General features: G+C 43.2%; 1 protein-coding gene across 2 annotated transcripts; it reads left to right on the top strand.

Annotated features, from left to right (window-relative positions):
• Positions 1-57,438: 57,438 nt before the first annotated feature.
• On the top strand, positions 57,439-279,024 carry TMCC2 (transmembrane and coiled-coil domain family 2). 2 transcript variants are annotated; one of them, XM_073615815.1, is made up of 6 exons: positions 57,439-58,173; positions 102,809-103,396; positions 213,768-214,031; positions 241,573-242,264; positions 249,277-249,412; positions 277,220-279,024. In XM_073615815.1, exons 1-6 carry the CDS (start codon positions 57,985-57,987, stop codon positions 277,529-277,531), a joined length of 2,181 nt encoding a protein of 726 aa, XP_073471916.1. In that variant the 5' UTR covers positions 57,439-57,984; the 3' UTR covers positions 277,532-279,024. The 2 variants fall into 2 exon arrangements, with proteins under 2 accessions (XP_073471916.1, XP_073471917.1); XM_073615816.1 differs by lacking the exon at positions 102,809-103,396.
• Positions 279,025-288,358: the final 9,334 nt, after the last annotated feature.

Below are 288,358 nucleotides of genomic sequence, written 5' to 3'. Positions count from 1 at the left end.
GATGGGACAAATTTAATTTATTTTTGTTCAGCATACCCACCCGTGGGGTTTGGCTAGTTATTTCCTACACGTAGACTGCCATGGAGTCTGTCAGGAAAACTGAAAATTTATTATCAAATACTTACTGTAATTTTCCTTTCCTGATTGACTCCATCTCATGAACAGGTGTGACCAGATTGTGTGGACTGCAAAGAGGAAACCAAAACGCGTGTAAAGTGAATAAGAATAATGTTTATTTAAGATAAGTGATATAAATAAGTAAACACCCCAAATACAAATAGTGCTCAACCAACAGAAACCCACAGACAACAGATAATATATACAGCCAAAGGGAACTACCATAATCAAACACGTTAGCCAGGCCAGGGTCATACACAGAGGATCAGCAACTGAACAAGGGCAGGATAGGAGAGGGAGATAATGGATGGGATCAGGCTTACAAGGGAACTCAAACACAGGAGGGACAGGATCAGGATGGGATCGGGTGCAGGCTCAGGTTCAGATACAGGGTCCAGGATACAGGATACAGGATACAGGTCGCAGGTACAGGTCAGGGCGCAAGGAAGAATGATACCAAGGCAAGCATGTGAGGGCTTGCCGGGTATTTATGGGACTGCCAGTGATTGTTCTCATGTAACACCTGAGCGCAGGGAGTGTTGTCTGCTCCATACTGCCAGGATCCATCCGCTGGTGGATGTCAGTACTGCGGCCTAATGATGACATAACACCAGCAGGGAAAGACTCTCCTGACAGTTCCAAACTGCCAGGAGACACCTGCTGGTGGACCTCAGTACTGCATACCAAATGATAGATCTTACCAGCTGATGGACCCTTTCCTGACAGTACCCCCCCCCCCCCCTTAAAGGAGCGGCCTCCGGACGCTCCAAGTAGTTTTAATTGTCCATAGTCTATGGCATCGAGCAGAACAATGGAAGAGAGTACTTCAGGCTGGTCATCAGGCACATTCGGGCAGACAGCGGGCACATTCGGGCAGACAGCGGGCACATCAGGACAGACAACGGGCTCTGGGTCATTGAGTTGGGTAGCGGGCTCCCTACTGGCAAGCTGTGTAACAGGCACTGACTCGGCAAGCAGAGTAACGGGCATCGGTTTGACAGACTGGGGCACCAATATCAAGACATCAGGCTGGAAGGCGGGCAACGAGACATCAGGTTGGAAGGCAGGCACCAAGACATCAGGCTGGAAGGCAGGGACCGAGACATCAGACTGGAAAGCGGGCACATCAGACTGGAAAGCAGGCACCAAGACATCAGGCTGGAAGGCAGGCTCCGAGACATCAGGCTGGAAGGCAGGCACCGAGACATCAGGCTGGAAGGCAGGCACCGAGACATCAGGCTGGAAGGCAGGCACCGAGACATCAGGCTGGAAGGCAGGCACCGAGACATCAGGCTGGAAGGCAGGCACCGAGACATCAGGCTGGAAGGCAGGCACCGAGACATCAGGCTGGAAGGCAGGCACCTAGACAACAGGCTGGAAGGCAGGCACCTAGACAACAGGCTGGAAGGCAGGCACCGAGACATCAGGCTGGAAGGCAGGCACCTAGACAACAGGCTGGAAGGCAGGCACCTAGACAACAGGCTGGAAGGCAGGCACCGAGACATCAGACTGGAAAGCGGGCACATCGGGCTGGAAGGCAGGCACATTGGACTGGACAGCGGGCACCGAGACATCAGACCGGGCAGCTGGTACTGGAACTACAGACTGGGCAGAAGGCACAGGCGCTGGCAGAACAGCAGGTACTGGCACAACAGGCTGAACAACAGGTACATTGGACTGGACGGTAGTCACTGGAGCGTCAGACTGGAACATGGACACTGAAATGTCAGGCTGAGCAGCAGGCACTGAGACCTCAAACTGGACAGCAGGCATTGGCACAAAAGGCTGAGTAGCAGACACTGGCAAATCAGGCTGGACAGTGAACACTGGCACAACAGGTTGAATGGTAGGCACATCAGACTGGTCAGCAGGCATTGAAACATCAGAGTGGAACATGGACACAGGAACATCCGATTGGGGCACAGGAACTTCAGGCGGAGACTCTGGCTGGATAGCAGGCAGAGCTTTGGCAGAATCAGATGGGTTATCAGGTTCAGCTGGCATGCAAGCGGACTGGAGCAGGTTGGTTGGTGTGGAAGCAAGTTGGGTTACTGGCAGGATCGTGTGAGTGGGAAAGAACTTCTGTTTCTTCTTTGGCTTAACTGCTGGAGATCTGTAGGTGGCTGTAGGACTGTAGATAGGAGGTGAGGCATACTGAAACGAAGGGCTGGGATATGGCAAGGAAGGGGGAACAGCGGCCAGAGGAAGTTTTGTGGGGAAGTTGCAGGTAGTAGAGAAGAGGCAGGTGGGTTAACCCTTTCATGACTAAGCCTATTTTTGAAATTTGGTGTTTACAAGTTAAAATCCGTATTTTTTGCTAGAAAATTACTTAGAACCCCCAAACATTATATATATTTTTTTAGAAGAGAGTCTAGAGAATAAAATGGCGATTGTTGCAATATTTTTTATCACACGGTATTTGTGCAGCGGTGTTTTAAACGCAAATTTTTGGAAAAGTGACACTTTCATGAATTTTAAAAAATCCAAACAGTAAAGTTACCCCAATTTTTTTGTATAATGTGAAAGATGATGTTACGCCGAGTAAATAGATACCAAACATGTCACCCTTTATAATTGCACGCACTCGTGAAATGGCAACGAACTACGGTACCTATGAATTTCCATAGGCGACGCTTTAAAAATTTTTTACGGTTACCAGGTTTGAGCTACAGAGGAGGTCTAGGGCTAGAATTATTGCTCTCGCTCTGACGATCGCGGTGATACCTCACATGTGTGGTTTGAACACCGTTTACATATGCGGGCGCGACTTCTGTATGCGTTTTCTTCGCTGCGCGAGCTCGCGGGGACGGGGGCGCTTCAAAAAATTTTTTTTTTTTTTTATTTTTGTACTTTTATAAATTGTGTTTAAAAATTTTTTTTTTTTTTAATTACTTTTATTGCTGTCACAAGCAATGTAAACATCCCTTATGACAGAAATAGGTGGTGACAGGTACTCTTTATGGAGGGATGGGGGGTCTAAAAGACCCCCCATCCCTCCTTTACACTTCAAAGTATTCAGATCGCCGAAAACGGCGATTCTGAATACTGTATACTTTTTTAAATTCGGCGCCATTGGCAGCCGAGTAAACGGGAAGTGACGTCATGACGTTGCTTCCACGTTTACAATTAGAAGGCTGGAACGAAGCCGCTCACAGCTTCGTTCCAGCCCGCCCCCAGCTGCCGGAGATTCCTGAATGGACACCGGGCCTCCCGATCGCACGGGAGGCCCGGTAACAGCGGCGGGAGGGGGGGGGGGGGATGTCCCCTCCCGCTCCTCCGGTATAACAGCCGAGCGACTTTTAGCCGCATCGGTTGTTATACTCGGGTAGCCGATCGCCCGCTGAAAACAACGGTACTGGGATGATGCCTGCAGCTGCGGGCATCATCCCGGTATAACCCCGGAAAGCCGAGTACGCATATGTGCGTTCGGTCGCCGGGAAGAAAAGGCAGGATAGGTGCAGGAAGTAGAAACAGGGTATTGATACTTGGTGGGGAGCAGGGTATATTGAACTCTAGCTGAGGTTGCCAGGGGTGATGGGAGAAAGGACATCTGAGCAGGCAGGTGTTTAGTAGCAGGTCTGGGTTGTGGAGAGCTGACAGAAGCTGGGCATAACAGGTCTGACCATGCCTGAAGTACAGGTAGCACAAAAGTGGGCTCACATACCCTTTGCCTGACCAGGGACTGCACTTCATCTATACAATCTTTCAACAACTGTTTGGGACAAACTGAATAGTGCTCCAAAAAGGATGCAGTGTCATCCTCCAACAGCCATACTAAGGACGCAACCTGGTTAATGCTGAAGAGAGAGAAAAGTCATCATGGCCCTTTTGGAATACAGGGCAGAGCCAGCTCTGTACACATTCCAATCAAAGGCTGAACATCCTCAAATAGTATACTGCCCTGATCGACCACAGAGTGAGCTAAACGGATAATCTCCAGCAGCTGATCACTGGACCACCCTTTCAATGTCTGGCGGAGATATTCAGAACTCTCTGTTGCCAGCAGAGCATAATAAACAATTATATCGGAATTCATCCCAGCAACGTGAAAAAGAACCGAGATGGTTCCCCTGTGCAGCCACTTCTGGTCAGAGACTGGCCTCGGTATAGTGTCACGAACAGGTGTGACCAGATTGTGTGGACTGCAAAGAGGAAACCAAAACGCATGTAAAGTGAATAAGAATAATGTTTATTTAAGATAAGTGATATAAATAAGTAAACACACCAAATACAAATAGTGCTCAACCAACCAACAGAAACCCACAGACAACAGATAATATATACAGCCAAAGGGAAGTACCGAAATCAAACACATTAGCCAGGCCAGGGTCATACACAGGGGATCAGCAACTTAACAAGGGCAGGATAGGAGAGGGAAATAATGGATGGGATCAGGCTTACAAGGGAACTGGAACACAGGAGGGACAGGATCAGGATGGGATCGGGTACAGGCTCAGGTGTAGGCTCAGGCTCAGGTTCAGATACAAGTTACAGGTCGCAGGTACAGGTCAGTGGCGCAAGGAAGAAAGATACCAAGGCAAGCATGTGAGGGCTTGCCGGGTATTTATGGGACTGCCAGTGATTGTCCTCATGTAACACCTGAGCGCAGGGAGTGTTGCCTGCTCCATACTGCCAGGATCCATCCGCTGGTGGATGTCAGTACTGCGGCCCAATGATGACATAACACCAGCAGGGAAAGACTCTCCTTACAGTTCCAAACTGCCAGGAGACACCTGCTGGTGGACCTCAGTACTGCACACCAAATGATAGATCTTACCAGCGGACGGACCCTTTCCTGACACTCCATAGCAGACGGAGTTCCCACACGTTGGTCAAGAGTTGGCTAGTTACGGAACGCAGTCTCTGGCTGTGAGCTCAAATTTATGGGAGTGGGGTCCTATAGTTTTGGAGAGGAGGTGGGGTTAACCCACATGTAGACTGCCATGGAGTCCATCAGGAAAGGAAAATTACAGTATGTATTTGATAATACATTTTCAGTTTTTTTATGAAATGTTCAGTTCATAGCACCCAACACCAGCCTTTTTTTTTTCTTTTTCTGCGGGTTGTGTAGGAAACATTACCACCTCTAAAAGGTTTGAAGTACTAGAAAATATTTAATTTAAGTTCTTTCTGGAGAATGTACCCTAAATGGCGTAGTAGATATGGCACAATGTGTCTGTCTCTCTGCTTTTGTGTGCTCAGTCCCACCATAGGGTGAGCAATCATTGTGTTGGGCAGTGGCAGCTTTGGACCCCTTACCTCCCTTGGAATCTGCCCTTGACATTTTCTAGACTGGACTAGTGGTGGCATGTCTAGCATACAGTTAACAATTTTATTTATTTAACTAAAGTGATGTGCCTATAAATTCAATCCCAAGAATAAAAAATATATATATAAGCGGCTGTTGTCGTCATACAACTTACAACATCATATAGCGTGAATATACACACATTTCATAAAATATAAATATTGATACAAAAGTGATCCATAAAGTACTCAGGTCCATATAAGTCCGTCATACTCTGAACATCCAGGGTCAGTTTTCAGCGTCCTTAATACAAAGATAATAAATGTGACTTGATAGGTGACTGTGAATATAGCGATCTTCAGCAGTGATTACACTCAGGTGCTCCCCAACCCAAGGTAATGGTCGCTCACCTCAGAGCGTGTGACCTTGCAATTAAGTTTGGTCAGTACACGCTTTTGAATTATCAAAACGGATTCCAGGTCAGGTTGCAAGGTCCAAATGCTGCTCAAAGATGTGGTATCCTCATATATAAATATCAAAAAGAGACTTCCATAGTGTAATAACGTTTTAGAAGATTTTATTTAATGCAAACAAAGCCCTATCATAGGGTACTCACATGGGTCTGGTGCGTTAGTGCACCACTCTATAGCATGCCTTAATATCGCCAAGCCGTGGATGAGATTGTGTGCTCCTACTCCATATGACAGACCAGCTGCCTCTGGCGCCGTCCAGTCCCCTTCCCAGAGGGGACTGGAGGGGAGGGGACTGGACAGCACATTAGGCATTGCAAGGCTGGCAGTTACAATTACTCCCAGAGGCATGATGGGACTTGTAGTTCTGCAACAGCTAGAGGGCCCCAGATTGCCTACCCCTGGTTTAAATCAAACCATATTCATGCGTTAAAATGGCCCAGTCAAAGTCCAGTCCTAAATACAATTGAGAACCTGTGGCGAGACTTGAAAATTGCTGTTCAGACACTCTCCATCCAATCTGACAGAGCTTGAGCTATTTTGCAAAGAAGAATGGGCAAAAAATTCACTCTTTAGATGTGCAAAGCTGTAATTGCAGCGAAAGGTGGTTCTACAAAGTATTCGGGGGGGGGGGGGGGAGGCTGCATACAAGTGCATGCCACACTTTTCACATATTCATTTGTAAAGAATATTGAAAACTATTTATCATTTTCATTCCACTTCACAATTATGTGCCACTTTGTGTTGGTTTATCATATAAAATCCCAATAAAATACATTTATGTTTTTGGTTGTAACATGACAAAATGTGGAAAATTTCAAGGGGTATGAATAATTTTTTAAGGAACTGTATTGGATTATCAACTGAGCTTGGTGGGTCCTGGAGAAGGAAACTTTGAGAGGTCTGTAAACAGATATGTTGTGGAGACTGTGAGCGTCAGGGCTGCTGCTCAGTGTCTTTGATTTCCATGTGCTGCCTAAGCTGTAACTTGAAATTGCATAACTATGTTAACCGGGTTATTCAAGTAAAAACCAATTCAGCGCTATGGAATGAAAAATAAGTAGCAGCTGCCTGCACCGAGAATTCTACCAGTGAGTAGAATAACTAATATATGATTGATGTTGGTGTAGCGCTCACAAAAAATGATGTAATACTTCACTCAGGTGAACTATAATACACCTCCCTCTCTTGGGTATGCCATGTGAACAACCCCGGTATGTGATTGAAAGTGAATAAAGTATGTATAAAAATAAGTGATAGAACTATAACCCCCCCCCCAGGAATCCCCTCAGGGTGGGTAAAAGAAAATGAAAAAACAAAAACCAGAAAACCTAATACATGTCCTCTCCTATGGGGTACCAACAATACTCACAAATATGTGCATACACTAAATACCAAAACGTGGTGCTAATAATAAAGTGCTATAGTGCCAATATTACTTATATTGATTATTCTTCCCAAATAATAAATATAACTTCTATCATGTATAAATAAATAAAAATAGAGCTGCATTCATAAAAGATAACGTGAAAAATCCATAGAACAACTTAAAGTCTTTGAAAGCAAGTGCATTTAAAAATGCTATGTCCCCCTCCAGGACTGCACTCACCATAATAATGACCCCTCAGGGGGGTAGAAAGCACTGTGTGTATACACCTAGGGTCCTTGGCAATAGCATGGATTCCTCTCTCCTTTCTTCGGTCTTTTATACACTCATCAATGATAGGCTTGTGCAGAGTAAATGGACAGAGGCAAACCTCATAGTGTAAATCCGTATAATTTATTTAAAAATTATTAACATTGTACTTACAATCATGTAAGAAGGGCATGATTGTCCAGGGTGGAGACTCTTGCATCATTAGGTCACTTCCAGTTCTGGTCCATGGAACGCAGAGCATCTCGAACACAGTGATTTTATATGCTATACATTTCTTGCATGATTGTAAGTGCAATTTTAATACGTTAAGGAACAAACCTATTTCTGACACTTGTTGTTTACAAGTTAAAATCAATATTTTTTGCTAGAAAATTACTTAGAACCCCCAAACATATAATATATATATATATATATATATATATATATATATATATATATATATATATATAATATATTTTTAGCAGAGACCCTAGAGAATAAAATGGAGATCGTTGCAATACTTTATATCACAGTGTATTTGCGCAGCGGTCTTACAAATGCAATTGTTTTGGAAAAAATACACTTTTTAGAATTAAAAAATAAGAAAACAGTAAAGTTGGTCCAAATTTTTCTATGATGAGAAAGATAATGTTATACCGAGTAAATTGGAACCTAACATGTCATGCTTCAAAATTGCGCCCATGCGTGAAATGGTGACAAACTTTGGTACTTAACAATCTCCATAGGTGATGTTTAAAAATTTCTACAGGTTACCAGTTTTGAGTTACAGAGAAGGTCTTGAGCTAGAATTATTGCTCTCGCTCTAACAATCTTGGCGATACCTCGCGTGTGCTTTGAACACAGTTTACATATGTGGGCACGACTTACGTATGCAATCACTTCTGCGCGCAAGCTCGGAGGGACTGGACGCTTACAATTTTTTTTTTTTTTCTTATTTATTTTACTTTTTATTTTTACACTGTCCCTTTTAAAAAAAATAATTTTTGATCACCTTTATTCCTATTACAAGGAATGTAAACATCCCTTGTAATAGAAATAATGTCAAAAAGACCTCAGATCTCACATTTACACTTAAAAGCAAAGCTTTTTTTTTTCATTAAAAAAAATGGGCCCTTTAAGGCCAGAGGTGATGTTTAATGTCGCTTCCTGCCCACCCATCCCGGGGATCGGATCGTTTCCACCACTACTGACGGCTCTGTTAAGCAGCGGAAACAACCAGGAAGCGCAAGTCCAGAAATCCAGATAGAGAGAGAGACCACCGCTCCAGGTAGGTCAGCCGAAACAAACTTTTCCTCTAGAATTGAAGAGCCCCAGGTGCTGGCTAATGCATATAGCAAATGAGGGTGAATGGGAAAACTCTGGGCAGCCGCACTCCAAAGAAAATTTCTTGTGCCTTTTTATTGAAAAATTGGGATCACGGCGGCGCGATGCGGAATGGACGTGGGTGATCACAGCTCCGTCGGTCCCGGTTATCACAGGCCTAAAACACCAGGGCTACATCGCTCATACCCAGGCGAAAGTGACACCATCTGCTAGAGTACACTGCGGTCCATGCCTGGAAGAGAATCGGGACATTTTAATCGCTCCAAACACCACTTAACTAACTTTCTGCTGGACGCTGCAGACAGAAAGCACAGGAGAATGTCCCAAGATGGTGCCGGCGCCAGCTCACAGGCGGCCTCAAGGAAATCTGCATCCATCCCATCCAGTCTCTCATCTAATGCTGGGATCAGTGAGTACACATTTCCCCTCTCCAAAGCATTTGTATATCTCCCCTGCTACACTAGATGGAAGACGCAGGATGAAAGATGTCACTAGCATCTTACAAGCAGCAAGAATAAAATATAGATGGGGCTTTCCATTCAAGCTCACTATCCCATACAACGGATCCACATACACAGTCTACAATATTATTGAAGGCAAGGAACTGCTTGTAAAGTTGGGCCTTCTAGACCCAGAACCACCCAACAGATTCCCATTATCTCCTAGACCTTCCCCGATCTGGTCCACTCCTTCCTCCAGACGAATCGCAAACAACCAAAGAAGATGGCGTCAACCATTTCAAGAGGACCCCTCATGACCACATACAACACATTTACAACTTTCTGTTGTATAGGAAAAAACTTTTTTTTTTTTTTTCCCTCTCGTAGTGTTGACAGTGTTTTTTTTTTTTTTTTTTTTTTTTTTTTTTTTTTTTCACGCTCACACGACATGATCCAATTGACTGCCACCAAGTTTGTCCTTGTCCAATTGGCATCTTGAATTACTCTTCCTCTTGAATCGGAATCCCAAGACCCTTCCTCTTCCCACAGGAAAATTTTTTATTTCTTTTCCTCCCGGACGATGTCGAAGTCCCCAGCAACACATATCCCCCTCAGAATTTGGGATAAAGGAAAGAAGAGGAAAAGGGAAGAAGAGAGAGGGATTTTCTTTATTTTTTCATTTTGTTTGTCTAAACAGACTTTCACTTTAAACCTCCTCCCTCGTTTAGAGTTATAAGTTATTTGATATCTCTCATACACATCATTGAGACGGGAGGTGACAACATTGCCTCCCATCTGGTACCTTACCCCTTCCCCCCCTCCCCCCCCCCCCCCCATTCTTTGCAATTTTCATTTCCCCCCCTGGTTACTTTTATATGGTTTTGAATTTAAAACTTTAAATGATCTCAGTATTAAGGCCTGTGACATCCGCCGCCGCTGGATTGTCCCCCATCCTGCTTGTGTTATCAGTTGCGACACCACTGATTTTTGTTGTTGCGCCTGGTGGCACTCGCAGGACTAGGACTGTATTGTCCTCTCGAAGTTAATTCATTTATTAGTGACAGGATGTTTCTTGTCCCTTTGTTACTATTTTATATTTTGTTCTTTCACAATTTTATTGCCCTTAAGGCAAAAAACATATTTTTGTTAAAAAATGGAAGTTTTCATGTCATCTTACGACCACAAAGATCTGAATGTTGGTATAAATGCTCTTATTATGGCACATCACTCTCATGGTATGTTTTACTATACATAATATTCCTTGTATTCTCACATTACTTCTCTCCCCTCTATTCCAGAAACATTAATATTTCACTTACCAAACACACACCAAAAATATTTTGGTATATAGCACATCTCACTCTCAAGTTGGATTCTATTCATAAGCTTATTACCCCACTCACATATAATGGTACTTAGAGTAATATCACATAACGTCCAGGGCTTTAACTCACCCCACAAACGTAAAAAAGCCTTCCAACACTATAAAAGATTGGGAGTAGATATTATCCTCATGCAGGAAACCCACGTTTCATCCAATAACCACCCCAATTATTTTGACAAGACATACAATCAGTTTTATTACACCACCTTCCACAATAAAACTCGAGGTGTAGCCATATTTATACGCAACACCATTATCCTAGACATACAAAACATATATAAAGATGTTGATAGTAGATATATCATCATCAAAGGTCTTGTTGATAATAAAGCAATAACATTAGCTTCAGTCTATGCTCCAAACGAATCTCAATCTACCTTTTTCACAAATTTCTTTGATAAGCTTGACCAATACAGCTCACCTCCATATAATCCTAGGGGGCGATTTTAACCTAACTGCACACCCAACCCTAGACAGAAGTAAAACTTCTCCCTCTTCTAAAGCATTCTCCAAGTCTATAAACCGTTATTTAAATAATTTTCAACTTATAGACTCATGGAGATCCCACAATGTAGGGCTTAGAGCCTATACACACTATTCTTATCCCCACGACGTCTATGCTAGACTGGATTATATCTTTTGTACACCCATATTATTGGCTAATTCTTCCAATGCCCTAATCCATCCCTGCCCCTGGTCTGACCATGATATTACCTACTTTGAAACATCTCACATAGGTCTCTCTCCTTCCCCCTACAATTGGCGACTAAACAATTCTATTCTAACTGACCCTTTAATAACACAAACTATCTCTTCACACATTGAAAACTATTTCAAAACGCTATTGATGATATCTCCCCCACAACTCTCTGGACAGCACACAAAGCAGTTCTACGTGGCCATCTAATCAGCATAGCTGCCAAAAGAAACAGAGAAAAACTCACAAACATTAAAAATCTTACCAGAGATCTAAACCTTCTCTACAATAAGTTACAACAAAACTCCACCCAAGAAATCACAAAACAAATTCAAGATAAACGCAAAGCTCTAGATCAAATATTATCAGCAAACACAGAAAAATCCTTAAGATTCTCAAAAGCTAAATTCTTACTACACAGTAACTCCCCTTCTGCCATGTTCGCCAAAAAACTCAACCATGATCATAAACCCCCTCATACATATAAGCTTAGAGATCATTCTGGAAATATGATCACTCATCCGCAAGGGGTGCTGGAAATCTTTTCCTCCTTCTATAAAGACTTACTTTGTAGCCCACAACCATCTCTTGACCAACATTCTAAATCATGGCTAGACAACATTCAACTACCTACTCTTAATGCTCCTCAAATAGAATCCCTTAACGCACCATGCACAGAAGCAGAAATAAGCAAAATTATTAAATCTCTTAAAACATCTACTGCCCCTGGCCCAGATGGCTTCTCATCTTCATACTATAAAAAATATTCCTCCCTCCTAACCCCATATCTATCCAAACTCTTTAACCATATTCTCAATGGTAATCATTTCCCAGATAAAATGCTTCTAGCAAACCTTTCCCTTATTCCCAAACCACTTAAAGACCATTCTCTACCCCAAAACTACCGACCTATATCAGTCCTTAACAATGACCTTAAAATTTTTGGTAGATTACTCTCAGACAGACTAGCAGCAGTCATTACTAATCTAGTACATATAGACCAAACCGGTTTTATCCCCGCCCGACAGATATTCGATAATACTAGACTAGTTACCAATATTATCCAAGATGCCAACCTAACCTCCCACAAATTATGCCTTCTCAGTCTAGATATTCATAAGGCGTTTGACAGCGTTAGCTGGTCATATCTAAATTATCTATTACCCAAATACGGAATTTCAGAAAAATTCTTACAAAGTTTTAATGCACTCTACCACAACCCTCAAACTAGAATTAGACTCCCAGGACATAACTCTGATTTTTTTTTTTTCCCCTCAGTAGAGGCACCAGACAGGGATGCCCCCTTTCACCTCTATTGTTCGCTTTGGCAATTGAACCTTTAGCCCACAAGATTAGGAATAGCATTGATATAAAAGGCTACACTAAGGGTGATGGAGAATTCAAACTCAGCCTATACGCAGATGATGCTCTTCTATTCCTCACAGACCCCCTCACTTCTATTCCATCCCTCCTAAAAGAACTTAAATCTTCTCAGGCCTCAAAATCAATTCCAATAAATGTTCTGCCTTACCAATTAATTATTCCCAAAATCTCCAATCCCTATTAAAAAATTTTCCATTTGATTGGTGTTCCAGCTCATTCAAATACCTAGGTGTCACAATTTCCTCATCTCACAACCTTTTGTATAAGTCTAATTATATCCCATTGTTTTCACACATCACATCCCTCCTAAAATCACGGTCTTCCTTTCATATCTCCTTCCTTGGTAGAATATGTGCTATCAAGATGACGATTCTTCCTAAACTTCTGTACTATTTTCGTGCCCTACCTATCAATGTTCCCAAATCTAAACTGACTTCCCTTCAAAGAGAAATCAACAAATTCATATGGGCAGATAAAAAACCAAGATGCAGTTATGCATTAATGCATAGACCACATACTATGGGTGGCTTAGGCCTTCCAAATTTGTGGCTTTATTATCTAGCCTCAAGACTTACACAACTTACCCAATGGTTCACTCCCTCAATAAACACCCCATGGAAGTTGTTTGAATCCATCTCAATCCTCCCATTCCATTTACAGGGAATTCTATGGTCCAACTCTATCTCATATAGTAGACTTATGAAACAAAACATTATAATAGCTCAATTTTATCAGTTATGGACTAAATATAAAGACATTTACAAACTCTCCTCAGACACACCACCTTTAGCCTCCTTTTTAGGTGATCCTAGATTCATATGTGCCTATAATAACAGACAATCTTTCTCTACCTGGATTGACAAAAAATTAATTACACTGAGATCTCTTCAGCAAAAATGGGAATTTATCTCATTCCCCGAACTTCAAGCCACACACAATTTACCTGCTGATGAATTCCCAAGATACCAGCAAATCAAATCCTTCTATGCTAAATATTTTGCACTAAAAACACACCCTTCATACACAACCTTTGAACATATATGTATTTTATCCTCTAGAGACAGAGGCCTTATCTCCAGGTTGTATAATTGTATTAATTGTGTTGGAGTACCAGATAAATCTACTCAAATGCTCAAATGGGAAGAGGATATGGATGTCTCGATTAATGTTGAGGATTGGCACTCCATGTCAGAAAATTTACGCAAATGTAATAGAGCTATCACCTTTAGAGAAACTCCAATAAAATTTTTTTCTAGATGGTACCTTACCCCCTCAAAACTTCACACTTTCTACCCATCCATCTCCCCCAATTGTTTTAGGGGATGCTCGGATTCCGGTACCCTCTTACACATTTTTTGGAGCTGCAGCCATATAAACAGTATATGGCACAAAGCATCTGATTTAATAGAACAATCCTCAAGAAAAAAAATCACCCTTTCCCCTCAGATATTCTTGCTGTATGCTAATATACCAGACATACCTACCCCCTTTCTGAGACTGTTCCACTCCCTGTGCAGTTCCATACACTGGATGACGGCCTATAATTGGAAATCCACTAATTTGTCATGGCAACAAGTAATAAATAGAATGGAACTCCTTAGACTATCTGAGTGGATTTATCACACCCTTAATGATACTATCCATATTCACAAAAAGAAATGGGCCTATTGGAACCCAACCTAACTGTCTTTAACATAATATTATCATCTCCTCTCATTACCCTGTGAGAATGCTATGTTATATCTTACTTTTTTTTTTCTTTATTTATATATATTAACATTCGTTCATTATATATAACCACATCTGTTATACAATGTTAAATATCATCCTTCATTGTATACAACCAATCACTTTAATGCAATATTTTGATGTCATTTTATACCTAATGTCTGTTTATCCAAACTTCCAAATAAAACAAAAAGAAAAATTGGGATCACACTGTACAATCCACAACATAGTGATACAAACAAGAGCTGATGCGTTTCACACTACAGAAAGTGCTTACTCATAACTAACGATCACTAGAATGAGTATCAAGTATATACTACTAGTTGTAGACCATGTGGATGAATAATTGTTCAATTAGCTAAACCGCTGATGCACCAACCCAATCAAGTTGGACTGATGACGTGAGGTCTCAACACATGTCATTGAGCAGTTAAACCCAGACTCAAAAACGAGATCGTATAATGTGTAAGCAAATAAATAGACAAATGTGCACAAATTAATAAATGTGTATGTGAGTGCAACACATAATGCGTGAAAAGGAAACGTAAATAAGTGTAAAAAAAAGAGGGAAATATAATTGTGACTTAAAGTGGGGTTCCACCCAAAAAAAAAAATACATAAAAAATCCTAAAAAAAAATACAAAAAAAAATTGGATATTTTTAAAATTTTTTTTACTTACCTCTAAATGCCTGTTGCTAGGTAGTCCCTCGTAGTCTGCCTCTTCCAGTGCCTGGGCTGGTGACATCACTTCCCCCTCAGCACAGGAAGGGCTCAGCTCTGCTACCTCCCTCCTGCCAATCATCTGGGACCTATTACAGGTCCCAGGTGACTGAGCGGCCAATCACGGCGCGCGGCGCCGCTCGCGCATGCGCAGTGGGTGCCAGGCTGTGAAGCCAGAGACGAGCGGGGCTTCGATCCCCCGCAACGCTGGACCCTGGGACAGGTAAGTGTCCAATTAAAAGTCAGCAGCTGCAGTATTTGTAGCTGCTGACTTTTAATTTTTTTTTTGACTGGCCCTCGGATGGAACTCCTCTTTAATATATAAATACAAATAAATGATAATAAAAAAACTCCTTATTAGTGAAGATGTATAAAATGATTGAATGAAATAAACCGTGAGCGTGTCCATGTGCGTATTTATAAATATGTGACCTTATATATAAACATGAATAAATGAAAAAACAGGCTACAAGACAGTTCCAAGCCTTTATTGGATCCATATGTTGAATGGTAAGCACACATAGAAAACAAAAAAGTGATTAAGTGAATAATTATTATGAATAATAAAATGTTGATGGATAATATAAATTACATGTTCTAACTAATAATAATAGGAATGTAAGTAGCGTGTGTGTTCATGCATTGATGCATGCACAAGGTCCCCCTAAATGCTGATGGAAAATTATAACAGATAATGAATAGAACTATCTCATAATCTCAGCATAAAGTATATGAATATATAAACATGTAAAAATAGAATTCTATGGGCATGGACATATGAATCGGCGAATAACATCGATTTAATAGTACCACGGCCATATATAGGCAGAGGAGCTCTTCCAAATGGTTAAGCTCCAGCCACCTATAATGAGAGATCATGCGATATCATCCCCCACCTGCCTTGCTATGTATGTGGTAGATGTATACACTATAAATGAACTCATCCACTTATAAGAAATGGAGGGGAAAAAGAAAGTGAAAAAAGTCTATTAAAACGCATATAAAGGTAACTTTTTTTTTTTTTTTTTTTTTTTTTTTTTTTTCAACAAGACATATGTCAGGACCTCAAAGTGCATGAATCCGATGTACATGAATCCCCTTAAAAAACAGTGTGAACATGATCCTAACGTGATCGTGAACTATGACCAAGCTCAAAATACAGGCTATTATCATAAAAGAAAACAAATATTTTCCCAATACAGAGCCAACGTAATACAACACAATCACATGTAAAATTGCATAAACAAATAACATACGAGCATATAGAAACCTCTGCACATAGATCCATAATGTGCCTACAAAACAGATGTGCCCTCTAATCCCCATTTGACAATTGAACTCTCACAGGTTCACTATAAAAGCTAAGAGCCATCCAAGTATAAAAATCTTTAACCATTACATAAATGAGATGTGGCATTATGTTCATTCATATTGCTTAGTTGCCATACATCCATTTACTAGTTTATTTGAACATCTCATTTATGTAATGGTTAAAGATTTTTATATTTGGATGGCTCTTAGCTTTTATAACAAACCTGTGAGAGTTCAATTCCTTTTTGATTCAATTGGGTTTGATCATTATTGATCACACTCGTCTAAATCTTTTTTCATTTATGGATAGTTGTCCTTTGTTTTTTCCTTTACGGAACATTCCTGATTAGGAACACCTATAATATTATAAACATTCCCCACACACATAGAGTCTAATAGATTGATTAACTCAAATGAGGTCCATGTCAAATGGGGATTAGAGGGCACATCTGTTTTGTAGGCACATTATAGATCTATGTGCAGAGGTTTTTATATGCTCGTAAGTTTTATGCCGCGTACACACTGTCGGATTTTCCGACGGAAAATGTGTGATAGGACCTTGTTGTCGGAAATTCCGACTGTGTATAGGCTCCATCACACATTTCAAAATCCATCGGATTTTCCGACACACAAAGTTTGAGAGCAGGATATAAAATTTTCCGACAACAAAATCCGTTGTCGGAAATTCCGATCGTGTGTACACAAATCCGACGGACAAAGTGCCACGCATGCTCAGAATAAATAAAGAGATGAAAGCTATTGGCCACTGCCTCGTTTATAGTCCCGACGTACGTGTTTTACGTCACCGCGTTTAGAACGATCGGATTTTCCGACAACTTTGTGTGACCGTGTGTATGCAAGACAAGTTTGAGCCAACATCCGTCTAAAAAAATCCTAGGATTTTGTTGTCGGAATGTCCGAACAAAGTCCGACCGTGTGTACGGGGCATATGTGTTTATGCAATTTTACATGTGTTGCATTATGTTGGCTCTGTATTGGGAAAATATTTGTTTTCTTTTATGATAATAGCCTGTATTTTGAGCTTGATCATAGTTCACGATCACGTTAGGATCATGTTCACATTGTTTTTTAAGGGGATTCATGTACATCGATTCATGTACTTTGAGGTCCTGACACATGTTGAAAAAAAAAAAAAAAATTTACCTCAGGGTCTTTCCCTTTTTATATGCGTTTTAATAGACTTTTTTCCCCTTCTTTTTCCCCTCCGTTTCTTATAAGTGGATTAGTTCATTTATAGTTGGAACTGTCTTGTAGCCTGTTTTTTCATTTATTCGTGTGTGTGTGTGTGTGTGTGTGTATATATATATATATATATATATATATATATATATATATTCACATATTCATAAATGTGCACATGGACACGCTCACGGTTTATTTCATTCAATCATTTTATACATCTTCACTAATAAGGAGTTTTTTTATTATCATGTATTTGTATTTATATATGATTAATTCACATTTATATTTCCCTCCTTTTTTTACACTTATTTACGTTTCCTTTTCGCGCATTATGTGTTGCACTCACATACACATTTATTAATTTTTGCACATTTGTCTATTTGCTTATACATTATACAATCTCGTTTTTGAGTCTGGGTTTAACTGCTAATTGACATGTGTTGAGACCTCACGTCATCAGTCCAACTTGATTGGGCTGGTGCATCAGCTGTTTAGCTAATTGAACAATTATTCAGCCACATGGTCTACAACTAGTAGTATATATTTGATACTCATTCTAGTGATCGTTGCGCTATGCGTAAGCACTTTCTGTAGTGTGAAACACGTCAGCTCTTGTTTGTATCACTTTGCTATGGCTTGTACAGTGTGATCCCAATTTTTCAATAAAAGGCACAAGAAATTTTCTTTGGAGTGCGGCTGTCCAGAGTTTTCCGTTCACCTTCATTTACCAACCGGGAAGCGGCGGGAGGGGGCACCTCTCCTGCCGCCCATAAAAGTGATCTTGTGGCGAATCCGCACTGGGACCACTTTTATGGCAAAGTGGATCGCCACTGCCAATAAACTGGGGTTATGGCAGCTAGCAGTATTTAAACATCAAAATAGCGATGTAGAGGTCCGGAAGGGGTTAAATTAAATGGATTTACACATGAGGATTTCCTCTGTCTCTATTAATATTTGTCTTAATCCTTGAGCCCTTCTCTCCAACAAATGTGAAATAACCTGGACATAAAGGGTGTTATCGAGAGGATACCACCATAAGATGGAGTGTCAGGACCTGGGACTGAACCTTCAACCTATGCTGTGTTTGGCTGTGGCTCTTCTCACTGTGCCATCAGGGATGCTGGACAGCTCCCTGCCTGATTCCTTGAACATCCTTACCTTGAGTCTTGTTTCTTTGCTTCTCCCATGAACTTCCTGATTGAAGTCATGTCTCTGCATTTCCTGTTTGCCAGATTATTGTGCTCTCTCCAGCTGATATCTTGCTCCTTTGAGTACCTGCAGCTGTCCTTATTTTCACTACTATTTGTTATTGACCCATGGCTTGTTCATTGACTACACTTCCGTCTGATCCCATCCAGCTACTACTTGTTATTGACCTTTGGCTTGTTCATTGACACGCTTCTATCTCATCCCATCCAGCTACTACTTGTTACTGACCTTTTGGCTTGTTCATCGATTACACTTGTGTTTGTTCCTTATCTGTTTCATCCGCTACCTGACACCAGCTTACTTTCTTCCTGCTGGGGCAATCCCGGGCTGCAATCGGGCATTAACATGCAGAGAAATCTATCTCTACACAAGTGCTGCCCTAAAGTGCTATCTCTTCACCACTAATCAAGGACCAGACACCCATCCTCACCAGAGGGCCCTCATCTCTCCATCTCTCTGCATCTCTACCATCAGGAACTCTGATGAAGACCAGCTAGAGCTTAGACCCCGTGCTTCACCTGTGTCATCCACTAAGTGGATTTGTTGGTGCATTAGTCCAGCTGACTACTCGTGAATACTCGTGAATATTTTAACAGTTACAGCCACTAGCCTCCGAAACTGACCCCAGACTGTGATATGGAGGCTTATGCCGATGACCCCCTCTTTTACAATACGAGACCGACCACCTCTCTACCTGTTCTTTTGAGAGCGCTGTACCTATAGACCCTTGTGAAGCTTCATAGTTAACCTACAACAATCCAAAGCATTGGATGTCTCTATACTGACTTGCACTCTTGCATCTCTTTGCTCCAACTTCAACTTTTAACAGATATCCCAAGTAATACAGGATTTGGACAAACAAAAAACCTTGCAGATCCCAACCTTATGTTTAAATTAAATGTCATCCCCATCTCCTGCTCCTTACAAGATGACTTTGAAAAATTTAAACATTTTTGTTGAAAAAGAACTTGATGTGAAGGCCATACCTTAATCCCACTTGGCATCCTCAGGGAAAGGTATATTTCCCTTTGCCTTCTGGAGGTACCGCCAGTTGGCAGATTTTGTTGCCTCAACACATCGTGTGACACAGATTAGATCAACTCTTACAGAGTTCGAACAATTATGGGCCGCTCAGGACCCTCTGCCTCACACGATCTCCGCTCTATATCATGTATTAGACGCAGCCAAGACAATTCCTAAACCTTACTTCATTAGAGAATGGGAGCGCGATCTCCAATGTGAGTTTTCTAAAGAACAATTGCAACAGCTGTACTACTTGATCTATTCTAGCTCTGTGGAGTCCAAGGCTCAAGAAAATAACTACAAATTGTTGACCAGGTGGTATTGTGTTTCTATGACTGTAGCAAAATTATGCCCTTCAAATCCTGATGTGTGTTGGAGGGACTGTGGGCAGAGGGGCACTTTCCTCCACATATGGTGAGAGTGCCCCTTAGTCCAGCCTTTTTGGGTAATGGTACGTAAATATGTTAGATGGTCTTGGGATAGACCTCCCCAACTGCCCGAACTGCTTTCTCCTCCCAGTTCCTCATATGCCTCTCTCTAGCTATAAACGCAGTTCTCTCTCTCACCTTCTCAGTGCTGCTAAGCGCCTCATACCGGTTCACTGGAAAAGCTCCTGGGTCCCGAGTGAAACGGAGTGGGTAGGGAAGGTGAGGGAGATTATGGAGGCAGAGGAGTGGCTAGCCACCTATAAAGACAGACGAGAGAGGTTTGACTCCATATGGGAAAACTGGGAGGAGCATATATCTGGATCAGCCTAATTTTCTTGAAGCTTGGAAATACTGTAGCTCTATTAGCACTGGCAGACTCCTAATTTAAACAAATGGCCATGGCTGACCATGGCCCGTCCAATGTCGACTAATCGGGTACCACATTTTAGTAGCTGTGAATCAGGTGTGTGCAATAAAACTGTAATCTTGGAGTGCACACAGGAGTCCAGTCACATGTTAGTTCACGTTAATAGAGAATAATTTTCTGTGAGTTTTAAGCACATTTTCGTTTACTTCCTAGAGAACGGCTCTCTCTGCTCCCCTGTCTGTTGAGAGAGGAGATATGTCCACTGGGACCAAAAGTCTGTGACATAGGAGAGTTGCTCTGGGTTTAATAGTGTTGAAGTAGCTCACAGCTTCCCTATAACTGTTACTTATATTACAAGTGACTACTCTTGAATTCTGATATTCTGTATAGCTGTATCGTCACTGTTTTTCTTTTTTTATTTTATCTCCGTATTATGTCTCACAGCTGCTACAGATCCTGCCCATTTGTTTCCCTTACATTTTATTTTGCGCAATTAGGGCTGACATCTTTAAGTTTATCTGACAAGGGAAAGAAATTTGCATTAGAAGAGGTATCCTGATTAGGTCCGAGGTGGAGTGGGGTATCCAGACCCTGCACTTTATTATACTATGTACACATGGCAAGTCGACTAGTACAGACAAGGTACACATGCTCTGGGTTTCCAAAGAGCAGGATTATGCCCTCTTTTTCTTGATCGGGGCTTCCTAGGCAGGAAAAAGCATGCTGAAAGATTTTCATAAACATCCCTTGATCAAACCAACTCTACTGGAAATAGGTGGATGTTTTAAATTGAGAAACTTGCGAAGCTATCCCTCCATCATGATGATCTTATGTCAGACGGAGTTTATCCCTGCTTTTATCAGCTTTTAACTTCAGCTTGTTCAATTAAGCTTTGACAAAAAAATCTGAAAGATGACTGGTTTCTATCCAATCATGGCTGGTTCAAGGTATTATGTTGGCATCCAAATTCTAGGTCTCCAACAACTGAAACACCTTTTTACTTTTTTTTTTTTTTTCTTTTCAATTCTTTATTTAAGTAAACCATACGGGAATACAGAAACCACCACAATGGTGTGCATAAAATGAAGCAATCCAAATATTTGACCAAAAGCACAGACAACACATTGTATTTGAAGAAGGATCAAACATCTGAAGAAGAGCCACCCTGTAATTCCCGGTCTAGGAAGTCTCTGTACCCCACATAATAATTTTGCACAGCAATTAACGTATATATTACTAGCAAGTAGAGAAAGAATAGATACGATCCTAAGGTCTAAGCAACAAGAAGAGATCAGTAGGGGAAAAGCAGAAAGAAGGATGGGGTGGGGGGGGACAACTAAAGAAGGGGTTGTCGCCCACCAGTTACTCCCTCCATGGCCAGGTAGCCACACGGAACAACCTATGTCCAGGTGACTAGGCCACCAGCTCCACAAACTCCTCAGAGTAAACAAATTTGTGCCAATAGAACCACTTCTTGATAAAGTTCTCACAGAGACATTTCTCTGTGGCCACCAAATCCTCCATCAGCTTTACTTTTTATGCTGACCCCAATATTCCAATACTAGGTATGTAGAGACAGCAAAACTGCTGCATTTCTTGCACTTTCTGCCCCAACCCCCACTTGTTCTGCAGACCCATAACGTCATTTGAGGAATTGTGTCAAGGTCGTGATACAGTCAGATGAATCCTTACTCTCTCATCAACTACTAGTGAGCATATACTCCTCCCATTTAGACTTGACACAACTCTCACAAGTGGAAAAGGGATCTGCAGATCACATTTACAGATAGCCAGAAAGATAGGATCTTGTTTTTTCTTCACAAAGCCATTTAGTAGTAACCAGTATTAAAAGATCACATTCAAGATTATGACCCAGTGGTACAGGATGCTATCTGTCCTCACCAAACTCTTCCTGCAAACTACATGAGTTGGTATTGCAATGCTCCTACAGGCACCCTATTACATATTTTTTGGCCAAGCCTCATGCTGTGCCCCTTTTGGCAGCGAACCAGCCAAATCATAACATGACTTGCTGATATTTCTCTCTAACAACCAGATGGCTGTCCTTTTAAACTTGACACTACTGTCAAGGAAACACTACAGGGAATCATTGCTGATTCATATATTGAATGCAGACAGGGCGTGTATCCCCAGCAACTGGAAACATCTAAACCTTCCAATGATGAGCCAATGGTTTCCCATTGTGAACGATATACCTCTCCTCTGCCCCCAGGAATAAGTCAGAAGAACACACAGCCAAATGGTTCTACAGGTAACTATCCTGATACTCCCCTGTGTAACTGCTATACACATGTAGGCCTGCCTCTTTTGGGGAGGGGTTATGACAAATGGCCCTCCCCAAACAGGATACTGCACTAAACATGTAGGTAGATAAGAGAACCCAAACCATTTGCTAAGTGGAAAAGTGAGTTTTATAATAAAGTTGGCAGTGCCTCTACCCAGGACAGGGGGCTTCTGTGAACAGAGGGGATTCCCTTTCTGGGAAATTAACCAATATTCTAATCAAAGTAATTGGGAGCAGAGGAACTAGTGCATCCAACATATAACATTAACCAAAAGTATATAAATGCACACCAGTATGGAAATAATACAAGCTTTATAAAAGAAAATATTACTAATACTACATACATGAAATGTACAAACAGGTATTATCAGCAAAGGGCCCAAAAAGAGTCCTCGTGGAAATGTGCACATATACCCAGGCATATATAGTTGTTGTTATTCAAGATACCTGGGACACCATTTCCCACCAGCAGAAACTGGTGTGGCAGTGGAATTTAGAGTCAGTCTATCTACTAAGACCCGTACACACGATACGAAAATTGGAAGAAAAATTTAGTCCGATGAGCAATCTGCTGATTTTCGGATCATTAGTATGGTGCTTTCGACAGCTGATTCCGGTTTTTCGTCAGACAAAAGCTGGATGTGCAGACTATAACATTTTTGTCATACGTGAACTCAACGTCCAATTTTCGTTTAATTAGTACGGTTTTCGTACGAAAAAAATTGTAAGCGGAAGACTATGCATGCTCAGAAAAGAAAGAATACATACAAAACTAGTCAACGCATTACGTCACTTCTGAAGTTGTACTCTGTCGTATGAGAATTTTCGTATGGTCAGTAACCTCTTCACTTTCGACATGAGAGCAAGCAACAAAAAACAGACGTTCGGTCATCCGAAAATCTGATCGTGTGTACGAGGGTTTAGTCCCAACTAGCTTCTAATCTTTCATGCAACTCGACCTCCAACTATCAAGTGAACGTTGGATGACTAAACTGGCTCTAGCCTATGCTGGTTATTGAGACCTAGCTTTAGAACCCCAGACCAAAAAGGACAGGGTCAGCTAAGATAATTGGAGCTGTATATAAACTTTATTGCAATAGACAGATTAATCTACTAACAAACAGCAAGGTGACCACTACACACGCACAACATATCACAGACCTAATTATTTGCTATAGTGCATGTAAGATATCAGTAAGGAGGCACTCTCCACAGTCCCCCCCCCCCCAAATGTTTGTGAAAAAAATGAAATACATAAAATGAAAAAACTAAAAAACTATTGACACCATCCACTTCTCTACTGACACTGTTCACTGCCCTACTGAAACCATCCACTGTACCACACCCCTTTAAGCCACACCCAATATTTCATGCAATATAAGCCACGCCCACATTTTGTTGCGGCGTGCTGCTTTTTTTATTTTTATTTTTTGATGCCATGGGCCCACTTTTATTCGTGCACATGGCCCTACTCATTTCCTGATACGTCCCTCAGTAGAACAATTGGGTTTTCAGCAAAGTTTAACTTTAGCATACAAGCTGATGCTGTCTCTTTAAACATGCATGTATCAATGTATGATATCAGTGTTACATTCTGTATTTCAGCTCTGGATATCTAATATAACTGTACTGTTTGCATGCTGTAGTCAACCTCCAAAATAAAGAATTAAAAAAAGAGGTGGATTACAGTATAAAGGTAGATATGTATTATTAATGGTTCACTGCATTGCACTTAGTGTATACTTGGTAATATTTATATTGCCCCACCATTAGAATGTCATGATTCTAAGTGAAATTATGACATTCCTGTCCAAATTTTTATCAGCTAAGCAATATGAATTTGTCATTGCCGTAGGAGGTTTCAACTATATTATAATGCCTGAAATGGACAGAGACCTTCCTTCCTCCTGGGGTGTAGTTTCCTAGCTATCGTATCTTTTGGCAAGTAATTGCAAGAACATGGGTTAATAGATAAATGGCATATCATACACCCTAGAGAGAAACACATTTCTTATTTATCTAAAATGCATACAACTTTTTCTGGGAGAGATCTCATAATATTGAATATATGGCTAAGGGAATTTAAGATTCTACATGTGAAAAAGGGTAATTTCAGATCATTCTCCACATATAATACAATTTAAATGAATTAAAAAAAAATAATTATCTTCCCTGCAGAATCATTAACTATTAATGAAAAAATAAACCTACTGGTCAAGATTGTTCCAGGAGTCGCTTTTCTATTTACTCAGATCTTAATGATTTTTTGGAATGGAATAGCTTTCCTGTCAGTTTTTTATCAGTTTTTACATCAGTTCTTTACATCCACTTGAGTCAAATTTTTGGTTAATATTAGAGCTGCACGATTCTGGATAAAATGAGAATCACACGATTCTCTCACGATTCTTGCAGCGTAACATCATCTCTCACATTATACAAAAAAATTGGGCTAACTTTACTGTTTAGTCTTTTATTTATTCATGGAAGTGTATTTTTTCCCAAAGAATTGCGTTTGCAAGACTACTGCGCAAATACAGAGTGACATAAAATATTGCAACAACCGCCATTTTTTTTTTTCTCTAGGGTCTCTGCTAAAAAAATATATAAATAATGTTTGGGGGTTCTAAGTAATTTTCTATCAAAAAATACTGATTTTAACTTGTGAGCAACAAATGTCAGAAAAAGGTTTAGTCTATAAAGCGTTTGTTAATCCCAGAAAAAAAAATATTGATCCTGTTTTTTTAAAGTGCGTTTTACAGCACAGTACTTGTGTGATTTGGCCCCCTGTAACACCTGTAATACCTGGATCCTGACAGTTTCTGCCCTCCCTTATGTAAACTGACCATGGTGTATCATGGCTGCTGAGCCCTGACACGGTGATCAGTTTATATGCCTCCGTCATCTGCAGCCTGCTATCTGCAGCTTTCCTCTCTGCTCTTGTGTCCTGAGCATCTCGCACATTACTGCTCCCAATCACTGCCAGCCCCTCTGCTAGGATTACATGATGTATATACTATATTCCATTTTCTAAAATTCTTCTAATAGAGTTTATCTTATCCCCGATCAGTGGTCACATGACCGCCCGGCGCTGTCTTCATCCGATATTTGGATTACAGAGGTAGGTCACATGACTGCCCGGCAGACGTCAGAGGGAGAGCTCATCACCTCCCTCTGTAATACATACATTGGAGGAAGACAGCGCTGGGCGGTCACATGACCTCTGATCGGGGATAAGAAAAACGGTATTTCTAAGAAGAATTTTAGAAAATGGCGTATAGTATATACTGTAGTACTATACTGTGTACAGTATACTATACTGTATAGTATACTGTACATCATGAAATCCTAGCAGAGGGGCTGGCAGTGGCTGTGTGCACTGCCTTAACAACCCCTTTAAGTTGTTAAACTTCCCTCATCTACAAACAGAAATTCATTCCTTTGATCTAAACAACAGAGATACATTGTATCCCTTCTCTATCTCTCTGCGCTGAGAAATGTCTGTTTTTTGACAGCTGTCTTTGCACTATTTATATAGAATCAGTGAAATGTAAGTTTAGATGGAGAGGGGGGTTGAATCCAGATTTTTTTTAATGATTATTCGCGCAGCTCTAGTATGCCTGCGTATGTGGGGGTGGGGAGGCTCAATTTCCAATAGTCCCCTATGTGATAGCAGATACGTGACAGGTCCAATTTGGGGGGGGGGGGGGGGGTTTCAATGTGTGCAAGGAAAGGGGTAGGAGAAGTGATTATACACAGTGAGGGGGCATAGATAGTCTGTACAGACAGGCTCCCTCACTTGCCGATGCTGATTGTCACTGTCAACTTTTAAATGCAATTGTCGGCTCTTTTTTTCTATACTTAATAACGCCAAGAAGGAGAAGGACATCACCCCATGACCACGCCCCTTTGTTTAATTCAGTGGCGGGCCCCAATGACAGCTCCTTCTCAGCGCTATTAAATATAGAAAAAAAAAGAGCTGGCAACTGCATTTAAGAGCTGACAGTGATAGTCAGCATCGGCGAGTGAGGGAGCCTGTCTGTACAGACAGCCCCCTCACTGTGTATACTGTTCTGTCCTGCCCCTCTCCTTGCACACACTGTCCCTCCCGCCTGTATAGACTGCTCCCTCGCTATGTATACTGCTATACTGCTCTCCTGCCTTTCTCCACCACAAACCCCCCCACAGTGACTGGTTGCTCCTAACAACCAATGCAAAAGTGGACGCATTCGCAACGGACCATTCGTCGATTTACATCCGTTTTTCGTCTGATTCATTTTTTTAACGGATGAAAAATTGGGCTTTCATCTGTTCAAAAAAATGGATGTTGACGGAAGTGGATGAAAACATATAAAAATAGATGATATTCTGTTTTTCCATTGGAATTAATTGATGTCTGTTTTTCATCCGTCAACGGATGGATACAAAATGGACAAACAGACCGTATGTGTGAAAGGGGCCTTAAAGAAAGTGGAATATACAGTATATAATGTACAGAGATCATTTCAAAGCAGTATTATTTTGAGGAGGGAGATAAAGTTGGGCATTTAGTAGTAACTATAACACAGACCCAGTAGGCATATGCATATGACAAAAAAAATGAAATGGGTATACTATAACCTCTAAAGCAGGCCATACATGGTCGAATTTCAAAAGAATTTCCTTTTTGAAAATCAGAAAATTTGTGCGTTTTGTGATCTGATGGTGCCACAATTGATTTAGAAATTCGGCCAACCAAGCCTTCAATTTCACCTCATGTTGCTACAGAAAAGAATTTTCGAGGCTGGGAATCTTCTTTAATTTCCGGGAATTTTCTTTTCTTGCACATGCGCATTTCTTTTTCGATTACATTTCTCGCACGATTCTCCAATCATTGATTAGAAAATCGTTTGTTCGTTTTTCAAAAAATTTCCAACATGTCCGATTACTCAAATTTGATTGCTGCAGCCCACCAATGGTGCGAAATACGAACGGAAATTCTTAGATATGATTTTGAAAGAAAATTCTTTTGAAATTTGACCCATGTATGGTCTACCTAATATAGTTTGATACACTTTACTGATTTTACAGTAACTTGTATGCTTCTAAAAAGATATATTCAGAGGAGCAACTAGGTAAACATTTGGAGAAGACAACATTACCAGTTTTGGAGTTGGAATATACAGATAATTTATTTTCTCCTGTTTACTTTAAAAGAGTTAGAAAGGGAATTAGTGACGCTTTCCAAAAATAAGGCCCCTGGTAGAGGTACATAAGACCTATGAAGAGATTTTTTTGGCCATGCCTATTAGATAAAATGAATGCATCTTTGAGCTTAATTTATTACCAGCTTCTATTTACTAAGTGATACTTAGTAAAGTAAGTGATAGTGGCTAAATTGAAACCAGGCAAGGATGTGACCAATTCAGTATCACATATCCCAATATTCATGCTCACAGTAGATGTTAAATAATAGCTAAAATGCTAACAAATCTCTTGCTTGTAGTAATACATACAATTATAAACCTCAATCAAGCAGACCTTATGCCTAGTAAATAGTGATGAGCTGAACTGCCCTGGGTTCAGTTTTCCAGGTGTTCTGCGAACTTCAAAGATATTTAGATGCCAAACTGAAATCAATGGGATAAAAATGCCCATTTTCTGGGCTAATAGGTAAGGGGTGTAACAAAATAGCATCAGGGTGGACAATTTTTTTTTTAATTTAATGCAGGCCAGGAGCAATGATTTTCTAGCATTGACATACAGTATACAAAGGGAAAAAAGTTTTAAAATTGACCGACAGCTGGCATTGTTGTTTTTTTGTTAATAAAAAAACAGCAGATAGACCCCCTTCCCTCAAGTGTCTGCTATGTATATTGGGGGACTTTGGGGGTTTTGTGTGCAAAGCAGGGAGAAAAATCAGCCATATTGATTAGTAAAAGCAGCACATATTAGACACATTACACATTGTTAGGCACATAGTTAACACCTTAAAGTGGATGTAAACCCGATTTTTTTTTTTTTTTTTTTTGTCATAATGTAGAGTATAAGATTTCCTATCACTTGAGCCCAGTCTTGCCACAAAGAGTTAATTCAGCTCTGAGCAATCCTCTTTTATTGCTCAGTGAGATAAAACTTGACAAAGAAAAACTTTGACAAATCCTCCCCCTTGCTGTGATTGACAGGTGATTTACATATCTTGTGCACTAGCCTAAGACATGCATTATTTTTTAATTCCCTCCTCCACTCCTTTCTTCAGCAGCTCTGCAAGGATTGGCTATTACACACCTCAGCATGATATGGCATGCTGAAGTCATGTGGTTACTTTCCTGTCTTTTCACTGGATGTTAGTGATCATAGCAGAAGTTCAGTGTAAGAAATACACAGGAGAAAATGCATATTGACAAGGGGAGTATAGAGGTGGGCGGGGAGTCTACTGACATCACTCCACTCACCGAGCTCCAGACAACAGACCCACCCACGGAATCTTCAGTTTTTCGGGTCTCATAACAGACAGAGGGGAGACATTTGACAGGTAAAGATACAAGCAGGAGACCTGTATATCCTTATAGATAACCCCTATGGCAGTAGTTTAGAAAGGATGACATTGGGTTTACATCCACTTTAATTGCCCTCAGATGTTAACCTCTTCCCAGCCAGTGTCATTAGTACAGCGACAGTGTCTAGTATTATCACTGATCACTTTATTATTGTCACTGGTGATGTCAATGTCAGTTAATTAGTTTCCACCCAGTGTCAGTTAGTGTCAGATTACCTGCCCCACTATCACAGTCCCACTATAAGTCGCTGATCACTGCCATTACTAGTATAAAATAATTAAATAAAAATTCCAGCATATACACCAACATTTGCAGATGCTATAACTTTCACGCAAACCAATCAATATACACTTATTGGGATAATTTTTACACTTATTGGGATATTTTTTACCAAAGACATATAGCAGAATACATTTTGACCTACATTTATGAAGAAATTAGCTTTTTTAATTTTCCTTTTAGGTATGTCCTATAGCAGAAAGTAAAAAAAATTGTTTTTTTTTTTGGTCTTTTTCATTTATATAATAAAAAATAAACCCAGTGGTGATCATTTACCACCAAAAGAAAACTCAATTTGTGTTGCATGACCATGCAATTACCAGTTAAAATAGCGCAGTGCTGAATTGCAAAAAATGCATGAAGGGAGTAAAATATTCCGGATGTCAAGTTGTTAATATAAGCATGTAGTCTGGCTAGCCAGAAAAAGGGATGGGGGTTCTCAAAATGGAGAGTGTGCAGAGCACTTTATCCCCATGTGGATGAGGACAAGCAAGAGCCTCTTCCCCACAACCCTTGCCCAGTGGTTATGGGGGTCTGCAGGTGCAGGGCTTATTGGAATCTGAAAGCCCCCTTCAATATTAAGTAAACACTAGATACCCTACCCACTTAAATGAGTATGGGGATTGGTACATATATAGTTATACTGCCATGCATTTTATCTAATTACGTGCTCATTGTTATTTCTTGATATGCTGAACATCATTTTTCGACTGTTTGATGGCTAATCTCAGTAGCTTTTTGTCATGGAATGTGAGGGGTCTGGGTGCCCCCCACACGCGTCCCCAAGTGTTTACCACGATACTTAAATCCAATACTCCCCTATTATGTCTTCAGGAGACGCATTTGACTCCTGAACACACTGATCACATCAAGAAGCCTTGGCTGCAGTGGACGGGCCATTCCTGTCATTCCTCTTATTCTAAAGGGGTATCAGTATTGGTGCACCGCTCAGTCTCATGGGAGTGTGTGAAAGTTCAGGCAGACCCCCATGGGAGGTATGTCTTTATCCAGGCACAGCTACATGCACTCCCATTTGTGATTATGGGTATTTACAACCCCCCTCCTGCTAACCTACAGGTGGTTAAAGAGGTGATGGTTTTTGCTGCAATGTATCCAGAAGTCTATGTTTTATGTTTAGGTGATTTCAGCCTGCTCTTGGACCCGGTCATGGATAGACATGGTGACCCTCCAGCCACGCAGTCCCAGACATTGTCTGCTTTCGGTTCCTGAGTTCGGTTGGAGCGACTTACGGCGGGTTTCCAATCCCAATACCATTGCATATTCATGGTCCATCCCCAGCAGAGGCCGTCTCTCAAGAATTGATTTGGCATTAGGTAATGATAAGTTTCTCACCAAATTGTCCTCTATCACATATCTGCCTAGGGGAGTGTCGGACCATTCGCCTTTGTCACTGTCGATTTGATACTGGGGCTACTAGAATCCGCAGACCCTGGAGGGTTCAGCCCTTTTGGCTGTCCCTGATTGGGTCCAATGACAGGATACCAGATTAACTAGCGGCTTTCCTGGAAGCACACGGCTCTGAACGTGGTTTAATGTTTTGGGACGCCTTGAAGGCTTATTTGAGAGGGGCTCTTAAGTCCACTATATCATTTATTAAACGTTCTTCCCGACAAGACGAGGAAGATCAAGCAAAAAAGTACCAAACAGCTGAAGCGACTTATTTGACAGCCCTAACCGTATCCAATGGGAGTTTGTCTCGTTTATATTCAGACCATATGTCTGCCGCTGCAAAAAGGAAATCATTCTATACCCAGCAGAAATATTTTGAATGTGGGAACCAGTCCAGTCAGTTACTAGCCCATATGGTTTGACAGCAGTTGGGCAGTGGCGTCTCCAGCTTTCATATTTAGGGGGGGCACATGGGGGGACAGGGACAAAAGTAAGGGGGCCAACTATAAAAAAATAAATATATACATACACTAGGGCTGGGGGAAAAATTGATTTGAATCTTGAATCGAGTCGAGAGGTCAAATTGATTCAAATTTTCAGCAAATCGATTTTTTTAGATTTTTTTTTTTTCACCAGGACCGGCGCTGACACCGCGATGGTCCTAATGAGCTGTGGGCAGGAGTTTTTAGGCGAAGCCACGGTTTCGGCCCAGTCCGCGAGGCCAGACGCTGCGGACTAGGCTGAAGTCGCGGCCTCGCCTAAAAACTCCTGCCTTCAGCTCCCCAGGACCGGTGCTGATACCGCGCCGGTCTGGAGGAGCTGCGGGCAGGAGTTTTTAGGCGAGGCCGCGGCTTCGGCCTAGTCCGCGAGGCCAGAAGCCGCAGACTAGGCCGAAGCCGTGTCCTCGCCTAAAAACTTCTGCCCGCAGCTCCTGAAGACCGGCGCGGTGTCTATCAAAAAAAAAAAGCTCGATTCGAATCGTGAATCGATTTTTTTTTTTTTTTTTTTTTTTTTTTAAAAATCCCAGATTTTTTTTTTTGGAGAAAATCGCCCAGCTCTTATATATATATATATATATATATATATATATATATATATATATATATATATATATATATATATATATATATATATATATATATATATATATATATATATATATATATATATATATACACACATACATACATACATACATACATACATACATACATACATACATACATACATACATACATACATACATACATACATACATATATATATATATATATATATATATATATATATACATATACATACATACATACATACATACATACATACATACATACATACATACAGTCTTGAAAAAGTGTTCACACCCCTTGAAATTTCCCACATTTTGTCCTGTTACAACCAAAAACGTAAATGTATTTTATTGAGATTTTATGTGTTAGACCAACACAAAGTGGCACATAATTCTGAAGTGGAAGGAAAATGATAAATGGTTTTCAAAATTGGCACCTGGGGCGGATCCTGTATCTGGCACCCCTCCCCCCAGGCGGACAGGCAGCGCACCGTACGTCGACATCAAGTGATGTTAGGGTAGTGTACTGGCAGATTGGGGTAATATAGTGCCAGGTTAGGTGATATACAATAGTGACAGGTTAGGTGGTAGTGGCAGGCTAGCTGGTAGTGCCAGGTTAGATGATATACAATAGTGCCAGGTTAGGTGGTAGTGCCAGTTTAGTTGATATACAATAGTGCCAGGTTAGGTGGTAGTGGCAGTGCCAAGTTAGGTGGTAGTGCCAGGTTAAGTGATAGTGCCAGGTAGGGTGGTAGTGGCAGGTTAGAGTGGTAGTGTCAGGTTAGGGTGGTAATGCCAGGTTAGGTAATAGTGGCAGGTTAGTGTGGTAGTGCCAGAGTGAATACATGACAACACGAATGGATAAGAGTCCTGTTCCCCCTTCCTCAATCACCTGCACTAAAAGCATGAATCTATGACTGTCCGTGCTGCTGCCGAACCTCCTTCTCCCCCTCCCTGAAGTAAACATAAAGAAAAAAAAGCTCCATGGGTGCTGGCAATCTGAGAATTGATTCTGGCTTCTTCTTCCTGGAACTGTAATCAAAATGTGGTGGGTGGGAGGGGAAGAGGAAGGGGCTGCAGCACGGACAAAGCATTGCAGCTTCACCGTGCCCATCATTGCCGCCTTACTGTGCCCATCATTTCCGCCTTGCTGTGCCCTCATTGCCGCCTTACTGTGCCCTCATTGCAGCCTCACCGCGCCCATCTCATTGCAGCCTCACCGCGCCCATCTCATTGCAGCCTCACCGCGCCCATCTCATTGCCGCCTCACCGCGCCCATCTCATTGCCGCCTCACCATGCCCATCTCATTGCAGCCTCACCGTGCCCTCATTGCAGCCTCACCGTGCCCTCATTGCAGCCTCACCGTGCCCTCATTGCAGCCTCACCATGCCCATCATTGCAGCCTCACCATGCCCATCATTGCAGCCTCACCATGCCCATCATTGCAGCCTCACCGTGCCCTCATTGCAGCCTTACTGTGCCCATCACTGCAGCCTCACCGTACCCATCATTGCAGCCTCACCGTACCCATCATTGCAGCCTCACCGTGCCCATCATTGCTGCCCTACTGTGCCCTCATTGCCGCCTTACTGTGCCCTCATTGCCGCCTTACCGTGCCCTCGTTGCAGCCTCACCGTGCCCATCTCATTGCAGCCTTACCGTGCCCTCATTGCCGCCTCACTGTGCCCATCATTGCCGCCCTACTGTGCCCATCATTGCCGCCCTACTGTGCCCATCATTGCCGCCCTACTGTGCCCATCATTGCCGCCCTACTGTGCCCATCATTGCCGCCCTACTGTGCCCATCATTGCCGCCTTATTGTGCCCTCATTGCAGTCTTACTGTGCCCATCATTGACGCCTTACCGTGCCCTCATTGCAGCCTCACCATCGTTGCAGCCTTACTGTGCCCATCATTGCAGATTCACATGCCCATCATTGCAGCCTTACTGTGCCCATCTCATTGCAGCCTTACTGTGCCCATCTCATTGCAGCCTCACCGTGCCCATCTTTGCCGTCTTACCGTGCCCTCATTGCAGCCTCACCGTGCTCATCATTGCCGCCCTACTGTGCCCATCATTGCCACCTTACTGTGCCCTCATTGCAACCTCACCGTGCCCATCTCATTGCCGCCTTACCGTGCCCTCATTGTAGCCTCTGTGCCCTCATGACAGCCTCACAATCGTTGCAGCCTTAGCGCTGTGTCACGGAGCTGTGAAATCATGTCCTGCCGCGCTATGACAAAGGTCCCGCCCTCCTCCTAGATCAGCTTGTGTGATGGACAGAACACTGCATCTATCACACGAGCTGGTCTAGGAGGAGGGCAGGACTTTTGTCATAACGCGGCAGAACATTTCACAGCTCCGAGACACAGAGGTCACCCGCTGTGCCTGTGAGTGGAAGGAGGGAGGGGAGCGCTGTGCTGCAGCCACGCACCAGCATAGATCCAAAGCGCCCAGTCCGGCCCTGTTGGGGGGGCACATGGGGGTGCCCAGTATGATATTGGGGGGGTCAGTGCCCCCTGTTGCCCCAGGCTGGTGACTCCTCTGCAGTTGGGTAGCTCTGTAGTGAATAAAATAACACATCCTGATGGTACGGAGGCCCATTTGGCTGGAGATATGCTTACTTGCTTTCACGACTTCTATACAAGTATGTATGACTCTACCCTTACATTTACCAGTCAAGACATTGAGACATACCTTTCCGATTTGATATTCCCTACATTAACTCAGGAACAGGGGGAGGACTTACATGCAGATATCACGGAAGATGAGGTCAGGGGGGCAGTAGTGTCTATGGCTAAGGGAAAGGCCTTGGGTCCCGATGGTCTACCCTTGGAAATATATTGCACATACCTGGACACTCTTGCCCCGGTTCTGGCACAGCTCTCTTCTACAGCGTTTCAAGAGGGGAGACTGCCACCATCTATGTACTCTGCCACGGTGGTCCTTGTTCCTAAACCTGAGAAGGACCTGGCTGATTGTGCGTCGTATCGGCCAATTTCTTTATTGAATATTGACTATAACATACTAACAAAGATTTTGGCCAAACGTCTCAATGCAGTCATTCTTAGTATAATGCATCCAGACCAAACTGATTTTATGCCAGGAAAGTCTACCTCCATTAACATACTTAGGATGCAACTAATAGCTCAACTTAGAAAATTTCTGCATGAGTCTTGGGCGCTGGCTTCGCTAGACACCGCAAAAGCCTTCGACTCAATAGAATGGCCCTTTCTTATGGCTGCATTGCACTCATTTGGCTTTGGCACTAAATTGCAACAATGGGTCAGTATACTTTATAGGGATCCTGGACTCCTATCCCCATCTATACAGCTTCGAAGAGGTACCAGGCAGGGGTGTCCTCTGTCTCCGGTGTTGTTTGCGGTCGCTATCAAGACGCTGGCACTGAGATTTTGGCAGTCTAATTTTTTTAAAGGCATCACTATTATTATATCATGACATTATTTTATATATGCAGGATACCTCTGCCTCATTAGGAATAGCAATGCAAATTACAGACAAATTTGGCACGTATTCGGGCCTTAAAATTAACTGGCAGAAGTCAGCCCTGATGCCCTTTTCCTCGCAGGCCCTTCCGTGCAGTGATCCTCCATGCCCTCTTAAGGTAGTGGCCTTGTTTAAATATTTGGGAATCGTTAATAGCCTGTCTCCTTCAGAGGCTTCCCAAGTGAATCTGGACCCTCTGGTCACCATGATTAAAGCTTAAAGCGGAGTTCCACACAAAAATGGAACTTCCGCTTTTCGGAACCCTCTCCCCCTCCGGTGCCACATTTGGCACCTTTCAGGGGGGAGGGGGGTGCAGATACCTGTCTAAGACAGGTATTTGCACCCACTTCCGGCATAGACTCCCATGGGAGTCTATGCCTCTTCCTGTCCCTCCGCGCTGTCTCCTGGGAAACACACAGCTCCCAGGAGATAGCGGGGACCAGTTACGATGCGCAGCGCGACTCGCGCATGCGCAGTAGGGAACCGGGAAGTGAAGCCGCAACGCTTCACTTCCTGATTCCCTCACCTAGGATGGCGGCAGCTGCCGAGAACCGAGCGGGTTCTCGGCGTCGCCTGCCGACATCGCTGGACCCTGGGACAGGTAAGTGGCCATTTATTAAAAGTCAGCAGCTGCAGTATTTGTAGCTGCTGGCTTTTAATATTTTTATTTTTGGCGGTTTAGGTGGACCCCCGCTTTAACTTACTGTCTGGGCCAAACTTCGCCTGCCGACATCGCTGGACCCTGGGACAGGTAAGTGGCCATTTATTAAAAGTCAGCAGCTGCAGTATTTGTAGCTGCTGGCTTTTAATATTTTTATTTTTGGCGGTTTAGGTGGACCCCCGCTTTAACTTACTGTCTGGGCCAAACTTCCCCTGTCTGTGGCAGGCAGGATTAATCTCATAAAGATGATCCTTCTGCCCAAGTGTCTGTACGTGACTTCTCACATGCCTACTTCAGTACCTAAATCATTTTTTAAAACCCTGGATAAGCTAGGCGTGGCATGCCTAACTTATACTATTATTATTTGGCTGGGCAGCTATGCCATCTGACAGACTGATTGGGACCAGCTACGCTGCCGGTGGTTGAGTCATATCTCGCCTATGTCCTTAAAATCAAACATCTGTTGATAGCACTGGAGGCACCTATGGCCGCACTGGGGGGAAGACATATACCAATATTGACATTGGCCCATACGGTCTGGAGGGAGACCAAAAAAGTTACAAATTTAGAGACAAAGAGTTTAAAAAAAAAATGGGTATGGTGTACATAGATGCATTGCACCGCTACACAAAAAAGTTGTCACCTGAAAATAAGGAAACCAAATGTTTAACAAATCCTTTATTTAACCACAAGCCGACCGGGCCATAGCTGAAAGACGGCTACAGCACAGTCGGCTTATCCTAGGAGGGCGTCCATGGACGTCCTCCCAGAATCCTGCTCTCATGCGCCCCCGAGAACATCTGTGACTGCTGGGTCCAGAGGACCCGTCGCATCACGGATCACGGTAAACGTCCGTTGTGATGACGGTGGACGGAGCGATCACATGTACAGTAAACAAACCGGCGTCATGTCATGACGCTGGTTCCTCTCTCCCCTCTCTGTACCGATCGGTACAGTGTGAGAGGAGAGGGGGAGGGATCGGATGGTAGCAGCGCTGTGGGCTGCATGTGTAGTGCCCACAGCGCTGCTCAGTGACAAATACAGCCATCCATCCATCCATGCTCAGCCATCCCTCCATGCTCTAATGTCCTGCACTACTCTGCAATACCCCACAATACTCTGCAATACCCCGCAATACCCTGCAATACCCCGCACTACCCTGCAATACTCTGCAATACCCCACAATACTCTGCAGTACCCTGCAATACTCTGCAGTACCCTGCAATACTCTGCACTACCCCGCAATACTCTGCACTACCCCGCAATACTCTGCACTACCCCGCAATACTCTGCACTACCCCGCAATACTCTGCAATACCCCGCAATACTCTGCAATACCCCGCACTACCCTGCAATACTCTTCAATACTCTGCATTACCCCGCAATACTCTGCAATACCCCGCAATACTCTGCAATACCCAGCCATACTCTGCAATACCCAGCCATACTCTGCAATACCCAGCCATACTCTGCAATACCCAGCCATACTCTGCAATACCCAGCCATACTCTGCAATACCCCGCAATACTCTGCAATACCCCGCAATACTCTGCAATACCCCACAATACTCTGCAATACCCCGAACTACCCTGCAATACTCTGCAATACCCCACAATACTCTGCAATCTCTGCAATACCCAGCCATACTCTGCACTACTCCAACACCCGCAATACTCTGCAATACTCTGCAATACCCCGCAATACTCTGCACTACTCCACAACACCCCGCAATACCCCGCACTACCCCGCACTACCCCGCACTACCCCGCACTACTCTGCACTACCCCGCAATACCCCGCAATACTCTGCAATACCCCGCAATACTCTGCAATACCCCGCAATACTCTGCAATACCCCGCAATACTCTGCAATACCCCGCAATACTCTGCAATACCCTGCACTACTCTGCAATACCCTGCACTACTCTGCAATACCCTGCACTACTCTGCAATACCCTGCACTACTCTGCAATACCCTGCACTACTCTGCAATACCCTGCACTACTCTGCAATACCCTGCACTACTCTGCACTACCCCGCAATACCCCGCAATACTCTGCAATACCCCGCAATACTCTGCAATACCCCGCAATACTCTGCAATACCCCGCAATACTCTGCAATACCCTGCACTACTCTGCAATACCCTGCACTACTCTGCAATACCCTGCACTACTCTGCAATACCCTGCACTACTCTGCAATACCCTGCACTACTCTGCAATACCCTGCACTACTCCGCAATACTCTGAAATACCCTGCCATACCCAGTCATACTCTGCAATACCCAGCCATACTCTGCCATACCCAGCCATACTCTGGCAATACCCAGCCATGCTCGGCAATACCCAGCCATGCTCGGCCATACCCAGCCATGCTCGGCCATACCCAGCCATGCTCGGCCATACCCAGCCATGCTCGGCCATACCCAGCCATGCTCGGCCATACCCAGCCATGCTCGGCCATACTCTGCCATGCTCGGCCATACTCTGCCATGCTCGGCCATACTCTGCCATGCTCGGCCATACTCTGCCATGCTCGGCCATACTCTGCCGTACTCGGCCTCTGTATGTGGCCAGCCTGTGGAAGTCTCACACATGTGGTATCGTCGTACTCAGGAGGAGTAGGAGAATCTATTTTGGGGTGTCATTTTTGGTATGTACATGCTATGTGTTAGAAATATTGTATAAATGGACAACTTTGTGTTAAAAAAAAATGTGTTTTAACCACTTCCCGCCCACCGTCATATGACGTCCTTGACTTTGTGCGGGGATATCTGAATGATGCCTACAGCTATCAGCTTTTTCAGCCAGCGACTCCCTACACCATAAGAATGATCATAGTGGCTGTTCCACTGCTTGATCGTTCATTCTTATGAGAGGCGAGAGGGGACGTCCCCCCCCCCTTCCCCCTGCCCTCCGGTGCTTCTACCGACTCACCGTTACGATCGAAGCCAGGATGGTTTTTTTTTTTCTTTATTTCAGGCTTCCCAGCCTAGAGGTGAGATGTGGGGTCTTATTGACTCCATATCTCACTGTAAAGAGGACCTGTCATGCCATATTCCTATTACAAGGGATGTTTACATTCCTTGTAATAGGAATAAAAGTGATCAAAACATTTTTTTTTGGAAAAAAGTGTCAAACTAAAATAAATAAAGTAAAATGAACAATAAAAAGAAAAACATTTTTTTTAAAGCACCCCTGTCCGTGTGCTCGCATGGAGAAGCGAATGCACAGGTAAGTCCTGCCCACATATGAAAACCGTGTTCAAACCACACATGTGAGGTATCGGTGCGAACGTTAGAGTGAGAGCAATAATTATAGCCCTAGACCTCCTCTGTAACTCAAAACATGTAACCAGTAAAAAATTTTAAAGCGTCGCCTATGGGGATTTTTAAGTAGCAAAGTTTGACACCATTCCACAAGCATGTGCAATTTTGAAGGGGTGACATGTTAGGTATCTATTTACTCGGCGTAACTTCATCTTTCACATTATGCAAAAACATTGGGCCAACTTTACTGTTTTGTTTGTTTTTTAAAGCACAAAACATTGCTGCGCAAATACTGTGCAAGATAAAAAGTTGCAACAACCGCCATTGTATTCTCTAGGGTCTTTGCTAAAAAAAACAAGATAATGTTTTGGGGTTCTATGTAATTTTCTAGCAAATAAATGATTTTTACATGTAGGAGAGAAATGTCAGAATTGGCCTGCGTGCTCCAAAACGCCTGGAGGTGCTCCCTGCATGTTGGGCCTCTGTATGTGGCCATGCTGTGTAAAAGTCTCACACATGTGGTATCGTTATACTCAGGAGTAATAGCAGAATGCTTTTTGGGGTGTAATTTGTGGTATGCATATGCTGTGTGTGAGAAATAACCTGCTAATATGACAATTTTGTGAAAAAAAAAAAGAAAAAAAAATCTTGATTTTGCAAAGAATTGTGGGAAAAAATGACAACTTCAAAAAACTCACCATGCATGTTTCTAAATATCTTGGAATGTCTTCTTTCCAAAAAGGGGTCATTTGGGGGGTATTTGTACTTTTCTGGCATGTTAGGGTCTCAAGAAATTAGGCCGTACTTCAGGTGTGATCAATTTTCAGATATTGGCACCATAGCTTTTGGACTCTATAACTTTCACAAAGACCAAATAATATACACCAATTTGTACTTATTTTTACCAAAGATATGTAGCAGTATAAATTGTGGCCAAAATGTACGAAGAAAAATTACTAATTTGCTAAATTTTATAACAGAAACAAAGAAAATTGTATTTTTTTACAGAATTTTCAGTCTTTTTTTCTTCTATAGCGCAAAAAATAAAAAACCCAATGGTGATTAAATACCACCAAAAGAAAGCTCTATTTGTGTGAAAAAAAGGACAAAAATTTCATATGGGTACAGTGTTGCATGACTGAGTAATTGTCATTCAAAGTGTGAGAGCACCGAAAGCAGAAAATTGGTCTGGTTAGGAAGGGGGTTTAAGTGCCCAGTTGTCAAGTGGTTAAAAAAAAAAAAATCCCAGAAAAAGTTCTTGGTTAATCCACCGTCAATTACAGTGCCCGCCACCTGCGACTCTCAAAAAAAATAAACCCCAACCCAATGGTGGCACCAGCTGAATGACAATAACCCAAGCTGTCATCAGCTATAAAAGGGAAGTGGTGAGGATAATGGTGACATCATTCACCAATTATGGTCATTTGGTCAATGTCATTGTCCAAATATGGAGTGGCCATATTTAGACAGTGATGTCACTACTTTCCCAGCCCCTTTTCTTTAAAAGGAGCATGGATTCCCTGTGACATCAGTGGTTCCTGGGCATGCTGCTCTAATATAGAAGAGCCCAAAATACCCCTTTTACAGAACAGGGGGCCGAATGGGCTAGTTTGGGCATTTGTCAAAGCGCCAGAAGAGCAGAAGTTTAGCCTAAACCTAGATCTGGACTGAACTGTCAACTCATCCCCACTAATAAATCTCTCATAAAGTAGAGCTGAAGGCAAAATGTTTTTTTTTTTTTTTAATTTTGGATACAAAATCAATGTGACTTGGAGTTAGTGCTCTTTCAGACAGACAGTGGGGGGCATTAAAAACGGACTGTTGAGCCATGCCCCCCCCCCCAAACTGTCCCAATACAGACAGGGCTGTACAGTTGAAAGGGACTGTGCCGCAACTGTGTGCAATGCATGCGATTGTGGTGCAGCATTAGAGGGTTAAAGCTGATGGTGAGGGCACCTTCTGAAAAGCGATCTGAACATGGATTGCTCTTCAGAGGGCACCGAAGCGTGAAAGAGTCCTGTCTGGTTTTTTTTTTGTTACATCTGCATTAGGGATGAGCCGAACAACCCCAGGTTCGGTTCGCACCAGAACCTGCGAACGGACCGAAAATTTGCACGAACGTTAGAACCCCATTGACGTCTATGGGACTCGAATGTTCGAAATCAAAAGTGCTCATTTTAAAGGCTAATTTTCATGGTATTGTCCTAAAAAGGGTTTGGGGACCCGGGTCCTGCCCCAGGGGACATGTACCAATGCAAAAAAAACTTTTAAAAATGGCTGTTTTTTCAGGAGCAGTGGTTTTAATGATGCTTAAAGTAAAAAAAAAAAAAGTGAAATATTCCTTTAAATATCGTACCTGGGGGGTGTCTATAGTATGCCTGTAAAGTGGCGTGTGTTTCTCGTGCTTAGAACAGTCCCTGCAAAAAATGACATTTTTAAAGGAAAAAAGTCATCTAAAACTGCTTGCGGCTTTAATGTAATGTCGGGTCCTGGCAATATGGATGAAAATCAGAGAGACAAACGGCATGGGTACCCTCCAGTCCATTACCAGGCCCTTTGGGTCCTGTATGGATATTAAGGGGAACCCCGCACCCAAATTAAAAAAAGGAAAGGCGTGGGGCCCCCAGGCCCTATATACTCTGAACAGCAGTATACAGGCGGTGCAAACAAGACAGGGACTGTAGGTTTGTTGTTAAGTAGAATCTGTTTGTAATTTTGAACTGGTACATTTTCAAAGTGTAGCTCCAGCCAAAAAATCTATTTTAAGCTTTTTGGAAAACCTAGGGAAGGGTTATCACCCCTGTGACATTTGTTTTGCTGTCTGTGCTCCTCTTCAGAAGATTTCACCTCACTTTTTGTCCCAATGACAAATGTTTTTTGAAAATTTGGGGTATTTAGTGAAACAAGGATTGGTGATAAAGCATCGGTGGAAAGGAGAAAAGTTTTTCCCATATTAACTCTTACAGGAGAGAATTTCCCTTCCTATGGGGTAGATTTCATCTCACTTCCTGTTGTCTCCTTCCGTTTGCAAGTAGGAGTCGTTTGTAAGTTGGATGTTTGAAAGTAGGGGCCTGCCCTATATACTCAGCAGAAATTTGGGCCTTAGGTGTTGTTGTGGGCTCAACACTGTAAGCCCTCACAGGGCCCTGCTGTGAAATATTAGATCAAGAATTGTAATTACATGCCCCTGTGGAACAGGGCCAGAAAAATTGGGCCTTTGGTGATGGTGATGGTGGTGCTGGTGCCACAAAAATGTAAGTCCTCACAGTTACTCTTGGTGGGCGCTGGAACGGGCCCTGTTGTGAAATATTATATCAAGAATTGTAATTACATGCCCCTGTTGAACAGGGGCTGAAAAATTGGGCCTTTGGTGGTGGTGGTGGTGCTGGTGACACAACACTGTAAGTCCTCACAGATAATCTTGGTGGGCGCAGAAATGGGCCCTGCTGTGAAATATTAGATCAAGAATTCTAATTACATGTCCCTGTTGAACAGGGGCTGAAAAAATGGGCCTTAGGCACTGGTGCTTTTGCCACAACACTGCAACCCCTCACAGATACTCTAGTTGGAACGCGGGAACGAGCCCTGCTGCAAAAGATTTGCATCGAAAATTGTAATTACAGGCCCCTGTTAAACAGGGGCTGAAAAATTGGGCCTTAGGTACTGGTGGCGGCACCCAGAACCAAAAATGTTCTTACAAGCTATCAGCATGATCATTGAGGAGGAAGAGGATAATTACTCAGCATGACAGTATAGTCACTCAGCATCAGCATAGGCAGTCTTTGAAGGGATCTGACATTTCAAAAAAAATTATTCGGTTACATCAGCATCAGGTACTTGGTAGCTGGTGGTGATCCAATACTGATTTATTTTTATGAAGGTCAGTCGATCGACCGAGTCGGTGGACAGACGCACCCTGTGATCGGTTACAAAGCCGCCAGCAGCACTGAATGTGCGTTCCGAAAGAACGCTGGATGCAAGACAGGTCAGTAGCTCAATTGCATACTGTGCAAGCTCTGGCCAGTGATCCATCCTCAAGACCCAGTAACCCAGAGGATTTTCGGTGGGAAAGGTGTTCAAGTCAGATCTTGCCCCTAGGTATTTCTGCACCATGTAAAACAGACGCTGGCGATGGTTGCTGGAACCGATTATACCTTGGGGCTGCGGACTAAAAAATTGTCTGAACACATCGGTCAGACGCCCACCTTCTCCACCGCTCCTTCTTTGACTGACCTAAGCCTCAGCAACACGTTGTCCAGAAACAGGAGTTTGTAACCTCCCAGTCTCTGGGAACGCGTTGCACAGACCTTTCTGCAAGGCCTCCCGAAGATGTTTCATCCTCTGCTCCCTCTGCGACAGCAAGATAAGGTCCGCAACCTTACCCTTGTAACGTGGATCAAGGAGGGTTGCCAGCCAGTATTGGTCCTTCTCCTTGATACCACGAATACGAGGATCCCTACGCAGGCTTTGCAGGATCAGGGAGGCCATGCAGCGTAGGTTTGCTGAGGCATTTGGTCCGGAGTCCTCTGGGACACTAAGGATGACATGGTCTGCAGCCACCTCCTCCCAGCCATGTACAAGTCTATGTGTTTCTTGGGACTGATCCCTTAAAGACTGCTGCTGATGCTGAGTGCCAGGCTCCACCTCCATACTGACACAATCCTCCTCCTCCTGTGTGATCGGCGGGCACGCAGGAACTGCACATTCCACAAACTCACGGAAGGGGGCAGAGTCTACCAACTGAAAAGGTAGCAGTTGAAGTGCTAGCAATTTTGCCAAGCTAGCATTCAACCGCTGGGCATGTGGATGGCTGGGAGCGAACTTCTTTCGGCGGTGCAGCAGCTGGGGCAGGGAAATTTGCCTGGTACAATCTGACGTCGGTGTACCAAAAGCAGATTGCCCACAAGTACTTGGCTGTGACACACCTAATTCTACACCTTCATTCCTCTCAGTGCAGGTCTCAGAGAGGACGGAAGGTATAGTGAGGTTGGAGATCCCAGCTGATGAGGAGCAAGGAGAGGTCCTCTTTGTTCTTTGGTGTGGGTCTTTTAGATACGCTTGCCAACGAACTGCATGGCAGGGCAACATATGTCTGGTCAAGCATGTGGTGCCCAAGCGGGAGATGTTTTGGCCACGCGAGATACGCTTGAGACATATGTTGCAAATAGCAGCAGTGCGATCTGATGCACTCGTCTCAAAAAAGGCCCACACCAAAGACCTTTTAGAATAATGCACAGAGACAGCAGCGCCCTGCACATGCGGAGCTTTGCGGTGTGATGCAGTCAGTGTGCTGCCCTTAGGCTGGCCCCTGGACGGCATCCTGCCTCGTTGGTGATGTGCCTCCTCCTCCTCTCTTCTATCAGGCACCCACGTTGAGTCAGTGACCTCATCATCGCCTCCCTCCTCATCACTGGAGCAAATCTGGCAGTATGCTGCAGCAGGGGGAGCATGACTGCCAGAATGCTGTCCTTCTTGGGCACCCCCTCTGTCTGTGCTCACGTTACTGCCTTCATCTAGCTCAGTATCATCATCAGAGCCTTCTAAACGCTGGGCATCCTCCTGGAGCATGTACCCAACACTGTGGTCAAACAGTTCGAGGGACTCCTCAGGAGGACATGATGGGGCTAGGGAAGGAGTCACTGATGCCATTGAGCTGAGGGAAGAGGCCGCGTTGGCAGCTGCTTTGCCAGACAAAGTACCCTGAGCATGGGTGAGAGAGGGTGAGGAGGATGAGGACGGCTTGGTCATCCACTCGCCCACTCGAGATAGATAGATATATATATACTGATACTGCAGCTAGCAAAATCAACTGCCTGCCTATAGTATGAGAACTGTGCAGAGGTCGCACTACACTAACGTGTAAATAATTTAGCTGCCTGCGGTACTGATAGGATCAGGAAAACACCACCAACCTTCTACAGGTAGCTTTTAGCTGAACACTGTGCAGAGGTCACACTACACTAACATGTATATAATTTAGCTGCCTGCGGTAGTGATAGGATCAGGAAAACACCACCAACCTTCTACAGGTAGCTTTACCTGAACACTGCAGAGGTCGCACTACACTAACTTGTAGCTTTAGCTGAACACTGCTCAGAGGACGCACTACACTAACTTGTAGCTTTAGCTGAACACTGTGAGGAGGACGCACTACACTAACTTGTAGCTTTAGCTGAACACTGTGCAGAGATCGCACTACACTAACTTGTAGCTTTAGCTGAACACTGTGCACTACACTAACTTGCAGCTTTAGCTGAACACTGTGAGGAGGACGCACTGCACTAACTTGTAGCTTTAGCTGAACACTGTGAGGAGGACACACTACACTAACTTGTAGCTTTAGCTGAACACTATGCAGAGGTCACACTAAACTAACTTGTAGCTTTAGCTGAACACTGTGCAGAGGTCACACTAAACTAACTTGTAGCATTAGCTGAACACTGTTCAGAGGACGCACTACACTAACTTGTAGATTTAGCTGAACACTGTGAGGAGGATGCACTACACTAACTTGTAGCTTTAGCTGAACACTGTGCAGAGGTCACACTAAACTAACTTGTAGCATTAGCTGAACACTGTTCAGAGGACGCACTACACTAACTTGTAGATTTAGCTAAACACGGTGAGGAGGACGCACTACACTAACTTGTAGCTTTAGCTGAACACTATGCAGAGGTCACACTAAACTAACTTGTAGCTTTAGCTGAACACTGTGAGGAGGACGCACTACACTAACTTGTAGCTTTAGCTGAACACTGTGAGGAGGATGCACTACACTAACTTGTAGATTTAGCTGAACACTGTGAGGAGGACGCACTACACTAACTTGTAGATTTAGCTGAACACTGTGAGGAGGATGCACTACACTAACTTGTAGCTTTAGCTGAACACTGTGCAGAGGTCACACTAAACTAACTTGTAGCATTAGCTGAACACTGTTCAGAGGACGCACTACACTAACTTGTAGATTTAGCTAAACACGGTGAGGAGGTCACACTACACTAACTTGTAGCTTTAGCTGAACACTGTGAGGAGTTCGCACTACACTAACTTGTAGCTTTAGCTGAACACTGTGCACTACACTAACTTGTAGCTTTAGCTGAACACTGTGAGGAGGATGCACTACACTAACTTGTAGCTTTAGCTGAACACTGTGCAGAGGATGCACTACACCAACTTGTAGTTTTAGCTGAACACTGTGAGGAGGTCACACTAAACTACCTTGTAGCTTTAGCTGAACACTGTGAGGAGGATGCACTACACTAACTTGTAGCTTTAGCTGAACACTGTTCAGAGGACGCACTACACTAACTTGTAGTTTTAGCTGAACACTGTGAGGAGGACGCACTACACTAACTTGTAGTTTTAGCTGAACACTGTGAGGAGGACGCACTACACTAACTTGTAGCTTTTAAACCATATGATTTTTATCTATACCGTGTCTACTATAAATAAAACACACGTGACAATAAAAATAGTGGCGCTCCCTAAATACGTGAATCACCTTTTATAATGACTACTTGCTAAAATTCGTGAACACCTATCAAAGTGTACACCAAAAAATTACATAAACAAATTATATGTATAAAGATGATATGTATACAAATATGGTGAACATCAAGTGATCCAAAAAACAATACAAGTTGTGACCCAGTATCACTGCTGCAGAAAAACAATTATTTTAACAATATAAAAATAATAGTGAGTGTACTTATAGCATATATGAAAATGAGTGACCCAGTGATAGGGTAAAGTTCATTCAGAATTCGTGCTTTAAGTCCAAACAAAAATGTGTGGGATCTTCTTTCCAAAACCTTCCACCGCACCCTGGTGTTCAGTGAATCCACCCCCAATGAAATCTCACTCACCAGCTCCAATTGCCCACACTTGCGTGTAAGGCTAAACAAGCTTAATGGTTCCAAATCACCGGAATAAGACCACCAACTTATCCATCCAAAGGAAAGTGTAGAATACGTTCCATATGTAAATAAAAAAATGCTCCAAATAGTGTGATAACGTACAACCAGTTTATTAGTACACACTTAAAACAAATCTCCAATGGTTAAACTCACATTTTGACAAAGTAAAATATGCACAGCAACCTCCACAGCAAACTGCATATACACTGCACAGCACAACAACTTATATAGCCTCCTGAGGGTTTGCGGTCACGGCGGACCCGAGATATGCAGGCGTCTGAACCAATTCTCTCACCCACTCCTCGCTCGTCCGACTATTAAGACCAATCTCTCCCTTGGTAAGGTTACACCGCAACGACCGTCCCTCTGTACGTTACTCGTTTACGATGTCCACCACTGCATGGCCATGCCCCGACATGTTTCGTCACACCTGTGACTTATTCATGGGATAGGCCACCCCGAGTGTTCATCAATCCTTATATGTCCTCCCATCAATCACTGACAGCGGAACGTATAGTGTGTATGCGCCCCCTATACACGTCGCGCCTGCGCACTCCTTGTGTCCCTGTAAGCACAAACCCCCATTGCTCAGGGCCGCCGCTCAATAGACACTAAAGTATCGGGTTGCACCGCTCAATATACAATTTTACCTGTATAGATATGCGCTACTAAAATGTCAATTATCTTCAAATCTAGTATTATTAATATACAGTACTCACTTCACTAATTCTAAAACTGAGTACCGGACCCCGAATGTAAATTTAAAATAAATTAATATTAAAAATAATATTAAAAATGATATTAAAAATATTACAGAAACATTGGCACTATATCTCCATAATAGTAACTATGGGTGGCTGGAATGTAATAATCCTAACTCATTTAGACTAATGTATTAATGAACGGATGATTTATATCTCATTTCTGTCTTCCAGATATTATAATCTCACTCGGTCAAGTATACCCCTCCCCCACATATAATATACAATAACATGTATATTAAGGGGTGCGCAGTCCACTAGGGCTTGCTCCCAATAATCCTTAGTGGGTAACATTATATGATCTGGGGTACAGGAGCCACCGGGGTTCACTCCCAACGACCACTGGTAGGTGTCGGTCAGAAATGTATCTTTGAATCCCCCCTCAACATGAAACTGTATAGATCACAGCTATATTACCTATATTCAGATGTTTCCCTCTTTATTGAAATATAATCTATATTCTTACTGGGTGATCTCACATAGAGAGACTGCACTTTACCCATCCCTCAGTGGGTATTCACCTCTCTATTACAACATGCATGTCCCATATACAAGTGTATGAACTCATACATATGGTAAACCTACCAAAGTTTCATATTTCATACTTCTGGGCTATCCTTATCCTCTCCAACAGCATATACATTACCCCTGAATAAAGTGATAGTGTTACGTTAATCTCTTCTGAAACTATCTCTTATATAGGTGTATACTACAACACTCAGACAAATTCTAATTAAAACAATTATCAAATTAAAAATCATTAATAAAACAGTTCAAATCTAGTTCAATATTGAGTCCTCTCGGAGTCAAACTTTTAAAAAGGAATATCCATTCCGTTTCTCTACGTGATAAATCCCTTATCCTATTGGATCCTCTCCAGGAAGGGTGCACTACAATGCCACAAAACTGTAGCAAAGATGGGTCTTGTTGGTGTTTTTCCTTAAAATGCCAAGATACACTGTGGTATTTGTATCCATTCTTAATGTTGGTCAAGTGTTCACTTATCCGAACCTTCAATTGTCTCTTGGTTCTCCCAACATAAAACAGGCCGCATGGGCACCACATTAGGTAAACCACATGCGTGGTGGTACATGTACTAAACTCCTTAATTTCAAATGTCTCTCCATCCCTATTGGTGACACTTGTAATACCCCTGTTGCTCATTCTCACTGTTTTGCAACAGACACATTTCCTACAGCAATAAAAGCCCCTAAAATCAAATCTCAGAGCTCCTAGGATAGGTGGATCCAAGATTTTCTTAACTATTTGGTCACCTATGTTTGGGGCCTTCCTATAAATAAATAAATTTAGGTTGTGTCGGTAGTATTTCCCTTAAGTGTCTATCTTTGCACAGGATATACCAGTATTTTCTAAAAATACTTTCTATTTCCCTATACTGGCAATGAAACCCCGAAATAAAACTCGGTTGGTGCTGAGTATCACCTGTTTGGGGCTCTTTCTTCTTCAAGCACTGCTCCCTAGAGATTTCCGCCACTTCCTGAATTATTTCCGTGAGTTTCTCATTGCTATATCCCTTCTGCATGAATTTCTCCTTCAAGACATTTGCTTGTACCAAGTAATCATCCAACTGTGTACAATTCCAAAAGATCTGCAATATCTGTCCTTTTGGAATATTCCTTATCCAATACGGATGATGACCGCTCCTAGTGGACAAATAACTATTGCGGTCCGTCGGTTTAAAGTATACCTTAGTCTTAAGCCCATTGGAGTCTTTTTCTATAGTGACATCCAAGAAATTAATAGTTCTATCACTGATTTGACATTCTAATTTAATATTATTCGTGTTTTGATTCAAATGTTCTAAAAATTCCTCCACAGACTCTTGATCCCTCCCAAATAAACAAAATATTGTCAATAAACCTACGGTAAAATTTTAGCTGGGGCCTATTAATATTAAACACCTGTCTATCTTCCCATTCAGACATAAACAGGTTGGCGAGGCTGGGGGCATATTTTGCCCCCATCGCCACGCCAACCTGCTGAGAAAAGAACTGTCCGTTAAACCAAAAATAATTGGGGGACATGCAAAATTCTAATGCATGTCCCACAAACCTCTTCTGTACATATGGGTTGTCATCTCTCCTACTTAATGCCCATTTCAGAGCCAAAGATGCATCCTCATGCTGTATTACTGTATATAAAGAGGCTGCATCAGCCGTTACCAGGTATGATGTTAATGATGGATCCAATTTTACTTGTTACAATAAATGTAATAGGTCCGAAGTATCCTTTAAATAGGCTCTTGTTTCCTTTACACTGGGCTGGAGGAATTTGTCCAAATATTCCCCCAACTTTGCGGTCACCGAACCGATACAATTGACTATAGGACGAGGAGGAGGGTGCTGAGTTTTTTTTTTTTTTTTTGGACTTTAGGCAGTGTGTAGATTACAGGTATTCGGCATGCACTTAGCACCAGATATCTTTTCTCTTTGGGATTTAGGGCCTTTATCCCAAACCCCCAATCTATCAATGCTGCCAATTGAATACTGTATGGTTCAGTGGGGTCAGATTTTAATCTTTTATATGTAGTCTGATCACTCACTAATTCCACCAATTGGTCACGGTAAAATGACTTATCCATGACTACTACCCCACCTCCCTTATCAGCTGGTCGAATTATTATATTTTTTCTATTTTCCAGGGATTTTATACCTTCTCTGATATAATGAGGATTAACCCCTTTCTTTAGTTGTAAATCCTCAATATCATTTAGTACCAGTTTTTTAAACACTTCTACGAAGTGGTTACTTGGAATTTGAGGGTTGAAAATCGATCTATTTCTTAAGCCACTGTCCATTTTGTCGGACACCGCAGAGGCTCTAGTTCCTGCCTCTACCGGGTGGCTCAAGAAATATTTCTTTATGTTCATAGATCTAATGAACTTATGTGTATCTACGTACACCTGGAATTTGTTCATTGTCTTCTTTGGTGCACACTTCAGACCCATGTTTAAGATGTTTAATTCTTTATGGTCTAAGGATAGCCCAGAAGTATGAAATATGAAACTTTGGTAGGTTTACCATATGTATGAGTTCATACACTTGTATATGGGACATGCATGTGGTAATAGAGAGGTGAATACCCACTGAGGGATGGGTAAAGTGCAGTCTCTCTATGTGAGATCACCCAGTAACAATATAGATTATATTGCAATAAAGAGGGAAACATCTGAATATATATACAAAACAATTCTGCGCTGCCGTGAAAAGAAAAAGAAGGGTAAGCAGCTAACACAACCAACAAAGCAAAACAGAGAAAAACACAATAAGTGTAGCGCTATTAAAATGAAAGAACGTCCAGTATGGAAAACGTTAAACCAACAGTTCCAAGTATAAATGATGTGGAGGAGTCATCAGTATATACATGGGTGGAGATTCTTCAAAAAAAACACTTCAAGCAAAGATGTATATCAACTGAGGTGAAAACAGACACACCACCACCAAATGTGAAGAGGCTTACCGGATGAAGTGGACCCAAAGGGGCATACGCCGGATTGGGTCGGATAGGCTTGGGTGGTGAGTGGCTAAGGATGGCCCAGGAAGGCGATGATGGTGGATGGACCCACGTGTTGTATCTCCAGGTGCCCAGTCCTTTTCTAGCCTGTACAATCACAATATCCGATGTGAAAAGAATGCACAGACCACATTGGTGAGCTTTAAACAAAAGCCAGAGACTGGGAGAATCCCAGGTCTGTGCTTTATCGTATATTATGGTGTATGATGCCCACACCCCAGAGCAGCAAATCAAGGCTCACAAGGAACAGCCATAGAGTCAGAGAAGCGCCAATCTTATTTGACAAGTAATGTGTATGACCGAATCCTGGCTGTACAACCACATTTTATATAGATTTTTTGATTATTGGGGAGTGGGGGTTGCTTTGTGTGGTTTGATTTGTTTTAGTAATATTGCTGAAGCAACCAGTACGTTATGTATTATATTCGGGGTCCGGTACTCAGTTTTAGAATTAGTGAAGTGAGTACTGTATATTAATAATACTAGATTTGAAGATAATTGACATTTTAGTAGCGCATATCTATACAGGTAAAATTGTATATTAAGCGGTGTAACCCGATACTTTAGTGTCTATTGAGCGGCGGCCCTGAGCAATGGGGGTTTGTGCTTACGGGGACACAAGGAGTGCGCAGGCGCAACGTGTATAGGGGGCGCATGCGCACTATACGTTCCGCTGTCAGTGATTGATGGGAGGACATATAAGGATTGATGAACACTCGGGGCGGCCTATCCCATGAATAAGTCACAGGTGTGACGAAACATGTCGGGGCGTGGCCATGCAGTGGTGGACATCGTAAACGAGTAACGTACAGAGGGACGGGCGTTGCGGTGTAACCTTACCAAGGGAGAGATTGGTCTTAATAGTCAGACAAGCGAGGAGTGGGTGAGAGAATTGGTTCAGACGCCTGCATATCTCGGGTCCGCCGTGACCGCAAACCCTCAGGAGGCTTTATAAGTTGTTGTGCTGTGCAGTGTATATGCAGTTTGCTGTGGAGGTTGCTGTGCATATTTTACTTTGTAAAAATGTGAGTTTAACCATTGGAGATTTGTTTTAAGTGTGTAATAATAAACTGGTTGTATGTTATCACACTATTTGGAGCATTTTTTTATTCACATATGGAACGTATTCTACACTTTCCTTTGGATGGATAAGTTGGTGGTCTTATTCCGGTGATTTGGAACCATTAAGCTTGTTTAGCCTTACACGCAAGTGTGGGCAATTGGAGCTGGTGAGTGAGATTTCATTGGGGGTGGATTCACTGAACACCAGGGTGCTGTGGAAGGTTTTGGAAAGAAGATCCCACACATTTTTGTTTGGACTTAAAGCACGAATTCTGAATGAACTTTACCCTATCACTGGGTCACTCATTTTCATATATGCTATAAGTACACTCACTATTATTTTTATTTTTATATTGTTAAAATAATTGTTTTTCTGCAGCAGTGATACTGGGTCACAACTTGCATTGTTTTTTGGATCACTTGATGTTCACCATATTTGTATACATATCATCTTTATACATATAATTTGTTTATGTAATTTTTTGGTGTACACTTTGATAGGTGTTCACGAATTTTAGCAAGTAGTCACTATAAAGGGTGATTCACGTATTTAGGGAGCGCCACTATTTTTATTGTCATGTGTGTTTTATTTATAGTAGACACGGTATTGATAAAAATCATATGGTTTAACAGTTTTTTTTTTTTACAATGTGGCAGCCGTAGTTAGACATTTACACCAACATTTGTCATTTAATATAGTTGGTATTTATTCCGAGGCGCAGTGGTGGGTATCAAGGTATAGGTGTACTTGTGTACTTTGGAGACCAATTGGTAGTAACTTGTAGCTTTAGCTGAACACTGTGAGGAGGACGCACTACACTAACTTGTAGCTTTAGCTGAACACTGTGCACTACACTAACTTGTAGCTTTAGCTGAACACTGTGCAGAGGTCGCACTACACTAACTTGTAGCTTTAGCTGAACACTGTTCAGAGGACACACTACACTAACTTGTAGTTTTAGCTGAACACTGTGAGGAGGACGCACTACACTAACTTGTAGCTTTAGCTGAACACTGTTCAGAGGACGCACTACACTAACTTGTAGCTTTAGCTGAACACTGTGCAGAGGTCACACTACATTAACTTGTAGCTTTAGCTGAACACTGTGCAGAGGTCGCACTACACTAACTTGTAGCTTTAGCTGAACACTGTTCAGAGGACGCACTACACTAAATTGTAGTTTTAGCTGAACACTGTGAGGAGGTCACACCACACTAACTTGTAGCTTTAGCTGAATACTGTGCACTACACTAACTTGTAGCTTTAGCTGAACACTGTTCAAAGGACGTACTACACTAACTTGTAATTTTAGCTGAATACTGTGAGGACGCACTACACTAACTTGTAGCTTTAGCTGAACACTGTGAGGAGGACGCACTACACTAACTTGTAGCTTTAGCTGAACACTGTGCAGAGGTCACACTAAACTAACTTGTAGCTTTAGCTGAACCCTGTGAGGAGGACGCACTACGCTAACTGTAAATAGTCTAGCTGCCTGACTGTGGTACTAATAGGATCAAAAGCACATCAGCAATTTTCTTCAGGTAGCTGTAAATACTGTAACAACACAAGCCTGCCTGTCATTAGGAAGATAACAGGAACGGATCTAGCTAAACTGAATACAGTGTGTGTATGTATGTATGTATGTATGTGTGTGTATATATATATATATATATATATATATATATATATATATATATATATATATATATATATATATATATATATATATATATAATATATATATGTATGTGTGTATATATATATATATATATATATATATATATATATATATAATATATATATGTATGTGTATATATATATATATATATATATATATATATATATATATATATATATATATATATATATAATACACTGTAAGTGCAGCTAACTGACTGACTGTCCTGCCTAATCTATCTAACTTAAATCAAATGACACTGTCTCTCTCTCTGTCAAGCCGGAACACACTACACAGGTCCGCCGTGCAGGCGGCCTTATATAGTGTGGGGCGTGTTCTTAACCCCCTGAGCCATAATTGGCCAAAGCCACCCTGGCTTTGGCCAATTACAGCTCTCTCTACAGACGGCACTGTGATTGGCCAGGCATGCGGGTCATAGTGCATGCTTCGCCAATCATCAGCCAGCAATGCACTGCGATGCCGCAGTGAATTATGGGCCGTGACGCGCCACACGAATCTGGCGCGAACGGCCCATATCGTTCGCAATTCGGCGAACGATCGAACAGCCGATGTTCGAGTCGAACATGGGTTCGACTCGAACACGAAGCTCATCCCTAATATGCATCCCACTCGAGAGATTTCCCCTCACTGCCATCTGTAGCACCCTCCTGGTTAGGTAAGGTGCTAGGTACATTTACATTTTTTATCCTGTAGTCAAGGGAGCAGTGATTGTTTGCTCTGGTCTGTTCAGGGTTTCACAGGCTGCGAGTTTGATTGTGTCCCCCTGCTTCTGGGATCAGCTTCCAGAACTTAGGGAGGGAAGATTAAAAAAACATCCTTAATATTGATTAGGGCCTAGCCTATCCATGGGGATGTGTACCCAGATGGTGGCTGGGAAGCTGATAAATAGTCTGAAAACTTGAAGAGATGGTCTTTCCCCAGCAAGGAGAATTCCCAGCTGTTTCTCCTCGGAGGCAAGCCTTGGATTGTGCTGCTGTTCTCTGAGGTCTTGGGACTCTCCATAAAAAGCACCTGTAACGGCCCATGCTATCACAAGGGATAATGTTGATTAAAAAAAAAATAAATAAAAGTACAGTGTAAAAAATAAATAAAAATAAATAAAACTTTAAAAAAATATTAATCACTCACGTGCAAATGCTCACACACACACGTTGGTCCCGCATGCATGTAAACACTGATTGCACCACACATGTAAAGTATCACCGCAAACATCAGAGCAAGAGCAATAATTCTAGTGCCAGACCTCCTGTGTAACTCTAAACTGGTAACCTGTAAACATTTTTAAAGTGACAGCTATGCAGATTTTTAGGTAGTTTTGTTTGGCGTGGTTCCATGGGCATACGCAATTATAAAGCATGCCATATTAGGTATCTATTTACTTAGCATAACGTCTTTTATGTTCTACCAAAAATTGCATATTATATTCTGTTTGTGTTCACTAAAACTCATTAAAATGTATTTTTTCCTGAAAATTTGCATTTGATAAACCTTTATGCAAATATTGTGCGAGATAAATTGCAAAAACAACCATTTAATTTTCCAGGGTCTCTGCTTAACCCCTTCACGCCGACATAACACATATATGGGCCTCACTGCACTGGACGTTTTTTTACGTGGGGTCACATATGTGTTTCTCTCTTTGTGCTGGGAGCATGCCGCATGGCATGTTAAGAAGCATAATGCACATGCTGTTTCATCAAGAATGAACAAATACAGATCTGCAATGTGTACTAAAGTGATTCTAAATATAATTTCTATTTCTTTAAAATGATAAACATGTTATGCTTACCTGCTCTGTACAATAGTTTTGCACGGGGCAGCCCTGATCCTCCTCTTTTCTGGTCTCCTGTCGACGTTCCTGGCTCCTCCCCCCACCCAGTGCCCCATAGCAAGCTGCCTACTATGGGGGGCACTCATGCGGGCTTGCTTCCGAGCCTAGCTGTGCGGGACTCGGACCCTCCCCTACCCCCTTGTCACTGGCTGCCACTTCTGTCTCTGAGCCAATGAGGAGGGAGAGAGCAGACAGAGCCTCTGCTTTCATGCACATCACTGGATTGAGATCCGACTCAGTAAGTATAAGGGGTGAATTTAGAAGAAATGGCCGCACACCACTGTAGATCAAAATCCTTTTTATTTGGACATCCCAAAAACGACAGGAATCAGAATGCTGGGTAGACGTGTTTCGCACACTTCACGTGCGCTTAGTCATTACCCTAAGTCATCACAGTATAATAAGGGGTGGCTGTGGGGGAGCTGCATGTAGAAGGTTTTTTACGTTAATGCATAGAAAGCTCTCTACAGTTATATAACTTTTCTGTGCAACCTAAACAATCCACAAAATGACTATTACTTTCTTTCATGGGATTACAGGGGGATTGCCTGGCTCTTGAATAAATCCACTTCATTTCCAAGCTTCTCAAAGCTCAACACTTTATCCATGGACGTTGTCAATCTCCTTTACTCAAACCAGACAAGGAATCATATTTACTTAAGTGATTTGGAACAAAGAATGTGATCTCTCCCCTATGCCCTACACGTGCAAGGTATGGGTCGTTTGGTGGTCTTCTTATGGATGAGCCCCTCACAGTCACACACTGCACAGCGCCCTCCTTACAACCCTCTACAGCACCACCTTCTGTGACAGCTCCTGCAACTCAACCAACCTTGGAAAACATACTCGAGGCCCTCCCTCGGTTTCTATTGGCTAGTGAGTGTCAAGTGCTTCTTTTCGATTCGCTAGACACAGTGTCGGTCAGCAGCAAGGTAGGCTGAGTTGGTCACCCCAGGCTCTTGTGGATGAAGTGCAGACGGTACAGCCGGGGCCCCGGGGGGAAGAAGAAGCCGGACGGCCCTCGGACAGGATGCATAGCGGAAGGGCCCCTCCTCAGCCTATGTAGACGTAGATTTCCTGACGTGAATGCGTTAATATGGTGTTTATCTATCTGTGCATTTTGTAGAGCCTTTTTTTTTTTTTTTTAATTCGTGTAGATAGATATAACGGTGCCGTGTGTTGAAGCACACTGGGTGTGAGCAGACAGAACTTGTGTCCATGCCGTCACGTTGGAGAGCTTGTGGGCGCCTATGTGTGTCCCAGGTTCAGAGTGTGAATGATGGAAAGGTAGTCTCCTATGTAATGTGACCTTAGAAGCTGCCTTTGTCATACTTGAATCTTCTGCTCCAGGGGGCTCGCTGTTTTTCATGTTGTGTTGGCCATTTACTTGCCCCTTCAGCCCCCTCTGCCCTTCCTCCTGTCTGGATACATGAAGCGTTGTAAGTCAGACGAATTGCACCCCGAAGAGGTGGCTGCTACACAAGATGCGCTTTTGCCACCCACTGTCATGGAAGTGCGAGGATCCGATTGCCCAGCGCCTGGGGATGTGGGCTCAGCAGTACCATCTGTCACCCCGGCACCCCCTGTCTACACACGGAACAAACCGCCAGACCTCAAGGTAATTGCAGGATCCCTGGAATCACTACTACAGTTTATGCACACAGCTATTTTATAAGCTTGGCGTCATTTTCCGGCGTTTTCCTACGTCTGGAGAGCTCCACGTGCCACATCTTGCCTGCCATAGAGGTGAATCATGCGATTGTAAATGCTGAGGCTTCTTTGCACGTCCCATATATCTTCCAAAAGTGGAAGTTTCGCAGTTGGAAAATGCATCAGGCGTGCATGTGTGGTGCAAAAGAAGCAACATCGTTTACAAGAGCCTGACCATGTACAACCATTCACTTATACGGCAAGCTGCATGCAGCACATGTAGCTACCCCACTCACAGGTGAGTGCCGATAAAATTACGCTAGGCATACAAATGCCTTTAAAACCAGGTGTGCATGAATTACTGTCGTTTTACCATCATGCTTGAGGTAATTGTAGCCATATTAGTGCACTTGCAAAATAAACAATTGAGCACTGTCCGTAATCCTTTTTTTTTATTTGCAAACTTGCACTAACATCCAACAATTGGATGTTAGTGCAAATAAAAAAGTATCACGGACAGTACTTAAAGTGGAAGTCCATGCGAAAACTAAAGCCACAAGCATTCTGACACTAACCTATATAGCCCTGTAAAGAAAAAAAAAAAACGGGTATACAGTGATACCTCAGTTTGCGAGTAACGCGGTATACAAGCGTTTCTCAAGAAGGGCTATATATTTAAATACTGACTTGATTTGTGAGCGCTGTCTCGCAAGACTAGCAGGACTCAAGCCGCTGGTGTAAGTATTACTGTGTGTGGACAGAGGTTTGGGGACGCTTTAGAATTTCGGAGACACTGGGAAACGCTCCCAGCTCGGTGGGGCGGGCATAACGTGCGTCGGAACAAAGTGTCACCAGCTCCCGAGTGTCTCCGAGCGTCAACAGCACCCCTGCACCTCTGGCCACATACAGTACTGCGTACACCAGCAGTGGTTGTGGAACGAATCATCTGAGTTTCCATTATTTCTTATGCTGAAACTCACTTTGATATATGAGTGCTTTGGATTAGAAGCATGCTTCTGGAATGAATTATGCTTGTAATCCAAGGTATTACTGTACATACCTTTTCTGCAGGCGAGCCAACCCAATCCCATGCTGAGCTGCGGCTTCGCTGTGTGGGCGGGTGCAGAGGACACTGCTGACAAAGGAAGCCCCATAGTAAGTCTATGGGTGACGTCACTTCCCATTCATTTTACAGCCGTTGCCGGACGTGTCCTCTGCAGAGCTTCTGCTGCTAGGGATCAGGTCGGATCGCCTGCAGAAAAGGTATGTATACTAGTTTTTTCTTTACAGGGCTAAATAGGTTAGTGTTAGAATGTTGGTGGCTATAGATGTAGGGATTTTAGTTTTAGCATGGACTTTCACTTTAATTGTTTCTGTAGTTTTACCTTACTGATGTATACCCGATTGCATATTGAAGTGACCCTACAGCTACATTCACACTGGTGCGAATTGTTGCTGCATATAGTGACAGGTCGCCAGTGGAGGCAGCTATTCGCGGCTCTCTGCACAGCCAGCAATTACCAGCGGTGATCACTGCTGGATGCACACAAAGTGTGTTCAGCAGTGATCACTGCAGGTAATCACTGACTGAGCAGAGAGCCATGAATAGGTGCAGCCGCCAATGACCTGTCATTATAGTAAATGGGGCCGGCGGCCGCACCTAGCCGCTGAAAGCCAGTAATCTCTGATTCCTAATGCTACTATTTGCACTGGCCCTAATTGCTGGTACGAATATAGCCTAAATGTTATACAGTTTACACTAAAGTGACACTAATTTACATATTTTCCAAAAATAATTTATACACACTACTGGCCCTGTAATCTATTTTTTCATGAAACTGTGTTTTTCTTGTAATGTTCTCTGGGAGCTCCTAAACCTCTCCTTTCCACCCTACTTCCTGTTTCTTTGGAACAAGCAGTGCATATTAGTTGTGGTCATGTGCACTGCTCTAAGCACACTACAAATCCCATAGACTCGGACTAGCAAGCAAATGACTACATTCGTATATACAGTGGGACCATGGAGCATGAATGTAGCCACCCTCTAACAGGAAGTCAGATCACAGTAGCAAAAAAAAATAAAATATGGAATTTGGAGATTTTATCATCTCTAAGTAATTGCACATTATATGCAAGATTAATTATTTTATCACAGTGCATCTTTACTTGAAATCGCGTTTATAAAGAGGTTGCAATGTGTTTTATCTGCCTGTATGTGTTAAAGAGCAACTCCGGGGAAAATAAAAATGCTCCTTAGCAGTGGGGCCACCCCTGCACTGCAAGGATTAAATGCTTGTTTAGGTCTAGGGTGCCACGAACAGCAGTTTTTCTTACCAGATCTCTTCTCTCCCGGCAGCTAGCACTCTCCTATACTCCCCTACAGTCTTACAGTGAACTATGCCTCAGGGTCCTCATGTCCAGTGCAGGACTATGGACCCTGCATTGTATTTGATGATGTCATAGGACCTGGGACTGGTGGAGCATAGGAGAGAAGAGACTGTTGGTACCAGTCTTATAATCTGGAAGGAGCCTGTGAGTGGGGAGGATTGGGTAAGTAAACTTGATTTTTATGGCACCCAGACCTAATTGAGCATTTAACCTCTGCATTGCGGAGGTAGTTCCATTGCACAGGAACATTTTTACTTTACCCAGAGTTCTGCTTTATTGTATAACTAAACCCATGTGCTGTTTTTTTTTTAATCCTTTTTTCCCTTTATTTTCATCTGGTCATCCAGCTAGTAACACACTTTTTTCACTGTATCTTTGGAGGAGCACTGTAGCCACCCTTGAACAGCAGCATTGTTACCTGCGGAGATGACTGCTGTTAGATGGAGATGTTAGATGTAAAGATTGACTTTACATGCGTGATTAACACATTAAAGCTTGACACCAGGTAACACCTTGAAGCTGCAGAAGTTTTTTTGGGATAAAGGTTTTACATACAGTGGCGGAAATAATTATTGATCCCCTGCAGATTTTGTTAGTTTGCCCACTTACAAATAAACTACGGGACTATAATTGTTATCATGGGTGTCGTTTAAATGATAGAGACAGAATATTAACCAAAAATCCAGAAAAAACAGTTACATAGTAGGTGAGGTTGAAAAAAGACACAAGTCCATCAAGTCCAACCTATGTGTGTGATTTTATGTCAGTATTACCTTGTATATCACTGTATGTATTGGTTGTTCAGGTGCTTATCTAATAGTTTTTTTAAACTATCGATGCCCCCGCCGCTGACACCACCGCCTGTGGAAGGGAGTTCCACATCCTGGACGCTCTTACAGTAAAGAGCCATCTACATAGTTTATGGTTAAACGTCTTTTCTTATCATTTTAATGAGTGGCCACTAGGGTTGCCACATCATCCCTTTAATCCAGCACACACATTAATTACACAGGTTCTGTGGCTGATTAAGGTGGTAATTAAACTAATTTGGTGCCTTATCTGCATTTAATCAGCCTTTGAACCTGTGTAATTCATATGTGTCCTGGATGAAAGGGATGATATGGCAACCCTAGTGGCCATGTGTCTTCTTAAACTCCCTTCCGTGAAAAAAATGTATCCCTATGTGTAGTGCTTGCAACCTTTCTTCATAACTAATATCCTCCAGACCCTTTATTAGCTTTGTTGCCCTTTTTTGTACTCGCTCCATTTCCAGTACATCCTTCAGGAGGACTGGTGCCCAGAACTGGACAGCATACTCTAGGTGTGGCCGGACCAGAGTCTTGTAGAGTGGGAGAATTATCGCTTTATCCCTGGAGTTAATCCCTTTTTTAATGCATACTAATATTTTGTTTGCTTTGTTAGCAGCAGCTTGGCATTGCATGCCATTGCTGAGCCTGTCATCTACTAGGACCCCAAGGTCCTTTTCCATCCTAGATTCCCCCAGAGATTCTCCCCCTATTGTATAGATTGCCTTTTTTTGCCACCCAAATGCATTATTTTACATTTCTCTACATTAAACCTCATTTGCCATATAGTTGCCCACCCCGTTAATTTGTTCAGATCTTCTTGCAAGGTTTCCACATCCTGTAGAGAAGTTATTGCCCTGTAATAAGTAATAATAAAAATGTTATTAATAGAATTGCAGTTCAGTGAGTAAAATAAGTATTTGATCCCCTACCAACCAATAATAATTCTGGCTTCCACAGACTGGCTACAGTATGTGCTCTATGTGGTACACAGATTAGTCCTGTCAATTTGAGACGACAAATCGTTATGTGTATAAAAGACACATGTCCACAGAATCTCTTTCTTCCATTAAAACCTCACCATCATGGGCAAGACCAAAGAGCTGTCAAAGGACGTCAGGGACAAGATTGTAGATCTGCACAAGTTTGGAATGGGGTACAAGACCATCGGCAAAAAGCTTGGTGAGAAGGAGACAACTGTTTGAGCGTTTATTTGCAAATGGAAGAAATACAAAATAACGATCAATCACCCTCGGTCTGGAGCTCCATGCAGGATTTTGCCTCATGGGGTAAGGAGGATCATAAGAAAAGCGAGGGATCAACCCAGAACTACATGGGAGGAGCTTGCCAACGATCTCAAGGCAGTTGGGACCACAGTCACCAAACACACCAAGTCACCAAAGACTCTCCTTCCTGCTCATCTTTGAGTCTGCTGGAACTCTGTCCAAGTGGAACTGGTCTAAGTGGTGATTTAAAAACCAGAGTTGAAAACAGGAGGTTATAGCAGGGGTCATACCTGGGCAGTGTGAGTACCTGAGTGTTGTCTGACTAGTGTGTGTGGATTGTTAGTACTTGTGTACTGTGTACTTGTGGATTGTGAGCGCACGTAGGTCTGCGGGTGCACGTAGGTCTGCGGGTGCACGTAGGTCTGCGGGTGCACGTAGGTCTGCGGGTGCACGTAGGTCTGCGAGTGCACGTAGTTCTGCGGGCGCACGTAGTTCTGCGGGCGCACGTAGTTCTGTGGGCGCACGTAGTTCTGTGGGCGCACGTAGTTCTGTGGGCGCACGTAGTTCTGTGGGTGCACGTAGGTCTGCGGGTGCACGTAGGTCTGCGGGTGTATGTAGTTCTGTGAGTGCACGTAGTTCTGCGAGTGCCTGTGTATTGTCTTGTTGAGTACCTGTGTATTGTCTTGTTGAGTATTAGTGTCAGGAAGCTATTTGTTAGGTAATTTGGACAGGGTATAATCCCCAATCCTCATTAAATTTAATAGGTACAATGCCCGGTGGGTGTTGAGAGGCAACTCGCTGTACATCTTGCGGCATGTATGCGTTCCTTGATCATCCGATCGAGGGTGAATACTGCTATGCAAAATGTAAGCGCATTGTTTCTCTGGAAGCCCAAGTTCTGAATCTGGGGAGGCAACTGTCAGCACTGAGAAGTCCCTCCATACTAAAGGAGAGCCAGGAACGTACACAGCAGGGGCCAGCACAGAGACGGGTGGAGACAAAGAGGTGCAGGCACTAGCAAAGAGTAGATGGGTGACAGTCAGGAAGGGTAGAGGGGGAAGTGCCAGTGAAGCCGATCCAGGGCTGGAGCATCCCAATAAGTACACTCCATTGCGTGACATTGGTGAAACCAGTCAGGGACCAGCACTGCTGGAGCTGAGGGACTCTGCTGGGGGAAGAACTCATCCATCGAAAGTGGGGGGGGGGGAGCGAAGGGAAAGGAAAGACAGATTCTGGTGGCAGGGGACTCAATTCTTAGAAGGACAGAGAGGCCAATCTGTAACAAAGACCTGAAGCGCCGAACAGTATGTTGTCTACCGGGCGCTCGGGTTCGACACATCACAGATCTGGTGGACAGATTACTGGGAGGGGCAGGGGAAGACCCAGCTTTCATGGTGCACGTTGGCACCAATGACAAAGTCAGAGGCAGATGGAGTGTCCTAAAGAACGATTTTAGAGACTTAGGCGCTAAATTGAGGAAAAGGACCTCCAAGGTAGTATTCTCAGGAATACTACCGGTACATCGAGCCACACCAGAAAGGCAGAGGGAGATTAGGGAAGTAAACAAGGGGCTGAAGAGCTGGTGTAGTAAGGAGGGGTTTGGGTTCCTGGAGGACTGGGCCAACTTCTCAGTCGATAACCAGTACTATAGAAGGGACGGACTGCACCTAAATGAGGAGGGTGTAGATAAGCTGGGAATGAAGATGGCCAGAAAGTTAGATGGGATTTTAAACTCTGCGATGGGGGGAGGATGCAGAGGTAGAGATAATCAATGCGGAACATATTCCAGAGGGTAGTATTGGGGCATTAATGGTAGGTTGAGCAAAGCACATAAACCCAAGGTAAGTATAGTAGCAAGTCCTAGTTGCAATCACGGATCACCCAATAAGAGGATAGTATGCGACCGGTCTAAACTACATGGCATGTTCACCAATGCCTGGAGCCTGGCAGACAAGATGGGTGAACTAGAGATACTGTTGTACGAGGAGGATTTGGATTTTGTGGGAATTTCAGAGACTTAGTTCAACAGCTCTCATGATTGGCTGGCAAACATTCAAGGGTATACCCTTTATAGCAAGGATAGAGAGGGTAAAAAGGGGGGAGGGGTATGCCTATATATCAAGAATAATGTACAAGTGAATGTGAGAGATGACATCACTAATGGAGCTAGGGAGAAGGTGGAATCCTTATGGGTAGAGCTCCAAAGGGAGGAAGCTAAGGGGAAAATAATATTGGGAGTATGCTATAGGCCCGCTAACCTGAGGGAGGAGGGGGGGATGGATCTCCTATCACAATTTGGATTAGCAGCAAGGATGGGAAGTGTTATCATAAATGGGGATTTTAACTATCCAGACATAGCCTGGGCAGAGGGAACCACGCATTCATCTAAAGCTCGCCAGTTCCTCAATGTCTTGCAGGACAATTTCATGGTTCAGATGGTAGACGCACCAACTAGAAATAAAGCGTTACTGGATCTACTGATTACCAACAATACAGACTTGATCACAGATATGGAAATATGGGGCAATTTAGGTAACAGCGATCACAGGTCAATTGGCTTCAGTATAAATCACACGAATAGGAAACATAAGGGGAATACAAAGACACTGAATTTCAAAAGAGCCAACTTTCCTGAACTACGAACCTTGCTAGAAGGCATAAATTGGGATAAAATCTTAGGAACAAAGAACACGGAGGAGAGATGGGTTTGTTTTAAGAGCATATTAAATAAGGGCATTACCCAATGCATCCCATTGGGTAATAAATTTAAAAGAGCGAACAAAAGTCCTGGATGGCTTAACTCCAATGTAAAAATGCATATAAAAGCAAAGGAGAAGGCCTTCAAAAAATACAAGGTTGAGGGATCATCATCAGAATTCAGACTTTATAAAGAACGCAACAAGAAATGTAAGGGTGAAATAAGGACGGCTAAGATACAAGGGGGCAAAAAAGTATTTAGTCAGCCACCAATTGTGCAAGTTCTCCCACTTAAAAGATGAGAGAGGCCTGTAATTGTCGTCATAGGTATACCTCAACTATGAGAGATAAAATGTGGAAACAAATCCAGACAATCACATTGTCTGATTTTTGAAAGAATTTATTTGCAAATTATGGTGGAAAATAAGTATTTGTTCACCTACAAACAAGCAAGATTTCTGTCTCACGGGCCTGTATCTTCTTTAAGAGGCTCCTCTATCCTCCACTCATTACCTGTATTAATGGCACCTGTTTGTTATCAGTATAAAAGACACCTGTCCACAACCTCAAACCGTCACACTCCAAACTCCACTATGGTGAAGACCAAAGAGCTGTAGAAGGACACCAGAAACAAAATTGTAGACCTGCGCCAGGCTGGGAAGACTGAATCTGCAATAGGCAAGCAGCTTGGTGTGAAGAAATCAACTGTGGGAGCAATAATTAGAAAATGGAAGACATACAAGACCACTGCTAATCTCCCTCGATCTGGGGCTCCATGCAAGATCTCACCCCGTGGGGTCAAAATGATCACAAGAATGGTAAACAAAAATCCCAGAACCGTACTGGGGGAGCTAGTGAATGACCTGCAGGGAGCTGGGACCAACGTGACAAAGGCTACCATCAGTAAAACACTACGCCGCCAGGGACTCAGATCCTGCAGTGCCAGACGTGTCCCCCTGCTCAAGCCAGTACATGTCCGGACCCGTCCCAGGTTTGCTAGAGAGCATTTGGATGATCCAGAAGAGGATTGGGAGAATGTCATATGGTCAGGTCAGATGAAACCAAAGTAGAACTGTTTGGTAGAAACACAACTCGCCGTGTTTGGAGGAGAAAGAATGCTGAGTTGCAACCAAAGAACACCATACCTACTGTGAAGCATGGGGGTGGCAACATCATGCTTTTGGGGCTGTTTCTCTGCAAAGGGAACAGGACGACTGATCCGTGTACATGAAAGAATGAATGGGGCCATGTATCGTGAGATTTTGAGTGCAAACCTCCTCCTATCAGCAAGGGCATTGAAGATGAAACGTGGCTGGGTCTTTCAGCGTGACAATGATCCCAAATACACCATCCGGGCAACGAAGGAGTGGCTTCATAAGAAGCATTTGAAGGTCCTGGAGTGGCCTAGCCAGTGTCCAGATCTCAACACCATAGAAAACCTTTGGAGGGAGTTGAAAGTCCGTGTTGCCCAGCGACAACCCCAAAACATCACTGCTCTAGAGGAGATCTGCATGGAGGAATGGGCCAACATACCAGCAACAGTGTGTGACAACCTTGTGAAGACTTACAGAAAATGTTTGACCTCTGTCATTGCCAACAAAGGATATATAACAAAGTATTGAGATGAACTTTTGATATTGACCAAATACTTATTTTCCACCATAATTTGCAAATAAATTCTTTCAAAAATCAGACAATGTGATTGTCTGAATTTATTTCCACATTTTGTCTCTCATAGTTGAGGTATACCTATGATGACAATTACAGGCCTCTCTCATCTTTTTAAGTGGGAGAACTTGCACAATTGGTGACTGAGTAAATACTTTTTTACCCCACTGTAGAACATGAAAGACACATAGTGGAGGAGAGCAAAAAAAATCCCAAGAAATTCTTTAAGTATGTTAAGAGTAAAAAAGGGAGGACAGACCATATTGGCCCCATAAAGAATGAGGAAGGACATCTGCTTATAAAGGATGGGGAGATGGCAAAGGTATTGAATTTATTTTTCTCCTCAGTCTTCACGAGGGAATCGGGGGAGCTTCAGTAACCAAAACTGCAGTGTTTATCCGTATGACACATCACAGGAAGCACCTCCATGGTTAACAGAGGACAGAATAAAAATTAGACTTGGGAAACTTAACATTAATAAATCACAGGGACCAGATGGCTTGCATCCAAGGGTACTTAGGAAACTCAGTCAAGTAATTGCCAGACCATTGTTCCTAGTTTTTACTGACAGTCTACTGACTGGAATGGTACCAGGTAAATGGAGAAAAGCCAATGTAGCACCAATATTTAAAAAGGGCCCAGAATACATCCCTGGGAATTACAGACCAGTTAGCCTAACATCAATAGTATGTAAACTCTTGGAGGGGATGATAAGGGACTATATACAAGATTTTAGTAATGAAAACGGTATCATTAGCAGTAATCAGCATGGATTCATGAAGAATCGTTCTTGCCAAACCAATCTATTAACCTTCTATGAGGAGGTAAGTTGCCATCTAGATAAAGAAAGGCCCGTAGACATGGTGTATCTGGATTTTGCAAAAGCAATTGACACAGTTCCCCATGAACGTTTACTGTACAAAATAAAGTCTGTTGGCATGGACCATAGGGTGAGTACATGGTTTGAAAACCTGCTACAGGGGCGAGTTCAGAGGGTGGTGATAAATGGGGAGTACTCAGAATGGTCAGGGGTGGGTAGGGGGGTCCCCCAGGGTTCTGTGCTGGGTCCAATCCTATTTAATTTGTTCATAAACGACCTGGAGGATGGGGTATACAGTTCAATCTCTGTATTTGCAGATGATACTAAGCTAAGCAGTGCAATAACTTAGCAGGATATGGAAACTTTGCAAAAAAATCTGAACAAATTAATGGGGTGGGCAACTACATGGCAAATGAGGATCAATGTAGAAAAATGTAAAATAATGCATTTGGGTGGCAAAAATATGAATACAATCTATACACTGGGGGGAGAACCTCTGGGGGAATCTAGGATGGAAAAGGACCTGGGGGGTCCTAGTAGATGACAGGCTCAGCAGTGGCATGCAATGCCAAGCGGCTGCTACAAAGCAAACAGAATATTGGCGTGCATTAAAAAGGGGATTAATTCCAGAGGTAAAACGATAATTCTCCCGCTCTACAAGACTATGGTCCGACCGCACCTAGAGTATGCTGTCCAGTTCTGGGCACCAGTCCTCAGGAAGGATGTACTGGAAATGGAGCGAGTACAAAGAAGGGCAACAAAGCTAATAAAGGGTCTGGAGGATATTGGTTACGAGGAAAGGTTGTGAGCACTGAACTTATTCTCTCTGGAGAAGAGACGCTTGAGAGGGGATATGATTTCAATATACAACTACCATAATGGTGACCGCACAATAGGGATAAAACTTTTTCCCAGAAGGGAATTTAACAATACTCATGGCCACTCATTAAAATTAGAAGAAAAGAGGTTTAACCTCAAACTACATAGAGGGTTCTTTACTGTAAGAGTGGCAAGGATGTGGAATTCTCTTCCACAGGTGGTGGTCTCAGCGGGGGGGCATTGATATTTTCAAGAAACTATTAGATAAGCACCTGAACGACCGCAACATACAAGGATATACAATGTAATACTGACATATACTCACACACATAGGTTGGACTTGTGTCTTTTTTCAACCTCACCTACTATGTAACTATGTAACACTATTGGCAACACAATACGCTGCCATGGTTTGAAATCCTGCAGTGTCCGCAAGGTCCCCTCCTAAAGAAGGCTCATATACAGGCCTGTCTGCAGTTTGCCAATGAACATCTAAATGATTCAGAGAAGGATTGAGAGAAAGTGCTGTGGTCAGATGAGACCAAAATTGACATCTTTTGCATTAACTCGACTTGCCATACTTGGAGAAAGAAAAATGCCGAATATGACCCTAAGAAAATCATCCCTACAGTCAAGCATGAAGGTGGAGACATTATGCTTTGGGGCTGTTTCTCTGCTAAAGGTACAGGCAGACTTTGGCGCATTGGGGGGCCAGTGGACAGGGCCATGTATTGTAAAATCTTGGATGAGAACCTTCTTCTCTCAGCCAGAACACTGAAGATGGGTCGTTGATGGGTCTTTCAGCATGACAATGACCCAAAACATACCACCAAGGCAACAAAGGAAGGCTCAGGAAGAAGCACATTAAGGTCATGGAGTAGTCTAGCCAGTCTCCAGACCTTAAGCCCTTGCTGCCGAGCATACGCAGATACGCGGCCTCGGCTTTGGGGGGTTATACCGGGATGATGCCCGCAGCTGCAGGCATAATCCCGGTACCGTTTTTTAGAGCTATCCAGGAATAACAACTGATGCGGCTAAAAGCTGCTCGGTTGTTATCCTGGAGGAGCGGGAGGGGACATCCCCCCCCTCCTGCCGCCTTACGCCACTCTTACCGGGCTTCTTGACCCACCGGGAGTCCCGTCATCGATCCGCCTCTTCCGGCGGCTAGAGAGAGACTGGCACAAAGCCAGAAACGGTTTCCTTCTAGTCTTCTCTCTGTAAACACGGAAGTGTTTCCTGTTTACTCGGCTGCCAATGGCGCCAGTTTTTAAAAAATATTCAGTATTCAGAATCGACGAAAATGGCGATCTGAATACTTTGAAGTGCAAAGGAGGCATGGGAGGTCTTTTAGACCCCCATCCCTCCATAAAGAGTACCTGTCACCACCTATTACTGTCACAAGGGATGTTTAGATTCCTTGTGACAGCAATAAAAGTGATCAAAATTAAAAAAAAACACAATGTAAAAAAATAAAAATAAGTGAAATTAAAAAGAAAAAAATTTTTTAAAGCGCCCCCGTCCCTGCTCGCGCAGCAAAGAAAGTTGCGCCCGCATATGTAAACGGTGTTCAAATCACACATGTGAGGTGTCGCCGTGATTGTCAGAGCGAGAACAATAATTCTAGCACTAGACCTTCTCTGTAACCCTAACCTGGTAACCGTTATTTTTTTTTTAAATATCGCCTATGGAGATTTTTAGGCACCGTAGTTTGTCGCCATTCCACGAGTGTGTGCAATTTTAAAGCATGACATGTTTGGTATCTATTTACTCGGCGTAACATCATCTTTTACATTATACAAAAAAATTGGGCTAATTTTACTGTTTCGTTTTTTTAAAATTCATGAAAGTGTCTTTTTCCCCAAAAAGTTGCGTTTAAAAGGCCGCTGCTGCACAAATACCGTGTGACATAAAATATTGCAACAATCACCATTTTATTCTCTAGATTCTCTTCTAGCAAAAAATACAGATTTTAACTTGTAAACACCAAATGTCAGAAATAGGCTTAGTCATGAAAGGGTTAATCCTATAGAAAATGTATGAAGGGAACTTAAACTTTGAGTTGCCAAGCGACAGCCAAGAAACCTTAAGGACTTAGAGAAGAGTGTAAAGCAGAGTGGACCAAAATCCCTCCTGAGATGTGTGAAAAACTGGTAACCAACTATAAAAAAACACCTATGATAAAAAATTATAGACCCTTCATTTCTTTCAATCAGCTTCTAGGTTTTATTGTCAAAGCCTAATTGAAATTGAAAGCTGATTGGTTTATATGCACAGCTGCATCAGATTCTGTGTGCTTAAGTTTTAGTAAACCCCCCCCCCCCCATTGTGTTGATGCCTGTGATAGACTCCATCATAGTTCCACTTTAAAGGGGTTGTAAACCCTCCTTTTTTTTTTTTTAAATAACAAACATGTAATACTTACCTCCACTGTGCAGTTTGTTTTGCACAGAGTGGCCCCCGATCCGCCTCTTCTGGTGTCCCCCGGCGGCGCTGGTGGCTCCACCCCGCATCGAGTGCCCACGTTGGAGAAGGCTGTCCGTTCACACAGAATGCAGGACTTGGCTCTGGTGCCTGCATCATTGAATTTGATTGACAGCAGCTGGAGCCAATGGCTGTACTGCTATCAATCTATTCAATCAGGACACGAGACACCAGCTAGAGCTGGTGTGCTTGTTCCCGGCTGGAGAAAGATCCGTGTCAGGTAAGTAAAACTTGGGCTCGGGGGGGCTGCAGCACCACAGAAGGTTTTTCAGCTTAATGCATAGAATGCATTAAGCTGAAAAACCATGACAGTTTATGACCCCTTTAAGGTATTCAAAATGATTATTAATATCAGCTTTTTGTTTGCAATGGTGATAAAAACATAGTAATATAGATTAAAGTGATTGTAATGTATTTTTTTTTCAATAACAAACATGTTATACTTACCTGCTCTGTCCAAGGGATACTCATGTTTAGGGCCCTATGCGGTCAGGAAGTAGGTCTGGACCGCAGAAGACCTGTCCCGTGTGTAATGGGCCTTACCCAATTGTTTCAAATTAAAAGTCAAAACCAGCTAAACAATTAAATACACAGTTCAAAACATAAAAGCAAGCAGTTTTACCTGACAAATAACATTCCTGATGCCTTCATGGCAGCACACACTGGGTTGTGACTCAGCCTCCACAACCTGACAGGATTGGTCTAACTAGAAAAATTGAAGAAAGATTCCCCCCACCATTCTCTTTTTTTTTTATCCTCACCTGACGAGATTGGATGGACATCGCAAAGCCTCTTACCGCATCGCCCCAGCAGGTTCAAGCCTCTCCTGTTTGGAAGTCCCTCCTGTACAGTCTCTAAAGGAGCTTCTATGGAGGGAACCCCGCTCTGGTGGTCTCAGTGGCATCAGCAACAGAACATCTGGCACAGAAGTAAGCTTTAAAAAAGCTTCAAAGATTGCAGTGGTCTCCACTTTTCCTTTCAATTATTCTACTCCCCTTGCTGCTATTAATTTATGTTATTTTTTTCCTTTTGGGACCTGTAGTCCCACAGCACTTGGTCCAGTCCGTCATGGCCGCTGCGTCTCTCCCCCTTCATTGCGCACGCGTGGGAGGTGGTGATTCGTCCGTTCTGAGTCTTTTTCCAGTTTCCAAGATGGCGCCGGCACGATCGCGGTGCTTGTGCGCATGCACGAAAGCGTCATTTTGCCGCGACTGCTGCGTTTTTAAAAAAGGCTGTGAATTTAGAAGATTGTGACTGAATGCCTACAAGGAGAGGGACGCCTCTGAATATATATCATAAACACATTTTATTAAAACAGCAATATCCACTCACATAAAAATTGGAGAAGTTGCATTCAGGTCAGTTGGCTGAGCTTGAAGAGATGCAGTAGAACTACAGGTCACAGCGGTTCCTGCAGGGCATGTGAAGTCCAGGGAGGAAGGATGAGCTGGTGCAGCCAGATGCAATCTCTTGCAGTTATCAGTCCAACGCATATCCTGCTGTATTATCTTGGTGGTGTCCTGGATGTCAGGATAAGGGTTCCAGGTAGGAAAAAACAGGGGAGGGGGGGACGTCAGAGCAACCGTTCGGGCGGGCTGCCGCTCACCACTGTGTACTGAGAGCCTCTAAGCTGGAACACGGCCGGCCGTGCGGGGGATCACAACGAGGCTTGGGGAGCAAACAAAGCATGGCGCCCGGTGATGACGTCACACGTATGCGACGCGTTTCAGAATCGGCTAGCCATTGGAAGAATGGCCGCATTCCTTTATCAAGCATAGGGGATGGAAAACTTACTGGGCTTAAGTAGTCTAAGGGGGGGCGGGGCCAGGAAGTCCGTGATATATGCAGAATATTCATACTGGGCAGTATTTAGCAGCAGGGGGGACAATAAGGAAAGGACCTTACGGCAGCATGATAAAGAAACCATTTTTAAAAACAGGGCACCAATAGAGGTAAAAGGGTAATCATTATAGAACAGGGTAAATAAATGAATTAAAAATAAAAATAAGGATAAAAACGAACATTATTAGGCATGAAAGAGAATTATATAATAGAAGTATCATGCGATAAATTAAATTAAATTACAAAACAGCTACAAAAGGAAATACATAGTACATTAAATGAAGGATCCATATTACTTGTAAGCAAAATACAGTATACAATATGGTATATTAGGATAATAAATTAATCTTAGGCTGTGTAGGTGTAAAGAATATGCAAATAAATAATTAGGGGACTTAGACATAAGAAAGGGGATTAATCAATGTATTGGACATTACGAGGCGGAGTCATACGTTATAATAATTCATGTATATGTATATGTATCTACACACACACACACACACACGGGTGCAAACCCATGCGTGTGCAAGTACGCACATGTGCGCAGCCACATATAGGATGCACAAGTGTGCAGAAATTGTATGTGTGTGTATACATACACACAGACAAACCGAGTTGACAGAAAATGAGGGGGGGGGGAGGGGGGGAAGGTGGATTAGGAGTGAAAAAAACAAGGAAATGAGAGTAATTAGAGGGGAAAAAAAGAGAGAAGAAAGAAGGGGGGGGGGAGGGGAGGAAAGAGGGGGGGGAGAGAAGAGAAGGGGGGGGGGGAAGAGAAGGTAGGGGAAAGAGAAACGGGGGGCATAGAAAAAAGGAAGGATTGGGGGGAGGGGGGAAAAAAAAAAGGGGGGGGGGAAGAAACCAATTACCAATACTTACTACATGAGCAAACGAGCCCACCACCCCCATGATTAGAATAAAGACATAGAACCTGCGGTAAACAATAGTGATAAAAGTTATATGAACGTGTCTATGTATGGATGAAAAACATAAAAAAAAGATATAAAATGGGTTATTCGTATACTAAGTACCCCCATATGTACATATGGGCACGTTTGTAGACAAACATCAACAATTGTAGGTAGCTACATACGCATGTATATATGCTGTTTTAATAAAATGTGTTTATGATATATATTCAGAGGCGCCCCTCTCCTTGTTGTTGTTCTAGCTTGCTGGATCCCGCTTTTGGCTCCTTCGGTGGCTGCCCTGACTGACCTCCATTTATATACTCCCAACATATATGCATGAACATTTACATGCATCTATTTTTAGTTTCTGGACTAATCGTTTTTTTATTGAAGATAATTGTGCTTTGCGCCTTTTTACGTGACTGAATGCCTGTCAGTGATTCCAGGTCACTGTATTGCACACCTTCGCTGTGTGTTTCACCATAGTCTCCAAGTAAGTGCTCTTAGGCTTCTTCCTTCCCTATATTCTAGGGATTTTTATGTTTTACTGTTTCTTAAATCTTTCTGTATCCCTTCCAGACTTCTCTTGTTTCCTGCCTGCACTCGTCCTACACTGCTCATGGAGACCACTGCCCACGCAGACCACCCGCATCCTATAAGGTAAGAGGCTGTCCGCCTTCAGTGGTAAGTATTGAAGAGAGAAAAAAAAGAGAGCACATCTTCTAACATGGCACCTTCTGACAGCCCTTCCAGGTCAAAGTCAAGACGCAAAGACCAGTCAAGCCATACCTCAAGCAGAAGATCCCGCAGAAGCCAGTCACGCTCCTCATCTCGTCATAGGCACTCACGCCGTAGTCATTCTCGCCATGGTCACTCACGCCACAGCCGCTCGCGACATAGCCGATCACGTTATAGAAGACCACCTTCATCACGTCACGGGCGAAGCCAACACACCCGTCCTGCAGCTAATGCCTGCTGGGTATGTGGCGCTACCGCTTTACCAGATAAATTAGTATGCACGTGCTTTAATGAAGCCACAAAAAAAAGAGAAGTCAGAGAAGTGACCAAACTGATCCGAGAATCGTGCGAGAATCCATAATGGAGTCAGCAACACCTCTGCCGGCCAGACCAGCTCCAAGCACTTCTTCTGCGGCTCTTCCTCGCTCAACAGAACCAGAATCCCCTTCAGAGAGCGAGGATCCAGAAGTATCAGCAGGTTTTGACGTCGCTCTGGTTGAACACTTTGCGAAATCAGTCAAGGAGGCCACAGGTTGGGAGGAATCTGAGGAAGCACCTTAGAAAACCTGAAAATATTTTCCAAACCTAAAAAGGGACCCAGAAACCTTTCCTTTCATTGAGGAACTAGATGATTTAATCAAAGACGAATGGGAAAGATCCGACAAGAGGCCCAGCCTTAATAATAGGCTAGCCAAAATGTATCCTTTGAAAGAGCCTAAGGTTAACTCTTTAATTAATGCTCCTATTGTGGATGCCTCCCTAATGCACCTGGCAAGATATGTCACTCTACCCATCGAGGACACAGTCTCTTTCCAGGACGTTTTAGATCGGAAAATTGATCTGGAACTTAAAAAAGCATACTCCATGGCAGGAGGCGTCTGTAGACCAGCAGTCACCACGGCAGCAGTTGGTAAAGCCATCTCGAGCTGGGCTTCCAATATTGAAAAATCTCTTCAGGAAGGAGCAGACTTAGAAAAAGTAATTACCTCTCTGCAAGAACTCAGATTGGCAGGCGATTTCGTCGCGGAAGCCTCCGTGGATGTTATCCGATGCTGGGCCCGGGCAATGTTAGCCTCTGTGATGGCAAGAAGAGCTTTGTGGCTAAAACCTTGGATAGCCGACGCAGCATCAAAAACAAATTAATGCAAAATTCCCTAGGACCGCTCTAATCTCTTTGGCTCCAAATTGGATGCAGTCATTTCCAAGGTGACGGGGGGGCAAGTCAGGCCTCATTCCCTCTGACAGGAGACCCAAGAGACCAAGAGGTTCTGCCTACAAGGGCAACATTCCCGAAAGATACAGGGAAGCCAAGACCTATAGACCAGGTAAAGAGTTTAATAGAAACTGGAGGAACACACAGTCATCCTTCCTGAAAATGCGAAAAACGAAGGCAACCCCTTCTGGCACAGCAGAAATCCTTTTGAAAATATGCCCGCCCATCCTCCAAGGGTGGGCGCCAGACTCAAGAGATTCGCACAAATATGGTCAGAGAACATCAAAGACCCTTGGACCATTTCCACGATCAAGTTCGGTCACAAGTGGAGATTCCTAGACAGGATTCCCAGAAACCACTTTTTTCCAACCAAACTCCCGTCTTCTCCAGGCAAGAGAAAGATCCTTCTAAAGTATATAACAGAATTAAAACAAAAGGAGTCCATCCTGGAGGTCCCGCTATGTCAAAGAGGCAGAGGATTCTACTCCCCCCCCCCCCCCCCCTTTTTCTTGTAAAAAAGAAATCAGGGGATTTACGACCAGTACTGGACTTAAAGAAACTCAACAAGAACATCAAATTAGAATCCTTCAAAATGGAAAGCCTCCAGTCCATACTATTAGCTGTGAATCTAGAAGATTGGATGCTGTCCTTAGATTTATCGGACTCCTAGCTTCACATCCCAATAAATCCTGCCTTTCAAAGGTTTCTCCACTTTTCAATCAACCAACATCACTTCCAGTTCCAGTGCCTACCCTTCGGCATGTCATCGGCTCCCAGGACCTTCACCAAAGTTCTTCTTCCCGTCATTGCATATTTTAGAGAGAGAGGTCTAAGAATACACCATTATCTGGACGACATACTACTTCTAGCAGAAAGTCGCCAGGTCCTGATCCAGCACCGGGAGATCTTACTATCAACCCTGCGAGTTTTCGGTTGGCTAGTGAACTGGCAGAAGAGCAAGCTCCAGCCCACACAGAATATGGTATTCCTGGGGGCAGAATTGGACACCATCTGGAACAGAGTACAGCTTCCTCAGGAGAAGATTATGCCTTTGATTAAAAAAATTCAGAGGCTAATCTCAGCGACTCGCTTACCAGCCAGTGTGTGTATGAGTGTCCTGGGTTCCATGTCTGCAACTCTGCCCATGATCCAGTGGTCCCAATGGCACACGAGAATATTGCAGAATTCCTTTCTGAAGCAGTGGAATGGAGTATCAATGCTTCAGACAATCTACATCCATAGATCTGTGAAGCAATCGATGTGGTGGTGTACGCGTTTCAGCAACCTCAAAAGGTACAAATCTATAGTCCCTCCACAGCCAGAAAGTGGTTACTTCAGATGCCAGCCAGAAGGGATGGGGAGCTCATTACCAAAATCTAGCAGCCCAAGGGCAGTGGCAGTTTCGAGCTCACGTTATAGTATCAAATATACTGGAGCTCAGAGCAGCCTTTCAGGCGCTTCTGGCCTTTGCTCCATACCTGGCAGGGAAGAGCGTTCTGGTTCAAATGGACAACAGAGTTGCTGTAGCATATATTCAGAGGCAAGGGGGTACGAGGAGTCGCACACTAATAGAAGAAGTTCGCCCTATCTTGGATTGGTACATCTGGTGGACCTGAGGGCGGTGTATGTCCTGGAAGCACAGAACATGCTGGCCGACTATCTAAGCAGGGAACTTCTCTCAAACAACGAGTGGTCGTTGGGCCAGCAGGCCTTTTCTCTCTCCTTTCAAAAACTTGGGGAATACCGGAGATCGACTTAGCAGCTACTCCTGTGAACATCAAATGTCAGAGATTTCTGTCAAGAGCAGCTATCCCATCGGCCGAGGGAATAGATTGTCTGATCCACCCGTAGAATTTCAAGCTGGGATACATTTTTCCACCAATTCCCTTAATTGCAAGATTCCTATCCAGGCTTCAAAGATCATCAGCCACGGTGATAAATAGTAATTCCTTTTTGGCCAAGGAGGCCTTGGTTCACAACCCTACTACAGCTCAGCCTGCAACAACCACTGCCTCTCCCGGTAACGTCAGACCTCCTATCCCAGGGTCAATTCCTGCAGCCAGCGCTGGAGAAGTTACACTTGACAGCACGGAAATTGAAAGGACTCTGCTGCTAGAGCAGGGATGCTTGCAGGAGGTAATTTCGACTCTTCTACAGGCGAGGAAAAACACCACCAACAAAACATTCTCACAAGTCTGGAGTAGGTTTTGTTCACTGGTCCAACAAAAAAACTGGAACCCAATGTCACCAGAACCACCTCAAGTTCTAGAGTTCCTTAAATTGGGTATTAATAAAGGACTGAATTCAAGTACCCTTAAAGTCCACGTTTCTGCCCTATCGGCTAAAACAGGCATTGGATGGGCCTTACACCCTCTGGTGATCCAGTTCATGAAGGCCTGCCTAAAAATCAGACCTCCAAAGAAACCAAAATTTCTGGCATGGGATCTCTCAACAGTACTTGAAGCATTATCAAAACCTCCTTTTTTCCAGCTGAGTGAATTTCACTTTGGAACCTGACTTTGAACTTAACCTTCCTTATCGCCATTACATCTGCGAGAAGAGTTTCAGAACTTAAAGCATTATTGATAACAGAAGCATACCTAGTCCTCTATCCTGATAGAGTGGTATTGAGACCCTCTAGACATTTCATTCCCAAAGCATCATCCTCCTTTCATTATAATCAACCCCATGCATTGGATGTAAAAACTGTCATTACCGACTGTCTGGAAACCACAGCTTCCTTCAGGAAGTCAGATACTCTTCTCATAATTCCACACAGGCCTAGGAAGGGTCATCCAGCAACTTCTCGAACGATCGCATCCTGGCTGGTAAACACCATCAAAAAGGCATACTCTACTCATCAATTAGCTATCCTGGAAGGCATCAGGGCGCACTCAACCAGGGCAGTGGCGACTTCATGGGCAGCATACTGGAGAGTTTCACCAGAAACAATCTGTAAAGCAGCGACCTGGTCGTCTAGACATACATTCACTTCTCACTATAATATAGACTCTGCTCATCTAACAAAGGCAGACTTTGGCAGATCCATTATTAGAGCCAATTCCACAGCTCTTTAAATAAATACAACCTTAATTTTTGCACCCTCCCGACTGGCGAGTTATTTCCCAGTGTGTGCTGCCATGAAGACGTCAGGAAAATGGAAAATAGTATACTCACCTTTCCGTAATTTTCCTTTCCTGACGCATCTTCATGGCAGCACACAGGATCCCACCCTGTTCTTAGATGATATATACAGAGAATGGTGGGGGGTATCTCTCCAACTTTTATTGCTAGACCAATCCTGTCAGGTTGTGGAGGCGGAGTCATAACCCAGTCTGTGCTGCCATGAAGATGCGTCAGGAAAATTACGGAAAGGTGAGTGTACAATTTTCCGTTTTTTATATCAGTACTTTGAATCCTCCTAGTCCTGCTGTTGTTGCGTGGAAGCATAATAAAGGGATAATGATAACATCTTTTAAAGCCTTTAATTTTGCCACTGACTGGTATGACCCTCTCTTTATTATTTTCCTGCTGTAAACCCAAATGATGACTGTTTAGTTGAAACATGTCGGGTGGACCCCTCACGACTGCCGCTATATGATTTTTACGCTGTTTCATATCTTCTGGAAATCCGTGCTGATTTTCCTTCCTATCGAGAGGAGATGACATCTGTCCAGACAAGCTACCTAGACCCGTTGGTCATTAAGCTTTTTTGACCTGTATGGCGTATGCCATTTCAGGCCATTAAACTCTGGTAAGCCTCCATACTCTTCTGGTGATGGACCTGGCACCGATTTCAACTTTCCGTGCACTTTCGGTTATCCCACAGTTTACTTACTTGCCAGATTGGGCTTAATCATCCCCCTGTGCGTTTGGGAGGCATTCGCCTATCATCATTTATGCACTATCATCACAGACTTTTTTTGATCCTTTTCACTTAATTGATATGAACTATTATATCTTTTGATACTGTTTGAGGTGTTATATGCACATAAGTGTTATTGCTTTTTATATATATATACCAGTCACTGTTATATTTGTTTATTTGGTGCACTACAGTCTCACTTAGCAGTTGTAATAACTGTATTAGGTTATTCATTTCTTACACCATTTTTATATACTGATTTACTGTACACATTTATTGAGCCAATAGTGCTACACTCTTAATTTTTGTTGTTTTTTTCACCCTGAGTCTACGGGTGTGTTGGCTGCTGCTCTGGTGCTCTCCTTTTCTTTAGCGCAGCGCTGTACTTATCCCTTTCATCCTGCTGTAAACCCACCTAGATATCCCATTTAGCCTACAGAATCACCACTGCCAGTGTAAGCCAGATGCCAATACACAAAAAAGTTGTTTTACTGAAGGCAAATATATTGTTCATTTTTCAGGGAAATTTGCACTGTGCAAGGACATATTTCCCTTAGCTTAGTGAATATGTTGGAAATTCACAAAGATTACTTAATTACACAACTTGCACATGATTGGATGATGAAAGTCACCTCATTCACTAAGTTAAACATCATTGTAAACATACATAACACTTAAAATATCTTTTTTATTAAATAACAAACATGTCATACTTACCTGCTCTGTGCAATGGTTTTACACAAAGCCCTGTTCGTCCTCTTCTTGGATCCCCTGCCGGCATTCTTGTCTCCTGTCTCCAAGTGCCCACCATAGCAAGCCGCTTTGGGGGCACAGGTGTGGGTGCGCTCCGAAGCCACACTGTGTGTCCATTGAGTCTTGCTCCCTCCTCACTGGCTGTGATTGACATCTCTGAACCTATAAAGAGGGAAAGAGTAGAGAGAACTGCTGCTCTCGTGCACAGCACTGGATCGAGATTAGGCTCAGGTAAGTATAGGTGGGAGGAGCTGCAATTAGAAGGTTTCTTACTTTTATGCAGAGAATGCATTAAGGTGAAAAATCTTCAACCTTTATAACCACTTAAAAGTAAATTCCCAAAGTGAACAACCTGATTTCCTTTAGTAAATCAACCCAAATGGGTTTATATTGGTGTGTGAAGTTATCCTTTCAGAAAGCAGGCAGAACAAAATTTTAGAAGGTAAATGATCATCTCTCCACTGAAATATTCATTAACTGTAATTAAGCAAGATGCTTTCTTCTGCACCACAAGGTGGAGTGTGCTGGACTTATTTGGCCCTGTGGCTGTTTCCATAGAGATGCTGGAAAGAATAAAGTTTAGCTGGCTGTGTTTGATGTTTGGAGATGTAGAGTGGGCTGCTAGCAAGTAGCCTATTATGGAAATCAGGCATATTAATGTTAGCTTTCTTGCATCAATAAATTGGTAACCTAATCAAAAGACTTGTTTGTCTAAATCTTAATTCTGCAGTTGAACCGTAATTTAATACATCTAATATAGCTGCATAATAACTTTCCAATACCCATGTAGAGCAAATTTCAGTATAACTAAAACAGGAATGTAAATGGTAAAATAAAAAGTCTGCCTCCATGTTTAGACACTTGAATATTGGGAGCATTTTTATTGGTTTTTAGGGCTTTTGTTTATTCCTTCAGCAAGTGACCAGACCCTTCATCTTCACTGAAATGCACTCACTAATTACTGCATGCCAGTTGAACTCTCAGTATGTTAACTGTGACACTTGATTACTTATTTGCTATCTGAACTTGAGGGAATTGCATAAAATGTTTTAAACCTGGACTTAAGGAAAAGATATAGTCCTCTCATGCAGTGGGACTGCCTCCGCACTACAAGGAATAACTGTTTGTTTGCGTTTAGTTAATGCAGTTTAGTGTTTACCTGATCCTCTGCTCCCCAGCCTCCTCGGCACTGCTAGACCAGTGCCCAGAGACTCCCCCCCCCCCCCCCCCCCCCCCCCGCACTATGGTGGCCTAAGTTCCTCTGCCGACTAGTGCAGGGCACATAGTCTTTGGATGTGAGGATGCTGAGGAACAGACCACTGCTGCAGCATGAGCGAGTGCTGTCTGCCAGAGAAAAAGAGGATCAGGAAAGTAAAATTGCTTTTCCTGTCCCCCTAGACAGAAACGAGCAGCTAACCTCTGCAGTGTGGGAGCAGGTACATTTCAAAGGAGGACTTTTAGTTTTAAAAATCACTTTTTTGAGTGACAGTTTGTCTCTTTGTAACTTAAAGTGGCTCTTCAACCAAAACCTTTTTTTTGTTTTGGATAGAAAAGTAAAGGTTTAGAAATTCTGTCAATGGTCATCTGGGTAGAAACTGACAGTAAATCTCTCAAATGCTGATAACATATGTAAGGCTTAAAGTGACTGTAAAGCTTCAATGTTTTTTTTTTAAATAACAAACATGTCATACTTACCTCCACTGTGCAGTTCGTTTTGCACAGAGTGGCCCCGATCATCCTCTTCTGGGGTCCCCCGGCGGCGCTGGTAGCTCCTCCCCGCATCGTATAACCCCCTAGGAGAAGCGCTCTCCCGGGGGGTTGCCTTGCCGGTGCGCTCCCGAGTACCTTGAACAGGCATCCCCAAAACAAATATACCTTCATTTCACCTTTTGTTCTGTGGACCTTAAAGTATAAAGAAAAACAAAACTTTTTTTTTTTTTTAGTTTTGGATAGAATGGAGATGGACTACAATACCTATTAGGTTCTTATCCCTGTAAGGGAGATTAACCCTCCCTATTTGTCCAGTTTACCATTATCATTGAAAGTAAAAGAAAATCTCAAATGTTGAATTTGCCGTTATTTTCTGTTCCAGTGACAATGGTGAAATGGTGAAATAGTTACATAGTTACATAGTCAGGTTGAAAGAAGACACAAGTCCATCTATTTCAACCAAAAAAATAAAATAAAAATACAATCCCATATACACAATCCTATACCCACAGTTGATCCAAAGGAAGGCAAAAAACCCCAGCAAAGCATGATCCAATTTGCTATAGCAGGGGAAAAAATTCCTTCCTGACCCCCCGAGTGGCAATCAGATTTTCCCCGGATCAACTTTACCTATAAATGTCAATACCCAGTTATATTATGTACATTTAGGAAAGAATCCAGGCCTTTTTTAAAGTAATCTACTGAGCTTGCCAGAACCACGTCTGGAGGTAGTCTATTCCACATTTTCACAGCTCTAATGCCGCGTACACACGAGCGGAGTTTCCTACAGAAAGAGTCCGATGGGAGCTTACCATCGTATAGTCCGACCGTGTGTATGTCCCATCGGACTTTTTCTGTCGAAAATTCAGACGGACTTAGATAGAGAACATGTTCTATATTTTTCCAAAATTACTATCGGAAAAACCGCTCATCTGTATGCTGTTCCGACGCACCAAAAACTACGCATGCTCTGAAGTACAAGACGGAAGCTATTGGCTACTGGCTATTGAACTTCCATTTTCTAGTACCGTCATACGCGTTGTACGTCACCGCGTTCTGGACCGTCGGAATTTGGTGTTACCGTGTGTATGCTAGTCAGCTTGAGTGGAATTCTGTCGGAACTTTGTCGGAAAAACCTTCAGAGTTTATTCCGATGGCAAAACCAGTCTTGTGTACAGGGCATTACTTTCAAGAAACCTTTCTGTATTTGGAGATGAAACCTTTTTCCTCTGGACATAAAGAGTGCTCCCTTGTCCTCTGTGATGACCTTAACCACTTAAGGACCAGCCTTGTTTTGGATTTTAGGTGTTTACATGTTTAAAACAGGTTTTTCTGCTAGAAAATTACTTAGAACCCCCAAACATTATATATGGTTTTTCTTCTAACACCCTAGAGAATACAATGGCGGTCATTGCAATACTTTTTTTTGCACCGTATTTGCGCAGCGGTCTTATAAGCGCACTTTTTTTGGAAAAAATTCACTTTTTTGAATAAAAAAATAAAACCGTAAAGTTATCCCAATTTTTTTTAATATTGTGAAATAGAATGTTACGCCAAGTAAATTGATACCCAACATGTCATGCTTGAAAATTGCGCCCGCTCGTGGAATGGTGTCAAACTTTTACCCTCAAAAATCTCTATAGGCGACGTTTAAAAAATTCTACAGGTTGCATATGTTGCGCTACAGAGGAGGTCTAGGGCTAGAATTATTGCTCTCGCTCTACTGGTCGCTGTGATACCTCACATGTGTGGTTTGACCACCGTTTTCATATGCGGGCGCTACTCGCGTATGCGTTCACTTCTGCGCGCGAGCTCGTCGGGACAGGGGGGTTTTAAAAATTTTTTTTTTAATTTTTATTATTTATTTTAAAATATTTTATTTATTTTTACACTGTTTAAAAAAAAAAAAAATTGTGTCACTTTTATTCCTATTACAAGGAATGTAAACATCCCTTGTAATAGAAAAAAGCATGGCAGGACCTCTTAAATATGAGATCTGGGGTCAAAAAGACCTCAGATCTCATATTTACACTAAAATGCAATAAAAAAAAAAAAGTCCTTTAGAAAATGACATTTGAAAAAATATGCCTTTAAGAGGCGTGGACGGAAGTGACGTTTTGACGTCGCTTCCGCCCAGCAGTATCTTGGAGACGAGTGAGCGCCATCTTGGCCTCACTCGTCTCCTGACACACAACGGCAGAGGACGCGATTGCCTCCGCCGCTACCGACGGCTCCTGTAAGCGGCGGAGGGCACCGGATCGCGGCGGGAGGGGGGGGGCCCCTCTCCCGCCACCGATAAAAGTGATCTCGCGGCGAATCCGCCGCTGGGACCACTTTTATCTTAAAGCCGGCCGCCGCACGAAAACGGGGATACCGGGGTTATGGCAGCTAGCTGCTGCCATAACAACGATATCCCCGTTCAAACTTAGGACGTATATAGTCGTGCGGCGGTCAGGAAGTGGTTAAAGTGAATAACTCAACACCAAGTTCACTATATGGACCACTTATGTATTTGTACATATTGATCATATCCCCCTTAATCTCCTCTTCTCAAGAGGGAAATAGAGAGCTGAATCTTCCCTATGGGGATACAGACGGATGCAGACATCAATAAAAATCTCACCTGCTCCCACTCTATCCAAAACTTAAAAAGAAAGTTTGTGCTATACATTCACTTTAACTGTGTCACTAAACTTTTTTTTCTAAATTTAAAGCAGTGATAAATGTAAATACTCTCCTGTTTCCTGCACCATCAATCTCTGCTTTGATCAAGATCAGCTAATGGCTGAGCAGAAACTGACACTTCTGGTAGTGTTGGTCTTCTGTCAACCCTGCAGTGCTTAGTGGCATGCCCCTCCCCAACCCCCATGTCAATAAAGGACAACGACATAAAGATTGGCAGAAAGAATGACTGAGCCCTGCAGGGGACACAGGAGATCAATATTCAGGGAAGCATCAGTTGATGAGAGCAGGGTTCAGTGGCGTGGACAGCAGAAGAGGTAAGTATTTACATTCTTCTTTACAAGTACAGCCTTAATATAAGTATTTAATTTAGCAACAGATTTTCTGTAAAGAGAGATATGAATTTAAAGTGATTGTAAGCCTTCGCTTTTTTTTTTATTATTTGAAATAACAAACATGTCATACTTACCTCCACTGTGCAGCTCGTTTTGCAAAGAGTGGCCCCGATCCCCAACTTCTGGGGTCCCTCGGTGGCTCTCGCGGCTCCTCTCCGCATCAGATAACCCCCTAGCAGAAGCGATCTCTGGGGGGGTTACCTTGCGGGCGTGCTCCCGAGTCCAGCATTTGGTGTCCATAGACACAAATGCTGGGCTCGGCCCCGCCCCTGGCGCCTGCGTCATTGGATTTGATTGACAGCAGCGGGAGCCAATGGCTGCACTGATATCTATCCAATCAAGAGCCGGGACCAGGTGTGGAAAGGGACAGCGCGTCTCCGCCGAGGGAAATACAGGGCTCAGGTTTGTAAAACGAGGGGGCTGGGGGGCGGTCACTGACAGAAGTTTTTTCACCATAATGCATAGGATGCATTAAAGTGAAAAAACATGAGGGTTTACAACCCATTTAAAGTCATGCAAATTGGCAATTTTACACATTTAATATTTTATACAGCAATGCTTTATAAATATAGCTTTTTAAGATCTTCTTCATGTGTCACTCTTTTACCAAATTCAGTTGTGTTTGAGGCAGATAAAATTCTGAGAGCATATTTTGAAATTCTGTGAAAAAGCTGCTTGTTTTATGCAGTGTATAAATTGGAGCCTTGTATTAAGGGGTCATGTGAAGTCACTTGAGTAATATGCCTCAACATTTGCCATGTTAAATTAAATCATCAGTTTAAGCCCTGGTTCACATTGATGCGATTTATTAAAAGGCCAAATGATAGTTTGACGTTTTCTTACCCCTTTCAAACTTGTATTATCTAAAAGTAGCACATCTTTGCTGCTCGACTTTGGTGCGACTTCAACATGACTTGAAGCAATGCCTGTGTATCCTTGAGGTCTTTGGACCTCAAGTCGCATCAAAGTCAGACCAAAGCAGTGCAGGGAGTACTTTGAAGTTGCTGCGACTTGAAGTCACACAGATATGAACAGTACTTATTGGAAATCATGGGTTACGACTTGTCATGTGACTTTGCAGTCCCAAGTTGCAGGACAAGTCGCACAAGTGTGAAAGGGCCTTAACCAGAGAACAAATAAATAATAATTATATGCTATGCAAAGATATGCTTTGTGGCATTATGCTCATACGGTAGATGTGTTAATCAATGAGTTGTGTTTGTCCAAACTGTATTTTAGGGCATGGCAGCCCGCTTTTATTAAAAAAAGTCCATGAATATAGGTTCCCACACAAGAGTTCTTCAACATCAAAACATGAACTGGAGAAAATGATAGCCTACCTGGCTATGCTTCCACAGCCCTGCTGCTATGCATATCGGTCCCTTCAGACTTGCTTAGCCTTGAAGATTGCAGCAACTCGCTGCACAGTAGAGCTGCACGATTATTCGTTCAAAAAATTGTGATCTTGATTCAACCCTTCACGATCTCTATGCAGCATTTCTCCGAATCATTCATGTAACAAGTGAGAGTTCTCTGCTCACTCAGCTGTCAAAAAACAAACAAAAGAACAGGTAGCTTGCCAAGTTTTTCACAACATTGTCAGAGCTGGGGGAGATAACTATAAACATTGTAACATTTAGTTCTTTTAGGGATCAAAGGAATGAACTTTGTGAAATGTAACTCCAAAGACATGCTGGTAGGTTAATTGGATCCTGTCTAAATTGTCCCTAGTATGTATGATTGTGAGTTAGGGACCGTAGATTGTAAGCTCCTTGAGGGTAGGGACTGATGTGAATGTACAATGTATATGTAAAGCGCTGCATAAATTGACGGCGCTATATACTGTAAGTACCTGAAATAAATAAAAATAAATAAATGAGGTCAGTTTAATCACTTAAAGACTAAACCTTTTTCTGACACTTGTTGCTTCCAAGTTAAAATCAATATTTGTTGCTAGAAAATTACTTAGAACCTACATACATTTTTTTAACAGAGATTCTAGAGAATAAAATGGCGGTTGCAATATTTTGTGTCATACTGCATTTGAGCAGCGGTCTTTCAAACACATTTTTTGGGAAAAAATACACTTTAATAAATAAAAAAAAACGAAACAGTAGAGTTAACCCAATTTTTTTGTATCTTATGAGAGATGATGTTACGCCGCGAGAATCGTGATCTTTATTCTAAGCAAAAAAATTGTGATTCTCATTTTAGCCAGAATCGTGCAGATCTACTGCACAGGTACACACTCTGACCTCTTGATAGGAGCCCACCTGACTCCTGGGATGAGAACTCCTGTCTCCTGGCAGGGGCACACCTGACCCCTGGCTGAGAGCTCCTGTCTACAATATGGGTGCCCTAAACTATCCCTGGCTTGGTATATAATGACCGTGTACACCTGTGTACTCACACAGGCTGCAAGCTTCCAGCAAACCAAGACACAGGACTGAAGGTTCCGTCCCACCCAAGACACTTTGGAACCTTCAAGCTCCAGGCCCTGATCCGGCATTACAAAACCTGCAGAAAACTTAAAACGGCTTTCTCCTCTCAGAAACTATAGTCTGGAACTTCGCATTAAGCCTTAATGTGAATCCTGTGTAATTTTTGCTCAGACTGGCAGGGCCTCACACTGTAACAGGTTACATCATTCATGAATGTTTATCGCCGTTTGGAAAGGCACTAAAGACTACGTTTAAAAAGAAAACAGTTTATATTTGACAAAAGAAGCAAACTGCTTAAGACTAGGCTTATGTAAGAATTATCATAATTGTTCAGGATTACTAACAAAAGATTATTATTTGCCCTGTTATTTAGTGCATGCCCCATTTATTCCAGATCCAGCAGGACTGTCCTGGTATTTAACCACTTCCAGCCCAAGGACATCATATGACATCATTGACTTTGAGTGGGGATATCTAAATGATGCCTGCAGGTGCAGGCATCATTCAGATATCATCTTTTTTAGCCGACGATTCTCTGCACTGTACGATCAATCATAGTGGCAGTTTAGCCACTTGATCTTTCTTACAGACAGCGGGAGGGGACACCCCTCAGATGTTTCTACCAGTTTGCCCATGCGATCGGTGAGCCAGAGAATGAATCGGTCAATGCTGGAAGTTGAGCAAAGAGATTTCTGGTGACCAGATGGTCCCCAGTCATCTCTCTGACCCTCGGAGGCCCAGGCGCGACGTTATGATGTCACGTCCAGGCCGGCGGAAGTGAACAATCCCGGGGACGCAGCTGGAAAGGCCGAGACAGTTTTTTTTTTTTTTTGATCTTATCTTTCCAGCCCGAAGGAGAGCTGGAAAGACCAAGACCCCACATCTCTGAATAAAGAGGACTTGTCACGCACTATTCCTATTACAAGGGATATTTACATTCCTTGTAATAGGAATAAAAGTGATAAAAAATTTGTAAAAAATTAAAAGAGAAAGTGTAAAAAAAAAAAGTAAACAATGAAAAAAATAAATAAAATTTAAAGCACCCCGTCCCCGACTGCATACGTAAGTCGCGCCCGCATATGTAAGCAGCATTCATATCACACATGTGAGGTATTGCTGCGTGTGTTAGAGCAAAAGCAATAATTATAGCCCAATGCCTTCCCTGTTACTCTAAATTTGTAACCTGTAAAAAAATGTAAAGCGTCACCTATGGAGATTTTTAAGTACCGAAGTTTGGCGCCATTCCACGAGTGTGCGCAACTTTAAAGCATGACATGTGAGGTATCTATTTACTCGGCGTAACATCATCTTTCACATTATACAAAAAAATTAGGCTAACTTTACTGTTTTTTTATTCTTTTTAATTCATGAAACAGTTTTTTTTTCCCAAAATAAAACGGGTTTGAAAAATTGCTGCGCAAATACCGTGTGACATAAAAAGTTGCAATGACCCCCATTTTTTTCCCTAGAGTCTCTGCTAAAAAAAACATATAATGTTTGGGGGTTCTGAGTAATTTTCTAGCAAAAAATACAAATTTGAACTTGTAAACAAAAAGTTCCAGAAAAGGCCTGGTATGGAAGTGGTTAAACATAAACTGGGGTACTGGAACTGATGGACGGAGTGACTGTCTGCCTGACAGCAGCTACATAGTTCCAGCAGTGACATTACCTCATAGGCAGTGCAGGACAAGAATCTTTGGCACTGGAAAGTTGCCACTGATGATTTGGGGAAGGAGGTGGGAGAAGTTTGAGATTTCACTGACCACAAATGCTTACTAATGCCTTGGTGGGGGGAGGGAATGGGGAAGAAAACTAACCACCAATGATTTAGGGTGCATTTTTTACTGTGCTGACTATAAAGTGTTAATCATCTCAACAGTTGCTGGTTACTAAGTAGATACCAACTATTTTTAAAATAAAGCTAAATGCAAAACTTTTTTTAAAGTTTTGGATAGAGTGGAGAGGGACTGGAACACCTTTTAGATTTTTATTGCTACCTCTGCCCCATTAGTAATATTCATTCTTTATATTTGTTCTGTTTTCTATTATCATCAAAAGTGTAAGTAAAAGGAAATCCCAAATTTTGGGGTGTCCCAAGTTAGGGAGGGGAAATCTTGAAATGGGGACATTTGTTCTGGTGACCTGGCGGGCCCCAATGGATTCCCCTAATTTGCAGGGTTTTCCTCTCACTTCCTGTTTTGGCTGTGGGACAGGAAATAAAGGTAAATCTCCCCAATGGGGCACAGATAACAAAAAAAAATCTGACGGGTTGTAGTCCTTCCTTACTCTATCCGAAATGCCTACAATTCTACTTTAAAATGTTGGATTTGTCATAATTTTCTGTTCCAGTGACAATGGTCACTAGTATAAATAGAGAGCTGCATCTTCCTTATGGGAATACAGACAACAATAAAAACTAACCTGTTCTCACTCTATCCAAAACTTAAAAAAAAAAAGTTTTGGCTATACATATACTTTAACTGTGTCACTAAACTTTTTTTTATAAATTAAAGCTGTACTTGTGAAGAGAAATGTAAATACTCTCCTGCTTCCTGCACTATTGATCTCAGCTTTGATCAAGAGAAATCTTCAGTTAATGTCTATGCAGAAACTGACACTCTTCTGTCAACCCTATAGTGCTTAGTGCTATGCCCCCCCCCCCCCCCTTCAACCCCTATGTCAATAAAGGACACAGTAGTGACATAAAGATTGGCAGAAAGAATGACTGAGCACTGCAAGGGATACAGGAGATCGATACTCAAGGAATTAGTTGATTAGCCGGAGTTCAGCGACATGGACAGCAGAAGAGGTAAGTATTTACCTTCTTCTTTAGGCCCCTTTCACATGGGGCGGATCCGCTCAGCGGAGTCTGCCAGCTCAGCGGGAGATCGCTCCTTTGATCTACTCTGACCCGGCGGATGACAGGTCCATCTCTGCTCACTGAGTGGGGAGGGACCTGTCAGAGCTCCACTTATCTCTACTGAGAGATTGGAAGAAAAAGGACAGCATGTTCATTTTCATCAGCTCTCATCCAATCCACCAAGACGGATGGCAGACGTATCGCCATAGGTCGGTCTTGAGCGGATCGGATGGGTGTCAGCAGACCCATCTCCGCTGACATTCGCCTGCCCATAGGAGTCAATAGATAGCCCGCTAGGATCCACCTGAAAAACGGACAGGCGGATCCGTGCGGGCTTATTGTGTGAAAGGGGCCTTACAAGTACATCTTAAATATAAGCATTCAATTTAGCAGATTACCTGTAAAGATACAGTAGATATGAATTTATAGTCATGCAAATAGGCATTTTTACACATTTACTTTTTTATATAGCAACACTTTGTGCATAAAGCTTTTTAAATCAAACCCTATGTGTCACTCTCATGGCAAGATGGCCAAGGGTTATAACCTTCCCTTACTCTATCCAAAATGAAAAAAAAAGTTTTGCCTATAGTTCTGCTTTAAAGTCTGTTACACCACTTTTACCTGCAGGTAAGCCTATAATAAGGCTTACCTGTAGGTACCGTGAATATCTCCTAGACTTGCATAGTTTAGGAGATATTCACTGTATCCGCATGTGCCAACATCATCAGGACATGCCCATTTCTTCAGGAGCCGCGCCGTTCCTGGCGGCTCCTGCGTACCTGCGTACCTGCGTAGGAGTGACTTCATTGTGGCTCCGGCCAGTCACAGCACCGGAGCCCGCTAACCCGGAAATAACTTCGGGAGACATTCACATCGCCAGTCACAGCGGTGTGCAGGGACCGCTGTAACAGCTTTGATCTAAGGTAAGTATTTTATAATGAGCAAGTATGCAATGCATACTAGCTCATTATACCTTTGTCTTGCAGGGTTTTTTTTTTTGTTTTTTATTTTACAACCACTTTAAGGTAGGCTTAGACAAAATATTAGCTCTATGTTGAAATTATGTGTGAAGAAAAGCATATATACTGGAAGAGTTTAAGTTTATGTACATCTGTGAGACTTTCACGTGGGTAAAAAGACAGAGGTATATGTGTGCAGTTTATACAACAAGTGGGACCAGACTGTATTTAGTCATACCCTTTAAAGCCTGGTACAATCAATGAGATTATCGGACAAATGATGGTCAATTTTGTTTGCATGCTAGTTTCCATATTGAAAATGAAGAGGTTACTAAAGTTATGAAAATTCGGAAAAATTCGGAAGTGATGTAATGTTTTGTATTGTATTCGTATTGTATTTTTGGACGAAAACTGTGCTGATTAAACAAAAATCGTACGATCTGTTATTATACGAGAAACATTTTTGTGCTTGTCCCATCGAATAATTTTGCATGACCTGTCCTGATTGGCTCTCGAATGCTGTGTACTAACGATCAGATTATCATATGATCGGTTTTAAATCGGTATTTTTTTTGTACAATTTTCTGATCATGTGTACTAGGCTTAAGCCATGCCAATATTCAGTGCTGTGTAGCACTGTAGCAATATTCAGTGCTGTGCCAGCCTCTTCTTTGGGATGTGTGTTTAGTATTACTTGCAATGAGATCTTATAGTTCATACGGGCTCAATATAGACTGGGATGTCAATTGATTTATTAACAATAGCCAGTTCCACTTTATTGCCATGGCTATTTTCATTTTATTTTTTAGTTTATTATTTTTTGTGTCAGTTTATACATTTGTTGTAATTTAATTAATTTATTGTTACAGTTTATACTTTTGTATATACTTTTAATTTATCTTTGTGTAATTGCGAATCTCAATAGTACTTCACCATTACAAGTGGTATTCATTAACAGCTTGCCAACCAGCCGGCCAAGAGCGGGGGTGCCGATGCTCGTGGCCGACGGTCGCGATGACTGCCGGCCACGAGCGATCGCGAGCACGAGAGACAGAACAGGGACGAGTGTGTGTACACACACTTCCCTGTTCTGTTCTGAGAGGAGTGACAGATCATGTATTAGCTAGGAACCACAATCCGTCACTTCCTCTAGTCAGTCCCCTCTCCCTTCAGTTAGAATCACCTCCCAGGGAACACAATTAACCCCTTGATCGCCCCCTAGTGTTAACCCCTTCACTGCCAGTGACATTTTTACAGTAATCAATGCATTTTTATAGCACTGATCGCTGTATAAATGCCGATGGCCCCAAAAATGTGTCAGAATTGTCCGATGTGTCCGCCATAATGGCGCAGTCATGATAAAAATCGCAGATCGCTGCCATTACTAGTAAAAAAAATAATAATAACAGTGCTATAAATCTATCCCCTATATTATAGACGCTATAACTTTTGCGCAAACCAATCAATATATGCTTATTGCGATTTTTTTTTTTTTTTTTTTTTTTTACCAAAAATATGTAGAAGAATACATATCCTAAACTGAGAAAAAATTTGCTTTTTTGTAAAAAAAAAAGGGGGATATTTATTATAGCAAAAAGTACAAAATATTGTGTTTTTTTCAAAATTTACGCTCTTTTTTTTTTTGTTTATAGTGCAAAAAGAAAAAAAAAGACGTCAATTTTGTTTGGGTGCAGCGTCGCACGACCGTGCAAATGTCGGTTAAAGCGACGCAGTGTCAAATCGCAAAAAATGGCCCGGTCATTCAGCAGCCAAATCTTCCAGGGCTGAAGTGGTTAAGGATAGGTTCACACTTGTCCGGGTGCAGGACAGCGTGTAAATCGCACCTGTTCCTGCACCCACAACTACCCGCAGCCAAACCACACTGTTACTTTGTAGGAAGTAGGCCGTGCTGTGCAGCCTAGTAGGCTGTGCCTTCTGTTTTGCCTACTGTCCATTCTCCAAGAGGCAGCAGCTATACCCCAGACCTTAGAAGACTGGCTGTGCCCCCCAAGTAACCAATTAAGGACTGCCCCACATACATGACAAGGCAGAGCATGATTCTGTGAGGGAGGAAAATGATCTTGTGTTTCTACTAAGCAGAAACACAGATCGCTGTTTTTCTTCAGTGTCAGCATTCCCCCCACAGTTAGGAAGCATGACCTAGGAGCACACTTAACCCTTTGATCGGCCCCTGATGTTAACCCCTTCCATGCCAGTGTCATTTATACAGTGACAGTGAATTTTTTTAGCACTGATAACTATTGGTGTCACTGGTCCCCAAAAGAGTCACTTAGTGTCAGATTTGTCTGCCACAATATCGCAGTCCCGCTAAAAATCGCTGATCACCGCCATTACTAGTAAAAACAATAAAAAAAATAAAAAGTCCATAAAAATATCCCATAAATTGTAGACACTATAATTTTTGCGCAAACCAATCAATATACACTTATTCTGATTTTTTTTTTACCAAAAATATGTAACAGAATACATATTGAATATAAATAAATATTATTTGATCTCATATATCTGTTCACCCATACGATCCCTCTTCCAGATATAAAAGAAAAAATAGGCGCTCACACCCCCCCAAGTGATGAAAAATTAAGTGAACTTCAACTTAACTGTATGTTACAGACTGAAATCTGCCACATGCATTAACACGTGAACCTAATCACATCCACAGTGATTGCACACCAAATATATATACCATACACAGATCATTTCACCATGTGTTAAAGGTGGAAAAATATGTTAAAGGTGGAATAATATACCATTAGTGTACTATAATAATAGTTCATACAGTGTAAATAAAAATCCATATAGTGTAAATAAAAATCAGTCCCAAATCATGTGACAAAAATTAGTGATAAAAAATGTGACAAAAAAAATTCTTGTTTGAATGCTGAAATCTTGATAAGTGAATGACCTCCACGTGTCTTCCACCTCACCACCGTGAAACGTGAATCCACTCCCAATAGAAACACACTCACCGATTTCTATTGCCAGCACTCTCATGCACGGCAAAAATCGCTTGTTTACCACACTCCAGGGTAATCAGATAAATAGGATGTCCCACAGTGTTTGATGAATCGGTCCACATGAAAAATAATTAAAGTGCTCCCATAGTGTAAACCAGCACGGCAAGTTTATTAAACCCCTACAATCTTCTAGAAAATCACTCACATTTTAAAAGATTCAGAACAGCAGCAAATACAGTGTAGCTCACAGCAACTTCAAAAATCAGTGGATGAACAAAACACTAATGGTCACGGCGGACCCGAGGTGTGTTAGTGCTTGGACTCCCAATCTCACCCCCTTCCTCGGTGGTACGCCGTGCAATCAAATCACCCTTCCTCCGGTGCGGCTTTCAGCGTTGCTCGTCACAGTTCACAGCCACGCCCCCGACATATTTCGTCATAGGTTTGACTTAATCATGGGATTGGCTGTATGGGCTGCCACTCATCCCTTATATCTCCTCCTAACTAACATCCAGTAGGCGGATTTGTCCGCATGCGCACACCTCGTGTCCCCGCTGTAATGATTCTCCACTATTCAGAGACTACGAATCGCTGCTAGTCAGAGATGAGGGCTGCCTTGGAAATGATTCGGACTGATTGCAACATGCATCTCACATGGATGGCTTGCCCCCAGTTATACCTACAGGAAGGTGTTCAGTCACAGGAGGCCTCAACTTTTATTTTACCGGAGATTTATTGATGACTTCCTATTTATTTGGGAGGGCACAGAAGAATCTGTGATTGAATTTTTACAGGAACTAAATAATAACCCCAATAATATCAGATTGGAATATCAGATTAGTAATAACACGGTCAATTTCTTGGATGTAACAATAGAGAGATGTTTGGACACATTAAAAACAAAAGTATTTTTCAAACCGACAGATCGTAATAGCTATTTGTCAATAAGAAGTGGTCATCACCCAGCGTGCATAAGAAACATCCCGAAGGGGCAAATGTTACGAGTACGTCGGAATTGTACACAGATGATTTTTATGAGCAGGCAGGGATCCTAAAAAATAATACAAAAGGGATATGATACTGATGTATTGAATAAGATCATCCAGGAAGTGGCACAGATGCCGAGGGAACAATGCTTTGAGAAGAAAAATGCTCCTCAATCAAATGATAACCAACATCAGTTGGGGTTCATCTCAGGTTATCATTGCCAATATAGAGAGATTGAAGGTATATTTAAGAAGCATTGGCATATTTTGTGCAAGGATAGACACTTAGGAGAAATACTGCCGAATCAACCGAAATGTATTTATAGGAGGGCTCCGAGTTTTGGTGACCATGTGGTTAAGAAAATTCTTGACCCGCCAGGGCAGAATGACCTGAGACTGGTCTTTAAGGGCTTTTATTGCTGCAGGAGATGTATCTGCTGCAGAACCATAAAAGTATGTCACAGAGGGGTGACAAGTGTGACCAATAGAGAAGGAGAATCCTTTGAAATCAAGGAATTTAGCTCCTGTAACTCCTCCCATGTTGTATATCTGATGTGGTGCCCGTGTGGCCTACTTTATGTGGGGAGGACCAAAAGACTTTTGAGGATCAGAATCTCAGAACATCTAACCAATATTAAGAACGGTTATAAGTACCACAGTGTCTCCTTGCATTTTAAAGAAAAGCATCAGAAGGATCCCTCCCTGTTACAGTTTTGCAGAATTGATGTGGTCCACCCATCATGGAGAGGGTCCAATAGAGTTAGAGATCTTTCCCAGAGGGAAACTCGCTGGATCTTTTTATTGAAAAGTTTAACTCCCAGGGGGAGTTATAGAGTTGGACTTGAATTGTTTTATAAATAATTTTTAATTTAGAGACAGCGGGATCAATAGTAGTTTTTTCTGATGGTTAAGAAATCGTTATGGTAATGTACACATATGCATATATGAGTAGTTTGAATAATATTTGAGATGCTCCTCTAACCTAGATGAGAGAAATCCCTAGGTGAAGGCCGAATGTATCATTAGATTTTTACACCATGGGTAACTGTGGGTGAAATATATAGGTATACCTGAGAGTATAACTAGCCCTAAATAGTGGGGGAGAGAATGGGTTTATTCTCGGTGGGATACCTTAAATAAGTAGGAGAATAAAGGGGAGGCGATATTGAATAGGGGTGTTGACATTCTCCCTTGGTAGCTTAGTTAGTAAGTTTCCCTATATGGACAAAATTCCATATAATTATATAATATATAATAATTTTTAATATTTATTCTTAACATATATAGAATGGAGTTAAACTAGAATAAGAGAGATTCTCACCATGTAAAGATTGATCAAGTATTTTACCAAGATTGAAGTGATTTTTTATTGATTTTTATAGATTTTTTTTAAACTGATTATGTTATTTATAAGGCATCCATATTTTGATGCGTGATTTTGGAGTGGTATGTGATCCAGTCTCACGTATTCATATGTGGATTAATGCAGTAATCAATGCAGAAACTATAGGATGAGTATGTCACTTGTAACTGCATGTTGAAACAAGGAAGTGCTTTGTTCGTTTATATGAATGAGATTAAATCATAGGTGCAGATATGACAGATCCGCGCTTGAACCAGTGTGCCGATATGTAGGTATAACTGGGGGCAAGCCATCCATGTGAGATGCATGTTGCAATCAGTCCGAATCATTTCCAAGGCAGCCCTCATCTCTGACTAGCGGTGCTTCGTAGTCTCTGAATAGTGGAGAATCATTAGAGCGGGGACACGAGAATCATTAGAGCGGGGACACGAGGTGTGCGCATGCGGACGAATCCGCCTATTGGATGTTAGTTAAGAGGAGATATAAGGGATGAGTGGCAGCCCATACAGCCAATCCAATGATTAAGTCAAATCTATGACGAAACATGTCGGGGGCTTGGCTGTGAGGTGTGACGAGCAACGCTGAAAGCCGCACCGGAGGAAGGGTGATTTGATTGCACGGCGTACCACCGAGGAAGGGGGTGAGATTGGGAGTCCAAGCACTAACACACCTCGGGTCCGCCGTGACCATTAGTGTTTTGTTCATCCACTGATTTTTGAAGTTGCTGTGAGCCACACTGTATTTGCTGCTGTTCTGAATCTTTTAAAATGAGAGTGATTTTCTAGAAGATTGTAGGGGTTTAATAAACTTGCCGTGCTGGTTTATACTATAGGAGCACTTTAATTATTTTTCATGTGGACCGATTCATCAAACACTGTGGGACATCCTATTTATCTGATTACCCTGGAGTGTGGTAAACAAGCGATTTTTGCCGTGCATGAGAGTGCTGGCAATAGAAATCGGTGAGTGTGTTTCTATTGGGAGTGGATTCACATTTCACGGTGGTGAGGTGGAAGACACGTGGAGGTCATTCACTTATCAAGATTTCAGCATTCAAACAAGAATTTTTTTTGTCACATTTTTTATCACTAATTTTTGTCACATGATTTTGGACTGATTTTTATTTACACTATATGGATTTTTATTTACACTGTATGAACTATTATAGTACACTAATGGTATATTATTCCACCTTTTAACATATTTTTCCACCTTTAACACATGGTGAAATGATCTGTGTATTGTATATATATTTGGTGTGCAATCACTGTGGATGTGATTAGGTTCACGTTTTAATGCATGTGGCATATTTCAGTCTGTAACATACAGTTAAGTTAAAGTTCACTTAATTTTTCATCACTTGGGGGGTGTGAGCGCCTCTTATTTTTTCTTTTATATCTGGAAGAGGGATCGTATGGGTGAACAGATATATGAGATCAAATAATATTTATATGTAATTGTTTTAAAGGGGCAGCTCTCTTTTTATTTATTTATATATATATATATATATATATATATATATATATATATATATATATATATATATATATATATAATTTTATGAGATTGTTCACATAATCACATTTGTATGTAGTTTCACTTCATTTAGTGGCGCAGTGGAGGTATCTTTGAATAGAGGGCGGTGTAGCATTCAGAATACCTATATTAGAATACATATTGACCTAAATTTATGAAAAAATTTGATTTTTTACAGTTTTTTATTGAATGTGCTTTATAGCTCAAAATAAAAAATGTGTTTTTTTTTTTTTCAAAATTGTTGGCCGTTATTTGTTTATAGCACAAAAAATAAAAACCGCAGAGGTGATCAAATGACCCTAATAAAAAGTTTACATACCCCAGTTCTTAATACCTTGCATTGCCCCCTTTAACATCAATGACAGCTTAAAGTCTTTTGTGGTATTTGTGGATGAGGCTCTTTATCTTCTCAGGCTGCCCATCCCTCTTGGCAAAAAGCCTCCAGTTCCTGTAAATTCTTGGGCTGTCTTGCATGAACTACACGTTTGAGATCTCCCAAGTACGTCCCATGCGCACCTTCCTGGCTGATGAATGCAAATGTTCCTCCAGTATTTTTTGATAACATACTGCATTCACCTTGCCATCAATTTTGACCAAATTTCCTGTGCCTTTTGTAGCTCACACATCCCCAAAACATCAGCAATCCACCTCCGTGTTTCACAGTAGGAATGGTGTACCTTTCATCATAAGCCTTGTTGACTCTTCTCCAAATGTAATGTTTATGGTTGTGGCCAAAAAGCTCAATTTTGGTCTCATCACTCCAAATGACTTTGTGCAGAAGGTTTGGGTTGTGATTGGCATATGGTAAGTGGGATGACTTTGTGGCATTTGCGGTAGTATTGGTGGCTTTGGACTCGACCATGCGGCCCATCTTATTCAAGTGCAGATTGAAGATGTGGGATTCAGTTGAAGTGAGCTGTGATTTGGGATGGTGGGGTGGGGGTGTGTTGGCATCCGAACATTTTCCGGAAGTTGTGGCTGAATTTTTGTTGGGTCTACATGTACGTGGGGTTTGGATTTAAATATGGACACATTGTCCGTGTGATTGGTTTGAATGATGTTTGGCAATCTCAATTATTGGATTAGTGTTTGAGATATGGGGTTTGAATGGATTACTAAGTGTAAATTGAGGGTATTTGCCGCAGATCTTTGACAATTCTTTTGCTTCCCCATGATCAGAATCAGAAACGTCAGTGCATACTGGATTGAAAGATGCAAGGGAGTCAATGTTGAGTCCAGAAATATGACTACACATCACACATAATTACATACAAGTAATAGATCACAGGGGAGGATGGTTACCTTTAATAGCCATTCAAACCCCTTTTTGTCAACTTGTGTGCATGTTATCAGGCCAAAATCACCAGGGTATGTAAACTTTTGATCAGGGTCATTTGGGTAGTTTATGTTGCCATTATGATTTAAAAAAAGTAACCACAGTTGATTGATAATAAATGGCTTCAGCCAAACACTAACCATGAGTGAAAGAAATGTTTTTGTGTTATCATTCATATTCTCTGAAAAATGGGCAAGAAATCATAAATTCTGCCAGGATATGTAAACTTATGAGCACAACTGTGTATGTGTGTGTGTGTATATATATATATATATATATATATATATATATATATATATATATATATATATATATATATATATATATATATATATATATATATATATATATATATATATATATATCTATTTGTATAATCCACTAACTTTATTTTTACACCATTTCACTAATTTCACTGATAATGTTGGATGTATAAGTTTGTAGGATGATATGATGATACATTGAAACACATTGTGTTTAAAGCCTTGTACACACGATTGGATTTTCCGCAGACAAGACCTCAGGCTTTTGTCCAAAAGCATGTGCCTGGATTTTGTCTTGCACACTAACAGGAAGGAATTGTCGGCCAACAAACACGAACGTAGCGATGTACTACGTGTTTTTTCAGCTCTTTAGCGCCACCCTTTGGGCTCCTTCTGCTAATTTCGTGTTAGTAGAAGTTTGGTGTGTGTTGATTCTCGGTTTTCATTTCACGCTTTTAGTTTCGTGCTTTTCAGTTCGTTTCTGATTGGCCGTTCGCCAACCAGACATGTTGCGGAATCGGAGGAGATAACGTGTTATTTATTATTGGCCTTGCAGTTAATGCTTTGACCCAAGTCCAGTCCAGGAACAAGAGGAGGATTTCTTGGACCAAAAATTGTTTGCTTTATTAATCGTGACTAATCATGTCATATGCCTTTGCTGCGGTAGCTCCAGAAGAATAATCCAGATGATTTCCGGAATTATCTCCAGATGACGGACCCCTGCTTTCGCCAACTCTTGGCATTGCTCACGCCCAATATTAAGAAGCAGCACACATGCATGAGGCTTTTATTTTATTTTTTGGTTGAATATTAATGATTTGATTTGGTATATTTTCTATATTTTTGGACGCATAGAATGCACTTTTTGGTTAAGTTCTATTGGCAGATAGCATGTCTAATTGTATTTGTTTTCTTTTTTAATGCACAATAAAAAAAATGTGGAGAATATTACTTGGCTATGTGTTTTACTTCAAATGACAGTTTGGGAGTAGGCAGTTACATTAAAAAAAAATACAATTTAAAATTGACAAGGGACACCAACATATCTTTGATCTTAAAAACTATGGGATAATGGGGTTGTGGTAACTTGACCAAAAAATAAAAATAAAAAAGCATAATAATATTTTTCTTAATATCACTAGAAAAAAAAGCCTTTGAAAATTAGTTTGCAATAACTCCATCAGTATCACCAGCAAAGAAGCTTCATTATTAGCCCATTAAAGAAGAAGAGAATGTGCGCTACATTTCGAGATTTCATAATTTGCTGTGTCACGAATGCTATTTCTCCATTACGAACTCTAGTTTACAAGACCGACCGCTTCTGGCTCGTCCTTGCTTCCGAGTATGCGTGTTTGTACTTTGGACTTTTGTCTGATGGACTTGTGTACACACGCTCAGAAGATCCAACAACAGACATTTGTCCGCGGAAAATTTTAAAGCCTGCCATCTGCAGAAAATCCGACAACAATTGTCCGATGGAGCGTGCAAATGGTTGTATTTTCCGCCAGCAGCCTGTCATCACACATTTTCCGTCGGAAAATCCGAATTGTACGCAGCTTAAGATTTTTAGAGCAACACGCATTATTGGCATATAAGATTTTATTTGTTTTTGTTTTAAAGATACAGTGCAACACATTTTTTGTTCACTCCAAAGCGCTCGTTCGACTTTTTTATTGTGAAGTCACATGCTGTATGGAGTGCAGGTTTTACACAGACTATCATAAACAGATTTTGTCCAGCCTTTTGTGTAACACTGCTATGCTTGAACTAGAGAGACTGTAGTAAGGAAAATCATTTTCTTTTATATTTGATTTTTAGCTGATATGATCCAAACTATGGCCAGATCCCATCACTGGACTATCTTAGGGTCCAAGCATTCCAAACAATATTTAGTATACTGTATTTCAGGGCTTTTCTATTCTGTTTATTATGGGTGACCTTTAAACCTTACTGCTTGGGTTATTTTGTTGAACTGCTGGTTCATTGACCAAAGTCATCATGATGTATTAATTATTCACATTCTTTTGTTTGTTTTGCTATTTCTCACTGTCACACAATCCTATTTTATTGTTTAGTGATACATCCCACAAAATCTGTTCTTTATCACCATCATTTTTTTCCCCTTGAATACTTTTGTTATCTTTCCATTGAAAAACGCTGTTCCTCACCACTGGTTTCTCTGAGATACTTTATTTTTTAGAATGTCACTAAAGATCTGCTTTTCTTTTAATCACACCTTGGGTCTCTTTCCTCTACTCTTCTGTCAGTATTGCAGGTTAGGTTTCAGCCGAGACACTAGTCTTGGAACCTGATAGCCAAGGCTGTAAATTTTTCATGATTGTAATGTGACATTTTCTTGCTGGTTTTGCCCAGAGTCTCAGAGTCTACAGACTACATGATTTCAGGCCTGACAGGCTGCAGTGCTTATGGAGATTAGTTAGGACTCAGGTTTGGTACATATATTTGTCTTTCTTAAATGCAGTATTTCTAAAACTGTTAATTTAAAAATTAAGAAAGCATATATATATTACAGTGCAGCTGTATGCTTGCTATATGTGTGCATGCTAGTAATGGTAAATTAGTAAATGGATTAGAGATGTTCCATTGTTAAATGTTCTGCTGTTGTTTTTCCTCACAAGGTGCAGATCAAGTGAACATCACATATGTACAGTATTTAGAGTGTTTGAATGCTATTCGCATTTCTGTGGCCTAAACATTATTTAAAGCTTTATTAAAAAGATGGCGGTCTATTGAGATGTCCAGCAGCAACTGAAGTTTTTATTTACTTTTACAATATTTTATTTAGCCTGTCTACAAAACAGTACGGTCACTGCATATATCACAGATGCCCTTCTTCTCCACAGAAAATCCAGCAGCTTTCTGAGGGATCAATGTTTGGACACGGACTGAAGCATCTCTTTCATAGCCGGCGGCGTTCAAGAGAGCGGGATCATCAGGCTTCCTCAGAACCCCAGGTTGCTTGCTCAACTCCAGGTCCTCAAACCCCGCATGCACCCCAAGCTGCCCCTTTATCATTATCTGACCATGACTCTGCAGATGAAAAAGAGCGATCTCCAGAAATGCACCGAGTGTCTTATGCTGTCTCTTTGCATGATCTGCCAGCACGGCCAACTGCCTTCAACCGTGTTTTACAACAGATTCGCTCACGTCCTTCTGTAAAGAGAGGATCTGGACAGCACGGGAGTGGCCGGCGAAGCAAGAGTGGACCTGGAGAAACTGCTCATCATCACCATCACTCACAGTTGCGTGGAGGGAGTCCTCACCTTCCCCGCCGTCCTCCACCAATGGATGGTGGTTTAGCTGCAGTATTACACCATCACCAAGGCAGACCACGTTCTTCCTCCACCACTGATGCTGCACTGTTAGCTGGAGGTGATACAGCTGGTGCTGGCAGTTTTGCACATGAGGACCAGGACAGAGCAATAGAAAAGGTATGAAAGACATTAATTCAAAAACTATAACCAATGCATGATGTGTAGTACGTGTACAGATTAGACACAAGTGAGTTGGCTTGAAACTTTTGGCCCAAGACAAATCTTTAAAAGTTTTTTCCACAAAGTGAACAGTGAGGAAGCACATTTAGGCCGAGTTTACACTGGTGCGACACGACAGCTGTCCTACTTTGGATACGACTTTGCTCTGCTACTTGAAGCCGACATAAGTCCGACTTTCAATGAACATGGATCCGACTTGGATCCCCGCCAATACCAGGCACTACGTTTGGTATGGATCTTGAGGGGAAACTCCACACCAAATTTAAATAAAAAAACGGCATGGGTTCCCCCTCCAGGAGCATACCAGGCCCTTGGGTCTGGTATGGATTCTATGGTGAAGCCCCCTACGCAGAAAAAACTGTGTGGGGGTCGCCCCCAAAATCCATACCAGACCCTTATCCGAGCACGCAGCCCGGTCGGGCAGGAAAAGGGGTGGGGACGAGCGAGCGCCCCCCCCCCCTCCTGAACCGTACCAGGCCGCATACCCTCAACATGGCTGGGTGGGTGCTTTGGGGCAGGGGGGGCGCCCTGTTGCCCTCCCCACCCCAAAGCACCTTGTCCCCATGTTGATGAGGACAAGGGCCTCTTCCCGACAACCCTGGCCATTGGTTGTCAGGGTCTGCGGGCGGAGGGCTTATCGGAATCCGAGAGCCCCCTTTAATAAGGGGGCCCCCAGATCCCGGCCCCCCACCCTATGTGAATGAGTATGGGGTACATCGTACCCCTACCCATTCACCTGGGGGAAAAGTGTCAATAAAAAAAAACAAAAACACACTAGACAGGTTTTTAAAGTAATTTATTCGGCAGCTCCGGGGGTCTTCTTCCGACTTTGGGGGTCTCTTCCGCGCTCTCCGGCCTCTTCACGCTCTCCGGTTCTTCTCCCGGTCTCCGGTTCATCTCCCGCTCTCCGGTATCTTCTGCCGGGCTTCTCTGCTATCTTCTGCTCTTTTGCTAGCGGTGGCTTGGTCTTCTCCGTCGCCTTCTTCCCTCCGGTCTTCTTCCGATGTTGACACGTGACGCTCTCTCTCGCTGTAATGCCGTGTGCATGGGGCGTGGTCACCGGGTGATGTCATCCGGTGACTCCGCCCCTCATGACGTCACCGTCCCGGGCATGATGGGTCGGTGACGTCATGAGGGGCGGAGTCACCGGATGACATCACCCATGACCACGCCCCATGCCTATATAAGTCGTTGCGCACCGCCCCCACAGCATTACAATGGGAGAGAGTTTCACGTCAACATCGAAAGAAGACTGGAGGGAAGAAGGCGACGGAGAAGACCGGGCCACCACTAGCAAAAGAACAGAAGATAGCGGAGGAGCCCGGCAGAAGATCCCGGAGAGCGGGAGAAGAACCGGAGACCGGGAGAAGAGGCCGGAGAGCGCGGAAGAGACCTCCAAAGTCAGAAGAAGACCCCCGGAGCTGCCGAATAAATTACTTTAAAAACCTGTCTAGTGTGTTTTTTTTTTTTTTTTTTTTATTGACACTTTTCCCCCAGGTGAATGGGTAGGGGTACGATGTACCCCATACTCATTCACATAGGGTGGGGGGCCGGGATCTACGGGCCCCCTTATTAAAGAGGGCTTCCAGATTCCTATAAGCTCCCCGCCCGCAGACCCCGACAACCCTGGCTGTTGGTTGTCGGGGTCTGCGGGTGGGGGGCTTATCGGAATCCGGGAGCCCCCTTTAATGAATGGGTAGGGGTACGATATACCCCATACTCATTCACATAGGGTGGGGGGCCGGGATCTGGCCGGATTCCGATAAGCCCCCCACCCGCAGACCCCGACAACCAACGGCCAGGGTTGTCGGGAAGAGGCCCTTGTCCTCATCAACATGGGGACGAGGTGCTTTGGGGTGGAGGGCCGCAGTGCGCCCCCCTGCCCCAAAGCACCCAACCCCCCATGTTGAGGGCATGCGGCCTGGTACGGTTCAGAAGGGGGGGTGCTCGCTCGTCCCCACCCCCCTTCCTGACCGGCCGGGCCACGTGCTCGCAAAAGGGTCTGGTATGGATTTTGGGGGGACCCCCACGTCGTTTTTTTGGCCTAGGGGGTTTCCTTTAAAATCCATATCAGACTGAAGGGCCTGGTATGCTCTTGGAGGGGGAACCCATGCCGGTTTTTTCTTTTTTAAAATTTGGCATGGAGTTCCCCCTCAAGATCATCAGAGCACACCAAAGTTGGATCATGGAAGACAGCGATCCGACTTTGATCACCAGTGTAAATCCAGCCTTAGACTGAGAATTTGGGTATAATTTGAGTAAACCAATTAAGCAGACCAAATATTAAATAGCTGTTGATACATTTCATTGATTTAAAGGGAATGCATATTGGTTTTGTACATATTTTCTTTATTTGTTTTTGTCAGGACTAAAAAATTTAGATTTTAAAATGTTTTATTCTTTCTTGAACAAGTAAATATGAAATAGTACTTCATAATAATTTGAAATAATTCTTCATAGTTTACATACTTCTTTTGAGCTAGTACATTTACATTAGACCCTTTTTTAAAAACAAAATCTGTCGTTTACAGATCTCAGTAGGTCAAGCTAAAATTTACATAAAAATATGCATAACTTCTCTCGGTATTTCATCCCTTATTGAATTGATCAGGCCAAAGTCCCTAAGGCTCCTTTAAGGCAGGCAGCCCCTTCTGTGCTGTTTCTATAGCTAAAGTGCCCTTTATCCTATATACAGTGGGTATTGAAAAAACATCCCCCCTTTAGAGCTGCATGATTCTGGAAAAATTTAGAATCACAATTTTTTTTGCTTAGAATAAAGATCACGATTCTCGGCGTAACATCATCTTTCACATTATACAAAATAATTGGGCTAATTACTGTTTATTTTTTTTTGTTCATTAAAGTGTATTTTTTTTCCAAAAAATTGCGTTTGAAAGACCGCTGCGCAAATACAGTGTGACATAAAATATTGCAACGGCCACTATTTTATTTTCTAGGGTCTCTGCTAAAAGAAATACCGTATTTATTGGCGTATAACACGCACTTTTTTCCCCTGAAAACAGAGGGTAAATCATGCCTGCGTGTTATACGCCGATATTTGTTTTTTCCAATGGGGGGGCGGGGATCGGTCGGTCTGCATCATTGGGAGGGGGGTGGGCCGGCCGCCCCGCCCTTCCTGGCCCTGGTTCAGAAAATAACACTGCCTGCCCCCTCCCACACACCGCCCCCGCCGTGTCACCCCCAATGCCTGTACCTGTAAGCAGGAGCCTAAGCAACGCCACTCGTTTTGGCCGCTCTCCTCCCCCCGCTCCGCCTTCTCCTCGATTGTAGATTTTGATTGGAGGAGGCGGCTTCTGTTTGCCTTAATTGAGCGCTCTCGTGGACGCGGTCATGTGACTCTAGCTTTTGATTGGAGGAGGATAGCGGTCATGTGACCATCAATGAAACAGAAGAGGAGAGTCACATGACCGGCTCCACGAGATAGCGGCGTTAATTGAGGCACACAGAAGCCCCCATCCACAATGAGCGTGACACAGGAGGAGCTTCTCAACCCCTAAAGGTATGCTGGCAGCGCTGTCCCAGGAGGCTTGTATTGTGCAGGGATGCTGTGTGCTGTGCAGGGATGCTGCGTGCTGTGCAGGGATGCTGCGTGCTGTGCAGGGATGCTGCGTGCTGTGCAGGGATGCTGCGTGCGTGCTGTGCAGGGATGCTGCGTGCTGTGCAGGGATGTTGTGTGCTGTGCAGGGGGTCCATGTGCTGTGCAAAGTTTTTTTTCTTGAAACTTCCCTCTTAAAATCAGGGTGCGTGTTATACACAGATAAATACGGTATATATAGCAGAAAATACTGGTTTTACCTTGTAAGCAACAAGTGTCAGAAAAAGGCTTAGTCTTTAAAGGTCCCCTCCAAAAAAAAAATTTCTTCATCAGTTTAGCCAGTATGCATATTTTTGGTAAAAAAAATCGCAATAAGCATATATTGATTGGTTTGCGCAAAAGTTATAGCGTCTACAAAATAGGGAATATACTTATGGCATTTTTATTATAATTTTTTTTTTTTACTAGTAATGGCGGTGATCAGTGATTTTTAGCGGGACTGCGACATTGCGGCGGACAGATCGGACACTTTTGACACCTTTTTGGGACCTGTGACATTTATAAAGCGATCAGAGCTAAAAACAGCCACTGATCACTGTATAAATGGCACTGGCACGGAAGGTGTTAAGACTAGGGGGCGATCAAGGGGTTAAGTGTTCCCTAGGGAGGTGTTTCTAACTGTGGGGGGAGTGTACTGACAGGGAGTATAGAGAGATCGCTGTTCCTGATCACTAGGAACAGACAATCTCTCTCTACTCCCCAGTCAGAACGGCGTTCTGTTTGTTTACATTGACAAATCCCCATTCTGGCTCTCTGTGGAGCGATCGCGGGTGGCCGGTGGACATTGCGGCTGCCGGACAAGCGCATCGCCTCCGGCGCACCTGCTATTGCTCTTAAAGCGGCCGACGTACAGCTACGGCAATTTGTGCAGCTGTGCAGCCGTGCTAACCTGCCGCAGTATAATGACGGCGGCTGGTCGGCAAGAAGTTAAAGTGGCTGATCCTGCCTGGCTCTGCCCTCCCCTTTGTAGACTGACCACGGTGTATCATGGCTGCTGAGCCCTGACACTGTGGTCAGCTTATGTGCCTCCGTCATCCACTCTCTCCTCTATCCTCCTCTGTGCTCCCCTTCGTCCTCTTCCCCCCTTCCTGCCTGTCAGCTCCGTGTCCGTGCCTGCCCCCTCAGCTCCTGCTGTTCAAATTACTGTTATTTTTTTACACCTTCCTCTCTGTTTATTCATGTGATCTGCCCTGTGTCTGTGCCTTAAAAAAATAATGCAGCTATATACCTAATTTTAGAGCGCCGATCAGTGCTCACTTGACCCCCCCCCCCGCCTCTCTCCTCCTCCCCTCCTGACTGATGTCAGCGGGGGATCCTCGGGCCTGCCCGCTGCAGCTGTCAGGCCAAGAGAGGCAGCGGGTCATGTGAGTGCAGATCACGCACTGAAATGAGGTATATAGCTGCATTATTTTTATAAGGCACAGACACAGGGCAGATTACATGAATAAACAGAGGATGGTGTAATTTTTACTTGGTGGGTTAACAACCACTTTAACCTCCCTGATTATTTCATATTTTTGATGCTGAAAGCGGTACCATTATTTTGCATGGAAATTTGGCATTTTATATTGTAGGCCTTTAATTCTTAGGAATAACTCACTTAAATCTGCCCAAACCAGAGTCTATTAGACATCTTGGGTATGAGAAAGTTTGAAACACGAAATCATAAATTATAATATAATAAATAACTATAAATAATTATACCAAATAATAATATAATAATAATAAAAATTATTCAATAATGTAATCAAATCAAAAACACTGAAATTTGCTCAGTTGCAGAATTGTCGCTGTCATTACTATTTAGTGTTTGATGACGGATCTCCCCACAAATCACTATCGCTCAATTCTGCAAGTGATTCTAATTGATTATCGCTGTTTTCTAGCTGGTCTAAGACCACTTTTGATGTAAAGGGACGGTTTTGGTTGCTATGGACAATCTCCAGTTTCCAGGCAGAAAGTACAATTTTTATAATATAAAACTGCATGCAGGGCAATGGAGAAACCACTAGGGACAAAAGGGAGGTGAAATAATTTCACACAGTAATGTAATCTGTAAGATTACAGTATACTCTATGTATTGTGTGTGTTTCACTTTTTGAATTTGGCGCGTTCTCCGTCCCCGTGCGTCGCAACGCTCGCAGGAAACGGAGCCCGGCTCCGTGATGAATTGAGCGGAGGACGAGTCGCTCACACTGCGGGGAGACATCGCAGGATCCAGGGAACAAAGGTAAGTAAGCTCTTCCTGGATCCTATGATGCGATCCTGAGTCTGGCTCGGGGTTACCGCTTTTGGTTCTGAAATTCCACCCCGAGCCAGACTCAGGCATACCGCCAGGGAGGTTAAAGAGGAACTGCAGTCTGCTCACATAATTTGTAATAAAAACATCTTTGCCATTCTGAAGCTTTCCTCCAACCACTTTTATATATACTGTAATTCTGTACTTGTCAAATATGCTGCAGAAATCTCCCTCCACTAAGTCTGGCTGAAGCCATTTTAACTGTGGGCAGCTGAATCTGCTGCCTGTTCACTTCCTGGATTTACACAAAGGCACACCTCCTAGCTCTGCAGCCCTGCAGCTTTCATTGCCCTCTTATGACTCATCCCCCCCTCCCTTCCTGGCAGAAAAAAAATGTTTTACTATCCAAAGTTAAAACAAGGGCAGAAGATTTAACAGATTTAATAGAAATTGAAAAAATGACTGAAGGTCTGCTTTAAGTGGTTAAACTGCCCTCATTTACAGACCAAAGTTCATCCCTTTGATCTAAAAGAACCAAATGTTACAATGTTTCCTTTTTATCTCAGTGCTAAACAATGTTGATAAACATTGGACATTGTTTTTTGTTTTTTTTTTGACAGCTGTGAGTGAGCAGAGAATGTCTCTGCACTTGTTACATGAATGAATCGTGGAAATGTCAGATTAAGATCGTGAGAGGGGTTGAATGGAGAGCGTGATTTGCACATTGAACTCTTTGCCGTCTGGTTCCATATCGCCTGCCATTGTGTTATAGGAAGTTCCTCATCAAGGATTTTCTCCCACTTACCTTTCTGTGCGTTCCCAGCTAAGATTATAGTTTCAAACGAGGATGGGGGAGAGAACTGCAAGTTCGAGGTTATAGTCAGTGCGTAATGTCGAATTTGTAGGTACCCGTAGAATGCCTGTCTCGGTAAATCGTGTTTGGCCTGTAAGTCAGAAAAAGATAGCAATCTACCGGTTCTGGGTTCTACTATACTCCCGAAATGAAATAAGTTTCTAGAAGACCAAGGGTGGGACATCTGGTGTGTTAGGCTATCTGGCACTTTAGGATTACAGATAAAAGAGGTCAGTAGTGATCTCTCTGAGGACAGTTTATGAAGCTGAGCCAATGTACGCCAAGTCCGTCGTAGCAGAGACATGGGGCCCAGCAAGCGGTCGGGGGCTACCTCCGCGCTCGCACTCCATATAAGATTGTTCGGGTGTATTGGAGCCAGGCATGTACTGGCCATTGGGACTACAGGGAGTTTCCCGGTGGGCCGATGGCTCAGTGGGCCGATTTCAGTGACAGTGGACCGCTGCCTCCCTCCGGTCCTCTGTCCCCCCCCCCCCCGCAGTGCTCACCTCCTCTCCCTGGCTAGTTATGCAGCGCGCCTGAATACAGACATGATGCTCAGGAGTCAACACTGAGAAGCTCATCATACGATCTGGAAGGAGGGCGGCCTCACTTTCCTGCCTAATCTTGTCCCATTTGGGGGGGGGGCGCCAAACTGATTCTTTGCCCCAGGTGAAATAATGTCTAGCTTCCCCACTGGTACTGCCTATAAGAGAAATAATGTAGAACGGCTAATAGCTAGTGGGGGGGGGGGGGGCTTGGGTGGCAAGCCGGCATGGGAGAGACCTGTCAAAGTGGGCCAGTCTGGATGAAGTCCAGGGCCAAATTTTTGTCCCAGTCCAGCCCTGATTGGAGCTAGCCAAAGCTTTTCAATTTCCGTCCATTTATTATATGATTTTTTAGTAAATCATGAGGCTATCGCTTTCAATTGCACAGCCTGGTAGTATTTGATAATATCAGGAAAAGCTAGTCCTCCCTCACTGCGTGACGCCAGCATTACAGATTTCGGTATCCTATGCCTCTTATAGTTCCAAACTAATTGGAGTAAGTCTGACTGAAGCTTTTTCAGATGTTTAAGTGGTATGGGTATAGGGAGAGTTTGGAAGAGATATAGGAGCTTCGGGAGGATGGTCATTTTGATAGAGGCTATACGGCCTAAGAGGGAAATATGGTGTTTTTTCCACTGTATCAGTAGGGATCTAATGGAGCGGAACAGGGGGGGAAGTTTTCTTGGTATAGGGTATCATATTTTGGGGTGATATAGGTCCCCAGATACTTTAGGGCAGTAGTTTTCCAGTTATAATGGAAGTTGGCTTTCAAAAGTGTGAGCTCGGCTTCAGGAATATTCATGGGTAGAGCTTCTGATTTTGATGCATTGATTTTATATCCTGAGAGAGTTCTGAAACGATCTAATTCCACATGTAGAACCGGGAGGGTAATATGGGGTTGAGTCAGGGTAAGAATGATGTCGTCGGCAAAAAGGGAAATCTTAAACTCCTTATCTCTAACTGCTAACCCCCGTATATCGGGGTTATTCCGGATTGAGGCGGCCAGAGGTTCCACGCAAAGCGCAAATAACAGGGGTGACAATGGGCACCCCTGTCTGGTGCCATTTGTTACTGAGAAAGGTGTGGAAAGTGCAAAGGGGGTTCTGACTTGTGAGGAGGGGTTGGAGTAGAGGTGCCTGATCGCCCGCATAAAGGGTCCACAAAAACCCATGTGGCTCAACGTAGCGAACAAAAAGGGCCACCCCAAACGGTCAAAAGCCTTCTCGGCGTCTAAGCTCAGCAGTATTGAAGCGGATCCCTTCCTGTTCGCCACTTCCACCAGGTCAATCACCCTTCTGGTATTGTCACCTGCTTGCCGCAATGGGACAAACCCCACCTGGTCCTTGTGGACCAATGATGGGAGGATCATATTTAGGCAGTTGGATAGGAGCTTAGTGAAAATCTTAAGGTCGGAGTTCAATAATGCGATGGGTCTATAATTGGCGCAGAGGGATGGGTCCTTGTCTGATTTGGGAATTAAGGTGATAAAGTATCGCTGCATATCTAAAGGAATGGGAGTGTCGTGAAGAAAGGCATTGAACAGCTTACACATATGGGGAAGCAACAGAGGGAGAAATACCTTATAATATTCATAGGGGAAACCGTCTGGACCAGGGGCTTTATGGGATGGTAGGGATTTGATAGTCAGTTCTATTTCCTCTTCCCTAATCTGCGCATTAAGCGATAGCAGGTCAGATGGTTGGAGATGGGGAATTCCGCTTTGTTCTAGGTAGTGTTGCATCTTTTGAGTCAGGTCCGGAGAGGGAGGGTTACTGGGTATGTCAGGGCTGCTGTACAGATCTTTGTAGAAAACTGCGAATGTACGGGCAATTTCCACCGGGTGTGATAGCAGCTGTCCTGATTTGTTTTTTATCTGATTTGCGGATAGCATGTGGGCACGTTCGTGGAGTTTGTTGGCCAAGAGGGAGTGAGCCTTATTGCCTTTGTCATAGAACATTTGTTTCAATCTGGTCAATGCCTTTTCCACATGGCCCAAGGCCAGGTCCCTAAGAGTTGTATGAAGGTTAGTTATTTTTTTAAGCAAAGGTACTGTGGGATTGGCTTGGAGCTTATGTTCCAGTGCTCTAAGTTCCCTTTCTGCTTTTACTTTTGCAGCTAAGGCATCTTTTTTTAGTGCTGTTGAGAGCGCCATACACTTACCCTGGAGAACCGCCTTATGGGCTTCCCAAAGCGTGGTAAGTGTGACTTCCTGGTTATTATTCTCTTTAAAATAGAGTTTAAGAGTGGAGTTCAATTCTGCCTGAGAGGGCTGGTGTTGGAGGAGGAAAGTATTTAGCCTCCAATTATAAGGTCTACGAATGGTGGTGCCCAGGTCTAAAGTGAGTAAGATGGGGGCATGGTCTGACCATGAGATCGGGAGTATTTGAGCCTTACGTGTGAGCTGTAGAGTGTGATTATTAACGAAAAAGTAATCTATACGGGAGTGGGTACGATGGGGGGCTGAATAAAACGTGTACTGCCGATCGCCTGGACGGAGAGCCCTCCACGCATCAAAGAGCGCATATCGTCTAGAGGTTTGTCTAAATAGTCTCGAGTCCCTGAGGACCCTGGGTGAAGCTGCTTAGGGGCCCACCGTCTGGCGATCCGCATAAGTTGAATGGGTAAGTTTGAAATCACCCCCTACTACGAGAGCCTTAGGTGTAGTTTTAAAGAGGCGGGCATACACCCTGGATAGGAAGCTGTGTTGTTTGGCATTCGGGGCATATAAAGTGCACAGTGTGATTTCCTGTGTTTGCCACAGTCCTTGTAAAATAATAAAATGGCCATGAGGATCACAATGCTGGGTCACGCAGGTGAAGGGGGCTCCCCTCCTAATAAGTATGGCCACTCCTGCCTTTTTATGGGTACCCGACGCCATATAGATCTGGGAATAGTATCTGGAGGTGAACGCAAAGGACCCCCCTTTATCATAATGGGTCTCCTGGACTATAATAATATCAGCCCCTGACTGTCTGAACTCCCTTAGCGCCAGATGTCTTTTTCTATTGGAGTTTAGTCCATGTACATTCAATGAGAGAATCGTAGCCATGGCAACGTGTATGGTAGTATGGGTAGACGCTTACCTGATGTTGACGTGCCAGAGTTCGAGGTCCTGGGTTCGGGGCAGGCATTCTCCGGGAGGAGACCAAGAATTTGTGTGATGATTGCTATGTAGGCTTGGTGATGGCCGGATAGGAAAGAAAAGGGGAAAGACTGAGAGAGAAAGAAAGGCATTGTTAGAATGCAATAAACATAGAAAACATACATTACTAATAAACCCGTAAAGGCCAGTAGGCCAAGGTCTGGTCGGACCCCCACGTGCCCCCCCACCCCAGCTGGGATGGGCGGAGAGGGGCACCCGGGAGCCCGCAGCCAGCCAAAGTCAACAACTATACAGTACATAGCCTAAAACCCTGCACTGATATCTAGCTAACTATCAAGGGGGGTGATAGGTGATGGAATCTATACCTATCCTCCTGGAGCTCATCCGAGACAAGCCCTGTGTAGTGAACTGAAATTCGGCATGGGGTCAGTCTTAGGGCTCTAAAGCTAAAATTGCATTAAACTAAATAAACTACGATCTGACTTGGTATATTTGCTGAGCCTAAATGTTTAAGTCCTGTAGTTATTAAAAGTCGCAGTTTTTGCATCTCAGCGATTCTTTTGCTTGGCGGGCTTGCGTTGCGGGTCAGAGTCCCGAGACCGGTTTGAAGTGGGCACTCTCTGCCAGATTGTAGGTGGCGGTGGTGGGGTAGCGACAATGTGCCAGTCCGGCAATTTTGGTGCCGGTATTTCAAGGATGTTGCAAAAAGTACGCAGGTCTTCTGGATACCTCAGTACAGCGGACTTGCCCTGGTGCTTTGCGGGTAGGCTGAAAGGGAAACCCCAGCGATAGGTGATATTCTCTTTCTGCAATGATTGTATTAGAGGTTGGAGGAGTCTGTGTTTTTGCAGGGTGATCCAGGAAAGGTCGGGATATAGTTGTATCTGAACATCATCAAAAGTCACTTTACGTGCCAGGCGTGCCTGCTTCATGATTTCTTCCTTGAGAGGTTAAGAGCTGACTCTGCATATGATATCCCTCGGTTTGGAGGTGGCCCCTTTAGGGCGAAGTGCTCTGTGGGCTCTGTCCATGTCTATATGTTTAGTAGGCGGCTCCCCGATTAGGTTATTAAAGACAGATTGTAGGGTTGTTTGTAAGTCCTCGGTGCCCTCCGCTTCCGGGATGCCTCTCACGCGGATGTTGTTGCGGCGCCCCCTATTGTCTAGATCTTCCACATGTCTTTGCATATCTCTAAGCATTTCTCTGTGATCTGCCCCCTGGAGTTGAGCCCTATGGACTGCCAATTTGGTTTCCTGGATTTCCTCCTCAGCCATCTCCACCCTGTCCGCCAGGTGTTTGAGCCCCATCTGGAGTACTTGGATTTCCGTGCGACAGGTGGATTTCACATCTTCAATAAGCTGTCTAAAATCTTCCTTTGTGGGTATAGCTTGTAAATATGCTTGCCATTGAGGATGCAGAGGTGGGTCCCGTGTGGTGCCATATTGCAAGCTGGGCGACGATCGGTCAGGTGGTGCTGAACTGGGATGTGTAGCCCCCATCTCTGGGTGTAATTGTGCTCTAGTTGTTGGGGAGTCCCATGAGTCTGACCATGTTTCAGTTTGTTGTTGCTGGGGGGGGACTTGTAGAGCTTACCCCTGCTGGGAGTGGGATCAAAGCCCCTGCCTTCTGTGCGTATGAAGGCATGGAAGTTGAGTGATGCCTGGAGGTACTAGAGTCTCTAGAGCGTGATAGCCTCTGTGCCTTGGGTGGAGGGGATGCGACCGTCATGGCCCAGGCTCCTTCCTGTGTCCCCTCAGGGAGCTTATGCACTCTGGCAGAGGGGCCTGTGGGGCTAGGTAGGGGTGGATAGTCCTGTGAGAGATCTGAGGAGAGCGGGGATGCCGGGGATGTGGGATCCAGGCTCTGCAACTGAGGATCTGAGGCCGTTCTTAGCAGTCTTGGGAACGCTGCTGAGCATTGTGTGTATGGTGGGGCGGGGGTAGGCAGCATGTCTAATGGCGACCCACGTGTCTGCTCAATCTGGATGCCGGGGTGTTGGAGAGAACTCACCGCGCCATTGTGTCGGGCATGCTCCTGGGGGGTCGCCTCATCCAGTGGGGGGTCTCCAGAGTGCTGGTGTTGGTCTGAGGCCGGCTGTGAAGCCTGAGTGGAGCTCCGGTGCGTAGGCGCGGAAGTGACCGGCGCCATGTTGGCCTCCTCGCCCTGAGACACGTCCGGCTGAGTAAAGAAGGAGCGGAGGTCTGTGGATGCACCTGGGATGTTCCCCTGTGCTTTGAGGATAATCGACCCCAAGATTGCCTTTCTCGCTGCGGGTTTAGAGAGCAGGGAGATCAGGCTTTCATCTCGCTCGGCTTCCGGTCACGCCCCCGGAGAGCGTGATTTTTTAATGATTAATCGTGCAGCTCTAACCCCCCTTTAAAACTTGCTTTGCAGTCTGAAATTAAGACACAGTTTTTTTTTTATCCAGCTGTATTTACTAGTGCAACTTATAACATCCAAGTGAAAAATATAACACCAACATGTCAAAAAAAAAATCAAAAACAGAATTACTGAGTTGGAAAAAGGATCACCCCCCCCCTGTCAGTATTTTGTTGGACCACCTTTTGCTTTAATTACAGACTTTATTCTGTTGAGATATGTCTCTACTATCTTTGCACAGCTAGACTTTGCAATATTTGCCCACACTTCTTTGCAGAACTGATCAAGTTCAGTTAAGTTAAATGGTGACCATTTGTGGAATGTAGTCTTCAACTCGTTCCACAGATTTTCAATGGGGTTTAAGTCTGGGCTCTGACTAAGCCATGTAAGGAGATTCACCTTTTTCTCCTTCAACCACTTTGTGGTAATTTTTGCTGTGTGCTTTGGGTCATTGTCATGTTGGAAGGTAAACCTTGATCCCGTTAACAACTTTCTGGCAAAGGGCAGCAGTTTTTCCTCAAGAATTTGACTGTATTTTTCCCCATCCATTTTTCTTCTATCCTGACAAGTGCTCCTGTCCATACTGCAGATAAAAACCCTCATAACAGGATATTACCACCTCCATTTTTTAACTGTAGGTATGGTGTATTTTGGATGGTGAGCTGTATTGGATTTCCGCCAAACATATTGTTTGGTGTTGAGGTCAAATAGTTCAATTTCATGCTCATCTGACCACCTTAAACGCACCTTGAAGATTCCGAGGCCACATGGAAAAAGGTGTTATGGTCAGATGAGACTAAAATTGAATTATTTGGCCTCAACACCAACGCTGTGTTTGGAGGAGGAGGAGGAATGCTGCCTATGGCCCAAAGAACACCGTCCCCACCGTCAAACATGGAGGTGGAAACATTATGCTTTGAGGTGTTTTTCTGCTAAGAGGACAGGACAACTTAACCACATCAAAGGCACTATGGATGGGGCCATGTACCATCAAATCTTGGATGAGAACCTTCTTCCCTCAGCCTGAGCATTGAAAATGGGTCGCAGATGGGTATTCCGGCATGATACTGACCCAAAACACACGGCTAAGGCAACAAAGGAGTGGCTCAGGAAGAAGCTCATTAAGGTCCTGGATTGGTCTAGCCAGTCTCCAGACCTTAAGCCCATAGAAAATATGTGAAGGGAGCTGAAGGTTCGAGTTACCAAACATCAGACTCAGAACCTTAATGGCTTGGAGAGGATCTGCAAAGAGGAGTATGGCAAAATCCCTCCTGAGATGTGTGCAAACCTGGTGGCCAACTACAAAAAACATCTGACCTCTGTGATTGCCAAGAAAGGTTTTGCCACCAAGTACTAAGTCATGTTTTGCAAAGGGGTCAAATACTTATTTCACTCATTAAAATGCAAATCAATGTATAACTTTTTTAAATGCGTTTTTCTGGATATTTTTGTTATTCTGTCTCTCGCTGTTAAAATAAACCTGCCATTAAAATTATACACCGATCATTTCATTGTCAGTGCGCAAACGTACAAAATCAACAGGAGATCAAATACTTTTTTCCCTCACTGTATAGCCGCTAGCAATAATCACTGTGTGTTCTTCCCCTCCTGGGAGAACACAATAGCTCAGCGGGAGGCATTCCCCACAGTCTTACACAGTCAGTCTTGATGTGGGAATTGATAGATTGCTCCATCTATGGCCGGCTTAAATGTTTTAAGGTGTGGTGACCAACCACTGTTTCATTATTTCTCTGCTTGCCAGGAGTAGGCAGGTGTGTACCCAAGTCACTGTAGCTTTACGAATATTTTGCAGGGGAGATCAATAGCCAAACAGGCATAACCAAGGATTTTTAGAGACCCCATTTTCTTTAAATCATTGATAAATTGAATAGCTTCTGTGTTCACCTATAGCAGCCCCTTTTCTCATAAGGCAAGCAGGCCTACTGGTACTCAGTTGTCCCCAGGTCTTATACACAATGCTATAGTGCCTGGCCACCACATCGGGGAAGGTGTAAAACTGAGCAAAGCAAACAGGTACTTGCGGTTGGCAGACAGGCAGAAGAGTTCAATAACATTCCAGGTACAAGGCAGAAAAGGTTCAGAGTAGTCAGGGTCAAATCCATAGTCAAAAGGCAGGCATAGTTCAGAGAATAGTCAATATCCAATTCAGGGTCTTAAACAGGGGGATCCAAACAGCAGAGCAGGACAGACAGACAGAGCTTAACCGCATATTACACATGCTATAACAAACATGAGACTGCAGGCTTGGCTGGCTTAAATAAGGTTCGGTCTCAACCCAGAGACTGGTTATCAGTCACCTTGTAGGTGGACAGGCAAACAGGAAGAATGCATCATAGCGAAAACCAGTATGCTGGAACCAGCAGCTATGATGGAGCAGGAGAGCTTCAAACTCCTGACACCAGAATTCTGAGACATGGAGGCATTCCTATAAGCAATGTGTAAAGTTGGCCTGCACAAGGTTGTACAGTATTTTGGGCATTCCTTTAGGCAAGGACTTGGCCCTTTCATTTTTGTGAAAAAAATCGAAGGCATAGAAGGCTCTGTGCATAATAAGGAATTTGGTTTTCCTCCATTGATTTGATTTACTAAAACTTGAGAGTGCAAAATCTGGTTCAGCTGTACATGATAGCCAATCAGCTTCTAACTTCAGCTTATTAAATAAGCTTTGACAAAAAACATGGAAGCTGATTGGTTTCTATGCACTGCTACGCCAGATGTTGCACTCTCCAGTTTTAGTAAATTTGAGGTACATTTCCCTGTCTGTAGGTAACCCTATAAAATTCTGTCACATATGTCTCCCACTTGAAAATCAGCATTTCATTCAATCAAATTGGTCTTTTCTAACCATGGTATGAATTTGCAAAGTACTGAAGGCACAACACTGATGACTTCTCTTTTTTATAAAAGCTTATTTTAGCCAAAGCCAGCATACTGCGTGTCTCTATGTGAAAACTGCCATATCTGTGACCCATTTCTCAGGCAGAAACGCACAGTATGTGTTAGCTGAATAAAGCTTTTACAAAGAAGTGATTTCTTTCAGTTATAGCTTCAGGTATGAGGAGGGTCTCTTTTGGCTGGTCCCTGACATAGTGTAACAAATAATTTTGCGCTGCCCAAAAAGGAGAGCGGCTAACACAGCAAATAGGATATGTGCAATAATAAAGGAACAAAGAAGTGTAGCGCTAGTGTGAAAGATGAAACATCCACAATCATATATGTACTAATGACTGGTGCATCATCAGACTTTAAAGTAAAAAAAAAATTAAGATTGATTGATGTGAGTCCCATATATATGGTTCCTGACATATCCAAGAGTGAGGAGGGAGATTGGAGCCTTGAGTGGTGCTGCTTCCCTTCAGTGCTCTAACTGTGGTATAAATTTATCTTTGAAATATTGGCATAGTACTGTAATGGAATATGTTTGTTTTTGTTGTGTGGAATCCAATATATGTTTTTAAGTAAATACGTAGATGTTCGTGTTTTGCTCTTTAAATAATGTATGGACTGAAAATAAATAGAAAACGACTATTGGGTAGGTTGTGGTTTCTGTACAGCATTGGAAAGGGGAAGGGCGTGAGGGTGGTTAAGTTGAACAAATAGGTATTCTTCTTTCCTTCCAAAGGGGATAGGCTTGAGGGTCCTATCCTTGGGGATTGTGGGTTTCCATGTATACAAAGATATCTTGAGATTTAGGGGTGATAGTCAAATTACAGTCTGGACTCCCTCCATGCCACTACTGCATCTCTAAATAGTACATATGTTTTGAGGTGTGGAAGGAGCTTTATTGTCCTCATATGGAGAAGGGCAGCTAGGGACCAAAGTGCCGCCATGCCCGTTTCTATGGCAGTATTGTTTAACCAGCAAAAAGAGTGGCATGACAAACATGCCAGATTAAACTCTCTTATTAGGGAGCTATCTCTGTTTTCGGTACCATTCATATTTTTAACCACTTGCCGACCGCTGCACACACATATACGTCGGCTGAATGGCACAGGCAGGCAAATGGGCGTACCTGTACGTCCCTTTATATTTGCCACCTATCGGGCGCGCACCGCAGCAGGAGCATGCCTGCAGGTCCCGCAAACTTGATGTTAGCCGGTGGCCCACGATTGCGGCAAGGAGAGGCAGAACGGGGAGATGCCTATGTAAACAAGGCATTTCCCTGTTCTGCCTAGCAACATGACAGAGATCTACTGCTCCCTGTCCTCAGGACCAGTGATCTCTGTCATGTTGTAGTGAGCCCATCCCCCCCCACAGTAAGAATCACTCCCTAGGACACACTAAACCCCTTAATCGCCCCCTAGTGTTTAACCCCTTCCCTGCCAATGTCATTTATACAGTAATCAGTGGCTATTTGTAGCTCTGATCGCTGTATAAATGACCATAGTCCCAAAATAGTGTCAAAAGTGTCCGATGTGTCCGCCGTAATGCGACAGTCCCGATAAACGCAGATCGCTGCCATTACTAGTAAAAAAAAAAAAAATAATAATAAAAATGACATAAATCTATCCCCTATTTTGTAGATGCTATAACTTTTAACCAATCAATGTACACTTATTGCGATTTTTTTTTTTTCCCCAAAAATATGTAGAAGAATACATATTGGTCTAAACTGTAGAAGAAATTTGTTTTTTATATATTTTTTGGAGATATTTATTATAGCAAAAAGTAAAAAAATATTGCTTTTTTTTCAAAATTGTCATTCCTTTTTTGTTTATAGCTCAAAAAAAACCCCGCAAAAGTGATCAAATACCACTAAAAGAAAGCTCTATTTGTGGGGAAAAAAGGATGCCAATTTTGTTTGGGCACAACGTCGCACGACCACGCAATTGTCAGCTAAAGCGACGCAGTACAGAATCGCAAGAAATGATCTGGTCAGGAAGGAGGTAAATTCTTCCGGGACTGAAGTGATTAAAGAGTTTGTTTACCTTTACCAAAAAACTGCCTATGCAGATAAGGAGTGTCTGCAGGTAAAAACAAACAGTGCAGTCACTGTCAGTCAGTGCAGCTCTGCCTAAAGTTGAATAAGGCCATTGCTATAGCAGTAGGCCATTTATGTACCTCATGAAGCCAGACTGGAATACTCCCTGGACATTGCTAGGATGTTGCTAAGTTTGGCCTAGTCATTACTGCTCACCTCGGCCTTCACACACAGGTAGTTTCTTGATAGTATTGGCTAGTAATGGTTTATAATTTAGGTGGTATTAAGTGGAGGAATGTTTTCCTATTCTGGTGACTAGGTAGAAAGTGAGTGGCCTCACAAAACAATATGATGTATGTAAAAGTCTACAAAATGTACCATCATCCAAGTTATTTGAGAAAGAATGTTTGGGAGTGTGGGCCCCACCCCAGACTCACCAGAGGAAAAGGGCAAGTGGACTATCGCGGTACATGTAAAAAAGGTGTACATAAGTACTACAAGACATTAATAAAAAATGTATTGGTACAAAATAACAAAAACAACAATTTCCACTAAAAGAAACGCAGATGACATGGTATTTCGGTATTTCAACTAGTTTCGTGGTTTTACGGCTTCATCAGGAAACACATCTGCAAAATGAAAAAGATACAATAATATATAAATAACAAATCGAAAGATATTTACAAAATCTGAAAAAATGGGGAAAGGATGAAAAAATGATGATGATTATATGAAACAGCTTACCCATGCCTTGGTTGGTGCACAGCGTAAAGCGCCCGGAAGAGTCTCCCACGGCGATTGGGAAGGAGGTATAGGCAGTACCAGCTAGCTAGCATCTGGGTAAAAACAGTGTGGAGGATTGATAATGTCAGGCCAATGCCCAAGGTCATAAAGGAATAGGGGTGTGGGGGTGATGGACACGAGCCACAGTGAGGAAATAAATAGAGTGAATCATAAAAATGGCAAAAAAGGAACCAAGAAGGAAGATACCTAAAAAGTGGTTGGAAAGAGAGAGGAGAAGGTAGTAAGAACGGACAAAGGGAGGGTGTGGGAAAAAGAAGGGGGGAAAAAAGGGGGAAGGGGGAGAAGGGGGGGGGGGGAGGGGAAGGAAGGAGAAGGGAGAAAAGGAAAGGAAGAGGGGGAAAGGGTGCTAGAAAAAACAAGAGAAAGAAGGGGGAAGAAAGAGAAAAAAAAGAAAGAAAAGGGAGAAGAGGAAGCAGGGAAAGAAGGGGGTGAAGTGGATGCTACTGCCAGCACAATGACAAGATAAGAACCAATAAAAGTATAGTGGAATCAGAATGTATAACAAGTGTATGAAAATAAACCGTGGGAATTGTGAAAAGAACCAAGCGCATGCAGTACAAGTGAAATAGGTGTAACAGGGCATGCCTGGAAGTTAGGCTCGATTCACACAGGGGCGACTTTGCAAGGCGACTTCAACGCGGCTTCAACGCGACTTCAGCGCGACTTTAAGCAATTTACAGCGCGACTTCAAGTCGCCTCCAGGACAGGCGACTTTGGCTGTGGCCAATCACAGAATAATCAGCTCTCTAGGAGGAAGGGGTTTGCCTGGGCAAACTAATTTTTTTAACTGTAAAGTAGCATCAATATAGATGGAGATCCGACTTGGAGGCGACTTCCATTGAATTCTATGGGTACAGGTCGCCTAGAAGTCGGATCCAAGTAGTACAAGTAGTACGCTCTGAAGTCGGAGCGACTTCAGTAGTGTCAATTAAGACGCTCTCATTCACTGTAATGCAAATCTCACAGTAAAGCGACTTGGGGCGACTTGAGGGCTTACAAGTCGGATCCCAAGTCGTCCTAGTGTGAACCGACCCTTAGGACAAACAGGTGCAGTAATGACGAGGGTAATATTTACCTAGATAGTAAGAGCGTTATTATGGGAGACCCAGAGATAAATACCCACTCAGATCAATACAATTATGTATAGATCAGGGGATGGAGTAAGACAGGGACAGATTCCATAAAGCATGCATCATGTAACAGAGTCCAATATCTATAAAAAACAAAAATATAGCATTGCAATTAGTGCAATAGTGCTATCTAATAGACCGCCATCCTCCTCAGAGAGGTGCGGCCTGATAAGCAGGCATTCCAAAAGGTAGGGGCAAAGAGACTTACTGAAAAAAGTGTTGTCTGGGACTCCTCCGGGTCTCATCCTGGCCTATGTGTATAGCGGGACAATCCTGCTATATATGCCTTCTTCAACCCACGCCACCATACGGCGCCAAGGTCAGCGTCCGATGGCGTCACGGGGTCAAGGGTCTTCTCGCGCCTACGCGCTGGCCTCACAGCCAGTGGACAAAGAGCAATGCGCACGGCGTGTGCACACAACTCAAAACCACTGGACAGAACCCAGGCAAGCTCCGAGCGGATCGCGCGCGCACTTGCACATGAGTTCAAGGGTCACAATGAAGGACCCCAGCTGAGGCAAGTGCAAGCAGTCAGATATACAGCCAAGGGGCCATCTCATTGCCAGGGAACCTACCAATCGCCGCATTGAGACAGTCCAGGGGGCCACCGCTATTGCACCTCACCATAGCAACTGGGATAAGAAGTCCAATATAGTAAAACAGATTACATGCAGTGCAGAAGCGAAATAAACATAAACAGAACTATAAGGTAGAAATTACACATTTGAATATACATTGTATAATAACACAGAAACTTGCATAAGCAAAGAAGGATTGAAAATCCTCAATATTAAAAGGTCCAAATAAATATATATAGAAATATATACATATATACAAAGCAAACAAAGATGGAACTGTTTACAAGGGTGACTAGACACAATCAAATCAATATGAATAACTGGCAAGGAATTAATTAACCTCAAATGACAACAGGGGGCATCAGACAAGAAAAGTCGGTCACCAAATGCTTCAAAGGAAGGACTTGAAGGAATTAACTTTGTTCAAGCCAGGCGGAACAGTGGCATTTAGCCTTTCGATCCAAAGGGCTTCTCTTTGTAATATCGTCTTATCACGGTCTCCCCCGTACCACTTCCAGTGCAAGGAACCCAACAGCTTTGGGGTCATATTTGCCCCTACCTTTTGGAATGCCTGCTTATCAGGCCGCACCTCTCTGAGATAGCACTATTACACTAATTGCAATGCTATATTTTACTATTGTTTTTTTTATAGATATTAGACTCTGTCTCTAAAGCAGCATTATATGATGCATGCTTTATAGAATCTGTCCCTGGCTTACTCCATCCCCTGATCTATACATAATTGTATTGATCTGAGTGGGTATTTATCTCCTGGTCTCCCATAGTAACGCTCTTACTATCTAGGTAAATATTACCCTCGTCATTACTGCACCTGTTTGTCCTTACTTCCAGGCATGCCCTGTTACACCTATTTCACTTGTACTGCATGCGTTTGGTTCTTTTCACAATTCCCACGGTTCATTTTCACACATTTGTTATATATTCTGATTTCACTATACTTTTATTGGTTCTTATCTTGTCATTGTACTGGCAGTAGCATCCACTTCACCCTCTTCTTTCCCTGCTTCCTCGTCTCCCTTTTCTTTCTTTTTCTCCTTCTTCCCCCTTCTTTCTCTTGTTTTTTTCTAGCACCCTTTCCCCCTCTTCCTTTCCTTTTCTCCCTTCTCCTCCCCCCTCCCTTTGTCCGTTCTTACTACCTTCTCCTCTCTCTTTCCAACCACTTTTTAGGTATCTTCCTTCTTGGTTCCTTTTTTTGCCATTTTTATGGTTCACTCTATTTATTTCCTCACTGTGGTTCGTGTCCATCACCCCCACACCCCTATTCCTTTATGACCTTGGGCATTCGCCTGACATTATCCATCCTCCACACCGTTTTTACCCAGACGCTAGCTGGTACTGCCTGTACCTCCTTCCCAATTGCCGTGGGAGACTCTTCCAGGTCGCTTTACGCTGTGCACCAACCAAGGCATGGGTAAGCTGTTTCATATAATCATCATCATTTTTTCATCCTTTCCCCATTTTTTTCAGATTTTGTAAATCTCTTTCGTTTTGTTATTTCTATATTATTGTATCTTTTTCATTTCGCAGATGTATTTCCTGATGAAGCGGTAAAACCGCAAAACTAGTTGAAATACCAAAATACCATGTCATCTGCGTTTCTTTTAGTGGAAATTTATGTTTTTGTTATTTTGTACCAATAAATTTTGTATATTTTTATTAATGTCTTGTAGTACTTATGTACACCTTTTTTACATGTATCGTGATAGTCCACTTACCCTTTTCCTCTGGTGAGTCTGGGGTAGGGCCCACACTCCCAAACATTCTTTCTGGTGATGGCTAGGTAGGTAATATGGACTTTGGCAAGTTAGGAATAATGTTGAAAGGGGAGAATGGTAGAGGGATTAAAGTAGAATCTCACACTTTTCAATGTTGATCTTATGACCTGTGAACAGCTTGATTTCTGTCAGAATATCCTTTATCTGTGGAAATCTTCTTAAACCACGGAAGTTAATATTACCAGTCATCTGCAAAGAGAAGGGCGTTTCTCCTCACCTTCATGACATGTAATTTATCTGTAAGAAAGGGTATCTTGACAGGGGTCAGTCACCACGTAAAGAGTACCGAGGGCTGGGGGCACCCCTGATGTGTGCCTTTCTGGAGACATACAGTGGGTAAAATAAGTATTAAACACATCACTGTTTTTCTAGGTAAATATATTTCTAAAGGTGCTATTGACATGAAATTTTCACTATGTCAGTAACAACCCATGCAATCCATACATACAAAGAAACCAAAACAAACATATACATTAAGAAATTAAGTTATGTGTAATAAAATGGAATGACACAGGGAAAAAGGTATGAACACGCTAACTAAAATGTATTTAATACTTAATGTACAAAATCCTTTGGTAATGACAGCTTCAAGATGCCTCCTGTATGGAGAAACTAGTCGCATACATTACTCATGTGTGATTTTGGCCCATTCTTCCACACAGTCTTAAAATCTTGAATGTTCTGTGTATGCTGAAAAACAGCCCCATACCATGATGTTCCCACCTGTTCACTGTTGGTATGGTGTCTTGGGATGATGTACAGTGACATTTGACCTACAGATGTGTTGTGTATTATGGCATCCAAAGAGTTCCATTTTGGTCTCACCTGACCGGACTATATTCTTTCACAGGCTTGTCTAAATGTTGTACAGCAAACTTTAAATGAGCTTCAACATGCTTTTTCTTCAGCAATGGAGTCTTGCGCAGTGAGCGTGCGTACAGGCCATGGCAGTTGAGTGCATTACTTATTGTTTTATTTGAAACAATTGTACCTGCTAATTCCAGGTCTTTCTGAAGCTCTGCACAAGTGGTCCTTGGCTCTTGAACAAATCTTCTGATAATTCTTTTCACTCCTCTATTAGAAATCTTGTGAGGAGCACCTGGTCGTGGCCGGTTTATGGTGAAATTATGTTCTTTCCACTTCTGGATTATGACCTCAACAGTGCTTACTGGAACATTCAAAAGTTTAGAAATCCTTCTGTAACCAATGCCATCAGTTTGTTTTGCAACAAAAAAAAACGTGAAGGTCTTGAGAGAGCTCTTTGCTTTCACTCATCATGAGATATTTCTTGTGTGACATCTTGGTAATTAGACACCTTTTTATAGGCCATCAGTTGAGACTGAACCACCTGATATTAATTTGCACTGATAAGGGGCAGAATTGCTTTCTAATTTACTAATAGATTTCAGCTGGTGTCTTGGCCTTCCATGCCTTTTTGCACCTCCTTTTCTTAATGTGTTCAATACTTTTTCCCTTTGTCATTCCATTTTATTACATATAACTTAATTTCTGAACGTATTTGTTTTGGTTTCTCTGTATGTATCGATTGTATGGGTTGTTACTGACATGTGGTGAAAATTTCATGTCAATAGCACCTTTAGAAATATATTTACCTAGAAAAATGGTGACGTGTTCAATACTTATTTTACCCTCTGTATGTATGGCGGCAGGAACCCTGGTTGTGGACACTTGCTTTGGGTGATTTGTACATATACGTTGATTTACTAAAGGAAAATAGACTGGACACTTTACAAGGGAATTTTCCCCAGAGCTTTGTGAATGAGGTGAAGCTTTGGTGACTTCCATCATCCAATCATGTGCAAGCAGAAATGCTGTTTTTTTATTTTCCTTGCATGTGTTTTAGTATTCTTTGCAAAGTGAATTTTCACCACATTCACCAGGGTCTAGGGAAACTTCTCTTGCAGTGTGCAACTTCCCTCCCATTGTGTGGGAAATGATAAAAGCCTAATAGGTCCACAACCTTAAAGGGGTTGTAAAGGTAAACATTTTTTCACCTTAATGCATTCTATGCATTAAGGTGAAAAAACTTTTGACAGTACCGCCGCCCCCAGCCCCCCCGTTTTACTTACCTGACGCCTCGAATCTTCGCCGCTCGTCCTCGTCATCTTCATTGCAGCTCAGCCTGGTCGCTGATTGGCTGCAGTGGATGGATTGAAAGCAGCGCAGCCATTGGCTCGCGCTGCTGTCAATCACATCCGATGACGCGGCGCGCCGGGGGGCGGGGCCGAGTGATACAGCGAGCGGCTATAGCCGCCGGCTGTATCACGGGAGCGCGCCCGCAAGCACTCACCACCATGCGAGGGAGCGCGCATTAAGGTGGTAAATGCTTGCGGGGAGGAGCTGAAACAGCCGCCGAGGGACCCCAGAAGACCAGGTTCGGGGCCACTCTGTGCAGAACGAGCTGCACAGTGAAGGTAAGTATAACATGTTTGTTATTTTAAAAAAAAAAAAAAAAATACCTTTACAACCCCTTTAAATCAAATGAATTTGCTTTGTATTCTAGTTTATATTTCTTTTGTGATTTGCTTCCCAACATCTTGTCCTGAGTGTCTCGGAATGTTTTTCTCCTGCTAATGAGAGGCATTGAAAGTCCCTCCTTAAGAAACAGGAAGATGCAGATTTGACTAGGAGGAGCTACGTCAATCTATGCAGGACCATGTACTGTCCTTTTGAAAATTGACTGTCCATTTGTACATGAAAGGAGGTGGAGGATATCCTATGATCACTGATCTAGGAATCGTATGTAGAACTGCTGCTGTGTGCAGGGTCCTGCAGCTGCAACTGCCAGGGCCGTCTTTAATTTTGATTGGGCCCTGGGCAAACATTTTCTTGGGCCCCCCCCTCCATTCTGAGACATACAAAAAAATAGCAGATAGACTTAAAATCAGTTTACTGCAGCAGATCATTGCAATTGTTTGCCAGAGGTTACAGCCTATCCTTACTGCTTACTGGCTGGTTGCTAGAGGTTACAGCACATAATTTCTGCTTGCCGATTGGTTGCTAGAGGTTACTGCACATTATTAGCACTCACTGATTGGTTGCTATAGGTTAATGCACATCATTACCACTGACTGAGCAGTGGAGCAATCCCAAATAATTGAGAAAGTAAAGCGGCACATTAATACACATACTACAGACGAGAGGGTCAGAGAGTGCAGACATACTGCAGGAGATTACCAGAGACTGCGGACATACTACAAGAGATTATCAGATTGCGGACATACTGCACGAGATTATCAGACTGCGGACATACTGCACGAGATTACCAGACTGTGGCTATACTGCACGAGATTACCAGACTGCGGCCATACTGCACGAGATTACCAGAGACTGCGGACAAACTGCACGAGATTACCAGACTGCGGACATACTGCACGAGATTACCAGACTGCGGACATACTGCATGAGATTACCAGAGACTGCGGACATACTGCATGAGATTACCAGAGACTGCGGACATACTGCATGAGATTACCAGAGACTGCGGACATACTGCACGAGATTACCAGACTGCGGCCATACTGCACGAGATTACCAGACTGCGGCCATACTGCATGAGATTACCAGAGACTGCGGACAAACTGCACGAGATTACCAGACTGCGGACATACTGCACGAGATTACCAGACTGCGGACATACTGCACGAGATTACCAGAGACTGCGGACATACTGCATGAGATTACCAGAGACTGCGGACATACTGCATGAGATTACCAGAGACTGCGGACATACTGCATGAGATTACCAGAGACTGCGGACATACTGCATGAGATTACCAGACTGCGGCCATACTGCACGAGATTACCAGAGACTGCGGCCATACTGCACGAGATTACCAGAGACTGCGGCCATACTGCACGAGATTACCAGAGACTGCGGCCATACTGCACGAGATTACCAGATTGCGGACATACTGCACGAGATTACCAGACTGCGGACATACTGCACGAGATTACCAGACTGCGGACATACTGCACGAGATTACCAGACTGCGGACATACTGCACGAGAATACCAGACTGCGGACATACTGCACGAGATTGCCAGACTGCGGACATACTGCACGAGATTGCCAGACTGCGGACATACTGCACGAGATTACCAGAGACTGCGGACATACTGCACGAGATTACCAGAGACTGCGGACATACTGCACGAGATTACCAGAGACTGCGGACATACTGCACGAGATTACCAGAGACTGCGGACATACTGCACGAGATTACCAGAGACTGCGGACATACTGCACGAGATTACCAGACTGCGGACATACTGCACGAGATTACCAGACTGCGGACATACTGCACGAGATTACCAGACTGCGGACATACTGCACGAGATTACCAGACTGCGGACATACTGCACGAGATTACCCGTGAATTGGGGAATGACAGCTTTGCAGAGTGCACAGAGGACACAGGGGGCTGTATTCGGGCGCTAGCCAGCAGAGAGGGGGTGGGGCCGGGAGCTCCACTGACGCTCTGACCCCGCCCCATGTAGCCTGTATGCTCGGAACAGAGCGGCTACAGTTAGAGCAGTGATCGGAGTGGGCGCGTCAGTGGAGCTCCCGGCCCCGCCCCCGGACCTCTGTATTCCCCGACCAGTATAGAGGGGGCGGGGCCGAGAGCTCCACTGACACGCCCACTCCGATCACCGCTCTAACTACAGCCGCTCTGTTCCGACAGGTTACATGGGGCGGGGTCAGCGCGTCAGTGGAGCTCCCGGCCCCGCCCCCTCTCTGCTGGCTAGATCGGGAATACAGTCTCCCGTGTCCTCTGTGCACTCTGCAAAGCCGTCATCGGGGCCCCAATTCACAGGTAGCGCGGGCCCCCCTACAAAGATTGGGCCCAGGGCGGGTGCCCCGTTTGCCCTGTGCTAAAGACGGCCCTGTACATTGGTGGAGCAGATGAGAAAGTGGGTTATAGTGGTGGGGTAGATGAGCAGATGGGTTCAGTGTTAGGACAGATGAGAAGGCGATTCAGTAGTGAGACAGAAGAGCATGGGGTATGGCGGTGGAGCAGATGTGCAGGGAGTTACAGTTGTGGGGCAGATGAGCAGGGGGGTTACAGAGGTGGGACCGAAGAGCAAGGGGGTACAGTGATGGGGCAGATGTGCAGGAGGTACAGTGGTGGGAGGGATGAGAAGGTGGTTCAGCGGTGAGACAGAAAAGCAAGGGGGTACCGTGATGGGGCAGATGAGCAGGGGGGGGTTAGTGTTGGGCCGGATGAGAAGAGGGTTACAGTGGTGGAAAAGATGAGCAGAGGGTTACAGTGGTGAACAGAGGAGCAGGGAGGTACAGAGGTGGGGCAGATGTGTAGAGGAGAAAGGAGGTACATCGGTGGAACACATGAGCAGGGGGTTACAGTGGTGGGGCAGAAGAGCAGGAGGTACAGTGGTGATGCAGATGAGAAAGGGGGTTACAGTGGTGGGGCAGATAAGTTCCGTTTTAGAACAGATGAGAAGATGGTTCAGCGGTGAGACAGAAGAGCATGGGGGTACGGCGGTGGAGCAGATGTGCAGGGAGGTACAGTGGTGGGGCAGAAGAGAAAGGGGAAACATTGGTGGGGCAGATGAGCATGGGGTTACAGTGGTGGGACAGAAGAGCAGGGTGGTACAGTGGTGGGGCAGATTAGCAGGGTGGTACAGTGGTGGGGTAGATGTACAGGGGTTACAGTGGTGGGGCAAGTGAGCAGGGGGTTACAGTGGTGTGGCAGATGAGCAGGGGGTTACAGTGGTGTGGCAGATGAGCAGGGGGTTACAGTGGTGGGGCAGATGAGCAGGGGGTTACAGTGGTGGGGCAGATGAGCAGGGGGTTACAGTGGTGGGGCAGATGAGCAGGGGGTTACAGTGGTGGGGCAGATGAGCAGGGGGTTACAGTGGTGGGGCAGATGAGCAGGGGGTTACAGTGGTGGGGCAGATGAGCAGGGGGTTACAGTGGTGGGGCAGATGAGCAGGGGGTTACAGTGGTGGGGCAGATGAGCAGGGGGTTACAGTGGTGGGGCAGATGAGCAGGGTGGTACAGTGGTGGGGCAGATGTGGTGGGGAAAATGTGCATGGGGGTACATTGGTGGGGCAGATGAGCAGGGGGGTACAGTGGTGAAACAGATTTGCAGGGGGGACAGTGATCTGAGGTGTGAAGGTGCATGAATTGGGGCTGATCTGAGGCGTGAGAGTGCAGGATGTTAATTTCACACTACTAAAATAGCTTACATCATTTACTTTATAAAAAATTATTTTAGTGATTGAGAGTGTGAAGTTGACATTTTTTTTGTTACAAAATTGGCACTCTCAATTTCTCTGAAAACATTTTTCAGCACACTGCTCAAAAGGTTGCCTACCCCTTGTATAGAGTCTACAAGCTATGGTAAATATATTTGATGTATTGAAAGCCTCTCTCATTTCTTGAGGTCCTAAAATGCCAGGCTAGTACAAATACCCCCCAAATGACTCCTTTTTAGAAAGTAGACAGTAAGTGCCGGTTCACACAGGGGCGACTTGTCAGGCGACCTAGCCGCCTGACAAGTCACCTCCCGTTCTGTACAATGGAACCGTTCTAATAGGAGTGACGCAGGTCGCTCCGACTTAGAAAAAGGTTCCTGTACTACTTTGGTGGCCACTTGGGGCGACTTGCATAGACTTCTATACAGAAGTCGTTTTGCAAGTCGCCGTGGCAGTCGTGTGCAGGTCGCCTCGGTGAGGCGACCTGCAAGTCGTGCCGCCTCTGTGTGAACCGGGGCTAAAAGGTATTTAGTAAGAGGCATGGTTAGTTTTTTGGAAGTTTTAGTTTTTGGGAAAATTTGTAAATTAAATTTTTTTTCCACAAAGTTTTAATTGTATTTTTACACACAGCATAGTCATACTTACAATTACACCCCAAAATACATTCTGCTACTCCTCCCAAGATGCATAGTAGGGGCCAAAATCCAAGGGGCACCTTTAGGCGTTTCAGAGGCATGAATTATACATCCACTTTCCTGACTACCTATCACATTTTTAGGCCCTGGAGCACCAGGACAGTGGAAACACCCACAACCAAAATGACCACATGTTGCAAAGCAAACACCTGAAGGTATAGGCATAGTCTTAGTACATTTTTTGCCAGAGGTTTTTGAAAAATGCAGGTAAGAAAATGTAAATGTATTGTTTCTACACAAAGTTGTCAATTAATAAGATAATTCTAACACACATCACAGGCATTCTTTCATTTTTATTGAGTGTGTCAAGGCCACATGTGTGAGACTTTGTCACCGCCTAACCACATAGAGGGGCCCAAAACCCAAGAAGCATCTTCAGGCTGTCTGGGGGCATAAATTACGCATCTAAACTCCTGACTACCTATCACATTTTTGGAGGCTCTGGTGCACCAGGACAGTCCCACAAAATGACCACAAACCCACACCCCAAAGTATTTTTAAGAGGCATGGTGAGGTGTGGTCATTATTTTACAGTGCACCTAATTAATATTAGGTTTAATTGGATTAATATGAAAAATCTTCCATGAAGTATTCACAGGTATGGTTGTTCACATGACAATTCCCATTTAGAAGGGCAGACTCCAGGGGTCACTGGCTTTTTTGTAGCCTTTGAAAGCACTGAATCTGAGCTGACTGAGGTTCCTCCAGCAGCTAGAACCTTTTGGGAAGACATAATAATTGAAGGAGGCATATCTTCTCTGTGTCCATTGTGTAAATAATAATAGATGTTGTCAAATTTATGGCTTGGCCCCACAAGTAGAGCTGGAGGTGGCTGAGTCCTGCTAGCAATTTCTGTATACCACAGCTGTATTTTTTCTAGAAGATTATGCCCAGATACCCAGTTCCGCAGCCTCTGGATGAATTTTGTAGCAGAAGCTATCTCTCTTCCAAAAAGACTTAATTTTTTGCCACAAGTTGCTGGAAAATGTGGAAAGAGAATAAAAAAAAATAGTTTTACACAAAGTAGTCGAATTAATAGGATTTCATAAGATATTTTTCTCGCATAGCATGGGCGCACTTAGAACTACAACTCAAAACACATTCTGCTGCCACATGTGAGACTTTTTCAGTGTCTATACTAGTGTTATGTACTGGGCATTGTATCTTGTATATCGCACAAATCAACCAATTGTGTCAAAAACAATGTACTGTAATGGTCTCTGTGTGCCTGGTCAGGGAATATAGCAGTCCCCGTTCCTATAAGCCAAGCAAGCATAGCCTACTGGTACGTGGTTGCCCCCAGGAATGTCATGTTCACTGGGTAGGAAGTACAGGTGGCTGAAGAAAGGAAGTTCCCATGGTTCCAATAGTGCAGTTGTCCACAGGGAATGGCTTGGATTGGTGTCTCACAGGAACATTCAGTTGGGGGGGGTGGAGCCATGGTTTTACGGCCCCTCAACTGCTACACGCTTTAGCTGCAGTGGCACAGGGTGTACACATGTGTCGCAGCTGTTGCAGGAATTATACCCCCTGTACGCCTGCCGATCATGACCAATTCAAGTGAATAGGGGTGTTTGTGCGAGATCCAAGGGGTTAAAGAAGGTAGTGAGAAGGCTATAGAATGCATTCTCACTGCCTGTCAAATGCTCTCTGAAGAGTGATCCAAACACGATCCAAGCATCGCGCATGTGATCAAGTCCTTATGGTGACACTATGACTGTTGTGGCGATGATTAGAGACAATGCGACTGGTGTGGCTGAGATGAGGGACACTGGGACTGTCTGGATGTGATCAGGGACACGGAGACTGGTGTGGCAGTGATCAGAGACACTGTGACTGGTGTGGCGGTGATTAGGTACAATATGACTGGTATGGCAATGATCAGGGACACTGTGAGTTAGCGCCGGTGAATAGGGATACTGACTGGTGCAATAGTGAGGAACACTGACTGGCAGCACTAGTCTGGGGACATTGTACTGCTGAGACAGTGATCAGAGACGATGGCTGGTGGCGCTGACATACAGTGAACTTTTTTTCATACTGTCACTATAGTGAGGGGTGATTTGGAATTTTTTCCCACCAAACTGCGATTACTTACACTGCCATGATGGATGTATAAACAATAATTTTTGACACTGTTAAGCTGCATTCATGCAGCCATTGAGTACTACTGTGATTGGTCACAGCAATCACATGGTACAGGGCTGCTGTGATTTGCCGTGTACCATGTGATAGCTGTCACCAATCACAGACATCACAGTAGTAAACAGTGGTGTCATGAATGATAATAGATACGGAAGATAAGTAGGCAAGGGTTTCTGGTACTCATCTGATTCCTCCCAAGTCGATAAAAAGAAAAATGGATTGGGTGTGTTTTTTTAGTGCAAAATTATAAACAACTCTTAATTTTTATGTGAACATGCAAAACATTATAAATGGACCACTGTCATGGGAAAAATATGTGGCAAATATTGCTAATATTCCCTTCTGAAAATAGTAGTGTTCTGGCTATCATACTGGTGCATTCACTTTAATGATTCTTGTGTCATTGACCTAAAGCACAGAAATTCAGACTTTTATTTGCTGCATGCTTGTTCTGGTCCAAATACTCCCCTGAGGGTTTATGTACATCTGACATAACTCAGGGCATTTACTAAGTTATCAAATTCCCTCCCCCCACTACTCCCAACTGATAAAGGCTTTTTTTTTCTAGGGGATATATATATATATATATATATATATAACAGTATTACCTACTTTAATCCAGGATTCCTTCCTCTCTTTCTGCTCCAGACAACCAGTGACTCAAAGCCACTCTTCTTACAGGTCTTTAACAGATTTTGTTACTGTTCCTGTCAATGACATCTCATACACCGCATGACCAGCTGCCATGGCTAGCCCTGCATTGTACCTGATGACCTGTCCATTTTCCAGCTCTGAAAAAAATAGAGGTCCAAAGCACCAGCTTTTTTTGGACCCTGAATTGAGGTAATTACTCCTTAATGATATCATCCCTAGACAAAATGAACATTAAATCTTTTTCAGCTGGAGGGATGGGGTATTTTTTAAATTTAGAGTTCAACTTTAAATGATTTGTATAGCATCATCTTCTTTCATGGAGAAGTACAAAGTAAGTGCTGCAATCAAGGATAAGATGTTATTGAATATTGTTAGAATGATTGTACAGACGGTCCCTCAGTTACAAACACGATAGGGACTGTAGGTATGTTCTTAAGTCAAATTTGTTTGTAAGTCAAAAACCGTAAATTTTTTTAAGTGTAACACCAGCCAAAGAATTACGGAATTGAATTTATTATAAATGATGTGGTATAAGTGGAGGGGTATAACCAAAAAGCTAAAACAGCCTTATATCAAGAGATCATCAACCCGGAAAAAAAGACTAGAAAGATGCATACAGAATGGGCTTTAAACGATGATCTCAATGCCATCAACTATACACAATGGATTTATATAAAAAAGATTTTTATTACAATGTATTTTTAAAAACAGGATAAAATGTCCACTAATGCATTCTATACATTAAGATAAAAAGCCTTCTGTGTGCAGCTCCCCCCTCAGCCATCCTAATACCTGAGCCCCATCTCGATCAAGCAATGTCGCCTCATTGGCTGAGACAGCAGCGAAGCACCATTGGCTCCAGTTGCTGTCAGTGAGCCAATGAGGAAACAGAGGAGGCGGGGCTAGGCTACGGCTCCATGTCTGAATGGACACATTGAGCTGGGGCTCGATTCGGGTGCTTGACAGAACTGAGGGGCCAGAAACGCCGAAGAGGGACCCAGGAAAATGAGGATCTGGGCTGCTTTTTGCAAAACCACTGCACAGAGCAGGTAAGTATAACATGTTTGTTAATTTGAAGCAAAAAAAAACAAGACTTTAGTATCACTTTAAGAAAGATAAAATCCCCAAACCTTTTAATATGCTACAGCCTACTATTGCCCAGTCCTATTGCTAAATAAAAAAGGAATCCCTTGGAAGCCACGAGACCAAAACATTTATGAAAATGGGAAAAATATCTTAATGAAAACAACAATCAGTAACAACTTTCTGGGTGCTAAGCAAATGTCTAACGCCCTGTACACATGATTGGACATTCCGACAACAAAATCCATGGATTTTTCCGACGGATGTTGGCTCAAACTTGTCTTGCATACACACGGTCACACAAATCTTGTTGGAAATTCCGAACGTCAAGAGCGTGGTGAAGTACAACACGTACGATGAGCCGAGAAAAATGAAGTTCAATAGCCGGTGCGGCTCTTCTGTTTGATTCCAAGCATGCTTGGAACATTGTGTGTCGGAATTGTGTACACGATCGGAAGTTATGACAACGGATTTTGTTGTCAGAAAATTTTGACGGAAATTCCGATGGAAAATGTCCGATGGAGCCTACAACACGGTCAGAATTTCCAACAAGCTCCCATCGAACATTTTCCGTCTGAAAATCTGACTGTGTGTACGGGGCATAATAGTCAAATACAGGCTAACTTATTGGTGTGTGAAGACCTACAGTAATTCTCAGGAGTTCTATTGCTGGGTGGAATTTTTAGCATTTGTACTACCCTATCCTAGACATCCACAACTGGCTGTTCGTTCACCGGTGAATTGCTAGTCATAGCAAATTAAACTTTTCCCATAATCACACACTGCTTACTTTTTTACTTACAATAGAGATCACTCTAAAATAAAAGGTGTAACTATTGTTAATCTTCTGATTTACAACTATGATCCTGTTTACCTTTCAGTCACTATTATGTATTCCCTAGCAAAATCAAGTTATTTTGGGGCTAAACAAATCTTGATTCCCAGTTCTACTGGTCCAGGAATAGATAACTGAGGAGCTTGATTTCCTCCTTCACTAATAATGTAGACCCAGATGTACGCCCTCTGACAATCTGAGAGACTCAAAAATGTGTGATCAGTGATTTCCTTTTTTCCTCATTAACAGTTCCAGACTAAAAAAAAATTTAAAAAATGGTTAACACAAGTAAGCGTCCTGCTAGCCTAGATACAGAATTAGAGTCTGTGCACAAATAACTCCTAGCCAGGTCAGTATGACAAATAAAATAAAAAAAAAAGATCCTATTCCCTTAAAGCATGTTATACAGCACAGTGCTTGTGCTGTGTAATTTGGCCCCTTCTATCACCTAAAAAACCCGGCTGATCCTGCCTGACTATACCCTCCCCTTGTAAACTGACCACGGTTTATCATGGCTGCTGAGCCCTGACACTGTGGTCAGTTTACGTGCCTCTGTCATCCGCAGCCCTGCTCTGTCCTTCTCTGTCCCCCACTCCTCCCTCCCTCCCTGCCTGTCTGCTCATGTCAGTGCCCACCCCCTCCCCTCCTGCTGCTCTCATAACTACTATAAAATCCTCCCATCCCCTTTGTAACATAACAATATGTGTCCCTGTGCCTGTATAATATATAAAAAATATGCCGATCTGTACCTATATCAGAGCGACTCCCGGTGCTCACGTGACTCCTTGGCTCTCTCTCTCCTCTCTTCCCCTCCACCCCAGCTGACATCATCGGGGGTGCTCGGCCACGCCACTGAAGCTGTCAGCTGGGCAAAGGAGAGCGCCGAGGAGTCACATGAGCGTCGGGAGCCACCCTGATATAGGTACAGATAGGCATATTTTTTATATAGCACAGGTACATATATTGTTCTGTTACAGTGGGGATGGGAGGATTTTATAGTAGTGGTTTAACAACCACTTTAAAAAAAGCCTAGCAAAAAAAGGGCTCTATATGAGTATAGTAACAAACTCTGTAGGTTTGTATTTAAAGCCCTCGGAGCCCACAACCTAAAAATTACAGTCCTCAAATCATAACTCAAGAGTCCCAACTTATTAACATCTTTAAGAAAGAAACATAAATTTGGAACTATAAAAAAACTTTACCTCTCAACCTCGAAAAGACCAACGTACAGAAGTCAGGCACCCCCTCAATGTCTCCTGAAGAAAGAGCAACTGCAGTCACCTATTACAGCAGAAGAACTTAAAGTGTATGTAAACCCCAACAATGAACTTGTCTTATTTGCTATGTTTTGGTCTGTTGAATATGTCATTTATAAGCATTTTGCTATATCTGTTTGAAAAGTGCAAGCAAATACCTGTTGAGCCTGCCAGAAAACTAGTAAGCTTGTAACACCCTGTGCAGTCTGCCACCTGCAATGAAATCTTAAGCAGTGTTATCAGCCCTGAACAGTTAATTTCTATGTGAAAGAAATTAAACCTGAACACCTTCCCCTTTGAAATAGCTGTTAAAGAGGAACTGCAGTCTGCTCACATAATTTGTAATAAAAACATCTTTGCCATTCTGAAGCTTCCCTCCAACTACTTTGCATATTATTTTATATATAATGTGATTCAGTACTTGCCAAATATGCTGCAGAAATCTCCCTCCACTAAGTCTGGCTGCAGCCATTTTAACTGTGGGCAGCTGAAGCTGCTGCCTGTTCACTTCCTGGATTTACACAGACACACAGAGATACACCTCCAGCTCTGCAGCTCTCATTGGCCCTCCTATGACTCACCCCCCCTCCCTTCCTGACAAACGAGAGAGAGAGAGAGCTGTGCATGATGTTATAAGCCTAGGCTAATGACCAGACAAGAAACAGGAAGTGGGCCGTATAAGGTATTTACTGGCAGAAAAAAAAAGTTTTACTATTGTAAAACTTTAAAAAGTTTGTAAGTTAAAAAAAGACTGAAGGTCTGCTTTAAGTGAGAGGGAGGTATTCTGCATTCCAAATCAGGAGTAAACAGCCGGTGACAATGCTGTTTCTTCATAGATGGAGTACAGTGAGTGAGCATTGACAACCTGTGTTACTGACAGGATCACCAGTTGAAAATAAAAGAAAAAAAAGCCTGACAAAAGACAAATAATGCAGCCACCGCATCTATATACTGGTAAGCTGTAATATATAAAATGTTGTTTTTGGGCAAGATCAACAGGTATTTTTGAGGAGCATAGTGATAGTACAAATTCAATTTGTTTACTTTCATCTGCCATAATACTTATTAAAGGAGCTGACTTTGCAGAGACCCAGTGGTGGATTGATTACTTGTACAGCAGGGGCGCGGTCCGCCCCGGGTGCCACACATTGAGGGGTGTCAATGGCGTTGCTATGGGGGTGCGGTCCAAGCCCGGGTCGGGTGACACCACTTACCGAGGGAGGGGAGAACCCTGGCAGCTCCCTATGGCTGTTTTTTTTTTTTTTTCACCTGTGACTTAGATCACCCCCCCCCCCCCCCACGCTGCGGCAGCAATGGTCTGGTCTGTGTTTTCCTCCTCGCTCCCCCCACCACTGCTGCGCTGCAGAACCAGGCCTGCTACTATTCTCCGCTCGGGCAGCGCAACTGCCACTGTCTTCCGGACCTCCCTAGCTGCTGCCCTGGTGTACCTGAAGCTGAGCCAGCCGCCCTCCCTGGCAGTGTCCTCCGCCGCCCAAGGTAAGCTTGTGATAAGAAAGTGGGGGGTGTGGGTTGGCATGGTGTTCGCCGCCCACAGCTGGTGTGCTGTGAGAAGAGGGTGGGGTGTTTGTTTCTGCCTCCCTGAGCTGCTCTGATAACAGGGAAGGGGGGAGGCTGCTGTGTCCACCACCACCCACTAATGTACTAACTCACTGCTTTTAGCTTAAAGGGTGATTCCATGATTGGAGTGCAATGATTTTCAATAAAATTTACCTGAGAGTCATTTTTTGATTTGACTTTACTTGCTTGCTGTTCCATATTTTGCTTGTTTTTCCAATGCAGCTTTGAAAATGCCCCCTATAGTGGTGATCAGGGATTGTGAGCAGAACCCTTAATACCACTAGTGTGAGACTGTATGTATGCAAGCTACAGTGTGGGGGGGGGGGGGGGGGGGTGTTTGTCCTGATGGGACAAGATCTTCTGGTGCCCAGGGAGATAATGCCAAACTTTTTTCAGCTCATTCATTTAACTGGGATGAAATCACACTGGATCGCACAAAAATGTAATGCACACACTACTTTTTCAAAAGCGTACTGCACCAAATTGCATGGTACTATGGTACCATGAGATCTGGGGCAGGCAAACGCACTGCGATTGTGATCTGCGTTAGAGGTGTCCTTAGAAAAATATATATACACCTGCAGGAAATCAAATACCCAGAGCGTTTTGAATGCAGTGTGGGAAACGCACACGGAACATGGATTTGCTGCACCACCTTCTGGTATGAACGAGCCCTTAATTAATTCAAATCAGATATCGCTCACAAATTTTAACAGTATTTATTTTAGTAGTTCCAATGCTCCCATAATTTTATTTTATTCCTGTTCTACCAATGCATAATAAGCTGTAAATGTAATTTTTTTTGCAGCAAGGCACATGGAAATGAAGCAGGAGTAAAATAAGCCCATTTGTTAATAACCTCCAGCAATGATGTCAGTGGATGCTATAATTACCCCTAGCATTGGTGTCAGTGGATGCAATAATACCCCCACGACATTGGTGTCAATGGGGGCTGTGCAATGTAAAGGGGTCCAAAGGTTTGGGGGCTGTGTAATGTAAAGAGGTCCAGAGGTGCGGGGGCTGTATAATGTAAAGGGGTCTAGAGGTGATGGGGGCTGTGTAATGTGAAGGGGTCCAGAGGTATGGGGGCTGTGTAATGTGAAGGGGTCCAGAGGTATGGGGGATGTGTATTGTGAATGGGTCCAGAGGTACGGGGCTGTGTAATGTGAAGGGGTCCAGAGGTACGAGGGCTGTGTAAAGGAGGTCTTCCTACATTTTACCAGCAGTTATAGATGCAGTGTTATATATTTCCCTTAGGTTGCGTATTTTTTTCTGCATTTTCTGAAAGCGCACCAAAAGTCTGCATCTTTGGTGCACTTTCAGAAAACATTTTTTTTGGAGGGGTGACACCATGTTTTAGTGCACCAGGTGACACCAGCCCTAGTGACGCCACTGGAACACAGGCTTGTGTTATGACTCTACTTAGGGAGGAGTCAGGGAGCAGCACCCGAGAGCCATTTGAAAAATAGGCTGGGGTGCTAACATCATGGGATCCCTTTACAGGTAAGTGTCCTAATATTAAAGGTCAGCAGCTACAGTATTTGTAGCTGCTGACTTTAAATTTTTTGGTGGGAGGGCTGGAGCTCCACTTTAACAGCTCTTTTACAACATGGTAGCACTTTAAACACACCACCTGTCTTTTTCTGTGAAAACACATTTAAAACTATCTTAATGTGACCACGTACCTATCATGTTAGCTGCAGTATTTCGGTTGGCAGATCTCTATTAGCATGGTTGTTGTGAACGTAGCATTTGTTTTTATTGCAACAACAGAGTATATTTAAATAAATTTTCTCAATGGGATTTAAATTTTTGGATTTACTAAACAAACCTTATGTTGTCAAAGAGCTGTTTTTTATTTTTTATTTGTGGAAATGGGGAAAAATAGCAGATAATAACAGTAGAAATGCACTCATAAGAAGGCAGATGAAGGAGGTATGGCTGAACCTCCAAAACGTGTTCCTGATTGGTCGACACATTCTTAGGTTTGACAGCTCTGGGATCCCGTGGTGGTTCCCCGGCGCCAGCCCAGCTCTTCACTTCCATTGGTGGCTCTGTCTCCCCAGCAGCTTCAACAAGGACTTATCCATCTGGCGGCCCATTGTGAGTGCATTTCTACAGTTATGCCCTGTACCCACGATCGGACATTGATCAGACACTCCGACAACAAAATCCATGGATTTTTTTCCTACGGATGTTGGCTCAAACTTGTCTTGCATACACACGGTCGCACAAAGTTGTCGGAAAATCCGATCGTTCTGAACGTGGTGACGTAAAACACGTACGTCGGGACTATAAACGGGGCAGTAGCCGATAGCTTTTGTCCCTTAATTTATTCTGAGCATGCGTGGTGCTTTGTGCGTCGGATTTGTGTACACATGATCGGAATTTAACTGATCGGATTTTGTTGTTGGAAAATTTTATAGCCTGCTCTCAAACTTTGTGTGTCGGAAATTCCAACCGAAAAAGTCCGATGGAGCCCACACACGTTCGGAATTTCCGACGACACAATCCGATCGCACTTTTTCCGTCGGAAAATCTGACCGTGTGTACAGGGCATAATAATCTGCTTTTTTTTTTTACAACAAACTACTATTGGCAGCTTGGCACTCTCTTTTCCCATCCCTTTTCTGTTACAGTGTTCGGGTTCCCAGCCTGCTCCAGCAGGCAGCCTCGCTTCCATCCACAGTGTCAGCCAGAGACTATTTGTAATTCATTTTTACCTATTATTTAACTTATTATTTTAGTTTATTCCACTCCATCCTTTCATTACACTTGTGTGTGCAAATGTATACATACTGACGCCAGAGGGTTTCACACATACACTCGCAATTCAGGGTACATCTGCTCCCTACACTATCCAATTTTTTACATACTATCACATCGCCCATCGTCAGCAACAAGTGCAGCACCGACGGATTTGTGGGTTTTTTATTTTTCTACAATAAAATGTATCTACAATATTTTCTACAATACGCTGGGTGTTGAAGAGTAAATGTAGTCTTGTTTTTTTTTTTTTTTTTTTTTTTTTTTTTTTTTTTAGCTATACATGAAAGTGGCCATTGTGATGGAAAAAGGAATAGTGTGCAATAATTTTATTAAACTTTGTTATAATGTGTATATTGTAATAATGTCAGAAACCATGAATTCAGACCGAGACAGAAGTACAGTTAAATCACATTTGTTTAAGAATAAAAGTAAAAAGAACAAACATAGTCAAAACATAGCCAGAGTTCAGTAACCGGAACGGATAGTCAGCTAAGCCAGAAGTCAGGGATCAAAGTAGTGGAACAGCAAGCAGGATCTGGAGCCAGAAGGAATGTCAGCAAAGCCAGTCTTTAAACAGGAACGCAGGAGATGTTTCTTGTGATGTTGACAAAGAAGAAGGCAGAGACCCTGTGGACTGGACGGGGTTAGTAGGCAGGACTGATGAGCAGGATCATCAACAGCTGAGTAACTGTGGAGAGAGATGGGAGCTGGCAATTAACCGTCAGCTGAGCGGCCAGTTCAGAGAAGGAAGGGCTGAGCCCAGCCCTGATAAATAATACATTTATGCACATGGTAAAGCAACATTTGCTTATTATGAATAAATACACCGCTCCAGGTAACAAAAGCCCCCTAATCCATTACCTGGCCCTGCATGCACCAGGAGCATAAAGTGAAACCTCTGGATGGCTGCACTCCCATAAAATCACCTTTATTAATCCATGATGAAAAAACGATAATCCATACAGCAAAGGGGATACAAATACAGCACAGCTAACGCGTTTCACACCTTCCCGGGTGCTTAGCAATAATTTTATTAAACCTTGTTGCTATGTGTATATTGTAATACATTTATGCACATGGTGAAGCAACAGTTGCTTATTACATATGCAGGCTCTGTTTCTTGCTTTTTTGTGTTACACAATGGTACTGTTTCCCACTGTAACTCTAACCATGGGCAGACAGATGTTTGCTTGAGAACAATGGGTGGGAAGACATCAGTAGCACTGGGTCTATTTAAGCTGGCCATAGATGGATCAAAATTCAATCAGTGCAGCAGAGAGCAGCCGAATTTCGATCCATCTATGGCTGTTCCTCCTCATGAACCGTGCTATTGGTAAATTTTCATTCAATCAGCACCTGCAGCCAATTGTAATGTCAGAATACAACTATTCATGTATGGCCAGCTTTACTGTCGTAAGTTACCCAACATGCTGAATCTGCACATGCATTACACACTTTTCTTACTTCTTTTAGAAAAGGGGGGCAATTGGCCAGGTTGCATACTTCCAGCAACTTCAAAAATGCTTCTAACATTGGCAGTACTTATTTTTAGGGGTCCCTTAGGAGTCACATTTAGTCATATTTAGGTCAAGAGTTGCCTTGGGCCATCAGATTAAAGCAGACCTTCACCCAAACGGGGACATTCTGCTTGTATGCATACACCCCCCACTGTCACATTTGGGACTTTTCTTGGAGGGAGGGGCTTTGACAGGTACCCATTCTAACTTCTGGTCAGACCGCCGCGGTGATCTGAACAGAAGTTTGGCCCCTTCCTTCCCCCCCACATCCTTCTGGGACACATCACAGGTTCCTGAAGATTATTCAAAAAGCAGTGCAGCTCCTGCATTCGTAGTAGTAGACTGGCTGTGCAGCCACAAGGCTTCACTGCCGGTTTCCCTCAGTTAAGATGCTGGATCCAAAGCCTATTGAAGAATCGGCTCGGGTGAGGACATCACTGGATCCCTGGACAGGTAAGTGTCCTTATTAGGGCTGCAACTAACAATTATTTTCATAATCGATTAGTCTGCCAATTATTGTTTCGACTAATCTGATAAAAACCTCAAAGAAAGTTTAGTTTGGTGTATAATTTAGTTAATATGTAAAGTTAAAAAAAAGACAAATGTATTCTTGAATATCTATATGCAGTGGTATAACTAAGTATATATAGCAGTATAAATAACCAGCAAAATGGTTAGAGAACAAAATATCTAATCTACTCTGAGAATAACAGACAGAAGAAATATACTGTATATATACTATGAGAGGCCAGATCTGGTACATATCATTAGACTCAGAGATCAAAATTTTTATACAAAGAAAAAACTATTTCAAAAGACCTAAAACCCTGTTTTGCAGAATTTCAAACAGGATTGTAATATAATATTATGCATGACAGACTCCCTTATCATAGACAGCTTGATGCAAGCTACCTGCACCTGCTGCCACTTATGCTGGCGTTACATGAACAAAATTTTTCCTTCTAAAATTTTTGTTTTACGAACGTTTGATTTTCTAATCGTTAGTGGGGTCAAGTCGACGTTTATATTTTACCACAATAACAGGAAAATTTGAAGGAGCAGAATAGAAAACTTTCCTCGATCTAAGAATTTTTTTTTTTTTTAAACTGAATGTTAAAATCAAATATAATTTTCCAACGACATTAGTCTATTCATCGAATGCACAAAGAATTTTTGTACGAATATCAACACATGTATGGCTAGTATAAAACATTTAGTAGCCGCAGCATGCTTTATCACCTGTCATAACGGGGTTAAAAAAACATAAAATAACCCTTTATAGTACAGAAACAGCAGATAATCACTACTATAATGGGTTAATTTATACTGTGAAATTGTAAAAGATATATATATATTGTACAGGACATCGGGAATGTGTCCTGGATGGCAGATACATACCCTGATATTTGAGTTCTTAAGGGGGACAGTTGCAGAGCTTTTGTGGTACTCAGGGGTTCTCAACCATGCAGGGTGAGGTGTCCCGGGTTAAGTTTGGCTGGAGAGCACTGACTTACAGGACTCTCTGGAATGCTATTTCCTCTGCTCAGAGCTGTCAAAAAAAAATGTTTATCAACATTCCTTAGCGCTTAGGGAGATAAAGAGCAACATTGTAACATTTTGTTCTTTTAGATCAAAGAAAAGAACTTCGGTCTGTAAGTGAGGGCAGTTTAACCACTTAAAGACCAAGCCTTTTTCTGTCACTTGTTGCTTACAAGTTAAAATCAGTATTTTCTGCTAGAAAATTACTTAGGACCCCTAAACATTATACAGTATATATATTTGGACACAGGCACAATTTTCATACTTTGGCTCTGTATACCACCAGAATAAAACGAAATAAATTCAAATTAATTTGAAGTTCAGACTTTCAGCTTTAATGCAAGGGGTTGAACATATATCAAGTGCAAATTTTAGGAACTGCAACCATTTTTATACACAGTCGCCCCCCCCCCCCCCATTTTCAGGGGCTCAAATGTAATTAGACATTACATTTTCATTTTTTAGTATTTTGTTGAGGATTCTTTACTGGTAACGATTCCCTGAGGTCTGGAACCCATGGACATTACCAAAGACTGGGTTTCCTTCTTTCTGATGCTTTGCCAGGCTCTAGCTGCAGCTGTTCTCAGTTGTTCTTCATTTGTGGGTCTTTCTGCCTTTTGTTTTACTTTCAGCAAGTGAAATGCATGCTCAATTGGGTTGAGATCAGGTGATTGACTCAGCCATTGCAGAATATTACACCTCTTTTCCTTCGAAAGCTCCTGGGTTGCTTTTGCAGTGTGATCATTGTCCATCTGTACTGTGAAGCGCCGTCCAATCAACTTTGCTGAATCTGGGCTGACAGTATATCTGTTAACACTGCAGAATTCATCCGGCTGCTTCTGTCTTCTGTCACATCATCAATAAACACCAATGACCCAGTGCCATTGGAAGCCATGTATGCCCATGCCATCACACTGCCTCCACCATGTTTTACAAATGACGTTGTGTGCTTTGGATCATGAGCTGTTCCAAGGCTTCTCCACACTTTTTTTTCTTCCCATCATTCTGGTACAGATAAATCTTAGTTTTATCCATCCAAATAATGCTTTTCCAGAACTGGTCTGGCTTTTTTAGATGTTTTTTGGCAAAGTAATCTGGCTATTCTATTATTCAGGCTTATGAATGGTTTGCACCTTGTGGTGAACCCTCTGTATTTGCTCTCGTGAAGTCTTCTCTTGATTGTAGACTTTGACAATGATACACCCACCTCGTGGAGAGTGTCCTTCACTTGTCTAGATGTTGTGAATGGGTTGTTCTTTACCATAAAGAGGATCCTGCGATTATCCACAGATGACGTCCAGGCCCTTTTATGTTGCTGAGCTCGCCTATGCATTCTTCTTTCCTCAAAATGTACCAAACTGCTGATTTGGCCACTACTAATGTTGCTGCTAACTCTCTGATGGATTTGATTAGTACTTGAAGCCTTACAATGGCCTGTTTCACTTGCATGGACAGCTCCTTTGAACGCATGATGTAGGCGCACAGCAATAGATTCCAAATGCAAATACCACACTTAAAATCAACTCCAGACCTTTTACTTGCTTAATTGATGAAGAAATAAAGCAGGAGTAGCACACACCTGGCCATGAAACAGCTTTTGATTCAATTGTCCAATTACTTTTGGTCTCTTGAAAAAGGGGGAGTTGCTATTCTTAAAAAACGTAATTCCTAATCCCTTCCTCCTATTTGGATGTACATACCCTCATATTAAGCCTAATGCCTCGTACACACAATCAGACTTTTTCGACAACAAAACTGTGGAATTTTGTTCGAAGGTTGTTAGCTCAAACTTGTCTTGCATACACACGGTCACACAAATGTTGGCCAACAATTACAAACGTAGTGACGTACTAGACGTACTACGTGGTTTTTCAGCTCTTTAGCGCCATCCCTTTGGGCTCCATCTGCTAATTTCGTGTTAGTAGAAGTTTGGTGAGTGTTGATTCGCGCTTTTCTTTTTGCGTTTTTTATTTTGCGCTATTATTATTATCATTATTCTTAATATCATTGAAAAAAAAGCCTTTGAAAATTTGTTTGCAATAACTCCATCAGTATCACCAGCAAAGCAGCTTCATTATTATCCCATTAAAGAAGAAGAGAATTGTGCGCTGCATTTGGAGATTTCCTAATTTGCCACGTCACAAATGTTAATTCTCCATTACGAACGCTAGTTTACAAGACCAGCCGCTTCTGCATCTGAGCATGCGTTGACTTTTGTGCGACAGACTTGTGTACACACGATCGGACTTTCCGACAACAAAGTTTTGTTGGCGGAAAATTTGAGAACCTGCTAGCAAACATTTATTTGGCGGAAAGTCCGACAGCAAATGTTTAATGGAGCATACACAAGGTCGGACTTTCCGACAACAAGCTCGCATCCAACATATCCCGTCAGAAAATCCGACCGTGTGTACGTGGCATAAGAGTGTGCACTTTTAGCCCATATCCATTATATAACTATAGCTTGAATATGTTTTGGTAAATAAATGAAAAAAATTAAAATTGTGCCTGTGTTCAAATATTTATGGACCTAACTGTATATATTTTTAGCAGAGACCATAGAGAATAAAATGGCGGTTGTTGCAATATTTTATATCACTCTGTATTTGCGCAGCGGCCTTTCAATGCATTTTTTTGGGAAAAAAATACACTTCAATGAATTAAAAAAAAAAAAACGAAACAGTAAAGTTAGCCCAATTTTTTTGTATAATATGAAATATGTTACGCCGCGAGAATCGTGAGAGAATCATGATCTTTATTCTAAGCAAAAAAAATTGCGATTCCTATTTTAGCCACAATCGTGCAGCTCTAGTGTCAAGGAAGTTAGTGGAAGAGAGAGACTCACAAGCTGTGTAGCAAGTGTGAGCTCTCAGGCAAAGTGAGACACAGGCTGCTAACCCCCCCCGTGTGGCCTGCCTGGCGCCCTTACTTTGGAGGAGCCTAAACCCTATGAAACTGAAGACTAGCGGTGAGCCTGGTGTTTAGTTACCAATATCAGGATTTGGACTGTTTATTTACTTTGGCTGAAGTAAGCTGTCTTTTTGTTTAGCCATGATTAAAATAAATGAATTGTTTGCTTTCACCAAACTGGCTGGTGATTATTCCAGAGCTACCCCTAGGTTTCATTATGTGGAAAGTGAAGAGCAGAGTGTAGCTGCAAAAGCCGTTTGGAAGCATTTAAAGGGCCAGTACCCACATTTGCATGTTCTGGGTATGGACAGCACAAGCTCTGAAAACCTCACAAGGCGACATGGAGGAGGTGATAAAAGAAAAAGTTATCGCGCCTACAATCTATGGGATAGATTTATGGCATTTTTATTTATTAATTTATTTTTACTAGTAATGGCGACAATCAGCGATTTTTAGCTTGACTGCAACATTGCGGCGGACAAATTGGACACTAAGTAACACTTTTTGGTGACACCAATACAGTGATCAGTGCTAAAAAAAAAGTACTGTCACTGTATAAACACTGGCAAGGAAGGGGTTCACACCAAGGGCGATCAAAGGGTTAAGTGTACTCCTAGAGAGTGACTTCTAACTGTGTGGGGGATGGACTGACTGGAGGTAGAGAGACATCTGTGCTGCTGATTAGCAAGAACACAAGATACCTCTCTTACTCTCTGACAGAACGACGGTCTGCCTTCTTTACAGAGGCAAAGGACAAGTAAAGGCGCAAAACACTAAAAATTACTTTCCCCACAGCAGTATCAATAAGTCCATCAAAGTCCATAAAAATGGGGGGTTAAAAAGTCCAAACATAGAGGGCTGCCACCATATAGGAACAGAAGCCAAATTCCAGCAAGCCTGTGAAAACAAGGAGAGAGGCACCTCTAAGTGTCGGATTTTTGCAAATGTTTAAAAGCACATAAATATAGGCAACTAACATTTGTGTGGTCAAAACAAGCACATCATAAAATATGGTTCGGGGGGGTCATCGATAGACAGTCAAATCCTACGGTACCATCGCTGTGCAGTCCGCAAGCCGGCGTTCCATCCAGCGGTGTGTCGAGCAGGGAGCACAGTGCTGCGCAGTGATGGTACCGTAGGATTTGACTGTCTGCGGATGATAATCCCCCCCCCCCCCCCCCGGAACCATATTCTATGATGTGCTCGTTTTAACCACACAAATGTGAGTTGCCTATTTATGTGCTATTAAAAATTTGCCTCCTACACTTAGAGGCGCCTCTCTCCTTGTTTACATAGGCAGACCACCGTTTTCTCCAGCGAAAGATCGGCGGGTCCCGGCCAGACCCGCTGATTTGCAACTGCTGTGTCCGATCGCAACGGGAGTAGGTTGCCGGCGGCGGCACACGTGCACGCCAGACGCAGGAGAGGAAACAATGTACAGGTACATTGTTTTTGCACAGCTGGGCCACCCTGCTATAGTAAATGTGCGATGGGCAGTCCGTAAGCAGTTAACAAGGGGGCCCCCAGATGCCGCCCCCATGTGAATGAGTATGGAGTACATTGTACCTCTACCCATTCGCCCCGAAAAGTGTGTTGTAGATAAAAACAAGAGACGGTTTTCACAAGTTCTTTATTAAAAATCTTCCGATGTTCTTCCTCCGGTGTTCTTCCTCCGGTGTTCTTCCTTCGGTGTTCTTCCTCCTGTCTTCTCCAGCGCCGACCCAGTCCTCATCCGATTCTGTCTCCCGTCATTGTGCCAGCTCCGCTCTCTGCCAGTTCTTATATAGCCATGGGACGTGGCCATCCAGTGATGTCACCATGAGACCCTGCCCCTTGTGACAGCAGCGGCAGAGAAGACCAGGGGAATATTTTTAATAAAGAACTTGTCAAAACCGCCTCTTGTTTTTATTTACACCACACTGCTTTTTTTTGGGGTGAATGTACCCCATACTCATTTACAAGGGGGACTCCAGATTCTGATAAGCCCCCTGCCCGCAGACCCCCACAACCACCGCCCTATAGTTCCGTGTCTCCTTGAACGATGCCTGTGTTGGTTGCCGCCTCTGGGTTGCCCACCTCAGCTCCTGGTCGCAATGTCCCCAGATGGCTCACTACCCTCGGCGCTTCACCATCAGCATACGGATTTTAGTGAGTAAACATGTATTTCGGGGAGGTTATATTTACCTCTTCCGTATTCATGTTTATATATGTCAGACCATTTACATACTTTTAAATTACAGATTTACTGCGTGCCTGCTACTGATGAGTGGCCCAGAGCCACGAAACGCGTCGAGCTATCGGATGCCGTGTTTCATTTATGCTCCTTTTTTGTATTTTTTCATATTTTATGGTTTATCCTTCATGAAAGGAACATTGAGGCCATAGCTCATGCAGGCAATACCTTGTAATACATGTATATATTCATACGTTATTGGTGGACCTTGTAATTTTATCATGCTATGTTATATGTTGCCAGTGTTATTACCATATCTAATTGTTCTTTAAACTGACATTAGCAATATGTACGTTATCCACCATATATAATTTAATAAACATTTTATTAATCCGCCAATTTATTGAGTTGCAAACCATGTGCTTCATCTAAAGACCCACCCCCTTGTTGTCTGCTTGCTTGCTTGGTTGCTCGCTTGCTTTCTTGTCGTCATATTGATAGGGATGGAAATACACAGCCTTACTAGGCTGTGATTTCATTTAAAGTCCCAAAACCTCTCTTTCTCTTGTAGTACACCACCCAAGGTTGTCAGGAAGGGGCCTTGCCCCCCCCCCTTTCCTGAGCTGCCAGCCTGCATGCTCGGATAAGGGTGTGGTATGGATTTTGGGGGGGTCCACGCCTTTTTTTTTTTTTTTTTTTTTTTTTCTTTGGCGTGGGATTTCCCCTCAAAATCCATAACAGACTGAAGGGTCTGGTATGGTTCTGGGGGGGACCCTACGTTCCCTTTTAAGATTTAAGAATTTATTTTATTTTTACTTTACTTTACTTTACTTTACTTTTTTTACTTTATTTTTTTACTTTTTTTATTTAATTTTGACGTGGGATTACCCTTCAAGATCCTCAGAGCACAGGTCGCACCACAAGTCGTATCATCATGATCCAGCTTGGATGTGACTTCTATTCAAATCAATGGGCTGAAAATCAGATCAGTTAAGACGGCTCTCATAGGGAACTATTGGTTTTGAATAGAGGCAGAGAAACGGTGCTAAAAGCTGACGCAGCTAAATGCGCATTAACGCCAATGAAAAAGCTACTAAAAGTAGTGGCTTTGCAGCTTGTTTTTTTCTAATGGCCCTGTGTGCATGAGGCCTTAATATTTAGGGGGAAGACTGGAGCTTTTCTTTAAGTGCAAGTTTGTCAGTCACAATCTCTGTTGTTGGCCATGTAGTGTGAGAGGAAATCGATCCAAAGTTAAAGAATCCCTGGTTGTCACCAGGGTCACCCAAACTAGTGTCTCCTTTGGAAGATTTCCCCTCTATTACTGTTCTGGCAACAATCCAAATGTTGGATTTTCTTTCACTTTTGGTGAATCCCTATACAGGGCACAAACAGAAATAAAAACCTGAGATCAGCGATACACCGAAATTTCGGTGGCCGAAACATATTTTCCTGATAGAGAAAATGGTGCAGGAAAGAGGTCATGTGACTCAAAACCGCATCAAAAATGTAACACAGGTGCGTTATTGCTGCATTCTTGCTGTGCAGCAAGAAAGATTTTGTAACACCACAACAGAAGGGCAACGGACCATAGTAAAGATATATATATATATATATATATATATATATATATATATATATATATATATATATATATATATATATATATATATATATATATATATAAAATGCATTTTTCTTGAGCTTTTCTTGCAGTAAAGGTGCCAATAATGACCGACAATAAATTCATATTCATTTAAATTCTTGATAGTAATTAACCGAATATAATACAATTATATATAAAAATATATACATATTTTTTTTTAAAACTGTCATATTCAGATTCCAAGTGCATCCTTAATTTTCAGTTCAGAATTTCGGCACCAAAATTTTCATTCAGTGCACCTCCAATTAAAATCTTTCTCCACTTTTGCCTTCAGTAATACAGTTAAAAGAGTTCTATGGTCACATCTTGCACTACACTTTCTAATTTTATAACATTGTAATAGTAATACAAATGATAGTTTTTTTTTTTTGACAATCCAATATAAACTTACCTGAAAATTTTCCTTTCATGTTATGAGTTCTGCCTGTCTGCTGATCATCTCTTTCGACAACTTGGATTTTATGCATGTTTTCCAGCTTCTCTTCTGCTGTTTACTGAATAGAAACTGTCAGAGGGTGGTCTGCGCTGATAATCAGCGCATTAATTATCAGCTCAGCCCCCAACGGAGGTGCCCACCACATCTGCCAATCACTGCCCATCACCTGCCAGTCAGTGCCCATCAAAGTGCCAGTAAGTGCCCATCAGTAACCCCCCGTCAGTGCCGTTCACAGATGCCAATCAGTGCCCATCAGTAATGACTGTCAGTACCTCATCATCAGTGCCATCTATTAGTGCCCATAAGTGCTGCCTGTCAGTGCCCATCAGTGCTGCATATCAGTGCCGCCTATCGGTGCCCATCAGTGCTGTATATCAGTGCAGCCTATCAGTGCCCATCAATTCTACATATTAGTGCCTCCTCATCCGTGCCCATCAGTGCCACCCTATCAGTGCCAAATCATCAGTGCCGCTTCATCAGTGCTCATCAGTGCTGCCTCATCGGTGCCCATCAGTGCAGCCTCATCAATGCCCGTCAGTGAAGGAGAAAATAAAATTTCATAACAGAAACAAAGAAAAACATTTTTTTTTTTTCAAACTTTTTTTTGTTTAGCAAAAAATAAAAACCCCAGTGGTCATCAAATACCACCAAAAGAAAGCTCTATTTGTGGGAAGAAAATTATAAAAATTTAGTTTAAGTACAGTGTTGCATGACCACGCAATTGTCATTCAAAGTGTGACAGCGCTGAAAGCTGAAAATTGTCCTGGGCAGGAAGGGGGGAAGGGGGGAAGTGCCCTGGTATTGAAGTGGTTAAAGTGAAACATCTGCCAATTTATTTTTCAATTTTGTTTAGGCTGTGGAAGAGATGGAAGGAATTATTATAATTTACTTTTTATTTTATTTGCTGTCCATGTCCCCGTTAACATTTATTTTCATAAATGAAATCTCATGAGCAAGAATAAAGATGGCAATGGAAACCCCTCCTCATATTTTCCACAGAAACTACTTGTACCCCTGTATTTCATTTTTATCCTTGAGCAAAAGACCGAGTTTATTCTGTCAAATAAAGGCTGTATATTAGAGTTTGTTTCCACAGGAACAAAGACTCTGCTGCTGCTCTTGCTGCTGAGTTTTTTTTTTTTTTTTATCTGATCAAGCTCCGCTGCAAGTTACATGGGTACATGTGTCTCTGTAGGCTGTATTTTATTGGAAGCAATGAAGATGTAATGTTATATCATCTGTATTACTGAGTCAGCGCAGTGCCAGTGCCGTATCACTCAGTGCTCCATGCGCCAAGTTTGAAGTAAGCAAATTTTATTTGGAGACCTGTTCACTTTATTATTAAAGTTATACAGCTTTCCCATATTTATAAAAGAAAAAGCTGGGATCTGGTGTTGATATCATTTGTACAGACCACTAAGGATGAGCCGAACACCCCCCGGTTTAGTTTGCACCAGAACATCCAAACAGGCAAAAAATTTGGCAGAACACACGAACACCGATAAAGTTTATGGGACACGAACATGAAAAATCAAAAGTGCTCATTTTAAAGGCTTCAGGTCTGGTATGGATTTTAAGGGCAACACTGCGCCACAATTAAAAAAAAAATGGCGTAGGGATACCCCCCAAAATCCATACCAGACCCTTATCCGAGCACGCAACCAGGCAGGCAGCAGGAAAAGAGGGGGGCGAGAGAGCGCACCGCTCCTAAACTATACCAGGCCGCATGCCCTCAACATGGGGAGGGTCTGACCCCAAAGTGCCTTGTCCCCATGTTGATGGGGACAAGGGCCTCATCCCCACAACCCTTGCCCGGTGGTTGTGGGGGTATGCGGGCGGGGGGCTTATCGGAATCTGGAAGCCCCCTTTAACAAGGGGACCCCAAATCCCGGCCTCCCCCCTATGTGAATTGGTAACGGGGTACATTGTACCCCTACCATTTCACAAAAAAAGTGTACAAAGTGGTAAAAATGACAAGAGACAGCTTGGGACAAGTCCTTTATTAAAAAATAAAAATGTCCCGCGATGTCCATTCATCTTCTGTCACGCCGCCAACGAGCCGGAAAAAGAAAAAAAAACGCAACACCTCCGCCTCCATGGGAGGCTCCCGCCGAGTGACGCTTCCCATTGGTGACAGCTGTTAGAAAGCTGAGGGCGGGACCACCCTGTGACGTACAGGTCATCCCGTCCCCTTCTGATGCCACGGGGGGCTTCCCCCACCCTCAGCTTTATAACAGCTGTTACCAATGGGAAGCATCACTTGGCGAGAGCCTCCCATGGAGGCAGAGGTGTTTTTTTTTCTTTTTCCGGCACGTCGGCGGCCTGATAGAAGTTGAATGGACATTTCGGGACATTTTAATTTTTTTTATCTTTTAATAAAGGACTTGTCCCAAGCTGTATCCTGTCTTTTTTACCATTTTTGACACTTTTTTTGTGAAATGGTAGAAGTACAATGTACCCCGTTACCAATTCGGGATCCCCTTGTTAAATTGATTCTGATAAGCCCCCTGCCCGCATAACCCCACAACCACCGGGCAAGGGTTGTGGGGATGAGGTCCTTGTCCCATCAACAGGGGGACAAGGTGCTTTGGGGTCAGACCCCAAAGCATCCTTCCCATGTTGAGGGCATGTGGCCTGGTACGGTTCAGAAGGGGGGGCACTCTCTCGTCTCCCCCTTCTTTTCCTGTGGCCTGCCAGGTTGCGTGCTCGTATAAGGGTCTGGTATGGATTTTGGGGGAACCCCCACACAAATTTTTTTTTTTTAATGTTTGGTTTGGGGTTCCCCTTAATATTCATATCAGACCCAAAGGGCCTGGTAATGGACTGGGGGGGGGGGGGCATGCTGTTTTTTTTCAATGAGTTTTATCTATATAGCCGAGACCCGACAATTCATTACAGCCGCAATCAGTTTTAAGTTACTTTTTTCCTTTAGAAATGCCATTTTGCTGCGGTACTGTTTGAAAAAATGCGCCACTTTACAGGCATACTATAGACACCCCCCAGGCATGATATTTAACCACTTGACGACCGCCTCACATATACGTGATTTGCCTTCCGCGGGTGGGGGGTCCGATCGGACCCCCCCCCCCCCGGTGCCCGAGGCGGTCGTCTTTTGTCCCACGGCGATCAGAGATGAGGGGGAGGCCATCCGTTCGTGGCCCCCCCCTCGCGATCGCCGCCGGCCAATCACATCATTCCTTTGCTGCTGTATGCTAAACAGCAGCAAAGGAAATGACGTCATCTCTCCTCGGCTCGGTAATTTCCGTTCCGGCCCGAGGAGAGAAGACAGGTATGTGAGTGCACAACACTACACACACACAGTAGAACATGCCAGGCACACAAAACACCCCGATCGCCCCCCGACCCCCCCCAATCACCCCCCCCCCCCGTCACAAACTGACACCAGCAGTTTTTTTGTTTTTCTGATTACTGCATTGGTGTCAGTTTGTGACAGTTACAGTGTTGGGACAGTTAGTATTACCCCCCTGTAGGTCTAGGATACCCCCCTAACCCCCCCTAATAAAGTTTTAACCCCTTGATCACCCCCTGTCACCAGTGTCGCTAAGCGATCATTTTTCTGATCGCTGTATTAGTGTCGCTGGTGACGCTAGTTAGGGACGTAAATATTTAGGTTCGCCGTCAGCGTTTTATAGCGACAGGGACCCCCATATACTACCGAATAAATGTTTTAACCCCTTGATGGCCCCCTAGTTAACCCTTTCACCACTGATCACCGTATAACTGTTACGGGTGACGCTGGTTAGTTTGTTTATTTTTTATAGTGTCAGGGCACCCGCCGTTTTTTACCGAATAAAGGTTTAGCCCCCTGATCGCCCGGCGGTGATATGCGTCGCCCCAGGCAGCGTCAGATTAGCGCCAGTACCGCTAACACCCACGCATGCAGCATACGCCTCCCTTAGTGGTATAGTATCTGATCGGATCAGTATCTGATCCGATCAGATCTATACTAGCGTCCCCAGCAGTTTAGGGTTCCCAAAAACGCAGTGTTAGCGGGATCAGCCCAGATACCTGCTAGCACCTGCATTTTTCCCCTCCGCCCGGCCCAGCCCACCCAAGTGCAGTATCGATCGATCACTGTCACTTACAAAACACTTAACGCATAACTGCAGCATTCGCAGAGTCAGGCCTGATCCCTGCGATCGCTAACAGTTTTTTTGGTAGCTTTTTATTGAACTGGCAAGCGCCAGCGGCCTAGTACACCCCGGTCGTAGTCAAACCAGCACTGCAGTAACACTTGGTGACGTGGCGAGTCCCATAAGTGCAGTTCAAGCTGGTGAGGTGGCAAGCACAAGTAGTGTCCCGCTGCCACCAAGAAGACAAACACAGGCCCGTCGTGCCCATAGTGCCCTTCCTGCTGCATTCACCAATCCTAATTGGGAACCCACCGCTTCTGCAGCGCCCGTACTTCCCCCATTCACATCCCCAACCAAATGCAGTCGGCTGCATGAGAGGCATTTTCTTTATGTCCTCCCGAGTACCCCTACCCAACGAACCCACAAAAAAGATGTCGTGTCTGCAGCAAGCGCGAATATAGGCGTGACACCCTCTATTATTGTCCCTCCTGTCCTGACAATCCTGGTCTTTGTATTGGTGAATGTTTTGAACGCTACCATTCATTAGTTGAGTATTAGCGTAGGGTACAGCATTGCACAGACTAGGCACACTTTCACAGGGTCTCCCAAGATGCCATCGCATTTTGAGAGACCCGAACCTGGAACCGGTTACCGTTATAAAAGTTAGTTACAAAAAAAGTGTAAAAAAAAAAAAAAAAATATATAAAATAAAAAAAAATAGTTGTCGTTTTATTGTTCTCTCTCTCTCTATTCTCTCTCTCTTGTTCTGCTCTTTTTTACTGTATTCTATTCTGCAATGTTTTATTGTTATTATGTTTTATCATGTTTGCTTTTCAGGTATGCAATTTTTTATACTTTACCGTTTACTGTGCTTTATTGTTAACCATTTTTTTGTCTTCAGGTACGCCATTCACGACTTTGAATGGTTATACCAGAATGATGCCTGCAGGTTTAGGTATCATCTTGGTATCATTCTTTTCAGCCAGCGGTCGGCTTTCATGTAAAAGCAATCCTAGTGGCTAATTAGCCTCTAGACTGCTTTTACAAGCCGTGGGAGGGAATGCCCCCCCCCACCGTCTTCCGTGTTTTTCTCTGGCTCTCCTGTCTCAACAGGGAACCTGAGAATGCAGCCGGTGATTCAGCCAGCTGATCAGAGATCAGAGTGGCTCCAAACATCTCTATGGGCTAAGAAACCGGAAGCTACGAGCATTTTATGACTTAGATTTCGCCGGATGTAAATAGCGCCATTGGGAAATTGGGGAAGCATTTTATCACACCGATCTTGGTGTCATCAGATGCTTTGAGGGCAGAGGAGAGATCTAGGGTCTAATAGACCCCAATTTTTTCAAAAAAGAGTACCTGTCACTACCTATTGCTATCATAGGGGATATTTACATTCCCCGAGATAACAATAAAAATGATAAAAAAAAAAAAAAATGAAAGGAACAGTTTAAAAATAAGATAAAAAAGCAAAAAAATAATAAAGAAAAAAAAAAAAATAAGCACCCCTGTCGCCCCCTGCTCTCGCGCTAAGGCGAACGCAAGCGGCGGTCTGTCATCAAACGTAAACAGCAATTGCACCATGCATGTGAGGTATCGCCGCGAAGGTCAGATCGAGGGCAGTAATTTTTGCAGTAGACCTCCTCTGTAAATCTAAAGTGGTAACCTGTAAAGGCTTTTAAAGGCTTTTAAAAATGTATTTATTTTGTTGCCACTGCACGTTTGTACGCAATTTTAAAGCATGTCATGTTTGGTATCTATGTACTCGGCCTAAGATCATCTTTTTTATTTCATCAAACATTTGGGCAATATAGTGTGTTTTAGTGCATTAAAATTTAAAAAAGTGTGTTTTTTCCCCAAAAAATGCGTTTGAAAAATCGCTGCGCAAATACTGTGTGAAAAAAAAAAAAAATGAAACGCCCACCATTTTAATCTGTAGGGCATTTGCTTTAAAAAAATATATAATGTTTGGGGGTTCAAAGTAATTTTTTTGCAAAAAAAAAAAACTTTTTCATGTAAACAATGAGTGTCAGAAAGGGCTTTGTCTTCAAGTGGTTAGAAGAGTTGGTGATGTGTGACATAAGCTTCTAAATGTTGTGCATAAAATGCCAGGACAGTTCAAAACCCCCCCAAATGACCCCATTTTGGAAAGTAGACACCCCAAGCTATTTGCTGAGAGGCATGTCGAGTCCATGGAATATTTTATATTGCAACACAAGTTGCGGGAAAGAGACAAATTTTTTTTTTTTTTTTTGCACAAAGTTGTCACTAAATGATATATTGCTCAAACATGCCATGGGAATATGTGAAATTACACCCCAAAATACATTCTGCTGCTTCTCCTGAGTACGGGGATACCACATGTGTGAGACTTTTTGGGAGCCTAGCCGCGTACGGGACCCCGAAAACCAAGCACCGCCTTCAGGCTTTCTAAGGGCGTGAATTTTTGATTTCACTCTTCACTGCCTATCACAGTTTCGGAGGCCATGGAAAGCCCAGGTGGCACAAAACCCCCCAAATGACCCCATTTTGGAAAGTAGACACCCAAAGCTATTTGCTGAGAGGTATAGTGAGTATTTTGCAGACCTCACTTTTTGTCACAAAGTTTTGAAAATTGAAAAAAGAAAAAAAAAAAGTTTTTTCTTGTCTTTCTTCATTTTCAAAAACAAATGAGAGCTGCAAAATACTCACCATGCCTCTCAGAAAATAGCTTGGGGTGTCTACTTTCCAAAATGGGGTCATTTGGGGGGGTTTTGTGCCACCTGGGCATTCCATGGCCTCCGAAACTGTGATAGGCAGTGAAGAGTGAAATCAAAAATTTACACCCTTAGAAATCCTGAAGGCGGTGCTTGGTTTTCGGGGCCCCGTACGCGGCTAAGCTCCCAAAAAGTCCCACACATGTGGTATCCCCATACTCAGGAGAAGCAGCTGAATGTATTTTGGGGTGCAATTCCACATAGGCCCATGGCCTGTGTGAGCAATATATCATTTAGTGACAACTTTTTGTAAATATTTTTTTTTTTTTTGTCATTATTCAATCACTTGGGACAAAAAAAATAAATATTCAATGGGTTCAACATGCCTCTCAGCAATTTCCTTGGGGTGTCTACTTTCCAAAATGGGGTCATTTGGGGGGGTTTTGTACTGCCCTGCCATTTTAGCACCTCAAGAAATGACATAGGCAGTCATAAACTAAAAGCTGTGTAAATTACAGAAAATGTACCCTAGTTTGTAGACGCTATAACTTTTGCGCAAACCAATAAATATATGCTTATTGACATTTTTTTTACCAAAGACATGTGGCCGAATACATTTTGGCCTAAATGTATGACTAAAATTTAGTTTATTGGATTTTTTTTATAACAAAAAGTAGAAAATATCATTTTTTTTCAAAATTTTCGGTCTTTTTCCGTTTATAGCGCAAAAAATAAAAACTGCAGAGGTGATCAAATACCATCAAAAGAAAGCTCTATTTGTGGGAAGAAAAGGACGCAAATTTCGTTTGGGTACAGCATTGCATGACCGCGCAATTAGCAGTTAAAGCGACACAGTGCCAAATTGGAAAAAGACCTCTGGTCCTTAGGCAGCATAATTGTCCGGGGCTCAAGTGGTTAAAGGAATATTTCATTTTTATTGTTTCACTTTAAGCATTAAAAAAATCACTGCTCCAGAAAAAACGGACATTTTTATAACTTTTTTTTTGCATTAATACATGTCCCCTGGAGCAGGACCCGGGTCCCCAAACACTTTTTATGACAATAACTTGCATATAAGCCTTTAATGAGCACTTTTGATTTTTCATGTTAATGTCCCATAGACTTTATGCGGTTTTCGGGGCATATTCAAAAGTCGCCGGAACACCGTTATTGTTCGGTGTTCGCCTGAACATCCGAACAACCAAAGTTCGGGCCGAACTTATGCTCAGGCTAAACCGTTAACCCTATCTCTACAGACCACATGCTAATCTTTTCTCAACATACCAGAGATTCAAATAATAAAGAAATATTTATTTGTGATAGAGTATTTCTTAGACAGAAATCATACGATATCTTATCAAAGAAATGTTGCGCTGAGAAAAATATGGATGCTACCATACCTATCCTTTCTCTGAAAATGCTAATTGGCTATAGTACTCTTCTTCTGACTAAAATAGTCACTGAACCAGACCAGTCGCAATGCTAAAGTAAAGGTAAAGTCAGAATACTGTATTTATTTTGCTTGTTTTGACACAATGGGTCAAAAAGTATTGAACCCCAAGGATCAGCATGATAGCCAGGCAACTAGCATTTTCAAAGGACATGCCTTTTTAAAATCCATACACATTGAGGTAAAAGGTTAGATCATCTTTACATATATCATTTCAGAACAGAGTTACTAAAGTGTTGAGTGCATTATATGAGGCAATCAAAGTTCAGCATGTGGGAGAGGGGATTGAGTTACGAGTCCATGTCACATTTGGCCAGCTGCTTTCTTCTTCCTTTTTTTATGGGCAAGGCTGGAGTCAGGGGACCAATTTTAATGTTTATGTATTAAGACATATGGAGGATCTCTTGCTGTATGTATACCTGAGTGGATCATGAGATTCTTAATCCATTCTTCTGTAGAGATGTAGAATTTTTCTAAATTCCTTTTTGTATTTTGGTGATTCTGTAGTAAGCAAAGCAGTGGGGTTGCTACAGAATCAGTGTATTTTCTTTGTCACACGCTGTCTGAACTTGCTCCAGCACAGTGTGCTCGAAGGGTCAGAAGCACCTGGTATCTCCTGCGCATGAGTTTGTGATAGCCCTGTAAGGTATAGATGATACTTCACGTCACAGGGGTGATCACTTCAAGCCTTGCTGCCCCCTAGGACTGGGATTGTTCTGAAGCCTCCAATAAAAAAATAAATAAATAAATAAATAAATATTACTCACGAACGGTGGATATAAATCAATGATTTTTTTTAAAAAATCATAAAAATTTGATTTTTTTAAATTTAAATCAGATTTTTTTTTTTTTTAATTTATTTTAATAAAATGCTTTTGGAGTAAAAATCTACCTAAAGATAGTTTTCTATTTAAAGTACATTAATAATTTAGATTATTTAGCATGAAATGGAGTTTTGTTATATAGCATGAGGCTGTATATTCTGCAATATTTACATTTTTGGTAAACTCATTCAATGAATCCAAGATCTGCAAGCTGAGATAACATGCACTGCATTGATGCATTCACACAATTTCACAATAAACATGAGATAAACCAAAGCTCAGGAATATTCCTTTATCCCATTGTATTGTCAATCTATGTACTGTATGATTGAATCGGTTCTGATATTGCTGTTTGTGACAGCAATATCAGAACCGACCTGACAGCTTATCATTCTTAATAGGAAACCTTTTAAAGAGCACCTATATATTCATATCCATCATGGCAGCGCCTGTTAGCACGCATCCACTCCCCTGCTGCCGCCACGTCCCTCACCTTGTTGTGTCACTGCCGCATCACCAGCCATCTCATTAAAGTGAATGGGAGTGAATGGGACTGTCGGTGAGTCAGAGGAGGATCTGCTGTGGGACAGAAAGTTGCTCTTTAAAAATTATGATTTAAATCGAGTTGATTAAAATCAAGCTTTTTTTACTAGTGATTTAAATCAGGATTTAAATCATGATTTAAATTGACTTGATTTAAATCAAATCCAACCCGCTCGCTAACATGAATGATTTTTATTAATGTTTGTGAGTATTATTTATTATGATTTTTTTAATAAATGCTGTGGGATATTGCACTAGACTGGTGCACCCTCCTGTGTGCTAGAACGGTATCATTAAAGAAGATGCTTCACCAGCAGTTTGAAAGTCTATTTGAAACCCCAGGTGATCCAGTGCACATAATATTTTATCTTACTCAGTGTCACCCAGTGTGTGCTGAGCAGTTTGGTCAGACAGCTTGGTTCACCACTGTCTGATCACACTAAGCAAGGGTATTATCATTGCCTTAGACTGACAGCTCACAGAGGGGGAGCCCAGCAGACAGTGCACACAAAGCCAAATAGAACAGCCTTCACCCTGCCTCTGAACGCTGCCAGGACAAACATTTGCAACCCCCTATTCCCCCCCCCCTTGAAGAAGCCTGTGCCTCCTCTGCTGCTACCCAGGTGCGTAAAGGCGTGGCCCCGCCCCCTCTGATGCCACGGGAAGCCATTGGGAAGTCCCCGTGCGTCAGAGGGGGGCGAGGTCACCTGGGTACGTCACCGTGTGGCCCCACCTTCACTTATAAAAGAACTGTCATTGGTGCTGAAGCGTCATATGGCGGGTGCCTCTCATGGAGGCGGACCTTTTTTATTTATTTTTTTTGGTCCATCGGTGGAGCCATTGAAGAAGATGAATGGACTTTGTGGGACATTTTAATTTTTTTATTTTTTAATAAAGGACTCGTCCCAAGGTGTGTCTTGTTTTTTTTTTAACATTTTGACACTTTTTTGTGAAATGGTATGGGTACTGTACCCGTTACCATTTCAAACAGGGGGGGGCGGGATCTGGGGTCCCCTTGTTAAAGGGGGCTTCCAGATTCCAATAAGCCCCCCACCCGCAGACCCCCACAACCACTGGGCAAGGGTTGTGGGCATTTGGCCATTGTTCCCATCAACATGGGGACAAGGTGCTTTGGAGGCTACCCCAAAGCACCCTCCCCATGTTGAGGGCATGTGGCCTGGTACGGTTCAGGAGGGGGGGGGCTCTCTCATCCCCCCTCTTTTCCTGCGGCCTGCCAGGTTGCGTGCTCGGATAAGGGTCTGCTATGGATTTTTGGGGCGACCCCCACGCCATTTTTTTAAAATTTTGGCGCGGGGTTCCCCTTAAAATCCATGCCAGACCTGAAGGGTCTGGTATGGATTTTGAGGGGGACCCCTACGCAATTTAAAAAAAAAAAATTGGCGCAGGGTTCCCCTTAATATCCATACCAGACCTGAAGGGCCTGGTATGGAATTTGGGGGGACCCCCACACAATTTTTTTTTTTATTTTGGTTCGGGGTTCCCCTTAATATTCATACCAGACCCAAAGGGCCTGGTAATGGACTGGGGGGGATCCCATGACGTTTTTTTCAATGACTTTTATCTGTATTGCCGGGACCCGACAATTCATTACAGCCGCGAGTAGTTTAAAATTGCTTTTTTTCCTTTAGAAATGTCATTTTGTGTAGGGACTGTTCTAAACACGGGAAAAATGCGCCACTTTACAGGCATACTATAGACACCCCCCAGGTACGAAATTTAAAGGAATATTTCACTTTTATTGTTTCACTTTAAGCATTATTAAAATCACTGCTCCCGTTTTTAAAACTTTTTTCACATTGATACATGTCACCTGGGGCAGGACCCAGGTCCCCAAACACTTTTAATGACAATGACATGCTTATAAGCCTTTAAAATTAGCACTTTTGATTTTTTTTTTTATTTTGATCCCATAGACTTTTCTTTCAATGATTTTTATTGAAGGTTTTGGAAAAGAATATGTTGTACAACATAAGGAAGAGGGAAAATTGATATACACATTCAGGTTGTATACAATCCAGTGATATACATTCTCAGAAATTTTCACTTAATTAGTTGTTCAAGAAGCATATAGACATTTAACATAAGCAGAGTATGTTCACTGTGCGTTGTGTTTTATCTTTTTTTTTTTTTTTTTTCATTAGTCAAACGTTAATAGAAACAGAACCATCTATAGAAACATTAACTTTTGGACCATATTGACCATTGTTTGTCAAATTTTTTGCATTGTAAAGAGTTTATTGCTAAGAGGCGCTCGAAAGTGTAATTTCTATGAACTGCTTTGGTTATGTCTGATAGGTTAATGGCATTGGTGGATTTCCAATTTCGTAATATTGTTAAGCGTGTTTCAAGCAAAATATAAGTTATGACTGGTCTAAAGTCTATATGAAATTTTTCTATGTTCAGATGCAATATTGCCAGCGCTGGGTCTGGTCGAGATATTACTCCCGTTAACGTGGAAATCAATTTAAACACTTGGTTCCAAATGCATTTAACAGCAGGACAACACCAAAGCATATGCAGTAAATTACCTATTTGCCCACAGGCTCTCCAGCAATGTGGGGATGTTCCCGGGAAGAATTTCGCTATTCTATATGGGGTGTAGTGCCATCTGTTGGCCATTTTAATAGTTAATTCCCAATGTTTAATGCAGTGGGAAGCCTTGTGTATTGCTCTAAAGGCTTGTTGCCACTTTTCATCTGAGGCTGATATACCTAGTTCTTCTTCCCATTTTTTCATTGCAGTAGTTTTAGTAAACGTGAGTTTATCTTTGGTGGTATTATAGAAGAAAGATATTCCTTTTGTATGTTGTTTGGCTGTAGTGTAAAATTTCCAAATATTGCTCGGAAGGTGTATGGTTGGTGTAGGCTTAGATTTAATGAAGTTTACAATTCTGACGCACGTAAACTGTGAGCTCTTTGGAAGATGGTATTGTGTCATAAGTTGCGCCACAGATTTGGGATTTGTGCCATTATATAGGTCTGATATGTGTAGTATGCCCTTACTTGTCAGGTCTTTGATTGTCAGCATTGGGATTTTTGTTTCCAAGAACGATAAGGGTATGTTATACTGTGTGTCTTGTTCGTCTTTATACGTTTGTTCCCGTATAACTCTCCACGCCTTTAACGAGATTTGCGTAGTAGGAGGCAATTTTTTTGTGTCCCACGGTATCCACCCGTCTGTCATGAGTAGCAGGGGTAAATTATTCATTGGTGCTGTCGCTTTTTCAATGTCCACCCATAATGGTGTGTCAGTTGTTTGAAACCAGTGTTTGATTTGGTCAAGGCGTACTGCCCAATAGTAGTCGTGTATGTCCACTAAACCTGCTCCGCCCGCTTGCTTATGTGATGTGAGATTATTTCGTGAACATCTAGCTTTTTTCCCCTTCCATATGTATTTCCAAGCAATATTCGCTATATTTTTTATTAGGTGTTGAGGGATAGACAGTGGTAGGGAGCGGAATATGTATAGTATTTGTGGTAATAACATCATTTTGTAAGCTGTAATTCTGCCTAACCAAGATACTTCGTTGTTGGACATGTTTTTGGTTTGGGCTTCCAGTTTGTTAATTAGTGGTAATACGTTGGCTTTTATTATTGTGGATATTTTATTTGTGAGTGTGATCCCCAGATATGTGATATTTCCTTTACTCCACATATATGGTAATTTTGCTTGTAGCGATTTTCGGGTTTTTGGTGGGATACCCATGTCTAAAATGAGAGATTTAGTAAAGTTGACTTTATAGTATGATATCTCTCCAAAAGCTATGAGGATTTTATGGGCCTGTATTAAGGATATGGAGGGTTTGGTGAGTAGCAGTATTACATCGTCTGCGAATAGGTTAATGGTATGTTTTGCCGACCCAAACTGGAAGCCTGTTATCAAAGGGTGTGAGCGTATGGATTCAGCTAACGGCTCTATCATCAAATTGAAAATTGCAGGAGATAGGGGGCATCCCTGTCGGGTTCCGTTTTTGATCTGGAAGGTTGCGGATAGGAACCCCGCAGAGTACACCTGTGCTGACGGGCAAGAGTATAATGCCATAATAGCTTGCAAAATTGGGCCTTTGAATCCGAACTTCAACAATGTTTGTTCCATATATGTCCAGTGGACCCTATCGAACGCCTTCTCTGCGTCAATGGATAACAGCAGAGAAGGCGTTCGAGTCTTTTCAGCATGGTTTATCACATTAATAATCCTTCTAGTGGCGTCCGAAGTTTGTCTCCCCCTCACAAAGCCCATCTGGTCTCTCGTAATGAGGTTAGGTAATATGTGTGTTAGTCGTTTAGCTAGTAGTTTCGCGTATACTTTTGTGTCGGAGTTTAGCAGCGATATGGGTCGGAAGTTAGCTGGTGTAGTAGGTTCCTTACCCGGATTTGGTAGAGTCACTATATGAGCTTTTAGCATTTCCTGTGGAAAGGAGGCAACCTCAGCAGCTTTATTAAAAATTTTTGTCATGTGTGGAGATAGAATATTGGTGAACATTTTGAAATATTCATTAGAGAATCCGTCCGGGCCTGGGGATTTCCCATTTGGAAGTGTATGTATTGTCATTTCAATTTCTTTGTGTGTTATCGGAGCATTTAAGTATTCTAAGTGATCGTCTGAGAGGGCTGGAAGGTTTAGGTGCTCCAGAAAAGAATTTATTTTGTCTGTAGTTGGGTGAGGTGTATGTGCATCTTCTTGTAAGTTATATAGTGAGCTATAGTATGTAGCGAATTGATTCGCTATTTCTTGTGGGTTTGTGATTCTGTGTGTTAGCGTAGGGTGTTGGATGTATGCTATTCTAGTTCTGGTGCGTGCAGCTTTCAGTCTATTCGCTAGGTATTTACCTGCTCTGTTAGCATTGGTATAGTAGTTTTGACGTAGGTATTTTAAGTGTTTGTCATATTGTTGAGTTAGGAGCGTTCTGACTTGTTCTCTAAGAGAATTGAGTTTGTCGATAAGTGCTGTGGATGGAGATGTTTTGTTTTGAGTTTCTATGAGGTGTATGTCTGCAATAATTGTGTTCAGCTGCTGAGTTCGCCTCTTCTTTTCTCTAGCTCCCAATTGGATCAGGATTCCTCTCATAAAGGCTTTGTGAGCACTCCATACAACAAATGGATCACCCACAGAGCCCTCATTTTCTGTATATGTTGGGAGATTGTTTTGTGATATTTATTATCTTGGATGAGTCTGGTGTTGCAACGCCAGATGGGTGGTGAGGAGGAGACTCCCTTCTCTACAATAGACAGGGAAATGGCTGCATGGTCAGACCATGTAATTTCATGTATTTTAGACATGTTCACGTTTTGCAGGAGCCATTTATCTGTTAAAAACATGTCTATTCTGGAGTAAGAAGAGTTCCTGCTGGAAAAAAAGGTATAGTCTCTTTCCGTGGCGTGTAAGCATCTCCATATGTCGTATAGTTCCTCTTGGTGGAGTATGGACTGAAGGGATAGGGTTCCTTTTGACTGACCTGAAGACGTGTCCAGTGTCGGATCTGAGGTTATGTTAAAGTCCCCGCATATTAATAGGTTACCATATTTCATGGAATTGGCTTTGTGTAGGACTTTTTTGATGAATCTGACTTGGTGTGTATTCGGAGCATACAGCGTGATCACTGTGTATGGTTTGGAATTAATGTCTCCTGTGAAGATGATGTTCCTGCCTCCAGCATCGGCAGGGCCAGATTAAGAGCAACATGGGCCTGGTGCTAAGGATTTTGGTGGGCCTTTTTATGATAATAAATAAAATGAAAACGCAAAAATGTTTTTTGTTGAATTAAATTAAAGAGAGAGAGAGGGGGGTGATAGCGAGATGGGGGGCTGAAAAAAGAGGGGATGAAAGGGATGGGAAAAGAGAGAGAAAGGCGTTGAGTGAGAGAGAGGGGGACGAGAGAGAGGAGGTGAGAAAAAGGGGAATAGAGAGAGGGTGAAAGAGAGAGAGGGTGGTAGGAAAGAGGGGGATGAAGGGGGCGAGAGAGAGAACAGGGTGAAAGAGAGAGAGGGGGGGCATAGTACATTACACGGGGGGGGGGGGGGGAGTGTATAGCACAGTACATTACATGGGTTGGCACTACACATTACATGGTGGATACATGGATACAACATTTAATGGTGGGCGAAGCACAGCACATTACATGGTGGGCACAGCACATTACACTGTTGGCACTGCCCAATACAGCACATTACAAGGTAGGCACAGTACATTATATGGTGGCCCCAGCACATGACATGGTTGGCACTGCACAACACATTGTATGGTGGGCACAACACAGCACATGCACACGGTGGGCACAGGACCTTATATGGTGGGCACAGCACATGACATGGCGGGCACAGCTGAGCACATTACATGGTGGGCACTGCACGTTACAAGTGGGCACAGCATATTATATGGTGGTTACTGCACATGACAAGGTGGGCACTGCATGACACCACATTATATGGTGGGCACTGCATGACACAGCACAGCACATTACATTGTGAGCACAGCACATTATTTGGTGGACATCGCACATGACATGGTGAGCCCTGCATAGCGCATTCCATTGTGGGTACTGCACGGCACATGCCATGGTGGACAATGTACAGCACATTACATGGTAAGCACTGCATGGTGCAGCACATGACATGGTGGGCACAACACAGCACGACAGGGTGGGCACTGCACAGTAATTTACATGGTGGGCACTGCACATGACACGGTTGGCACTGCATGGCACAGCACATTACATGGTGGGTACAGCGCATTACATGGTGGGCACTGCATGGCACAGCGCATTACATGGTGGGCACTGAATGGCACAACACATTACATGGTGGGCACTGAATGGCACAACACATTTCATGGTGGGCAATGCAACTGCACATTACATGTTAGGAACTGCACATGACATGGTGGGCACTGCTGAACAGCCCAGCACATTGCACAGTGAGCACAACACACTACATGCTGGGCACAACACATGGCAGGGTGGGCACAGCACATGACATGGTGGGAACTGCATATGACATGGTGGGCACTGCAATGTACAGCACATGACATGGTGGGCACTGCAATGTACAGCACATGACATGGTGGGCACTGCAATGTACAGCACATGACATGGTGGGCACTGCAATGTACAGCACATGACATGGTGGGCACTGCAATGTACAGCACATTACATAGTGAGCACTGCAATGCACAGCAAATGACATACTGGGCACAGCACATTACATGGGGGCACTGCAATGTACAGCACATGACATGGTGGGCACAGCACATTACATGGGGGCACTGCAATGTACAACACATTACATGGTGGGCACAGCACATTACATGGGGGCACTGCAATGCACATGACATGATATGGTGGGCACAGAACATTACATGGGGGGCACTGCAATGTACAGCACATGACATGGTGGGCACAGCACATTACATGGGGGCACTGCAATGTACAGCACATGACATTGTGGGCACAGCACATTACATGGGGGCACTGCAATGCACATGACATGACATGGTGGGCACAGCACATTACATGGGGGCACTGCAATGCACAGCACATGACATGGTGGGCACAGCACATTACATGGGGGCACTGCAATGCACATGACATGGTGGGCACAGCACATTACATGGGGGCACTGCAATGCACAGCACATGACATGGTGGGCACAGCACATTACATGGGGGCACTGCAATGCACATGACATGGTGGGCACAGCACATTACATGGGGGCACTGCAATGCACAGCACATGACATGGTGGGCACAGCACATTACATGGAGGGCACTGCAATGCACATGACATGACATGGTGGGCACAGCACATTACATGGGGGCACTGCAATGCACAGCACATGACATGGTGGGCACAGCACATTACATGGAGGGCACTGCAATGCACATGACATGGTGGGCACTGGGCACAAGAGAGCACATTACATGGGGGGAAGCAGCAGTCTTTCCCCTAGCACAATAAAACACCTCCCTAACAAATGTACTAACCTTATCTCAACAACAGCATGTAAGATGTCCTTCCTCCCGGGCTCCTGCTGGTTAGGACATCAGCGCCCCTCCCCCAGACAGCTCCCAGACACTGAGGAGGATAGGAGGATCTGTGTGAATGTAACAGATCCTGTGATAGGAGTCAGGCATCGGTAGAGACAGGACTGGGCTGCACTGACTAACTCTTGTCTCCTCCATGTGTGCACAGAGGGCTCCTCTTCCTTCAGGAAGGCACACAGATATTCATAAGCCACTGCCATGGGCCTATATTGAGGGAGGGGCCTGGAGCTGCAGCTCCACCAGCCCCTATATTAATCCGGCCCTGAGCATCGGTGAAGACATCTTTAGGTTGTATGGATAGCGAGTCCTTGAAAGCCATTAGGACACCTCCTTTTTTGCTATTTGGTGTATTGGCCGTGTATATGATTGGGTAGTTTTTGTGCTTACATTGAGGAGCGTTAAGTAATTGGAAGTGGGTCTCCTGGACACAAAGAATGTCCGCTTTGTGTGTGCTAGCTTCCTTCCACAAGGAGAATCGTTTAGCTGGGTGGTTTAGTCCCCGGGTATTAATTGAAAGGCATGTTATCGTCATTGTGAAAGGTACTTGTGGTTTTGTGGGGTGATGTAGTAGATGTACTCACTGCGCCCGGTTGGGTGGGAGATCCTTTGGGGTTGATGATGAAAGGTAGATCTGTTCATTTCTTCGTGTGTCTTGACTGGTCCGGTACTTTTGTAGATAAAACTGTGTATATCAAAAACAAAGGGTGCAGAAAAACAATGAAAAAAAAAACAGAAGGTCAACAGGGGTTTGATAAGAAATGGATCCATGAATTGATCCCTGTGCAGTTGTAACTGCTACTGGTTAACTGGGGAGTAGGTAAGAGTTAAGCTTAAGCTTTTCCCTGGAGATAAACTGAGTTATAACTGTGTGGAGTGTTATGAGCTTCCACCATTGCTTTTCTTGGATGAGCGCTTGTATGAGACGGTTTGCCACTCGCTCTGTATAGGGATCGGTCCCTGAGTTTGCGCATGTTGTGCTGTTTGGTCAGATATTATGCCCCAGTTCCTTAAAGCCTTAAGTCCCTCTTCTAAGGTGGACACCGAGATGGTTTGGCCATTGTGAGTGATCGACAGGGTAGCAGGGTACTTCCATTTGTGTAAGATGTTGTGGTTTCTCAGGGCTTTTGTGATGGTCAATAAATTTCTGCGGCATTGCAGAGTGTGTCTGGACAAATCAGGCAGCACTCTGATGGCGGCATACTGTTGTGGAATGTTTTCCTGTTTGCGGGAGATTTGCAGAATACGATCTTTTATGTGGTAGTAGTGTATCCTCATTAAGACATCTCTAGGTGTGTCATCTGGGAGGAATGATGGTTTAGGTACCCTGTGGATCCTGTCCACTAGAAGATCTGATGCAGTTGCCTCAGGTATTAAAGTAGAAAAAAGGGCCTGGGCATATTGCAGAAGTTGAGAAGGGGGGACAGATTCTGGAACCCCCCTCATTTTGAGGTTGTTCCTCCTGGATCTGTCCTCGAGGTCTGCAATTTTATCTTTTAGCCATAAAATGTCCTCCCCTTGTGCTGTGTGCGCTTCTACCATAACATTGTAAGATGAGGTATACTCCTCCATCTTGTGTTCTACCTGGTTCACTCTGCGCATTCAGTTATTCCTCTCATCAGATCTGCCTGTAATGAGGAGCGCAGGGACAGCAGCATATCTTTCATTAAGGTATCTGATACTGGCCTGTCTGCTGTGGGGAAATCTGTGATAGGATCCCGGCCCTTAACGCTCTGGCCTGTAGTGCTGGAAGGCCCGCTTACCTCCATGGCCAGATCGGCCTGTGATCTGACTGGTGAGTCCCTCCGCTGCCGCGATTTTGCCGGGCTGCGTGTTGTGGGGGTAGAGGGGCCCGAGGATTGTTCGCTGGGAGGGTTGGTCAGGCAGGAGGAAGCCGCTGGTGTCCCCGCTCCGCCGTTCCGTCCGGATCCCTGGTCCGGCCTGTCAGTTCTGGTGCCGCCACCATTTTGCTGAGGCCCGTGCGAGGCATAATAGCTCGTCATCTTCTGCGGCTGCTGTGGTGTTTTTCGGTGCCGTGGCATCTTTTGCTTGATCCGCGGGGATTTGGCACTCAGATGGCAGTGTTTGGAGCTGCGGATGGTGCTGGTGGGCTCTGATGCTGATGGATTATCTCCGGTGGGCGAGCGGAGCTCCTGGGTTAAGCGTCCATCTTGGAGTCCGGTCGCCACACCCCCCCTGATCCCATAGACTTTTAAAGGGTGTTCTGCGGCTTTCGAATTTGCCGCAAACACCCCAAATTGTTCGCTATTCGGCAAACTTACGTTCGACTCGAACATCGGGCTCATCCCTAGTTACATGTGTACTTTCCTCTGAAAGCAGGTGGGCTCAGGTCTGGGATTAGGTTCAGGTGTGGGACCATTAGCTTTTTCCCTTTCAGTATAATATAAGCAGCAAAGGAGGAACAGGGTTTCACAAGAAATAGTGGGATGCAGAATGAAGGGGAGGAGTGACTTCAGTGCTGGCTGTATCTCCCCCCATGGGAATGCCCATATTTTGAGCTGCAGAATATGGTGGAGCTTCAGCCAGCACTGACAGAAATTAAAATGTGGTTTTATTTCTAAACCACTGGACAGATTTGAATGGGATCAAGTGCTGTGTGTGCATGGGTCTCCTGTGGGATTTTCAAAGACTTATAAACGTCCTGTGATAGTTCTACCTGAAGGATGTTTGATGGCCTAGCCCAGGGGTCGGCAACCTGCGGATAAGTGATTGTATGTTTAATAGTGTGATATGCAGTAGTGTATGCGTTATATAATAAAACTGCAGCTATATACCTCATTAAGAGCGCCACTCGGTGCTCAGATGACTCACCACCTCTCGCTCCCATCCCCCCCCCGACTGACGTCTTTCTCGGCCCCGCCCGCTGCAATTGTCAGACGAGGAGAGGAGAGAGTCGGCGGGTCATCTGAGCTCCGAGCAGCGCTCCTACCCTGTTTCCCCGAAAATAAGACCTAGCGTGATTGTCGGTGATGGCTGCAATATAAGCCCTACCCCCCCAAATAAGCCCTACCCTGTTTCCCCGAAAATAAGCCCTACCCTGAAAAGAAGACCTACAAGGACTTTAACTAGGGCTTATTTGGGGGGTAGGGCTTATATTGCAGCCATCACCGACAATCGCGCTAGGTCTTATTTTCGGGGAAACAGGGTAATGAGGTATATAGCTGCAGTTTTATTATATAACGCAGACACTTTTGCAAATAACATTATTAAACACAGTGAATAATAGGTATATTCAGGGCCATCTTTAATATTGTTTTGGCCCCGTCCACAGACACCTCTGTACCCCCCCCCAGTCCACAGCCACCACTGTACCCCCCCAGTCCACAGCCACCTCTGTACCCCCCCAGTCCACAGCCACCTCTGTACCCCCCCAGTCCACAGCCACCTCTGTACCCCCCCAGTCCACAACCACCACTGTACCTCCCAGTCCACAGCCACCTCTGTACCCCCCAGTCCACAGCCACCTCTGTATCCCCCCTGTCCACAGCCACCTCTATCCCCCAGTCCACAGCCACCTCTGTATCTTCACCCCCCCTGTCCACAGCCACCTCTGTATCCCCCCCTGTCCACAGCTAATACTGTACTCCCTCGTCCACAGCCACCTCTGTACCCCCCCCTGTCCACAGCCACCTCTGTATCCCCCCTGTCCACAGCCACTACTGTACCCCCCCTGTCCACTACTACCTCTGTATCCCCCCCTGTCCACAGCCACCTCTTTATCCCCCCTGTCAACAGCTACCTCTGTATCCCCCCCCCCCCGTCCACAGCCACCTTTGTACCCCACAACTTCCTTTTTTAGCAGGTGAATGCGGCCCTCCATGCATTCACATACAGTTGAATCCGGCCCTTAAGTGGAAAAAGGTTGCTGACCCCTGGCCTAGCCAATCAGCAGGCGGGGGTGGGGGGCAGGGGGGCGGGTGATGAAGCACTTTGGAAGAACTTTTAAATATCCAGGACATTTCCTTTTCTGCTCTTCCTACCTTTGACCTGTGAGGATGTCACCATCCAAGATTTGTCGCTCACCCTTCTTCCCATATTGACATGTGCAATAAGCCAATTTTCTTTTTTAAAACTTGCAAGAGCCCATTTTTGTCTACATCCGGAGCAAAGAACTACACAAGGGATTGATGTTCCAGGGATCTTATTGCCATGTAAGAACACTGGGGACATTCCAAATGTAGTTATGTGTCAGCTATTAATCAAAATGTGCTATATGTATTGAGTTTCATTACCGTTTCATGGATTAGATCTTCATGCCGGTACTGTTTGTTCTCAGAAGACATCTGAAATCCTCAGTCCATCTGTTAACGTTGGAAGTGAAAGACATTTACTGTATATCCTACTCATGATCTCAGGCAAGTACACTGTAACCCTGTGCACTGCCAGACTGCCAGTATTTATCTGTCCTGGGACCATTTTTATATTTTTATACTGTAAAATGTATATACTGTATATCCAGGGTTCAAACAATCTGTACGCTATGGAATGTCTGAGGCACTATGTATAGCAGCAGCTGTCACCAGGTAGTATACCCTAGAGCACCAGGATATATACAAATAGGGAATGTCTATGATGTAGCACTACAATGCCCTTCCCCTACTGTAATAACCATGCTTGATCTGTGAACAAAAATTAAAAAATACATTAATAGGAACAAGTTTCTGAACTATAATGCACCTCCCCTACAGTACCCAAGTGTCTGATGATCTATTTTGATGGGGAAGGTGTATTATAGCTCAGAAATTACTTTTTCTATTCATTAATTTTTTTCATTTTTCACACAAATCAAGCACGGTTATTACACTAGGGGAGGGACATTGTAGCGCTACACCATAGACATTCCTTATTAAATCCAGGGTGTTCCAGAAGAAGCTGTGAAGCTGTATTACTAACCCTTTCCTTGCTGCAGCGGGGTCCTTCAAAGTGGTGTGAGCAGTTGCCTGCAGCCTCCACCCCAAGCTGCTCTCTGCTGTGGTCGCATACTTACCTCCACCACGTACAGTACACAGTTAATAGTCCTGATTTATACATGATAATGCTGAGGAACCACCCACAGACATGTAAAAGATCGGAAACATTGTTTGGTTTTCCAACTTTGCTGTAGCTGTGATCGTCAGCTCTTGATGGGGAAGAGTTTGGGTGCAGTTCTGCTAGGGGGCGGCTCCTGTTTCCAGGAGGAGGAAGATTGTAATTAGTCACTACTAAAGCCAGTCAAAGTCCTGCTAGCCTCACCCAGCATTGCCACTACCAATCACTGAAAGAAGGGATTTCACTGTGAAAACCACCATCAGGTGACAGTTTGTGGAATTACTGATGTGTTTCTGAAAACTTTGTTGAAAAGAAAAAATAAATATATATATACACAGTTGTGCTCATAAGTTTACGTACCCTGGCAGAATTTATAATTTCTTGGTAATTTTTCAGAGAATATGAATAACACAAAAACTTTTTTTTTTCACTCATGGTTAGTGTTTGGCTGAAGCAATTTATTCAACTTATTCAACTGTTTACTTTTTTTAATTCATAATGACAGCATAAGCCACCCAAATGACCCTGATCAAAAGTTTACATACCCCAGTTCCTAATACCGTGTATTGCCCCCTTTAAAATCAATGACAGCTTGAAGTCTTTTGTGTTATTTGTGGATGAGGCTCTTTATCTTCTCAGATGGTAAAGCTGCCATTCCTCTTGGCAAAAGCATCAAGTTCCTGTAAATTCTTGGGCTGGCTTGCACGTTTGAGATCTCCCCAGAGTGGCTCAACGATATTGAGGTCAGGAGACTGAGATGGCCACCCCAGAACCTTCACTTTATTCCGCTGTAGCCAATGACAGGTCGACTTGGCCTTGTGTTTAGGATCATTGTCATGTTGGAATGTCCAAGTATGTCCCATGCGGAGCTTCCTGGCTGATGAATACAAATGTGCCTCTAGTATTTTTTGATAACATACTGCATTTATTTTGCCAGCAATTTTGACCAAATTTCCTGTGTCTTTGTAGCTCACACATCCCCAAAACATTAGTGATCCACCTCCATGTTTCACAGTAGGAATGGTGTACCTTTCATCATAGGCCTTGTTGACTCCTCTCCAAATGAAGCGTTTATGGTTGTGGCCAAAAAGCTAAATTTTGGTCTCATCACTCCAAATGACTTTGTGCCAGAAGGTTTGAGACCTGTCTCTGTGCTGTTTGGCGTATTGTAAGCGGGATACTTTGTAGCATTTGAGTAGTAATGGCTTTATTCTGGCGACTCGACCATGCAGCCCATCTTTCTTCAAGTGCCTCCTTATTGTGCATCTTGAAACAGCCACACCATATGTTTTCAGAGAGTCCTGTATTTTACCCAAAGTTATTTGTGGGTTTTTCTTTGCATCCCGAACAATTTTCTTGGCAGTTGTGGCTGAAATTTTAGTTGGTCTACCTAACCGTGGTTTGGTTTCAACAGAACCCCCCATTTTCCACTTCTTCAATTAGAGTTTGAACACTGCTGATTGGCATTCTCAAATCCTTGGATATCTTTTTATAGCCCTTTCCTGTTTTATACAGTTCAACTACCTTTTCCCGCGGATTCTTTGACAATTTTTTTGCTTTCCCCATGACTCAGAACCCAGAAACGTCAGTGCAGTCTCAGGAGTCCAGAAAGTCATTGACATTTTATACACACACACAAATTACAAGCAAAAAGATCACAGGTGAGGATGGTTACCTTTAATAGCCATTCAAACTCCTTTGTGTCAACTTGTGTGCATGTTATCAGGCCAAAATCACCAGGTTATGTAAACTTATGAGCACAGCTATATTAAGGAAAATTGTTGCCCATACTTACCGTAATTTTCCTTTCCTGGATCCTCCCCATGTCAGCCTACTATGGGTCAGCTCCGCCCCCTCTGACCCCTCCAGGACCACCTTTTTTGTAGCCCATAAAGGGCGGCTGTTGGACCAGCTCGACGTTCAAACACCCTTCCTCGCGACGGAAGATAGGGTGGGAATCCCCGGCTGACATGGGGAGGATCCAGGAAAGGAAAATTACGGTAAGTATGGGCTTGCTAACTTGCTGCTCTGCATACAACCTCGGGTGACACCTTTGCATAGGCTGCCCATGATGCTGCCATACCCCTAGTTGAATGTGTTCTGATCTCCGCAGGAGCGGGAAAACCCAGGGACTCGTAAGCGATCTGGGTGGTCTTCACAATCCAGTATGAGACAATCCTAGGTGGAGCCGCCATGCCCTTTTTAGGTCCTATAGAAAAGATGAACAATTGATCTTGCTTGCGAAACTCCTCAGTCCGCTCCAAGTAAACTGAAATAGAGGAGACCAAGTCTAGCCTCTTCCAATCATCCTGGACCTGATCTACGGTGAAGGCTGGCAGGACAGTCTCCCAATTCATGTGAAAGGCAGTAGAAACCTTCGGTAGAAAGCTCGGAACTGGTCTGAGAATAATCTTGTCAGGAAAAATCACACAAAAGGGCTCTTTAGATGAAAAGGCGCATAGTTCGGAAACTCTCCTAGCGGAGGCTGTGGCCGTCAGGAATACTGTCCTCAACGTTAAGTGAAATAAAGAACAGGATGATGTTGGGTCAAAAGGAGGAGCCAACAATGCTTTCAAGACCAGAGTTAGGTCCCATTTGAGAAAGTAAGACTTTAGGGGAGGCCTGATTTTAATGGCTGCCTTCAAAAAACGGACCACGACCGGATCCAATGCCCACCTGGAGTTCGTCATTGCTGAAAGGGCAGAAATCTGGACCTCAGGGAATTATAAGCGAGGCCATCCTCCAGTCCCTGCTGGAAAAACTCCAGGATGTTCGAGACTGAAGGCGATTCGAGCTCCCAGCCCTTTTCCGCAGCCAGGCGTTGGAACGCCTTCCATACTCGGAGATAGGTCGAGTTTGTAGATCTTTTACGGGACTGCAACAAGGTGCCCAACACTCGCTCTGAGAGGCCTAAATCCTTCAGAGATCTCCTCTCTATTTCCATGCCATTAGTCTCAACCTCCTGAGATTCGGATGACATATTCCATTCTGGAGCAGGAGATCCTGACAAACCGGTAGTGGGATTGGTTGACACATCTTCATTCTCCACACCAGCGGGAACCATGGCCTCCTGGGCCAAAACGGTAGAATTGCTATGGCTGTAATCCTCTCCCTGCGAATCTTCAATAAAGTCTTGAGGATTAAAGGAAGCGGAGGGAACACATACACCAGGGGGAAGTCCCATGGTTTGGACAGAGCATCTTGGCTGTAAGCTTGTGGATGGTATGTTCTGGAGAAGAAGCAAGGAAGCTGGGCATTCCTCCCTGATGCCATGAGGTCTATTATAGGCAACCCCCAGACTCTGAAAATCCTTTGCAGGAATTTCGGGTTCAAAGCCCACTCGCCGGGATCCAAAAAGCTCCGACTCAAATGGTCTGCTAAGGTATTCTCCAGCCCTGGGAGATAGGCTGCTGTCAGGGAAGCAAGGTTCTTCTCTACCCACTGGAATATCTGGCATGCAATCTGAAGTAGGACTCGGCTCCTGGTGCCCCCCTGACGGGACACGTACGCGGCCGGAAGGCTAGAAGAGCTTGTCGCACGGCTTCCAATTCCAGAAAATTTGATGTTTGCGGGACGTCGGGAGGCCACCGACCCTGAGCCTGCTGACCCAGGCAGTGGGCTCCCCAACCCAGGAGACTGGCATCGGTAGTAAGTACTATCGGCTCTGGAGGCCGAAGGGAGACACCCCGGGCAAGGTTGCGTGCGACTGTCCACCAAACTAGAGACTGACTTATCGACCATGGAATGCAAATTTTCTGTATTAGGGAGTGGCGATCCCATTGGAGAAGGAAATTGCACTGAAAAGTCCTTCTTCTCCACCTGGCCCATGGGACTACCAGAATCGTGGCTGACAATACTCCAAGATAGCGCATGCATTCCCTCGCTGCAAGGAATGAACTCGTCATCACTCTCCTGGTTTGGATCTGGATGTCCCGAATCTTCTTCTGAGGGAGAGAGACTCGACCCTGCTTCATGTCGAACTTTACCCCCAGATATTCTAAAACCTGGGTTGGCTGCATTTGACTTTTCCGATGGTTGACTAGCCAGCCGAATCAAGCCAGCGTCTCGCGAGTGAGGTCCACATGCTGAAGGAGAAGAAGTTCCGAAGAGGCTAGTAGTAACAGATCGTCCAAATAATGAAAAATTTGAACGCCTCTGACTCTGAGGGTCGCGATGGCGGCTCAGAGCACTTTTGAAAAGGTTCTGGGTGCTGTGCAAAGGCCAAACGGGAGGCACCGAAACTGGTAGTGAGAGCCCTCCATTGCAAACCTGAGGAAATAATGATGAGTTGGATGGATGGGGACATGTAAATAGGCGTCCGCCAAGTCGATGGAAGCCATCCAGTCCCCTTCTTTCACCACAGATATGGTCGTCTCCAATGACTCCATCTTGAAAGGCGGGACCCTGATAAACAAATTTAGCGCCCTCAGATCTAACATTGGACGGAAACCTCCCGAAGCTTTCGCCACCAGGAACAATGGGGAATAGACTCCCAGACCCCGTGCCTGCCTTGGCAACGGGACGATGGCTCTTGCTGTGAGCAAGCTGTTTGTATACTCTTGCAAACATTGCCTCTTCCAACAAATAACAGAGTTCCTACCTTGATGCAGAGCAGACTTGCCAAGCTGGAGCGCTGAGGGGAACTGCAGGAAGCCCAGAGCGTGGGAGACCGCCCCCTTAATTCCAGGCAGCGGCGTGCGACCGCGCAGAACGTCCTGGCGGTTGCTAGGCAACCGAACGAGCAGGGAAGCCGCCGTGACGTCACCCGCCCGGCTCGGCGCCATTCTGCAGCACACGAGAGGCGGACTATATCGCCCAGCAGATCGCTAGACACCAGGGAAGGTAATTTCATTTAAACAGTGCACAAGAGCCAGTGTACTTACCCACAACACCTGTCTGTTTCTCATCTGCCATAAAGCCAGTTCTTTAAACTGAAGGTACATGTCCCTGCACCACGGGAACCCACCACCTTGGGAGATTTACAGCCCGTCTGGGGGGGTCTTCTGTGCCGGGAGAGGCTTAACCCGGACAGGACATTATTCGACCCAGTCTTCACTCCTAAAACTTGTACTTTTCTTTTTTCTTTCTTTTTTTTTTTTTTTTTTTTTTTTTTTTTAAAAAAAGGCGTCCGGAGCGAGGACGAAAAAAGAACATCGAGCTGGTCTGACAGCCGCCCTTTATGGGCTAGAAAAAAGGTGGTCCTGGAGGGGTCAGAGGGGGCGGAGCTGACCCATAGTAGGCTGACATGGGGAGGTCCAGGAAATTATAATAATAAAAAGTGAGTACACTCCTCACATTTTTGTAAATATTTTAATATATCTTTTCATGTGACAACACTGAAGAAATGACACTTTGCTACAATGTAAAGTAGTGAGTGTACAGCTTGTATAACAATGTGAAAAAATTCTGTCCCCTCAAATTAACTCAACACACAGCCATTAATGTCTAAACCGCTGGCAACAAAAGTGAAAATGTCCAAATTGGGCCCAATTAGCCATTTTCCCTCCCCGGTGTCATGTCACTCATTAGTGTTACAAGGTCTCATATGTGAATGGGGAGCAGGTGCATTAAATTTGGTGTTATCTCTCTTACTCTCTCATACTGGTCACTGGAAGTTCAACATGGCACCTCAAGGCAAAGAACTCTCTGAGGATCTGAAAAAAAAGAATTGTTGCTCTACATAAAGATGGCCTAGGCTATAAGAAGACCCAAGACCCTGAAACTGAGCTGCAGTAAGGATACCGAGACCATACAGCAGTTTAACAGGACACGTTCCACGCAGAACAGGCCTCGCCATGGTCGACCAAAGAAGTTGAGTGCACATGCTCAGCGTCATATCCAGAGGTTGTCTTTGGGAAATAGACGTATGAGTGCTGCCAGCATTGCTGCAAAGGTTGAAGTGCTCAGACCATATGCTGCACACTGCCTCAAATTGGTCTGCATGGCTGTTGTCCCAGAAGGAAGCTTGTTCTAAAGATGATGCACAAGAAAGCTGGCAAACAGTTTGCTGAAGACAAGCAGACTAAGGACATGGATTACTGGAACAATGTCCTATGGTCTGATGAGACCAGGATAAACTTATTTGGTTCAGATGGTGTCAAGTGTGTGTAGCGGCAACCAGGTGAGGAGTACAAAGACGAGTGTGTCTTACCAACAGTCAAGTATGGTGGTGGAAGTGTTATGGTCTGGGGATGCATGAGTGCTCCCTGCACTGGGGAGCTACAGTTCATTGAGGGAACCATGAATGCCAACATGTGCTGTGACATACTGAAGCCGAGCATGGAGACTGGACCACTGGGCAGTATTCCAACATAATGAACTCAAAGAGGATAACTGCCTTGCTAAAGAAGCTGAGGGTAAAGGTGATGGACTGGCCAAGCATGTCTCCAGACCTAAACCTTATTGAGCATCTGTGGGGCATCCTCAAACGGAAGGTGGAGGAGCGCAAGGTCTCTAACATCCACCAGCTCTGTGATGTCGTCGTGGAGGAGGACTCCAGTGACAACCTGTGAAGCTCTGGTAAACTTCATGCCTGCGAGGGTTAAGGCAGTGCTGGAAAATAATGGTGGCCACACAAAATGTTGACACTATTGGCCCAATCTGGAGATTGTCACTTAGGGGTGTGCTTACTTTTGTTATCAGCGGTTTAGACATTAATGGCTGTGTGTTGAGTTATTTTGAAGGGACAGCAAATTTACACTGTTGTACAAGCTGTACACTCAGTACTTTACATTGCACCAAAGTGCAATTTCTTCAGTGTTGTCACATGAAAAGATATAATAAAATATTTTCAAAAATATGAGGGGTGTACTCACTTTTGTGAGATACTGTGTGTGTATATATATAACATAAAATTATGTGTGTGTGTGCATGTGTGTCACATACTGGCCCCTCAGCTCTGCATAATCTACTACTACTAACACCTGCATCACCTACTCCCAGCCTCTGAACTCTGCATCACAGTGGCGGCTGGTGCTCAGTTTTTTTTGGGGGGGGGAGGGCGCAAACAAAGCCCCAACCAACCAGACACTGGGTGGGAGGGGGAGATAGATAGAATAGACAGACAGATGAGAGAGGTATTTAGAGGTGAATGGGAGAAGCAGTAACCCTCCCCCCCCTCCTCTCCTCTCCTGCCAGGCACATGTCACTGTCTGATCGCGAGTGAATAGCTGGGGGCAGAAGTGAAGCAGGACGTCCTCCCCCCTCCCTCCACCCTTAGTCCGATCACAGGATACTGCTGCTACGGACAGGGTGTCAGATCATCACATTACAGGCAGATAGATAGTACCTTTGGCAGCATGGCTTCTCCATCCACGGAGCTGCGGGGTTAGGGTTACGATTTCCCACTGGCACATAACCCGGAAGTAACACTGCTGCCAGGGGAAAGCACTGCCCACCTGCCAATAGAAAACCCCACAGCAAGGGGAATGCTTGCAGGATGGAAGTGTTGCGGCACAGAGCTTTGCGCCGCAATGACTCACAAAACCCTGCAAATGAAGCGTCTTACATGCAATCACGTGATTGCATAGACATCATGCTACCCATAGTGCACTGTGTCTGGCGCCCGTACACAGTGCACTTAAAGGACTTTTTTTTTTTTAAAGGACCTTTTTTTTTCTATGGTGACTAGCCTTGGGGGAGCGCACCCCCTATGGACGGGCCGCCACTGCTGCATCACTTACACCTGACCCCTGAACTTTGCGCCACTTATTTCTGAACCTTTGCGCCACTTACTACTGAACCCCTGAACTCTGTGTCCCTTTAAGCCACAGCCAGTATCAGCGTAATGAAAATTACACCCAACTTTTGCCGCGGCACTCTCAGCTACATGGGCCCAACTTATAATCTTTCACAGAGCCCGACTGCTTTCATAAAATGCCCCTGACCTGAGCATCATTGCGCAACCATTACAGATGCTTGTATGTGACATCTCATACAAGCACATGGGCTGGATGCGAGAGATGGATCTGCAGGGATGAGTGTGCCAGGACAGGTAGATGTCTCATCTCTGCTTCCTTGCACCACTCTGCATATCGCGCATATCATAGATGAGAAGAGGGAACAGCAGTGGAGCAGATGAGCAGGAAGGGCTCAGTGGTGGCACAGAAGAGCAGGAGGGTACAGCGGTGGGGCAGATGTGCAGGGGGTTATAGTGGTGGAGTAGATGTACAGGGGGTTTCAGTGGTGGAGCAAATGTGCAGGGGGTTACAGTGATGGGGCAGATGTGCAGGGGGTTACAGTGATGGGGCAGATGTGCAGGGGGGTACAGTGGAGGGACAGATGAGCAAGGTGGTGCAGTGGTAGGACAGATTTGCAGGGGATACAATGATCTGTGGTGTGAAGGTGCAGAAGTTGGGGCTGATCTGAGGCATGAGAGTGCAGGATGTTAGTTTGTCACTATTACTCAAGCAGTTTACAGCATCTACTTTATTAAAAATCCTTTTCGTGATTGAGAGCGTGAAGTTGACATTTATTTTGTTATAAAATCGACATGCTCAATTTCTTTGAAAACATTTTTTCGGCACACTGTGCTCAAAAGGTTGCCTACTCCTGCTTTATAGCTTATTCATAGAGTAGAGAAACCCTAGCGGAAGTGTGTTACTGGCCAGATTCCCAGGTGAAAATAAAGGAAAAAAAGCCTAAAAAAAAAAGAAAAAGAATACAGTGATCACATTTCAGGATTGCTAAGATGCAATATATTAACCAATTCAGCCCCCAAGAAGGATTTATCCCCTTAATGGCCAGGCTGTTTTTTGTGATATGGCACTGCGTCTCTTTAACTGACAATTGTGCAACACTATACCCAAACAAAATTGACGTCCTTTTTTTCCCACAAGCTTTCTTTTGGTGGTATTTGATCACCTCTGCAGTTTTTATTTTTTGCGCTATAACCAAAAAAAGACTGACAATTTTGAAAAAAAAATCCAATATTTTTTACTTTCTGCTATAATACATATCCAAAAAAAAAAAAAATATTAAAAAACAAATGTATTCATAAGTTAAGGCCAATATGTATTCTTCTACATATTTTTAGTTTAAAAAAATCACAATAAGCCTATACTGATTGGTTTGCGCAAAAGTTATAGCGTGTACAAACTATGGGATAGATTTATGGACTTTTATTTTTTTTTTATTATGTTTACTAGTAATGGCGGTGATCTGCGATTTTTATCAGGACTGCGACATTGCGGTGGACAAATCTGACCCCAAGTGACACGGGTCGGAGCCACTGTAGGACTGCTGAAAGTTTCTCTGGGTCCATCGAAAACAGCAGTGGAAATCCCAGAAATTTAACCTGTTCACGGCGGAACTCACACTTCTCCAATTTACAATAGAGATTGTTCTCTCTATGTTTCTGAAGCACATGACAGACATCTGTGTGGTGGCTCTTCCGGGACTTGGAAAATATGAGGATATCATCAAGATAAACCACCACACATAACTGCAACAAATCTTGGAGGACATCGTTAAGGAATTCCTGGAAAACTCCCGGGGCATTACAAAGGCCAAAAGGCATTACTCATAATGGCCTGTTCTGGTATTAAACGCAGTTTTCTACTCGTCGCCTTCATAAATCCTCATGAGATTGTTTGCCCCTCTCAAATCAAGCTTTACATATGTAAAAAAAGGGGAATTTTATTGCCTCAGACAACTAGGCATCTTTAAAACATCCAAAACATAAAAGCCGGCAAAATATAAAAACAGAGACAAAGGGTGCCCCTTTGAAGATGTGACCTATCACGAAACATGTAGGGCGTGGCTACGCAGTGTACGCCAGATCGCCATAGAGCCCCATGTAACCTAGCACGGGCGTCTCTGTTGTTTTTATATTTTGCCGGCTTTTATGTTTTGGATGTTTTAAAGATGCCTAGTTGTCTGAGGCAATAAAATTCCCCTTTTTTTACATACTATACCATTGGAGTTTTTTCTTTCTCCCCTTCTTTACCTACGAGTCCAAACGAGGGAGTGTTTACATCAATGCGGAAGTGTCGAAACCATCTCCAGCTGTGTGGTGAGCTGACATCTACTGTCCCTGCAGAGGGCTAAATCTGCATGCTTCTAAGACCTTGCTATAAAGGAGGTCCAACGTGTCTGGTAAGGACATCTGGGTACATCTATTATCAACCTTCGGATCCACTGGTGGTTGGAGGTCCCTTCACGTCCCCTTATTCCTTTATACACACTAAGGAATGCAATTCATGAACTTTGGATATGCGTTTTTCGTGCGACTCAGGATGCAATTTTGAACTTTTTCACTTATGACTTTGCACTTAGGTGGAATAACCTTTGTTTTTTTGTTTTTTCTTTTTTGCACACCAGTTTATAACTTTATTGTTGGTTTATATGTATGCAATGGTCAATATTAGTATTTGACTTACATGTCGCTGTTTGCTCTGTAGCATAGCGACTTTCTAATTCACTCACAATTAACTTTGATGGTGTTTTTTATTTATTTATTTTTTTATTTATTTGTTTATCTACTTATGATAATCATGTAGTAATATAGATTTTAAATATCTAATGCAAGCGCACAATTTTTTCTTTGTATGTAATTTTTCACCTCATTGATATTTGTGGTTTTGTTGCAGCTGCAGTTATATTAATTTTTTGCTTGATAGAGCAGGTTTTCCCTTTCTTTTTTTTTTTTAATGTATGGAATGGAATGTACTTCAGAACGATAGGGTTTTGGGACCTCTTCTTCCAGAGGTCCCAGCAGTTGTATTTAGAGGGGGCTCCACCACTTAGACTCCAAATATAATAGATCTCCCAATAGAATATCTTTTTTTCACAATATGTTTTTTTTATCATGTAGAAAGTGCTCCATTTGTCAGATTAACATGGAAAGGCGTTGAAAAATAGATTCCTATGTATCTAATTCCACCCATGACCATTTCCCAATAAAACCCTTCATAACAAAGGTACTACTAAGAACGTGGTCTATGTTGTACGGTGTCCGTATGGGCTTGAATATATAGGTAGTACTATTTGTCAACTTCAGACAAGACTGAAAGAACATGTAACAAACATTAAAAATGGATACCCAAAGCATAGTCTCTCACACCATTATGCTACCCACCACAATCGGAATCTCAAGGGGACCGTGTTTTTGGGTATAGATAAGTTTACTGGTAATTGGAGGGGCAGCCATATAACCAGAGGGGTCTCTAAATTAGAGACCCAGTGGATCTATAAGGCTAAAACTTACAGCCCCTACGGCATGAACATAGAGTGGGATATGAATGCATTTATCAGCCATACATGAGTAATGGGTTTTATATGTTCTTCTATTTGGAATAAGCTATGGTAGTATTATTATTAGGTTTGAGTTTTATATGGTATTTAGAGTTATGTAGATGGTGATCATTTTTTAAATGTTATTGCTGTAGATTATTTTGATGTAGTATCCCCTTTTCCCACAAGATGGCGCTGCGTCTGAGTGTTAGTTTCTGCAATGAGCTTTTATCATTTTTTTAATAAATGGCACCTTTTGGTGTTTGTCAAAGGGTCAATACTCTTCTAATTTTGATTTTTTTTTTTATGTTTTTTAATTCTTGAATGAAATAATATATTAAATGGCCTTTTGAAGAGTAATGCTGCCGCCCTGATGGCTGTGATAGATTTTATTACATCCAGTATTTGGAGCACAGCCCACCTCTGTCTTTCAATCACTTTGTCCCGCATATATAAATCAGTAGAGCGTCCATCTAGCCACTCCCCTGATGACAACATTCTGTGACAAAACGACGTAGGGAGGAGTCAGCGACGTGACGCTAGAGTATAGTGGGACGCGGCAGCCGTCTTGCTGGTGGGAACTGCTGGCCTTATACTCAAACGCAAGTCTGTTTTTAAAGCTGAAAATGTGAGTTCATTGACTTGTTTTTATCTACAATAAAACGCTGGTTGATATACTGTGCAATGAGGTTTATCTCCTTTTATCTACATGGGATGATATATGTGTGGTGAATATTATCGGAGCATTTTTGAAAAAGGAAAGCTGTTACCTGGGGTTGCTGCACCCTCATTCTGGCTCGCTGTCTTAAGATTACGATGTATGGAGATTGATGGGTTTCCTATCTTCATTCATATGCTTATGTAGCCTTTGTAATTAGGGTCCCGGCTGTGTGATTGGGTGCCGGTGATGCTTTCTTCTGTCATTTACCTTCTACTCACCATTGTTTGAACTGAGTTGAATACCGTTTCCTGAATTTACTTTCTAAGGACTTCTTATATAGGCGCTGCACCTTATCCATATTTAATGCATTGTTTGCTAGGTGTACCAGAGGGGCTGGGAATGTTCTTGGGGTTGAGGGAGAGTACAGAATCAAATATACTCAAGAGGCAGAGTACAGAACCAAATATACTCAAGAGGCTTCTTTTGGGGTGGCGTCATATGTGGCGGGCTCGTCCGGGATACCTTTACTCTGCTATTAACTCCTCAAGACAGCCCCCCTAAAAGCACCAGGTTGGACCCTGCTACTGCGATTCAGTAAGGTGGAGAAGAAGGCGGCCGCCCAGAGTCAAGCGTGGTAATCGAGCTCCCTGGGGAGACCTGTACTGAAGAGCAGATCAGCCAGGCGGTGAAGACATTGTCCCCAGACAGGAAGGTGTGGGTGATTGATGTTATACCCGACCGTGGGAACTCCTGCACCTATGCGCTGCTAGTGTGGAAGCAAGGAATCCTTTACCATTTCCGAGGGACCAGTGTGCAAATGGCTAACAAGAGTGAGCCTTGTCTAATTCAGCCGAGCACACCAGACATGGTTCCAGCGAGTTTCAGTCAAGCAGTGTCATATATACAAAAAAGCACCTAACTATGAAAGAGCGGACTTTAAAGGTACCACAAGTTTGTATAAAAGATCAATGTTTATTCTACAAATATTGAAAAAATATATATGACATTTAAGAAAACAACAATATTGCATGTAAACATTGCAAGTACATAAGATACTATTACATAGCATCACTCCTCATCCCCGTCAAACTTGGCCGATGAAAATGCTTGCTGTAACTTTGGCGCGTTTCATGAGTCCTTGCCCGCTTCATAAGGAAGATAACAACAGTCAAGCTCTGTACTCCTGCACCTGTGCGCTGCTAGTGTGAAAGCAAGGAATCCTTTACCATTTCCGAGGGACCAGTATGCAACTGGCTAACAAGAGTGAGCCTTGTCTAATTCAGCCGAGCACACCAGACATGGTTCCAGCGAGTTCCAGTCAAGCAGTGTCATATATACAAAAAAGCACCTAACTATTAAAGAGCGGACTTTAAAGGTACCACAAGTTTGTATAAAAGATCAATGTTTATTCTACAAATATTGAAAAAATATATATGACATTTAAGAAAACAACAATATTGCATGTAAACATTGCAAGCACAATAAGATACTATTACATAGCATCACTCTTCATCCCCGTCAAACTTGGCCGATGAAAATGCTTGCTGTAACTTCGGCGTGTTTCGTGAGTCCTTGCCCGCTTCATAAGGAAGATAACAACAGTCAAGCTCTGTACTTTGTTTATAAAACAATCATGGATGGAGTATCACACACAACCACTAATTGTAAACTTTCTGGAACAGATAGATTAGCTCTTTTAAGCATAGTCCATTGTGAGTCCACGAAAGGATGTGAGAAGAGGGAATACCCTCAGTCAGGACTAATGTTGTATCATGTGTAGGAATGCTTAAAGCAGTTGTAAACTGCTGGACAATTTTATTTTTTTTGCACCTGCACAGTAAAGGCATAGCGTCTTAGTATGCATCCCATACTAGCACATTATGTTAAACTTACCTTTAAAACAAAGCTCTTCCAGCGCTGAGATGTCAACGCTGCAGTCGCTCTCATCTTCATCCGTCTTATTTCCGGGTTTGCGGACTCCGGCTCAGTGACTGGCCAGAGCCGCTGTTTATGGCACGGGGCTCTGAAGAAACGGCACGGGTGGCTGACACTAAATATCTCCTAAACAGTGCACGTTTAGGAGAAATTTACACTACCTATAGGTAAGTCTTATTATAGGCTTATCTATAGATTAAAGCAAAAGATGGAAGTTTACTTCCACTTTAAGTGCCGTCCTGCTGCTTTCAGAGTCAGATGTCCCAATATTGTGCAATATTGTTATTTTCTTAAATGTCATATGTCTTTTAATATTTGTAGAATAAAGTTGATCTTTTATACAAACATGTGGTACCTTTAAAGTCCTCTCTTCCATAGTTAGGTGCTTTTTTGTATATATAACATAATAAGGATGTGGTACCAGACACTACGTGTCCAATAATTAGTAGGTTTCCCATTGGATTCCTCCCTCCCATTAGTTAGTTTTATATTTCAAGCAGTGTCAGGCGAGGAAGAAGCCCCTTCCACAGCACCCCTGTGTCAGGGCTGGGCTCAGACCTTCCTTCTCTGAGCGTGACACTCCACTTGCCATTGATGCTCTTGACGGGAGACCCCTACAGCCTGCCCATGTGACTCATGAGACGGTTCCGTTGTCCATGGCCGTAGGGGCTCTTCACCATGAGATAATCCAATTCCAAGTTTTTTCCTCACCTAAGTTTCCGCTGGTTATTGGTTATCCTTGGTTACACAGAAACAACCCCTCTTTTGATTGGCTCCATGCTGAGGTTCTCTCCTGGTTACCACAATGCAGTAAGACATGCTTCCAGAAGGTAGCCAGGGTCCTGTGCACCTCTTCGCTCTCCTCCCTGCCGGAGGAGTACCGCGATTTTAGTGATGTCTTTGGCAAATGTCAAGCCGGAAGTTTGCCTCCACACTGGCCGTATGGTTGCGCAATTGACCTACAACCTGGTGCCATACCCCCTGGTGGCTGGGTTTACCCTTTGTTGGTCTTGGAGGATAAGGCCATGGAGGAGTATGTTGCAGACACACTTTCTCGAGGTTTCATCCGCAAATCCTCATCCCCTGCTGGTGCTGGTTTCTTCTTCATGAAAAAGAAGAGTGATGAACTGAGACTTTGTATTGATTATAGGGGGTCTCAATGGTTTCACGATTAAGAATGCCTATCCGATTCCGTTGATTACAGAGTTATTTGACTGCCTCAAGGGAGCAACGGTTTTCACAAAGCTTGATTTGAGAGAGGCAAACAATCTCATGAGGATTAATGAAGGCGACGAGTAGAAAACTGCGTTTAATACCAGAACAGGCCATTATGAGTAATGCCTTTTGGCCTTTGTAATGCCCCGGGAGTTTTCCAGGAATTCCTTAACGATGTCCTCCAAGATTTGTTGCAGTTATGTGTGGTGGTTTATCTTGATGATATCCTCATATTTTCCAAGTCCCGGAAGAGCCACCACACAGATGTCTGTCATGTGCTTCAGAAACATAGAGAGAACAATCTCTATTGTAAATTGGAGAAGTGTGAGTTCCGCCGTGAACAGGTTAAATTTCTGGGATTTCCACTGCTGTTTTCGATGGACCCAGAGAAACTTTCAGCAGTCCTACAGTGGCTCCGACCCGTGGGTTTACGTCCTCTGCAGTGTTTCCTGGGCTTTGCCAACTATTATCGGAAGTTTATTTGTAACTTCTCATCTCTGGTCAAGCCCCTGACTGATATGACAAGAAATGTTGGTAACCCACAGAGTTGGTCTCCGGAGTCTGTTAAGGCCTTTGAGAGTCTCAAGGCTGTCTTTGTTTCTGCTCCTGTGTTGGCACATCCTGATCCTATGTTATCTTTTATCCTTGAGGTTGATGCCATCTGAGACTGGTGTTGGTGCCCTTCTGTCTCAACGTCCTACCTCTGAGAGCGCCTTGCATCCTTGTGGTTACTTTTCCAAGAAATCGTCACCTGCGGAGTGCAATTACGAGATTGGTGACAGAGAGCCGTTGGCGATCATTTTAGCCCATGAAAGAATGGAGAGATCTCATCGAAGGTATCACTGTGCCGGTTCTCATTCTTACTGACCATAAGAATCTCACATTCTTGTCTGAGGCTAAACGCCTCTGTCCCAGAAGAGCGCGATGGGCTCTTTTTTTGTCAAGTTTCAATTACATTGGCTCATTCTTACCCGGTACTAAGAATGTAAGGGCTAACGCCTTCTCACAACAATTTTCCTCCACTTTTAAGTTGGAGTTGGTTCCGGTTCCTGTGATTCCTCCTGATCGTATTCTGGCTATGGTTCACACCAGTCTCACTTCTCCTTTGGGTGACAAAATTCTTGCTGCTCAGGTCCATGCTCCTCCTGAGAAACCTTGTGATGGCCGCTTTGTCCCAGAGAGTCTCCGTACTGCCATGCTCCAGACTTACCATTCTCTCAAGGCTGCTGGCCACCCTGGGAAGATTCAACTCTTTTGGGCCATTTCCCAACAATTCTGGTGGCCTAGTCTATGTGCTGATGTAACCATAAGACTCCACGACACCTTCCAGTGGGCCTCCTACAACCCATACTCAATGGACCCACCTGTTTATGGATTTCATTGTGGAGTTACTCAACTCCCAGGGCAACACAGTTATCCTTATGGTGGTTAACCGGTTCTCAAAGATGTGTCATTGTATTCCACTAAAGAAGTTGCCCACTTCTAAGTAACTGGCTTCCATTTTTGCTCGGGAGATCTATCGCTTACATGGGCTACCAAAGGTGATTGTCTCGGACAGGGGGTAGTCAGTTTGCTTTCTCCTCTGCATATCACCCGCAGGCTAATGGGGCCGCAGAATGAGACAATCAGTCCTTGGAGCAATTCCTACGTTGCTATATTTCTGACCATATCATAACAGCTGGTCAGACCTATTACTGTGGGCAGAGTTTGCTCACAACAGTGCCTTGAATTCTGCTTCCTGATTGTCCCCGTTTATGGTGACTTATGGTTTCCAACCTTCCATGTTGCCTGACTCGTTTGTTCCGCAGAGTATTCCTGCATTAGAGGAGCATCTCCGTGGTCTTCGTTCCACTTGGGCACAAGTCCAGGAGGCTTTGCGACATGCTAATGATAGGTACAGTCTCCATTCTGACCGCAGACGCCTGCCTGTGCCTTCCTACCAGGTTGGGGACAGGGTCTGGCTGTCATCTCGCAACCTCCGACTTCGTGTTCCCTCACTGAAGTTCACACCTCGGTTTATTGGGCCTTTCCGTATTCTTTGCAGGATTAACCCAGTGGCTTACGCATTAGACCTTCATTCTAATATGCGTATTTCGAAAGTATTTCATGTCTCCTTATTAAAACCTTTGGTCTGCAACCGCTTTACCACCTCGGTTCCATGTCCTCACCGTGTACAGGTTGAGAACCATGAGGAGTATGAGGTACAGTCCATTGTTGACTCCTGTAGGTTCCGTGGGCGCAAACAGTACCTGGTGCATTGAAAAGGGTACGGTCCGGAGGAACGCTCTTGGGTCTCATCCTCGGACGTACATGCCCGTGTCCCCCTCCGTGATTTCCATAGACGTTTTCCCCTCAAGCCTGGTGGTCCTCCGAGGCGGAGGGTCATTGAGGAGGGGGTACTGTCAGGGCTGGGCTCAGCCCTTCCTTCTCTGAGCTGGCCGCTCAGCTGTCCGCTAATTGCCAGCTCCTATGTCTCCACAGTTACTGAGCTGTTGATGATATCCTGCTTGTCAGTCCTGCCTACTTAAGCCATCCAGCCCAGAGGATCTCTGCCTTTGCCTTAGTCAACATCACAGAGATGCTCTCCTGCAATCCTGTTAAAAGACTTACTTGGCTCCAGATCCTGCTTGCTGTTTTACTACGCTCATCTCCGGCTCCCTGACGTTTGGCTTGTCTGACTATGCGTTGCGGTTCCTGAACTCTGGCTATGTTTTGACTATGTTTGTTCTATTTACTTTTATTATTAAACAAGTGTGATTTAACTGTACTTCTGTCTCAATCTGATTTCATGGTTTCTGACACCCTGGCCATGATTGGCTGCCCGGGGAGACTTTTTGTCAGAGTGCCAGAAGGACACTCCAACGTACTCTGGAACTGGGTGCCGGGAAACTCAGAGACTTTTCCGGAAGACAACCAGTGCCTGCCAGAGTTGAAGAGTGGGTGGAGCAGGTCACACAAGCCCTGGATGAATGGGACATTCCTGAGACCCACAAGAAGCAGAGAATTACAGAGAATTTAAGGGGTCCTATCTGATAAGCCATCCGTAATCTGAAGCTCAGCAAGCAAGATTTTGTTGCTTAGGACTACCTGAATATTCTGCAAGCAGTATAGTCAGTGTTGATCTGGCGATCCAATCGGAGTAATCCTTAGGGCTATAGTCTGTGGCTGTAATAGCTGGATGGTGATGTATCCATAGGTTGCATGGTAGGAAAAGAAAGGGGTATTAAGGGTTAAAAAGAAAGGCAGCCATTCTTCAGAGTGTGTCCAGAACTCTCCAAGACATGCAAGTTAAAAACAGGGAGGGGGAGGCGCCGACCTGAGTGTAGTATTAAAATGATGACTTTAATAGGATAAGATTAAAAACACTTACAAGATGATAGAAGATGAATGCTCGTCAAAGTAAAGTGCAGTCCTGGCATTCCACATGGCTCTGCGAGTCTCACTGCTGTTCCAGATAGCTTCTGACACATGTACCAGTTGGAGCATACTTACCAAAACGAGGGAGAGACGCTATCCGACTACATGAGGCATTTGGACAAGATCATGCACCAAATCTTACTGATAAAAGGTTTTGATCCCCTTAAAGTGGATAAAGTCCATGATAGGGAAGTCTCAAAAGGTGGCCAGCCTTTGGACCCTATCACCATCCAGTTGAGAACCCAGCAAGATGGTGGCATCTTAAAGTATCCTGATTTGATCCAGATTGTGCGGGAGGAGGAGGCCATGCTGGATAGTAAAAAGAAGAGCCAGAGGTCGGAATCTGTTGTCAGAGTGGCCAGTACAGCTGATGGGGACCCCGATGTCGAACTTCTTAAGACTCAGGTGTCCCAGTTAATAAGTGATTTGACCTTTTTTGTAAGGTGTAGTGCGGTGCGATTTGAACCCATACAAAATTAATGGGCTCAAATCGCATTGCATGTAAATTAAACAGGAATGCGATGCGTTTTACTTCCCATCCTGTTCTGCTGGCCATGAAAACAGTGCTACAGATAAGCTGCCAATACACTCCAAAATCAGCTTTAGATCTTCCACCAACTGGATAGTGGAAGGGCCGCTCTGATCCTGGCTCTGGAGAGAGTGGATATGATGTATCTATGTCCAGCTCTGGGATTTCTGATCTCACCCAGCTCTCTGTGACTTTTAACATTAGGATGCTTACCTGTCCTTCAGAACCAGGTTGGTGGTCGGGTGCTCCCGCCGCCAGTGGTGGTAAGGGAACCCAGTAGTGTAGCGCTGCGCTTTCTGCACTCTTGCCCGGCAGAAGAGGAGGGAGGAGGGGGGGGGGCAGAGCTGCTGACATACTTTGCTGCGGTCCGGTCTCCCAGAAGTGGGGAAGGGGACCTGTTTGTTCCCCCCTGAAAGGTGCCAAATGTGGCACCGGAGGGGGGAGAAGACGAATAAGCAGAAGTTCCACTTTTGGGTGGAACTCCGCTATAAGTCGTGGGCTGAGAGCAAGTAGTCAGATCAGTTCTGACTTTGCTCTGACTTTACTTTTTGCATGCTTATTTAGGTTGGTGTTTTAAAACTTTGAAGCCAGAGAAAACCAGGCAACTACCATAAACATATTCTCCATATTTCAGTACAGGTTATCTTCAAAGGGGAGAAATAGGGTTGGCCGAGCTATGAACTCCTTTCTGAGATCAACCACTTTGAGATGCAAGATATATTAGGGGGAGTCTTTACATACATACCAATTCATTTCTATGAGAATCTGAGTCAAGACCTTCTCTAACAGCTAAGTCTTCTCAGCAAGTTGAAGCTGGTTGGACATAACCCTAATCTCTCTTATAAAAGGTTATTATTATTATACAGGATTTATATAGAGGCAAAGGTTTGCACGGTATTTTACTATATAAAGGGAGACAATAAAGTTACAATACTATTCAAAACAAGATGGTTAGGAGAGCCCTGCTTGTGAGAGCTTAAAATGAAAAAGAGCTGAGTGATATAAATTATAGAAGCACAAAAAATCCGCTCTTAGGGAAAGGAGAACTGCAGCCCCCCAAATTGAGAACACCACCTGAGTGAGGTCCTAAAACATGAAAAAAAACTATTCAGGGAAATGGTGCTGTTCAAATAATAAATATATAAACTATGTATGAATCCAATCCACTATTATAAATGTTACCAGCTCTTCGTATGAAGTGAAACAGTGTTACAAGGTATATATAAAAATCTGAACACAAAAAAGCAAAAAATTAAATAAAATACATGATAAGGATATGAGAATAATATGTGTGTATACACAACCTCGGTCAACTCAAAAAATTAAAAATGGCATATACACATGACACAAATAAGCCTCATCAAAAAATAAGTAAAAATAATATGGATAATTAGTGGGGAGAGCAGGGGATTATAACGGTGCCAGAGAAAAAGTATGAAAATGAGATAATAGGTATAAAATTACAAAGATATACTTTATTTAGCACAATTCAATACATACAAAAGATAGTAAAATCATTAACTGCGATTAACATAGATATTGTACATGACCATAATGTATAGGGGTGGGCCAGGTAGAGAAGGCCTTCAAAGCAAGAGCTCAGTATCCTTTCCTACATGTTTCGCCAAGACATTGGCTTCCTCAGGGAATGGTAAGAGCTTGTTGCAAAGTACAAGAATCTATGCATAAGGATACAAATGCAAAAAACTTCATGTAAGCAAACAAATAAACATTAGGGTATAAACTGATATAGAACAAAATGTGAGTTGGGGTATAAGTTGAGGCATATGGCTGGACTGATTCACAAAGGGAGGTAACCATATAGAACCCCAAAATCCCGAACATACCTGGAGACCAGACACCCAAGGGAGGCCCAGCGGTGAATCCCCAGCTGAGAAGGGGCCGGACCGCACCGTGTCTATGTTTGCAGGGGGCACATAAAAGACCTAGCAATCAAATGTATTGAAAATTAGGAAAGGTAAGGGCTATACAGATTCAAAGTGTGTGTACGACACGCAATTTTTTTGAGCTTAGATAGGGTCATAGAGCGCACATAAATTAATAAGGCAATGAGGCCTCAAAGAAAACTCACACTTTAAAAGCAGGTTAGTTGATAAGACAGACGCCTGAAGATGGATGAGGAGACACGCTGAGAAGTAAGTGAGGTAATGGGTGATAATCTGAAAAAACGCATGAAATAAACCATTTATCCATATAGATAAAGGTGTTGACAGTACTCCAGTGAAGAGATAAGAGGTAAGTAGTAAAAAGGAAAACTTACCAAATGCGCTGTTTGTGCAGCATATGGCTAAGAAAGATGATTATTCATATGGCATATGAAAGATGGTGGTTGAAAATAGGTCTATAACCGGGGATTAATAAATCCTGGGAAAGGATGGGTAAGAACAATATTAAGGGTAAGGAAGGGGATTATTCCAACATGATAAAGGATAAGCAGCAGTTAGAAATTACCTAAGCAGTGTCTGTAGGGCTTATGCAGACGCTCGTCATGTCCAGCTGACTGAGTGGACGGGCCGGCTGATATATACCCCCCACACCTGATCGGAATTTGATCAGGTGTGCGGACGCTATAGTGGGGCCTACAAGGTCCGAAATGCATCGGGAGCGCACACTCGAGGCCACTGGGCCTCGAGGTAACCAATGGGTAACCAATGGGTAACCAATGTCTTATCAACTAACCTGCTTTTAAAGTGTGAGTTTTCTTTGAGGCCTCATTGCCTTATTAATTTATGTGCGGTCTCTGACCCTATCTAAGCTCCAAAAAATTGCGTGTCGTACACATACTTTGAATCTGTATAGCCCTTACATTTCCTAATTTTCAATGCATTTGATTGCTAGGTCTTTTATGTGCCCCCTGCAAACATAGACATGGTGCGGTCCGGCCCCTTCTCAGCTGGGGATTCACCGCTGGGCCTCCCTTGGGTGTCTGGTCTCCAGTTATGTTCGGGATTTTGGGGTTCTACATGGTTACCTCCCTTTGTGAATCAGTCCAGCCATATGCCTCAACTTATACCCCAACTCATATTTTGTTCTATATCAGTTTATACCCTAATGTTTGTTTGCTTACATGATGTTTTTTGCATTTGTATCTTTATGCATAGATTCTTGTACTTTGCAACAAGCTCTTACCATTCCCTGAGGAAGCCAATGTCTTGGCGAAACATGTAGGAAAGGATACTGAGCTCTTGCTTTGAAGGCCTTCTCCACCTGGCCCTATACATTATGGTCATGTACAATATCTATGTTAATCGCAGTTAATGATTTTACTATCTTTTGTATGTATTGAATTGTGCTAAATAAAGTATATCTTTGTAATTTTATACCTATTATCTAATTTTCATACTTTTTCTCTGGCACCGTTATAATCCCCTGCTCTCCCCACTAATTATCCATTATTTTTTTTTAACAAAAACAGTGGTGCTTTATTGTTGTAATAGATAATCAGAGTTACAGAATACCATTCAACAGAGTACAATACATTATATATGTAGATTACATATTTGAGGATAGGGAAATTAACATGCAAAACCCACAAATAATACGTAAGGTTAATAGTACCATTCTCAACAAGTACCGTCCACCCTCCACCCTCCAAAACCCTTCCCTATTGGGGCAAATAAACGTAATGAACTGAATGTTTCTCTACGAGGCCATCCACGGAGCCCAAACTTTTTCGAATTTCCACGGACAGCCACGGTTTATATATGTCATTTTATACATGGGGATTACTGCCTCAATCTGTGCCTCCCAGGCTGAAAAGGATGGAGGGGAAGAATCTATCCACTTCATGAGTATTTCTTTTTTGGCATAGAAAAGAAGGAAGGAAATCAGTAATGTAAGATGATATGGCCTTTGCTCATCATCATGTATCCCCAGCAACGCCATGGCCGGCAAAAGCGGAATAGAGGTCTGCAATCTGGAGTTGATTTCACCTATAATCTTAGTCCAAAACAGTGCAACAACTGGGCACTCCCAGAACATATGTATATATGTGCCTATATGGACTTTGCATTTAGGACACATGGGGTCTCTCTCAGGAAATATGCGATGGAGTCTCTGCGGGGTATAGTAGACCCTGTGTATAAATTTAACTTGAATCAGTTTGTCCTTGGATGCTATCACTAATTTCGGGCAATACTCCAGACAGTCCTCCCATCCCTCCTTATCCAGCGACGGGATATCAGCCCGCCATCTTTCCCATAATTCATTAATCTTAGGGGAATCTCTTCCCAGCAACGCATTGTATAGAGAGGATAGGGGTTTAGACAAGTCTCCAGGAGATAGGAGATCTTCGATGGGGTCCGTCTGTAACAGGGGAGTTTGCGGGAATTGAGCCCTGGCCGCATGTCTCAGCTGTAGGTACCGGAACCCCATCCAACGGGGCAATCCAAATTTAGCCATAAGCTCATGCAAGGAGAGCAGTTGACCCCCAGACATTACGTGTTCCAACAAGGTTACACCATATCTGGCCCACACCTGTGGGTCCGGTATCATACAGAAGTGTTTAAGTCGTGGGTTCCCCCATAGGGGATGAGCTGGAGACAATTGGCCAGGTCTCAAGTATCTGCGCCTAGCCGCTTCCCATACTCTCCAAGTCGCTCTAGTAGGCCCAGGGGTCTCACAATATGCCTTGGGTCCTCTATAGGGAAAATTCCGAAGGTCCGTCTGGGAACCCAAAATATTCGCCTCGAGACAGGTTGCCACATTGGATCTAGAACCCCGGAACCACCAGTGTACCGTCACCAACATGGCTGCCCAAAAATATAACTGGAAATTTGGGAGGGCAAGTCCACCCAAGTCTGCAGGTAAACATAAGGTAGTACGTGCCAACCTAGGGTTTCTCCCCGACCAAATAAAGGATCCCACTATACGGTCAATCTCCCTAAAAAACGAGGCGGGGACCCAGACCGGGCAGTTCCTAAACAGATAGTTGAATTTGGGCAGGATCATCATCTTAAGGAGACTAATGCGACCCAGAAGATTCAGAGGAAGATTCTCCCAGGCAGCACATTTCAAACGTAAGGTGTTCAGGACAAGGGTCAGGTTTTTTACGATAAAATCAGAGAGATTCCTAGTGATCACAACTCCAAGATATTTAAATTCCCTAACCCTTTGTAGTGGGGAGGAGAGGGGTCCAGAGTTAACCTCATCATCTATAAAAAAATAGGACTGATTTGGTCCAATTTATCTTAACTCCCGAGAGTCCACCAAAACTGTCAAAAATACGCAGAGCAGCTTGAAGAGAGGGTCCAGCATCATTAAGGTACAATAATGCGTCGTCGGCATAGAGGGAGAGGCGCTCTTCCATCATACCCACCCGCAGGCCCAGAACGTCCGGTGCACTCCTAATGACAATTGCCAGAGGCTCCAGCGCCAGGGCGAACAGGCTGGGGGAGAGCGGGCATCCCTGCCTCGTACCACGAAACAGAGCAAAGGAGTCTGAGACCCAATTGTTGGTGCGAACCCGTGCCCGGGGGGGATCGGTACAACAAACGTACTCCGTGAATAAATTTAGGACCGAATCCAAATCTACGCAAAGTTTCCCATAAGAATTTCCACTCAACAGAGTCGAAAGCCTTCTCGGCATCTAAAGAGGCAATAACCCTGGACCCCGTGTTGTCATGCGATGTTGCTAAGTTAAGGAATAGGCGCCTAATATTAATATCTGTGCCCTTGCTTGGCATTAATCCCGTCTGGTCTATACCCACTAGGTCTTCTATTACATGGGATAGTCGGGTGGCCAAGACCTTGGCAAAGATCTTGGCATCAACATTAAGTAACGAGATGGGCCTATACGATGCGCAGTCAAGAGAGTCCTTTCCTGGTTTAGGAACCAGTACAATAAGCGCCTCATTCATTGAGTCAGGTAGGGCTGGCAGATTTGCAAATTTAGAAAGCAGTGAAGTCAACTTAGGGGCCAGTAGTTCAGAAAAATTGGAGTAAAATTCAGATGGTAACCCATCTGCACCCGGGGCCTTCCCTCCCTTGAGATGTCCCATGGCAACCTGTATCTCCTCAAGTGTGATGTCAGCCTCCAGCCCCTCCCTTGCTTCCTCAGACAACACAGGGATAGACAGGGAGTCAAAAAAGGAGGACATGGATGAATCCGATGCAACATCTCTAGAGGAGTAAACCTCCTGAAAGTATTCTCGGAAACGGTTGTTAATATTAGCAGGGGCAGTAAGGACCTGGTCAGTATTGTCTCTAATGGAGCCTATGGGGGTTGAAGGTATGTTTCCCTTAGCCAGCCACACAAGAAGCTTCCCATTTTTACCAGAAAGCAACATATAAAATGTCCAGCGCTCAGGCTATTGTTGGAAAACAAAATACAACAAGTATAAAAGTTTATGATTTTTAATGAACCAATAATGAGCCAATGGTTAGCAATAGTCCAAAGTAGCAATATTAACTGCAAAAAAAACAGGTTCAAAGGCTCTGTTACAAGCAAAAAAGCACACGATAAAAACTGTTAAAAATTACAGACTCTTGGTGATGTTGTAAGTCAGTGGTGTCCAAACTATGGCCCTCCAGTTGTTAAGGAACTACAACTCCCATCATGCCTAGTAATGTCTGTGAATGTCAGAGTTTTACAATGCCTCATGGGAAGTGTAGTTCCGCAACAGCTGGAGGGCCGTAGTTTGCACACCCCTGTTGTAAGTAATCAAATAAACATCAATAAGGTGACAGAGGCATCAAACAGCAGGAGGTTACCACCGGAGATCCATCTAATGAAAGTATACGGAGACTGCTGTGTAAAGTATGAAAGCAAACATATGGGCTCAAAGCAGATGAATAAAGGCAGGGTGGTGGAGATATGTCAAAGTACTCAGTCAGGTAAGGGGACTCAGAGCTGCCTCATGTGGTGGAGACCTTGGCGCCATAGGGAATAAACAGGCTGAGGTAGAAGTGAAGTGGCCGCCGTGTGGAGATGTGTAGCTCCGCCGTGCGGAGAACAGTCTGGCCGGAGCTGTGTGTCGATGGAGGATGACGTCAGCACGGGGGAGCCGCTGTGGCGTCTGAGAAGTGAACCGGAACCGCTGCTAGACGTGTCTCCACATAGGTGAAGTCTCATCAGTGAGACTTAGTGACACTGCGCTGAGGTCGAAACTGACACTGAGAGGCCATCTGAAGGAAAAATAGGAGGCAGCAGGCTGATGGAACTCACATCAGCCTGACCTGCCTGGGGAGATAGCCAACAGTCATATGGAAAAATGGATATGGTAATGGGTAAAAAATAAAATAAAATGAATTGAATCGATGGATGTAAAAACGAAGCTGCCCCACCCAGATGGGGTAGTGGAGATGGTGAAGTTGCAGGAAACACTTGCTGGTGAAAAAAGCGGCTTCACATAAAAAGTGGATAAAAATGTGAATGGATGAAAACTCGCAGTGAAGAACTCAAACTGGGGCCTCTGTCATGTAAGGGGGGAGAGAGGTTGCCTTGACGACGCGTTTCGCACATGAGCGCTTTGTCATAGTCAAGGATGATAGGCAACTCGCAGGGTTTAAATAGGTAAGTGGGGATTAAGGGGAGGGGAAGGGGGGGGGGCTAATGGGGACAAAAAAAAAAAAAAAGGCGCAGGGAAGAAACAAAGATCTCCAATGTTAACCCCCTCAGCTCCAAACAATTTACCAATGGGTATACGTGCCTTACTTCACAGAAAAGTATGAAAATAAACCAAATGTATAACCAAGGAACACATAGTTTACACTTCAACATGAAAACTTAACATTTTTCTATAAAAAACATAGTCAAACATATTAAAAACATTTTAAAAAATTATTAAAATCAATATTAACCCAGAGATGATCTAAAAGGTATATATATAGAGACTCTTATTAAAATTACACAAAACTACATGTTTCTAGTTCTTCGTTCAACCCCTTGGGGGCAAGCGAGTCAAACATGTAGATCCAAAACACCTCACGCTTGCACAACAGGGAGAATCTTTCATTATTGGTTAGCATGCCCTTGGGGATTGTTTCGATAGCAAAGACTTCCAAGAGTCTGATGTCCTTGTCATGGAAACGCAAGAAATGACGGGGTACACTATGTTCATCGCACCCCTTCGAAAGTCTCTGGTGGTCACCTACTCTAGCCCGTAAGGCACGAATAGTCCGGCCAACGTAGACCAACCCACAAGGGCAACGCAAAACATATACAACAAAATCGGTAGAACAGGTAATGAATTGTCTAATCTCAAATTTTTTGCCTGTATTGGTTGTGATGATATTAGTGCCATGGGTGATAAATTGGCAAGTAAGGCACCCCTTCTTTTTGCACTGGAATATGCCCTTTCTGTCATGAAAATAAGACCTAATATCAAGGAAAGATTTGGACGGTTTATTTGTTATTTTACTGGGTGCTAGCAAGTTTTTTATGGTACGTGCTTTACGGAACGTCACTTGTGGGATCTCGGGTAGCATCGGGGCAAGGCGTTGGTCCAGATGAAGAATACCAAAGTGTTTTCTAACTATATTAGAGATAGATTTGTAATTCTCATTAAAAGTCTAAATAAATCTGACTGTCTGATTGGTACTTAATTTGTCACTCGGACGCTTGTCTCTAATAGGGGGATTCAGATGAGACAGGAAAGCGTCATTAATAAGATCAGGTGGATAACCTTTCTCTTGGAATTTCTTAGTCATCACTGTTCCCTGTTCAACATAATCTTCCAATTTCGAGCAATTGCGTCTAAGTCTATAGAATTGGCCACTAGGGATATTACGTTTCCATACTGGGTGGTGGCAACTTCTGAAATGAAGGTAGGAGTTGCCACTTGTTGGCTTAACATGGTTTCTAGTGAGAATCCTCTGTTGGTCATGGAATAGGACCAATATCTCCACCACCCTGCCTTTATTCATCTGCTTTGAGCCCATATGTTTGCTTTCATACTTAACACAGCAGTCTCCATATACTTTCATTAGATGGATCTCCGGTGGTAACCTCCTGCTGTTTGATGCCTCTGTCACCTTATTGATGTTTATTTGATTACTTACAACATCACCAAGAGTCTGTAATTTTTAACAGTTTTTATCGTGTGCTTTTTTGCTTTTAACAGAGCCTTTGAACCTGTTTTTTTTGCAGTTAATATTGCTACTTTGGACTATTGCTAACCATTGGCTCATTATTGGTTCATTAAAAATCATAAACTTTTATACTTGTTGTATTTTGTTTTCCAACAATAGCCTGAGCGCTGGACATTTTATATGTTGCTTTCTGGTATGATCTGTTTTCACCAATTACAGTTTGTCTGGCAGCACGGGTTATTACTAGTATGTCTATTGGAGTTTCTAGTTTCCTGTTTTATCCCTGTACATGCATTATGCTATATATACATTAACATTTTTTGAATGGATGGTACAGGTTATACATCTATTTTATATGTTACATTCTCTGGGTGGCCTACCACTGGCGCTAGGTTACTCTTTTCGGTGTTTTTCCCCTGTTTTTCTTTGGTGCTCCGGCAGCCTCTGGAAGGTCACCCTGAGTAACATTGAGGGTCTAGTCCCATTTTATCCAACCATACACCCTTCCCAACTCCCCCCCTCCTTTTTTTTTTTTTTTTATCCTCCCCATCATGGGGACCGAGAGAACACATCGGCTACAGGCCATTTTTGAAAATATGAATAACAATAATACTGTTCGATCTAAAATAGACAAAATATCCACGGGTGCTTCCTCCCAACGACCACATACGGAAGCTTATGAAATTCGTATGAGGAAAGCCTTCTTACGATTGCAAGATGCGAAACAGTATGAACAGACCCAATGGTGGGATTTAGCATTTCTTAAGAAATATATAGAATTGGGTATCACCCCTAGAGGACTTCGGATCAAGAAGCAATGTAGCTTCTTGGACGAAGATCTCCACAAGGAATGGCGATCGCTAGCAGAATTTTGTACAATCAAATGGATTAAAATTCTTATTTCACAAAGAGAAAGAAAATTAGAACTAGCAACACAACAGGTAAAGGACAAAGAAGACACTGTTCGTGAATTTTAGTGCTTCATGTTTATATCCGAAGTGGCTTCAGGTTCTTGAGAGAAATGTCAAGAAGGATGAAGACGCTTTGGTTTTTAAGAAAAGTAAAAAACTGGAACGAGACCTGTTTGATTATGGCAATGGCCAGGTTTTTGACTGGCAACGCCATAAACAGAGGGCCAATGAAATCGTAGCACATTCAACCTGTTCAAAAACTATAAATACATCTAAGTCTAAAAAAACAAAGTCGAAAAAACACAACTCTAATAATTCCAAGAAAACCACTCCCAAGTCTATCCCTCATTCACAAACTAGGGAAGTTTCCAAATCAACCAGTTCAAGCATACCAATATCTGCTACTAGAAGTGGGATTGTACCAACCACCACTATTTTAGACCTGAATCCTTCCCCCTTAGTGTCATCCTCCTCTTTGATGGTACCGCTAATTCCGTCTGCTGACAGACTCGAGATGACCACTGTTTCACCACCTACTACCCAACTCAAACTGGCATACAATTTACCCATTCATAACAGTTTTAGCACCTTTATCCCGAGACCTGGAAAACTACATTCTATTGGGAGCTAGACCTAAATCCCAAGACATTAGAGACGAACCTCATCTTCAGGATACCAACTGTTGTACTTTATCCCCTAAGGGCTCCAACCCTCCAAATTTTCAGTTCTCTCCTCCAAAGGGAGTGTTCAAAGAGAAAAGAAAACTAGAAGAGGATGGAGAGGAGGAACCATTAGGAAGACTAAACAAAAAAGAGAGGTCGGAACCAATAGAAATAATAGCACTATAAAAATATATAACCTATCCTCACATACTCTCACTCCGTCTGAAGAAATGCTACTTCGGAAAGGCCTAGGTTTTTCTCCAACTATAGGCCCAAATAAGTTTGGTCTTTTCAAAGATCTACACCGTTTTATACGGCTACTAACTCTAAAACGTCACTATGCCCCTATCCCATTAGCCTTATATAAAAAAGAGAGGAAAGAGGCTACGTCCACACAGGATCCGACACCAGAGTGCACATCTTCCGCAGAACTTGACGAAGTGGCATTACAGGCCCTAGAGGAATTATGGGCCGAAGGACATACAGAGGGCTTTGTACCCTCTACTTGTCTAGAACCATCAGTTATACATACTCCTTTTCGGCCCAAATCAACTTTTTTCCAACCAATTCAAAGGGCCCTTATATTGAAACCTACTACCAAGCGGTATATAAAGATTTTCTATCACTATGTGAGAATCCTAGTAGGCGGAAACATCGGAATTTAAATAGATGTGAGAATTTAGCCTTGAAAGAGCTAATGTCCAATACCAAAATCATCATTAGGCAGGCAGACAAGGGTGGAAGTTTGGTGATACAAAATCGCACCGACTACATCAAAGAGGCCAGCAGACTGTTAGCTGATACCGATACATATCTGAAACTACAGTCTGATCCTCTTCCAGAATTCCAACTAGAACTAAAGTCGCTTGTCCAAGAAGCATGGCATAATGGAGTACTTACCAATAAAGAAAGACAATTCTTATTACCATCTGAATGCAGTACTCCCTACTTCTATCATCTCCCAAAGGTCCACAAATCCTTGGTGGACCCCCCGGGAGACCAATTGTAGCAAGTACAAACAGCTTCAGTAATGGTTTGTCAATGTACATCAACTATTGTCTCCAACCCCTTGTGTGCCAGTTACCGTCCTATATTAAAGACTCTAATGATATAATCACTGCCCTTCAGAACTATTCATGGGAAGAGGGCTACTGGTGGGCATCTCTCGATGTGTCCTCTCTATACACCTCGATACCCCATGATATAGGTTTGAGAGCCGTTCAACATTTCTTGACCAAAAGTGGCGATTTCAATTCGTTAGTCACAATTCCTGGTACAAGCCACCGAGTTCTGCCTAAGACGGAATTACTTTACGTTTGGAGAACAATTCTATCTGCAGCGTAGAGGTACCGCCATGGGAGCGAATTTTGCTCCGGTTTACGCGAATCTTACTATGGGCTACTGGGAGGAACGTAACATCTGGGCTAACAATCCTTTTACTGAACACATTGTCTTTTTTGGGCGCTACATTGATGACATTGTGGTTATTTGGAGTGGAAGCCCAGAGTTGTTTTCCTCCTTCGTGGCCCATTGTAACTCCAACACACTTGGTCTGGCTTTCACCCATGTTATAGATTCTTGGGAGCTTATATTCCTAGATTTGGTCCTATTCCATGACCAACAGAGGATTCTCACTAGAAACCATGTTAAGCCAACAAGTGGCAACTCCTTCCTTCATTTCAGAAGTTGCCACCACCCAGTATGGAAACGTAATATCCCTAGTGGCCAATTCTATAGACTTAGACGCAATTGCTCGAAATTGGAAGATTATGTTGAACAGGGAACAGTGATGACTAAGAAATTCCAAGAGAAAGGTTATCCACCTGATCTTATTAATGACGCTTTCCTGTCTCATCTGAATCCCCCTATTAGAGACAAGCGTCCGAGTGACAAATTAAGAACCAATCAGACAGTCAGATTTATTTCGACTTTTAATGAGAATTACAAATCTATCTCTAATATAGTTAGAAAACACTTTGGTATTCTTCATCTGGACCAACGCCTTGCCCCGGTGCTACCCGAGATCCCACAAGTGACGTTCCGTAAAGCACGTACCATAAAAAACTTGCTAGCACCCAGTAAAATAACAAATAAACCGTCCAAATCTTTCCTTGATATTAGGTCTTATTTTCATGACAGAAAGGGCATATTCCAATGCAAAAAGAAGGGGTGCCTTACTTGCCAATTTATCACCCATGGCACTAATATCATCACAACCAATACAGGCAAAAAATTTGAGATTAGACAATTCATTACCTGTTTTACCGATTTTGTTGTATATGTTTTGCGTTGCCCTTGTGGGTTGGTCTACGTTGGCCGGACTATTCGTGCCTTACGGGCTAGAGTAGGTGACCACCGGAGACTAATTTCGAAGGGGTGCGATGAACATAGTGTACCCCGTCATTTCTTGCGTTTCCATGACAAGGACATCAGACTCTTGGAAGTCTTTGCTATCGAAACAATCCCCAAGGGCACGCTAACCAATAATGAAAGATTCTCCCTGTTGTGCAAGCGTGAGGTGTTTTGGATCTACATGTTTGACTCGCTTGCCCCCAAGGGGTTGAACGAAGAACTAGAAACATGTAGTTTTGTGTAATTTTAATAAGAGTCTCTATATATATATACCTTTTAGATCATCTCTGGGTTAATATTGATTTTAATAGGTTTTTAAAATGTTTTTAATATGTTTGACTATGTTTTTTATAGAAAAATGTTAAGTTTTCATGTTGAAGTGTAAACTATGTGTTCCTTGGTTATATATTTGGTTTATTTTCATACTTTTCTGTGAAGTAAGGCACGTATACCCATTGGTTAATTGTTTGGAGCTGAGGGGGTTAACATTGGAGATCTTTGTTTCTTCCCTGCGCCTTTTTTTTTTCTTTTTGTCCCCATTAGCACAGACAGGTCATGTACATATTGTAATGCAGGGCCTGAAGCATAGACAAGATCAATTCTAGATAGCATTTTGTGTGAGGCTGAATGGCAAGTGAAAACTTTCAATGTCGGGTACAAGTGCCTCCAGACGTCAGTGAGGGCAAAAGTTTCGGCCCACTGCCTGAGGTCCGGGGTGTCCCGAGCCGAGGATTGCAGCCGATCAAGTTCCACCAGTGGAACCATGTTAAAGTCCCCCATGAGATATACCAATGTGGTATCAAATTGCACCGCTATTTGCATGATCTCGTGAAGGACCTTGCCAGAAGCTGGCGGATGAACATAAAGCCCAACTAGTACCACATTCTTATCAAATATATTGGCATGTATAACAACAAATCTCCCTTCTTTATCTGTTTTAACCTCAATCAGCCTAAACGGTAGTGTCTTGTGAACCAGGATGCTAACCCCTCGGGCATAGGTGGAAAAGGTGGAATGATAATTAAGGCCCACCCAGGCTTTCCTAAGGCAAACCGTTTTTTTTTGCGGCAGATGTGTCTCCTGGAGAATACAGATTTGTGGATTGTGGGAGCGAAGGAAACGAAACACCAGGAAACACTTAACAGCAGTATTAAGCCCCCGAACGTTCCAGGAAATTACCTTTATCTCAGCCATGGAGTGTGAGGTATAGTGGATATGCAGTTATGTAACGTACCAGACAGGCAGCATCCCAGTCCAGCCACACATATATTGTTCTACATAGTACTGTGTAAATGGTTCTGTTCAAACATACGTCATATCTAAAGCACCCGAAACAACAAAATAGTGTTAACAAAAACAAACCCAGCATTAAACCCCGCCCCCCACCCCGCATCCCCCACCCCAACCTAGGAATGCCTTGTTCCCCAAACATCAAAAAAGAAAAATAAAACCCCAAGTTCAGGGAGCGTGAACCAGTGGGTATAGACCCTTAGTGGAGAGGATTGTCCAAGTAAGGTAACGAGAACCTCCGCCGCCAGTAAGAATTAGGAGAGAAATAGCGTTCCAACCAATGAAGGTTATTTCGGACCGTCTCATTTCGGACCAATGTGGGTGAGTAGATGTGTGGATTAAACTAGCAGCACATGAAGAATAGAAAAAATGAAAATAAAATAAAATATGTTCTCTGTTTAGGATAGATGAGGAGGATCATCCTGCAGCTCAGGAATACAGGGTATGCCGTACTCTAGGCAGACAATCTGGCAAAGTGCTTTCTCCTTCTAGTGCGGTAATCGATTGATTGTCTCCCAGATTGGAATTTCAGCATTAGGCAGTCATAATGAAAGGTGTATATCACGTGCAAGTGAAAGAAGAGGGAGAAGTGAACCTGCAATACGTGTAATGGTCACTAGAGTCCGCCAGTGACCCTCCTTCAGGAATTACTGAAATCTGAGCTTCCAAAAGAGCCAAACAAGTCATTGCTGCAGTAAGTCAGTAAACATAGGTAATCTTCATCTCTAAAAGGTCCCAACATCTCAGGAACATCTTGTAAGGGGCAAAAAAGGTTATCCCACAGTGGATTCAAACAGTGGCAAGCTTGAGAGTAGATATCACCTGGCATAGCCAGGGGCACAACACTTATACTGTATACTGACAGGGAATACAAAAGGCACAACAGGTGCAAGATTAAGTCCCCTGTCAAAGTTTGAACAATCAGCGGCCAATATTCAGAGCAGAAGAACAGAAGAGCATGTTGCAGCGTTTAACGGTTGGGGGGCAATGATTCCAGCCATGCGTTAGCATCCCTGGGGGAGGTAAAAAAATCTGGTAGTTTCCCCGTCTTGAACCCTCAATCGTGCTGGAAACAGAACACTGTATCGAATGCCCTTAAGACGCATGGCTGCCTTCACCTGGTCAAAGGAGCGTCTGAGCTTTTGAGTTTCTACAGAGTGGTCAGGGAAGATAAGCAGCTTGTTATTTTGATGGCGTATTTCTCCCTGCACTCTAGCAGCCCGGAGCACTTCATCCCTGTCACGGAAGTTCAGAAACTTTAGGATAAATGTGCGTGGCGGTGCTCCAGGGGGGCCCGGCTTGGGAGGGATCCGGTGAGCCCGCTCCACCGCATAGAAAGGTGAAAATTGAGCCCCTGGTAGTAGGGAACGAAGTAGGCCTTCAATAAACTCCGTCGGACATTTCCCCTCAGCTCCCTCTGCCAGACCTACAATACGGAGGTTGTTCCTCCTATTACGGTTTTCCGCATCTTCGGATTTATACTCCAGTACTCTAATTTTGGTTTGCAGGGCCCTTAAGTCTGTTCCATGAGACTCTACAGTGTCCTCCACTTGCCCCAGACGCTGTTCGGCATCAGAAAGTCTGCCCCTTATTTTATCCATGTCCAGCCTTATTAGACCGACATCTAATTGCACAGCATCTACCTTGGAGGTAAGGGTAGTAAGGGAGGCTTGGCAATTTCCTATAGCAGCCAAGACATCAGCCAGGCCTGGCTGTGTAGAGGGGGACTGCTCTGGCTGCTCTGTCTGGGACGCCATGTTGCCACTGGCTCGCCTCCCGGGCCCCACGCGGCCTACACAGGCCGCCTCCATCTCCACCGGTTCGGGGGGGAATTTCAACTTCTTACCCCTTCCTCTGGCTGGCCGGGATGATCGGCGGAGCATGTGAAGAAGTCCGTCGGCTTAAAGACCCGCTGCTGATGCTGCTGGTCGAATCTTCCACAAGTAAGTTGCAGGGGCGGAGGTGATCCTGGGTGCAGCAAGATGGCCGCTGCTCCAGAGACCAGGCAGACCCTCCAGCCAGCCGCCACAGGGTGTAGAAAAGCCTTGGCAGTGCCCACAGGTAATCCGGTGGCCAGGACAGGCAGCCCGGGGTCTTCGGGGAGCAAAATGTGGCAGGGAAATGTACAGGAGCTGCCGCCGGGTGTAGCAAGATGGCCGCCGCTCCAGGCAGCAGGTCGGGCCTCAGACCCTCCAGCCAGCCTCTATAGGGCACAAAGTTGCTGTTGTAGTGTCCATAGGTGGTCCGGTGGCCAGGGCAGCTACTCAGGGGTCTCTGGGGAGCAGGATGCGGCCAGAAATTGTGTTGGAGCCGCCGCCGGGTGCAGCAAGACCGCGGATGGCGCTCCAAACGGCTGGATTAGTCCGATGGCCAGGTCGGGAACAAAGCGGGCCTGTTGATGACTGCAGAGAGGTTAGGATCGCCCGGATTATAGCAGGATTGTATGGGCAGCGGAGCTCTCACTAAACCCGTCCTACCCCATCACTCTCCAGGCCACGCCCCCACTAATTATCCATTAAGTTGTTTTGGGATGAGGTGCTGTATCGGATATAACCTGTCTAGCCATACATTCATTTTTCAAGTAAAAATAATAAGTGTTAGGTGCAACGTGACACAATAACGTCAAAGATAGGAGTATAATATGTGAACGCAAAAAAACAATATAAAACGTCAACGGCTATTAGTGATCAACTCATCAAAATACATAATTAAAAATAAAATAAAAACGTTTTACATGTATTATAAAAAAATATGAAAAAGGATAAGTGTTACGTGGCAAAAAAATTATATATATATATATTAGTGTATTTATGTGGACGCAATTTTAAAAAGACAAAAATGTATAAAAAAACACAGTGCTAATCTGCACACAAAATTAATAAATAAAGTGACAAGTGCTAATCCAGAGTGATAAGTCCCAAGAATGTAATAAACATGTGTGTATATTCATACACTATCAGAAAACAGTCTGTGAAAAGTGATCCGTGCAAAAAAGGGGAAATAATGAAAAATAAGGTGACTCTTCAGTGATCTCCACTTTCATCTGTATCACCCTTTTGTGCTTGCACTAACCGGAGCGCCCCACCCCTACGGGGTAACAGGCGTAGTAGCTGTATTCCAATGATGTTGTCCCCCTCTTTTATGAGGTTTCCCCTCAAATCCGTGCATCTGTATTCCACCTCTCCAGAAGCGGCATTAGGAATCCCCACCGACGGACGTTCCCATGTATAAGGAAAAAGATGAGCCTTATAGCGTAAATCCGTGGAACCAAAGTGACGTCATCTGATGCGCTCACAGATGACGTCCGTGTGACGAAACGCACAAGGCAGGACATACTTGATACGCACTACGTCATTTCCTTTTTTGAGCTTCTGGTTTCTGCTAGCCTGACTGTGGAACGCACGCCCAAACCACGCCGGCGATCGCAGAAGTGCTGCTTTGTTTATACTAGTGGAGCAATGTGTCTCCTTTTTAAACTTTATATGCGATTTTTTAATAAAGTACCACTTTAGTTCCATGGATTTACGCTATAAGGCTCATCTTTTACCTTATACATGGGAACACCCGTCGGTGGGGATTCCTAATGCCGCTTCTGGAGAGGTGGAATACAGCTGCACGGATTCGACGCCTCATAAAAGAGGGGGACAACATCATTGGTATACAGCTACTACGCCTGTTACCCCTGTAGGGGTGGGGCGCTCCGGTGAGTGCAAGCACAAAAGAGTGATACAGATGAAAGTGGGGATCACTGAAGAGTCACCTTATTTTTCATTATTTCCCCTTTTTTGCACAGATCACTTTTCACAGACTGTTTTCCGATAGTGTATGAATATACACGCATGTTTATTACATTCTTGGGACTTATCACTCTGGATTAGCACTTGTCACTTTATTTATTAATTTTGTGTGCAGATTAGCACTGTGTTTTTTTTATACATTTTTGTCTTTTTGAAATTGCCTATTTGAGTCCACATAAATACACTTTTATATATATATATATATATTTTATAAATATATATATATATATATATATATATATATATATATATATATATATATATATATATATATATATATATATATACACATATACATATATTTTATAAATATATATATATATATATATATATATATATATATATATATACACATATACATATATATATATATATATATATATATATATATATATATATATATATATATATATATATATATATATTTTTTTTTTTTTGGCATGTAACACTTATCCATTTTCATATGTTTTTTTAAATACATGTAAAACATTTTTAGTTTATTTTATTTTTTTAATTATTTATTTTGATGAGTTGATCACTAATAGCCGTTGATGTTTTATAATGTTTTTTTGCGTTCACTTATTATACTCCTATCTTTGAAGTTATTGTGTCACGTTGCACGTAACACTTATTATTTTTACTTATTTTTTGATGAGGCTTATTTGTGTCATGTGTATATGCCATTTTTTATTTTTTGAGTTGACCAAGGTTGTGTATACACACATATTATTCTCATATCCTTATCATATATTTTATTTAATTTTTTGCTTTTTTGTGTTCAGATTTTTATATATACCTTGTAACACTGTTTCACTTCATACATAGAGCTGGTAACATTTATAATAGTGGATTGGATTCAGACATAGTTTATATTTATTATTTGAACAGCGCCATTCCCCTGAATAGAGCTTTTTTTCATGAGTGATTGCTCAACAAGTCCACACGTGAGAATGTACTTAAAGAAACATATTAATAAATAATTGTTCTAATTTCCAAGCCTGAGGTTTGAGTTGTAGTCTTTGTTTTTTTTTACATCACTCACATGTGTCGTTGTTTTTTTTTATCAGCAATCTGACAAAGGGGATTTGAGTACACTGAGTCTTCCCCCCAGTGCACTTCATGGAGGCTCTGAAGGAAACATCAGCCTGGAAGTCCCCGAAGGGGCACCAGATCCACAGCGCACTAAAGCAGCCATGGACCATCTACACCAAAAAATCCTTAAGATTACGGAACAGATAAAGATTGAGCAAGAGGCCAGGGACGATAATGTGGCAGAGTATCTGAAATTGGCCAATAATGCAGACCGACAACAGGCCTCTCGCATCAAGCAGGTAATACTAACAAGTGTAAACTGTATAGCTTGGTACTTAAAAAGATTTTTTTTATCTCCAGCTTCTTCCAAACAGCTTACAGTCATCTCTCTATTGAATATAGTAGTTTATTTGTGTATGTCTTACATTTCAACATGTATGTTGTTGCTACCATTGAATTACCAATACAAATAATTGTGTAGTGTGTTTAAGCCCAGAAATGTAAAAAAACACAGTTGAGGTAGGGCCCCCAAACTGAAAGGGATAAATGCTTGTTATAACCAGGGGTTACAGTATAGGCATCACTACATACCTCACACCCCACTCCAGCGCTCTACTCCTGTATTGTATGTTGAGGAGGCTGGAGAGTGCAGCTTATAGAGAAAGCTGCGGGGGACCAGAATAAGTTAAGTATTTACTCACGGTAGATCTAGCCAGTGATGTCACCGGTGCATGCGCTCTGAAGGAACAGCATACCTGTGCCTTTCCTTCAGAGCCCTGTGCCGTAAACAGAGACACCCGTGTGCATGCGTTGGAGTGACATCAGCACGGCTCGCCCATTCATACCGCCAAAGCCCACAAACCCGGAAGGAAGACTGGGTGAAGATGGAAGTGTCTACAGCGGTGAGAGCGTACCACTGGAGGGCTTGGTTTTCAGGTAAGTCTGTCATAATATGCTAGTATGAGGTGCATACTAGCACATTATGACTTAAACTGCACGGGGCCCATTTTTTTTTTTTTTTTTTTTACTGCTGCAGTTTACTACTGCTTTAACATGTCACAGTAACAGCGGAATTATTTACTATAAATTCACTACACCATTATTAAGCCCTACACACTGACTCTTTCATAACTTCTCTTTTTTGGGTCCCTATTCACTTGCCACAGTAAAGTGAATAGAAGGAAATCTTTAAAGGAAAGGGAAGATTTTTAAAAAGTGATTATTCTAAGTAAGGTAAAAAAAGATATTGACCGTTTGTACCATAGTTATGCCTTGTTAAGTATTACTATGCTTTCTATTACCTTTCTATAAACCCATCGTTTCTACCTTCTTTCCATGTGAACTGTGCACTGGATTTGTTTTATATAAATTGTCTAAAATATATGATGTATTACCTCATGGTTTGCATGTAAAGTTGGTTGTTTACAGGAATGTGTGGTGATTTTGTACATATTTTCTTTAATTATTATGATTCATGATTTTGTGTTTGGTAGAGAAAACCATTCAGCTCACCATCCACCAGAAGAGTTAAAGCGTTTGTTAACCTAACAAAAATAAAAATAAAGATCCTGTTCCTTAAAGCATGTTATATAGCACAGTGCTTGTGCGGTGTAATTTGCCCCCCTGTAACACCTGAAATACCTGGCTGATCCTGCCTGGCTATGCCCCCACCCCCCTGTAAACTGACCATGGTGTAACATGGCTGCTGAGCCCTGACACAGTGGTCAGATTACGGGCCTCTGTCATCCGCTGCATCCTCTGTCCTCCTCTGTGCTCTCTCCCCCTCCCTCCCTGCCTGTCACCTCTATGTCTGTTCCCTCCGCTCCGGCTGCTCTAATTACTATTAATTTCTCACACTATCCTCTCTGGTTATGTATGTAATGTTCCCCTATGATTGTGCTTTATAAAATGAATGCAGTAAAAACCTTGGTTATAGAGCGCTGATCAGTGCTGATCTGAGCCACCGCCTCTCTCCTCTCTCGCATGACAGATGCAGCGGGTGGGGCTTCCTCTCTCCTCCTCTCTCTTCCCCTCCTGGCTGACGTCAGAGGGGTTCCTTGGCCCTGCCCGCTGCATCTGTCTGGCCGAGAGCAGCGGTGAGAGCAGGGTTTTCACCCGATGCATATGTCATTATAAAGGTGATTTCTCTTACGTTCATTGACTGACGCAGCTCTTCTCATTCTTGACCACCCTAAAGACAAAAAAAAAGAACATAGCCCTATAGGCAGTTCTAGCTAGTATAAACCCTCACTCTCTTCTACAGGCAAACCAGGTATTTCTGCCTAGTATTTCAGGAGTGGGGACTTAGTTTCCCACTGGGACCCGTGGTTCCATAGGTTTTTCCTCTTTTTCTTTGTTCCAGAGATTTTTTCCTGCAGAGATCTTCAATAAACAGCTGGGCTAAGCGACAAGCTGGATAATGTAGATCCAGTAGTCACCCCAGCCTGGTCAGCAAATGCTCACAGATCTTTAGCTACTCACTGGGTCAGCTGTTACAGCCCCATCCTGAAACAGGCAGCGAGTTAACCATCTTGCGAAGGGACATATGACCGGGCACCTGCCGCTCATCGCCTTTTTTGGTTGACATCACTTCCTCATGGCAGGTGTTGGAGCTGGAGGCCTTATCCTGTAAGTCTCGGAAGGGCGTATATGGCTATATGCTATAGAGCAGAGAGGGGGTTTATACCAGCTAGAACTGCCCATAGGCGGTGTAGTGTTCTTTTCTGCCCAGTGTCGTACTCCTGTAGGTGGCTCAATAAAACCATATGGTCATGAATGAAAAGAGGTGTGTCCATCAATGAACTAAGAGAGAGGAATTTTAAGGGCCATACACACTAAAATTTTCTTTAGATTTTCTCCTTTAGATTTACCAAAACCTTGCAGTGCAAAGGGCCTGCCTGATTGCATACAAAATGAAAGTGTTTAGGTTTGACCTCATATTATATATTTTTTTTGTTTTGGTAAATCTAAAGGAAAAAAACTGCAGAAAATTGTATAGTTTTAGGGTGGGTAACAAAAAAATCCTGTTATTATGACTGGACTTAACAAATCCTTTGGCTTTTTCCTTACTTCTACCTTGTCTCAGGAATAAAAGTTTATCCACAGTATTTTTAAGTCCCACCCTTGTTTTTTATGCTGGATGTCCTACTGTTATGCTGACATGAGGTGAGCCAAAATACTGATAATTGTTTTCTGTAATATTTTTCTCTTGGCTCCCCTTGTGTTAGCATAGTTTCCCTCTCTGTTCTGGTGTTTCTTTGCTCAGCTCTTTAGTGGAACATTAGGGGGGAAATTTGGGCTGGATTTATTTTCTAGTGAGTGGTTGTCCTATCATCAGGTAGTGGGGCAGGGCAACCTCATTGTTATACTGACACATGGGAAAGCCAGGGAAGGAAAATTATGGTAAGTATGGAAAACAATTTACCAAAATACATACAGTATCTCACAAGAGTGAGTACACCCCTCATATTTTTGTAAACATTTCATTATATCTTTTCATGTAACACTGAAGAAATTACATGTTGCTACAATGTAAAGTAGTGAGTGCACAGCTTGTATAACTGTAAATTTGCTGTCCCCTCAAAATAACTCAACACACAGCCATTAATGACTAAACTGCTGGTTAGTTTAGACATTTGGTTAGTTTAGACATTTAGTCTTGTAATATTCTACAAAATGTGTAGAAAACGGGAGTAAGTAACAAAAAACAACATATAGAGTTCAGCAGTCAGAATGAAACATCTTTTTACTCCAGGGTTCCCGCTTACATCAGGGTTCTCAGAGTCCCACCATATATCAGTCTGCAGAATCCCTCCTTACATTATTATCCCCCTTTATATCAGAGCCTCCAGCATTCCCAATACATCAGGGTTCCCAGAGTCCCTCTTTACATCAGAGTCTGCAGATTCCCCCTTCCATCAGTATCCCTCCTTATGTCAGTGCTCCACCTTACATCAAAGTCCCTACCATTACCCTATACATCAGTGTCTCCAGAGTCCCCAGTGTTCCCCCTTACATCAGAGTCGACAGAGTTCCTCCCTTAAATTAGAGTATGCAGAGTTCCCCTTTACATCTGAATCCGCAGCGTTCTCCCTTACATCTGAACTCATAGAGGTCCCTTACACTGTAAAGGGGGACTCTGCAGACTCTGATGTAAGTGGGGACTATGATGTAAAGGATGCTTTGGGAACCCTGATTGAATGGGGAGCACTGAGATCTCTGATGTAAGGGGAAACGCTGCAGACTGGTGTAAAAGTGAACTATAATTTAAGGGGGTCTCTGGTAACCCTACTTACATCAGGGTTCACAGCATTCCCCTTTAACCAGTTCCCGCCCGGCCTATAGCAGAATGACGGCCCGGCAGTGGTTCTGTTATCCTGACTGGCCATCATATGAGGCCCAGCGGGCTAACATGCCGGATCGCACCGGGGGGGGGGGGGCGTGGCGATCGCGAGTGCTGAATGTCAGTCTGACACTCCGTATCTCTGATCATGGTAAGGAGCTTCTGACGGGGGCTCCTTACCATGTGATCAGCTGTGACCAATCACAGCTGACCATTGCATGAACCAGAAAGTGCCGGTAAACGGTGCCCATCAGTGCCACCGGTCAGTGCCCATCAGTACCGCCTGTCAGTGCCCATCAATGCTGCCTGTCAGTCCCCATCAGTGCCCATCAGTGCCACCTATCGGTGCCCATCAGTGAAGGAGAAAACTAAATTTTATAACAGAGACAAAGAAAAACTTTTTTTTTCAAAAATTTTGGTCTTTTTTAGTATGTTTAGCAAAAAAAAAAAACCCAGAGGTGATCAAATACCACCAAAAGAAAGCTCTATTTGTGGGAAGAAAATGATAAAAAATTTAGTTTGTGTACAGTGTTACATGACCGCACAATTGTCATTCAAAGTGCGACAGCGCTGGAAGCTGAAAATTGTCCTGGGCAGGAAGGGGGGAAAGTGCCTGGTATTGAAGTGGTTAATCAGGATTTCCAGAGCCCCCCTTTATCCTTTACATCAGAGTCTGCAGTGTGCCCCCTTACATCTGAGTCTGCAGAGTTACCCCTTACGCTGTAAGAGGCCACTCTGTGTTCTCTAATATAAAGAGGAACTCTAATGTAAGGGATGTTCTGGGAAGGAGGAGCTCAGATGTAAGGGAAAATGCTGTGGTGTAAAGGGGAACTCTGATGTAAGCCCCACTTACATCAGAGTTGCCAGCACTCTTACCTAAATCAGGGTTCCCAAAGCCCCCTTTACATTAGAGTCCCCAGAGCACCCCTTACATTTGAGTCTTCCTTGCCTTAGTGTTCTCACTCGCTCCCCCTTACATCAGTAACCCCCCCACAGAGTAACACACTGACCTTTGTCCTGTAGCAGTAAACTCTGCCGGTCTGGCTCTGTGCAGAGCACTGAGGGCAGGCTCAGGCTGTTGCCTCCGTCTCTCCTTCAATCTTGCGGAAAAGGTGCCAAGCAAGCGCCATGATGACATTCCACAACCGGACCTTAAGCATGAAGGTGCACTCCCACCTCTTTTTTTTTTCCAATTTGATAGCTGTCAGGGTGCTAACTATGACATGGATAACCAAGCTGGAGGTTAGAACAGGCAGCAGATATGGATAACCAGCAACAAGCTGGCGGTTCCTTTCCTCCTTTTGGGATCAGAACAACATTTGGCCTTTAGCACTATCAAGGTCAAGTATATTCTTTGTTTCCTTTCCTCTTGTTAATCTTTGTTGATTTATTCTTTTACAAGGGGTTCCACTCCAACTATGAATTTTATATTTATTATTCTCTGTTTTCACAAGGCCTCAACCTTCATTAGGATAGGAGAAAGAAAAGGAGAAGGCCTTCAAAAATACAAGGTTGAGGGATCATCATCAGCATTCAGACTTTATAAAGAATGCAACAAGAAATGTAAGGGTGCAATTAGGACGGCTAAGATAGAACATGAAAGACACATAGCGGAGGAGAGCAAAAAAAAAATCCCAAGAAATTCTTTAAGTATGTAAACAGTAAAAAAGGGAGGACGGACCATATTGGCCCCATAAAGAATGAGGAAGGACATCTGGTTACAAAGGATGGGGAGATGGCGAAGGTATTGAATTTATTCTTCTCCTCAGTCTTCACGAGTGAATCGGGGGGCTTCAGTAACCAAAACTGCAGTGTTTATCCTCATGACACAACACAGGAAGCACCTCCATGGTTAACAGAGGACAGAATTAAAATTAGACTTGAGAAACTTAACATTAATAAATTACCGGGATCAGATGGATTGCATCCGAGGGTACTTAGGGAACTCAGTCAAGTGATTGCCAGAACGTTGTTCCTGATTTTTACAGACAGTCTACTGACTGGAATGGTACCAGCTGATTGGAGAAAAGCCAATGTAGCACCAATATTTAAAAAGGGCCCAAAATACATCCCTGGGAATTACAGACCAGTTAGCCTAACATCAATAGTATGTAAACTCTTGGAGGGGATGATAAGGGACTATATACAAGATTTTAGTAATAAGAACGGTATCATTAGCAGTAATCAGCATGGATTCATGAAGAATCGTCCTTGCCAAACCAATCTACTAACCTTCTATGAGGAGGTGAGTTGCCATCTAGATAAAGGAAGGCCCGTAGACGTGGTGTATCTGGATTTTGCAAAAGCATTTGACACAGTTCCCCATAAACGTTTAGTGTACAAAATAAGGTCCGTTGGCATGGACCATAGGGTGAGTACATGGATTGAAAACTGGCTACAAGGGTGAGTTCAGAGGGTGGGGATAAATGGGGAGTACTCAGAATGGTCAGGGGTGGGTAGTGGGGTTCCCCAGGGTTCTGTGCTGGGACCAATCCGAGTTAATTTGTTCATAAACGACCTGGAGGATGGGATAAACAGTTCAATCTCTGTATTTGCAGACGATACTAAGCTAAGCAGGGCAGTAACTTCTCCGCAGGATGTGGAAACCTTGCAAAAAGATCTGAACAAATTAATGGGGTGGGCAACTACATGGCAAATGAGGTTCAATGTAGAAAAATGTAAAATAATGCATTTGGGTGGCAAAAATATGAATGCAATCTATACACTGGGGGGAGAACCTCTGGGGGAATCTAGGATGGAAAAGGACCTGGGGGTCTTAGTAGATGATAGGCTCAGCAATGGCATGCAATGCCAAGCTGCTGCTAACAAAGCAAACAGAATATTGGCATGCATTAAAAAGGGGATCAACTCCAGAGATAAAACGATAATTCTCCCACTCTACAAGACTCTGGTCCGGCCACACCTGGAGTATGCTGTCTAGTTCTGGGCACCAAGTCCTCAGGAAGAATGTACTGGAAATGGAGCGAGTACAAAGAAGGGCAACAAAGCTAATAAAGGGTCTGGAGGATCTTAGTTATGAGGAAAGGTTGCGAGCACTGAACTTATTCTCTCTGGAGAAGAGACGCTTGAGAGGGGATATGATTTCGATATACAAATACCATACTGGTGACCCTATAGAAATAAAACTTTTTCGCAGAAGAGAGTTTAACAAGACTCGCAGCCACTCATTAAAATTAGAAGAAAAGAGGTTTAACCTTAAACTACGTAGAGGGTTCTTTACTGTAAGAGCAGCAAGGATGTGGAATTCCCTTCCACGGGCGGTGGTCTCAGCGGGGAGCATCGATAGCTTCAAGAAACTATTAGATAAGCACCTGAATGACCGCAACATACAGGGATATATAATGTAATACTGACACATAATCACACACATAGGTTGGACTTGATGGACTTGTGTCTTTTTTCAACCTCACCTACTATGTAACTATGTATGTAGGATATTTGGGATGCTGGGGGATTTGGGGTATGTTCTCTTTGGTCATTGTGTCTACCTCGGCAGATGTAAGTTTGGTCAAAAGGTATTGCAAGTGGCTGTTTAATGCCTTTGGTTTCCCTTGACTATCTGTTGTTGGTCTGGTTCCCCTGTGTTTTTTGTTGGGGTGCTCACCCCCCTGTTTGAATTGCTTTTGGATGGCTCTGCCTTGCTTAAAGGGGTATTAAATTCAAAACCAAAAAAGTAATATACTGCAGCTTACCAATTATTAGGTGTGGTAGCTGCATTCGTTTTCTTTTTTAGGCTTTTTCCCCTTCCAATAGTAAATTGTTTATATCATCCCTGTAACTGAAACATTTTTCAAGATAGCTTGTTCTTTTGAAAACAGATTTACTGGCTGAATTACCAGATGAAAATAGCTTAAAAGAAAACTAATGCAGCCAGCACATCTAAAAATTGGTAAGCTGAAATATAATAAATGTTTGGATCTAATACCGCTTTAATTTTTATTAAGCTGTGTCCCTCAATGAATGAGAGAGAAAATTATTTTCTCAGGGTCAATTGAGGGACACAGCTCCCTCCCCTCATATGCGATTGTGTCCTCTTAGACTGCTTTCTACAACTAAGCAGGTTTGAGTTGGGAGGAGTTGTAGCCTCATGGGGGCTGGCCTTCAGGTTTTAAGCATCCATTTCTCCTGTAGGTGGCAGTATACCCTTACATTGCTTAGCCACTTGCCTACCAAAACGATTTAAAAAATGTTCACATACATGTTATAATCTGCATTTTTGTTATTTTTGCTAGAAATTACTTAGAACCTCCAAACATTGGAGGCCATGATCCTGGTAAAACTGCTTGTTTCCAAGGCTGCATATACATGGCTTCTGAGCAGAAAGCAGTTAGTCTATTGAGTGGCACAGCTAGATAATAACTAAGAGAAAAGGATTCTATGGTGAGTACAAAGATCCTATTATTCATATTAAATTACATAAAATCTAGCTGGTCTATAATGGAATGCCCGAGGAGCCTCTTTTGCCAAAAAGACAATTAGTATCGCACAGTTCCAAACTTTTTGCAAAGACAAAGAAGGATGTCTTTCAGACCCCTTTCACACTGCCGGCGTTTTTCAGGCGCTACAGTGCTAAAAATAGCGCCTGCATAGCGACTGAAAATGCAACTCTATTCACTCAAGTGTGAAAGCCCGAGGGCTTTCACACTGGAGTGGTGCGCTGGTAGGGCATCACAAAAAGTCCTGCCAGCAGCTTCTTTGGGGCGGTGAAGGAGCGGTGAAATCACCGCTCCTCCACTGCTGCTACGATACCGGCAGCGTTTTGCGGGCCGATTTAACCCCTTTTCGGCCACTAGCAGGGTGTTAAAACCGCCCCGCTAGCGGCCGAATAGGGTCGCTAAAACGACGGTAAAGCGGCACTAAAAGTAACGCTGATGCCGGTGACGGCTCGATGTGAAAGCCCTCTTTTAGAGTTAATGCTCATACCACAACCCTGATCACAGTTTCACAATCGCAGGAAATAAAAGACTACTAATATTGTTCTTCATGTAAAAAACACACACTTTCATGTTTACAGACATAATGGTAGACAAGCATCTTGTTCCTAAAACTGTATCCCCCTGTCTTTTTCTGTCCATAAACATAAGGCATAAGGGAGGAAGAACAGGACAGCAGGGGCAACTATAGTTTTCTGTGCATTGTCAGATCGCTTTCTCTGCATTTGCAGATGATCTTACAGGGCTGGTATGAAAGGGATTCCAAGATAAAAGAAAAGTGTGTCTTGCAGTTCTTTTCCCGAATGCTTTTATGTAGTCCTATTAATGCCTGCCTTGTGTAGAAAGGTTGTCTGACAATCTTCAGAAAATTGCAGTTCTCGCTGTTGCCCTATTCTGCTCTCCGGATTTTGCTTTAAAAAATAAATAAATAAAAAGAAAAGGGAACAAAGAGGTTCTGAACGAACAAGCTGGCATTACTACATAGCAGGTTCAAAGATTTTTAAGTGGCCTCTTGTAACGTGTAGGAGCTGTATAAGCGGCATTTAAATTTTACATGGTTTCTTGTATACTCTCATTTACGCTGGGTTCACACTTAAGCGAATTGCAAGCGGGTTCCCCGCATGCAATTCGCATGACAGGAGACTGTGACTGGATGACAGGAGACTGTGACCAGCTTGCAATGGAGACAGTTCACACATCTCCGGTGCGGCCGCAGAGCGCACAGCAGAAGTGTCCTGTATATCTTTGGCTCCGTTTCAGGTCCGAATTCAATCAATTTCTACCTGCCATAATTATCCCCTTCCCGCCGAGTGTACGCAGAAGTGCGTACTCGGATTTCCGGGGTTATACCGGGATGATGCCCGCAGCTGCAGGCATCATCCCGGTACTGTTTTTTACAGCGGGCGATCGGCTTTCCTGGTATAACAACCGATGCGGCTAAAAGCCACTCGGCTGTTATACCGGAGCAGCGGGAGGGGATGTCCCCCCCTCCCGCCGCTCTTACTGGGCCTCCCGTTCCAACGGGAGGCCCGATGACCAATCGGACGCCTCCGGCAGCTGGGAGCAGGCTGGAACGAAGCTGTCGGTGGCTTCATTCCAGCCTTCTAATTGTAAACTAATTGTAAACGCGGAAGCGACGTCATGACTTCACTTCCCGTTTACTCGGCTGCCAATGGCGCCAGTTTTAAAAAAATACACAGTATTCAGAATCGCAGAAGTGCAAAGGAGGGATCTTTTAGACCCCCGATCCCTCCATAAAGAGTACCTGTCACCACCTATTACTGTCACAAGGGATGTTTACATTCCTTGTGACAGCAATATAAGTGATCAAAAAATTTTTTTTTTTTTTAACACAATTTATAAATATAAAAAAAAATAGCAAAGAAAACGCATATGGAAGTCGCGCCCGCATATGTAAACGGTGTTCAAATCACACATTGAGGTATCGCCGCGATCGTCAGAGCGAGAACAATAATTCTAGCACTAGACCTCCTCTGTAACTCTAACCTGGTAACCGTAAAAAAAAATTTAAAGCGTTGCCTATGGAAATTCTTAGGTACTGTAGTTTGTTGCCATTCCACGAGTGCGTGCAATTATAAAGCGTGACATGTTTGGTATCTATTTACTCGGTGTAACATCATCTTTCACATTATACAAAAAAATTGGGGTAACTTTACTGTTTGTTTTTTTTAAATTCATGAAAGTGTCCCTTTTCCCAAAAATTTGCGTTTAAAACACCGCTGCACAAATACCGTGTGATATAAAATATTGCAACAATTGCCATTTTATTCTCTAGATTCTCTGCTAAAAAAATATATATAATGTTTGGGGGTTCTAAGTAATTTTCTAGCAAAAAATACGGATTTTAACTTGTAAACACCAGATTTCAAAAATAGGCTTAGTCATGAAAGGGTTAAGGTGTGCAGAGGCTTGTCTTTTCAGGGTAACTGCCATAGCTTATTCTGGTCAGAACACCAAAATGCAGAAAGCCCACGGCGCCTGTGTTGAGGCCGAGCAGAGAGCAAATAACCCCTTTTCTTTCACTCACACATCTTACACACCCACCTCCACCTTTCCCAGGACACTTTGGTCATGTAAAGCAGTGTGCCCAGTCTTCCTGTAACTCTTAAGGTGCCTATTGACACAAGACAGTGGCTGCCATGCACTATCAAGCCAGAAAACAATATATTATTACAAACTATTTTTACAAACATGCAAGTTTGCATCACAGATCTTGGGTGATATTGCATATAAAGAGGGTAGTAGGTGCATGGTAAGCTCCAGCTTGTTAGGGAAAAAAAATAATAGTGATCAGCTGTGTTATCCACCCTGGCCATTTTTTTCCTGGACAAGCTTGGCCATCAGGCATTAAAGAATACTTAGAGTGCTTTGAATGTTCCCCACTTTAACTGGAAGTGACTAGGTGAATGTTCTCTAATATATGTTGGAATAATATACTCACCAGCCACTTTATTAGGTACACCTGTTCAATTGCTTGGTAACACAAATTGCTAATCAGCCAATCACATGGCAGCAGCACAATGCATTTAGGCATCTAGAAGTGGTCAAGTCGACTTGCTGAAGCTCAAACTGAGCATCAAAATGGGGGCGGAAAGGGGATTTAAGTGACTGAACGTGGCATGGTTGTTGGTGCCAGACGGGCTGGTCTAAGTATTTCAAAAACTGCTGATCTACTGGGTTTTTCTTACACAACCAGCTATAGGGTTTACAGAGAATGGTCCAAAAAAGAGAAAATATCCAGTGAGTGGAGGCTGTGTGGACAAAATTGCCTTGTTGATGTAGGGGAGATTGGGCAGACTGCTTTGAGAACGGTAACTCAAATAACCACTTGTTACAGATAAGTAGAGCTGCACGATTCTGGCTAAAATGAGAATCGCAATTTTTTTTGCTTAGAAGATAGATCACGATTCTCTCACGATTCTCACGGCGTAACATCATCTTTCACATTAAACAAAATAATTGGGCTAACTTTACTGTTTGGTTTTTTATTCACTGAAATGCACTTTTCCCAAAAAATTGCATTTGAAAGACCACTGTGCAAATACAGTGTGACATAAAATATTGCAAAAATCCCCATTTTATTCTCTAGGGTCTCTGCTAAAAATATATATATAATGTTTGGGGGTTCCAAGTAATTTTCTAGCAAAAAAATCTGATTTTAACTGTAAGAAACAAGTGTCAGAAAAAGGTTTAGACTAAGTGGTTAAACTTCCTGCATATTCACACAGAAGTTTCATGCCTTTGATCTAAGTCGAAAGAGTTACAATGTTGTTAAAATCTTGGCAGAATGTTGGGTTTGGCAGACTCAGAGTGAGCAGAGAACTCTATACTTGTAACATGAAAGAATTGAGACACTCCACAACATAGATCATCAGAGGGGGTGAATCGAGATCGTTCTCTTTTAACGATTAATTGTGCAGCTCTACAGACAAGGTATGCAGAAAACCATTTCTAAATGCACAGCACATCGAACCTTGACGCAAATGGGCTACAGCAGCAGAAGACCACATTGGGCGCCACTCCTTTCAGCTATGAACAGGAAGCTGAGGCTACAATTTGCATAAGCTCTCCAAAAATGGACAGTAGAAGATTGGAAAAACGTTGCCTGGTCTGATGAGTCTCAATTTCAGCTCTGACATTTAGATGGTAGGGTCAGAATTTGGCATAAACAACATAAAAGCATGGATCCATCTTATATGAACGATTTAGGCTGGTGATGGTGAAATGGTGTGGGGGGTATTTTCTTGGCACATTTTGGGCCCCTTAGTACCAATTGAGCATTGTTTAAATGCCAAAGCCTACCTGAGTAGTGTTGCTGATCATGTCCTTCCCCTTACAGTGTACCCATTTTCTGATGGCTACTTCCAGCAGTTTAATGCACCATGTCACAAAGCTCAAACCATCTAAAACTGGTTTCTTGAACATGACAACAAGTTCACTGTACTCCAATGACCTTTACAGTCACCAGACCAATAGAGAACCTTTGGTATGTGGTGGAACAGGGGATTCGCATCATGGATGTGCAGCCGAAAAATGTGCAGCAACTGTGTGAGGCTATCATGTCAATATGGACCAAAATCTCTGAGGAATGTTTCCAACACCTTGTTGAATCTACGCCACAAAGAATTAAGGCAGTTCTGAAGGCAAAAGGGGGTCCGACCCAGTACTAGCAAAGTGTACCTAATAAAGTGAGAGTATATCATTACTTGGTCCCTACTACAAGAACTGACTGACCAAGGACTTGCAAGCAAAAGTAAGCAAATAGTTCTATAAACTGGGATACTAGTGTCCAGGAGAAAGTGCATGCTTTTCTAATTTATTAATGGAGTCATTGGCAACTATGTATTACAGTATATTGCTGGGCACAGCCCATGGCAGCCCCAGTGCCCTAGACCACAGCCTGTATGGTCTTCCTCTAAATCTAGCCTTGACTTCGAACTCTCCTTTTTTCTTCTAGTGTGCAATATATTTGAAGCCTTATTAAACCACAGTCAATTTGCAAAACAGAAAATGCTTATAAATAGGGTGGATACAAAATGTAAGCAATGCCCTTATTTGTGATTTTTTTTTTTTTAATGCAAGTTTTAAGTCAGGGATGGCAAACCAGTGATGGCAAGCCAGACTTCCCATACTAGAGGTCAGCAGGCATTTCCATTGCGAACAAAAGAAAGGGATAAAAAAAAGAAAGGGGAGGGGAGAAACAATATTATGTTTCAGGGTTGTTGGCTTCTTGGCTTCTGTGATTTGCTCACCCTGTTTTAAGGTACTTTGTGAGGGTATCATTTTAAATTCTACTTCTATCAGTTAGGCCCTACTTCTCCGGTATCAGCTTCCATACCATCGAAAATATTCAGTAATTATTAGACCTTTGCAAGAATTTGAGTAGGTACTGATAAATGATTATAGTTCTTCATTTCTTCACTTATGAGGCCCAGTTCTGCAGCTCAGTTTCAGGGTCTTGGCAATCTTCTTATAGCCTAGACTATCTTTATGAAGGGGAACATTTTTTTTTAAGATCCTCAGAGAGTTCTTTGCCATGAGGTGCTATGTTTAACTTCCAGTGACCAGTATGAGAGAATGAGAGGGATAACCATGGAGCGTGGGCTTCCGGTGACATCATCCATAGACCCCACCCCCCTGTGATGTCACCGCCCATCAGAGGGAGAAGATAGAGGAGGGAGAAGAACCAGAGGGAGAAGACACGTTGGATCTACTTTAATAAAGGACTTTGTCAAAAAATTCAAAAATAATAAAGTACTTTCTAAAAGTACTGGTTTAATTTATTTTTGACACTCTTTTGGCTGAATGAGTAGGGGTACAATGTACCCCATAATTATTAAAATAGGGTGTAGGGCCGGAATCTGGGGGCCCTCTTGTTAATGTCAACATGGGGACAAGGTGCTTTGGGGTGAGGGGCGCAGAGCCCCCCCTTGCCCCAGAGCACCCCCCCATGTGGCCTGGTATGGTATGCTCGCCGCTTGTCCCCCCTCCCCCCCCCTTTCCTGACCTGCTGGGCTGCGTGATCATACAGTGCCTTGAAAAAGTAACTTTTTCACATATTGTCATGTTACAACCAAAAACGTAAATGTATTTTATTGGGATTTTATGTGATAGGCCAACACAAAGTGGCACATAATTGTGAAGTGGAAGGAAGATGATACTGATTCTACTAACACAAAATTAGCAGAAGGAGCCCAAAGGGTGGCGCTAAAGAGCTGAAAAAACAACGTAGTACATCAATACGTTCGCGTTTGTTGGCCGACAGTTGTGTGCCATTTGTATGCAAGACAAGTTTGGGGCCAACTCCCTTCGGACAAAAGTCTGAGGTTTTGTCTGCGGAAAATCCGATCGTGTGTATGAGGCTTTACTGTGCAGATCTGGATAGAAATTAAGTGATGACAGGAATTCCGAGCATATTCACACCAAAAAAGTTAGCTTCAGAGGTGACATACAATCTTAAAGTAGTATTAAACCCTCATACTTTTTTAGTTCAACACATTGAAAATAAACATTCCCCTTTTTGTTAAAATTCTTACTCAAGCACTTGTAGCTTACAACTTTATGGCTCAGTTCAAAGCTATACAGGTGCAAAGGAGTGTACACATGTTTTTGCATTTTTCTGCACATTGCATTTAGGACAACTCATTGATTTCAGTGACCTTTTTGAGAAAAATGTGCCTCCCCTAAATGTATGGTATTTTGGTACCATGCATTTTGGCGCACACAAATGCACACGGATTGTGAGATGCATGGGGGCTTTTGTGCATTGAGAGAAAACTAGCAATTTTGTACGTTCTCGCAACACACAAATGTGAACCTAGCCCAAATGTTGAAGGCTCCTGGTCTTTCTTTCTTCACAGGAAAGAGTTACCAGTAGACAGTGCAGTCTCCAGTTAGTCTTTTAACTTGGAGAAGGGAGGAGGAGCAGGAGAGTGCCTTGCCATCCTAGGCTACAGGGCTGTGTGTTTCTATTGATGCAAGATACAGGATACAGTTTATATACATTATGTGTGTTCTAAAAAACGTAATTTCAATTTGATAGATTATACCAGCTCTCTAGCAGAGCTAGCCCTGAAGAAGGGGCTATTTGACTCTGAAATGTGTCAGATTTTGTGTGACAAATTCTGCATATCAAGCATTTTTATGTACTATGTTGGTGGTGTAATGTATCTATGTGATAAAACAGCAATCAACAGATATGTTTTATGATTATAGTCTTTTTTATTATTGTTGATACAAATTAAGATTGATGTAATTTTTTTTAAACAGTTGATGCATTTCTGCCATTAGGGGATAACATTTACAGTCTTCCTATTGATGCAAAAGTGACTGTATAGGAAGCGGCAAGAGAAAGAAACCACCCTGAAACAGGAAACAATAAGTGATTAAATTAGCCACTGAAAGTGCTTGTAAAAACTAAGGTTTCACTATAACTTAAAGCTAAATCTTGTTGAATGTGTTTTCATGAAAGTTTGCTAGCGCATACAAAAAATTTGCTGGAAACAAAGACAGAAATGACAGTAGCGCTATACAGTTTAAGATGGATAAGTGAAAGAGCCTCTAGGTTTTTTGTATACTGACGCTGTTCAATCTCTACCACCTTGCAATCTTGGGTATTTCTGACTGAGAGTATGATAAAACGTGCACAGGCAGATTACCTTATAATAAAAACTGTTTGTCAGAAGGATCTGAAGACATACCGTATATACAGCTAAAATGATATGCAAATCGTGACTTTTTATCTATAAAACATGTTAGCTTTGTAAAAATAAGTCACTTCTGATGATGGATTTCCCAGATAGGCGGATACTTGTAAAATTATTTAATTTACCCTGTCACTAGTGTAAGCACCAAACTTAACAGTTCTAGCTGTCCTACAGTAAAGGATAGTGGATCACTCATACTCTACCTCATCCATTTACAAAATGTTTTGTATTCTTTTTTCAGAATACAAGGTGTTCTTTAATTAGACGAGGGCAGGGGCGAATGGCTGTCACAATCTCCCCTTGTGAATGTATATTCCTGATCCCACTATCCTTCACTGTATGCACTGTATGAGAGCCAGAACTGTAAATTTCAGCACTAACACTAGCGACGGGATGAATTAAACATAAAGCAGCAGCATCTCCACATGTGAGACCCATGGTTAGAGGTGTTTTATTTTTACAAATAAATATCTAAAAACATTTTCCCCTGGAGTTCAGCTCTAACATTTTTCAGCTGTTGTAAACATTGTACATAAGCTGTTCATTGGTCATTTGTTTCGGGGTGAAACAAACCGGAGTGGTTACATTTACATTCAAATCTATAAATAGCAATTAAAGATGTAGAAGTTGAAGTAGAAATTAGGTATGTCAAATTAGTTTTCATGTTTGATTCTGATGACACATTTTTTCAAAGCTTATATAAATGAGTGAATAATAATGGCTATTTCCTTTTATAGAACACAAGCTATTATATTATAACACATGCTTGCCGTGCAGTAGGAGGAGGTATAAACGCATTGGTAGATGTGAAAGTAGACAAAAAAGACAAAGAAATAGCTTTGATTCAGATAAATATAGAACTACCAATGTAGGAGCTTATGTGTCTCCTATTTGGCCAGGGGGCAGGTGGTTGATAAAGGTGTCTACAGTCATCCACAGCTTTCATTAATTACCCAGTTTTTTAAATGTAAGTGTCTGTCAGCGTTACTTGTTTAGCAAATTGAGCTGTCAACCTACAGTTTCTACTTTGGGGCAGGACTTTGTTCTTAAATTAAAAAGTAAAGCCCTTAGTACAAAGTAAAACCTTTAAAAACACAGATATAGACTTAACTTCAAAAGCTTTATGCAGTATTCTGGTGGTATCCAAAGATATCATATTCTGAGAATCAAACAATGCAATAAAAGTTACTGCGTAGGAGCAGACAACGCAAGTTACCCGCTATTAGGTTTGTTAATAGCGGGTACCTTGATGACCACCACTGACCTAGACGGCTGTGAAATGGGATCCAGATGGTAGAAAGTCTGTTAAAGGTTGCCAGATAAAATCTGGGTCTTAATTGAACAAGCTGAAGTTAGAAGCTGATTGGCTACCATAATATTGTATAGAAAATTTATGCCCATTATAGCCATAGCGGAACTAATGTTAACTGTAGATAATAAATGTACAAGTTGGAACAGTATACGTCACACACTTTGTTGATTATATTCCATTGAATATTATTAATGTTATATTGTAATTTATAGGCAACATATATATTTTTTAACCACTTGCCGACCGCCTACACGACGATGTACTTTGGCAGAACGGCACGGGCAGGCAGAATCACGTACCTGTACGTGATCTGCCTCCTGTGGGTGGGGGGTACAATCGGACCCCCCCCCCCCCCCGGTGCCGAGGCGGTTGGCATATCTCCCCCGGCGATCGGAGGTGAGGGGGAGGCCATCCATTCCCCCCCTCCCGATCGCTCCCAGCCAATGGGATCATTCCCCTGCCTCTGTATAGTACACAGAGGCAGAGGAAGTTATGTCATCTCTCCTCGGCTCGGTATTTTCCGCTCCGGCGCCGAGGAGAGAAGACTGCAATGTGAGTGCACAACACTACACATCACAGTAGAACATGCCAGGCACACATAACACCCCCCTTTACCCCCCGATCACCCCCCGATCCCCCCCCCCCCCGTCACACTGACACCAAGCAGGTTTTTTTTTTTCTGATTACTGCATTGGTGTCAGTTTGTGACAGTTAGTGTGGTAGGGCAGTTAGTGTTAGCCCCCTTTAGGTCTAGGGTACCCCCCTAATAAAGTTTTAACCCATTGATCACCCCCCCGTCGCCAGTGTCGCTAAGCGATCATTTTTCTGATCGCTGTATTAGTGTCACTGGTGACGCTAGTTAGGGAGGTAAATACTTAGGTTCGCCGTCAGAGTTTTATAGCGTCAGGGACCCCCATGTACTACCTAATAAATGTTTTAACCCCTTGATTGCCCCCTAGTTAACCCTTTCACCACTGATCACCGTATAACCGTTACAGGTGACGCTGGTTAGTTCGTTTATTTTTTATAGTGTCAGGGCACCCACTGTTTATTACCTAATAAAGGTTTAGCCCCCTGATCGCCCGGCGGTGATATGCGTTGCCCCAGGCAGCGTCAGATTAGTGCCAGTACCGCTAACACCCACGCACGCAGCATACGCCTCCCTTAGTGGTATAGTATCTGAACGGATCAATATCTGATCCGATCAGATCTATACTAGCGTCCCCAGCAGTTTAGGGTTCCCAAAAATGCAGTGTTAGCGGGATCAGCCCAGATATCTGCTAGCACCTGCGTTTTGCCCCTCCACCCGGCCCAGCCCACCCAAGTGCAGTATAGATCGATCACTGTCACTTACAAAACACTAAACGCATAACTGCAGCATTCACAGAGTCAGGCCTGATCCCTGTGATCGCTAACAGTTTTTTTGGTAGCGTTTTGGTGAACTGGCAAGCACCAGCCCTAGACAGCGTCAGATTAGCGCCAGTACCGCTAACACCCACGCACGCACCGTAACCTCCCTTAGTGGTATAGTATCTGAACGGATCAATATCTGATCCGATCAGATCTATACTAGCGTCCCCAGCAGTTTAGGGTTCCCAAAAACGCAGTGTTAGCGGGATCAACCCAGATACCTGCTAGCACCTGCGTTTTGCCCCTCCGCCCGGCCCAGCCCACCCAAGTGCAGTATCGATCGATCACTGTCACTTACAAAACACTAAACTCATAACTGCAGCATTCGCAGAGTCAGGCCTGATCCCTGCGATCACTAACAATTTTTTTGGTAGCGTTTTGGTGAACTGGCAAGCGCCAGCGGCCTAGTACACCCCGGTCGTAGTCAAACCAGCACTGCAGTAACACTTGGTGACATGGCGAGTCCCATAAGTGCAGTTCAAGCTGGTGAGGTGGCAAGCACAAGTAGTGTCCCGCTGCCACCAAGAAGAAGACAAACAGGCCCGTCGTGCCCATAGTGCTGCATTCGCCAATCCTAATTGGGAACCCACCACTTCTGCAGCGCCCATACTTCCCCCATTCACATCCCCAACCAAATGCAGTCGGCTGTATGAGAGGCATTTTCTTTATGTCCTCCCGAGTACCCCTACCCAACGAACCCCCCCCCCCCCAAAAAAAGATGTAGTGTCTGCAGCAAGCGCGGATATAGGCGTGACACCCGCTATTATTTTCCCTCCTGTCCTGACAATCCTGGTCTTTGCATTGGTGAATGTTTTAAACACTACCATTCACTAGTTGAGTATTAGCGTAGGGTACAGCATTGCACAGACTAGGCACACTTTCACAGGGTCTCCCAAGATGCCATTGCATTTTGAGAGACCCGAACCTGGAACCGGTTACAGTTATAAAAGTTAGTTACAAAAAAAAAGTGTACAAAAAAATATATAAAATAAAAAAAATAGTTGTCGTTTTATTGTTCTCTCTCTCTCTATTCTCTCTATTGTTCTGTTTTTTTTAACTGTATTCTATTCTGCAATGTTTTATTGTTATTATGTTTTATCATGTTTACTTTTCAGGTATGCAATTTTTTATACTTTACCGTTTACTGTGTTTTATTGTTAACCATTTTTTTGTCTTCAGGTACGCCATTCACGACTTTGAGTGGTTATACCAGAATGATGCCTGCAGGTTTAGGTATCATCTTGGTATCATTCTTTTCAGCCAGCGGTCGGCTTTCATGTAAAAGCAATATTAGTGGCTAATTAGCCTCTAGACTGCTTTTACAAGCAGTGGGAGGGAATGCCCCCCCACCGTCTTCCGTGTTTTTCTCTGGCTCTCCTGTCTCAACAGGGAACCTGAGAATGCAGCTGGTGATTCAGCCAGCTGACCATAGAGCTGATCAGAGACCAGAGTGGCTCCAAACATCTCTATGGCCTAAGAAACTGGAAGCTACGAGCATTTCATGACTTAGATTTCGCCGGATGTAAACAGCGCCATTGGGAAAGCATTTTATCACACCGATCTTGGTGTGGTCAGATGCTTTGAGGGCAGAGGAGAGATCTAGGGTCTAATAGACCCCAATTTTTTCAAAAAAGAGTACCTGTCACTACCTATTGCTATCATAGGGGATATTTACATTCCCTGAGATAACAATAAAAATGATTAAAAAAAAAAAAATGAAGGGAACAGTTTAAAAATAAGATAAAAAAGCAAAAAAATAATAATAATTAAAAAAAAAGCACCCCTGTCCCTCCTGCTCTCGCGCTAAGGCGAACGCAAGCGTCGGTCTGGCGTCAAATGTAAACAGCAATTGCACCATGCATGTGAGGTATCACCGCGAAGGTCAGATCGAGGGCAGTAATTTTAGCAGTAGACCTCCTCTGTAAATCTAAAGTGGTAACCTGTAAAGGCTTTTAAAGGCTTTTAAAAATGTACTTATTTTGTTGCCACTGCACGTTTGTGCGCAATTTTAAAGCATGTCATGTTTGGTATCCATGTACTCGGCCTAAGATCATCCTTTTTTATTTCATCAAACATTTGGGCAATATAGTGTGTTTTAGTGCATTAAAATTTAAAAAAGTGTGTTTTTTCCCCAAAAAATGCGTTTGAAAAATTGCTGCGCAAATACTGTGTGAAAAAAAAATGAAACACCCACCATTTTAATCTGTAGGGCATTTGCTTTAAAAAAATATATAATGTTTGGGGGTTCAAAGTAATTTTCTTGCAAAAAAAAAAAAAAATTTTTTTCATGTAAACAAAAAGTGTCAGAAAGGGCTTTGTCTTCAAGTGGTTAGAAGAGTGGGTGATGTGTGACATAAGCTTCTAAATGTTGTGCATGAAATGCCAGGACAGTTCAAAACACCCCCAAATAACCCCATTTTGGAAAGTAGACACCCTAAGCTATTTGCTGAGAGGCATGTCCAGTCCATGGAATATTTTATATTGTGACACAAGTTGCGGGAAAGAGACAATTTTTTTTTTATTTTTTTTTGCACAAAGTTGTCACTAAATGATATATTGCTCAAACATGCCATGGGAATATGTGAAAGTACACCCCAAAATACATTCTGTTGCTTCTTCTGAGTACGGGATACCACATGTGTGAGACTTTTTGGGAGCCTAGCCGCGTACGGGACCCCGAAAACCAAGCACCGCCTTCAGGCTTTCTAAGGGCGTAAATTTTTGATTTCACTCTTCACTGCCTATCACAGTTTCGGTGGCACAAACCCCCCCCCCCCCCCCCCCCCCCAAATGACCCTATTTTGGAAAGTAGACACCCCAAGCTATTTGCTGAGAGGTATAGTGAGTATTTTGCAGACCTCACTTTTTGTCACAAAGTTTTGAAAATTGAAAAAAGAAAAAAAAAACTGTTTTTTCTTGTCTTTCTTCATTTTCAAAAACAAATGAGAGCTGCAGAATACTCCCCATGCCTCTCAGCAAATAGCTTGGGGTGTCTACTTTCCAAAATGGGGTCATTTGGGGGGGGGGGGGGGGGGGGGTTGTGCCACCTGGGCATTCCATGGCCTCCGAAACTGTGATAGGCAGTGAAGAGTGAAATCAAAAATTTACACCCTTAGAAATCCTGAAGGCGGTGATTGGTTTTCGGGGCCCCGTACGCGGCTAGACTCCCAAAAAGTCCCACACATGTAGTATCCCCATACTCAGGAGAAGCAGCTAAATGTATTTTGGGTGCAATTCCACATATGCCCATGGCCTGTGTGAGCAATATATCATTTAGTGACAACTTTTTGTAATTTTTTTTTTTTTTGTCATTATCATTATTCAGTCACTTGGGACAAAAAAAAATTAATATTCAATGGGCTCAACATGCCTCTCAGCAATATCCTTGGGGTGTCTACTTTCCAAAATGGGGTCATTTGTGGGGGGGGGGGGGTTGTACTGCCCTGCCATTTTAGCACCTCAAGAAATGACATAGGCAGTCATAAACTAAAAGCTGTGTAAATTCCAGAAAATGTACCCTAGCTTGTAGACGCTATAACTTTTGCGCACACCAATAAATATACGCTTATTGAAATTTTTTTTACCAAAGACATGTGGTCAAGGTGATCAAATACCATCTTTGGATAGAGTAAAGGCTGGTACACACGGGCCAAATACTGGCCGGTTCAATTGGCCAGTTCAATCAGCTAGTGTGTACAGCAGCCTGTTTGGCTTCTGTCGAACGGGCATGCTAAAAAACCAACAGCTGATTGGCATCTGATCAGCGCTCGCAGCCCAGTGTTCTGGTGGGGGGGGGGGGGTTGGCAGTCTGCCTGTTAGCAAGCAATAGCTCAGCGAGGAGATCTATGTACTAACATTGAATAGTTAGTACAGCAAGCTCCTCTGGTTTGAACAAAAAGAATCTACTTGTGTGTACCAGGCTTAATGGGGGTTTTTACTCCTGTCAGGTTTTTTTTTTTGCCATCTGTGTCTCATTGGGGATGTCCCTTTACTTTCTGTCCCTAGCCAAAACAAGAAGGGAATTAAAAGGAAATCCCTCCAAAGTGAGGGAATCCCTGGTTGTCACTAAAGTCACTAGAATTAGTGTCCCTGTTTATAGATTTTCCCTTTATTACTGCTCTGCGGACAACCCAAAATTTGGGATTTTCTTTCACTTTCTGTGATAACAGTAAATGTGACAAATAGAGAGGCTTAATCTCCCTAACGGGTATAAACAGCAACAAAAACCCTCCTGATGTTCTAATCTCTCTCCACTCTGTCCAAGGCAAAAAAAAGAAAACAAAAAACAAGTTTTGCTTTTAATTATACTTTAGGACACAAATTTTGTTTCAATAACTTTTTATTAGATTTTAAGGAATACAAACACCTGGAAACCACAGGAACATAGAAGGAAAGGGATCATTTACAGGGCAAAAGGTATCCACATACATCACAGTTTGATACAAGTTTCTTATGTAGTAGTAACATCAACAAATTATTTTCGATACCAAGCTAATTATGGTTGCAAAGCACTTTTTAAAGGTCAGCAGTGAGCCGATTCTAATAGCTAGTAGTCTTTCAAATGAGTAGTGAGTCTGGATGGTGGTTTTGACCTCGGACAGGTTGGGTGCCATTTTTCCCCTCCAGTGTCTTGTGATGGTAACTCTGGCTACTAGTAAGATGCTGGAGACTATCCTTCGATAAACAGGAGGAAATTTATCGATGCCAAAGTTTAGAATTGTCAAAGACGGTTCTGGCGTAGTGAGAATTCCAGAGACACTGGAGGGGAGTTGGGACACAGGCCACCAGAAGCTACAAGTCCAGAAGATGTGGAGTAGATTGCCAACACCACTACATACTTGCCCGCATAAATAGAATCCGCCAGAAGAGAATTGGGCAATGATAAGTGATAAGGGGTGAGGTAACACCAGGTAGTTTTTTTTTTGTGGGAGTTCTCAATGGTTAACACAGTGGGATATGGCATATGCATAGCGAAATGCCATGGTCCACTGGGAGGTAGTATATGAGGCATGAAGGTCTTCTTCGCACGATTGTATAGGGGGTTGTAGAAAAATAGAATTTTTAAAACAGCTGACCTGTAAAATCCTTTTCTTGGGAGTACATCACGGGACACAGAGCCTTTGATAATTACTAAGTGGGTTAGATAGTCACCATCAGGTGATTGGACACTGGCAACCCTAATTACAAGGCGAGTTCCTCCCCTATATAACCCCTCCCATGTGGAGAGTACCTCAGTTTTGTAGCAAAGCAATAAGTAGCCCAACGAATAATTCTGAAGAGGGGCGGGAGCTCTGTGTCCCGTGATGTACTCCCAAGAAAAGGATTTTACAGGTAAGCTGTTTTAAAAATCCTATTTTCTTTTCATACATCACGGGACACAGAGCATTTGATAATTACTAAGTGGGATGTCCCAGAGAAATGCCCAAATTTGAGGGGAGGGAGGCACAGATCAGAAACATAGACCGCCATCGGACGTGAGGACCTATACTGCTGCCTGCAGCACACTGCGCCCCAAGACAGCATCCTCATGCCTTCTTACATCCACCTGATAGAATCTAGTGAATGTATGGACCGAAGACCAAGTTGCAGCCTTACAGATCTGAGCCATAGAGGCCTGGTGATGCACTGCCCAAGAAGCACTAACTGCTCTAGTCGAGTGCGCTTTAACCTCAAAAGGAGGAATTTTCTTCTTTAAACCATAAGCCTGAATAATAATCTGTTGAATCCATCTAGAGATAGTGGACTTCGACACTGCTTGGCCCTTTTTGGGGCCTTCTGGCAGTATAAATTGACAATCAGTCTTTCGTATCTGAGCCGTTGCCTGCAGATAGATTTTGACTGCTCTTACAACATCTAAAGAGTTTAACAACTTCTCTGCGGACTGTGGATCTGGAAAAAAGGACGGTAGGACCACATCTTGATTCAGATGGAATCCTGAAACCACTTTAGCCAAAAGGGTCGGGTGAGGACGCAACACCACCCTGTCTTCGTGAAAGATCAAACATGGCTCCTTACATGGAAGAGCTGATAATTCCGATACCCTCCTAGCTGAGGATATGGCTACAAGAAAAAGCTATTTCTTTGTTAAAGAACCAAAGGAGCATGGTGCAATGTTTCAAAAGGTTGTTTCTGTGAAACAGACACAACCGAATTTAAATCCCACGGGCACACGGGAGGCTTAACCTGCGGATTCAAGCGCAGTGTCCCTTGAACAAAGGCCTGGATCAGGGAATGAGAGGCAAGCGGTCTTTGTAAAAATACCGAAGAGGCCGACATCTGGCCCTTGAGTGCTCAAGGCCAGCCTAATTTCTACGCCTAACTGAAGAAAGGCAAGAATCCTGCTAATGGCATACCTTCTAGGATGCCACCCCCCTAGATTCACACCAGGAAACATATGCCTTCCAGATTCTGTAATAGATGAGCCTGAAGGCCGGTTTCCTAGCATTAACCAGAGTGGATAGGACTGGACACCATGCATGATTACAGGTAGACTAAAAAAATATAGGTTCCTAGTTTGTACTGAATAGTTTTGAAGAAAACTTTGGACATTATATTACTATCTGGTTATGTTGTTAACCCCCCTTTTTGTTTAGCCCTTTCCCCCTCGCCCTTCCTTAAAGACTCTCGGGGCAAATCTTTCATGTGCTTCGTATTTTGATATCTGTCAATGTTTTCTGATAGCAGAGCAATCTGCTCTAACACACTGGTATGTTAAGCCTGGTACACACTACAGTTTTTTTTTTAAACTGACAGCTCCGGTCGGGAGCCACTCTATTAACCAAGGTTAGTCCAGCGATCTGCCCCGCTGAGCTGTTGTGTTCTGACAGGGGGACGGCTAGAGCACTTCGATCAGCCCTCTCTGCCATTGGCTGAAATCACTGATCGGGAGCTGGTCGGCTGCTGGTTTTCCAGCATGCACGTCCGATAGGAACCGGCCGAACAGACTGACATACACACAGGCAGAATGTCAGCCGGTATTTTTTGTACCAGCAAATTTCTCCCAACATTCTGCCCATGTGTATGGAGCTTTACTGTAGTTGTGAACTAATGCTGGCCATACAGTATACGAAAAATCAGCCGAACCCATTTTTGAAAAACGAACGTTCGATAGTGAGTGCAAACGATGGTGTCATCATGTAATGACGAAAAATGGTTCAGTGGACATAAATAAATACATTTTTTGTTCGTTTTTTTACAAATACCTAGTGCTGACAGTTCGGACAGGAAACACATTAACCTTTCAATTTATCGTTCATTCGGCAGAAAGTTTCTAAAATTGTCCTTCGTTTTTTCGGCTCAAAAACGTCCAAACGATTATCGATTTTGTGCCCATTAACTGGCCGTAAAACGAACGAACAGTCCAAATGACCGAATTTCGTCCGATTTTTCGTATAGTGTATGGCCAGCATTACTCCTGAAGGTCTTGTGTTTATCCTCCCCATGGCGTATCTTCTATTTCTTTGTATTGTAACGTATTCCGTAACAGATTTCTCTCTTTTATAAAATGTAATAAAAATGATTGAAATAGAATAGTTTCGTTTTTTTTGCAAACTATTTGAGTATAAAGGTTTAAGATGATTTTAATCAACTTATTTTACAAACACATGCTGAACAGAGTGGAAATAGTCCATGCCACACACTTCAGGTGCCATATAAATTACATTTACCGCTGCTATAGTGTGTGATAATACAATGATAGAAAGAAGGTTCATGTGTGATAACGTGTGAAAATTTTCACCAGTGTGTTAGTAGCATCTACAGGTTTCCCATGATGTGATGTTAACACCCAATTCTTATCAAGTCTTCATTCTCAAAGTTAGATGTTAACACAGCTTTATCTTCTCTCACTATAAGAAGTGCCAGTATTGCTTAGGGGCTGCTGGATTTAAACACCTTTTGCAAAATAAATAAATAAATGCACCCATTTTGCAAAAATGTGTATACTTTTTTGCATTTAAGCCTGCAAAGTATTGCAACTGCGATCAGTGGATCGCAGGTGTGATGCTATGGCTCCTGTAGATTCTTCTTCCAGTCCCTAGTCCGTACTTCAGCTATGGAGCTTGAGGAAGTATTTAGAGGACTTCAATTGTGGTGACGCCACTGCACCTGTACTCCTTTGAGAACTACAGTCCCTCTGCTGCTATAGAAGATGGGACATGTAACTTTTTCATTCACAGATTCCTGTTAATGAATGATGCAGCTGTTCACAACTGTGCCAATTTGAAATATGACAGGGGCCAGCAGGGAAAAGAACCTTGTCAGTTTGGGGGGGCTGGTTTAGGGGTGGGGGTTGTGCACTCTGACCATGTTTCATATTACATTAAATATTGATGTACCATGAAACATGGTCTGAAAAGTGGAGTTAGCTTTTAAAAAGATACTTTTAAAAAAAAATCAGTCTGTGTAATATGCAAAAATCAATAGTATCCTCAAATCCCTTAATCTTGATATATTTGGGGCTCGTATATGTAAAATGTAATATGCACCATATCTATTAATGATTTTATAATTCAGAAGTGGATGAACATTGAAACGCTAATATAAAAGATAGTGTTTTTCTTATATTTTGTATTTCTTTTTTTCCAACTGCACTAGGTGTTTGAGAAGAAGAACCAGAAATCTGCACAAACAATTGCCCAGTTACACAAAAAATTGGAACATTATCATAAGAAACTGAAGGAGATTGAACAAAATGGTATATCACGACAGCCAAAAGATGTCTTGAGGGATATGCAGCAAGGACTAAAAGATGTGGGAGCCAACGTGCGGGCAGGCATTAGTGGCTTTGGTGGAGGCGTAGTCGAAGGTGTTAAGGGTGGGCTTTCTGGCCTTTCACAGGTTACGCACACAGCAGTGGTGTCAAAGCCCAGAGAGTTTGCTAGCCTTATTCGCAACAAATTTGGCAGTGCTGACAACATCCCCCATCTAAAAGATGGCATAGAAGAAGACAGTGAGACACAAGGGGGTGCAAGAGCACTGAGTGGCAGTGCAACTTTGGCACCAAGTCCCAAGTATGGGAGTGATGATGAATGCTCTAGTGCTACCTCAGGCTCAGCTGGAGGAGGAAGTAATTCTGGGGCTGGACCTGCAGGACCTGGTAGCCCAAGATCTAACACTCTAGATGGACATCACCATGGGCACCATGGGGGCTTTGATGCCATTCTTGAGGAACTCTGTGAAATCAAGGATGGGCAGAGTCATCTTGAGGATTCAATAGATGACCTAAAATCACAACTGCAACGAGACTACAGCTACATGACACAGTGTCTCCAAGAAGAGCGCTACAGGTTAGTGTTGTAAATTAAGCATATATTTTAGCTGGCAATGTATGATGCAAATTTTACAACTACAATAATATGCCAGCTCCCTGTAATGCATGAAAGCATTTAAATTGATGTGTACCAAACTGCTTTCACAAATTGTTTAGAACATCATAGCAAATAATCAGATTCTAGATTTGTAGACCTTGCTCTACAATTGAGCTACACACACTCATAACACTAAATCTGTGCACTAAGCATCTTATCTTTAGTTTTATCTCTGTCTTATATTACTGTCTGTAGCACCAACTATTTATGCAGATAGATGCTTTGCATCTGTTTGCATTTAAGTATATTGCCAAAAGGGAAAAATCTAATTGAAATTAAACTGAGGGGGAGCTTTTCACTTACAGCTACAGTCGTGCGAAAAAATAAACTCAAACTTTGCAAATTGTTGAGTTTTTCAATATATTTGAACAGTCAAACATTAGCTTTTCATTTAAACAGTGCCTACAGATAAATGTGCTGTATACTTGAACAAATGACACGTATAATTAACATACGGTATTTACTCTCATTATCTTATTGAACATAACGTATGTTTTTGTTTTGTCAGTAAAATCTGTTTCTTGATAAATAATACAGGGCACAGGATCATAAGTCTTTAAAGTGAAATTAAACACACTGGTTGATTTACATTATCTATTCTCTTTATGTATATGGATGATGGCACTGTATGTATTTTATTAAACAAAAATCGAAGTACTTTTTTTCATAATTGATATACAGCTCACATGCGACCCAGCTCTTTCCCAGCACATCGGCATTTTTGTGCAAAAACATGGTGTGGGCTGACTAGGGTGGAGGTTCTGTTAATCACAGCCTGCTTCACACCCCTCCAGCCTGTCTATGGTTTGTATGTGAAGTATGTGTAGGGAAGTGAAGCCTCTATCAATCAACATGTAATATCGCCCCCCCACATTGTGCTTAGCTGTTTAGTGGGCATGGGGGAGGAGTGAGGGAGTGGGCTGTCATTTATTTGGACTATATATGCCCACATGTGTGACTCTATAGCCCTGGTGCCCAACACGTGGCCCACCGCCCATTTGTGTGCAACCCTCAGGCTATTGGACACAAGAAAGCGCAGCGGGGAGCCAGGTGCTGAAACTCGCTTTGTGTCCCAGCACCTGGCACTGAATGGGAAAGACTGTACTGTGGGCAGAGTTATCTTTGCCCACAGGACAAGCAAAATCCCAGCCTGGGGAGAGTGCTGTGGGAGTGTGTGATGGGGGTTAACTTTCACTGCCAGTGCACAATACAGAGGAAGAAGGGGGGTTAACTTTCACTGTCAGTCCACAATATAGAGGAAGGAGAGGGGTTAATTTTCACTGCCAGTCCACAATGCAGTCAGAGGAGGGGGGTTAACTTTCACTGCCAGTCCACAATACAGGGGGAGAAGATAGTTAACTTTCACTGACAATGTACAATGCCTGGGGAGGAGAGTGGTTAAATATCACTGTCACTGGCCACCAATGCAAGGAGGGTTAAATTACACTGCTACTGACCAACAATGTGGGAGTTTTGATTGTACTGCCACCAGGAGCGATATTGTTGCACTCACTGACACCAGTGTTGGGTGTTATTATTGCACTCACTGACACCAATGTTGAGAACTATTATTGCATCCACTGACACCAATGCTGGGGGTTTTTGTACTCCAACTTCAGTGTGTATTGTGATACACTTAAAAAAATGCAACATTGGAGTTTTGGGTAACAGGGAGTATGTTGTAAGCGCAAGGGCAGAGTCTCAATGGGGGACAACTATTAAATGCAAATGCAAGTAAATAGTTAATAAAGTGAACTAAATGTCCAAGAAGTCCAAACACTAGGAGAGGAGAAGCGCCACTAAAGTCCCATACACACAGGCAGAATGTCGGGAGACATGTACAAAAAATACCGGCTGACATCCTGCCCATATGTATGTCGGTCTGTCGGACATGCATGCTGGAAAACCAGCAGCTGACCTGCTCCCTAACCATGCTCTCCCTAACCACACCTGTCAGAACACAATAGCTCAGTGGGGGAGATCGCTGGACTAACCTTGCATAGTTAGTACAGCGGCTCCCGACTGGAGTTGTCAGTTTTTTTTTTCCGTGCAACTGTAGTGTGTACCAGTCTTAAATGTAGTTGGACTGGTAATATTTAATTGAACCCCCCTAAGGGACTACTCACAGGATAACAGTAAAAACAAGCTCATCATAGGTGGAGGTCCGGGAAGCCAGATGGAGGATAAGTCCACGCAGCTGCCGGGTGGATCACTGTGTGTGCCCCGGGATGAGGAGGAGGAAGCCGACCGGTGTCTCTCTCAGCCTCGGTGGATAGCAGTGCGGACCACAGCGCAGAGAGTGGCGTGGACGCGGGAGGACGTCAGCAGGATCAGGATGCAATGCAAAAGAGTTTTGGGCACTGAGATACAAAAATGCGCTGCTATTGTGAGGTCCTCTGGAGGTGACAGGGGATACACTTGAGGCCTTCGTTAATTTTACGGTTAACCATCACTACTCTATAATCATTGGGCTGCACAGATAAGATAAAATAGGAAATGAACAGCGTAGAAGGGAACTGAAGCATGCAGAGACTGAAAATCAGGGTGCTGGACTGGCCTTTGGGACAGAAGAGATGAACGATCCAGAAGGGCCCACAGAGCGTCTTTCAGGAATATGAGTATGTCTAAGTTCCACATCCTCCTGGACCAGTTTGGTGTGATAAGAATCATTGGAGTGTCCTCCAACTCGATCCTGCAGTGCAGACAAGGGAGAGGCAGAAAGCCATAGATAAGGTGGTCCCGATCCATAGAGTCACCAGAGCATTCACTGTGAAGCCCCGAGGGGCCCTGGACTTTGTGACAAATCTATTCAGTTTGTTGAATCTGGATGCCAGAAGATCCACTTCTAACCTCCCTCACCTGCTTAGAACACCTCTAGATGGAGAGCCCATTCCCCGTATCCACATGCTGACAACTAAGAAAGGTCTACCTTCAAATCTTCCATGCCTGGGATGTGGATGGCAGACAGGGTCAGAACATGCAGGTCTGTCCAAGGGAGAATCAAGTCTGCCTCCCTTTGAGCAGCACGACTTATGATACCCTCTTGATAGTTGATGTAGACCATGGCCATAGCATTGTCCAACAGGATTCTTGTTGGGAGATCCCATAACTCAGGGGTTCAACATTGAAGACACAACTAAATCACCTCGAGTTCCAGGATGTTGATGGGCACCAGGAGGGCATACAGGACACCTTCCCAGCAGGAAGCCGCCTGAAGTGACAGGAACCACCCATGTGTGTCAGCACTCTGGGAATTCCTGTCGTTGAGGCAGCTTCCAGTTGTATTTAAATTACTACACCATGGTGGTCTTTGCACCTATTTCTTTCCTTTCTTGTGTGCATTACAGACAGAGCATCCCCTCCCGGCTTATGTTCTGCAGCATCCACTAAGTTTATTGAGTCCTCCCCTGTTTAGTCTTGGCTACCCACTCAGTGTTTAACCATTGAGTTATCAATTTTAGTTAATTTTCAGTTGTCCCATCTTTTTGCATTTTAGTTTAACCCTTGGGGCGTTTTGGATTAGTGTTAATCACCATACATCCCTGACTAGGGCCCATTTACCTTTTTTGGACCTGTTAACATATTCAGGTGCTGTATAGTTGAGCATACATACATACATACATACAGAGAAACCAAAACAAATAAACTCAGAAATGTAGTTATGTGTAATAAAATTGAATGACACAGGGAAAAAGTATTGAACTCATGAAGAAAGGGAGGTGCAAAAAGGTATGGAAAGCCAAGACACCAGCTGAAATCTATCAGTAATTAGAAAGCAATCCTGCCCCTTGTCAGCTGGTTGAGTCTCAACTGATGGCCTATAAAAAGGCCATGGCGGCAGAGCTCCCCCGCTCCATGCCTCAAAGCACCTCCCCTATGTTGAGGGCATGTGGCCTGGTATGGTTCACCCCTCCCCCTCTTTCCTGGATAAGGGTCTGGTATGGATTTTGGGGGGCCCCATGCCAACCTTTAAAAACAAACTCTATACCAGACCCGAAAAGGCCTGGTATGGATTGGGGGGACCCCATGCCATTTTTTACACAATCCCCCCCAGTCACATTTGGCACCTTACTGGGGGAGGGGGGACCTGGTTTTGACAGGTACCTTTTCCCACTTCCTGCTGATTTCGCTGTGGCAAAGTCACCCGGAAGTTCACCCCCCTCCTCCTTCCCCTCCTTCCGCCGGGCCATTCACAAAGCACAGCGCGCTTCATGCAAGCACAGTAGGGAGCCGGCTGTGAAGCCACAAGGCTTCACTGCCGGTTTCCTTTACAAGAAAGGGCGGTGGCAGCACCCGAGATCCGATTGAAAAATCAGCTGAGGTGAAGACACCGCTGGATCCAGGGACAGGTAAATGTCCTAATATTAAAAGTCAGCAGCTACAGTATTTGTAGCTGCTGACTTACTTTTTTCTGATGGAGCCTGGAGCTCCTCTTTAACAAATGACCAAGCATTCTCCTTTTATTTGTAACATCTCACAGAACAGACCAAAGGTTAAACAATGGGTAAACAAATGCAAATCAACTCAGTGCCCTTACAGTGAGCCAGATTTGGAAAGTGTACTGGATTAGATAAAGCAGAGTAGGATCTTCCAGAGGCTTGTTGAGCAGATGGGGGAGTATATGATAGAAGGCAAACATGTTCTTTTTCATTGCCTCTCTTCCGGGCTGGTGTTGGGGGTATAGGTCAACCTGCATAAACACAGGGACCAGGCACATTTACTACCCACCAGGGCAGTGACTGACCAAATGTGCCAGCAACACAGTACACTGGATAAGAGGCACCACCTGCAGCCTTACCCACACCTTAGCCGGATCAGCGCTGCTCATGCCTTACCTTACATACTCCTCAATCGACAGTGTGTTCAGGATGAAAGGATCCTCTCCAGCTCCTGCATATTTGTCAGATCACGAGCTGAAGGATAGTGGGATATCATCAAAAATCCCCAAACAGCAAACCACCTCTTAAGCATTACCTGTAAACCACCAAAAGGTAATATCACCTGGGGTACAACCTCTATTCAGAATTACAGCTGAGATAGCATCCTCCATTGCCCACCAAAACCGGGACACTTCCCTTACCTTTATGTTCAAATACTACATATCAGGGCAACAGAAGACAAGAAATTCCATGAGCCTATATTATATACTGTATCTGGTCAGAGATTCTGTCTTTCACATTCTGCAGCTCCCTTTCTGGATACACCAATGCCCTATCATGGCACATCCATTTCTGGATGTGCTTCTTTGGGCACTAAAAGGCTGTTGAAGTCTGGAAATACTTTTCCTCTGCACATGCAAATTAACTGTGCTTTGCATGAGCATTGGCCAAATTAATAAAAACCTATGGGAAAAATGGTCTGTCCCAGTGATGGATCCGGCCTTTTTTTTTCTCAAGAAGCATCCCACTGTCCCTGCTGAGGGTGTTCCCTTCTTTAAGGGTTATGTTGATAGACACTATGACACCCTATTGAATTCAACCTTTGCTCTTGCTGGTCCTGCCTTACAACCAGCTATTGTGGGTATGTTCATTTGTCAAACTGTTGCTAACTGGACTGGGCAAAAAAAAAGAACAGGATCTTGCCTTTGGGGACCCTGTTCTGCTGGAACTGTTGCAGCTGTATGTGTTTCTTTGGCTTTTCAGCATCAAGCATGCATTTTGCATGTTTTCAAGGCCACCACCTGGTCTTCTGTTACTCCTTTTTCAGTGTTTTACTGGGTTGATGTTCAGGCCTCTGCTGATGCAAGTTTCAAGAGCAAGATTCTTCAAGCTTTCATCTGTGTTTAGAGTCTGTTGATCTTTCCTTTTCTTGGTGTGTTTGCTGCTGTTTGACATGTTGTTGCCCACCCCTCAGTGTCCTGTATTGTACAATTATGGTAATGGAAATTTTGACTTACAAGTAAATACAACATCTTGGAGTTCAGTACAGGGGACAGGTTCCTTCCCCTTGGTCCTCTGTCTCACCATCTTGCTTGCTAATAAACTGGGGTCCCGGGAGTGTACGGGGTTTATATTAGGGTGCACTGGAAGTGTTCCCAGCAAAGCTTTTGCCAGTGTCCAATCACCTGAAGATAGCAGCATATAACCCCATGGTCTACAACATTCTGTCCTATAATTTACTGTGAAGTCAAAATTCCCATTCCTAACAAAATGTATTTTTTGGTAAGATTCTATATATTAATGGTATTTGTAATAGTAATTAGTATACAGTGGCGGCTGGTGAAGTTTTAGGATGGGGGGGTGCCAGACCCCGCCCTTCCTTTTTGACCCCTCCCACTTGGTAAAAATGGGCGTGGTTTCAGTGAAATAGTGGGCGTGGCTCTAAGGTGGTGTGGTTAGCGTCTGAGATGAACGAGGGATGGAGGGAGAGGGAGAGAGGGACAGCAGGCCCAGATCCTACACAACAATAGAAATATGTGTATTCTAGAAAGTTTAACAATCAGCAGATAAAGATACTCCAAACACCTGGTGTTAGCACTTCAATCATCCCGGTACCATGGTTGTTATGGTGTCAGGATGATTGAAGCTCATTATTTCTATTATTACATTGTAATATAAAATTAAATCATTCAACTCACCATAATGCAGAATCAGTGGGAGCCCTGAGTGTGTCACTAGCCACGTCGCTTACAACCAGATGCCATCAGGCGTCCCCAGCAGTCTGTCCTTACAAAATGCAGCCTCTGTCACATCAAATGCAGCCTCTGTCACATCAAATGCAGCCTCTGTCTCCCCAAATGCAGCCTCTGTCTCCCCAAATGCAGCCTCTGTCTCCCCAAATGCAGCCTCTGTCTCCCCAAATGCAGCCTCTGTCCCCCCCAAATGCAGCCTCTGTCCCCCCCAAATGCAGCCACTGTTAGTATGTATTTTATTTTTAAATAAAATTAATATTTTATATGCATGGTAATTTCTGATTATTACTCTATTCGCAGGTATGAGCGTTTGGAAGAGCAGCTTAATGATTTAACCGAACTACATCAGAACGAGATGACTCTGCTTAAACAGGAGCTAGCCAGCATGGAGGAGAAAGTTGCTTATCAGTCGTATGAACGTGCCAGAGATATTCAGGTAAAAAAAGGTCTAAGAATAAGAAATGTCTTAACACTTATGCACTCTTTTTGCTACACTGAGCAAAATTATAAACGCAATACTTTTGTGTTTGCCCCTATTTATCATGAGCTGAACTTAAAGATCTACGACTTTTTTTATGTACACAAAAGGCCTATTTCAAATGTTCACAAATCTGTCTAAATCTGTGTTAGTGAGCACTTCTCCTTTGCCGAGATAATCCATCCACCTCACAGGTGAGGCATCAAGATGCTAATTAGACAGCATGATTATTGCACATGTGTCTTAGGCTGGCCGCAATAAAAGGCCACTCTACAATGTACAGTTTTACTGTATTGGGGGGGGGGGGGGAGGGGTCAGAAAAACAGTCAGTATCTGGTGTGACCACCATTTGCCTCACGCAGTGCAGCACATCACCTTCGCATAGAGTTGATCAGGTTGTTGATTGTGGCCTGTGGAATGTTGGTCCATTCGTCTTCAGTGGCTGTGCGAAGTTGCTGGATATTGGCAGGAACTGGAACACGCTGTCGTATACACCGATCCAGAGCATCCCAAACATGCTCAATGGGTGACATGTTTTCAGCTTCCAAGAATTATGTACAGATCCTTGCAACATGGGGTCGTGCACTATCATGCTGAAACATGAGATGATGGTCGTGGATGAATGGCACAGCAATTGGCCTCAGGATCTCGTCATGGTATCTCTGTGCATTCAAAATGCCTTCAATAAAATGCATTTGTGTTCATTGTCCATAGCATACACCTGTCCATACCATAACCCCACTGCGGGCCACTCGATCCACAACATTGACATCAGCAAACCGCTCACCCACACGACACCATACATGCTGTCTGCCATCTGCTCTGTACAGTGAAAACCAGGATTCATCTGTGAAGAGAACACCTCTCCAAAGTGCCAGATGTCATCGAATGTGAGCATTTGCCCACTCAAGTCTGTTACGACGACAAACTGCAGTCAGGTCGAGACCCCGATGAGGAGGACGAGCATGCAGAAGAGCTCCCTGAGACGGTTTCTGACAGTTTGCGCAGAAATTCTTTGGTTATGCAAACCGATTGCTGCAGCAGCTGTCCGGGTGGCTGGTCTCAGACGATCTTGGAGGTGAAGATGCTGGATGTGGAGGTCCTGGGCTGGTGTGGTCTGCTGTTGTGAGGCTGGTTGGATGTACTGCCAAATTCTCTGAAACGCCTTTGGAGACAGCTTATGGTAGAGAAATGAACATTCAATTCAAGGGCAACAGCTCTGGTGGATATTCCTGCTGTCAGCATGCCAATTGCACGCTCCCTTAAAACTTGCGACATCTGTGACATTGTGCTGTGTGATAAAACTGCACATTTTAGAGTGGCCTTTTATTGTGGCCAGCCTAAGGCACACCTGTGCAATAATCATATTAAATCAGCATCTTGATATGCCACACCTGTGAGGTGGATGGATTATCTCAGTAAAGGAGAAGTGCTCACTAAGGGTTTACACTACAACGACTTGGGATCCGACTTGTCAGCCCTCAAGTCGCCCCAAGTCGCTTGACATTGGGAATTGCATTATAGTCAATGGGAGCCATCTTAATGTACACTACTGAAGTGGCTCCGACTTCAGAAAAGGTTCCTGTACTACTTCAAGGCGACTTCTAGGCGACCTGTAGCCATAGAATTCAATGGAAGTCGCCTCCAAGTTGGATCCTCATCTATAGTGAAGCGACTTTACAGGAAAAAGAAGATTATGAGGGGGAACTCCACGCCAAATTTTAAATAAAACAGCATGGGTTCCCCCTCCAGGGGCATACCAGGCCCTTAGGTCTGGTATGGATTTTAAGAGGACCCCCCCATGCCGAAAAAATGGCGTGGGGATCCCCCCAAAATCCATACCAGACCCTTATCCGAGCACGCAGCCCAGCTGGTCAGCAAAGGGGGTGGGGACGAGCGAGCACCCCCCCCCGAACTGTACCAGGCCGCATGCCCTCAACATGGGGGGTGGGTGCTTTGGGGAAGGGGGGCGTCCTGCGACCCCCCCACCCCAAAGCACCTTGTCCCCATGTTGATGAGGACAAGGGCCTCTTCCTGACAACCCTGGCCATTGGTTGTCGGGGTCTGCGGGCGGGGGGCTTATCGTAATCCAGGAGCCCCCTTTAATAAGGGGGCCCCCCACCCTATGTGAATGAGTATGGGGTACATCGTACCCCTACCCATTCACCTGGGGGTAAAAAGTGTCAATAAAAAAACACTACACGGGTTTTTTAAAGTAATTTATTAGGCAGCTCCGGGGGTCTTCTTCCGACTTCTCTGCTCTCTCCGGCCTCTTCTCCCGCTCTCCAGCCTCTTCTTCCGGTGTCCGGTTCTTCTCCTGCTCTCCAGTTCTTCTGCCTGGCTCCTCCGCTATCTTCTACTCTTTTGCCACTCTCTTGCTAGCGGTGGCCCTGTCTTCGCCATCGTCTTCTTCCGTCTTCTTTTCTTCCAATGTTGATACGATGCTCTCTCCCACTGTAGTGCTGTGTACGCGGTGCGCATTGACTTATATAAGCATGGGGCGTGGTCACCGGGTGATGACTCCCGGTGACCCTGCCCCTTATGATGTCACAGTCCCAGGGCATGATGGGACTGTGATGTCATAAGGGGCGGGGTCACCAGGTGACCCCGCCCCATGCTCAGCTTATTTTATGCATTTGTCTTATTCACCTCTAACTTTTTTGGAATGCTTTTTAATCTTTATTTTTCCATGGGGACACAGTCAGTCTTTTACAGTGTGAGTAAAGCTTCCTCCTCTAGTAGGTTGGAAACTAGGCAAAACATTTAGCCCATATAGTGTCTCTACCACAGCATGTACTAAGCAATTTAAGTTTGGCTTAGTGACCTGAGGCGGTAGGATGTTTCTACCAAGGTATGCTGGCTCAGTGTTGTAAGACTGGGTTCTGTTTTCATCTGTATACCTGTTGGGCGGGCTTTGGGGACAGTACCCTGCATTTTTTTAATCCAAGCACTGTTTTCCCTTTTTTGAACTTTATAGGAATGTTACAAATTGACATTTCATTTGTTTCTATGTACTGTAGCTCAGCTGCGGAGTGGTGCAGAAAAATGCAGACATGTTGCAGTTTGTTACATCGCTCTGCCCTGCATATGACAGCTGTGTTGAAAAGTGAGTAGAGCACACAGAATTATTTTCTGTGTGCCTTTGCAAAGCGCTGCATTTTTTTTTTTGAGCAGCAAAAAATCCAGCTCTCTGCAGAAGTAGAAACCTGCCCTAAAGCTGATGAAGTTCAAACTATTGATCTATTATTCGCACCATGTGATTCTCTACACATTTTCGACTGATTTGAACACCAAGTAACAGCTCTCACATAAGTTCACATTCTTGAAGTGGAAAACTGTAAGGATTGAGGAAGGATTCAGGAGTGCATCACAAGCCGGGTTCAGGAGTTCAGGAGTGCCTTATGCATCAGTTGCAGAGTTCAGGAGTGTGTTATGCACAGAGTGCAGGGTTTAGGGGTGCATTACGCACAGAATGCAGGTTTCAGGAGTGCGCTGTGAAGAGAAGTTGAGGAAAATGGCGCTGTGTTTAAATGGTTATAATAAGCAGTGTTTAAATGGTTATGAAATTGAGAATGTGTGAACATACTACACATGATCATGCAATTTCTAAGCAAAAAACACAAATATGAGGCTAGGTACCAAAAACATGCGTGAAAGTAACTAGAGCCTGCAATTTATCAACCAGTTAAGCATGAACTAGCATATGTGTAAAGGTAAAAATAAATATAAATAAAAACACTCAAGATGAACGTGCAATCCCTGTGTATTATATAAATGTGATAGTAAGTGCTGTGTATTACAAAAAATAAAATAGATATACGGTAACCATACTAATTCCAAAAATCTAAAGTTTTGTGCCACGTTTCTGAAAAAGTGATCAGTAAATCCTGAACCTCCGTGTTAACATATATTAAGCTGCAGTGGGACTCGTGTAATGTATATACAGAATCTATACAAGCAAATGTGTGTACAATTAGGCAGTTACTGGTAAAGCTCTTGCATATAAAAAATATATCTATAAAATATAATAAAGTCTCTGTGAGAAACAACCACACAGGACGAGAGTCTCTGTGAAGAAACAGAAGTTCTATAGAAACCAGGGTCCGGCCAATGTGCAGTTATAGATGCCAGAAACAAGAAACGGTGACTTCCGTGCTCATATCAGCTGGTGACTTCAAGTGCTCCCCCCCGTGCTCCCCCACTAACCAGAATCAATCAACCCCTCAGGGGTATTGGGCGAAGAGTGGGTGTCTTGGGATGGATGTCTTTGTAGATGTCCTGCTTGCGTTCCGCTGCTCCGTGAGATCACTCCAGTGATCCAACTCAAAATTCCAACCAAGCGTTCCAGGACTGGGCTCCTCCACAACTTCCCACCACCAATCCTATCCCTACTGCTTATGGCTGTGACAAGTTAATCCCATTTCATTCCTTGTACACAGGTAGAGAGAGAAGGGAAATCCTTTGTTTAATTCCAAGCGTAATCTGTGATGGAGTGCTTCAATTTGAAATCGGATCATACAGCAGAGGAGAATGTCACATCCCGGGAACACCGGCATTGCAGCCTCTCATTGTCCGATCACCGATCCATCCTCCCCGGATCACACTGTGCCCGTCCTCTCCGCAGTTCTCTAGCCCGGTAACCGAACGCCCCTTCAGGAGTGCGCTGTCCAGGAGTGTAATATGCACAGATTTCAAGGTTCAGAAGTGCATTAAGCATTGAATGCAGGGTTCAGTAGTGTGGTACTCATGAAATGCAGGGTTAAGGAGTGTGCTGCATCCCCACCACTTGTTAGGACTAAGCCACAGATACCATCTAATAGCTTAGGGAAACAGTCAAAAAGGCTAATGTCATAGGTTGATCAAAACTTTTAATACCACTGTCCACATAATTGTCTGTATCAAGGTGTAAGGCAAACTCAAAGCTGAACAGTCAATGGGTCTCAGTATATGTACAATATACAGTGCTTTGAAAAAGTATTCATACTCCTTGAAATTTTCCACATTTTGTCATGTTACAACCAAAAACTTAAAAGTATTTTTATTGGGATTTTATGTAATAGACCAACACAAAATGGCACATAATTGTGAAGTGGAAGGACAATGATAAATGGTTTTCAATTTTTTTTACAAATAAATATCTGAAAAGTGTGGTGTACATTTGTATTCAGCCCCATTTACTGTGATAATCCTAACTAAAACCAATTGCCTTTTAGAAATTACCTAATTAGTAAATAGAGTCCACCTGTGTGTAATTTAATCTCAGTAAAAATACAACTGTCCTGTGAAGCCCTCCAAGGTTTGTTACAGAACTTTCGTGAACAAACAGCATCATGAAGGGCACGGAACACACCAGATAGGTCAGGCATAAAGTTGTGGAGAAGCAGGGTTCAGTATAAAAAAAATATCTCAAGCTTTGAACATCTAACTGAGCTCTGTTCAATCCATCACCTGAAAATGGAAAGAGTATGGCACAACTGCAAACCTACCAAGACATGACTGTCCACCTAAACTGACAGGCCGGGCAAGGAGAGCATTAATCAGAGAAGCAGCCAAGAGGTAACTCTGGAGGAGCTGCAGAGATCCACAGCTGGGAGAATCTGTCCACAGGACAACTATTAGTCGTGCACTCCACAAATGTGGCCTTTATGGAAGAGTGGCAAGAAGAAAGCCATTGTTGAAAGAAAGCCATAAGAAGTTCCGTTTGCAGTTTGTGGAAGCCATGTAAGGGACACGCTATGTGTGGGGGAAAACTAACACTTCACATCACCCTGAACACACCATCCCCACCGTGAAACATGGTGGTAGCAGCATCATGTTATGGGGATGCTTTTCTTTATCAGGGACAGGGAAGCTGGTCAGAGTTGATAGGAAGATGGATGGAGCCAAATACAGGGCAATCTTAGAAGAAAACCTGTTAGAGTCTGCAAAAGACTTGAGACTGGGGCGGAGGTTCACCTTCCAGCAGGACAACGACCCTAAACATACAGACAGAGCTACAATGGAATGGTTTAGATCAAATCATATTCAAGTGTTAGAATGGCTCAGTCAAAGTCTAGACCTAAATCCAATTGAGAATCTGTGGCAAGACTTGAAAATTGCTGTTCACAGACACTCTCCATCCAATCTGACAGAGCTTGAGCTATTTTGCAAAGATGAATGGGCAAAAAATGTCACTCTCTAGATGTCCAAAGCTGGTAGAGACATACCCAAAAAGACTTGCAGCTGTATGTACATAGAAAACCATTTGTAATTTTCCTTTCTATTTCACAATTATGTGCCACTTTGTGTTGGTCTGTCAACATAAAATCCCAGTAAGATACATTTACCATTTTGGTTTTAACATGACAAAATGTGGAAAATTTCAAGGGGTGTGAATACTTTTTCAAGGCACCGTAGGCTCAATAGCACTATCAATTTGACCAAATAGTTAGGTTGAGAGGTGCAAATGGCACTATATGGGTCTAGCTATATTAGAGCAGTCTAGAAAAAATTGGCAGAAGGCTGGTACCATCAGTATTATATACACATACTGGATACCAATCTGACAGAAATGCTGCTATAGATAACAAAAATTGTCTACTGCATTTCTATGCAGGAAAATGGGCTTAATCAGCACACATGAAAGTGCTTAAATAATAATTTTAGTTATACACATGCAATCCCCCACAGTTTACAGCATCATGCCAAATGGTACTGTTGTAAAACAACATCAATTATAGCAATAATTAATAAAATGTGAGATAGGTTATCCCAGATTCATATGAATAATGAAGCACCACTCTTTTTAAAGGCTATTAGATGACAGATTCTATAAATCAAGACTGTATGCAGTTTAGATATGAATATTTGAGTAAACACTCATTCACAAGCGCAAAAGCACTTGTGAATCTCCATGGAGGAATCAAAGCAGATCTACAAATGTCTTGATTCAAATAAATGTGAGGATTGGCATTCAAAACCCAAAAATCGAAAAAATGGAGACTCCTCATCTCCTGCTTCCAGGTAGCTATAAGTTTGATGAGGGAAAGAATCAATTCATGCACATAAATAATGGAAGCTTGATTATGACCAAGCTACAGCTCATATTCCAAACAAGGGGATTATTAGAGGAGAGGTTGGGACTTTATATGAAGCATGTACCAGCAAGCAGGTAGTAAGATGAACATAGAGGAATTTATTGACATAATACCAGAGCACATACGTTACAATCGCACAATGCATACAAGATAAAACAGGTAAGTACATAATGTCATATAATAAACATTCATGATAATATTGTTCATACAGTTGATAGAAAGATGAACAAGGTAAAAAGTTAAATAGAAATAACTCAAAATACCACCTGGAATAAATTCCCTAGTACATCAAGATTTCAAGGTAGGGTAAAGTAGGGTAAAAACCAATAATATCTGCTGGACCTAAGGCCTCACTAGACCTGTGGGGGGGGGTTGGAAAAGATATAGTTGAGGACTGGATAAACAGTTTAAGCACGGCATATGTTGGCTCAACGCGTTTCGTGGCTTCCATGCCACTCATCAGGAGCGAGCCCGTGTAGTATCTGGAAATATATTGGAATAATTACATAATACAATAGGACAAGAGACATTGGTAATGGGGGAGCGTGGTAAACGAGCCCCCAAGGTTACTGTGTGGGAATACTCACTGAGAGACTGTATAGTGACGGTGTAGCGACGGGGCCCCATGAGCCATCCAGGTGACCCCCACCGGGAGCCGAGGTGGGGAGCCCCGCAGAGACGGCAACGAACGCCGACCAGGGCAGGCACAGGAGCCGAGGAAAGTCTGGAGAAAAGTGAATAAGGGTGAAGGTATGTAGGCATGTAAGGAGAAAAGTAAGAGGAAAGGGAGCCCCCAGAAATGGGGTGGAGTGATGGAAAGTGTGGGAGATAGAGAGGAGAAAAACCGTGATGGAGTGAAGTGAGGTGGAGAACCAATTCAACTAAGTGTAGTTACCAAGGTGGGAGAGGTAGTGAGTGTACCTGAAAGTGGTGAGGTCCTAGGAGAGGAAATTGCAAGGTGTGTGATCGCCTGTGTAGAAAACCTCGAGTGCCCGTGCCGCCCCGGAGAGCGTCCAGGTAACGCCGCCGCGAGTGCCGCCCACCAACGTCACGCCGTGTGGCGGGGGGAGGAGCACCGCAAGTCGGACACAGCCGGCAAGACTGCGCGGAAGAACCTCCCCATTGGCCCACGAGGTGGAGTGAACGCTGCGCGTGACGGCACTGCACAGGGGAGGCCGCACGTACAGCGTATTGCGTGACGTCGACGCGCATTGGCCAAGTGTCCACCCCCCCAGGGGGAAGGCCCGGGGGAGGGAGGAGACCCGCAAGGCGCGTCGCGGCTCCCGAGGGGGACAAGGACCAGGCAACAAGGCGGCCCCGCCGAACTACACCACCAACAACAAAGCCCCATCAGGATTATGGGAAGGGTAACAGGGTAGGGAGAAAATAAACAATATAATAGATGACAAGGGATATTAAAGATGGGCTTGGTAGAATGAGAATACTAAGGATAAGACACAGGGGAGGTGTCACTAAGGTCATTGGGGGCAGGGAAGGTAATAGGTTTGGGCACATAGAGCAAGGCACAAGCTTCCATCCCTATGCATAAATACAGGAGAAGGGGGTTTTTGGTATTAGGGACTTTGCGGAAATCATGGCCTGGTAAGGTCACCCATTTCCATCCCTAGGGACTTTAAATGAAACCAAGACCTGGTAAGGTCAAGCGTTTCCATCCCAAATCTATAGCACAAACAAGGGGATTATTAGAGGGGAGGTTGGGACTTTATATGAAGCATGTACCAGCAAGCAGGTAGTAAGATGAACATAGAGGAATTTATTGACATAATACCAGAGCACATACGTTACAATCGCACAATGCATACAAGATAAAACAGGTAAGTACATAATGTCATATAATAAACATTCATGATAATATTGTTCATACAGTTGATAGAAAGATGAACAAGGTAAAAAGTTAAATAGAAGTAACTCAAAATACCACCTGGAATAAATTCCCTAGTACATCAAGATTTCAAGGTAGGGTAAAGTAGGGTAAAAACCAGTAATATCTGCTGGACCTAAGGCCTCACTAGACCTGTGGGGGGGGGTTGGAAAAGATATAGTTGATGAGGACTGGATAAACAGTTTAAGCACGGCATATGTTGGCTCAACGCGTTTCGTGGCTTCCATGCCACTCATCAGGAGCGAGCCCGTGTAGTATCTGGAAATATATTGGAATAATTACATAATACAATAGGACAAGAGACATTGGTAATGGGGGAGCGTGGTAAACGAGCCCCCAAGGTTACTGTGTGGGAATACTCACTGAGAGACTGTATAGTGACGGTGTAGCGACGGGGCCCCATGAGCCATCCAGGTGACCCCCACCGGGAGCCGAGGTGGGGAGCCCCGCAGAGACGGCAACGAACGCCGACCAGGGCAGGCACAGGAGCCGAGGAAAGTCTGGAGAAAAGTGAATAAGGGTGAAGGTATGTAGGCATGTAAGGAGAAAAGTAAGAGGAGAGAGGAAAGGGAGCCCCCAGAAATGGGGTGGAGTGATGGAAAGTGTGGGAGATAGAGAGGAGAAAAACCGTGATGGAGTGAAGTGAGGTGGAGAACCAATTCAACTAAGTGTGGTTACCAAGGTGGGAGAGGTAGTGAGTGTACCTGAAAGTGGTGAGGTCCTAGGAGAGGAAATTGCAAGGTGTGTGATCGCCTGTGTAGAAAACCTCGAGTGCTCTATGTGCCCAAACCTATTACCTTCCCTGCCCCCAATGACCTTAGTGACACCTCCCCTGTGTCTTATCCTTAGTATTCTCATTCTACCAAGCCCATCTTTAATATCCCTTGTCATCTATTATATTGTTTATTTTCTCCCTACCCTGTTACCCTTCCCATAATCCTGATGGGGCTTTGTTGTTGGTGGTGTAGTTCGGCGGGGCCGCCTTGTTGCCTGGTCCTTGTCCCCCTCAGGAGCCGCGACGCGCCTTGCGGGTCTCCTCCCTCCCCCGGGCCTTCCCCCTGGGGGGGTGGACACTTGGCCAATGCGCGTCGACGTCACGCAATACGCTGTACGTGCGGCCTCCCCTGTACAGTGCCGTCACGCGCAGCGTTCACTCCACCTCGTGGGCCAATGGGGAGGTTCTTCCGCGCCGTCTTGCCGGCTGTGTCCGACTTGCGGTGCTCCTCCCCCCGCCACACGGCGTGACGTTGGAGGGTGGCACTCGCGGCGGCGTTACCTGGACGCTCTTCGGGGCGGCACGGGCACTCGAGGTTTTCTACACAGCCGATCACACACCTTGCAATTTCCTCTCCTAGGACCTCACCACTTTCAGGTACACTCACTACCTCTCCCACCTTGGTAACTACACTTAGTTGAATTGGTTCTCCACCTCACTTCACTCCATCACGGTTTTTCTCCTCTCTATCTCCCACACTTTCCATCACTCCACCCCATTTCTGGGGGCTCCCTTTCCTCTTACTTTTCTCCTTACATGCCTACATACCTTCACCCTTATTCACTTTTCTCCAGACTTTCCTCGGCTCCTGTGCCTGCCCTGGTCGGCGTTCGTTGCCGTCTCTGCGGGGCTCCCCACCTCGGCTCCCGGTGGGGGTCACCTGGATGGCTCATGGGGCCCCGTCGCTACACCGTCACTATACAGTCTCTCAGTGAGTATTCCCACACAGTAACCTTGGGGGCTCGTTTACCACGCTCCCCCATTACCAATGTCTCTTGTCCTATTGTATTATGTAATTATTCCAATATATTTCCAGATACTACACGGGCTCGCTCCTGATGAGTGGCATGGAAGCCACGAAACGCGTTGAGCCAACATATGCCGTGCTTAAACTGTTTATCCAGTCCTCATCAACTATATCTTTTCCAACCCCCCCACAGGTCTAGTGAGGCCTTAGGTCCAGCAGATATTACTGGTTTTTACCCTACTTTACCCTACCTTGAAATCTTGATGTACTAGGGAATTTATTCCAGGTGGTATTTTGAGTTACTTCTATTTAACTTTTTACCTTGTTCATCTTTCTATCAACTGTATGAACAATATTATCATGAATGTTTATTATATGACATTATGTACTTACCTGTTTTATCTTGTATGCATTGTGCGATTGTAACGTATGTGCTCTGGTATTATGTCAATAAATTCCTCTATGTTCATCTTACTACCTGCTTGCTGGTACATGCTTCATATAAAGTCCCAACCTCCCCTCTAATAATCCCCTTGTTTGTGCTATAGATTTGGGATGGAAACGCTTGACCTTACCAGGTCTTGGTTTCATTTAAAGTCCCTAGGGATGGAAATGGGTGACCTTACCAGGCCATGATTTCCGCAAAGTCCCTAATACCAAAAACCCCCTTCTCCTGTACTACAGCTCATATTGTCATCTATCCAGGAATCAACTGCAAGTTGAAAAACACCAATTAATCTTTTGACAAGGAAAAACACCAATTAAAATATGCTTATGTTGAATAAATAGAAAGTCCTAAAGCTCCCAGGACCATACATTAGATCAGCCCTCAAATTTTCCACTCGCCTACTCGCATTTTGCGAGTGGAAAATGACTTCTTGCGAGTGTGAGCTTCCTGGGAGCGGAGGGGGCGAGCAATGTCGGCAGGCATGGTTGAATGGTAGCCCTTCTCCCAGCAATCGCTCTGGGGGAAAAGAACGTGGAGAAAGAGGAGAGCCGGCCGGAGTACAGAGCGGAGATGGCCAGCTGTACCAGCTTACATTTGCATTGCCGTCCGCTCGCGGTCACGCACAGCCCCGCCTCCTTACTTGGCACCAGTAATAGAATGCCGTTCCAATGCCAGGACATGTTCTGTCTGTCACAGACGCCAGGTCAGGAAGCGGGGCTGTGTGTGACCGCAAGTGGCTGGCAGTTCAAATGTAAGCTGTTACAGCGGGCAATCCCCGCTCTGTGATGACTGGCCACGCTGCAATCATGGGCACAGGCGAGGCTCTATTGGTGGGCACTGGTCACGCTGCAATAATGGGCAAATGTGAGGCTGCATTGGTGGGCACTGGTCACGCTGCAATAATGGGCAAATGTGAGGCTGCATTGGTGGGCACTGGTCACGCTGCAATGATGTGCACAGGTGAGGCTGCATTGGTGGGCACTGGTCACGCTGCAATGATGGGCACAGGTAAGGCTGCATTGGTGGGCACAGGTCACACTGCAATGATGGGCAAAGGTGAGGCTGCATTAGTGGGCACTGGTCATGCTGCAATGATGAGCACAGGTGAGGCTACATTAGTGGGCACAGGTCACACTGCATAGATGGGCACAGGTGAGGCTGCATAGATGGGCACAGGTGAGGCTGCATAGATGGGCACTGGTGAGGCTGCATTGATGGGCACTGGTGAGGCTGCATTGATGGGCACTGTTGAGGCTGCATTGATGGGCACTGGTCAGGCTGTATTGATGAGCACAGGTGAGGCTGCATTATTGGGCACTGGTCATGCTGAATTGATGGGCAAAATTGAGGCTGCAATGATGGGCACAGGTAAGGCTGCAATGATGGGCAGAGATGAGGCTGCATTGATGGGCAGAGGTGAGGCTGCATTGATGGGCACAGATGAGGCTGCAATGATGGACACAGGTGAGGCTGCATTGATGGGCACAGGTGAGGCTGAACTGTTACGCACTGATAACGTTTTTAATTTTTATTTATATTTGTAACTTAATTCTGCATAAAACATTTAAGTGTAATTTCATGAGATCATTTATGAGGGTGTGTTTAGGGGTGGGGTTAGGTGGGGCAACTGGTGGCGAGTAACCCTTAAGGCCTGGTTAGTAGCTCAGGACTTGAAATTTTGAGCCCTGCATTAGTAACCCTTAAGGCCTGGTTAGTACCTCAGGACTTGAAATTTTGAGCCCTGCATTAGAAGTTGTACCAAACCTATAGCTCACAGTACACATGCAAGAATGCATCACGATGTCAAAATGGGCAAGGATGTTAAATCCAAAGATACAATCCAAAGCAAGTGTTTAGTAAAGTGTTAAAGAAAAAAACTTCTTTGATACTTCACCCAACCCAGTGAGCAGCAGATAGCATGAGGGTCATCCAGGGAAAAGCCAACAAATTACAGTGTTAATAAAAAAACATGATTACATCTCATGTGGCTGTTCCAAAAAGTGGCTAGCGAAATGCATTGCAGAGCATGACGTGTTTCATTGCTAACATGAACGATTTTCTCAAATACCTTAATCCCTTAATAGGTGTTCTAATTCCTATCCACTCTCTCCAAAACGTAAAAAAAAAAAGTGTTTTGCTGTTAGGTTTAATTTAAACATATGATATCGACACTGGCTGAAACATTTTCACCATCCAACACACTTCCAGGAATGTAAAATCTCAAGTCTCTGTGACAGGTGGATAAAACCACAGAGAACACCAAGGCAACAGGCATTTAACAACTTTCCGACCACTGCACGCCGATCTACGTCGGCACAATGGCAGCGGTGAGCAAATGGGCGTACCTGTACGTCCCCTTTAAGGCTGGATTCACACCTATGCATTTTTAGTGCTTTTTGCATTTTGCAGATTTGCACAACAGAATGTGTTCCATAGGAAACTATAGTAAATGGACTGTAGTACAAATCTGCAAAATGCAAAAAGCACTAAAAATGCATAGGTGTGAATCCAGCCTAAGAGCCGGGGATAGCAGGCGCACGCGCCGCGTACAGAGCGACCTTGCTCGCAAGACCGGCGGACTTGATGTAAATGCTATCGTATTTTTTTCATACTTCAGTTTGGGACTGCTTTGAATGTCCTAGTCAAAGAATGCTGTCCGTGTCCTCCAGTGAATGCTAATGAAAGGAAGATTTTTTTTCTTTCGTATTCACCATAAAATTATTTTTCCTATTGTGTTGGGTGTTCTTTCTGTTGTGGGCCTGTTTCCACACAGTTAAGATGTTTTCTTCTTTTTATCTTTGCCACTTTGTTGCTGGTTACCACTTCAGAGCTTGTTAAGTATATGCAGGGGTATACCCCCTTGTAGGCTGTGCCTTCTGTTTTGCCTACTGTCCATTCTCCAAGAGGCAGCAGCTATACCCCAGACCTTAGAAGACTGGCTGTGCCCCCCAAGTAACCACTTAAGGACCGCCCCACATACATGTACTGCGTCAGGGCGGCCCTTAAGCGCATAATCATGTACCTGTACGTCATCGCTGTCATCGGCTCTGGGGGGGTGAGTCTCTCCTTCAGAGGAGAGACAGAAAGGCAGTAAGCAAGGCAGACCACGATTCTGTGAGGGAGGAAAATGGAGATCTTGTGTTTCTACTAAGCAGAAACACGGATGGCTGTTTTCCTTCAGTGTCAGCATTCCCCCCACAGTTAGGCAGCATACCCTAGGAGCACACTTAACCCTTTGATTGGCCCCTGATGTTAACCCCTTCCCTGCCAGTGTCATTTATACAGTGACAGTGCATTTTTTTTAGCACTGATCACTGTATTGGTGTCACTGGTCCCCGAAAGTGTCACTTAGTGTCAGATTTGCTGCCACAATATCGCAGTCCCGCTAAAAATCGCTGATCGCCACCATTAAATCCATAAAAATATCCCATAGATTGTAGACACTATAACTTTTGCGCAAACCAATCAATATACACTTATTCTGATTTTTTTTTTACCAAAAATATGTAGCAGAATACATATTGACCTAAATTTATGAAGAAATTCGATTTTTTACATTTTTTTTATTGAACATGTTTTATAGCTCAAAGTAAAAAATAATGTGTTTTTTTTTTTTTTTTTTGTTTTTTTTTTAAATTGTCGGCCATTATTTGTTTATTTGTTTAAAAAATAAAAACCGCAGAGGTGATCAAATACCACCAAAAGAAAGCTCTATTTGTGGGGGAAAAAAGGACATCAATTTTGTTGGGGTACAGCAGCGCACGACCGTGCAATTGTCAGTTAACCTCCTCCCGCCCATGCTATAGCCGAAAAATGGCTATAGCACGGGCCTTAATTGCCAGGAGGGCGTCCATGTATGTCCTCCAGAGCATGCTCTGTCTGGGTGCCCCCTGCGGGTCGCGCGCAGCGCGCTCTGTGATCACCAAGTCAATGAGACTCCCTACCCCTTAATACATAATCAGCTGTCAGCCAATGACAGTTGATCACGTGATGCAAATAGAAGATCAGGAATCGGCTTTTTTCTCCCTCACGCTGATAGCGTGAGGAGAAAAAAAAGCCGATCATCAACTTCTATCAGAGGGACATCGGTCCCGAATGCGGAGAGACGCCGCCACCTCATCTGTGCCACCTGCCAGTGCATATCAGTGTTGCCAAACAGTGCTCACCAGTGCCACCTATCAATGCCCACCAGTGCCATCTGTCAATGCCCACCAGTGCCACCTATCAATGTCCATCAGTGCCCACCAGTGCCACCTCATCAGTGCCACCTATCTGCCCATCAGTTTAGACTATCAGTGCCCATCAGTGCAGCCTCATCAGAGCACATCAGTGAGGGAGAAAGATTACTTGTTTGCAAAATTTTATAACAAATTATAAAACTGTTTTGTTTTTTGTTTTTTTTTCAAAATTTTCTGTCATTCTTTTGCTAAAAAAAAAAAAAAAAAAAAAAAGAAAACCCCTGAAGTGATTAAATACCACCAAAAGAAAGCTCTATTTGTGGGGAAAAAAAATGCTAAAATGTAATTTAGGTACAGTGTTGCATGACCGTGCAATTGTAATTTAAAGAGTGACAGCAATGAAAGCTGAAGATTGGCCTGGGCAGGAAGGGGGTTTAAGTGTCCAGTAAGCAAGTGGTTAAAGCAACGCAGTAACATATTGCAAAAAACGGCCTGGTCAGGAAGGGGGTAAAACCTTCCAGAGCTGAAGTGGTTAACAAATGGAGAAAAAAGATTTTACGGTGTGTACAAAAAAAAACTTTTTTTTCTAAACTGTTATGTACACTGTTATTTAGTGAAAAATCATTCTTGCCAAACAAATCTATTAACCTTCTATGAGGAGGTGAACTGCCATCTAGATGAAGGAAGGCCCGTAGACATAGTGTATCTGGATTTTGCAAAGGCATTTGATACAGTTCCCCACAAACGTTTACTATACAAGTTAAGGTCTGTTGGCATGGACCAAAGGGTGAGTACCTGGATTGAAAACTGGCTATAAGGACGAGTTCAGAGGGTAGTGATAAATGGGGAGTACTCGGAATGGTCCAATGTGGAAAGTCCCTCAGGATTCTGTCCTGGGACCAATCCTATTTAATTTATTCATAAATGACTTGGAGGATGGGATAAACAGCTCAATCTCAGTATTTGCAGACGATACTAAGCTAAGCAGGGCAATAGCTTCTCCGCAGGATGTGGAAACCTTTGCAAGAAGATCTGAACAAATTAATGGGGTGGGCAACTACATGGCAAATGAGGTTTAATGTAGAAAAAAGTAAAGTAATGCATTTAGATGGAAAAAACATGAATGCAATCTACTCACTAGGAGGAGAACCTTTGGGGAATCCAGGATGGAAAAGGACCTCTCGGGGTCCTAGTAGATGACAGGCTCAGCAGTGGCATGCAGTACCAAGCTGCTGCAAGGAAAGCCAATAGAATATTGGCATGCATTAACCGCTTGCTGACCGGCTCACGCCGATATACGTCGGCAGAAGGGCACGTACAGGCAGATTAACGTACCTGTACGTTGCCCTTTAAGAAGCGGTTTGCGGGTGCACGTGATTGCGGGTCCCGCGGACTCGATGTCCACGGGGATACCCGCGATCGCCTCACGGAGAGGAAGAACAGGGAAATGCTGGTGCAAACAAGCATTTCCCCGTACTGCCTAGTGACAGGACACTGATCACAGCTCCCTGTAATCAGGAGCGGTGATCATTTTCGTGTCACACATAGCCCCTCCCCCCCACAGTTAGAATCACTCCCTAGGACACACTTAACCCCTACATCGCCACCTAGTGGTTAACCCCTTTACTGTCAGTCAAATTTACACAGTAATCAATGCATTTTTAATTACACTGATCGCTGTATAAATGGTCCCAAAATCACGCCAGTAGTGTCCAATCTGATCGCCATAATGTCGCAGTCACAATAAAAATTTCAGATCGCCGCCATTACTAGTAAAAAAAAAAAAAATATTAATAAAAATGCAATAAAACTATCCCCTATTTTGTAGACGCTATAACTTTTGTGCAAACCAATCAATAAATGCTTATTGCAATTTTTTTACCAAAAATATGTAGAAGAATACGTATCGGCCTAAACTGACGAAAAAAAAAAAATTATATATTTTTGGGGGATATTTATTATAGCAAAAAGTAAAAAATAATGTGTTTTTTTTTTTTTTTTAAATTGTCGCTTTTTTTTGTTTATGGCGCAAAAAATAAAAACCGCAGAGGTGATCAAATACCACCAAAAAAAAACTATTTGTGGGGAAAAAAAGGATGTCAATTTTGTTTGGGAGCCACGTCGCACAACTGCGCAATTGTCAGTTAAAGCGACGCAGTGCCGAATCACAAAAATTGCTCTGGGCTTTGGGCAGCCAAATGGTCCAGGGCTTTAGTATTTAAAAAGGGAATTAACTCCAGAGATAAAACGATTATTATCCCACTCTACAAGACTTTGGTCCGGCCGCACCTGGAGTATGCCATCCAGATCTGGGCACCAGTCCTTAGGAAGGATGTGCTGGAAATGGAGTAACAAGAAGGGCAACAAAGCTAATAAAGGGACTGGAGGATCTTAGTTATGAGTAAAGATTACTATCTCTGAACTTATTTTCTCTGGAGAAGAGACGCTTGAGAGGGGATATGATTTCAATGTACAAATACCGTACTGGTGACCCCACAATAGGGCTAAAACTTTTCCGCAAAAGGGCATTTAACCTTCCTGGCGGTATGATTATGTCAGATTTTTGATGCTGAAAGCGGTGCATTGTTTCGCATTGAAATTTGGCGTTTTATATTGTAGGCCTGTAATTCTTAGGAATAACAAGAGTCTAGTAGGCATCCCAGGTATGATAAAGTTTGAAACAAGAAATCATAAATCATAATATAATAAATAACTATAAATAATTATAACAAATAATAATATAATAATAATAAAATGTATTCAATAATGTAATTATGTAAATCAAAAACACTGAAATTGCTGAATTGTCGCTGTCATCACTTTCAGTGTTTAATGACTAATATCCCCACAAATCACTATCCCTCAATTCTGCAAGTGTTCTAATTTACTATCGCTGTTTTCTAGCTGGTCTGAAACCACTTTTGACGTAAAGGGGCACTTTTTGGTTGCTATGGACCATCTCCAGTTTCCAGGAAGAAAGAACAGTATATATACTATAAAACTGCATGTAGGGCACTGAACAAAGCATTAGGGACAAAAGGGATGTGAAGTCATTTGATACAGTAAAGTAATCTGTAAGATTACAGTGTACTGTATGTGTCTTTTACTTTTTAAATTTGGTGCTGGGCTACGTCCCCATGCGTTGCGACACTTACAGGGAACGGAGCTCAGCACTGTGATAGATCGAGCGGAGGAGACAGCTCGCACACACAGCGGGGAGACATCGCAGGATCCTGGGGACAAGGTAAGTAAGCTGTACATGGATCCTGTGATGCAATCCCAAGTATGGTCTGGGGTTTCCGCTTTTTGATAATAAAAATTCACCCCGAGCCACACTCGGGAATACCACCAGGGAGGTTAAAAGACCATTCACTAAAATTAGAGGAAAAGCGATTTAACTGGAAACTGCATAGAGGGTTCTTTATGGTAAGAGCGGTAAGAATGTGGAATTCTCTTCCACAGGCAGTGGTTTCAGCAGGGAGCATAGATAACTTCAAAAAACTATTAGATAGGCACCTAAATGACCACAACATACAGGGATATACAACGTAATATTGACATAAAAGCGTGAACACACACACAGGTTGGACTTGATGGACTTTTTTCAACCTTATCAACTATGTAACTATGTAACTATTCAGGCTTCATAGCATGCCCTAAAGTAGACCTACATTCAGGCAGCCTTATTCTTCAAACAATGCAAGACAAGTCAGTTGAGGATTATCTAGCACAGTTTTTTTTTAACACCAAATTAGGCAGGCCATACATGGGTCGAATTTCGAAAGAATTTTCTTCTGAAAATCTTATCTAAGAATTTTTGTTCGTATTTGACACCATTAGTGGACTGCAGCAACAGCCTATTTTCGTGCGGCAATTAAATTTGAGTAATCGGACATGTTGGAAATTTTTTGAAAAACAAACGATTTTCTAATCAATGATGGGAGAATCGTGCGAGAAATGTAATCGAAAAAGAAATGCGCATGTGCAAGAAAAGAAAACTCCCGGAAAGAAAAGAAGATTCCCAGCCACAAAAATTCTTTTCTGTAGCAACATGAGATGAAATTGAATTGAATTTCAAAATCAATAGTAGCACCATCGGATCACAAAACAAATTTTCCGATTTTCAAAAGAAAATTCTTTCGAAATTTGACCATGTATTGCCTGCCTTAGGGAGATATATAAAAAAAAGTTGATCATTAACTGTGGGGTTTTTTAAACAAAATGTGACTGGCACTCTACCAGTTTTTAACACCAAATTAGGGACATTTAGAAAAAAAAGTTGATCTTTAACAGTGTTTTTTTTTTTTTTTTTTTAAATGTGACTGGCGTGCTATCAGTTTTTCAGCAATCTGATTGGCTAATTTTGCTCAAAGAGTCTGTTTATAAGTGCCTTACACAAATCAGCTATGCCAAGGTTTTAACTACCACCCCCAATGCCTGAAAGATGTGGAAAACCTTAAAGTAAAGGATAACGTTAATTTTGAAAAATAAAAGTCATACTTGATTTTGCACAGAGCAGCTCTAATATTCCGGTTCCCCCGCTGGCGCTCCTGGTCTTTGCGCTATAATGGGTATTTCAGCTTATATCTGCATGGCAGGGAGCGTATAAGCCTATGCCCCTGTAATGTTTGGTATTTAAGCTGATATACAGTACCTAGTTTGCCAAAATGTAATACCTTTAAACACAACGGTTATGATGATTTTAGCTAAGCGTTATCGTTAATATAATGTGTAAAACACACTCAAAATGGCATCTAACTGAAAATTACAATCTGATAAACATCAAAGTGTGTCAACATTTCTGTGATCAATGTCCAGCATTGTCTTTGGCAGACGAATGGTGAACTTTAATGTCCAACAATATCTTTAACAACCCACTGTTGAATTATAATACCAATCCCTTTGTTGCAGTGGTAAACTATTCTCCATAAATGTCCCTGGTGATACATTAGTAAACTATACTGTTATGCGGTTCTGGTTATTATATTGGTATTTCTAATGCCCCCAGCTATACACTTCAGAACTACTGACTGTCCCAGATGTCCCTTTAGTTTGACAAGGATTGCAACTTACTGTGTTTCATCTTTCTTCATCAGATTTTTCTATTAAATCTCAATTTACGTTGAGCACTAGTTGAAAGTGCAGAGAAGGGCAATCAAACTGATAAGAGGCATGGAGGAGCTCAGCTATGAGGAAAGATTTTTGAGAAACTGAATGTATTCTTTCTTGAGAAGAGGAGATTAAGGGGAGATATGATCAGCATGTACAAATACATAAGTGGTCCATATAGTGAACTTGGTGTTGAGTAATATACTTTAACCACTTGAGCCCCGGACCATTATGCTGCCTAAGGACCAGAGGTCTTTTTCCAATTTGGCACTGCGTCACTTTAACTGCTAATTGCGCGGTCATGCAATGCTGTACCCAAACGAAATTTGCGTCCTTTTCTTCCCACAAATAGAGCTTTCTTTTGATGGTATTTGATCACCTCTGCAGTTTTTATTTTTTGCGCTATAAACGGAAAAAGACCGAAAATTTGGAAAAAAAATGATATTTTCTACTTTTTGTTATAAAAAAAATCCAATAAACTAAATTTTAGTCATACATTTAGGCCAAAATGTATTCGGCCACATGTCTTTGGTAAAAAAAATGTCAATAAGCATATATTTATTGGTTTGCGCAAAAGTTATAGCGTCTACAAACTAGGGTACATTTTCTGTAATTTACACAGCTTTTAGTTTATGACTGCCTATGTCATTTCTTGAGGTGCTAAAATGGCAGGGCAGTACAAAACCCCCCCAAATGACCCCATTTTGGAAAGTAGACACCCCAAGGAAATTGCTGAGAGGCATGTTGAACCCATTGAATATTTATTTTTTTGGTCCCAAGTGATTGAATAATGACAAAAAAAAAAAAAAAAAATATTTACAAAAAGTTGTCACTAAATGATATATTGCTCACACAGGCCATGGGCCTATGTGGAATTGCACCCCAAAATACATTTAGCTGCTTCTCCTGAGTATGGGGATACCACATGTGTGGGACTTTTTGGGAGCTTAGCCGCGTACGGGGCCCCGAAAACCAAGCACCGCCTTCAGGATTTCTAAGGGTGTAAATTTTTGATTTCACTCTTCACTGCCTATCACAGTTTCGGAGGCCATGGAATGCCCAGGTGGCACAAAACCCCCTCAAATGACCCCATTTTGGAAAGTAGACACCCCAAGCTATTTGCTGAGAGGCATATTGAGTCCATGGAATATTTTATATTTTGACACAAGTTGCGGGAAAGTGACACTTTTTTTTTTTTTTTTTTTTTGCACAAAGTTGTCACTAAATGATATATTGCTCACACAGGCCATGGGCATATGTGGAATTGCACCCCAAAATACATTTAGCTGCTTCTCCTGAGTATGGGGATACCACATGTGTGGGACTTTTTGGGAGCCTAGCCGTGTACGGGGCCCCGAAAACCAAGCACCGCCTTCAGGATTTCTAAGGGTGAAAATTTTTGATTTCACTCTTCACTGCCTATCACAGTTTCGGAGGCCATGGAATGCCCAGGTGGCACAAAACCCCCCCAAATGACCCCATTTTGGAAAGTAGACACCCCAAGCTATTTGCTGAGAGGCATGGTGAGTATTTTGCAGCTCTCATTTGTTTTTGAAAATGAAGAAAGGCAAGAAAAAACTTTTTTTTTTTTCTTTTTTCAATTTTCAAAACTTTGTGACAAAAAGTGAGGTCTGCAAAATACTCACTATACCTCTCAGCAAATAGCTTGGGGTGTCTACTTTCCAAAATGGGGTCATTTGGGGGGGTTTTGTGCCACCTGGGCTTTCCATGGCCTCCGAAACTGTGATAGGCAGTGAAGAGTGAAATCAAAAATTCACGCCCTTAGAAAGCCTGAAGGCGGTGCTTGGTTTTCAGGGTCCCGTACGCGGCTAGGCTCCCAAAAAGTCTCACACATGTGGCATCCCCGTACTCAGGAGAAGCAGCAGAATGTATTTTGGGGTGTAATTTCACATATTCCCATGGCATGTTTGAGCAATATATCATTTAGTGACAACTTTGTGCAAAAAAAAAAAAAAAAATTTGTCTCTTTCCCGCAACTTGTGTCGCAATATAAAATATTCCATGGACTCGACATGCCTCTCAGCAAATAGCTTGGGGTGTCTACTTTCCAAAATGGGGTCATTTGGGGGGGTTTTGAACTGTCCTGGCATTTTATGCACAACATTTAGAAGCTTATGTCACACATCACTCACTCTTCTAACCACTTGAAGACAAAGCCCTTTCTGACACTTTTTGTTTACATGAAAAAGATATTTTTTTTTCCAAAAAAATTACTTTGAACCCCCAAACATTATATATTTTTTTAAAGCAAATGCCCTACAGATTTAAATGGTGGGTGTTTCATTTTTTTTTTTCACACAGTATTTGCGCAGCGATTTTTCAAACGCATTTTTTGGGGAAAAAACACACTTTTTTAAATTTTAATGCACTAAAACACACTATATTGCCCAAATGTTTGATGAAATAAAAAAGATGATCTTAGGCCGAGTACATGGATACCAAACATGACATGCTTTAAAATTGCGCACAAACGTGCAGTGGCAACAAAATAAATACATTTTTAAAAGCCTTTAAAAGCCTTTACAGGTTACCACTTTAGATTTACAGAGGAGGTCTACTGCAAAAATTACTGCCCTCGATCTGACCTTCGCGGCGATACCTCACATGCATGGTGCAATTGCTGTTTACGTTTGACGACAGACCGCCGCTTGCGTTCGCCTTAGCGCGAGAGCAGGGGGCGACAGGGGTGCTTCTTTTTTTTTTTTTTTTTTTTTTTTTTTTTCTTTATTATTTTTTTGCTTTTTTATCTTATTTTTAAACTGTTCCTTTCATTTTTTTTTTTTTTTTTAAATCATTTTTATTGTTATCTCGGGGAATGTAAATATCCCCTATGATAGCAATAGGTAGTGACAGGTACTCTCCTCTGCCCTCAAAGCATCTGATGACACCAAGATCGGTGTGATAAAATGCTTCCCCAATTTCCCAATGGCGCTATTTACATCTGGCGAAATCTAAGTCATAAAATGCTCGTAGCTTCCGGTTTCTTAGGCCATAGAGATGTTTGGAGCCACTCTGGTCTCTGATCAGCTCTATGGTCAGCTGGCTGAATCACCGGCTGCATTCTCAGGTTCCCTGTTGAGACAGGAGAGCCAGAGGAAAACACGGAAGACGGTGGGGGGGGGGGGCATTCCCTCCCACGGCTTGTAAAAGCAGTCTAGAGGCTAATTAGCCGCTAGGATTGCTTTTACATGAAAGCCGACCGCTTGCTGAAAAGAATGATACCAAGATGATACCTAAACCTGCAGGCATCATTCTGGTATAACCATTCAAAGTCGTGAATGGCGTACCTGAAGACAAAAAAATGGTTAACAATAAAGCACAGTAAACGGTAAAGTATAAAAAATTGCATACCTGAAAAGCAAACATGATAAAACATAATAACAATAAAACATTGCAGAATAGAATACAGTAAAAAAGAGCAGAACAAGAGAGAGAGAATAGAGAGAGAGAGAGAACAATAAAACAACAACTATTTTTTTTTATTTTATATATTTTTTTTTTTTTTTTACACTTTTTTTGTAACTAACTTTTATAACGGTAACCGGTTCCAGGTTCGGGTCTCTCAAAATGCGATGGCATCTTGGGAGACCCTGTGAAAGTGTGCCTAGTCTGTGCAATGCTGTACCCTACTCAACTAATGAATGGTAGCGTGGTAGCGTTCAAAACATTCACCAATGCAAAGACCAGGATTGTCAGGACAGGAGGGACAATAATAGCGGGTGTCACGCCTATATCCGCGCTTGCTGCAGACACAACATCTTTTTTGGGGGGGTTCGCTGGGTAGGGGTACTCGGGAGGACATAAAGAAAATGCCTGTCATGCAGCCGACTGCATTTGGTTGGGGATGTGAATGGGGGAAGTACGGGCGCTGCAGAAGTGGTGGGTTCCCAATTAGGATTGGCGAATGCAGCAGGAAGGGCACTATGGGCACGACGGGCCTGTGTTTGTCTTTTTGGTGGCAGCGGGACACTACTTGTGCTTGCCACCTCACCAGCTTGAACTGCACTTATGGGACTCGCCACGTCACCAAGTGTTACTGCAGTGCTGGTTTGACTACGACCGGGGTGTACTAGGCCGCTGGCGCTTGCCAGTTCAATAAAAAGCTACCAAAAAAACTGTTAGCGATCGCAGGGATCAGGCCTGACTCTGCGAACACTGCAGTTATGCGTTTAGTGTTTTGTAAGTGACAGTGATCGATCGATACTGCACTTGGGTGGGCTGAGCTGGGCCGGGGGGAGGGGCAAAATGCAGGTGCTAGCAGGTATCTGGGCTGATCCCGCTAACACTGTGTTTTTGGGAACCCTAAACTGCTGGGGACGGTAGTATAGATCTGATCGGATCAGATATTGATCCGTTCAGATACTATACCACTAAGGGAGGCGTATGCTGCGTGCGTGGGTGTTAGCGGTACTGGCGCTAATCTGACGCTGCTTGGGGCTGGTGCTTGCCAGTTCACCAAAATACTACCAAAAAAACTGTTAGCGATCGCAGGGATCAGGCCTGACTCTGCGAACGCTGCAGTTATGCGTTTAGTGTTTTGTAAGTGTCAGTGATCGATCGATACTGCACTTGGGTGGGCTGGGCTGGGCCGGGCGGAGGGGCAAAACGCAGGTGCTAGCAGGTATCTGGGCTGATCCCGCTAACACTGCGTTTTTGGGAACCCTAAACTGCTGGGGACGCTAGTATAGATCTGATCGGATCAGATATTGATCCGATCAGATACTATACCACTAAGGGAGCTGTACGGTGCGTGCGTGGGTGTTAGCGCTACTGGCGCTAACCTGACGCTGCCTGGGGATGGTGCTTGCCAGTTCACCAAAATGCTACCAAAAAAATGTTAGCGATCGCAGGGATCAGGCCTGACTCTGCGAACGCTGCAGTTATGCGTTTAGTGTTTTGTAAGTGACAGTAGTGATCGATCGATACTGCACTTGGGTGGGCTGAGCTGGGCCGGGCGGAGGGGCAAAACGGAGGTGCTAGCAGGTATCTGGGCTGATCCCGCTAACACTGTGTTTTTGGGAACCCTAAACTGCTGGGAACGCTAGTATAGATCTGATCAGATCAGATATTGATCCGATCAGATACTATACCACTAAGGGAGGCGTATGCTGCGTGCGTGGGTGTTAGCGGTACTGGCGCTAATCTGACGCTGCCTGGGGCGACGCATATCACCGCCGGGCGATCAGGGGGCTAAACCTTTATTCGGTAATAAACGGCGGGTGCCCTGACACTAAAAAAAATAAACAAACTAACCAGCGTCACCCGTAACAGTTATACGGTGATCAGTGGTGAAAGGGTTAACTAGGGGGCCATCAAGGGGTTAAAACATTTATTAGATAGTATATGGGGGTCCCTGTCGCTATAAAACGCTGACGGCGAACCTAAATATTTACCTCACTAACTAGCATCACCAGCGACACTAATACAGCGATCAGAAAAATGATTGCTTAGCGACACTGGTGACGGGGGGTGATCAAGGGGTTAAAACTTTATTAGGGGGGGTTAGGGGGGTATCCTAGACCTAAAGGGGGCTAATATTCACTGTCCCAACACTGTAACTGTCACAAACTGACACCAATACAGTAATCAGAAAAAAAAAAAAAACTGGTGTCAGTTTGTGACAGGGAGGGGGGGGAGGTGATTGGGGGGGGATCGGGGGGCAATCGGGGGGGGGATCGGGGTGTTTTGTGTGCCTGGCATGTTCTACTGTGTTGTGTAGTGTTGGTGCACTCACAGTGATGTCTTCTCTCCTCGGCGCTGCAACGGAATACCGAGCCGAGGAGAGATGACATCATTTCCTTTGCTGCTGTTTAGCATACGGACCCCCCACCCGCGGAAGGCAAATCACGTATATATACGTGATTTTGCCTGTCCGTGCCACCTTGCCGACGTAAATCGGCGTGAGGCGGTCGTCAAGTGGTTAAGGTCATCACAGAGGACGAGGGGGCACACTTTATGTCTAGAGGAAAAGAGATTTCATCTCCAAATACAGAAAGGTTTCTTCACAGTAAGAGCTGTGGAATAGACTCCCTCCAAAAGTGGTTTTGGCCAGATTGCTTTAGAAAAGGCCTGGATTCTTTCCTAAATGTACAAAGTATAACTGGGTACTAACCAGTGTTCATTTTGGCAGCAAATTTTTAGTTTTAGTCTTAGTCTTAGGACTAAAATGGCATTTTAGTTTAGTCACATTTTAGTCTTCTGAAATTGTTTTAGTTTTAGTCGTATTTAGTCGACTAAATCTCCAGTACATTTTAGTCGACTAAAATCATTTTAATTGACTAAAACTAATTTTAGTCATCTAAAATGTAATAGGTGTATTTAAATAGTAATGCATTATTTAAGCATTTCTCTACAATTTCCAAACTCATTATATACTGCTGGAGTGAAAAATCTAATATGTTATTATTTATGGTATTGAGGTATAAACATGCACTACAGACCAGTGTTAATTTTGACGTCAAATTTCAAATTAGTTTTAGTCTTAGTCTTTTGACTAAAATGCCATTTTAGTTTTAGTCCCATTTTAGTCGTTTGACTAAAATGCCATTTTAGTTTTAGTCGTATTTTTGTCATCTCAATTGTTTTAATTTTAGTCGACTAAAATGGTATTAAGTTAATTAACTAAAATGTTTTAGTCAGTTTTAGTCGACGAAATTACTTTACATTGTAGCAAAGTGTCATTTCTTCAGTGCTGTCGCATGAAAAGATATAATAAAATACTTACAATAATGTGAGGTGTGTACTCACTTTTGTGAGATACTGTAATGCCGCGTACACACGGTCGGACTTTTCGTCTACAAAAGTCCGACAGCCTGTCCGACAGACTTCCGGCGGACTTGCAGCAGACTTTCTAACGAACGGACTTGCCTACACACGACCACACAAAAGTCCGACGGATTCGTACGTGATGACGTACACCGGACTAAAATAAGGAAGTTCATAGCCAGTAGCCAATAGCTGCCCTAGCATGGGTTTTTGTCCGTCGGACTAGCACACAGACGAGTGGATTTCGGGTCCGTCGTAGTTACGACGTAAAGATTTGAAGCATGTTTCAAATCTAAAGTCCGTCAGATTTGAGGCTGAAAAAGTCTGCTGAAAGTCCGGAGAAGCCCACACACGAACAGATTACCAGCCAGCTTTAGTCCGTCGGCGTCAGTTGGACTTTTGTAGACGAAAAGTCCGACCGTGTGTACGCGGCATAAGTGTCCATGGTGACCATTACAAACTAATGCTAAGCAACCTATCTTATTATTGCTATTTATAATATATTTCACTTTTTGTTTTTTAGGAAGCTGTGGAGTCTTGTCTCACCCGTATCACTAAACTAGAGTTGCAGCAACAACAGCAACAAGTTGTACAGTTAGAAGGGGTGGAAAATGCCAATGCTCGTGCTCTACTAGGCAAGTTCATCAATGTGCTGTTAGCTCTCATGGCTGTCCTTCTAGTTTTTGTATCCACGGCTGCAAGTTTCATCACACCATTGATGAAAACACGCCTACGCCTTTTGTCATCTCTACTCTTCCTCCTCTCCCTGCTCACTCTCTGGAGGCACTGGGACTGCATTACTTATGGTCTAGAACATGTTCTCTTGCCTAGCTGATCCCTCATCCTTGATATTTGTAACTCACACCAATGTTCCCTCTCACTGCTTCTGAAAAGAAGAATCAGCTTATTGGAAAATGCTGGCCAATTACTTATTTACATATATAATTGAATGAAACTGTATATCAATATGTTAACATACCTATGTAGAGCTTTTTATTTAAATTGGCAGCTATGTGGCACAACAATGTGAAATGTGAAGGCTATTTATAGGTTCCTCTATTGTAGATCTTCAAATAACAATGGAAGTATGTAAAGGAACACTTTGTTTACAAAATATGTAAAGCAGATTGAATGCTTTTATGGAATGCCTGTGGAATGTGGCACATTTGGTAAAAGGTCCCTGCATTATTTTATATTATGATTTGCAAAGCTTTGATTGGGTGAAACAGTAATCGGTAATGCAATCACGGTTGAATTCTTTGAATTCTGAGTTTGAGAAGTAATAATAAGATGTGCAATGAATGGATTGTGAGTTTCTGCAATACCTCTCATGAAACTCACCTTTTATTTTAAATACTTATAAGGACATGTCTGTACACTAATGTGACTCCCACAACCTCAATCGAAAGCAGTGAATGCTTATGGACTTATAGGTGGGGTTAGTGGGAGCATAACAGTGGTCATAGCATCTCTGACATTTATGTAATTTAACCAGGCATCAAGTATTTATTTTTTCCTAACCTACCTTCTTTAATGACTTTGCAAGAGGGTGACTGCTGTATCAATGCTGCATAGCCAGCATTACAAACATCCAAAAATGTAAAACTTTATACATAGCAAAAGAGCATTTGTTTAAATGTTTTAATTTACTTTAATGAAAATGCAATAACTATAACAGACTTTCAATTTTTAATGTTGGTTAGTGCTTTACTGCACTGGATTATTGGAAATGCATCAGTGGTTCTCTTTTATATCCAGCAGATTGGCCTGATATCATAACATACAGTATTTAGAATGCAGTTTAAAATTGCATTGTATTCAATTTATCTGTTTCTGTTGAGACAGGCTTGCCTGTTGTACACATGAGGAGTGCATATTTATTTATTTATTTATTTATTTATTTGTCTGTTTAATCATTAAAAACGAATTTCAGATTAATGTGCATTTGTGGCATATTCACATGCATCTACAGGTTTAATATTTGGGAGAGCCAAATAAACACAAGACAACAGACACTCAACACCACCTGTGTTAACTAACTTTATTTCACTGTTTTAGATTATATTTTTACATTTTAAACAGATGTATGTATACATAATTAGAGGGTGGAAGGTCTTCCTTTAAAATATATGTGTACATATCACAAGTTTGTCTTTGTTACGTGGAAGACTTTTTATCATTGTATTTCAATAATGTTAGGGAGGGCCATTTAACAGCCTTTACCTTGTTCTTCACTTGTTTCATGTAACAGAAAGTGTCACAAGGCAAGGTCTATGTGTTATATTCTTTTGCTTCTCAAAGAAAATAAAATGTACACACTTAAAAATATCAGAGAAAATTTAGATATATTATTTATTATGACGTGACTGCAAAAACATTTATTGATCAAATAATAGGGTAATTTTTCAAAATGTTAAATGTATTTTTTTCTTATATGTGTTATAATTGCTGAAAAATGAATTTGTTTATAATGATGCTGAAGGATATCTTTTTCCTAATATTATTGCATAATATATCTGAATCAGAAAGATTAAAGAAGAAGAAATATCACAAGTATAATATGCTTGTTAAAGCTTAAAGTGGTTCCAAAGGTTGAAGGTTTGTATGCGTAAAGGTAAAAAAACCTTCATTGTGCAGTTCCCCCCTCATACTCACCTAAGCCTAATCCAGCGATGTGCAGGAGAGCATAAGCTCTCCCAGGTCTCTCCCTCCTCACTGGCTAAGACACAGCAGTGGGAGACATTGCACAGAGCAAGCAAGTATGACATGTTTGTTTAAAAAAAAAAAAAAACTAAACGTTTACAAATGCTTTAACTCCAGTGGAACTTTACGCATAACAACTTGATAAAAAATTATGTTCTTTAGCAAGAAACATTCCACATTTATAATTATGCTACCAAAATTAGCATTTGATGTAAATTGCCTCCAGCATGGTTCCTGTTTCTTCTTGCCTGAGGCTGCCATTTTGCTGAAGGCCAGTGTCCCTGAAGCGCAGTAAATCTTTAGGCTGTCAGCAGATTGGCCTCTACAAATTCAGCACAGTGCCTAAAAATAGAGAGCAACTGAGCATGTGCAGAGCGGGGTGAGGCAGTGTATTACTGCATTTTAAACAGTATAGCCACTTTTTTATAATGCTTTACATAGCTACAGTATATCTGCAAACGGGGCCTAACGTTCCACTTTAAATAGTTTGTTTGATCCAGGGTGGCCCATACAGTATACATCGCTGTGTTCCAGCAGTTGTATGGAGACTTCCTACCTACTGTCAGAACACAGTAAAGTCAGACTGAGGCCATTTACAGGAAGCCTTGTATTTTATCAATGTATACAAATACATCTAGATAAAGGAAGACCCGTAGACGTGGTGTATCTGGATTTTGCAAAAGCATTTGACACAGTTCCCCATAAACGTTTACTGTACAAAATAAGGTCCATTGGCATGGACCATAGGGTGAGTACATGGATTGAAAACTGACTACAAGGGCGAGTTCAGAGGGTGTAATAAATGGGGAGTACTTGGAATGGTCAGGGCTGGGTAGAGAAAACCTGGAAAAAAAACTGAAAAATTTGGGAAAAAAAACTTTTTTTTCCCGTTTTTTTCCTGAAGGCTTTTTTATTTTTTTCCAAAAAAATTGGAAAAATTGAAAAAAGAAAAAAATTGTGGAATATTTTATTTTAACATGATGAATAAAATATTTTAAGACAGAGTGTTCAAATATTTTCCAAATCATTTATAAAAAAAATGTATGATATCAGATTATTCTAATTTCTGTGCACACAAGCAAGTCCTGTGAGGACAAGCAAGTCCTAGGTAACAAACTGAACCCTCCAATGCAATCCCCTTTTATTGTTCAGTGAGAAAACTTTTGACAAACCTAGAAAAACTTTGTCAAATACTCCCCCTTGCTGTGAGTGACAGCCTAAGACACAGGCATTATTTTTTAATTCCCTCCCCCACTCCTTTTTTCAGCAGCTCTGCAAGGATTGGCTGTTCCAAATCTCAGCATGATTTGGCATGCTGAAGTCATGTGGTTGCTTTCCTTTCTTTTCATAGCAGAAGTTCAGCAGAAGTTCAGTGTTAGAAATAAACAGGAGAACATGCATATTGACAAGGGGTGTGTAGATGTGGGCGGGGAGCCTACTGACATCATGACTCCACCCACCGAGCTCCAGACACAGACCCACCCACAGAATCTGCAGTTTTTCAAGTCTAATAACAGACAGAGGGGAGACATTTGACAGGTAAAGATACATGCAGGAGGCATGTATATCCTTATAGATAACCCCTATGGCAGTAGTTTAGAAAGGATGACATTGGGTTTACATCCACTTTAAGTTTTTAGAAGTTCCTAATTGTGATGACGGACAAAAAAAGAGTAGCTGCAGAAGCAGAGACGGATACTGACAATTTCAGCTCAGAAAATGATTTTGATTAAATGTCCATTGAAACACTTCTCCCATCTTCAATTCTTTTTATGAGAATGGAGTTTTTATTTTTATTTAATACTGTGGAGAGGAAATATGAAAAATTGTTACTTTTGGTTTTGAAAATTGTTTTGTGGAGGCTTTTTGGCTGTTTCACATAAACTAGTAAGCAGTTCAGGAGATTGTTGCTCCCTTTGTTACAAATAAATATTATAAAAAAGTAAATTCTGTTTGTGATAATTGTTTGGCTTCGCTATATTTTTAATATGCTAGTTGTGATAATTTTATGCCAAGTCAATTGTCCATAGTCATATTTTATGTTCCTAAAGTAACAGAATGACTTTTAATCTTAAAAAGACAGAAAAGTGCTAATGTAGCATTTTTTTCAATTTTTCCAAAAATTTCAGTTTTTTCCCCCCAAAAAAATGGGAAAAAAAACAGGTTTTTTTCCGAGCTTCAAGATTTCAGGAAATTTTACATCTCTAGGGATGGGTAGTGGGGTCCCCCAGGGTTCTGTGCTGGGACCAATCCTGTTCATAAACGACGTGGAGGATGGGATAAACAGTTCAATCTCTGTATTTGCGGACAATACTAAGCTAAGCAGGGCAATAACTTCTCCGCAGGATGTGGAAACCTTGCAAAAAGATCTGAACAAATTAATGGGGTGGGCAACTACATGGCAAATGAGGTTCAATGTAGAAAAATTTAAAATAATGCATTTGGGTGGCAAAAATATGAATGCAATCTATACACTAGGGGGAGAACCTCTGGGGGAATCTTGGATGGAGAAGGACCTGGGGGTCCCAGTAGATGATAGGCTCAGCACTGGCATGCAATGCCAAGCTGCTGCTAACAAAGCAAACGGAATATTGGCATGTATTAAAAAGGGGATTAATTCCAGAGATAAAACGATAATTCTCCCGCTCTACAAGACTCTGGTCCGGCCGCACCTAGAGTATGCTGTCCAGTTCTGGGCACCAGTCCTCAGGAAGGATGTACTGGAAATGGAGCGAGTACAAAGAAGGGCAACAAAGATAATAAAGGAAAGGAAATAATGAGGAAAGGTTGTAAGCACTGAACTTATTCTCTCTGGAGAAGAGACGCTTGAGAGAGGATATGATTTCAATTTACAAATACCGTACTGGTGACCCCACAATAGGGATAAAACTTTTTTGTGGAAGGGAGTTTAACAAGACTCGTGGCCACTCATTAAAATTAGAAGAAAAGAGGTTTAACCTTAAACTACGTAGAGGGTTCTTGACTGTAAGAGCGGCAAGGATGTGGAATTCCCTTCCACAGGTGGTGGTCTCAGCAGGGGGCTTCGATAGTTTCAAGAAACTATTAGATAAGCACCTGAATGACCACAACATACAGGAATATACAAGGTAATACTGACATATAATCACACACATAGGTTGGACTTGATGGACTTGTGTCTAACTATGTAACAAAGCTCTCCGAATGGCTGAGGTGAGGATCATGATGTTATCCACTGGCATCTCCACCTCAGCCATTCAGAGCAAACTTTCTCACTGATAAAAAATACAAGGCTTTCTTTAAAGGACTAAGCAGCACCCAGGCTGACTCAATTTTGTTCCAGAAAGAAGATTGGAAGTTCCTGTTCCCTACCAGAACACAGCGGCTGTATACTGATTAGGAAGGACTAGAAAAACTTTAAACACTCACTGCTCACAAGATTGCCAATCCCTTCAAAAACAAGATTGATGGAAGTCATGGGGACATCTCCACTGCACAGACATCTAACCAACTTAACATACCCTGTACAAATCTGCTCTCAACACTCTCCTCTTTTGACCTTGCTTTTACTGAAGAGGTCTCTAAAGTTTTCTCAGAAGCCAGCCTTATCACCTGTCTCCTGGATCCTGTTCCCTCACATCTACTACGGCCCCCCCTTCTTCTATCTTATGCTCTCTCACTCACATCTTCAATCTCTCCCTATCTACTGGCACCTTCCCCTCTAAAACATGCCCTGATCACCCCCATACTTAAAAAGCACTCACTGGACCCCACCAGCCTAAACAACTAAAGACCCATCTCCTTGCTCCCGTTTGCGTCAAAACTTTTAGAACGATTAGTCTACAAGCGTCTTAGAGCCTACCTCACGACAACAACCTTCTTGCCCCCTTACAGTCTGTATTTCGCTTACTACACTCCATTGAATCTGCCTTACTGAAACTCACTAATGACCTACTAACTGCTAAAACCAATGGCCACTACTCCATACTCATACTACTCGACCTCTCTGCAGCCTTTGATCATCCCACCCTCGTCAAAAAACTCCACTCTCTTAGTCTTCAAGACTCTGTTCTCCTCCTACCTATCACAGCACTCCTTCAGTGTGACCTATAACTCTGTTTCCTTCTCTCCACTTCCTCTTTCTGTAGGGGTACCTCAAGGTTCTGTCCTCAGGCCCCTTCTCTTCTCCACTTAGACCTCCTCTCTTGGTCAGTTAATAAACTCCCGTGGCTTCCAGTACCACCTCTATGCTGACGACACACCCAAATCTATCGCTCTACTCTTCACCTCACTCCTTCAGTCTCCTCTCGCATTACTAACTTACTAACTGACATATCAACATGGATGTCACACCACTTTCTCAAACTCAATCTTTCTAAAACTGAGCTCATAATTTTTCCTCCAGCCCAAGCCCCAACCTTCTGACTTTTCCATCAAGATCAATAATACAACCATCAGTCCCTCCCCTCATGCCAGAGTGCTAGGTGTTATCCTGGACTCTGACCTGTCTTTTCAGCCCCAAATCCAATCACTGTTCAAATCTTGCAGACTTCACCTCCGAAACATCTCCAAAATATGCCCCTTTCTAACCGTTGACACTGCTAAGCAACTTATTCACTCCCTTGTTATCTCTCACCTTGACTATTGTAACTCCCTCCTCATTGGCCTACCTATCCGCAAAGTCTATCATGAATGCCTCTGCCAGAATCATCCAACTTAACAACTGTTTAGTGTCCGCCACTCCTCTCTGCCAATCCCTCCACTGGCTTCCCAATGCCCAATGAATAAAATTCAAAGCACTAACATTAAGAAAATTTAAAACACTAACAATAACATACAAAGCCATTTACAATTCTGCCTCGAGCTACATCACCAATCTCATCTCCAAATATCACCCAAACCGTCCTCTCCGCTCCTCTCAAGACCTTCTGCTCTTTAGCTCCGTTATCTCCTCCTCCCATGCTCGTCTCCAGGACTTCTCCAGAGCCTCTCCCATCCTCTGGAACTCACTACTCCAATCTGTCTGATTATCTCCTACTCTGTCCACTTTTAGGCTATCCCTGAAAACTCAGCTCTTCAGGGAGGCCTATCCTGCTTTCAGCTAGAAACCAAATCTTCTACTTCCCTCATCAGTTCATCCCTCACAGTCACTACCTTTTGTTTCACCAGCCCCTCCCTTTTAGATTGTAAGCTTGCAGAAGTAGGGCCCTTCTAACTCTCTTGTATTGAACTGTATTTTTGGTGTATTGTCTCCCTTTATATTGTAAAGCGCTGCGCAAACTGTTGGTGCTATATAAATCCTGTATAATATTAGTAAACTGCAATGACCAATCTAACTAAGACAGAAGGTCAATACTATCTTGTCTGAAAAAAGTGTCAGAGCTACACCATGAGGCGGCTCTAAGACTTGCGCATAGATGGCATTAATTACCCAGGCCTTAGAGGTTGGATAAAAGGTTTAATGGAGTGTGCTGAATTCCTAACTGGACACATTTGGTCTTGCAAGCTTGTAGGTTATTGTAATCGTAGACTAGACCAATCTTGCGAGTGAAGTCTTAACCTGTTGGAACCCCCAAAATAGAGTATAGACAGGACTGACAATTACACATTGTAGTAGATTCTATGTACTGCAAGATACAACTACTCCTGTCTCTTGAAGCAACATCATGCTAGTGTTGCAGCAAAGAGATGGCAAAAAGCCTCCTGAGAATGAAAAGAAAAATAAGGAAGAAAACTGACCAATCAGAATCCATCCAAGCCTGATGGAACCAGCAACAACAAGCCACGTAAAGGGATGACAGGACCTACAACCTGATGAGGCCTCCCCCTGGAGTAGGGCCAAGCTCCCAGTAGGAATTGAAATAAAAAAAACAGAGGGAATAAAGCTGGACTTGACAAAGAGGACTGGGAAAGCCCTAAGCCTTTGCACCCTTGACCACTTAGGATCGAGAGACGAAAACCTTGTCTACTAGTCTTGGCTGGTTGGTTCTTATCAGGGTAGCCCTGACATAGTGAAAAAAAACTCCTGAGTCCATAGGAGAACTCTGAGATATGATCACACAAGTCATCACAACTGATTGAATAGGGCACAGGGAACAATTACACCCACCTCCCTTTCTCCCTCAGAAGTGGAGGCAGGGCATGGACTGTAGACTCTGGCTGGTGAGATGAACCCTCTTATACATACACCTTACGGGATATAGCATATCTGCAAAATAATTACATAATGACATGCACCATTCTACACCAACTAGATACATTCATATCGATGCTGTTATACTCAATTTTTGAATGGCCATGAATCCAATCTGCACAATTTCAGGCTGTTTAAGTATATTAGGCATAGCTTACTTTAGAGTATGCTACAAATGCAGTTACTCTTTAGACATTAGTGACCTGAAACTTCTTTGCTATGGATTTCATTAAGAGTCCCTGGGAAAGTATGTTAACAAAGATGAAAGTCTTATTGCAGGAGATGTTTGCTTTCAAGCCCCATTGAAAATTTAATAAAATTCAGAAAGTTGCGCTGTAAAAATGGTGAGAGTGGCAACAAACAAGTGCCTTAAAAGCCTCATAAAGAAATATGAGGATAAGTGATAATCACTGAGCAAATACTTCAATAATAATCAGTGTATCAATGTACCACAATAAAATTTATGAAACACAGATATTACTTTCTATGTCCGTGAAAAAAGTAAAGAAGGTTTCATAAATTTTATTGTGGTACATTGATACGCTGATTATTAGATTGTATGGTTTACTACTTTTTAGTCGCAGCTTACGTAGGTTTAATTTGTGTTAGCGCAGTATTTATTTTATACTTTTCCACACCCATTGAAAATTTTGCTGCAATGTAGAGCTATCTTTTGGTGACAGAAAAGATAGTTTGGGCATTAAGTAGTTTCTGTTATAAGAGGTATACAGTATCTCACAAAAGTGAATACACCCCTCACATTTTTGTAAATATTTCATTATATCTTTTCATGTGACAACACTGAAGAAATTACACTACAATGTAAAGTAGTGAGTGTATAGCTTGCATAAATTTGCTGTCCCCTCAAAATAACTCAACACACAGCCATTAATGTCTAAACCGCTGGCAACAAAAGCGAGTATACCCCTAAGTGAAAATGTCCAAATTAGGCCCAAAGTGTCAATATTTTGTGTGGCCACCATTATTTTCCAGCACTGCCTTAACTCTCTTGGGCATGGAGTTCACAGGTTGCCACTGGAGTCCTTTTCCACTCTTCCATGACGACATCACAGGGCTGTTGGTTGTTAGAGACCTTGCCCTCCTCCACCTTCCGTTTGAGGATGCCCCACAGATGCTCAATAGGGTTTAGGTGTGGAGACATGCTTGGCCAGTCCATCACCTTTACCCTCAGCTTCTTTAGCAAGGCAGTGGTCGTCTTGGAGGTGTGTTTGGTGTCGTTATTATGTTGGAATACTGCCCTGTGGCCCAGCCTCCGAAGGGAGGGGATCATGCTCTACTTCAATATGCCACAGTACATGTTGGCATTCATGGTTCCCTCAATGAACTGTAGCTACCCAGTGCCAGCAGCACTCATGCTGCCCCAGACCATGACACTCCCACCACCATGCTTGACTGTAGGCAAGACACACTTGTCCTTGTACTCCTCACTTGGTTGCCGCTACACACGCTTGATACCATCTGAACCAAACAAGTTTATCTTGGTCTCATCAGACCACAGCACATGGTTCCAGTAATTCATGTCCTTAGTCTGCTTGTCTTCAGCAAAGTGTTTGCAGGCTTTCTTGTGCATCATATTTAGAAGAGGCTTCTTTCTGGGACGAAAGCCATGCAGACCAATTTGATGCAGTGTGCGGCGTATGGTCTGAGCACTGACAGGTTGACCCCCACCCCTTCAACCTCTGCAGCAATGCTGGCAGCACTCATACGTCTATTCCCAAAGACAACCTCTGGATATGACGCTGAGCGTGTACATTCAACTTCTTTGGCCGACTATGGCAAGGCCTGTTCTGAGTGAAACCTATCCTGTTAAACCGCTGTATGGTCTTGGCCACCGTGCTGCAGCTCAGTTTCAGGGTCTTGGCAATCTTCTTATAGCCTATGTCATCTTTATGTAGAACAACAATTCTTTTTTTTCAGATCCCCAGAGAGTTCTTTGCCATGAGGTGCCATGTTGAACTTCCAGTGACCAGTATGAGAGAGTGAGGGCGATAACACTAACCTTGTAACACTAGCCTTGTAACACTAACAAGTCACATGTCACTTGATGATACATCAAAGGGACAGGGAATGCAATTCTTCTGTGTGATCTGGGAATAGAAAGGTAAGTGTAGGATAAACATTGGAACGTGCCCAGTTACCGCAGAGGAACTCACCACATAGCATTTTCAAAAACGTCCGGGCACCAATTCACATGGTGCAGAGAAGGGCAACCAAACTTTATAAGAGACATGGATGAGCTCAGCAAGAAAAAAATAGCTGAACTGAATTGATTCTCTCTGGAGAAGAGGAGACTAAGGGGGATATAATCAAAAAGTATTCATAGCCCTTGAAATTTTCCACATTGTCATGTTACAACCAAAAACGTAAATTTATTTTATTGGGATTTTATGTGATAGACCAACACAAACTGGCACCTAATTGTGAAGTGGAAGGAAAATAATAAATGTTTTACAAAAAAATATCTGAAAAGTATGGCCTCCCTTTTTTTTCAGCCCCCTTTACTCTGATACCCCTAACATTTAGTTGAACCATTTGCCACCTAATTAGTAAAGAGTCCACCTGTGTGTAAACCTGTGTGTAATTTAACCCTTTCACTGCCAGGTCCGTACGCCGTACGGACGTACAGAAGTGCCTGCAGGTGGCCAAGTCAGCAAGGCGTACGGACCTCCTTTCTCCCTCTCCTATAAGCTTATGGTCACTTCAATGACCATAAGCTGATATCCGAATTGTTCAGCAGACTCTGCTGAACAATTCTATAACCCTGAT

Source organism: Aquarana catesbeiana, linkage group LG02 (assembly GCF_042186555.1).
Source record: "Aquarana catesbeiana isolate 2022-GZ linkage group LG02, ASM4218655v1, whole genome shotgun sequence".
Taxonomy (NCBI): Eukaryota; Metazoa; Chordata; class Amphibia; order Anura; family Ranidae; genus Aquarana; species Aquarana catesbeiana.
Note: the sequence above shows the minus strand (reverse complement) of the source record. Positions and strands in the feature narration are given on the sequence as shown.

What these genes read in the sequence shown, in the direction of transcription:
- TMCC2 (XM_073615815.1), top strand. Translation starts at nt 57,985, where the DNA reads ATGAAGCGTTGTAAGTCAGACGAATTGCACCCCGAAGAGGTGGCTGCT. An exon ending in CTCCAAGAAGAGCGCTACAG is followed by an intron (nt 242,265 to 249,276) that starts GTTAGTGTTGTA and finishes CTCTATTCGCAG; the next exon opens with GTATGAGCGTTTGGAAGAGC. An exon ending in AACGTGCCAGAGATATTCAG is followed by an intron (nt 249,413 to 277,219) that starts GTAAAAAAAGGT and finishes TTTGTTTTTTAG; the next exon opens with GAAGCTGTGGAGTCTTGTCT.